This window comes from Mauremys reevesii, linkage group 26 (genome assembly GCF_016161935.1).
Source record: "Mauremys reevesii isolate NIE-2019 linkage group 26, ASM1616193v1, whole genome shotgun sequence".
In the NCBI taxonomy this organism is placed as follows: domain Eukaryota; kingdom Metazoa; phylum Chordata; order Testudines; family Geoemydidae; genus Mauremys; species Mauremys reevesii.
In genome coordinates this window covers 10,000,001-10,258,884 of record NC_052648.1, presented here as the reverse complement: position 1 = coordinate 10,258,884, position 258,884 = coordinate 10,000,001, and the positions used below count along the sequence as shown (strand labels likewise).

The window sequence follows — 258,884 nt, the reverse complement described above, 5'->3', positions numbered from 1 at the left end:
GACGCAGAAAAAGGCAGTGTATAAAAACATAGGCCTTCCCAAGCGTTGGCAGCCACCTATTCCCAGAGGTGCCACAGGTGGCACAGCTCCGTGTGCATGGGACATTTCTCGCCAGTGTGAAAAAGTCACTAGTCTTCCCTGTATGGTTCCCTGCCATTGCTTGGGGGGAAGGCGGGGGATGGACACATCACAGGAAGGACATTAAAACTTGTCGCACATGGAACTGTACAACACTTCACTTTCCCCCTAAAAGTCAATTCCTATGGAGCCTCTTCCCCCCCAAAAAGTCATATTGACCCCTTTTTTTTTTTGGGGGCTCCCCTCCTGCTGCTCAGGACAGCCAGACCCCAGGGATAGCGTTTTCTCAAGTGTGAGGTGATTCCCCCTGCCCACATATGGGGTACCCCAGAGGGAATCCCCAGCCTCCTGTGGATGGGATTTTCCAGCTCTGGCTTTGCAAGGCCAGGTCTGCTCCACTGGCTCCAGCAGCTGGGGTGGGGAGGGGGGCAAAATCAGGTAACTTGTGATCAATTTGCAAGAGTTGGCAACGCTGCAGTTGGAACAGTGGGCGTAGCTGTGTGTTATCAACTCTGGCGTTTTTAGTGCCAGTCTCACGATACTTGGTGGTTTTCTTAAAGCCTCAGCCCCTGGATCATGTAAAGACAGGAGAATCTCAGCTTTAGTTTCAAAAATACGTTTCTAGTCCTCAGGGTTGCAGAGGACAGCTTGAAAACATGACCTGAGCGCGACCCTCAAGGTTAAAACCCAGCAGGCAAAAGGAGAGAGCCCAGCGCTTGTCCTTTTTATTAAAAAATCAACCACCAAAAAACCTGGTGATTTTTAAGCCACGCTCCTGATTTGTAGGGCCTGGCTCGTGATTTCTGAACGCTTGCAGTTGGAAGTTCTGAAAGGTGTCTCATCCCCCCTTCCCCGCCCCCGTCGCCCTCCCACGGCTGTGTCAGCATTCGGTCTGATGTGTAACTTGGAAACTGCAACATCTTTCCTTGCTCATTCCTGGCAGCTTCCTTGCTCTGAACCCAACAGGCTTGGGAAGGGGTTTTTCTAGCTTCTATTTTCCCTTATGCATTTTCCTCCCATTGCCCCTGGCTATCCCTGCCATGCACCACACTGAACAATTCCTCTCCTGCCTTGATATCTCTACCTTTCTACACTGCTGTCATGTGCCCCCGGCAGTCATCGCTAAGCCAACCAAGACGTATTCAGCTCTTAATCTTTCTCCATGAATCAGTGCCTCCAGCCTCCAGGCCAGTGTTATTGCGCATCTCTGAACTGCCTCCAATTTGTCAATATCTTTCCGGGGAGAAGAGGCCTTGTACAGAACACAGTGTTCCAAAGCGGGTTGCTAATGGGCTGTCCATCGACTTCAGCGGATTTACGCCCGCTTTACCCCGCTGGAGGCGAGAAGAGATTCAGACTCTGTGTCGCCGCGAGTGCCTCTGTCTATCTCTCCTCCTCCCATTGCTGCCACTCACTGACAGCAGGAAGAATTTGGAAACGGAGGTCAATGGAGAACAACAATGAGCACTAGGAACAGGGGAGGCAGAGCGGCCCTGGGGAAATCTCCCCTAGTATAGAGATGGAGAAGGCCTGGGGTATGCAGCAGAGACCTCGACACCGTGGGTGCTCTGGGGCTCAAGCATCCACGGAAACCAGCTTGGTGGCACTGCCGGTCAGCGGTTCGGTGGCTGGGAGAGGCGCTTGGGGGAGGGTGGAGAGCAGTGAGAGGTGGGTGGGCGGAGGCAGGGCGGGAAGGGGCCTTGGGAGAAGGGCGGAGCGGGGGCAGGAAGGGGCTGGGTGAGGGTGTGGCCTCAGGGGAGGGGGTGGAGCGGGGACGGGAAGAGGCGAAGTGAAGGCGGGGCCTTGGGAAGGGGCGGGGTGGGGCGGGGCCTTAGGACAGCATAGGGGTGGAACACCCCAGGGCTGCCCAGAGGATTCAGGGGGCCTGGGGTCTTTGGCGGCGGGGGGGGGCCCGCTTCGGCGGTAATTCGGCGGCGGGGGGGTCCTTCCGCTCTGGGATCCACCGCTGAAGTGCCCCGAAGACCCGCGGCAGGGGCCCCCCACTGCCAAATTACCGCCGAAGACCCGGCGCTTTGGCGGCGGGGGGGCCCCGCTTCGGCAGTAATTCGGCAGCGGGGGGGTCCTTCCGCCCCGGAGCAGAAGGACCCCCCGCTGCCGAAGACCCGGAGCGGAAGAAGCTCCGGGGGGCCCGGCCCCGCGAGAGTTTTCCGGGGCCCCCGGAGTGAGTGAAGGACCCCACTCCAGGGGCCCTGAAAAACTCTCGGGGGGGCCCCTGCGGGGTCTGGGGCCTGGGGCAAATTGCCCCACTTGCCCCCCCTCTGGGCGGCCCTGGAACACCCCCAGGGAAAAATAAAACTCAGCGCCTGTGGTATGCAGCCTTCGATAGAGAGGCAGGCTGAGGTGGGGCTGGGTGTGAGCGGGAGCTTGCTGTGGTGCAATCCATGCTCTGGCAGCCCGGGGTGTCAGAGTAGCTCAGAATCTGCCAGGCACAGTCCCTCTGTCCCCCCGCTTCCTGGGCTGGCCCTTGCGTGCTGCACCTGGTGAGAGGTGTGAACCAGGATGTGGCCACAGGAGGTGTGGTGCTGTGGGGCCTGGGTGCAAGGATGTGACAGCTGTAAACGCCAAGGAGGGAGAGGAATTTCCGAGGGGGCTCCAGGACAGCGGCACTGGGCTGAGAGGCAGGCACTGAATTTGGGTGGAACATCGGAAGATATTTGCACCTATCGGTGAGCTCTACGGGGCCGTGAAACAGTCTCCAAAGGGAAGTGGTGGCAGCCCCAAGGTTTAAAACTAGGCTGGGCAAAGCCTCAGCGAACGCGCTGTCGGGAGCAATCCTATGTCGGCAGAGGCAAGGACAGAGAAGTGATGTGAGGGATCTCGCCCATCCTGCTTCCAGGGGCTGCAGATGTCCCGGGGGTGGGGGTGTTAGTGCCCCCTTTGTGAGCTGGGGAAGGTGGCACTACTGGTTCTGTGGCTCCTGACTCAGTGGCCTCTGGGCCAGAGCCTGGCTGCGAAATGGAGGTTGAGCCTGTTGCTGTGGAATCCATGGCCTGGGTGAAAGTCCCAGTCTTATTAATCTCTCCTCATATGGAATCTGTTCCATACTCCTAATAATTTTTGTTGCTATTTTCTGAATCTTTTCCAATTCCAATATATCTTTTTGAGACGGGGCAAGCACATCTGCAGACAGTATTCAAGATGTGGGCGCACCATGGATTTATATAGAGGCAATATATTTTCTGTCTTATTATCTATCCCTTTCTTAATCATTCCCAGCATTTTGTGAGCTTTTCTGACTGCCGCTGCACATGGAGTGGACGTTTTCAGAGAACTACCCACAATGACTCCAAGATCTCTTTCTTGAGTGGTAACAGCTAATTTAGACCCCCATCATTTTATAAATACAGTTGGGATTATGTTTTCCAATGTGCATCACTTTGCATTTATCAACATTGAATTTCATTTGCCATTTTGTTCCCCAGTCACCCAGTTTTGTGAGATCTCTTTGTAACTCTTCACAGTCTGCTTTGGATTTAACTATCTTCAGTAGTTTTGTATCATCTGCAAATTTTGCCACCTCACTGTTTGCCCCTTTTTTCAGATAATTTATGAATATGTTGAATAGGACTGGTCCCAGTACAGACCCCTGGGGGACACCACTATTTACCTCTCTTCACTCTGAAAACTAACCATTTATTCCTATCCTTTGTTTCCTATCTTTTAAGCAGTTACTGATCTATGAGACGACCTTCCCTCTTATCCCATGACAGCTTACTTTGCTTAAGAGCCTTTGGTGAGGGACCTTGTCAAAGGCTTTTTGGAAATCTAAGCACACTGTAGCCCCTGGATCACCCTTGTCCACATGCTTGTTGACCCCCTCAAAGAATTCTAGTAGATTGGTGAGGCATGATTTCCCTTTACAAAAACCATGTTGCCGCTTTCCCAAGAAATCATGTTCAAATTTGTGTCTGATAATTCTGTTCTTTACTATATTTTCAACCAGTTTGCCCAGTACTGAAGTTAGGCTTACCGGCCTGTAATTGCTGGGATCACCTCTGGAGCCTTTTTAAAAAATAGGCAGCACATTAGCTATCCTCCAGTCATCTCGTACAGAAGCTGATTTAAATGATAGGTTACATACCACAGTTAGCAGTTCTGCAATTTAACATTTGAGTTCCTTCAGAACTCTTGGGTGAATAACATCTCGTCCTGGTGACATGGGCGGCAGGTGCTAGCCCCTGGCCTGGCCTGCCCCTCCTGCCAAAGCCCAAAGCCCCTTCCCTGCCCCCATGGCTGCCAGCCCCACCTCAGTCCCAGGCAGCCCGCCCTCACCCCCAGCGCACTGGGTGGGTGGCGCAGCCTCCCTCCTCCAGCCCCGGAGTGCCAGGTGGGTAGGCAGCGTGCACACCCCAGCCTCGGAGCGCAGGACGGCCCCCATTAGCCCCAGCCTGGGCCCCCGGCCACTGTGGAAGAGCCTCCCACAGCACAGCACTGGGAAGCAGGAAGGGCCCTAGGGCCGGAGCGTGGGGGGGGGAGGGGCCACACAAGGCTGTTTGGGGAGGTTCAGCCTTTCCCTGCCTTCGATACCCACCCCCCATGTCTGGTACCTTATTACTGTTTAGTTTATCAGTTTGTTCCAAAACCTCCTCTAATGACCCCTCAATCTGGGACAGTTCCTCAGATTTGTTACCTAAAAAGAATGGCTCAGGTCTGGGAATCTCCCTCACATCCGCAGCCATGAAGACTGACGCAAAGAATTCATTTAACTTCTCTGCAATGGCCTTGTCTTCCTTGAATGCTCCTTTAGCATCTCGATTGTCCAGTGCCCCCACTGGTTATTTAGCAGCTTCCTGCTTCCGATGTACTTAAAACATTCTTTGCTATTACTTTTGGAGTCTTTGGCCAGCTGTTCTTCAAATTCTTTTTTGGTCTTCCTAATTATATTTTTAAACGTCATTTGCCAGAGTTTATGCTCCTTTCTATTTGCCTCACTAGGATTTAACTTCCACTTTTTAAAGGGTGCCTTTTCGTCGCTCACTGCTTCTTTTACTTTGTTGTTTAGCCACTATTAGAGTGTCTTTAAAAAGTTTCCAGGCAGCTGGCAGGGATTTCACTGTTGGCACTGCACCTTTTAATGTCTGTTTAAACTAACGTCCTCATTTTTGTATAGTTCCCCTTTCTGAAATTAAATGCTACAGTGTTGGGCTGCTGTGGTGTTTCAGTCTCGGCAGCAGCTGTTGTTTGAGGAAGAGCCAGTTCCTTGAAAGCAACTGGCCTTTGCTTTTCTTCTGTGGGTTGGGGGCTTGGATTTTGAGAGGGAACTCTTTTTGTTGGACCCTGGGGGTACCTCAGTATTGAGGTGTTACCAGGTTTTTATTAAAACTTTTTTAATGCTTGGAGATTTTTAAAGAGGAGGCTGCGGGATCGGCAGCTGGAGTTCCCAGGGCTGCTTGTGAACCCCTCATTTATTGTCGATTTCCCCATGTTAAGTATCCTCACACCTCTTGTCAACTGTCTGAAATGGGCCATCTTGATTATCACTACAAAAGTTTTTTTTTTCTCCTGCTGATAATAGCTCCTCTTAATTAATTAGCCTCATAGGGTATGTCTATGCTACGAAATTAGGTCGATTTTATAGAAGTCGTTTTTTTAGAAATCGATTTTATAGTCGATTGTGTGTGTCCCCAGTAAGCGCATTAAGTTGGTGGAGTGCGTCCACAGTACCAAGAATAGTGTCGACTTTCAGAGCGTTGCACTGTGGGTAGCTAGCCCACAGTTCCCGCAGTCTGCACCACCCATTGGAATTCTGGGTTGAGCTCCCAATGCCTGATGGGGCAAAAACATTGTCGCAGGTGGTTCTGGGTACATGTCGTCAGGCCCTCCTCTCTCCCTCCTTCCCTTCCTCCCTCCCTCCATGAAAGCAACGGCAAAAAATTGTTTCTCGCCTTTTTTCCTGGGTTACCCGTGCAGGCAACATACCATGGCAAGCATGGAGCCCGCTCAGCTCACCGTCACCGTACGTCTCCTGGGAGCTGCTGACAGACGCAGTACTGCATTGCTACACAGCAGCAGCAGCTTCTTGCCTTTGCAAGCTAGCAAAGACGGTTAGCAGTACTGCACCATCTGCCGCCATCTCCTGACATTTATGGCGGGGTGGGAGGTTGAGGCAAATCGCCTGGCCACTGATTATGCATAGCCAGACACCAGGGCGGTTAGAAGAGCACAGGGCGTGCTGTGCATCAGAGAAGCTTTGAAAACCAGTTTCATGACTGGTCAGGCTACAGTGTGAAAGTTCTATTTGTTTCTCCTTGATGAAAACCCGCCCCCTTGGTTCACTCCATTTCCCTGTAAGCCAACCGCCCTCCCCTCCCCACTTTGATCTCCGCTTGCAGAGGCAATAAAGTCATTGTTGTTCAAAATTCATGGAGTCTTTATTAATTCGTCACACAAATGGGGGGATGACTGCCCCAGGAGGGGTGGGGGAGGAGGGAAGCACTGGGTGGGGTGGTGGAGGAGGGGATGAGGGAAGGACAAGGCCACACTGCACTTCAAAACTTATTGAATGCCAGCTTTCTGTTGCTTGGTCCTCTGGGGTGGAGTGGCTGGGTGGCCGGAGGCCGCCCCACCGCGTTCTTGAGTGTCTGGGTGAGGAGGCTATGGAACTTGGGGCGGAGGGCAGTTGGTTACACAGGGGCTGCAGCAGCAGTCTGTGCTCCTGCTGCCTTTCCTGCACCTCAACAATACGCCGGAGAATATCAGTTTGATCCTCCAGTAGCCTCAGCATTGCATCCTGCCTCCTCTCATCACGCCGACGCCACCGATCATCTTGATCCCGCCATCTCTCCTCTTGCTCCCGCCACCTGTCCTCACATTCATTTTGTGCTTTCCTGCACTCTGACAGTGTCTGCCTCCAGGCATTCTGCTGGGCTCTTTCAGTGTGGGAGGACTGCATGAGCTCAGAGAACATTTCATCGCGAGTGTGGGTTTTTTGCCTTCTAATCTTCGCTAGCCTCTGGGACGGAGATGATACGGGGAGCGTTGAAACATTTGCAGCTGTGGGAGGAAAAAATGGGAGAGTAGTATTTAAAGAGACACATTTTAGAGAACAATGGGTACACTCTTTCACGGTGAACCAAGCTGTTAACATTACATAGCACGTGTGCTTTCTTTACAAGATCGCATTTTGCCTCTTATATTGAGGGCCTGCCGGTTTGGTGTGAGAGATCACACACACAGGGCTGGCGGGCAACACAATTTGGCTTGCAGGCAGTCATGGTAAGCCACAGTCTTTTGGTGTCTTTAACCTTCATAACATGTGGGGATGGTTTCAAACAGCAGCACCCTCATTTCCCATACCAAGCACCCGTTGGGTTGGCCTTTTAAAATGGGTTGGCCATTTAAAAGGAGGGGCTGTGGTTTTGGGTTAACGTGCAGCACAAACCCAACTAACCCCCGCTCCCCCACATCCAATTCTCTGGGATGATCGTTTCCCCCCTCCCCCCACCACGTGGCTAACAGTGGGGATGATTTCTGTTCAGCCAAAGGCAAACAGCCCAGCAGGAACGGCCACCTCTGAATATCCCCTTAATAAAATTCCCCTATTTCAACCAGGTGACCCTGGGAGTACATCCAGGAGAGCTTCACTGAGATGTCCATGGAGAATTCCCGCTCCATCCCCATACATGTTAATAGACTTTTCCAGTAGCTGTACTGGCAGCCAATGCATCCCAAGTCTTCAGGGCAAATTAATCATTAAACATGCTTGCTTTTAAACCATGTATTATATTTACAAAGGTACACTCACCAGAGGTCCCTTCTCCGCCTTCAAGGTCCATGAGCCCACCTTGGCTGGGTTGGGAGGCTACTAGATCCAGGGTGAAAAACGGTTCCCGGCTGTCAGGGAAAACAGTTTCTCCGCTTGCTTGCTGTGCGCTGTCTTCAACCTCCTCCTTCTCCTCATCTTCCTCGTCCCCCAAATCCGCATCCCTGTTACGTGAGACTCCATTGACGGAGTCCATGCACAGGGGTAGGGTAGTTGTAGGGGCACCCCCTAGAATGGCATGCAGCTCATCACAGAAGCAGCATGTCTGGGGCTCTGACCCGGAGCAGCTGTTTACCTCTCTGGTTCTTTGGTAGGCTTGCCTGAGCTCCTTAAGTTTCACGTGGCACTACTGCGGGTCCCTGTTATAGCCTCTGTCCTTCATGTCCTTGGAGATTTTTTCAAATATTCTGGCATTTCGTCTTTTGGAACGGAGTTCTGATAGCACGGATTCGTCTCCCCATACAGCGATCAGATCCAGTACCTCCCGTTCGGTCCATGCTGGAGCTCTTTTGCCATTCTGAGACTCCATGGTCACCTGTGCTGATGAGCTCGCCACTCTGGCCAAACAGGAAATGAAATTCAAAAGTTCACAGGGCTTTTCCTGTCTACCTGGCCAGTGCATCTGAGTTGAGAGTGCTGTCCAGAGCGGACACAATGGAGCACTCTGGGATAGCTCCCGGAGGCCAATACCATCGAATTGCATCCACACTACCCCAAATTTGACCCAGCAGGGTCAATTTCAGCACTAATCCCCTCGCTGGGGGAGGAGTACAGAAATCGATTTTAAGAGCCCCCTAAGTCTAAAAAAATGGCTTTGTCGTGTGGACGGGTGCAGGGTTAAATCGATCTAAGGCTGCTAAATTCGACCTAAACTCGCAGTGTAGACCAGGGCTTAAAGTTGATATGGCTACGTCCACCTTTTCATGTTCTGTATGTATACATATCTCCTTTCTATATGTTCCAGTCTAGGCATCGGAAGAAGTGGTCTGTAGCCCATGAAAGCTTATGCTCAAATAAATTTGCTAGTCTCTAAGGTGCCACAAGGACTCCTGTTCTTTTTGCGGATACAGACTAACACGGCTGCGACTCCGAAACCTTGTTTATAACTCTGCCGTGAGGATTCCTCGTCTTGTTTCTAGGAGTCTTGTCTCTCCCCTTATTGCAGCAGGTGTCACAAAACCGCTTCATTTTCTTGGTGTGACTAGTTTTTATGTGGGTCTCAGTGGATCTCTTGGCTGCCAAGCTGGATTTTCATTCTGTTCACTGGGTTTCTCAGTTTTTATCAGAGGTGGAATCAGCCCTTCCTAGGGGCACTGTGGCCTGTCTGGCCGGGTGCCTTTTTGTGCGAGCCACTCCTGATTATACGCATGTTTCTATTTTCCAGCCTGTTGCTCCTGCTGTGGATTGTGATGGTGACAAACCTGCAGCTTGCTCGCCTTCAATGAGTCTTCTCCATTTACTTTTAATAGCTTGGGGCATAAGTCACGTAGGTGCTTGCGGTAAGGATTTGTCCTTTTCAAACGCTTGTTGATCATCCTGATGTGGCATGGAGAAGACAGCTTCGGTGGTGGACTCCAACCATCCAGCCAGGCAAACTGCATACAAGCCTCCAATTGCAGAGAGGGCAGGTGATGACCAACGGGAAATTCTTCATCGGGCTACTCCCACAAACGTGCTTAGGCATCGTTTGACTCTGCAGGTCTCCATGTCATGTCCTTTTTGTGACACGGAGGAGACTGTTTTTCATTTGTTTCGTCCTTGTTCCAGGTTGCAGCCATTGTTCGCTTTACTTCAGGGTATTTTTCAGTTATTCCCCTTCATGTTTCTCCTACTGTGTTTATTTTTACTGTTAAGGGCAGGCTCACAAGTAGATCTGGGGTATGCCCTGAAAATTGTATTTTGGGTCAAGCAAAGAAGGCCATTTGCAAAAGTAGACAGTGTAAATTATTTGATACTGGGGTTGCTGGTGGTCTTCAATTATTTTAGATATTTGGTGGGTTTTTTTAGATATGTAGTGGCTTTATGCCTTCATTTGGAGTTTAGATATTGTATTCTTATGTCAATTTATTCAGCGGCGATCAATGGGAAATGCACTTCTGTACTGTGTGGGATGGGCAACTGTTTTTGAACGGGTAATTTTTATTTTTATTTTTACTGTCTTTCTGTACTGACATTATTCAAAGTGTTTTAAAAGCCAAAGTCTCCCCAGCCCTGCCAAAAGAAAAACAAAACCCAAACTTTGACCAGTCTCAGTTTCATCCTGGTGCGGAACAGGAAAGTGTTTGAAATCCCGATAATTTCCACAGGGCGGGAAAACCACTTTGTGCCCAGCTCCCATTCAGGTAGCTGGTCACTGGGGTTGTCTGTGATGTGGGTTATTATCTGCGTAGTTCTCCTTTAACGGATCATTTTCCCTTTCTTCATTCTAGCTTTCAACTGCCCCTTTGATGACCATCCCCGCTGCTTAAGACCCAAAAGCAGAGCCTCGGCCACTGATGTTCACATACACAAGCACACCAGGCGGCCATTTGCTTGGGCAGTGGTGAGTGGCCAATGGAACATTGTGAGTTGCTCACCTTGATCCCTGACCCTTCAAACCCATCCCAGTTTCATTGCAGAGGCCCCAAATCACCTCACCCTTGCTTTCCCTCAGCAAGGTGAGCAAGGAGTGTGCGTGGAGCATCCATCCTGGCCTCCGTTAAGAAAAAAACAGGGCACCAGCACCCTAATCTCAAGGGACTCCTACCTCAGTAGGGAAAAGCACTGGGGTGGGGAGAAAGGGAAACAATGCTGACCCTGTGCTACTGAACTGGAACAAAGGGATGGCCATACCGGGTGAGACCCTCACCTCGCCTCCCCTGGCTCCGCATAGTCCGGTGGCCAGGAGCAGATGTTGCAGAGGAAGGTGTTTCAACCCAAGAGGAGAGTTATGGAAGAACCTAGTCAGAGGGGAAGTCAGTTAGTGGTTTGTTTATGCCCCACCCATGTCAGGGTTGGGTTTCGGGGTTAGTTTGCTTTATCTGATGTAACTGTGGTTTGTCTGCATCCTCCTTTAGAACTGGCTGCACAATGGGAAGGAACATTAAAGAAGGTCCTTTGAAACACTAAAGACCGTTAAAGGTAACCTGGCCAGGGGGAAAAATTGGCTTGATTGACAGTTGTCCTACAACCCCTCTGCACCACAAAGCGGTCACATGGATGCCCAGGGAGCTGTCGAGCCACTCAATGGAGGCCCCTGTTCAGGGGGTGTCCTGGGGTGGGTGGGGACAAATGGGGGGTGGGTCGCCAGGGCATGGTGGGCTGGATCTCAAGAGCACTGGAGAGGGAAGCACAAGTCGCTTCCCCCTGTTCCTGAGCCAGGGATGAATTCCCCTGTGAGTTTGCATGAAAAGGCCTGAGGGATTTTGCTGCCTGTTTTTACCCTGAGAAATATCACGGCTGTCAAAGTGTATTTTCCCTGGTTTGTAGGCTCCTTGGATGGCTCAGGTGTAGGCTAGGGGCTTTCTCTGCCCTTAACTGAAGTTCAAGAAGTTTGAACGAAGATAAAATCCTAGACAAAGCCCTCATGAAGCTCATGAGTGTTGCCCATATCCCAACCCAGGAGAATCAGGCTGCTGAATGGTTCACAGGGGATGATCCCCAGAGACGGCCTGCGCTGGTGATAGCGGGTTTTGAAACACAATTAGCTTACCACTGGGAACGGGATTGAGAACTGTCAACTCCTTTCACACGGGCCACTGAACTGACATGAGTCTGTCACAGCTTTTGGTCACTGCTGTCCTGGGTTGGACTCAGACCAATAACCTAGAGGTGAAAGGCTCCACACAATCCTTTACGACTTCTCTAAGCTCTACAGGCCTGGGATTCCAGGAACGGAAGCAGCAAACTCTTCTAGCTAACTGCGAAGGCTTCTTAATTTCTAAGGAAATTGGTTTTTCCTCCCAGCGGGAGATAAGATCTTTAAATGCACCAGCTGGAAAATTGCATTTTCTAATTGTCTTATTTTTTGGTCATTTTTTAAAAAAATACTATGCCCCTGGGAAGACTCTTGAATCCCTCCGCTGGTGGAGATCAGTGGGTTATTTATAGCATTGCTGCTCATTAGCATGGTTTTGCTGAGCGACCTTATTGCTTTGAGTGGGCAATGGATCGGCGGGTAGTGATCCATCTATTGGGGACTGATGTACCGCGTCTCGTCTAGACGTGATACATCGATCCTTGAATGCGCTCCCCGTCGACTCTGGAACTCCACCAGGGCGAGAGGCGGAAGCGGAGTTGACAGGGGAGCGGCGGCCGTCGATCCCGCGCCCCGAGGACGCGAAGTAAGTCAATTTAAGTCGATCTAAGATACATTGCTGTTCTCGTAGCTGAAGTTGCGTATCTTAGATCGATCCCCCCTCCCTCCCCCAGTGTAGACCAGGCCTAAGTCTTGCTGATTTCACAGCCGGTTTGCAATTCACTTTTGCAGGCCAGTCCCATCTGAGGGCTGCTCAGTTCCTCTTATGTGGAAGGGGAAGTAGTGATCTTGAGCTAGTGGAACTTTGTTGACCTGAATTCACTCTCCCTTTATTGACGCTGCTTCATTCCCCTCCTCTGCCAAGCAGCCCCCCCTCTGCCACTGCTGCCTTACCCAGTTTGCCAAAAACGGGAGGGTTCTAACTACAGGCACATTGGGATTGGAGATTATTCACGGCAGCTATCTGCTGAGTTTCTGGGACCTCCTACCCACAAGCCCCCTTCCCGGTGCCTTTTCAGGGGCCACTCTCACAAGGAGATTCTATGACCAGAGGTGAAGTCCCTTCTGACTGGAGACATAGAAAGGGGATCAACATCAAGGGAAGGGATTCTATTCTCCTTATTTCCTGAACCCCAAGAAGAATGGGGGACGGACGCCAACTCTTGATCTGAGACTGCTGAACAGAGTCATTTGAAAGCTAAAATTTCACATGATCTTGATCATTCCCTCGTTAAAGGAGGGCACATGGTTTGTGGCTCTCGATAGGAAAGATATGTTTTCACATAGACATCCACTCAGCCCACAGGAGTTTCCTCAGGTTCTGCTTTGATGAAGACCATTACCAATTTGGAGTCCTCCCCTTTGGTCTGGCCACAGCACCCAGGGTCTTTGCAAAGGTTTTTTCAGTAGTGGCAGCTTGGATGAGAAGAGAGGGATTTACAGTCTTCCCTTACCATCACGACGGGCTTCTGATGGGCAGTTCCTGCGAGGAAGTCCAGCAGGCAACCAGTGTCCTGTTCAACCTTCTGCCTTCGCTGCTTGTCTTCATCAATCATGAAAAATCCACACTGACCCCACGAGGGTCATAAATTTTACAGGGGCGACGTTGGATCTGATCACAGCAAGAGCGTATCCACCTTGCAAGTGGTTTGAGGCCATGAGGGCTCTCACACGTCAAAGACAAGACATCAATCAGAACTTGCCTCAATGCCACGTGCCCTCACGCGCACGCACGACGCCATTCACCAGGCTTCGTATTCACTGCCTACAAGCCTGTCCGCTCTCCGTGTACTCACCAGAGAAGGGAACATTAACAGCAAGGTTACAAGTCCGCCCACAGTTTGAGACTCTCTCGTCTGGCGGACAAAACCGTAGAAGGTTTGCAGGGGATCCCTTTCCTCACACTAACTCCTGAGGCAACTGTCGTTACTGACACCTCCATTTTGGATTGGGGTGCTCACATGGGAGATCATATAGCACCAGGTGTCTGGATCCTACAGGAGTCCAGAATGCACATCAATTTACTAGAACTCCAGGTGGTTCACTGAGCCTGCATCGCCTTCCCCGTGCTCATCCAATCCAGACATGTCCAAATAATGTTGGACAACATAAGAAGGGCATTTTATATAAACAAGCAGTGGGGAGTGAGATCTCTCCCTCTGTGCACAGAGGCAGCTGCCCTCTGGAACTGCTGCATCAGCCATGCATAACTCTATCAGTAGCATATTTACCAGGTCCGCAAAACTCCCTAGCAGAGAGCCTGAGTGGATGTTTTTTCCACAAATGGGAGATTCACAATTCAGTTCTTGACGATGTCTTCGCTCAACGGGGAATGCATGCTTTGGATCTTTACACCTCAAAACTTCCTTGGTACAGCTGCAGAGCAGCTCTGGGCAAGGGTTTGAAGTGAGATGCCCTACCAATGTCAGGGAAGGATCCTCTGGGGTAAACCTTCCCTCCCATCCCATTGATACCACAAGTTCTATGGAAGATCCGCCGACACAGAGCTTGAGTCATCCTGATTGTGCCCAACTGGCCAGGACAGCTCTGGAGTATGGATCTGCTGAAGCTCTCTGTTCACCCACCTATACTGGTGGGCCTTCTAACACAGCCCAAGGGCTGGTTTGAGCACCCAAATCCGGGACTGCTGCCACTCAGTGACAGGTAGTTGGAGATGCATCAGAAATAGAGCACGCATGTTCTGAAAGGGTGAAGTCACTCCTTAACCAAAGCAGAAAGGACTCTGTGAGAAGCTGTTGTGGAAGCGTATCTCTCTTGGGCTCACCAGCACAACTTGTCTCTGGAATCCACCAGGATCCCTGCTATCTTAGAGTATCTACTTGCCCTTCAGTCTTAGGATCTCCTGTTCAGTTTCTCCATCCTCCAGTGGATAATGGTACCACATTCACTCACCTATCACAACTACATTTCTGAAGGGGATTCTCAGGTCCTTTCCACCATTTGTGAAGTTTGCACCTCAGTGGGACCTCAGTTTTGTTCTGTCCTTGCTCACTAAATCCCCCATTTGAGTCTTTAGCCACATGGTCTTTAGCCCATCTGTCCTGGAAGGTTCAAATAGCCAGAAGAGTCAGTGAGCTGGGCGTGCTCATGGCAGACCCACCATGTACCGCCTTCTATAAAGACAAGGTCTTGTCCACTCTTGAACCTCTCCGCTGGTGGAGATCAGTGGGTTATTTATAACATTGCTGCTCATTAGCATGGTTTTGCTGAGTGATCTGATTGCTTTGAGTGGGCAATGGAAGCTCCACGCAGGAATTAAAGGCCCATTCAAAAGGGCAGTGAGTCTTGCTGATTTCACAGCCGGTTTGCAATTTGCTTTTGCGGGCCAGTCCCATCTGAGGGCTGCTCAGTTCCTCTTATGTGGAAGGGGAAGTGGTGGTCTTGAGGTAGTGGAACTTTGTTGACCTGAGTTCACTCTCTGATCCAGATCTATACACAGACTATGTGACTGTGACTGGCTTCGTGTTGAGGCACTCGGACACCGTACTGATTGGGGAGAGAAGAGAGAGCAAGCTTAGATCGCATGCCCTTTGCAGCAGCACCCATGTCTTCACTGCCTCTCTGGGAGTGCTCATGGCAGACCCACCATGTGCCACCGTCTATAAAGAAAAGGTCTTGTTCCGATGCCACCCTAGATTTGTTCCTAAAGTAGTTTCTGAGTTTCATATGAGTCAGGTAATCCACTTTCCAGTATTTTTTCCAAACCCACATGCCTCAGAGGAAGAGAGACAGCTGTATTCTCTAGACAGCCAAAGGCCTTTTATCTGCAAAGACCAAAGGGTGTTAGACACCTAAACGATTTGTTTCCACAGCAGAGTGATCAAGGGGCCGAGCTATATCAATGCAGCGACTTTCAAACTGGATCTCGGGTTGTATTACGCTTTGTTACTAACTAGCTCCCATTGCCTGTCCTGAGAGCTCATTCCACTAGAGGCAAGCGAATTCAGCTGCATCTCTGCGAGACGTACCCCCCTAGCAATATGTAGGGCAGCTACCTGGAGCTCTTTGCGTACCTCCAGGAGACGTTACGCTCTGGTCCAGTCATCAGCTGCGGCTACAGCTGTGGGGACAGCAGTATTGCAGTACGTTATCACTTCTGTGTCTTCAGCCCCACCCCCAGTCTGACTCCTGCCTGTTAATCTTCCACTTGGAGAATTCACATAGGGACTGTCACTCAAAGAAGAAATGGAGTTACTTATCTGTAACTGTTGGTTCTTCCAGGTGTGTGGTTCCCATGTGTATTCCCCTACCCGCCCGCTATCCCCTCTGCTGCAGACTGTTTGAACTGCGGTAAGAAACTGGAGAGGCGTCTGCCTGCACCTCCTTTTATGCCCTCGGCTCGGAGCACGAGGAGAACTACAGTGCAAGTGCGCGCCGACCGGTGCAGCATACAAAAAGTTCCGGACTCAGGTGCATAGTGTGCATATGTAGCCAACATATGGAATACAGACAGGGACCACACGTCTCAAAGAGCCTCCAGTTACAGGTAAGTAACCTCCATCTTTTATCCTTACATTTATACAGAGCTATAGCACCTTGAGCCCAAAGGATGCATCGATCTAGCATCATGATAATCACATCTATCTATCTATCCCCATCCACCCCCTCTATCTATCTACCTATCTACCTATCTATCTATCTATCTATCTATCTATCTATCTATCTATCTATCTATCTATCTATCTATCCCCATCCACCCCCTCTATCTATCTATCTATCTATCTATCTATCTATCTATCCCCATCCACCCCCTCTATCTATCTATCTATCTATCTATCTATCTATCTATCCCCATCCACCCCCTCTATCTATCTATCTATCTATCTATCTATCTATCTATCTATCCCCATCCACCCCCTCTATCTATCTATCTATCTATCCCCATCCACCCCCTCTATCTATCTATCTATCTATCTATCTATCTATCTATCTATCCCCATCCACCCCATCTATCTATCTATCTATCCCCATCCACCCCCTCTATCTATCTATCTATCTATCTATCTATCTATCTATCTATCTATCTATCTATCCTATGTTGATTTTGGGACAAATACTCAAAAGTAGGCAGGCCATTCGTCTGGTTTTAAGCCTGCTTTTTTCTGGTATCACACACGGATGATGCCCTTTTTAAGAGTGTGCCACCCGCCCCCCACACATTGCATGCCAGGTCCCACTGGCGGAGGCAGGGTCACGCCCATGCCGACCCTGGAAGTACCTGAATGTCCGGTATGCTCTACTCAAAAGTGGCAAAGCCTCTAGTGAAGTCTGTGCCTCATCCCAATACTGTTGCCCTGTGTGATGTTAACTTGCCGTGTGACTTCTGCCCCCATGTGACTTCACACCTGACCAGCTCCAGGACTGAATGTAGCTCGACGGTTTATGGGATGTGGGGGAATAGGATGGCTGGTACTGTAGTTTTTCCATCATCTGTGCTGCTTCTCCCCAGCAGAGGGCAGCATTGCCCTAATTCTACTCTACCTCTGTTTGCTGCCCAGGGATTCTAGGGTGACTAGTTCTTTAGGAAAAGCCCAAACATGGGGGGAGGCTGGGCTGGGCCCTGTCCCCTTCCCCTCTATTTCTTATTCCCCGTATGATGTCCTCTCCGCTGGGTGCAGGCCCCGTGTGTCCTAATTTCCTTCCCGCTCACCCCACAACTTTTCTTTCCATGAGGGAATCGGATGCCAGAGTCACATTGGTCCGGAAAACATGGAAAGATTTTAAGGCAGGGCTAGATTAACAATCCCAGAAACATTTCAGGGCCCCTTTTGGGCCATGATGGAACACCCAGGTTGCACTGAGGGGGCGGGGCGGGGGGGGGGGGGGGAGAGGACAGCGCCCCTTGCAGCTCAGCAGGGAGGGGTATGCGGGGAGTGGGAGAGCAATTGCAAGACCTAGCAAGGATGCTGATGGGGTGTTTGTAGGCAAAGGCAAGGTGTGGGTCAGGTGGGGCTAGGGTGACCAGATGTCCCTATTTTATAGGGACAGTCCTGATTTTTGGGTCTTTTTCTTATATAGGCTCTTATTACCCCCCACCCCGTCCTGATTTTTCACATTTGCTGTCTGGTCACCCTCGGTGGGGCTGAGAGGTGGGGTGGGATGATGGTCTTTCTGTGTCACCCTCCCAACTTCACCCCCCTCCAAATTCTCCTTCATGCTGGCTCTGATCTTGCCTCTGCTCCCAGTTTGACCTGTGGGCTGCGGAGGGGTGCAGCGAGCTATGTCATAGCGCTGAAGCCAACAGAAGCATCAAGTCCAGTTCACTATTATTTGTCACCGCATTGTTCCTCATTCACGCGGACCTGGGGCGGGGGCGGGTGACTGGTTCACGCCGCATTGTTCCTCATTCCCGAGGGCCCGGGGCGGGCGCCTGGTGCAAAGGTTCACGAAGCCTGACGTGCCCACAGATGTTATCACCTTGTGATTGGTCTGAGCGCGACGGCTGGAAGGGGAACCCTGCTGAATTGGTTCCCTGGCGCTCTGGTCTCTTCCCCTTCCCAGGCACGCAGCCCCCCCCCCTGCCCCCGCGGGGATCTTGGAGCACATCCAGGAAATTAGCCCCTTCCCAGGCGCACCCAGCTTGGGGATCAGCTGGTTTCATACAGGTTAAGCCCTAACCATTTAGGCTCCATATGGGCTGAGCTGGGGCTGGATAACAAGGACCCATTGAGCTTCAGGGAATCGGGCAGAGGAAGGGGACGTAATGAAGGGCTCAAGGCAAGGGCCAGTCTGTGACCGGCAGAACCTGCCTCTCCGGCCAAGGCCGCAGGGTGACAGCGTGAGACAGCGGGGGCGGAGGAGAAGCCTTGAAAAGACACTGTCAGCTGGCAGGGATCGGGCCCGACGTGCGAACCAGCGTAAATGGGATCAGACTCAGACCCTTGCGTTGGGTGTGGAGACGGGCAGGAGAGCAGCGAAGGGGGCTGATTTTAAACTGCTGTTTTCTTTGACAGCAGAAAAACCCTAAATCCTGCAAACGTTTCTCGATATGCTGGGCCAACTCCACCCATAAAATTACACCAGGGATCAGTTTGGCCCCGAGTGTGTCTTTTTTTAAGCACCTGGTAACCCAAGAGCACTTTAAATGCGTCTCCATGTGGCTCAGGGCTCTCCAGGCGACCTCCAAGCCGTTCCTTGGCAGGTTCAGTAATTGACTTTCCATCAGGTAATAATTGCTGCTTCCCCTGCACTGCCTGAGCTCCTTGTGCCAACGGCTGGCGGGAGGGCGGCTTTGAGAGAGGCATTCAAGTGAGACGCTCTTCGAGCAGGGGAAGTGTGGCCAGGGCTGTTAAACCAGAGGTGCTGGGGAGACTGAGCAGCCACCTGCATGTTAACCAGGCCGGGCGCCCCAGGTCTCAGGCACCCTGCCTCTTAACCAGGCCCAGATGCTCTTCTTTACCATCCAAAAATGTGGTTGGGTAACTGACTAGGTGTCCAGGTGAATGTGTAGCAGAGACAGGGCCATCTAGTGGTGAGAACATGGGCTGGGCAATTGGACTCGGTTTCTCTTCTGTGCCAATAATTCGCTGTGTGACTTTGGTCAAGTCACTTTGCCTTTCCGTGCCTCAGTTTCCCCATTTGTCAAGCAGTGATAATGACACTGACCGGCCTTTGTTTGGTGCTGTGAGAGCTCCACGGAGCAGGCCCTGTAGTGGTGACCCTCCGGAGCTTTGGTTGGGAACGTGAGCTGGGAGATTTGGATGGAACCATAAAAACTGGAGCTCTTTCCATGCTGCAGTTCCTGGCTCTGAGCAGAGACCCCATGTCTCTGTCTCTGAGAGGAGCAAACCTCCATCTCCATGATATGCAGCGGAGGGGAGAGGAACCCCTGGGCCTGGCAGTTCAGAGCCCCGGCACCTCTGGGCTTGCTGCAGCAGTTATGAATGTAAAAAAATTGCCCATGCCCTGCACCCCAAAGCTAGAGAGCTTTGAACCGGGGCTCTGAACTGCCAGGCCCAGAGGTGCCAGGGCTATGACCTGCCAGGCCCAGAGGTGCCGGGGCTCTGAACTGCCAGGCCCAGAGATGCCAGGGCTCTGAACTGCCAAGCCCAGAGGTGCCAAGATTCTGACCTGCCAGGCCCAGATGTGCCGGGGCTCTGAACTGCAAGGCCCAGAGGTGCCAGGGCTATGACCTGCCAAGCCCAGAGGTGCCAAGATTCTGACCTGCCAGGCCCAGATGTGCCGGGGCTCTGAACTGCCAGGCCCAGAGGTGCCAGGGCTATGACCTGCCAAGCCCAGAGGTGCCAAGATTCTGACCTGCCAGGCCCAGATGTGCCGGGGCTCTGAACGGCCAGGCCCAGAGGTGCTAGGGCTCAGCACAAATTAAGCACTGAGCAAAACCAGTTGGGGAGGTTTAGGTTGGATATTAGGAAAAACTTTTTCACTAGGAGGGTGGTGAAGCACTGGAATGGGTTCCCTACGGAGGTGGTGAAATCTCCTTCCTTAGAAATTTTTAAAGTCTGGCTTGACAAAGCCCTGGCTGGGATGATTTAGTTGGGGTTGGTCCTGCTTTGAGCAGGGGGTTGGACTAGATACCTCCTGAGGTCCCTTCCAACCCTGAGATTCTCTGATTCTAGGCCCCTTTACATTTCCAGCTGAATTTTGCATTGAGGTTTTGGGGTGGTTAGAACTTGAGATCCAGAGTGATACTCAAGGAGCTGGATGAGTCCCACAAAGTGAAATGGAAAGAAAAGTTCCTACAGGCAGAGGGAACCGAAATGGTCTCAGTGGGAAAGCTACGGCCACCACATGGGGTCAGAGCCACAGCAGGGTGCTGCCTACAGAGGTACTCATCAACAGCATCTGCCCTTGTCTCCTCTGGCAGCTCGGGACCGGAAGACTGGCACAATCAGACCATGGAGGGAGAGCAAATAGGCAGATGCTTTCTCTAACTGCCAGCCCTGCAGAGTCCCCCTGGGATGTGACAGCCATGCCGGGCTTTCTCTGGCTCATGCCTCACTATTGCTAACGAAGGTTTGGTTACCGATGTCACTAGATCTGGCAGGGGCAGAGCTGAGGCGTTAAAAAGGGCCATTTTGACACAATCACTTTTCAGAGGAGACCCACGCTCTCCTGTTACAACCTGGTGCTATCCAAGAACGAGAGAGCACTCAGGAGGGGACAGCGATCCAGGCTGTGTGCACCCAGGGGGCCGATGAGATCCCAAAGCTCCCGGCTCACTCACCCTGGATCTCTCTCTTGTTTAGGCAGAGGAATGGAGCTGGGAGCTCTGGACATCATGTGGGTGACCATCCAACTTGGCGACTGTGTCTGCAGTCACTTAGGGAAAGGTTTTACAGAGCAGCTCGCACCAATGGCTTGGTGGCTGCACCATCCTGCAGACAATGTGCCCTCTGCCACGTGGCCTTGGACCGGGGGCAGCAGGGTGGGGTGCTCCCATACAGCGCAGGGAGACAGAGTGCCCCAAGGCATGTGTCATGGCCCGGCTTCAGCAGGATGGCCTGCCGCAGTAGCAATGCAGCAACATGCAGTGCAGGGTGCAGTATCAAGGAGCTTTCACTTCACCACTAAGTGGGTTTGATGGGAAACAACCCCAGAACTCCTGGCCCACGAACCCCGCACAGACAAATAGATCCTGTCCTGTCACTTCAACATGGAACTTGTCAGACGGTTCCTAGCTCTGATCTGCCACCAGAAGAGGGAGATCTGCTCCCAAAGAGACGGGCTCAGGCTGCTGCTCAGTGCTTGGACCAGATGCGGCCTGATCAGGGACAGAAACAGAGTACAGCTGCCGGGCTGGAAAAATGGGTAACTGTGCACAGGAGTCGGCAGCAAGCTGGGCCTGGAGCGCCCGGGGTAGGGTGGGGTGTGTGAGAACCCTTTAGTAACCTCCTGATTTCCTTGCAAGTAGGAGAGGTAACTTGGTGCCACTTTAGCTGAATATTAGGGGTATATTTGTAAATACTCTGTTAATAAGAGATGAACAGTGGTAGCAACTTGTCAACATTCATCATGTCTTCCTATGCAATGTATTACCTTCCACAGGTTGTTTTAGCATCATCTATTAAGTATTTAAAAAACCTGACACGCATAATTACCTGGTAATTGATAGCAATTAATTAATCCACCAGGAATATTAGCAAACTATCTATAGGTGCCACTTTAATATAAAGTGGGCCAGTTAACTCCTTCTTAAACTCTGTGTCCCTGAATAATGATGTTCTCATGCTTCATTAGTTGTTTGTGTCCAGCTAGCAATGGATTTAAATCAAGAGATTGCCTGAGATTGGAATCTGTCTGGGGCAGGGACCATCTTCGTCTGTGCTTGCACAGCGCAGAGCGTAGTGGGCTCCTGGGTCATGCCTGGGGCTCCTAGATGCTACCGCAGGGCACATAATAATAATCAAGTGAGTTTGGGCTGTCTCGTGTTTGCAGACTGACACTGCAAACTGACACTGCAGCAGCTGAATAATTGGATACTAGGCCTGGCAGTTCAGACGGGATGCTCTGGATCATAGCAGGTGGCAGACAGAGAGCCTGGGAGCGCGATGGCCTCCGTGTATCCACAGCACAGGGGCAGCGGCAGAACAAGGGTCTCACCCCTACCGCCGTGCGTCCGTCCTGATGTACAGAGACAGCTGTCTCCAAGTCCCTCTGAATCCCGAGCCTGCCCCTGGGGTGCTGCTTGCAATGCAGATGCTGATCCGTGAGGTGCTCCCCGAGACCATCTCCTGGTTCTGGGGAGAGCCAATGCAGAGCAAGCCAGTTCCCCAGACCCAGCACAAACGCATGTGACCCAATGGGGAAATGCTCGGCCGTGTGCCAATAACCGAAGTTAGGGTGCTAGGCCCAGGTCCCATTGAAATCAGTGGGCGTTAGACACCTGAACACCTTTGGAGATCTGGGCCCTAATGGCTCTGTCGGGGGTTCAGAGCCTGCTGCCAGCCGGGGCGGTGTCAGTCTGGAGTCACTCCACTGGAGTCAGAGTATGTCTACACTGCACTCTAAGCCCAGCTCGGTGGGACCTGGGCTTGTGGACTTGGTGTTTCCACGCTCGCACTGCATTGTGAACCGGGACTTACAGCTGCTGGACCCGGGTCTCACAGCTGTGCTAACAGGTCCAGATGGTACTTCCCAGCCCTTCTGACTCAGGGCTGCAACTTGAGCTGCGTCCACACTGCGGAGTGACAGGGCTTGGACCCAAGTCAGAGCGGGACTTGGGCTCCGACCCACCCCTCTAGCAGGGTCTTGGGACGTGGGGCCTGAGTGCTCGCTGACCTGAGTCAGACTGATTTGTGTGTGGACGGAAAAGGGGCTCAGGCGCAAACCTGACTCAGTGCCTGAGCTTAGTGTGGCGTGTAGACATACCCATTCCCCTCACTCATGCCAGCTTTAGCCTGGAGGAAGTCCATGGAGTGCAGCGGAACGACTCCTGCTAGCCAGCGCGAGAGAGGCCCAGACTCAGATTCACGCTGGTGTGACCGAGTGCAGATTTCAGACCCTGCCTTGGGAGCCTCTTCTCCAGAAATGGGCTTAAACCCCAAACCCTCTGGATCTTTACAGCCGCAAGCTCTGGGGTGCTCAGGGGCTGGCCAGTTGCAGCTGCACCCCATTTACAGGCCGTTAGCCATCGATTCTGCCTTTCTCACGCGTCGCTCCGCAGAGGGGGAAGAATAAAACCGACACGGGAGCCGTTGCTTTTCTCAGGTATATTTCACATGCTTGTTACACAGAAAACGGTGCCTGTTCCGCGCGCACAAGGCCTTCCATAGGCCCCATCCGGAGCTTCTCAGCACTTAGGTTTTCATCCCCTCCCCTAAAAGCCCCAGACACTGAACATGGACTCCTGACACAACATGGCATGCATAGCGCTCTGGTGTGTGTGTGTGGGGAGAATAGGGGGGTCTGGTGAGCGTGCTAAGGGGCCGTGGGCTGGAGAAGGGTGTGGTGGTAGGGTAGACGGGGAGGAAAAGCTTGCAGGCGACTCCCAGCAGCTGGCAGCCCAAGGGCAGACATGTTGGCATTTTCAGCAGGGGCTGACTAGTGCTGACCAGAAGGGGCCAAGGAAAGAAAGCCGTGTTGGCATCAGGGGTCAGGTGGGCAACTGTGGGGTAGGAGCTGAATGTCACAGCGTGTGTGGGTGGGAGGTTCTCATTAGACCCTTGCAGAGAGGGACTCGAGCCGCAATATTTGGGCGCTGCCCCCAATCCAGTGTGGGTGCGGGGTCAGCCCCGCTGTTCTGCTTGTCACTGTGACATGGGCCTGGTGGTAGCTGGGTGCTGCTGCCTGTGGTTAGGCCGTTGGGGCTGCGGGTGTGACCAGGTGGCGTGGCCAGGGGAAATGGATCGAGGGGCTCCCACTCGCTGTGGCAGCCTGGGGCATATGTGACCCATGCAGCTGCATCGCACGTCCATCTCATTCATGTCTTCTGCCAGTCAGTCCCAGTCCCATCTGGGACAGAATTCCCTCCCTGCCCTACGCTTCTGGCTTCTCAATCCAGGCTGGGCCACGGAGCCTCTCAACCGGGCGCCCCGGCATCCCGGGTGCCTGCAGGCAGCGGCTGAGTAGGGGGTGATGTGGCTACGTGGAGGGTGGGGGCTTCTGGTTGTAACTGGGGATGATCCCCCTTACCAGTTCCATGCCACTGTGGTGGCAGCTGAAGAAAGACACCCTCCCCCTCCACAAGCTCTGGGGGTCGCCTCTTTGCTAACCGGCTGCAGGCCATATGGACTCAGCAGAGACGTGGTGTCAGGGCAAGCCCCACAGAGGGACAATGACAAAGTGCCACGTACCGAGGTGGAATATTTAATTTCTAACGGGGTAAGTCATTCGGGACAGTCTGAAGGTGGATCCCGCTCGCCTCTGATGCTGATGTCCCAGTCTCCGAGGACTGCAGGCCCTGGAGAGGGACATGGACCCACAGAGCAGCTGCTGGATCGCGGCGCAGTCCCCCATATGCCCATCTCTTTCCAGGTCCTAGTGATGGCTGCCTTCCCAGCCGCTGGTGGGCAGTCTTCAGGGCTGGTTCCCCTTCCTGCCCTTCCTCCCCCCGGGGCAGCACTGGGAGAGGCAGGGTGGAACGGGACACAGGGTGAGCAGCGGGGAACACGCAGGCTCCCCAGGCAGGGGACAGAAGCCACATTACTTGGGTGGTTTGGAGAGGAGACCCGTTAGCCCACAGGGTGCAGGAGACAGACGAGGTCTTGTCCATCTCTGATCTCAGTGTCTCCGATGAACCAGTCAGGCGGTTTGATTCTTTGGCTTGACCTCACTGTCTGTTGTGACCCTTTCGGGTTCCATAAGATCCGCTGCGTGGGCTCTGTTAACGGGCAGATTCATCCCGGCTGTAACTTCACTGAGGCCAGTGGATTTCATCCAGGAAGGAATCTGGCCCTGTGTCTCTATGGCCTTTTAGGATTAAATTGTCAAACCTCTTGTGCCTAGAACACGTTCGCAAAATAACATCCGGGCAGGGTCCCTGTGCCCCTGGGCACGCAGTGCCGGGGTCTGCTGCCCACCCCGACCCACTCCGGGTGCACCACCCCCAGGCCAGCACGTCTGAGTCAGTCAGGAGAGCCACCTTCCCATTCCCAGGCCTTGCAGCTGGGGTAGCCGCTGCCGGGCAAGTGTGTGCCGCACGGACTAGCCCTGCTGCCGCTGCCTGAGGGGATGCAGCGCCCAGAGTGAAGAGAGGGGGAGAAAACGCTTAAGGGCTTAAGAGAAAGGGCAGAAGAAAAAACCTGGGAAAATAAAGGAGGGGGGGGGCAAAAAGCCGCCCACCTGCCCCAGGGTAGAGGGTGTCAGGCCTCCCAGTCCCCTTCCTGGGGGCACCTCAGCATCCGAGACCTGTTTTAATCCACCAGGGGAGCCAAGAAACCAACATCTCGCGTGTGAACGTTCGCAGAGCAAGTCCGTGATGGTGGGTGGGGGGAAGATAGAGTCTCCTGAGGTCCTTGGTACAGAGCAGCAGGGATAGGAGCAGGCACTCGCACGGGGCTGGTACTGTATGCCACGCACGTGTGTTAATTTGCATGTATATTTATGCCTACAATTTCCATGTATATTTATGCCTACAATTTATCATGGGCTTTGTTAACACCTCCTCCAGGAGCCATTCATGGGGCTGAACGTAGCGATAACACCACTCCGCACTTCAGCTCCTGGACGGAGGCGCTGTCTCGAGGCGAGGCACAGACAAGCCACAATCTTTGGTTTTCTCCAACAGCCGTTACAACATTCACTCCAAAACATGCAAGCAGTTCTGCGTCTCCCAGATACCCCGGAGAGGTTGTCACGATCCCTGGGTCACAGATGCAGAACTGACACACATATACAGAGGGGAAATGCATTCGCCAAGGTCACCCACCAACACCCCAGGGCACCTGATCCCCCCCCCATCCCATTCACAGTGACTCCTGCTGCCCTTAGGAATGGTTTGCACGGGCCCATGCTTGTGAAAATAATTGTGCAAGGTCTGCACGCGGCAACACACATATAATGGGCCAGATGAGTTGTAGTGCTGCATCTGCAGCAGCAGAGGGAGCTGAGATTCCCCAGTGCAATGCACAGCCTCTGGCTCGGGGGTTGTAGCAGCCTCAGTGGGGAGCACCCAGGGGTGCAAATTTGCTCTAAGAGATTTGACTTCTTTATGCTTCCATTTTTTTTTTTAAAAAGGAAAGGGCGAGGGGAATGACATGATTTAAAACAGATGAAGAGCTGGGCTCCAGTCCTCCATCCCCTCTTCCTTCAGTGAGCATGGAGAGAGCAACCACTGGCTGCGCTGCGTGGTGGATCCTCTCTGGATGGAAATCAAAGACAAAATCTGCAAAGTGAAACTGACGAATATTGCACAGATGACTCATGCCAGCATGGGATTCTGGGCCCAGTCCTGCTGCCTCTGATGCCTCTGGTGCTGTTGACTTCAAAGCAGCAGGATCAGGCTCATCATCTCTATATCCCCCCCTCCCCTTCCTTGTTCCTCATTAGTAAGGGCACCTTCTTTGCATGTATTCCAGACCTTTGCCGGCTGCTCCGCCTCATGTGAGGTGAGGATTCGCTGTCTGTGGCAATCACCAGCAGTTGCTGGGGTGGGGGGAAATGATATCACAGGCCTAGGAGGCCTGGGACTTCCAATGGGGGAATAAAGCCATCACAGCAGATAAATACGTCTCCTGATGCTGCATGTTGTGGCTACTTAAGATTAGCACTGAATGAAACTTTTCAGCTAAAACCTTTTTTTGTGGTGGGAGAAAAGAAAAATGCAGCTTTGGCCACACCAAAGCACACAGTTAGATTGTGCTGAGGAAAAAAAATTCAGTGAAAGTCAAAAGGTTTAACCTTTTCAGTTCAAAATGACGTTTTGTTTGAAAACTGCCTTAAAATGGATTAAAAAGGGAAGGAAAAAAAAAAACCACCCTCACGTAGTCAAAATAAAATGTTTTGTTTTGACCAAAAACATGTCTTTTTGTCTTGGTGATTTGGTAACATTTTTGAAAATTTTGTTTTTGGTTTGATTTGAAATTAATTCCCCACCCTCACCCCCCAAAATTCAGAACTGCCAGTGAACCCTCCCCCATCCATTATTTGCACAACTCTACTTAAGACTTCAGGCCGCAGAGGTGATAGACCCCCAGCTGCTTCTGCTGCGGAAGCACAGACTCCTACCACTCAAGCTAAATGCAAATCTCCATTAGCAGTATAGGGCCTATGACACTCAGTGGTGCAGTTCTGATTCCATCCAGCAGCGGACAGTGCTGTGCATGCACATACTAACTAGTATGTTAGTTATAATGCCCTTATTTTGGGCTTTTCCTCCATGGCGCTCAAAGAGCTTTGCACACCCTAAATCATTGAGGTTTACACAGCACCCTACGCGCTGCTCTGTAAGGGACCGGCATGTCGCAGGTGCCACATTAGCATTAATAAACAGGGATTAATTACATACGAATAAAATTAAGCACAAGAGCGGGGACATGGCTTGCCCTGGGGTCAGACAGCGGAGCTGGTGCGCCCACGCTGTTCTAACCGCTAGGCAACACCGCCTTCCAAATGACTAATAGAGCCAGCCAGCAGAATGATTTTGCCGGGTACATTATGGGATGAGTAATGTGGCCAGTGACTGGTATCCAGCCAGCTCTGCGTCACAATAAATAGCCAGGGGCAGGGAGGGGACTAAAAAGCCACGAGCCAGAAGCGGCACCTTCCCGACGAAACGGGCTTGCTGAGCCAGCTGCACTGTAAAGAAACCGCCGTCCCTTTAGACGCGGCCTTCAGCAGGGAAGCGGTGCAGCCCCGGGACTGTCCCGGCACCCCTTAGCATTGCCCTGTGGGGCTGTTAAACACTCACAGATCCTGGGCAAACCCCGAATCCAGTTCACGCCCACCTGGGCTAGTCACACGCCTCCCCGCCCCCTCCCGGGGGTCCTTTAAAAGAAAAAAAAATCTCCCGCCATATGGATGCGCTTTGTCCGACATGTTCAATGGTTTCACTTCAACGCAAACAGCCGCGGCTTAGATTGTGAACAGAAAAACGTCGTGGCACAAATGGAGCCTCAACCAGAATGATTATCCCCATCTGGGCCAGGCGTGCACACACGGCCAGGACCTTCGGTGTTAATTGAGGAGGCTAACGCTGCAGTGGAGTTTGCTGTGCTTAACGGGGTTTCTCTGTGGGTTTGGGGGGGGGAAGGGAGTGTGCCTTTGTTATGCTATTGTTTAAATAGCTGTTTATTTTCCAACCTTGTTACAGCCCTACAGGCGCGTGAACATCTGGCATTGTTTTTCCACTGCCTCACTGGTCTCTGAAGGCCCGGCAGCGCTTGCAAGCCAAAGGACCAGATGGCTGGTGGGTTAAATGGAGCTCACTGGGATAAAAGACAGGCTGGATTTTGGGGTGACCCTTTCTTGCCATGGCCCAGGCTCTGATTGCATAGCTCGGGCGCTCTCTCTCGTGGCCTGGGTCGGACGCTCTGTTTCAGTGCGTCTGGCTCATTCGCGCTCTCTCTGCACAGGCCAGGACGACTCTTTTTCCACTAGGGGGCAGCCTCTTTTGATATGGGGGGGTGCCCTCTCAGAGAGTCAGGGGTCTCCAAACTGCCTGTGCCTTTGTGCCTGCCCATCAGGGCAAGCACAAGCGCACACCTAATTTGCACACACAGTTGCCATGGCAATAGATGCAACCTGGGTAACTGCACAATCGGCTGGGCAGTTAGATGCATGGCCAGACAAAACATTCCCCCCTTCATCCAGGATGGGTGACAGGGCCTCTACCTCCAACAGGATCAGGGGACAGGGACCTCCATCCCCACAGGGAGGCCAGAGCAGCTCCTCATCATCCTTCCCCACTGTGTGCCCCGCTCCACCCCACTGTCCTCTGGGAGCAGCTCCACTGAGAACAGGAATGGGGGACTCCTCCTTCTCCCCATGCAGGCGCCAACCCCGTGGGTGCTCTGGAACGGGTGCACCTATGGAAAAAAATAATGGGTGCTCAGCACCCACCAGTCACAGCTGTTGGAGGGCGCCGCTGCCCAACAGCTGTTCTGCCATGGGGCTGCCACCAAACAGCTGTTTGGTAGCTTGGGGAGGGGCTTGGGGGTGGGTGGAGAGCGGCAGGCTGGCGGGGGCCTGGAAGAGGCGGAGTGAGGGCGGGGCCTCAGGAGAGGGGGCGGAGCAGGGGTGGGGTAAGGGCGGGGCCTCGAGGGAAGAGGTGGAGTAGGGGTGGGGCCTGGGGGAGGAGCAGGGATGGAACAGACTGGAGAGGCCAGCAGCAGCCAGAGACGCAGTCGATGTGGTGTCATTTTTTACCCGTGGAGATTTCCTCCGCGCCTCTCGAGATGTAGGGCCGGGCTCTCCCCCCGTAAGAGCTCCCAGCCTCCTGCCAACATGGCAGAATTTGCTGCCAGGCCCAGCCTACAAGCAGGTAGCCACTGCGAATGCACAAGAGAGCCTGATGTAGCCCAGGAGAGCATCAGCTGAGTCAGACACATACAAGTGGGGCAGCTAACGAGGCTCTGAGCCTTCAGAGGCCTGGCCGTAACTCACTGGGGCTGCGCGTCCCGTTTCTCCTGCCGCCACAACCAGCAGCCTGTTCTCTGGCTTTGAACGCCCGTGTGCTTTGGTGAAATACCGCTCAGCGCCAATGGGATGGCATTCATGCCTGCACAGACCCGTACGCCCGGAAGGGACTGTCGGGTTGGGTTATTATTGCTTGTGCAGGAGGATCCCCCACCCGGGCGCTGGGGTTTGCAAGCTTCAGAGGCTTCCCCTTCTTCCGAATGCTGAGAGGAACTCGTCCAAGGCACAGCACCTCCCCGTGTTGGATCGAGCCACCCAGGCCGGTTGGAGCGTGTGCCGGGGCAGCCGGGAGCTGCCCTCACTCTGCTCTGCGGGAGTCCTTTGTCGCACAGGAAGACTTCTGTTGGAAATTCATTAAAAAAAAACAAACCAACAAATTAAAAATGAACCACAAACAACAACCGAGAAAGGGTTCCAGATCGTCTCTTAAAAAAGGGAGCCGGTTCTCCGGGCCCAGACGCTGCTTGTTCATGGTCTAAAAAATGCATAGTTGATACAAAAGAATGTTAGCTCCACTGTGAGGCCCTGACCCACAAGGGCTGTGCATGCCTCCTTGACCCGCTCTTGCCCTCTGGGACCTGGGCGTGGGGGGGGTCTCACAGCTCAAAGAAGGGGGTGTGTGCTCAGAAACGAGAATAAGCCGCCGGGAGGCACCTGGGGCCGTTTCCAGCGATGATTCTCCTCAGTTCAGTTGTGTGGCAAGACCAATGAGGAAAACCGCTCGCTCCTCCCAGTCGCTTCCAAGCCCTTGCGGTCGAATCGAGCCAATGTCCCAGCCAGGTTCCGCCGTGAGTTTTACTGCCTTGACCCTCAGGGGAGCGCAGCCACCTGACGAGACGAAGTGCTCACTTGGAAAACAAAGGAAGGGTGATCCGACCCCCTGCCCGGCCCTTGGAGGGCCCCATTTGGCGGCAGGCAGTGGACTAGGAACCACCCTCCTCCTGGAGCCGCTCAGATCATCTTCATGTTGAATTTCCTGGCGCTGCCCTGCCCGGCGGTGGTGGTGGGGCCATCCACTTTGCGGAAGGAGTATTCCACGGTGAAGTTGTTTTTGTGCTGTCCCCGCCCCCGGCTCCACACAAAGAGGAGCAGGAAGCAGAAGAGCACGACCCCAAGGAAGGTGATGCAGCCCATGGCCGTGGAGACCAGGATGGTCTTGAGGTCCAGTGTAAACTTTAAGAAGACTTGCGTGTTGTTGTGGAAGGTGTCGTTGAACTCGCTGAGGTACAAGGTCCGGTTTGCATAAAGGGAGCCGTCCACGGGATGCCCCTTGACCGTCAAGGTGGCAAAATAGGTGTCATTGCCTCCGGCATTGCTGGCGATGCAAATGTAGGTGCCACTGTCTTGGACCTGGGCAAAGCGGATTTCCAACGTGCCCCCGGGCAGGACGGTGGCTCTCCCAGTGCTCTTGGTGGTGATCATCCTGTGCTGAGGGGAGACCCAAATGATGGCAGGAACGGGCTCTCCGTCTGCACGGCAGAAGAAGGAGACAGACTGCCCTTCACGGGCTGTTATGTGCTGCAACTTTCGGTCCCTGATTTTGGGCTTTTGGCAGGTGAAGTACTCAAAGAGTATGGAGTCTGGGAAGTCACGCAGGGCGTTGCCCTGGATCTCAGGGGGTGAAGAGCACATGGGCTGCTGCCCGTCGAAGTTCAGCGTCTTGCGGCGCTGTAGGATCCAGAGGAGGCGGCAGTCGCAGGCCAGCGGGTTCCTGTCCACACGCAGCGTCTCCAGCGTGTTCACTGAATGGAAGGTGCTCTCCTCCAGGGTGGAGAGGAAATTGTTGGAGAGATTGAGGAGGCGGATTTGCCTCAGGCCAGAGAACGCTTGAGGCTCCACGGAGACCAAGAAGGCACCCACCATGTGGAGCTCTCGCAGCCTGATGAGGTCCTTGAAGGAGCCCTTGGGCACAGTGCTGATAGGGTTATAGGACAAGTTCAGGTACATGAGGTACACCAAGTTCCTCAAGGCAGCCGTGGGCACTGCCGTGATGTTGGTGTAGGTGATGGAGAGCGACGTGAGGTTCAGGCCCTGGAAGCTGGTGGGCGAGATGTCCTCCAGCAGCGGCCAGTTGTCGATCTCCAGCTGCAGGAGATTGTAGAGCTTCTTGAAGTTCCCATCTTCCACCGTGGAGATGCTGAGGTGTCGGAGCCGCAGGACCTCCAGGTTTTGGAGGTAGGAAAGGGATTCGGCCGAGATGGCTGTCAGGTTGCATTTCTCTATGGTCAGCTGCTCCAGGCCTAGGAGGCCAGAGAAAGCCCGTTGGGAGATGTACACCAAGTCGTTGTCTCCCACCTCCAGGTTCTTCAGGTTCCTCAGGTCCTGGAACATGTAGTCCAGCAGGATGACTATTTTGTTCTCGCTGATGTCCAGGAGGGTCAGATTGGTCAGCTTGGTGAAGACTCCAGAAGGGATCAGCTTGAGCTGGTTGCCTCGGAGCCGCAAGATCTGAAGGTGAAACAGGTTGCTGAAGGCTCCAGGCTCCACACTGACGATGATGTTCTCGCTTAAATCGAGTTCCTCCAGCAAAGGGTAAGGGGACAGGTCCCCTGGGTTCAGGCAGCGGATCCGGTTCTTGCTGAGCTCCAGGATCTTGGTCTCAGTGGGGATCCCCTCGGGGATGGAGGTGAGGCGTTTGCGATGACACACCACGGACTTGATCTGAGGAGCGCACTCGCAGCGTGCCGGGCAGGCCTCCATGGGGGCTGTGCTCAGAAGAATCCAATGGAGGCCCAGGATTGGAAGCCAACATGTCATTGTGTAGAGCATGATCTTATGGTCACTCTACCATTCTCCCATGCACCTGGAAGAGAAAGACAGAAGCCGTGTTAACCGACTGAACCCATTAGATGCTAACAAGGTCCCCCGAAGCTCCAGGCCTGGCTGACTGACAGCTTTGCACACTGTTATTCTTTAACAACACTTCACTCTGCGTTAGCACCTTTTGCTCAAGGGCTTCTAATGCTCCCCTCACCTCCCTTCAATAATGATACTTAACACTTGATGAATTCAAAGCTGTATGCACACATGAATTAAATAAGCCTTACCTGCTGTGAAATGTCAATACTATTTTGAAGATGGGGAAACTGAGGCACGGGGCAGCAAAGCAACTTGCAAAAGGTCACCCGGCAGAGGCAGGATTAGCACTCAGGACCATCTGTCCCCACCAAGTCTGCACTGATTCCTAATTCAGACCATGCAGCAGCTGGCAAGGCTGGCCGTTGAGTTGGTACACATCAGGATAACGGTTGACTTAATGGAGTCATTCAGGTAACTGAGTCTGGCCCTTAAAGGGGTGTGTCCCAAGTCATGGTTCTCAGGGGCCCAGCAACCCTCAAGCTCTTGTTCTCAAGATCCCCTTTGGAATAAGGCCTCGTCTACACACAGGTTGCACTGGTTTATAGATTCATAGATTCATAGACTCTAGGACTGGAAGGGACCTCGAGAGGTCATCGAGTCCAGGCCCCTGCCCTCATGGTTTAGGAAAAGCTTTGCTGTTAAACCAATTCAGTTAAACCTGTGTAACTTTGAGTGTGGACGTTCTTATATCAATTTTACCTGAAGTTCATTTCAGAAGGGGAAGTTAAACTGGTGCAAGCGGGTTTAAACCCATGTGACGGTTCCCACACACAAAGTTGCACCAGGGTACCCATGCTGAGTTAACACCACAACTTCTGTGCGTAGAGCAGGCTTCAGTGTTTTCAGATGCACACATTTGGGTCTCTGACCTGGTCCAAACTTAATGCTGTCAACATAGCCAGGGACGGCTCTAGCTTTTTTGCCGCCCCAAGCACGGCAGGCAGGCAGCCTTCGGCGGCTTGCCTGTGGGAGGTCCCTGGTCCCGTGGATTTGGTGGCTTGCATGCGGGAGGGCTGCCGGTCCTGCGGCTTCGGCGTACCCGCCGCCGAATTGCCGCCGAATCCGCGGTACCGGCCGACCTCCCACAGGCAAGCTGCCGAAGGCAGCCTGTCTGCCGCCCTCGCAGAGCCCGGCAGGGCGCCCCCCAAAGCTTGCCGCCCCAGGGACACGCTTGGAGCGCTGGTGCCTGGAGCCGCTGCTGAACATCGCTACGGTGCTCAGGGGTCAAAATTCACATCTCCGGAGCACTGTAGCTATGCTGGCCGAACCCCTGGTGTTCTAGCTACTGCTGCTCAGAGAAGTGGATTATCTAATGTTGGGGGTGGGGGGGGTGTGGGAAAACCTTCCATCACTGTAAGAACCATCTGCACTACAGTGCGACAGGAGCACTGCTACAGCTCCATATCTCTGCTGCTCAGCAGCCATAGTGTAGACGCGGCCTGTGATTATCCTAACACAGAGGGAGCGAACGTTGTGTGTGTGTGTAAGTTGTAAGTGGTGTGACTGGTGCATTGAATGGCTCTGCCCTCCTGCCCCACCTTGGTCCCACAGCACTCCCAGTGTGATGTAGGGCTGTGTGTGTGTGTGTTTTCCTGCAAGACACAGCATGCACAGGCTGTTTGCACGGCATAGATCAGAGCTTGTCAGAGTTTGGATTAGGAAGCCTGCAGATTGTACAATTCATTCTTTGTAGATTAGAGATTACTACCGACCTCTGACCCCTGAATTATAATGCACAGGCCTTAGCCTCCTCCATTCGTCCTCCAGCTGATGAACCTGTCCCCGTTTTGCAGGGATTAGAATTTTTCTATCAACTTAATTTTTCTCTGCACTCCCCTGCATCCTCCCCAACACTTTTTTTTCTTCCAGTCTTTCGCCCTCCCTCGCTTCCAGATCCTTTGCCCTTTCTCTGCCAGCGCCCATCTGTCTCTCTCACAATGCTTTACACACTGTAGTTAGACCTCACACCAGGCAGGTGTGATTAGCTCCATTTTACAGCCCGGGGAAGTGACCTGCAGAAAGCTGGAGTGATTCGCTGGGTCCCTGGCTGGGACAGGCCTGTAACTCAGCAGTCGGCCGTGTCATAAAGTTCATAGAATCATAGGGTTGGAAGGGACCTCAGGAGGTATCTAGTCCAACCCCCTGCTCAAAGCAGGACCAATCCCCAGATTTTTGCCCCAGATCCCTAAGTGGCTCCCTCAAGGATTGAACTCACAACCCTGGGTTTAGCAGGCCAATGCTCAAACCACTGAGCTATCCCTCCCCCCCACTTCACTGCCCACTAGGCCGTGCTTCCCCCCCATTCATATAATGAGTTTAGTGGTCACTGGCTATTCCCTCGTTGGCCAGGTCACCAGAGCTGGAGTTTGTGAACCTTCCGGACACAAGGCAAAGCTCCCCTGAGCGCTTGGCGGAGGTAATGGAGTGATGAGCCTAATTTTACATTGGTGCAGAATTAATGATCTGCTGTGATATTTTATATCATAGTGCTAGGTGCTGTACAGACACAGAGCGAACAGACAGCCCCTGTCCCAGGTGGCTGCTACTCATCACAGTAGTTTACAATTAATTTATTGGTAGGGTCACTGTACCTGACAGCTCGGAGCTGTGAACATCGAACTACACACCTTCAATGCACGTGAGGGCAGGCTGGGAGTCTGTGCTTGCCAGAGCCTCGAACGAGCCATCGCAGGGTTCACGTTACACCCTCCCTCCCCGGCCAGGGGGTCCTCCGAAAAGCTCCGTCGCTTGGCGCAGCGGGGAGCCCAACCTGAGTCTCCAGCCTCGTGCAGCCTGGCCCTTCTCCACCCTCCTCCTCCCCTGGGAGCCCTGACAGATCCAGTCCCTCCTTTCTCTGCTGACATCTGGCTTACAAGGCCGGCTTACTCCTCTTGTCTCTTTCAGTCAGTTCCTATTACCAGCCCCTCCTTCTCTAACTGGCTCTCGCCGCTCCAGCTGACAGTCCATTAACGAGCCGTCCCCGTTTCTGTGTGCCGGGGTTGTGGAGCCGTGGGCCGCTCCCTTCGATAAATACCTGGGATCTGCCACATAGCGCAGCCGGGCCAACTCCTGGCCACCGTGGTACCACTCACTGTGGTTATCTGATGGCGCCAGGGGCCAGGCCTAACTTTGCCAACTACAACGGGGTTGTATCTGGATCTGGCGCAGGTGCCAAGAGAACAGTCGGCGAACGCTTCAACCTCCCTGGTCACTCGATTACAGCCCTCAAAGGCGTAATACTGCAACCCAAACCTTCAAACCCAGACTCCCACGAGAGACTGCTGAATTGGAATGAATATGCAAATTGGACACCATCAAATTAGGGTTGAATAAAGACTGCGAGTGGATGGGCCATTACACAAAGTAAAACTGTTTCCCCACGTTTATTCTTCCCCCCTACGGTTCCTCACACCTTCTTGTCCAGGGCTGGAAATGGGCCATTTTGATTATCACGACAAACAGTTCTTTCCCCCTCTCCTGCTGGTAACAGCTCACCTTAACTGATCACGCTCATTAGAGTGTGGATGGTAACACCCATTGTTTCATGTTCTCTGTGTACATAATCTATCTATCTATCTAGCCCCATCCACCCCCTCTATCTATCTATCTATCTAGCCCCATCCACCCCCTCTATCTATCTATCTAGCCCCATCCACCCCCTCTATCTATCTATCTATCTAGCCCCATCCACCCCCTCTATCTATCTATCTAGCCCCATCCACCCCCTCTATCTATCTATCTATCTATCTATCTAGCCCCATCCACCCCCTCTATCTATCTATCTATCTATCCCCATCCACCCCCTCTATCTAGCCCCATCCACCCCCTCTATCTATCTATCTATCTATCTAGCTCCATCCACCCCCTCTATCTATCTATCTATCCCCATACACCCCCTCTATCTATCTATCTATCTATCTATCTATCTATCTTTTCCACTGTAGGCATCCGATGAAGTGGGTTTTAGCCCATGAAAGTTTATGCTCAAATAAATGTGCTAGTCTCTAAGGTGCCACAAGGACTCCTGTTCTTTTTGCGGATACAGACTAACACGGCTGCTACTCTGAAACAGGCGTTTGGGTCGAAAATGAGACTCCGCGTGGCAGGCGAGGCCAAGCAGAATGCTGAGAGTTCGATGACTCCGGTAGCTGTGGGGGTGTTCACGGGGACCCCCCTGCTCCCAGGAGACATGTGTGCTTACAGGTTGCGCTATGAGCGCCAACCTCAGCCCAGGTCCAGATCAAGGCTCCCAGAGCATCCCTGAGCTCTCCAGGATGGGGCAAAGCTGGAGTCAATCCATGGTCCTGGTGCAGCGGGAGGGCTTGGGTTGTGTGACCAGGGGCGGCTCTACCTTTTTGGCCGCCCCAAGCAGTCATGCGCGCGCGCCGCGCGCGGGGGAGCCGCGCAGCCGACCTCTCCCAGCGCTGCAGAGACTGCAGGTCCCGCGCTGGCTGGCGCTGCACTGCACCTCCCTCCGGCGTGGCGGCGGCCGGCGGGCGGGTTCTGAGCTGCCGCAGTCATGCGAGTCCAGGTCCAGCGGGAGGTCCGCCCGGCCGCCTCCGCAGTCAGTCCCAGTCATGCCTCCGCAGGTCCAGTCGCCCCGGGTGGATGACCCGCGCGGCAGCGCAGGCGCAGGGCCGCGCCCCCCCCCCTGCTGCGGCCGGCTGCAGGGCCGGGCCGCCGCTCGGCGGGAGAGGCGCTGCTGGGCGCCCGGGCCCCAGCCTGCCGCCCCCCTGCCCAGCTTGTTTGCCTGTGCTACCCTTGTTTTGCTGTGTGTGACTCAGCATTCGGGGGTCACTTGAACCTCAAAAGGCAGCTTTGGGCCAGGGACCCAAGTGAGCCCACAATGGATTGGGTCCTGACTGTCTAATCTGCCTCTCTCTCAGCACATCATAACAACATCCAGTATCCTAAGGGTTAATATCTTAGTGGGTGGTGGGAGGGGGTTTAAGACCCAGGAGTGCTGTGGATTCAAGACTGTGCAGAAGACATATTAAAAAATCTGGTACCTGGGACACCCCCCCCCCACTGCTACGGCGCATCATTGCAAAGCTCGTCAAACATGCATCGGTAGCCAACGGCTGCTATTTAGCTAATGAAGTGGCAGCGTCTGCCCGCAGCCCAGCAGCTGTGAAGAGCCCACTTGAATCAAGGAGGCTACGCTGCGTTTACGCCGGCGCAACTGAGAGCAGAATCCCACCCTAACGTGTCAGTCAATCTGACGATGGCAGCTATTTTCCCTCGGTGTGGAATGAGCTGGGGGGCGGGGTGTGTGTGTGTGTGTGTGTGTGTGGTGTCTCGGGCCAGGTCCCAGAGGACGTGTGTGAGTGTGTGGATAACATTCTCAAAAGCACCTATATGAGTTAGGAGCCCATTTTCAAAAGGGACTTAGGCCCAGAGTTTCAAGGTATTTAGGCACCTAAAGCTCCAGAGATGCATCTTATGCACCTGCCACTTTAAGGGCCTAAATCCCAGAATCAGGCCTCCCCACTGGGCTCCACAAAAGCCCTGCTCGGCTGCCCCCAAGATCCCTGGAGGCACCTAAACCCACTCGGTGCCTCCAGTTTTGCAGTAAACGTTCCCTTAGCACCTAGGTTTCTGCCTCTGAACGTGTGCCCGGCAGCCCCACGCCTGGAGACCAGACGCCAAAGCCCCAGAACAATACGCCGATGTCCCTGCAGTAAGTGTGCTCAGAGGAGGAAGAGCCCCCGGCTGCCTGGAGCCCACTGGTTACAGACCTCCCCTGGGAGACCGCGGACATCCCTCTCCCAAGGTTCTTTCTGAATCCAGCCCCAGTGGGATTTTCAAAAACACCCAAGCACCCACCTCCCATTGATTTCTGGCTCCTGGCTGCAGCTTTAGGCTCCTGATGACCTGTAAAAACCAGAACCACAAAGGTCTTTAGGCACCTAACTCCCATTGAAACCAACGAGAGTTAAGGACTGGTAGTTAGCAGCCTAGGGAAGTCCCGTTTGAAATGGGCCATAGGCACCTTTGACACTGTTACTCCATCTCACTAAAAGCACCTCCCCCGCTGGCACGAACCAACCCCCCTCGCCGGCCCAGCGGAGAGGACAAGGCGGGCCTGGGCCCCGGGGGACCCTTCCACGCTGGAGGTGGGCGCTCTGGGATAGGCGTGAAGCACACAGCCTCAGCTGCACCCAGTGCCGATCAACGGAGGCTATGACTCACCCAGGCCATCCATCCGGCGCCCTTCACCAGCATGGAAATGTGCTATTTTAGTGGCAGCTGCTGTGGGAATTTGAATGCAGGGGAATCTAGCAGGCTTCTGATGGGGGAGAAACGCCATCCCTCCACCTCTGGTTTATAAGCAGCTTTGTATTTAAAACCTCTGCTTCTCCTCATTACCTGTGAGCAGAATATTCAAGGCGGGGGAGAGGAATGCTGGGGAACGGGAGCACTGGCAGGTTGCCCGAGCGGAGGGGCTCGCGCCAATCGGAAAGCTGCCTGCGTTGCTAGCTGTGTAACAGGCAATTATCTATTGGCAGCGGCGGTGCAACGGGAGGGCGTAGGAGCCAGGGAGCTGGTGCGAGGAGCAGGCACCCACCAGAGCACGGTGCCTTCCAGCTCTTGGCCTGTGCTCCAGACTCCTTAGATCTCTGTATTTGCAGCGAGACGTCACGCTAGGTCATCGGGGCGCTCCTCTGGGGGATCCCAGCCTGGCTGGCCTTCCCGAGCTGCCGCGTGGCGTGGGCAGGCGAGGGAGCGGAGGGGACACTGACTACGGAAAGCCCCTGGCAGCTATCTTCAGCCATGCAGCTGTCACCCAACGTTACTAACTGCAGGAGCCCGTGGGGGTAGAGCCCGCTGTGAGCAGAGCGACCCGCTCCTCCTTGGGCCAGAAGCCCATTCGATCTGGGGAAATTGGGCCCAGGCCAGAGACCGCTCGGGACCCCGACTCACTGGGCCGTGAGCCAGCAATGGCTGCCCCTTCCGCTCGATGGGTGCTGCCCACTCACACGCTGCAGGTCATGCCACTCATGGCCGTGGGCCTGTACGCCCACGTGTGCGTGTGTATTGGTGCTCATGTTCCTATGTGCTGATCTGCACGTGCATGCACGTGTGTGTGCACATGCGTGTGTATGTGCGTGCACATGCGTGGGCATGTACATTCATGTGCACACACACATGCCGTCTGGGGAATGGGCTCAGCTAGAAGCCTCTGGCCAGAGACCACCCCATTCAACTTCACGCATTTAAAAAATGCTTCTTGCTACCACAGCCCTCAGCTTATCTATGGCCAGCAGAGTTAAGGACAATAAGGACAATCTCCATCAGTGGGGATTTTTTAAGAGCAGGTTGGACAAACACCGGCCAGGGCTGGTGTAGGTAATACTGAGTCCTGCCAGGAGTGCAGGGGGCTGGACCAAGTGACCTCTCGAGGTCCCTTCCCGTCCTATGATTGTGTGGTTCCATGCTGGGTGACAGGCCAGGTGGGGTCCCAGCTCCCTGGGAACAGCCCAGCACCCGCCTGGACGCTGGAGCTAAGGGGAGGTGGGGGTGACGGGCAAGGCAGGCTCAGGTGGTGCGCGCGTTAATCCAGTTCACGAACATTTTCTAGATTTTGACTTTTTCTCCTGATCTGGGGCAGGAGAATCTCCCAGGATGGGAAAACCATTTCCTGCCCAGCCCTGCCCATTACCAGAGTATCTGCGAAGGGACCAGTCTTGTCAAGAGACCTGGCGTCAGGCCCTTAGGGGAAGAAATATCACAGCTCTGACTGACTGTCTCTCTGGGGACCGCCCCAGTGCATCCAGAGCGAGGCCTGACACAGCCCGTGAGTGCCGAGGTTTGGAAGTGATCATTAGATCCTGACAGCCAAGTTCCTCTAATAGCTTCGGCAGCCTCTGGCTATTGGTGTTGAAGGATACACGCCCCCTCCCCCGGAGGGCATTCCTCCATCCCTAACCACAAATGATTTCAGATCCAGGACTGGCCACTTCCACCTGTATGTCAGTACCTGGAGTTGATGGTGGTGAAGTCCCACCTGTGATGGGAGTTAGACCACAAGGTGACTATAACCTCGGCACGCCTTCCAGATCTGCCCCCGCTCTCACCCCAGCCTCAAACCAGGGCAGGCAGGGGTCTGCTTGCCCAAGAGCCCAGCGACAGGTCCAATGGAGCCACCTTCAATCAACCACAGATACTCATGGCTCCACCCACCCTTTGTCTCAGGGCTTAGTGGAAGCATCAGCGTCCTTCACCATCTCCAGCTGGCCAAGGGATCCTGCCCCTTCCTCGCAGACGAGGGCCCTGCCAGTCAATGGTCTGTTTGCTACCTTGGGGCTGGCCTCGCTGGATGGTCTACGCAGGGCTGGGCTTGAAGGCAGTCGGAAGAATCAGCTTGCACCGAAGGTGGCCACGCCCCCATGCAGGGGTGCAGGTTCTCGCACCTCTGCACTGCTTGTGGGTGCTCCAGAGACTGGTGCTGGGGACGCAGCAGGGGGCGCTCTCCCTTCTGCGTCAGAACGTATCCCATGACCCAAAGGTTTGGCCTGGGGCGAAGGCTCCTGGGGAGGGGTATCGGTCTGAGTTTGGGGCAGAGGCTGAGGGACAGCTTGGCTGGAGGTGACATTTCGGAACAAAGGTTCGGGGGGCTCAGTTCTGAGTTTATCCAAACTGGTTCAGCTTTCTCTGCTTCTGAAATCTACAGAAATCCTCCCCTGGCTCTGTCCTAGCCCCCCTTCTCATGGCATTTCTCTCCTCATCCCAGGCCTGTGTCTTTAGGGGGGCTAGTTTTCTCCCTGCCCCCTCTGTGCCTGTCTCTCCTTTCTCATGCCCCCGGATGTGCCCAGCTCCCCCCCATCGCACACACACCCCTTTCCGTTGTGACGAGAATTTTAACAAGAAGAGAAAATGGCAGCTGAACAAATCAATTGGTATAAGAATCCGAGGATGGTAACAAGAGCCGAAAATGCCACCCAAGGACTTCGATTCACTGACCTTATGGAGATGGTAACTAGGCTGGAAAATGGCAGACACCCCTGTTCTTTCTTGTTACCCTCTGGAGACGCTGATGGGGCCTGAGGACATGAATTCAGGTCAGGGAGTTAACACCAGACTGGCAGCCCATGACTGTGCCGATACCATCGCAGGGCTGGGGGTACTGGGGTGGGCGTTCCTGCGTGAGGTTACTAAGGACAGTGATCAGCCATCGGGGTCTTGTGGAGAAAAGCGATGGACGGCCCAGATATGTGGGGGCCACCAAGATGCCTTGGATCCAAATGTGTGTGTGTGTGGGGGGGCAGAGTGGCTGGGCCAAACCCGAGTGGCGCTGTGACCCCATGTGCCAGGTCTCAATGCCACTCACAGCCACCCCCCTGTCACGACCCCCCCAGTCTGAGCCATCAGAATGCTCACAACCCCCCTGAAAGTCCAACATGCCCCCACAGGGGGTGTGTGCCCCCCCCCGCCCTGGTTGAGAATCTCTGTTTAGAGGGTCAGAGCCCAGAACTGTGTGTTTGGCTAAGGCCCTGTGACGGGTTAATCCCCCTGCAGCTAGTTCAGTCCTGGCCAGCCCCACAGCTCCGCCAAAGCCCCTCGCTCCTGCTACGCAATCGCCTGCCCCCCCCCCGGGAGAGATGGTCCAAACCACCACGTCCCCCGAATTCATGGGGCCGGGGTTGGTTTGGGACCATCTGCTTCCTGGCAAGACTGGCTGAGTGCCCCAGCGTGTAGAGGTGGGGTCAAGCTGTCAAAATGGGGCTTTGAGACCCCCTGAAGTTTGCTGTTTCCTGGATTCCCAGCCCAGAGGGCCAGGGAGATTGAGGGGTTTGAATATACAACTTCAGACAGTTAAGTGGGGTTATTGCCGCTTCCCTGCTCAATAGCTTCATACAGAATCGCTCTTCGACAGCTGTCAGGTACAGCGGTGAATGGGTGACTCAGTGTTAGCGCGGGGCTCTGGGACTCTGCTCTCCTGGGTTCTAGTCCCAGGTCCGGCATGGACTGGGGCCAGTCTCATTCTCCTCTCTGCGCCTCAGCTGACCTGTTTGTAAAATGGGTATAATGCTGCTGGGAGGAATGTAACCACTGCTCTCTGCTGGAAGGAATCAGAACAGCTCCCTGTGTGTCAGAGTATTCGTCACGCAACCAGACAGCCTAGCTCAGCTCTAGGGGCAGGGCCCTGCGCTTCTGTAGCCGGAGTGTCTGAGTTGTATCCCCTCTGTCACCAGGACGTCTGGAGTGTCCATGGCACGCAGCCTAGAGAAAAGCAGGGTGGCCTGTGTGGCCGCAGATTGACCCAGTGTTAGCCTCCCTCTCCGGGGGATGGACAGGGTTAATTAGCGTGGCACTGGCGTGTGGACCCCTGCGGGGAATGCATGTGAGAGGCTGTGCGAAGCACGCTGCTCAAGTTCCCCTGGGGGGGTCTCTCCCCTCCTGCTTGCTAAGGCTGCTCAGCGTCCCATGTGGATTACTGACTCTGTGACAAGAGCCACAGATGTGCCCCGATGGGCGATGAACCCCCAGGAACCTGGCAGCCAGGTCAGCTGTGCTAGGATGCGTCCCTGGCCCCGTCCCCAGTTCGCCATCACGGAGCGCTAAGCAGCACTCCAGCCTCTGATGCCGCGTGCTGGAGCCCAGCTGGGCTGCGGAGAGAGGCCTCCATTAATTATACACAGGAACCATTCATGCAGCCAGGGGAAGCGAATCAGTCAAAGGCAGCTGATTTCAGCAGTGGAAGGACAAGCTCTCAGCAGACTCGACTCTGCTCCCCACAACAGGCCTGTTTATCTGCTACCTCTCCACCCGGCCTCAGTCTCCCCCCACAACCGCCCCCCTCCTGGCTGCCGTATTTATTGGCTTCACACTCTCACTAATGCCTCCCTTCCTCTGCATGTCTTATCTCGATCAGTCAACAGCGTCTCTGCCTTTATCGGCCATCTATCTACAATATGTATCTAAGCAGCTCTCGCCCCTCTGTGGCATCTTCCTGTTCTCTCTACATCAGATGTGTCTCTCAGCAGAATCTATCTACTGTACTGCTGTAGCTACACCATCTTTTAACAGATCCCTGGGGACCCAGGACGTCACTAGGCACTTTATGGTAACAGCAGGGATAGAATTTCAGCTTCTGCTCCACAAGCACTGGCTTCTGCCACTTGATCCACATGAGAATCTCTATAAGCACTATAGGGCTCATGACACACAGCTGTGTCTTTCTGATTCCATCCAATAGGGGGCAGCAGAGCGTATAAACATTAACCAGTTCACTGCAGTATAATCTCTGTGTAGCAGCTCTCCTGCTCAGGGTAGCAGCGAACTGGTGACAGTACACCAGTTGGCTAGAACTGCTGAATGGGATATGCAGTGTTTCTTGTTCCCACCCAGCCTGGGTCAGTAATAAAACAATGGGTACCATGGGATTAGAGCTGAATTTTTTAGGCTGCAAAGGGTTTTTGTTGTTGAAAAAAATGGCCTTTTTTTCTTTAAAAAGAAAGTCCTGAAAAACTGCTGACTTTCTAAATTTGGGTTTTCCCGCCCTGGACAATTTTATCAACATTTTTAGCTACACCATTCTCAGAAGTGTTAGTGACATTTTTCGCTTGCCAAAAAACCCCATGTTTTTGGTAAACAAGACATTTCAACAACTGTTTTTTTTTTAGTATCAGTTCTGACCTTTATGATAAAAAATGTCACGAAAAACACGCCTGTGGTTTTGAATCCTGCAAAAACCTCTTCAGTTTTTGCAATTTAAAAAAAAAAAATATAGCAACCAACAACAACTTCATATGTTGCTCCTTTCGTGAGATGAGTTTCCTGGTTCTCAGGCCAGGCCCCAGTGCCATGTATCTGTAAAGTAAAACCCGCCAGCATGGATTGTGTTTATCGTGGCCCTACACTCAGCAGGGGGACCCAGGGCTGACTGAGCCAGGCAATCAAGGCATCGTGTGTGCGTGTTTGCCTTAAGTGGGACTGTTCTTAATGTTTCCTCTGAATACTGTGTGGGTGCCTCAGTTTCTGACTGACCCTCTGTCTCCTGGCAGCTAACGGCCCGGACCCTTCCCCCCCTGCAAGGGGATGCTAAAGGTGTGGGAGAACAAAGAGATCAGGTGAGTACCTGGCCCGGGAAAGAGACAAAGGCCAGAAAGGAGGGGCTGGAGGGGGTTTCAGTTTGGGGCTGGCTGGGGACGAGGAGTGAAGTGCAGACGTGGGTGTCTGGCTCACTGGCCCCCAGAATGGACCCAGCTGAGGGGTCCTGTTCTCTGTACCTACAAGCTCTGTTTTAGCCCATGTTCCTGTCATCTAATAAACCTCAGCTGGCTGAGAGTCACGTCTGACTGCAAAGTGGGGGTGCAGGACCCTGTGGCTTCCCCAGGCCAGGACTCCGCCTGGGTGGACTCGCTGTGGGAAGCGCACGGAGGGGCAGAGGATGCTGAATGCTCCAAGGAGAGACCCAGGAGGCGAAGCCGTGTGAGCTTCTTGCCCCTGCAGACAGTCTGCTCCAAGGGAGAGGAGGCTCCCCAAAGTCCTGACTGGCTTTGTGGGGAGCAGTTCCAGAGCATCGCCCGGGGACTCTGTGACAGTAGGATAAAGCGAAACCTTCTGCCTCAAGGGCTGCCCGACTCAGACCTTTCACCAGTGCGACCCACACACACACAAGCTATGTCTACATTACTGTAGGTAATGACTGTGGTGATGCATGTTGGCACTACCCTGCTGGGGTCGGTGGTGCGCGTCCTCACCAGGCGTGCTTCCACCAATCCAAGGGCAGTCGGGAGCGGAGAGCCTGGCTTCTCAGCTCCATTGGCTGCTCCCTGCCAGGAGCCTGGCTGCCCCACTGGCTCCTGGTGGGCTGCTCATCCCCCCGCAACTGCTTCCCGTTCCCTGCCCAGGGCCTCTCCCCTGCCCGCTCTCCGCCGGGAGCTGAGCAGCCTTGTCAGTTTCACGGCTCCAGCTGGGAGCGGGTCCGAAGCTGCCGGGGCTTCTCTCCACAGCTGGGAGCAGGGTCCGTTCTCCCACAGCTCCCAGCCAGGAGCTGGGGACAGCTGGGCTGTAGCAGCCCGGCTTGAGTCCTGAAATTGATGTGACAGCCAACAGCTGTGTCTACGCAGACGCTGTGTTGCCCTAACCTCATGGACGTGAGCCTTACGCCTCTCCTGGAAGTGGAGTTATGAGGTCGGTGCAGTGGGGCGCTTACATCGGTGGGAGGACGGCTGGAGTGTAGACACGGACATAACTAGGTGGACATAAGCGGCGTAGTGGAGACCAGCCCAAAGGTATGAAGCAATAGTTGTCTGCTGTCGAAGGCTCCTTCCAACCTCTCCACTCTTGAGACCCGAACTTTGGGTCTGGTGGGAATTTCAGACCTGGGTTCAGGCTGGTATTTTATCGCTGCCCATGGGGCCGACCTTCCTGGATGCTTCCTGACTCCCACTCAGCAGCCAGTGCGGACTTAGAAAAATCCAGGGCAACAGCGAACTCGGCCATTGGCGTTCAGCCCCAGTAACGTTCTGTAGCACAGAGCAGGCCGCTGGTGCTCCCCAGGAGTCCCTGTCTCTGTATTTATCTGGCCCGGAAAGCCGGTTCCCAACCTTTTTCTTTCTGAGCTTCCTGCCCCCACCATGCTATAAAAACTCCACGGCCCACCTGTGCCACAACGACTGGGTTTCTGCGTATAAAACCCAGGGCTGGCGTTAGGGGGTAGCAAGCAGGGCAGTTGCCTGGGGTCTTGCATGGAGGCTCCTGTGAAGCTAAGTTGCTCAGGCTTCGGCTTCAGCCCCGAGTGGCAGGGCTCAGGGACCCGGGCGTCAGCCCCATGCGGTGGGGCTTCGGCTTTTTGCCCTGGGCCCCAGCGAGTCTAATGTTGGTGGACCCCCTGAAACCTGCTCACGGCCCCCCAGGGGGCCCCGGACCCCTGGTTGAGAACCACTGCCATAAAGATCACTCACCTTTGCTGAATTTTTAAGCAACAGGATTTACTACGTGCTCTGGGAGGTGACAGGCTGATGGCTGTCTGGGGGACCCTCTCTGCCATCCCACGTCAGCTCACCTTGCCGTTCCCCTGGGAAGGGACGGGAAATGCAACCCGTCTTGCAGGCAGCAGGCAGGGTAGGCCGAACAGGCAGGATCCCACTAGCTGGCCATCCCCTCCATCCTCCCGCTAGCCACAGGTAGACACAGAGCCATGCACGGACCACATACACAGGGGCACCCACATGCCACCGCACAGAGGGGCTCACACTCATATGAACACATACACACACACACACACACACACATACAGAGTGCCCTCTCCCCAAACACGTACACCTCCCTTTCCATAGACTCACACAGAGGCATGGGTGTGTATACACACACACACACACACAATACACACCTGCTCACTCACCCCCCTTGCCAAACACACTCACACAAACCCGAGACACAACACGCACAGGCACAGTACTAACTCACCCCCCCACCCTGCACAAGCCCCCACATGCCCCCCCATATACACTCCTCACCTCAGCATTCGCCCCTCCCATGTCTGAGCTGCATTCAGCGCTAATAATATTTTCAAGTCCATCACCCCCAGGCTGGCGACGCTGCGGCTGCTTTGTTCTCGGTCAGATGTGCTTTCCCCCACCTCTTACGGTGCTGCGGCTGCCTCGAAAAAAGCCTCTGACCAGGTGGGATTTAAAGATGCTTTGTGCTCGGTTAAAAGGGTAACGAAGGGAGAAAAAAGAGCCGTTTGCCACTCACGTTTGCGCCCCAGATCGCTTCCTTACCGGGCAGCGTGAGATCTGTGTCTGAGCGGCTCAGCGCTGTCGGGGAGCTGTGGGAGCAGCAGGCTGGCCAGCCAGCACATTCCCGGACAGAGCCTCGGTGTCTCCATGGGCACTTCCCAGAGACGGCTTCCCTAGGAAGTGAGGTCCGCTGCGACCTAGCCAGAGTCCACGCCTGAAACACAAGCTTTGGTCTATGGGAGGCTGCAGGGAGCTGGAGCACATGGTCCCATCACAAGCACAGAGCAGCACTATTGCGTGTATTAGGGAGCTGTCGTCGTGGACGAGGACCCTCCTGTGGCAGGTGCTGTACGCACTCAGCCCAAAAAGACAGCCCCTGCCCCAAACAGCTCACAAGACGAGACAAGCGACAGCAGACGGGGCCAGTTATTCAGTAGCTGCTGCACTTCCTTCCGAGTCTGATCCGCTGCCCCACCGTGGCGCTAGAGGGCGCTATGCTGCCGGGGGCGGGGGGTGACCCAACCCCTGGCATTTTGCAGTGTGGACTCAGCTCGAGCCGCAGCCCTGAGTCAGAAGGTCGGCATAGCGCAGTACGGCCGCGTTAGCACCGACGTTAGACCCAGGTCCAGCGATCGCAAACCCTGCAGTGTGGACGCTCACGCGTGGGCTTGGAAACACCGAGGGCAAAAGCCTGGCTCCCGCAGAGTGCAGGGTCGATCTCCCCGGACTGACGGGCAGGGGCTGGGCTCGTGTGGCTTGAGGTTCCACCCTTGTCACAGCTGCGAAGGTCGTGACCGATCACAGCGGGTGGCACGGGGACCGTGGTTTTATTACACGCTCTAGGATGAAGCCAGGTGAAATTCCACTCCGGCAGGGAAACTCTCTGGAAACGTAGAAGTTAAAATGTTACAATTTGAAAAGTCAGGAAAAGAGCAGAGGCCGGACGGGGCTTCTCTCCCCTTGGCTTCACTGCGTTTTGATTGGCCGCCTCAGTGGACACAGCCAAGCTCCCCGTGAAGCGGCCCTGGCATTTGTGCCTGTCCTGCTTTCTGCCTGTCCTGCGGCCTGGCCCCGACGCCTGGGTTGTGTGCAGCTCGGACAGCCCCCTCTGCTCTCTGCGCCTCATTCTGCTCTCCGGGACGCTGGTTTAGTGCCGCTGGGACTCCATGGTCTCCAGGGAGCTGCTTCTGCCAGGGTGAGATGAGAATCAGGTCCCTTGGCATCATGTTGATGGCTAATCACACCAGACGGGCCATATCTCTGGGAGGCTCACCAGGCCTTGTGAGGGGAGGTGTACATGTGGAAGGAGACATGCAGGTCCTGAGCATGGAGGAGCGTTCCTGCTCCCTGAGCCATCTGCTGTGAGCACCACCGAGGGGGCCAGTTGTTACGCTGGCTCCTGTACAGCGGAAAGGCAGCCCCCAGGATACGGTCTGAGGACTTTGCAACTCATCTCACATCACGCGCCCGCCATGGTATTCCAGCTCTTTCCGATCGGGGCTGGATTCAACCCAGCAGCCTTGCATGCAATGCGACGGGGTCTGGAGCTCCTTAGCGAGCCTTCGAGCCACCCAGTCCCTGAAATATGCCCCCGGGCTGGATCCAGAATGGAAAGTGTAACACCGATTTCCTTTGTTTAGGATGGAACATTCCACAGCTCTTGTTACCAAGGGGCTAAGCGGGGCGGGAGTCAGCCACCCTGGGACCAGCCTGGCGCTTAATCCCTATTAGTGGGGAATGCAGCTCCCTTCATTACAAAACAAAAATAGCTGGAAATTCCATTCTCCCTTTCCAACGCCTCCCGCCCTGCTCCTTCCCTCTCCTGATTTCTTCTTGAGGGAGGCTGAGGAGGGATGAAGAGCGCAGGACGCACTGACCTCCAATACTCAGGACAGGGAGAGTTGGGCCCCAGCAGCAAAGCTGGGATCTGGCACCAGATTTTCTCACTGTTCAGATCAGGGTTTGACTTCAGCCCCTTCTCTAATACAGGCCGTGTGCTCATCCAGGCAGGAGCAAACCCCGAGCCCCGGCCATAGGTTCAAAGGTCTCAGCACCAGAGACAGGTGGGAAACACTTTTCCCGTCCCGCAATTATTTTTTGAGGTCTCAAAAATGTTCCTGTTCTGCAGCGGGACAAAACCCGGGACCGTTTGACGTTTTGCTGTGACTCACTAGAATGAGAGCCAGCCTGCAGCCCAGGGGTTTGGCGATGCACATGGGATGGGTTAAAGGCCCTACTCTGAGTCAGGCACATCCCAAGGGAGGGCCGGAGCCAGTGGGTCGTTGTAGGGTCTCTCGCTGCGGTAGCTTTGTGGGGCAGGGTCTGTCTTTTTGTTGTTTGTGTTGCACCAAGCGCGAACGGGGCCTGCTCCATGACTGGGGACCTAGCGACTATGGTCATTCAGCGAAGAAGAAGCATCTGTCTGGTTTGGACAAGAAATTCCATCCCGATCCTTCGAACCCAGCACGTTCCTACAACAGGTTTCCGTTTTGACGAACTGGCGTTTGTCGCTGAAAAGCCATTTGGGGGTTGAAATATTCCCGACAGGCTCTCCTCAGCAGCCTGCTGGGCGCTACCCTAGCAATGACACCCTACCAAGCACCCAAGGGTGTCAGTGGCTGCCCTGAAAGGACGGGCACTGCTTGTTGTTGCCCCATGGCCAACAAGGCTGGTCCATAGGGGCTGCAGGGCATGGCATTATGTCCTCCGGGGAACTTCTGCAGTGCAGGGTACCCCTATGCCCAGGGGTCAGCACCGTGGGAGCCCTGGGGGAAGGGGTACTCTGGAACGGGGCATAAAACCGGCTAGCTGGCAGGATGTCCTGAGCACCCTGGCAGAGTTCCTGGCTAAGCTACCCCAAGAAGGGGATGATCCTGGGCAAACCTGGACAGGTGGCAACCCCACCCGAAACTGAACCATCCCCCAAACCTTAAGTGCATCCCAGGCCTTGGCCCAAACGGAACCGTCCCACCCCCCAACCATTCAGCGGATGCCCAAACCAACCACACCCATCTCCCGCATTCATTGTCTCCAGGCACCTCCCCAGTCCCAGTGCCCAGCAGAAATCCCCTGAGTGCTGCAGACCCCAGCAGGATCCAGACTCTTGGGTGCAACCAACCCCCCCTTTGGAAATCCACCCAGCTCTAGTTCCAAGGTGCTGGTGTTTCAGGGCCAGTCCGAGGCAGCGTGAGATCCTGCTCCTGGAACGTGACCATGGTGAAACTCCATCGCAGCCACTGACCATCCCCGTGGGATCAGTCCGGTCTCCAGCCCCGGTGCTCTCGGCTGCACGCCATCCTGCCCCGGGGGGGAGAGAGCCCCAGGAAGCGAGCGCAGCATTGTGAGGCCTGGGGGAACGAAAGGATGGGGCAGGGTGGCATTGACGCCTCCTGACTCCGGAGCCCTGCCCAGCCACCCGGGATCGGCTCGTTATGCCAACCCCCGGCCAGCGCTCTCTGTGCTCCTCACCTGATCTCCCGGCAGCTCCCAGGTGACACTGGCATCACATTCTCTCCTTCTGCCCATCAGCGCCTAGGTCGCTGTGCCCACGACCCCCCAGGGCTGGGAGGTGGGGGTGAGGGGGGATGATCACCATCTGCCTTTTGCACACAACAGCATTTCCAAGTGGGAGCTTTCCTCCCTCTTAGACCTGCCTGATCGCTCACTATCCCGGGCTTTAGCGGTGCCAAAGGCAGACGGCTCATTGGCTGCAAGCCTATTAGCCTCAGCGTGGCCCCCCCAACCCCCCATGTTCCTTTGCTTTCCAAAGGGAATGACACCATACATCTGGCTGTACCACTTAAGCTTCCCACGTTCCCCGAAAATCCTCGCCAGGGATGCAGCGTGTCGCCAGCCGAGGAGCGGAGCCTCGCCCCCCCCACCAAACGCTGCTCTTCATTATGTATGCCGGTCCCATCCCATCTGCATGGATTGCGGTTCTGCCCTATTTTGTTCCAGCTAATACCAGGCAGGCAGCAGCAGCTGCTGTCAGGGCACTGCGCTCCCTCCACCAGATTAAATTGGCAGCCAGGAGGGGAAAATGTCTCTAGGGGGGATTAGCAAAGGCTCCACCTGTTAGCGGGAGAGGAGAGGGACCCAGGGCGGTGGCCATTTCTGCTTCTCAAGCCTGGTGTCTGTTGCGATTCTCTGCTCCCCCCACCCCCCCGACTCTATAGTGACCATAGGCCCACGTCCGGGAGCCTCCTGTCTCCGGATTGCGGGTGGTCAAACCAAGCCCTGGCCCTGAACACTGACCCCCAACCTGCACCCCAAACGCAATCTGACCCTCGGCCCCACTTCAGCAGCAAACCCCCAGAACTTTCCTCCCACGTGCAAACTGGGGGGTCCCGATCCTGCGCTCCAAACCGCCCCCCTTTTCTGGGGTTGGAAGCAGCTCAGATACCAGAAGAACCTTTCCCCTTCCCTCTCATTTCGCCCGGCTTTCCCCACACACCTGGCAGGGGGAGGGTCTCGGCACCCAGGCTCCAGCCCACGTCGGCACCGCTACGTTCACCTCCGCAGCGTGAGCCGGAGTCAGTTGACCCAGGCGCTGAGACTTGCTGCGTAGACATCCCTGGTACGTCTCCCCCGGCTGAAGCACAGAGAGCCCAGGCTGCTCAAATCGACAGGCTCCCGAGGGCCGGGATGCTGTGGAGGAGCAGCCTGACTTCTGGCTGCTTTCCCCGAACGGAGTCTCCCCTTCACCAGCCGGGTCTGGCTCTCAATCGGGCGTCAGATCCTATTTTCACAGCAGGGTCCCTAGCTCAACAACGGGCCGATTCAAAGCCCCCAACCTCTGGGACCAGCTCTCAGCTCCAGCTCTCGCGCCAGGCTCCCGGCGAGCGTGTGCGCGCGGATGGAGGGAAGCCAGCTGTCTGCAGGGCCAGTGCAAGGATATTTTGCGCCCTAGGTGAAACTTCCACCTTGCGCCCCCCCTTCCCCTCCCCCCAGAGCATTGCTTATTATAAACTTTCAACAATGAATACTGCATAATGTGGCATTGGTCACGTACACTTCCTTCCTTCATTCTTTCATATCAAAATCTACCACATTTTATTCTACCTTTAGACTATCCAATTATTGTTATTAATAAAATTTATACAATTAGAATGGCGGATACTCTGTCATACAACAACAACTCACAGTATCAATATGACAAATTTCAACAACCTACACACGCATATTCGCACATGATAAACATATACACTCAGATACTTAACATACACACACAACTGACATTAGTGAAATGATGCAGCAGCAATTGCCAGAGTCCTAGATCTGAAACAACGCAACAAAAATAGTCGACAACCTCCGAAAACTGGCAAACTTGGCATTATAAACAGCCTGTCAGAACGGGTAACGGCGGCGCGCGATGAGAAAAATGACGTCCTCGCCACTTTGTACCGTAGGGAAGCAGCACGCTTGTGCCTGCCACGCAGAGCTGCCGTAGGCTATGGTAAGAAGAACGACAAGTTAAAATGCAAGTTCGACGACGTTTCTCTTTTCTTTGTTCATTCGTTTTCCAGCAATAGTGTAAAAAAAAAATTGGGGGCACTGCTTTTTGGGGCCCCCAAATCTCAGTGCCGCTGCCTAGTTCGCCTAGTGGTTACACCGGCCCTGAGGTCTGGGGGAGTCTCTCCTCCCAAAGGCCCAGCAGCCTGGCCGCCGCCCCGAACGCAGAGGGACGTGCTGCTGTCGGGACACTGGCTACAGGCAGGGAGCCTGTCTCCCCACTGCCAGGCATTGGAGGCTCCCTGTGCGGGGGGGTCCATGGGGGCAGGGCGAGGGGCAATCCGGCCGGAAGTGATGGCGCTGGATATGCCTCCTGGCTCATACAAGACTTGCCAGTTGCACTAGCTAGAGTCGAAGGCCAAGGCCCACCAGCCCCTCCCACGTAAAGTGATGCCCCAGCAGGGTCAGCAAGACAGTCTCCCCCCTCCCCCCCCGGGAATTCTGCACCACCCCAGTTAATATGTTCATCTGCCTCTGGAAGCATCAGGTTTGGGCCCCTGCTGGGGGCGGGGGGCGGGGGGGGGCAAGGCTGGCCCAGCGTGGCAAACCCTCTGTGCCTGTGATGTCACGTGAAGGGGCGCGTGCCGGGCAGGTAACATGCTGCCTGTCACGCAGCATCTCGTTGCAGCCCAGACTCTGCGCTGCCCGGTCCACGGAGGAGGGTCTGACTCCGCGCTGCTCGTGAGACGAGCCCTTTGCAGGAGCCAGCAGCAGCTGTTGGCCATACGGCCGGGACAGCGCCGGGGAGATGCTCCTTGCCAGCACAGCCCTGAGCCAGCGCTGCCCGGGCCACCAGGGAGGGACGCTCAGGGGCAATCTGGCCAGCCAGAGCAAGGGCACGTCAGCTGGTGCTCCGGGGGCTTGGGGGCGGGCGGGGGGGCTGCTCTGCTGAGCAGCTACAGGGAGGATTTTCACTGGCTCCATAACCTGGCACCTTCTTCATGCCTCCGTGCCCAGGAGTCTTGTCCCCTCCTGGTCCATTTCCCACATCCCAGCTCCACCCCCCACCGCTCCATGTTCCCACGTCCCAGCCTCCCCCACTCCATGGCACCATGTCCCAGGCCCCCGCTCCATGTCCCCACGCCCCAGACCCCCCCCGCTCCATGTCCCCACGTCCCAGCCCCCCTGCTCCATGTCCCAGCCCCCCCGCTCCATGTCCCCACGTCCCAGCCCCCCGCTCCATGTCCCCACGTCCCAGCCCCCGCTCCATATCCCCACGTCCCAGCCCCCGCTCCATATCCCCACGTCCCAGCCACCCTGCTCCATGTCCCCACGTCCCAGCCCCGATCCATGTCCCAGCCCCTGATCCATGTCCCAGCCCCTGATCCATATCCCCACGTCCCCGCCCCCCCGCTCCATATCCCCACTCCCAGCCCCCCTGCTCCATTTCCCCACGTCCCTGCCCCCCGATCCAGGTCCCAGCCCCCCTGATCCATATCCCCACGTCCCAGCCCCCCTGCTCCATATCCCCATGTCCCAGACCCCCCACTCCATATCCCCATGTCCCAGCCCCCCCGCTCCCACTTCATGTCCCCATGTCCCAGCCCCCTGCCACCAGCCCCTTGTCGTCCATTTCTGCTCCTGAGCTTGCAGGGTCTTTAGTCCTGCTCCTCCCCAGCTCTCAGTCCTTGCTCCTGAAGCACCTGCCTCTGATCCTCTCCTCAGGGGAGCAAGGCCCCCCCCCATCCCAGCACACCGCACTCCCCCCGCCCTGGCTATTTCCACAGCACTTGGCAAACATGAGACTAATTACACTAATTAAACAAAACAGAGACTCTTGCTTCCCCCCCTCCCCCGGCTGCTTGAGGCTTCTCCTGGCAACGAGTGACAGTGCAGAGTCGGGGGGGGGGGAGGGGGAGAGCTTCCAAAGCCAACCCTGCGCCCCTGAGGTGGGGGGTGTCAGGGTGAGTGCATGCTCGGGCCGAGCTGTACGTCCCCCGGCGTGATGGTCAATGGCTTTGGATATGGCAGATGGACTGAAGGGCCCAATCTGTTCCTCTCTGCCTGCCCCCCGTGCACCCAGTTAAATGAGGCCCCCCCCGACCCCGGAGCACGGAGGTGCCTTTGCTGCTTTATGCCGTTAGTGCTCTCCGAGTACTTGGCAGTGGCGGCGTGACGCTGTCCGACGGCACAGAGCTGTGAGGCGCAGCCCCCCTCCCCGCGACAGCCCCAGCCCACGGCCACGCTGCTTCCCTCCCACTGCAACAGGCCAAAGCTGCACGGCGGGGTGGCGGCAACCTGGACGTGGAGCCACATTCTGCAAACTGGGCCCACGTCTATGAAATGCCCCAGGCAGATGCGCTGCCAAATGCTACAGGAAGGGAGAATGTGGGGGAGAAGGGGAGGGTGGGTGGGGGGAATCAGACACAATGAGATCAGAACAGTATCTGAGAGAGAGAGAGAGAGAGAGAGAGGTGTCTGTGGATAGATAGAGGGGCTGTATGGGGATGGATAGACAGACAGACAGAGGGGGTGTGTGGGGATAGATGATAGGTAGATAGATAGATAGATAGATGGGGTGTATGGGGATGGATAGATAGATAGATAGATAGATAGATAGATAGATAGATAGATAGATAGGGTGTATGGGGATGGATAGATAGATAGATAGATAGATAGATAGATGTATGGGGATAGATAGATAGATAGATAGATAGATAGATAGATAGATGGGGTGTCTGGGGATAGATAGATAGATAGATAGATAGATAGATAGATAGATAGATAGATGGGGTGTCTGGGGATAGATAGATAGATAGATAGATAGATAGATAGATAGGTGTATGGGGATAGATAGATAGATAGATAGATAGATAGATAGATGGATGGGGTGTCTGGGGATAGATAGATAGATAGATAGGTGTATGGGGATAGAGGGGGTGTATGGGGTGGATAGATAGACAGATAGAGGAGTGTATGGGGATAGATAGATAGATAGGGTGTATGGGGATAGATAGATAGATAGATAGATAGATAGATAGATAGATGGGGTATGGGATGGATAGATAGACAGATAGAGGAGTGTATGGGGATAGATAGATAGACAGACACCAATGATTTTCAAAACCGGTTAGTGCCCAGCAGCTCCCATTGAGAACAACGGGCTCTTTTGAAAATCTGGCCACAAGTGACTGCGTGCGAGGATCAGCGTGTTTGCAGCCAGCTGCTGCCTTCAGCTGAGGGCACACGGCTCCAGTGAGCCCCACGAGAGCTGCACTTGAGCATCTGTCATCGGGGTTTGGCCTCGGGCGCCGGAACGAATGACTGAGCCGCATGTGGATGAAAACAAATGTGTGTGGCTGGCTCTGTCCTTGGGAACATGGCACCTGGGCAGGATGCGCCAGCTTTTATCGGCCCTACCAATAAGCCATTCCCCAAGCTCTCGGGACCCCGAGAAAAGCCTCTGCCCGCCCACAGCGCTGGCTAAGTGTTTATTTCCAGCTTGAGGCGATATACAGAGCGGTGCCTCAGTGGCACAAGATCTAATGTCTCCTCACGGCGGCCAGTGCCTTCTGCCCCCCGTGCTGCCCCCGCCACGCCGCTAGTGTTCGCGAGCTAGCGGGAATGGACCCGTTCCGTTCTAGTGCACACGCAGCCCTAGTGACAGAAGGGATGCTGGCCGGCACACTGCCTCTCTATCCCCCTAACCGAACTTCAGAGGGACTGCCACTTCCACAGGCACCTGACAGCAGGAGCGGGAACGCTGGTTTAATAGCTCAGCTCAGGACAGTCATTCTAACGGGGGTGCCCCCCCAGTCCCGAGTACAGCACTGTGGCAACAGCCACTGGTGATGCACTCCAGCCCCTGGAGCAACAATCCTTTGCTCTTCTCTAGCACTTCTCCCGGGAGCTGCATTTTATAAACAGGGAAACTGAGGCACAGACAGATGATGTCACTTCTCCGATGGCCAGGCAGCAAGTCAGTGGCAGAGCCTGGGTCTCCTTCTTCTCACTCCTGTGCTTTAACCACAGGACCAGGCTGCTGGTGCAGGATTTGAACCCACCATTTTCCCACTGTTACCACTTGAGCCCAGGTGAAGGCCTCACAGCCTGATCCCAAGCACTCAGACACCTCCTGGGGCAGGCAACCCCACTGCCCATGTCACGCCTCTGAGGCTGGGCAGCTCAGTGGCATGACTGTCTGTCCTTTCGTCCCGCTTTGCCGGGATAATAGAGGTGATGCTTTTAATGGGGCAGTGATACAGCCATCTTTGTGAAGAATACAATCTCGGTGGATAATTTCCAGGCCTGATCCTATTAGACCAGCCAACTGATTCTCCAGCAATAAACCCCTTGCTCAGAGTAATTTGGGAGCTGCAGGAGATTAGCTTCTAAAGACATTTTATGTATCTTATTTCTGTCACAGTTCCCCTTTATAATGAATTGAACTGCGGAGGAACTGATGATGTGTTTTCGCACGGCTGCAGCCTGCAGGAGATAGATTAGCAGCCAAGCAGTGCATCAAACTGAGTTTCCTTCTGAGTGGACGACTGGGAGGGACCCTTTGGATTTGGCCTTTGGCAGGGACACGTGTGAAGCGGCTGTTTCCTAGTGTTTTTCAGCAGCCAGCAGGGGGTGCTGTGCTAGGAACTTAATTTGCCTCTGTGCCCCATGCTGCTTTTCTCCCCTTCAACCAGGCAGTCCCAACACAACCCACCAGAAACCCCACTCCCAGTTCTGGACCAAAATCTTTGGCTGGGAAAAAGGTAAGTGGTTCAGGCCAAGGTTTGGGGAGGGAACCAGTAGCAGGACTGGTGGCCAAGGGGAGGCAGACGTGGAGCGGGAGCAAACCAGCTTCCCTCTGCTGGGGTGCCAGGGTTAAGGACTTTGATGCAGGCAGATGGGTGGCGTCAGAAGGGGTCATTTTTAAGGCAAAGTGATGGGGGAGTAGGGCCGGCTTTAGGCCTATTCCACCAATTCCCCCGAATCGGGCCCCATGCCTAAGAGGGCCCCGCGCCCAGTGAGAATCCCTTCCCTGGCTAGAGGCGCCTTTTTAATTTTTACTCACCTGGCGGCGCTTCGGGTCTTCAGCGGCACTTCGGCAGCGGGTCCTTCGCTTGCTCCGAGTCTTCGGCGGCACTTTGGCGGCGGGTCCTTCGCTTGCTCTGGGTCTTCAGTGGCACTTAGGCGGCGGGTCCTTCAGTGCCGCTGAAGACCTGGAGCGAGTGAAGGACCCGCCGCCGAAGTGCCGCCGAAGACTCGGAGCACCGCCCGGTGAGTTTTTTTACATGTGTTTTTTTTGTTTGTTTTTGTGTTTTTTTTTTTAGTCATCCCTGCCGGGGCCCCGTCGAAACTGTTCGAATTGGGCCCCGCACTTCCTAAAGCCGGCCCTGTGGGGGAGGGTATGTGGGGTGAGTTAAGGGGCTACAAGGCTTATGAGGCCATGCAGCTCTTGACAAATGTGACCGAAAGCAGCTACCCTGCCCCGTGCTGCGGGCATTCGGTTCTGCTCTCCTCGCCTTGCTCACGTTACGTAGCCACTAGAGCGATGGGTGCTCAATAAACGCATTTGAGAAGAGGGGTTCCCGTGTAGATAGGCGGATGGATGGACGCGTGGTGATGGATGGATGGGCACATATGTAGGCAGGGAAATAGATGGATACCTGCAGTGAGGATGGCTGGGTATACATGATGACAGACAGACCAGGCAGTCTGGAAGACAGAATCATAGAACCACAGAGTTAGAAGGGACCGCAGGGTCATCTAGTCTAACCCACTGCCAAGATGCAGGATTTGTTGTGTCTAAACCATCCAGGACAGATGGCTCCAGCCTCTTTTTGAAAACCTCCAGAGAAGGAGCATCCACAACCTCTCTCAGCATGATAGACACATCAATAGATTGAGCTGTCGATAGAGATCAATCATAGATAGGAGCATATGGGGATGGATAGATGGATAGGTAGGAGTGCATGGGGATGGATAGATAGATACGAGTGTATGGGGACTGATGACTAGATGGGGTATAGCGGGATAGATGGATAGATGGGGTGTGTGGGGATGGAGGGATAGATGGGGTATAGCGGGATAGATGGATAGATGGGGTGTGTGGGGATGGAGGGATAGATAGGAGTGTATGGGGATGGATGACTAGATGGGGTATAGGGGGATAGATGGATAGACATGAGTGTATGGGGATGGATGGATGGGGTATATGGGGATAGATGGGATGTATGGAGATGTATGGATAGACAGATGGGGTGTATGGGGATGGATGGAGAGATGGGGTGTTCGGGGATGGATGGATAGATGGGGTGTTCGGGGATGGATGGATGGATGGATAGATGGGGTATATGGGGATGGATGGATGATAGATGGGGTGTACGGGGATGGATGGATGGATGGATGGATGGATGGATGGGGTGTACGGGGATGGATGGATGGATGGATGGATGGATATGGGATGTACGGGGATGGATGGATGGATGGATATGGGGTGTACGGGGATGGATGGATGGACAGATGGGGTGTTCGGGGATGGTTGGATGGATGGATAGATGGGGTGTTCGGGGATGAATGGATGGATATATGGGGTGTATGGGGATGGATGGATGGATGGATAGATGGGGTGTTCGGGGATGGATGGATGGGGTGTACGGGGATGGATGGATGGATGGATAGGTAGATGGATGGATAGATGGGGTGTATAGGAATGGATGGATGGATAGATAGATGGGGTGTTCAGGGATGGATGGATGGATGGATATGGGGTGTACGGGGATGGATGGATGGATGGATAGATGGGGTGTTTGGGGACGGATGGATGGATAGATGGGGTGTTCGGGGATGGATGGACAGATAAGAATTCTGCAACTAGATGCGTTAAGAGTTGACAAAAGCTCATGCCCTGAATTGTGGCAGCAGCACCATTAAAAAACAAATGTTGTTTTTCTCTTGGTTTGTGCTTCCCATTGTGACAGCTGCCATCAAACTGCAGCACTATCTTCCCGGCCAGAAGCCTCTGCTGGGCCCTCTAGAGCCCTGGCAGCGGGGCCCTACTGGGACCCCGGGGCCTGCTTGGTGCAGAACGGCTTGGTTCTTGCCCTTGGGTTTATTTGCCAACCGAAGGGCTGCGCGAGGCTGTGGCAGGGGCGGAGAACCCATCTAGGCATCACAACTAAAACCAGAGGGGACGCTGCTGCTTCCACAGAGAGTCTGGACTTTCCCATGCAAGGGACGTGCAGTGGGGAGGGGGCTGATGGGAGTTGTAGTCCCCTGCTTAGCAGAGCCACCACAATGCACATGAATGCGAGCACACACACATGCACACGCACACACACACACACGAAATGCACACACCATGGGCAGACAGAGTGCAGACATAAACCTGCACTCAGATACAGAGCCCATCCTGCAATCCTTAGACACACAATCTTGTTGATTTCGATGGGATTGCACACACGCATAAGGTCTGCAGGATCTGGAGCCATATACACTTTGCACAGGCTGGTCCCAATCCTCCTCTCCATGTGATGTCCGCTAAATCCCCCGATTTCCAAGCAGTTACTTCTCATTTACACCACGATGAGACAGACGAGAACCCAGCCCACAGAATACAGCAGAAATGAGGGGCAGCAGGAGGGAACTGGACCACGTTACGCCTCTTCCTCTGCGTGGGGTGTTTCAGAGCCTGCTGTGGAGAGTCATTTGCCATTTCATTGTATCCATTATAAAGGGGAGCGAGTTACAGACCCTGCCTTCTGCGCTAGCTGTTGATTTCTCTGTTGCATGCATAATGGACGAGCGTTCGGTAACTGTACTCCAGTTTTGGTTACCGCTTTGACCAGGTGATCCTCGTAACAAAGCAGTGAATGGGCTCGGATTATTTTACCTGGTTCAGTGCAGGGCTCAGAGCAAGGGCTGCAGGTGCACACAGCACCTGGGCAATCTTGAAGCCCCTGATAACAGAGCAAAGGCCACAGCAGCACCTCACGCCGTTCGCTGGAGGAGGAGAAACTAAACCAACATCCTGGCTCGAGCTGGTCACAGGAGCTCCCGCAGGGACGGGGCATGAACCTGGGAGTCCTGGCCAAATTCCAACTTGGGTAATTACATTCTGTGATCTAAATTCCTCCCGGCGGTTTGAAGTGGATACAGGATTCTTCTCCGCTTCCTCACCTGACCCAATGCCTAGCGCAGCTCCGTGCCGCTGCGGCTCGGCTCAGCTGTGTCCGTGAGCACAGGGCTGGGAGATGACTGATCAGGAGTCTAGTCCCAGTTCTGCCACTGCCTTGTGTGCTCTTGGATAGATCAGACTAGGCCTCCCTTTCCCCCTTCTGTACAATGATTCTCAGCCCTTGACCTCTATGGATGATAAACACACCGTGAAGCACTTTGGGATGAGAGGCGCTAGGCAAATCTACAATGGCAGGGGTGGGGATGCAAGCAGGGCTATGCCTGCTGGGGGCACGTTCCAGATCAGGGTGATGCGCACAGCTGCAGAGGCAAGCAGCTGGGATGGTGACTTTGCTGCTTGAATGCAGGGAGCCAGTCCAGTGCCTCTTTCAGTGTCAGAGAGGTACTGGATGGACAATCAGCTGCCGGTCTCCATGTTTTACTGGTGGAGGGACTGTGTGTGTGTGTGGGAAATGGAAGGGGCGTTGTGCTTCCTGTACATTTCCGGATCTGATCTCTTCCATATGTAAACCAAACCGATTTACCTCCACGACATGCCCCCCCAGTAGATCCTGAGGTCTCTTCTGAGCCTAGCAGATGAGCCCCCACTCCCATAGTCTCCTTTAACAACGTTTGTGGATTTGATTTTACTCAGTGGCATTTCCTCTGCGCTCAGTTTGCATATCCAGACAGGGATGTCCAGAAACAGCAAAGCAGCTGGGTCTCCCCGGTGGATATCCCCAGCTGTATCGATCCCAGGCCATTACCTCCCAGGAAGGTCATGCCTAGGGCTTTGGAATGGAGTTCAGATCAGGCACCTCTAGATCTGAGGATAAGAGCAGCGTGGTTTATTATTAGCTCATTACTCTGATATTATGGCCTTCCCCACGGCTTGCCTGGTCTCTGGGGAGAGATGCTAATTAAGAACCTACTTGAAGCCCTAGATTTTTCTTTTTTTGCATTTAATTAATTTTTAAAATAACATCTCTGCTGTGCTAAAGGATGAGACGTGGAGCCAGGACACTCCCAGACACACGGTTCCTAGCACAGGGCTAGCTTCTTGGCCATGCCGCATGTTGACGGCTGGATTTTCAAAAGAGCTCTTCTACCCATCAGGCATATAAGCGACGGGAATTAAATCTGGCCACTTCATTAACGTGCTTCATTGGGAATTGAGGTCTTGTGAAGATCTGCCCCTCAGCGTATTTCCCCTTCCTCCTTTTCCTGATGAAATGCAATCCTTACTGTATTGCCACGTGCAACAGGACTGAGCTGACGTTGCAGAAGAAAACCTAACTGTGGGAGTTTCCTGACCCTTGAGCGTCCAGTTCCTTAACTTAAGAGAGATTTAACATTATTTTTGGGGTTTAATTTCCTCCTTTTCCTAAGCACAAGAAAAGGGGCTGTTCAATCATTTTCAAGACTCCCTTCAATATTGCTAAGTGCATTAAATCAGCTCTGCATTGCTAACTCACTTAAGCAGTGAACCCGTAACTGGCTTGCAGTAAACTGAGGCAACTTTAACTGATATGTCCTGAAGTCACGAGGCCTTAATGTGCATCCCATGCGTAAAGGGCATCCTTAACTCTGACATCCTTAATGGTATATGCAAGGATTCTGCTTATCCATAACATAAGAACAAAGGATATTCACTAAGACTGGAAGGCAACATATTTAAAACTGATAAGAAGACTTTTTTATATACTATGCAGGACTAACCTGTGCAACTCATTGCTACAGGATATCACGGAGGCAAGGAGCGTGGATCCAACACACATAATAATGCTTTGTCCTTCTACAGCATTTTCATTCCAGTGTCTCTGTAGTGTGAGGAGATAAGCACAGTGGAGCCATGCCATAAGCAGCAACTAATGAAGGGCTGGGAACAATATCACCCTTCCACAGCCTCCAAGCACTTTGCAAACGTTGATTGAATTAAACCTCTACAATCTAGTTCCATAGTCTCGAGCCCTTTGTACAAATAGGTACCCAGAAGCACAGAAACCTCAAGTGACTTGTCTCAGGTCACACCCGTGTGGCACTGGTGTAAGTGAACATACAGCGTGAAGGGCGATGGACAATCAAGCCGTTGATGTCAAGTCCTCGTAGCCTCCAGTCTGACTAGCTTCCCAACCTAGCTCTCCTTCATCCTGTCCAAGAAATGGCTGAAGCACACAGGAGCTGGCTTTGATCAGAGTCTGTAGCCCCTTTCCTAGCTAACAGGCTTCAGAGTAGCAGCTGTGTTAGTCTGTATCCGCAAAAAGAACAAGGAGTCCTTGTGGCACCTTAGAGACCAACAAATTTATTTGAGCATAAGCTTTTGTGGGCTAAAACCCACTTCATCGGATGCCTGCAGTGGAATATACAGTAGGAAGATATATATCACAGAGGACATGAAAAAATGGGTGTTGCCATACTAACTATAATGAGAGTGATCAGTTAAGATGGGCTATTAGCAGCAGGAGAAAAAAAAACTTTTGTAGTGATAATCAAGACGGCCCATTTCCAACAGTTGACAAGAAGGTGTGAGTAACAGTAGCGGGGAAATTAGCATGGGGAAATAGTTTTTAGTTTGTGTAATGACCCATCCACTCCCAGTCTTTATTCAAGCCTAATTTAATGATGTCCAGTTTGCAAATTAATTCCAATTCTGCAGTTTCGTGTTCGAGTCTGTTTTTGAAGTTTTTTTGTTGGAGTATTGCGACTTTGAGATCTGTAACTGAGTGACCAGGGAGGTTGAAGTGTTCTCCGACTGGTTTTTGAATGTTATAATTCTTGACATCTGATTTGTGTCCATTTATTCTTTTGTGTAGAGACTGTCCGGTTCGGCCAATGTACATTGCAGAGGGGCACTGCTGGCACATGATGGCATATATCACATTGGTAGATGTGCAGGTGAACGAGCCTCTGATAGTGTGGCTGATGTGATTAGGTCCTATGATGGTGTCCCCTAAATAGATATGTGGACAGAGTTGGCAACGGGCTTTGTTGCAAGGATAGGTTCCTGGTTAGTGTTTTTGTTGTGTGGTTGCTGGTGAGTATTTGCTTCAGGTTGGGGGGCTGTCTGTAAGCAAGGACTGGCCTGTCTCCCAAGATCTGTGAGAGTGAGGGATCGTCCTTCAGGATAGGTTGTAGATCCTTGATGATGTGCTGGAGAGGTTTTAGTTGGGGGCTGAAGGTCGCAATACTCCAACAAAAAAACTTCAAAAACAGACTCCAACGAGAAACTGTAGAACTGGAATTAATTTGCAAACTGGACACCATTACATTAGGCTTGAATAAAGACTGGGAGTGGATGGGTCATTACACAAAGTAAAACCTATTTCCCCATGCTAGTTTCCCCCTACTGTTACTCACACCTTCTTGTCTACTGTTGGAAATGGGCCATCCTGATTATCACTACAAGTTTTTTTTTTCTCCTGCTGATAATAGCCCACCTTAACTGATTACTCTCGTTATAGTTAGTATGGCAACATCCATTTTTTCATGTTCTTTGTGTATATATATATATATTCCTACTGTATTTTCCACTGCATGCATCCGATGAAGTGGGTTTTAGCCCACGAAAGTTTATGCTCAAATAAATTTGTTAGTCTCTAAGGTGCCACAAGGACTCCTGTTCTTTTTCCTAGCTAAGGTCCTCTGAGATGCAGAGTCAAGATGGACTTCTCCACAATGCCTGCGTAGCAGGAGGGTGCTTATTAAAGGGACGACAGAGTCACAGCAGCCAGCAAGAAGGCAGAAGCCGAGCCGAGTTGCAGTTAGCCTGTGCAATGGATGCTGACAAGCAGCATCTAAGCACGTAAACCAGAGTTAACTAGTCTGGCCAGAAAGCAAGTTATTTGGCTGCCTTTTGGGAGGCGGCCGAGTGGAAAAGCAGCATGACGGCTGTTCGTTAGTCTGCTAACAGGCCGTCTGCCCCATGTGGTGCCAAGGGACCGCAGCTATGGCAGGAGAAGGAAGGTGAGCTCTGCGTAGCTCAGGTGCTTGGGAGTGTCTGGCACAACCCTCCACTTTGGAAATGGACCTGTGACTGTCACCGCTGTATTGCTGGGAGTGCCCAGTCTGTGCCTTTCTACCTCGTTGGCACTGCATCGGCTCTCAGTGCCTCTTGCAGCGGTGGCTGGAGACATTACGATGCTCTGTGATGACATACAAGATGATCCAGCCACTGTTAAAACAAGACAGAGCCACAGTAATGAGGCTTCATGGTGGTGCAAAGGAAGGAGGCTCCTGCTGTTACAGCACCTGACTGAAAATCGGACTTCGGTGTTCTACTCCAGCTCTGTCACTCATCCACTGTGTGGATGTGGGTGAGCCACTTTCCCCTTTCGCTGCCTCAGTTTCCCCATCTGTAAAATGGGGATCACAACATCTACCTACTGTGGACTGCCAAAGGTTTGCCTCGTGAAAGTATTATTGTCTGCCTCGCCATCACATCTGCGTCTACGCGTCACAGCTTTTAGTCTGCTAAAAGTCGCGCAGCGTAGCCGCTGTTTGTCGGCTCTCCTGACGACAAAAAACTTCCACCCCCCAACGAGCGGGGTTTACGCTGTCAGCAGGAGAGTGCTCCTGCCAATAACATGCTGTTCACACCGGCACTTGTCGCGGCAAAACTTTTGTCTTTCGGGGTGGGAGTGGGGAATTGCCGGTGTAGACATAGCCTCTCTGTCTATTGAAAGAACAAAGACAGCAAGAAAGAACAAAAGTAAGGTCTCCCTGAGAGAGCACAGGGCATGTGTCTCCTCTGTGCCAGTCTGCATGAACGCAAAATAGCTCCCTGTCTCGGCAGATAGCAGAGGGTTTAGAGATTTAAAGGAGCAGGAAACAAAAACAATGGACTGACAGTTGCATAATTAAACCCATCCCCCACACCCTTCCCCGCCCCTGCCCTCTAGAACCCATTGCCAATAGGCTACCGCTGCACTGCTTCAGAGTCAGCAACGGGTTTGGGGGCACATGTGAGGGCAGGAGAAATGCCAAATCCAGTCACTGCCTAGGGACAACTCTGACCTTTGCCCTGAACAGCTGGCAGCCTGCCAATCACTGGGAAGCGCTGCTGTGATGTCACCACCCCAGAGTCTGGTTGCAGGGTTGGGGTGAGCGGGCAGAGTCTGGTCCCCAGGTTTGATCCCTCGCTGGTGGAGAGTCCCGCAGAGGTAGCACATGTGATGCGCTGCGGGTAGGGTGGGTATCCTATGCTGTTTGCGTGGCAGCGTGCCAGGCAGAGGCCTCGTGCACTACTGGAAAGCATCCCTGCGTTACATCACAGCATGGGGAGGGTATCGGGGGCCTCTTCTCGGGCTGCGACGGGGGTGATCCTGTCTCAGTCTCTGGCAGCACTTCTGGACAACCCAGGAGACGTATGAAAAGCACCGACGAGGGCCAGGGCGGGCTCCGTGGGAAGGGATTTAAGGATGGAGCAATGGGCAGCTCTGCAGGATCACACGTCCTGACAACTGGGGCTGGGATACAGGCCTGGGAGCCAGGAGTCCGGGATCCTGTGCCCAGCTCAGCACATGGATCTCCAGATGACACTTCCCCTCTGGGCACCTTAGAGTGAAATGGGGACGAATGGGACTTTTAGTCCCTTTGTGACGTGCTGTGAGATCTCCAGCCACGCAAGCACGAAGCATCCCCTGTCATCAGGCCAGGACTGCGTGGGAAAGGGATCGTCGTATTGGCCTAACTACCCTGGAACGGGCTGTCCAGGAGAGCCCCAGCCGAACTCGGAATGGGCCCTCGTGTAGGATACCTGGCAGGAACCAGACCCAGTGCTGCCCAAAATCGACTCGCCACCTCTGATTCCTTCTGCGGGTGATGATGAATACCAAGCCCCCTCCTCTTGCCCCCTGGTTTCAGACATTGCATCTCATGTCAGTTGAATTCCCACTGGAGCGGGCGAGGGCGTCTCTGCCATACTGAAGACTGACCTGCCTGTAGGAGGGCCGTGTGAAATACAGGAGCTGTTCAGAAGTTTGCCGTCCCACCCACAGCAGGGGAAGAGACCATTCCCCCCCCACCTTTACTTTTCACAAATTGCTGATCTGTTCTCCTCCTCCCCTTGCTCCCCAAACCAGGCATCCATCTCCACTGAGCGGCCCGACAGCGCGAGCGGAATCAATAGCTTGTTTGTAGCTATTGTGGGTGGTGGGTGGATGACACAGCGGCTGCAGACCAGTCCCTTCCACGAGTGCTTAGCCCAGGCCAGGGTGTGGGGAAAGCCTGTGTGATAACACTAGGCCGCACCACCTGGCTGGAGGCTAGAGTACACGAGAGTCACGGGGTCTGTCTCCATCAACAAAAAATCCCCTTTATATTAATTCCGGCTGAGTCTCGTCTAGTCTGCTGCGAGCCTCCCGCGGAACAGGTCTTCGCTGAAAGTAAAGCGGGCCCCCAAGGGAAACTCTGCATCTAGGTGCCCCAAACTCTGAGGGGCCAGACATGCCTCCTTGGTCCTCACGACCTGCTCCCCGAGAGGGGTTTGAGCTCAGCCCAGGGAGGCGGGTTCTCTGCCGCCATCTGCCAACTGCTGTCAGTGGCTCTCTTCCCCTCCCGGAAAACTCCCCATGGAGCTAGATGTCAGAGCATTAATGCAGCGAGTAACAACAGGCAGATAGAGGAGGGATAGCTCAGTGGTTTGAGCATTGGCCTGCTAAACCCAGGGTTGTGAGTTCAATTCTTGAGGGGGCCACTTAGGGATCTGGGGCAAAAATTGGTCCTGCTAGTGAAGGCAGGGGGCTGGACTCAATGACCTCAAGGTCCCTTCCAGTTCTAGGAGATTGGTATATCTCCAATTATTAACATTAATTAATTAATAGAGCAGCCATTCCACGCAGAGCCCCGTCCCCCGCGGGCGGCGGGGTGGCTGGTGGGGTCGCTCACTCTCATGGCCATCTGAAGCAGGCCCGACTGAGGGACAGCGGTGCCCCCCCATGACCCTGCCCCTTGCCGTGTCTGGGACCTCCCAGCTGGGACTTGGGCCTGCCACGGGGGCAGCAGCGCCGGCTGATCTGACACCTGTGACGCCTGGCGCTTGCCGACGGCTCCCTCCAGAGCTGAACCAGATTCGGATCTCACCCGAGACCAGCTCAGAGCAATCGCATCAGCCTTCACTGGAGGAGGCAGCGAGTGGTGAGGGCGAGAAACTGGCTGTCAGGACTCCTGGGTTCTTTCCCTTGCCCTGCTACAAACTCACTGTGATCAGCCTCCTTGCACCTCAGCTTAGCCCTCTGAGAGAAGGGGCTGGTGACACTGACTAACCACCCAGTGAGGGCTCTGTAGGGGGACCAGACAGCAAGTGTGAAAAACCGGGACAGGGAGTGGGGGGTAATAGGAGCCTATATAAAAAAAAGACCCAAAATCAGGACTATCCCTATAAAATAGGGACATCTGGTCACCCTAGGGCTTTGCCAGCTGGATCACACCTGTGGCCCATCTGTCCTCTGACACTGGCCGGTACCAGATGCTTCAGTGGAACACGCACGTAACTTCATAACTGACAAGTTAGGCAACAGCCTGGATTTCGCGAAGGGCTGGAGGATTTCAGGCAGAGCAATAACATTTGCAGATAAAGCTCTGGTGCTCCAGGACAGACCTGGGTCACTTGCAGGGACTGGGGCAAAGCGCTGAGAAAGGCACCCTAGGGAGCAATCCTGTATTGCTCCCAGGGAGACGGACTGGGTGATCCAACAGGGCTTTTCTGTCTCTCATTTCTACGTGTCTGTATTTGTGCTCTGTCACCGGCACTGCTCAGTTGGCCACGTACAATAGGAGGAAGATTTTCCACTTCCCCTGACAGCATCACTGGACACAGCCAGTGGCAGGACGCCGACTAGATGGATCAATTGACTCATCGACTTTGGCAATTCCTGTGGCTATTTCTGCTCCACTTCTAAATGGCACCTGGGTGCTACCTACTTCCCCGTCTGCCTCTCCCCCGGGCCAGGCTGGGACACTCAGCCGATGGCAAAGGAGAACGGAATTGCACAGAGCCACCGGCAGCTGGGCCAAACACATCCCTGGTGTAAGTGAAGTCAGTGGAGTTACAGAAGGGGGAATTTGGCCTGGTCTCCTTGCACTAGAAGTTGATATTTCCCTGCACATACGCTGCTCTTGCACGGATTCTTCTGTTGCATACACCACATCCTGCGCCGTAGCCCAAGAAGCAGCCACCCGGACACCTGCATCTCTCCTCCTTGCTCTAACAGTCAAATAAAAAATCGCCATCCCACATTATACTCCCCAATCATCCCGCACGCTGTCTATTTGGCCAGGTTTCCAAGATGGATGGAGCAGGGCGAATGAAATGCATCACTCCCTGTCTAAGTAACGAGGCGGAGAGCACTTCCTCGGCGGGGGCCCATTTATAAGTCGACGACAGCGTTTACGGGCGAGCTGGGTAATAATCCGTCACCAGAGGCTCTTTTGTGTTCCTCTGTCCCGGGTAATGATGAGACCAGGTCCTGATGAACAAGAACGGGAATATGTCTGCATTCAACAAGCTGGCTGAGTCCCCTGGGACTCTGTTTCCAGAGCGTGGCACAGGGTTTTTAGCCAAGGATGGGCAAACTGGGCAGGATATTGGAAGAACTGAATCCTCAAATTTCACCTCAAACCGTAACCTAACTCGCACGCTGTTATGCCAAGCTGTAGCCCCCCACCAAGAACTGTCTCCCCAAACTGCAACCAAGCCCCCAGTCAGAACCGTCGACCTTTAACGCAATTTGGTATCACAAATCCGTGTTGCTGTTGAGATCCCGGCCATCCTGCTAACCCCTGTACTAAGAGTGCGAGCCTGGATTTCAACTCCTCTCTCTGCTTCTCCCCCACACCCACCTGCCCAGGGCGAGCACAGCGAGAGGTCTTTAGGGCAGTGGCCCTCAACCTTGTCAGACTACTGTACCCCTTTCGGGAGTCTGATTTGTCTTGCGTCCCCTCACCTGTCACCTCACTTAAAAACTACTTGCCTACAAAATCAGACAGAAAAATACACAAGTGTCACAGCCCGCTACTACTGAAAAATTGTTTACTTTCTCATTTTTACCATATTATACATCAATTGGAATATAAATATTGTACTTACATTTCAGTGCATAGTCTAGACAGCAGTATAAACAAGTCATTGGATGAAATTTTAGTTTGCAGAGACTTCGCTAGTGCTTTTTATGTAGCCTGTTGTAAAACGAGGCAACTATCTAGATGAGCTGATGGACCCCCGGAAGACCTGTGCCTACCTCCAGGGGTGCGTGTACCCCAGGTTGAGAACCACTGCTTTTTAGGGCATCGGCCAAGGTTCTTTTTTTAAAGTTCTTCTTAAGGAACAGGCTTCTTGCTTGCTGTCCTCCCAGCCAGCTGCCCTAAGGAGCTGGAAATTGTATCTGGGTCTCTCGCACGGTCCACTAATCAGAGAGATGCCACTGAGCTGGCCCTAGAACCAGGTGCAGTGTACACAACTCTGTGTCTCTATTACACACACGCACTGAAGCGCACATGGGCTTGCTTTGAAGCGCGCTTTCTCTCTCTCTCTCTCTCTGGATTCATCGCCTCCTATGCCGCAGAATAACCCTCCCGGTTTGTCCCCAGGCAGGAGGCGAGTAGAGGCCTCCAGGTATCAGTTTCTATCTGTCGTGTTTAACAAATTGGTTTAGGCACAATCTGCATGTAAATATCACCTCCCTGGGGACAGGCTGTGCTCCTTAGATCAGACCGTGCTCAAACTGCATGTCACGGGGCAATATGAATACCTGGGGCTATGCCTTTTTTGTCTCCTGGCTGCCGGGTTGTGTAGGAGAGGCATGGCTCTTTAGAGGTCACTGCACAGGATGGGGAATCCGGACTCCTGGGTTCTATTCCTGACTGGTTCACAGTGTCACCTGGGGCAAGTCTCTTAAACTCTCTGCCCCATCCAGCTCTTGGGTAAATACATCGCTGCATCTTCCACCGATTTTAAATGCTACAGATATATGTAAAGGATGATGGAGAGTCATGTAGTCTTAGGGTCGAAGCTAATTTCCCACTATAAAGCCCAACTATGAGTCTCAACCACCCCAAACCAAACCCAGGCAGCCTGGAATTTCACACGGTCGCGCTCTAGAATTTGGTTGGAAGGTTTGGGGCAAATCACACAAGACGTTCGGGAGCTAAGCCAACGGGGTCTCTGTGCAGGGGGACTGGTGCTGTTCAGAACGTTGACCAGGCTTTCAATTTTGAAAGATGTTACTATTTATTTATTTTTTGGCTCGTTGTCGTTCCTGATTGACTTTGTTTTGCTGGAGCAGTTGGGAGGGATTATTTCACTCTTCCTGGCAGCTTCCACCTACATGGCTCCACGTACAGCCAAAATTTGAGGGCATTGTGGCAATCTACAGTGTGTTCCTGCGGGTTTTATGACTGGCCTCAGGGACTCAGCCTTAACTCTGGGCAGGGACACCGATTCCTGCCTGGGAATGTAGGATAAGATATAGGACAAACAACAGCACAACCCCTGGCACCTTTATGGTTTTCAAAATACGCCATTTGTGGGCTCCCTCCTTGCTGTACCTTCAGGCTGTGTCTACACTGCAATCATGGGGCCAGCTACAGCTTGTGTAGACACATCTGAGCTAGCTTTAATCCAGCTAGCTTGGGGACCGCAGCAGTGAAGCTGTGCTGGTCTGCACTTCAGCTTAGGCTAACCATGCAATGAATTACCCAGGGTTCCAGGTGGGCTTGTACCACTGGTGCTTCAGCCCGTGCTGCCATAGCTTCACTGCTTCTGTACCTGAACTAGCAAGATCCCAGCTAGTTTCAGGTATGTCTATGCAAGCTGTCATCGCAGCCTGTGACTGCAGCGTCAACGAACCTTTAGTCTCAATCAGTGACCTCCACTTAACGCGCTAGCGAAAGGATTGATGAATTCACGTAACGATTAAAAAACGGCAACAAAAATAAGTATATTACTTTAGTGTCCACCACAGCAAGACTGATACTCACAACATGGACACCCAATGCCTTCCCCCCAATAAACAATAAAATCAGGAAGCAAACAAACAAATCAATGAACCAGCTAAAAAAGAAAAAAGATACCCAGATGCCAGCAGTTTTCACCCTGTAACGAGAGACAAGCTACTCTACGAAGTCCCACACGGAACTTTGTTGTTGCTGTTACATGGAAGGAGCACAGCTATTAGGGTGATGGGGGTCAGCATAAAGCCCAAAGAGAGGCCGACAGATAGATAACCAGGGGGAGATTTCTAAACCATTTGTCAGAGCAAGTTTCCACGCCTGAATCTGGGTGTAGGGGCTTGAACTACAGGCTGTTTTTTCAGCTGACACCCTGAGTGGTCTTGTTTGTCGTTTACGAGTCGCTGCATGACTGATCACGCATACTGCATACTGCGAACCGATATGCCTTGAATCGTAAAATCAAGGCCGAAGGTGGCCTGCGATATTTGATGTCTCTGGGGTTGCCCCCATGGAGATGAAGTTGGGACTCTGGATGCTTTATTCATGCAAGCCCAGCGCATGCTGCTAGGATGCCGAAGCAGAGGGAACAGAGCCAAGCATTGGGGACACAACCAGAAGCAGAGAGCAGCTGGGCTGCAGGGACAGCACACATAGCCGCACGCACAAACAGCAATGGAAGCAAAGGTAGATGCATGCACAGAAGGGCATGCACAGGGACAGGTCTGTACGCAAATGCGTTGGGGATTTTCCTGTCCCTACTTTACCCAGTATCGGAGGAGATTTTCCTGTTAATATCCCCTTCCGGGAATGGATCATTTAGCAGCTGTAATGGTCATTGTTCAAATGGCACCATTAAACTGTGTCCTTTCCTGCCAAACATGGAGAAAGCCAGGATTTGGAGCTTATTTTATTTTCAGACTCCTAAAAGACTGATGTTTCCATCCATCCATCCCTCTTTCCTCTGCTTGTGCCCCCTGGTTGGGCTCCAGTATCCGATGCTCATTCCTTTTCATAGTTCCCGTTAAGTGCAGCATGTATGGAATATACAAGGGTCTCCTTAATCAGGCCTGATTGTTACCGTAAATCTTGGGCAGCTGAAGCTTGCATCAGTCATGTGAGAGATCTGTATATTTTGCTGGGCTGGGTCGCTGTCATGACCATCACCCCAGAACAGACTGGGAGCAATGCTGGAGTTTGGTGCTCGCGGATGCCCATAGATCAGCGATCTGAGGACCAGAGCTGATGGAGAACGGCTGCAGTCAGGGTGTAGGGGTGATGGAACATCCATCACAAAGCGGCAGGGAGCCTCACTCCCATAGACCGTGTCTGTCAGAGGGGAATCACGGCCTTCTTCTGATATCCGGCCCTGTTTTCTCAAAGGAAGAAAGAAAATTAAATTCTAGTGGCAGCAAAGGCAACCAGCCAGAGTGCCTGTGATGCTGCTGAACATGCCAAATCTCCAGCTCCCTTTTGCAGCTGGAGGTGGGACGGGAGCCTGTCCCAGGCCCCATCGGGGGAAAAGTTCTGTCCCTTTTGCAAATGGGCTCTGCTCTGTTAAAAGTACGGGGAGCTGAGCCCCTCCGAGGAGCCTGCAATCAGCTAAGACATTTTTAAAGGGGTCAATCCCCCATCTACACCAGTGTTGGAAACGTGTTAGTTAGAAGGTGTTGGCTTACATGGCCTCTTTCCCTGGTCTAGACGTGGCCTTGGTGAGAGAGCTTTGTTCCAGAATTTGAGAGCCTCTCCTCACCACACACTTCTTCAGCTCCAGTATTCAGAGCCCCGGGGTGGGATTCACAAAAGTAAGTAGGCGCCTAACTCCCATGGGCACCTAAATACCTTTCTGAATCCCACCCCTAAATGTTTATATTTCCACTAGAGGTCGAGACAAAGCAATTCCTATGAACAACCAACCACCCAGAAGGCCTAACCCTGACGCCTCATGCCCGATGCCAGCTGGAGAAGATCCTATAAGGGCTGCGGGTCAAGTCAAAGCTAAAACACAACCTAGGCCCAGTCACCTTGGGTAACGCCAAAAACACGTCACTTGTGCCGCAACCAGCTGAGTGCTGGGTGGAAAACGCCTCCAGTCAACAGACAAAGGTGAATTGTCTAGAAATATTATAACTCTTTCCCTCTGGGCCTTTAATGAGACACTTGGAATGAAAAGGGGTTTTAACCAGGCCTTAGAATTGATGGGCCCAGACCTTCGGGGGTCATTGGTGTGGTAGAAATGACCTGTGCTATCTTGGGGAGGCAGCATTGTCCAATGATTAGAGCAAGCGGGTCAGAAGACCTGGTTTCTGTTCTTGACTCTGTCACTTACGTGGTGGGTGATCTTGGACGTTGTACTTCACCTCTCTGTGTCTTAGTTTTCCCCGTATAAAATGGAGGATAATGACACGCTTATAAAAGTGCTTTGAGATCCTCTGCTGAAAGGTGCTATATATCTGTGCAAGGTACTTTTAACCAAGTTATCCTCATCTGCCTTCTCATTGGGTATGATCCTGAGACAAGGTTACAAACACTGGGCATGTTTAATCCTGAGAAGAGAAGACCAAGGGGACCCAATAACAGTCTTCAAATCTGTTAAGGGCTGTTATAGAGAGGACGGTGATCAATTGTTCCCCATGTCCACTGAGGGTAGGACAAGAAGTAACGGGCTTAATCTGCAGCAAGGGAGATATAGGGTAGATATTAGGAAGAACTTTCTAACTCTCAGGGTAGTTAAGCTCTGGACCAGGCTACCAAGGGAGGTTGTGGAATCCCCGTCATAGGAGGTTTTGAAGAACAGATTGGACAAACACCTCTCAGGGATGGTCTAAATTTACTTGGTCCTGGCTCAGGATGGGGGGGAATGGAGTAGATGACCTCACAGTCCCTTTCAGCCTGACATTTCTACGATTCTATGATGCACTGGAAGAGAACGGCCAGAAGTACCTAAAACCTGCCCAGAAGTAGACAGCAGGACTAGGTCTGCCATATGGACTGGTCAGACAACTGCCTTGGGGAAGCAGATGTTTGATGACTGATGGGGTAGAGCTTTTCTAGTCTGGCTGTGCCAGCAAACCCTCCCACTTAGAGCTGCAAGAGGCAGACTGAAAAATCACTGTGGAATCTCTGGGAAGGGGGTGGGAAGGGCGAGGGGGCAGGACAATAGACTTTGGGGTAATCGCCCACCTCCGCAAATTAAAGAAACAGGGAAAAGGGAAATGCCTGAATATGCTGGGAACAGGCCTCCTTCACTGTGGAAAGGCAGTTTTAATAAGCTGGCCTGTGGGTTGTTTCTCAAATCCCGAAGTCAGTCAGGCCCAGATCCTCAAAGCTATTTAGGATTTCGGTTGGTATTGGGAACCTTTGTGGATCATAGGTGTTACCTCTCCCATCCCTCTCTAGCCTTTCACTGCATCAGCACACTGCAAACCAAACATCACTCCATCCTGCTGTGCCTGGCATCACACCGCTGCCCATACACCAGCCCATCCTGGGGTTACACAGATCCAGGCTCGCATCTGTCACTGGTTCCAAACTCATTCAGAGCTGAGGAGCTAAGGGGGAGGCTCGGTCCATTAAAGAAATAGGGGCCAGTTTGCAGAGTTTGGCTCTGACATTTAGGGGTGTTTGGAGCTGGGGTCTTGATGCGCTGACTAAACCCAAACTAGCTTAGGAAGGTGTTTGCCAAGAGCGGGTTGATTCTATCAAATCAGGCGCACCTCAGAACAACTTGACGCTTCACCCCTGTGAATGATGCCCCCTCCTATTCTCTTACCGGGGAACAAGGGAGGTGAACAGAGGATGGCCATTACCATTGCTGGGTAACAATGTGGAGTGAATTTCTCTCTGGATACAGTCGTTTCTCTCACTGATTCCCAAACAGTCCTCCATGCAGTTACAATCCTCTTTATTCCCACCCAGCCCCCTTTCAAGTCTCTTGCCTTTTTCCTAGTCTGTGTGCCACGAGGAAGGTTACCGACTGGTTGAATCCATATGCCCAGCCCACTGGTTTACCAGAGGCCAGAGGTTCTGTTGTCTCTTGACCAACTCACAGGAATTTCACACAGCTGGAGGGAATATTATTGACAGGTTTGAGAGACGGATGGAGAATCCTAAACCGCTCGGGTGAGCTGGGGTAGAACAGATGGTCTGTCAGGAGGCTTTATCACACTGAGATATTAATATGAAATGTGAATGAATTCCAGGTCAGGAGAGTGAGTCAATTTCTGTAAAGTGAATGGGATTAGCAAAGCCAGGGAGGAAGGCACGCAAGAGCTTCCACGGCATTAGAGAGGCGCCTATGCAGGGCTCCCCAGACCGATGGGGATATCTCAGCAGCCAGTGGGCCCAGCCTCTCTGTGCAAAGCATTAGGGGCACTACTACTTTGATGGCACGCAGCACACAAGCTGTCAGTGCTCAATAATGCAACGTGTCTCACTGCAGCTGCCGGGGGGCTGGGAGACAATGGGTGAAATGCACAGGGAAGGTTCGCGGGGCGGGGACGGATGCCACAAGCCTCACTGGCCAAAGACGTCCCGGCGACAGTAATGCAGCTAGCAAAAGACGCCAAACAGTGCACATCGCATGGGGGAAGGGCACGCCCCAACACCAACAAAGCATTTTAAATGGAGGGGTCCTAGCTAGCAGGGCTGCCCAGAGGATTCAGGGCCTGGGGCAAAGCAATTTCAGGGGCCCCTTCCATACAAAAAAGTTGCAATACTATAGAATACTACATTCTCGTGGGGGCTCCTGTGGGGCCCGGGGCAAATTGCCCCACTTGCCCCCCCCGGGTGGCCCTGCTAGCTAGATTGGGCAGGCAGGAGGTAGCTCCACAGGGTCAGTGCAGACAATACACTGGTATTTGATATTTATCTAGGACCTTTCCTCTAAAGGTCCCCAAGCTACACAGATCAGGAGTGTCCTGCTCGTGTCTGGTGGCTACCAGTGGGCCTTTAGGGCAACCGTGTTTAGAGAAAACGTATCCCTGGAAACACGAGTCCTGGGCTGTGCTCTGCCATTTTTAAACAAAGGGCTGGAATCAGCAGCACTGGTGTGATAGGTGGGGGGACTGGACCCTCTCCCCCCCAATTGGCTCCCACCACAACAGGCTCTTGTGGGAATGGGAGTGCTGGGTGTACCCCTGCTCCTTCCCTGCTGCCGGCTGCATTGCAGGTGAGGCAGGAGGAGGGAGTAGCTCTCGCTGCTCCGTTGTTTCCTGGCTGAACAGCGGGAGCCAGTGACCCTCAGCACCCCCCATTCACCCCCTCCACGCGATTGTAATCATCTTTGTACAACACGGGCCTTGGGAGCGGTCACCTGAAAACCAAGAACGCGCTGATCATTATGATGCTGTACATGTGTGGTGGGGATGAAGAGTTAGGGAGAGATGCTGGGGTCAGGACAGAGATGTGTTTAAACCAGGCATGTCAGGGGGAGCTGGTAAACAAGGCCGCCCTAGACCAAGGAATGTGTTTGCCTCTCCAAGCAGCCCAACCATCGGGCAGAGACAATGGAGATCCATTCACCTATCAGATGAACTAAGCTGTCAAGCCAACAGGTGGGGGAGGAGACAGCCTGGCATCTCTGCCCCCCGCAGGAGAGAGAAGCTTGGTCTGGTTTTACGGTTCAAGGAATCCATTGCAAAGGTTTACTGGCCCAGAAAGATAGGGGGAGGGGCGGGAGGGGGCTGATCCTGAATCTCAAACGATAAGCAGTTGAATCAACTGCTTGTATACAATATTACTGTACACAGTGAGGTCTTTGCTGAAAGCTTAATGACACACTGGGATTAATATCATTGTGAGAGGTCTGTATTACCTACCACCACATGAGGAAATATGGATCCTTAATGATATTCTGCTTTAAAGTCTGTGACCAAACAGGTTCCCTGCCTGCCAGGAGAGAAGGCGGCTATTTACGCATTACCTATGTAAATCAAGCAGGGTGGAATCAAAACAACGGAAGCCCCGTTTAATGGGAAGCCCACAGGGAGGGAAAAACAGCATGAGGTCAACCTGCCTCTTGAAACAATGTCATTGAGCTTTGGGAGATATAAGCAAAGACAGAAACCCTCTTAGGCATCCATCACTAGACAGACACAAGGAGACAGAGCTCTTGCATGCTGAGAAAGTGGGGTGTTTCAAGCAAGGGGGGCAGGGGGAAGTCTCTGGAAGTGAATATAGGTGAGAAACCTGCTTAGACAAAGTTCTTTTCCCTAGGAAGACAAGAGAAGCCAGCATCTTCGACTTCTGTGGAAGGTCCTGACTGAGGGAAAGTAGCCAAGGCTGGGAGGAAGGGAGATTGGTGATAGAAACCAGGGCTGGCCTTAGACCAAATGGCATCGCAGGCAAGGAGCATCCTTGGCGGTCCCACCTCCATTTGTTAAATTTTTGAATACCTTATTTTTAATTGCATTTGTAAACCATTTCATGACTTTGATGCACGATTTGCATGCAAGATTTATCCCGGTCATATAAGATGATACATTTGTACACTAGGATCTGTAAATCTGTATTTCTTCATGGCATATATAAGCAAATAAAAAAACACTGTTTCCTCTAAACTTATAGAAACTTTTGTTGCTAACAACAAAAACAGCACCCCGAGCCCAGTGCCCCCCAAACCTGGCAGCCCAGGCAGTTGCCTGGGTCACATGCCCCTAAATCTGACCCCGAGAGAAGCCATCTTGAACACAAGCTGTACCTTGCCAGATTTTGAGACTTTTAGATGTGGGTTTTTACTCTGATTTGCTTGTAGCCCTTTCTAACTTTATTCCTCTGACTTGGCAACACTTAACCTGTGTCACGTAGTTAATACATTTGCTTTATTTTTACTGTGAACCAAGCCAGTGCTGTGTTTGCAGCGAAGGATGTATTCACCCCTGTTAAGTTACTCTGCTGTGATGTGCTTTTGTCTCTTTACGAGAACAAACCAACGTTACTATTTCTCCAAAGTGTCCAGGAGAGCTCTGAACATCACAGAGCACGCGGTTGTGGGGAAAGTCAGGGCTGGAAGGGTGTGGGGGTCACCTTGCCGGTGATAACCGAGGCTGGTAGAGACCCGGGAGTGTGACAGGTGTCGCTGGCAGGCTGCCTGGGCCAGAGTTGCTGGACGGGGGCTGCAGTTATACAGACACTCTGGGTGTGACCTGCACGCTTGTTGCTGTCCCCCCAGGGACCACACGCTAACGGGGGTTAGCGACACTACAGCCACTCCTCCTTGCACCCAGTATAACCCTGCACCAGACGGAGGCACAGGAGCTGGGTGTGTTAGCTGGCAGCACTGATGGTGGCCCCTTGAAATGCTACATTTGCCCCGAGTTGCAAGTGAATTCTAAGGCCCGGCAGGTAGAAGAGAATCAAGCATATGTGGAAAGATTGTTAATCATCTTCTGGTTCAAGAGGCACCGCGCAGCTCTGCAGCTGGGCGAAGGATGAGGCAGGCAGCCCCCCGGTAAAGCTGGGCATTAGCGCACACGAGCTGTCACCTGAAATGAAGCCATCATCATTAGTGAGGCTTTATCCTTCCTATTCACAGGCCGGGCAGAAAATAAACCAGGCCCCTGCCTTCTTAGTGTATCTTGTTAATTATGAAAAGCAGCAGCTGGAAAAACAAGAGGAATTAAAAATAGGCTGCAGCAAGAATGGATCCTCTGAACAGCGAAGGGAGGCACGTGGCAGGCTCCATGCCACCCGGAGCCGCTGAGGGTAACAGAGCGGGCAGAAGTCCCAGCCTGGGAAAAGGAGCAGGCCAGGAGGCCCTCATTATGGCCAGCAGTTTTCTGTTGCACTGCAGCCTAGAGAGCTGGGAAGCTTGACTTCAAAAGGGATCCAGTTAAGATAAATAGCTAAATTCAAACAAGGAGACAGGCAAGCCGCTCCTGCACGTTCCGAACACCACTGTAGGGCTTTACAGCTTGTTCCTGTCTGCCTCGGCCCTTGTGAGGCTGTTTCCAGAGGTGCAGGGTGGGCGTCGGATGCTTCCAGCCACACGAGGGAGTAGCTTCAGCCCGGTGGCCAGGCTCCACGCCTGTGTCTTCACTAGAGAAAAAGGCAGGTCCTTACCTCCCGTGAACGGACGCCAGGTAAAGGCCGACCGAGGCTAAGGCAGGTTGTAGTTTTGACGTGTGTGAGCAGGTCGAGGTGAAACTCTAAGCTCCCCTCTAGCCCTTACCTTAATCTGGCTACAAACTGCCTTGTCTTCACCAGGACTTTACCCCATGGCGGTTACCACGTGTTCACTGGCGTGAGATAAGAACAGATCTTTTTTCCTATGACGGCCAAGGCCTAAGCGACAATATTAACATCAAGAGCTAGCCGCTGTGTGTACGACACGCATCCAGCGATGGGCCGCCTAGAACGTGCCGCGCTCTGCCAGCATCCTGTCCCAGCATGCACTGGGTGCTGTATATAATCCAGACGGATTCTGTGGAGACGGAGCAGGGAAGCCAGGAGTTGTGCTATGCCCCGGCTTTTAAACAGGCTCTGGGAGGAACCCCTGTAGCGTGCCAGATCCCCAAAGGGTCTCACTATATGTCCTGGATAGGCCATGCCGCTTCTCCACCTCCTTGACTGAGGCCAGGGCCCCCAGCCCTCCTGTTTCACCCCGTGAGCTTTGCCCAGTAACCCCGACTGAGAGAGACTCCTGGACAGAGGCTTGTGCGCTTTTCAGGGACAGATGCACCCTAGCAAGCCTTTGTAGTGATGGCAAACTGCCTTTTCAAACCAGCATAGGATTTATTGGTCTGCACGGGAAGTCCTTAGGTTTGCCCAGAGAAATAAAGGTTAAAGCATCGGCCATTCCAGTCAAGCCAGAGCAAACCACCAGCTGAGCTGCAGTGGCTCTGACTCGGTTTCTCTCTGACTCCTGAGGCAGTTTCAGTCCAGGTGAGAGCCCACCTTCCAGAAGCCAACCTTTTATTCTCTGCCAGTCCCCTCGCAGTCCTTTGTTCTCAAACTGGTCTCTGCTCAGCTTCTTCCTCTTGCTTGTTTCCTAAATCTGAATGTTTCGGTCATTGGGGCTTTCCATAATCTCTTTGGGATTCTGCACTGGTATGGGTTATTTTATATATGAGCTATCTGAGCTATCCCTCCCCCAGGATGGTGCCTAGGAGCCTTAAAGAGGACCCACACAACCAGGTACAAGTATCTATCCCCACCCTCTTTGCAGCAGATTCCAGCCAGTTCCTTAATGACCCTATTCACTGTGCCCCACCCAGCAAGGCGACACCCACACTTCATCTCATGCACTGCCCCCCAAAACAGACTTAACTCTTTTTCCTCCACTGGGTAGCAATGCCAAGTGCAGAGGGAAACTGAGGCACTGTTGCCAACTCTCATGGTTTTGTCAGGAGTCTCATGGTAGTTATTGCTCTCCTTTAAGCCCCAGCTCCTGGATTCAAGTGGAGATGTGATGATTTCAGCCTTCATCCTTAAAGAAAAAAGTAAACTTCCAGCCTTCGCGGCTGTGGAGAAAGCTTCCAAATGTGACCCCAGTGCAGCCTAAAGGTTCAAAAAGCAGAAGACAAATACAAAAAGCACCAGATCTATTCTTTTTACCGAATCTCATGATTCTGGGGGAGCCTGACGTGTGATTTTTGAACATTTGAGGTTGGCAATACTGCTGAAGCACTCCTAGGAGCCCTAAAAATATTACAGAAAATTCCCACTTTGTCACACCAACTCACTGGCCAATGCATCGGATACAGCTCCCACCAGAGGCAGGATTTCAGTCCTTTTCTTTGGCGACGGGGTTATTTCTCAAAACCAAAACAGTCTAAATAGGAATCGAACAGAAAACCGGCTCCTGTGGCCTGGAAAGGGTTTCCCTTGGAACCCCACCCCCATCCAGTGACCTCAGAAGGCAGGGATAGCACGGGCAGCCGCTGTGCTAACTCTGTTTTATCTGCCAGAGGCATCTTTGCCTTTAACAAAGTTCTCTGTTGGTTTTGCCTTTGAATTTTGGGGCTGGTCGGCGCACATCTGGGCTGGGGTTCCTTTCTCTCCTGCCCAGCCGTTGGGCACTTTCTGCATGCTCTCAGTGCCCTTGGGACGTAATGGCTGTGCAAGAACCAGCAAAAGAAATCAAACCCATCCTCCAGGAGACAACTAGCTAGTCAGAGGTCAGGCTAAGCCCAGCTGCCTTAAAGGGCCAACCGCCCTCTGACAGAGCTGCATTTTGAGGACTAGCCACTCTGGAGTAATGCTGGGGAACCGAGAGCAGTCTGCCTTCCCACCCTGAGAACGGCAAGGCTCTTCCTAGGACATGACATTTCCTGTTGGTCACTGGGTATAAAGGCCTCAAGTTCCCACAGGTATCTCAGGAGTGGGACCTTGTCCTGGCCCTGGGAATGAAGCCCCGAGGTGACGCCACAGGCCCGGCCCCACTCGCTATGTCCTGACTGGGTAACGCGAGCTGCCAGGTCCCACTTCTGGGCCCGAGCACAGAGCGCTGTCACGAGTTCAAGGAGCTGCTGGCACGGGTCGGTGGCTCTGCATGGATGAGGGGGGAAAGGGAGGGTTTAACATGCATCTTTTATACTTATTGAAGTTCTCTGTACACAGATTAAACCCACCTTGAAACGGGAACTGAGCACCCTTTGATGAACGGATGCAAAGGTTCTGTTGCTGTTTGTACGAGCGTCTCAGCTCTTTCATTGCCGCACGGTGAGACTCCCCTACGGATCACAACACGGAACCTTACACCTTTGCAAGCTCCAGCTTCCTTTGAAAGCCGGCACAAAAGGCTCCGCTATCCTGCCTGCATGACAACAGCTTCTGCTGTGGACGGGCCTGGCCAGCACCCAGGCTGGGCTTTGAAGAGATGATGCCTGGCAGAAGGGCGGAGATCACCCGTGAACCCTTAATGTAGCTGTAAGGGAGAAGGTGGCGGTAGGTGGCAGGGGAGGCCTCTTGGAGCTGCACGGCCATCGATACTCTGTCCCTGTCCCTCGCTTGCTGACACATCCCCCAAACCCAGTCCTCTCCCCTTCCCAAAATGGAGCAGAACCTGCTTGGCTGCTCGGAGGACCTCTGCCTATAGCAACTGGCCCGAAAGAAACCCTAGCACTGGGCCTGAGTGTGGATGAATGTCCACCCTCTGGGGCCGTTCTGATCAGATCCAGCCTCTTCTCTCCATTACGGACTGACTTGGGACTCAGAGTCCTACCACACCTGGACTGTGGCTGGCCCAAAATGGGGATCTGAGCTGGTGCCCAATCGTAATACCTGGCTCCTGGCCAACTCCTTTTTCCCATGGAGGATACCCAGGGGTTTCAAGTTACTCAGCAACCAGTGAGTGCCTCTCAGCCCAGCCACCATCTGCTCCCATTTCCAGCTGCCTTTTCAGCAACACCCCCCACCCACCAATGGGACCTGATTCCTCATTGGGGTCTCTGAGTGCTACAGCAACATAGGTAATGCCATAGGGGACATTATGGGGCTTCACTCAGCCATCTTGCGCTAACTGCACAAACCCCTACCACCTGCGCTAAAGGACTGGGCCCTCTAGACTAGGAGCCGTAGGCGTGTCCCTCTGCAGTCCCAGAGTGGGACCTGTAACGTGCTCTAAGCCAGTGGTTCTCAACTTTTTCTCATTCGAACGGAGCCGTGGCCCCCTTTGGGAATCTATTGTCTACATATATAGTTGAATTTTGTTTAGTTAGTTTTCAGTCTGAGTTTAAGTCTTTCCGGGACCCCTGAGACAGTCCACAAGACCCCTGGGGTCCCACAGGCTGAGAACCACGGCTCTAAACCGCAGGACTGACTGGTATAACCATGGGTCAGACAAGGTGATTGTTCTGAGCAGCACAATATTCAGCTCCACTTGGCCATGGCCTGGGCTCTCCACAGGAAGATCTCAAAGCTCTTTACATGATGGAAGATTCTGAACCCTCCCTGCAGTCAGTGGGAACATCTACACTGCAATCGCCGGGTGACTGCGGCGTGGTGTAGGCATATCTGAGCTGGCTTTGATCTAGCCAGGGCGAGAACCAATAGCAGTGAAGCTGTGGCAGGACGGACTTCAGTGCAGGCTGTTTACAAGCCGCCTGGGACCCTGGCTGCTTATTTCAGGCCACTGAGCCCACACTGAAGCCCGTCCTGCTGCAGCTTCACTGCTATTGATACTCACACTAGCTAGATCAAAGTCTACACCAGGGGTGGGCAAACTAGGGCCTGTGGGCCGCGTCCGGCCCGTTGGACCTTTTAATAGGGCCCTTGAGTTTCTGCCGGGGAGTGGGGTCGGGGGCCCACGCAGGTCCCAGAAGCAGCGGCATGTCTCCCCTCTGGCTCCTACACGTAGAGGCAACCAGGGGGCTCCACATGCTGGCCCCGCCCCAAGCGCTGGCTCTGCAGCTCTCATTGGCCAGAAACCATGGCCAATAGGAGCTGCAAGGGCGGTGCCTGTAGATGGGGCAGCACGCAGAACCACCTGGCCGCACCTCTGTGTAGGAGCTGGAGAGAGGACATGCTGCTGCTTCCAGGAGCTGCCTGAGGTAAGCGCCGCCCAGAGCCTGCAACCCTGACCCCCTCCTGCGCCCCAACCCCCTGCCCCAGCTCTGATCCCCCTCCTGCCCGCTGAACCCCTTGGTCCCAGCCCGGAGCACCCTCCTACACCCCAAACCCCTCAGCCTCAGCCCCACCCCAGAGCCCGCACCCCCAGCCAGAGCCCTCACCCCAACCCCTAAGTCCCGCGTGGAGCCCCCCTTTTTACACCCCAAACCCCAGACCAGAGCTCCCTCCCCTACCCTGAACCCCTCATTTCTGGCCCCACCTTGGAACCCGCATCCTCAGCCCAGAGCCCCCTCCCATACTCCAAACCCCTCTGCTCCCCCCCCAGTCCCCTCCTGCACCCCAAACCCCACCCCAGAGCCCGCACCCCCCAGCCGGAGCCCTCACCCCAACCCCCAATTTCGTGAGCATTCATGGCCCGCCATACAATTTCCATACCCAGATGTGGCCCTCGGGCCAAAAACGTTTGCCCACGCCTGGACTCTCCAGCATGCCGCCATCACACCTTGACAGCCGTGTCTACACCGGAGCGGGCAGGGGTCATTCCCAGCTCCGAGCCAGCGTGCTGAAAACAGCAGTGTAGCTACAGTGTTATTTTTAGTGCCCCAGCTGTATCAGAGTTAGCGTGGATAAGCCGCCTGAGCCGGAGCTTACACCTCCAGCTCCAGTGTAGACGCACTCTTTCTCTAAGATAGGTTCTAAGGGGCGTTTAACAAACTGCTAACACGTGTTCGCGAACGGTTGCTAAAGGCACCTCCGTTTCCCAAGTAGACAAAGCCGGTGACAGAGAGCTACAAACAGAACCCAGGGTGCCGGAGGCCCCATCCTTTTCTCTGACTTCTAGGCAGCTCTCCGGCTTCACTGTGCCAGGCTCTGAGTAGGGCACATTTCTCAGCCTGATTAGAGCAGCGGAGACACTATCATCACTGCTGCAGAGCCGGAGAAGAGATTAAATCGGAGCGGAGAAACGAGGAGGGTCGAGGAAGGCCAGTGATTGCCTTGCGTGCTACACACTGACAAGACTACCCTGATCAGGCACTTAGAAATCCAAGCGTAGGGATAATCTAACAGAAGCAGGGAGATGAAGGGAGCCTGGGGGGTGTGTGTGGAAACCCTCACCCCGAAAGTCTAATGGAGAATTATTCCTAATCCCATCAGAGTCTCTGGCTAGAAAACAATTCTACTGTCTCTGCCACTCTCTGCACATCTTGGTCATTCAGTTTCCAGACTCCACTTCTGCCTGTAACATCGGAATGGGCTCAAGCCGGTGGGATGCCAAAGGGAAGCGCGAATGCAGAGGCAGAGCGGGAAAAACAGCTGCCACTGCCTGGGGTGTAACCCCCGGAAGGACCCATTGTCCCAGCGGCTCTCTGGGGGCAGGGCCTGGCCGTTTGTCTGGCTCAGGACTGGGTTCCTAGGTGATACAGCAATACTACTCCTCACTAATGCTGACACAGATGTGTGGCCCCCGTCAGTTACTCAGCACGTATCTACTGACACCCAGCTCCATTGGGTCCTATTCAGTGCATGCCCACTCTCTACCACCACACTAGGGATGGACCTGTCTGCACCTCTTGGTCAAAGCCTGAAGCCATCGAGGGATATTAGACCCGTAAGTCAAGGATATGCCCCCAGCTCGCAGAATCCCAGCTGATCCAGAGGGAAGAGTTCTACTGCAATAGCTCACCCGGGCCACCTCCCTGCCAATCCTGGCTTGGTCCCTACTGGGCATATTCTAGATTATCCAGATTCTAGATTATCGAGTCTTGAAGGGTCCCAAGCACCAGGGTTCCCACGGGAGACAGTGCCTGTCTCTGAGATGGACAGTGTTTGGATGTGGAAGTTTTTGCTGATAGACCATCTAACCTTTCCTTTAGCTTAACCCTCTGTCATGGGGTGCACCACTCACCGCTGGATGGCGCCTCCCCCTGGACCTCCTAGGGATTAGCTCTGCTGGTGCTACGCCCCTTCCCGCGCTCTGCACGCTGTCACTCTGTCTCTCTCTCTGGTGTGCAGCCCTGCTCCTGCTCCAGGAACCGCAGGCTCCTCTTCGTGACTCAGCTGTCCAGCTAGGTCACAACCGTGGTTTCCCCTTTTGGGAAGGGTCTCTGGGTTTTAGAGTCTAGCCATTTCCCCAGGGGTGGGGGTGAGGACGGGGATCCTTCCTAGTCTGGGTCCTGGCCCAGGGACCTGTAGCTAGCAGCCTCCTGCTGCCTCTCCTTAGCTTCGCACCAGTGTTGCTTCCATTCCCTGGGCCACTTCCCAGCAGCAACAGCACCTTCTTTGCTCTCTTCTCAGGACCTCAAGCCTGCAAATCCCAGCAGCAACTGACTGCCTCTGCCCCTGCGGCTCTTTATATATGGGCCAGCTGGGTCCTGATTGGCTGCTCCTCACAGCCTCTCTCGGATTGGCTGCTCCCTGCGCAGCCTCCCTAGGCTGCTTTTAACCCCTTCCTTGCCAGTGTGGGGTGGACACCCCGTCACGTCCTAAAGGTGCTTATGTAGGTACATACGTGGCCCTCATCAGCAGCCCATCCTAGCTAGACCCTTTGTACTATCCAGATCTCTTTCTCCTTAGAGTTTATGTCCTCTTAATATTTGCGAGATATTCTCACTTCCTCCCCACTTTTCAGTCTGTGCCTAGCCCGGCTGGAAACAGGGGGACTCTCTTATTCTTGCTGCACTATTCATTTCTTCTAGTCCCCTGACGGTTTGCACTGCCTCTTCCTTAAAATGACCTCCCGTTCGTCTCTCTGATGACCTGGTTCCCAGCACTGAACGCTGCGTCCCATCTACTCCGCAATTACTTTGTAGGTATTTTCCCCCCACGGCTTCTTCTGTGAGCCCTTCCGCCCCCCGCTGGATTCAAAGAGCTTGTGAGCACTAGTTCTAAGCTCCCCTTTTATTCTTCGCCTCCTCATGGAGTCCCGCCCTGTTGAAGAGAAGTCGAGCCCCCGTGGCTACAGCTGGAGCCTCACAGTTTTTGACTGGAAAGGTTTGGGTTTTTAATATAGTTTAGGAACCTCTTTCCTGATGCTATTGCTAGGGAAGAGTTAAAAATTCAGTTCGCGGCTGAGACAGAAACCCACGTAACTAATAAACAGAAATACCAGAGGCCCAAGGACAGTGGCAGCTATAAACACTTGATAGACTCATATGGTCAGATGTCCACCTAGTGACTCAGCCTCTCGGTAAGAAAGAACAGTAACCCCCCACCCCCAGGTCTCCGGCTATCTGTGACCACTCACTCCCACCCCACCCCTTCGCCTTAAGGTTGTCATAGATCACTGATGCCATCAAAATAGTTTTATGCCTAAGTTCTGCTCCTGTCATTATCATGGTCACTGTTCTCTCTCTCTGGAACAATGTTTGTCTCTGTAAGTACAAGAGAAATGCAAATGAAGTGATAAGAACAAGGTAGATAATTGGTCACTGCAGCACCAAACTTTTGAAGCTGTTTTGTCCGTCTTCCCGGTGCTGGGAACAAATCTCTTCAGCACTGTCTGTGCCTGTCTGATTCCTGGGGACAAGAATCTCCTTGCTTCACATGAGAGCTGCTCCCCAGCAGCTGTTGGGGTCGTTAGATCCCTCCATGGCTGGAACTCTGGAGGAATTTTTGCTGGGTGCTGCAGGTTCCTCAGCGTCATTCCTCTTTGTATCCTCCTAAAGCAGAGAGCTGCATCACCTCACCCTGTGTATTATTATTGTAGCATCCAGGAGACTCAGTCAGGGACAAGCTCCTGTCGTGCTAGGTGCTGTACAAACACAGAACAAAGAGAGCTCCTGACCCAAAGAGCTTATCTTTAAACCCCCCACCCCCGGCCCTGTACATTCTTTGATGTACTTTCCTTTCTCTCTCCCCTTAGGTAGCTTATAGTGACTGTACTGACATTCTACGTACCACTAACATCCCAATGAGTTTCACTAATAGCCACGAGAGCAGAGCTGCCAGCATTCGATAGCGCTTCTGTTTCTTCATGCTTGTTCCTTTTTCCTTTGTGTACAGCACATCTACCAACAGCCACAAACACAAAAGCCATACATTGAAAATGCACATATATTTGCATAAATGCATGCACAAACCAGCAGAAGAGAATAATGCCTGAGAATAATGTCTGGGGTGAAAGTCTGGGGAAATCTGAATCTGAAGAATCTAAATGAGGAGGTAAATCAGGGAAATAGACAGGAACTTATAAGCATTTTAGTCCCAGGGCGCTTTCTTCACACACACAAATCATTCTCTGGTTTAATATGAAATCCTCCTGCACCAAGCCTAGCATCGGAAGCTGTTGATTGATTGGGTGTTGCAGCAGAAAAGGCCAAAAAGCAGAAGTCTGTGGGGAAAAGCAGCAGAGTTGGCAGCACTGGCCAGGGACTTAAGTCCACTAATAACAAACTCCATTTTCCATCTCATGTTATGCACACAGATTACTGGAGTTAGACAAAAGGTTTTCTTTTCCCTGGGCTAAAAACAGCCTAGGGCTTAGTACTGGGAAAGTCGCAGAGAAGATTATCTGTGTCACCTCATCTTCAGTTTTCTTCCAGGACCCTATCAAATCTTCCTCCGCTTGGGTTGTTGGTCCACAGACTATCATTAAACAGCGCTGGGGAATTCCATCTAGAATCGTTTGTATCCCTTCTGTTACATCCTTTGTCCTGTTACTTGGGAGGCAGCGAACCAGCCTCTTTGCTTCATCCGGGCCCCAGTTCCTCCCTGTGGATTCCATCCAGGTTACTCACGTCCTCTTTCTTACAGGTATTTTGCTCATTTCCAGGCACAGGATTGGGAGTCAGGACTCCTGGGTTCTCCTCCTGACTCTGTCACAGATTCCCTCTGTGATCCTGGGCAAGTCCCACTGTCAATTTCCTCAGCTCTCAGAATGTTGTGTGGCCAGATCCAATACATGTTTGTGGAGGCCTGTGAGATTCTTAGATGGAAATCGCTACAGAAACACACGGCATAACTGCGGAGGACAGCACTCGGGTCGCAAGGTAAGATGACTCTGTACCAGTTTTGATTCAACTTTTCCTACAGCTTTTAAAACCTCCCTTGATGCTTCGTTCGTCCATCTTCCGCCTCGTGTCTGGCTGCAGTCTCTGGCTGCGTGATTCCTTTGAAGCAAGGCTCCTGTGGAGTTGAAGGCACCCACTCTTTCCAATTTGGCTTCTTTTCTCTTTCCACAGACTTCATCTGCCACCCCAGCTTAGAATCATAGAATCTCAGGGTTGGAAGGGACCTCAGGAGGTACCTAGTCCAACCCCCTTGCTCAAAGCAGGACCAATCCCCAACTAAATCATCCCAGCCAGGGCTTTGCCAAGCCTGATCTTAAAAACCTCTTCTCCACCTTCCCGCCACCCCCCACACCCAGTGCACATGTCAACTCTCACCTAGCGAAGACGCCAAATAATTTCTTCTCCTCCCTTACATCAGCCATAAAAACGCTCTGAGAAGTAACTCTCTCTGAGAAGCTGAAGGAGGGCAGCGTACAAAAATGTCTGGTAATGGAATCCTTTGTTGTGACCAGCACGCTCCTAGTCATCATTCATAAACAGGAGTGCTGTCCATGCTGCATAGAAGATGCCCTGATTTGCTTCTTATTTCAGAACACCCTCTCCAGTGCTCTTAAAAACCCCGCTTTGCCATGGCCAGTTCACTGTGAGGTTGAGCCCTGGTCTACACTACAAGCCTAGGTAGCATCTTCACTAAGTCCTACAGAGGCTCAGCTGCAGTTTTCGGATGGTGTTATAAATATAAAGGGAAGGGTAACAACCCTTATGTCTGCAGTAATATAAAATCCCTCCTGACCAGAGGTACAGAATCCCCTTACCTGTAAGGAGTTAATCAGTTCAATTAACCTAGTTGGCACCTGACCAGAAGGACCAATGAGGAAAGAAGATACTTTCACATCTGGGGGGCGGGGGAAGGTTTCGTTTGTGCTCTCTTTGTTGGTTCCCTCTCAGGACAAAGAGAGAGACCAAGCAGGTAAACCAGCTCCTAACGAGATCCTGAAATGATACATCTAAAATTACAGAAATTGTAAGTAATAGCAAGGAAATGCGTTAGGTTATCTTTTGTTTTAGCTTGTGAATTTTCCCTATGCTAAGAGGTAATTTTATTCCTGTTTTGTAACTGGGAAGCAGAGTCAGAGGGGAATTCTCTGTGTTTTAAATCTTTTTATTTACCCCATAAAGTTATCTTCCATCCTAATTTTTGCAGGTGTGATTCTTTTACTTTTTTTTTTTTTAAATAAAATTCTTCTTTTAAGAACCTGATTAATTTTCAGTCTCTTAAAAACCAGGGATTTGGTCTGTGCTCACTTTGTTAACCTATTGGTTGGTATATTATTCTCAAGCCTCCCCAGGAAGTGGGGATCCGACGAAGTGGGTATTCACCCACGAAAGCTCATGCTGCAAAACGTCTGTTAGTCTATAAGGTGCCACAGGATTCTTTGCTGCTTTTACAGAACCAGACTAACACGGCTACCTCTCTGATACTCCCCAGGAAAGGGGGTGAAGAGGCTTGGGGGGATATTTTTGGGGAGACAGGGCTCCAAGTGGCCCCTCCCTGAAGATTTGTTTAAATCACTTGGTGGTAGCAGCAATACCGTCCAAGGACAAGGAAAGGAATTGTGCCTTGGGGAAGTTTTAAAACTTAAGATGGTGGAATATAAGCTTAGGGGGTCTTTCATGTGGGTCCTCACATCTGTACCCCAGAGTGGGGAGCGAACCCTAACAGATGGTCTCTATTTTCTCTCTTCCTATAATTAATATGAAACTTTCCCCCATTCAACACTTGCCTGCCTTTCTTTTGCACTCTCTGCTGCAGTCTTATCCCACTGTTAGCAGAGAAGGCTTCTAAAGAGCTCAAACTGGCCTCTCTAATAGGTTTTCTTAAATACCTTCAGCTGGTCTTTACACAGAGTTCTCTTGCTCAGAACAATTACCTTAGTTCACACATAAGCAGCCAATCCAGTTTAAAAAGATGAAGGTAATATCCCAAATGGGGGTTTCTACCTCAAAAGAGCATCACACAAACTGCTGATTAAAAGCCCACTCCTTCTGCCCTAATTTCTCCATCACGAATCTCGCAGCACACCGTCAGCGTGTTGGGAACTCTGAATAATTCTGTTCTTGATAATCAACTGGTATGCAACACGCAGTACGTACCTGCCCCAACTAACAGGATCATGACCTGATTCAAATGGCTTAAGTCAAAGCAGATTTTACTGGTGAGTTATATTAAGAGAGAGGACAGCCTGAAATTCAAGCTGACGGTATGAAAATATGCTCTCATGTCAGGTCACAGCAGAAATGGCCCCTAAGCATTCCTGCGGCTTACTTACAGGAATTGTTTAAGAAATATGAAAACCTTACATAGTAGCAGCTGAGTTGCCAAAATAACTTGCAATGCCCCATGGTTCTCTCCTCATTTCAAGACTCTTCCAAAGTCTAGGGGGTCAATTCTGTACTGCAGTATGGTCCCTTTAAGCAGCTCCAGAGGCGTTAAGGGGCAGTAAATGCAGTGAACGGCCACTGGTGGATGGCCCTCATGGTGGGGCTCTCTCAGATAGCTTAAAGCCAAAGCTGGCTCCATGTCACCATTTCACAGTCCCCATCACGTGGGGAGGGAAAGGTTATGACCTGAGTGCGCTGTATTCTCCAATGAGAGCTGTTGCAGCTGACTGTAAATTAGAGCAGCCTTGAGGCTGGTCTACCTTACAATAGGAGCTGGGTAGACTCCCGGATAGTTCCAGAATATGGTCAAGTGCCAAAGATGGAGTAAAGTCATCTTTGCTCCCTCTCACGTCTGTTCCCTCACCAAGAGCTGCTGGGCTGGGACAGAGAACTGAGGTCTGTGTCTCTCAAGGAAGTACCAGGTTTCACACGTTCCCCCACAATAAACATGTGTGTCAGGAGAGACTCCCTGGAAGGAGAGATCGTTCCTCTGACGTGGCAAGGGGAGGTTCACCCAAACACCACATGATCATGGTACGGTGTCACTCTCCAGTCAGTACACAATGCAGTTAATTGGTTCCTGTCACATAACCCCGTGCTCAGGTCAGCACTGACTTCCAGGTATGCAGACTAATAGCCCTCTTTCTGCTGGCTTACACAGGCGCCGACTTTCATTTTTCTGGGTGGGTGCTCCACCCCCACCCCACCCTGAGGCCCTGCCCCTTCCCCTGAGGCCCGGCCCCCACGCTGCTCCTTCCCCCAAGGCTCCACTCTCGCTCCACCTCCTCCCGCCCCCTCTACCTGCTGCTGAACAGCTGATCGGTGGGTGGATGCTGAGCACCACTGCGCTGATTTATGCTCAGTTTTAGCCTCTCCTTTTATGAGGTTTACTTTGCATGGACATTGCTCTGCATTTAATGAAAGGATTCCCCCAACCTAAAATACTGGTTTGGGTTTTCTTTAGTCTCTATAGCACTTTGGGCAACATCTGGACCTCAATGAAATCAGTAGCAAAACTCCCACCGATTTCAATGGAGCCAGGACCTCACACTTTCCGTCCAGTACAGCTGAGAACTTGGATGTCTGCATGTTGCAGAGTTGCCAGCTCTCCTGATCTGATCATGAGTCTTGCATTCACTGGTATTTTTTCGTAAAGCCCCAGCTCCTGGAGTCACGATTGTGTGAGAATCTCGGCTTTCATCTAAAAAAGGAAAAAATTCCGGCCCTCAGGATTGCAGAGAAAAGCTTGAAAACATGACTCCCTAAAAGTGCAAAACCCAGAAGGCAAACGAAGAGCCCATCCTTTCTTTTTGGGGGGGGAAAATCCCATGATTTTAACCCCAACTCGTGATTTTGGGGGCCTGACGCGTGGCATTCTGAGCACTTGGTGCTGGCAACTCTGCATATCCAGCCACAGATTGTAACCAATCTGCTTTTCTTCTCGATAGACACCAACTATGTCTGAATCTCTGCCTGCAAAAGATGCTCCCCAGGGAGAAGACATTTAGATACGACCACAGTTTACAACATTGCAAAAAGGTCACTGCGTGTAATAAAGACTGAAGCACGGGGCCCATTCATTGGTACCCAGCACTTCCGGGGCTTAGCTAGTATCCTGCAAGAATGTTTATACTGACCAGGTGTATAATTCCTCTAAAGCCGGTGTTCTGGGGACGGACTGACTCAGGGGTATGGGTAAGGGAATAGACCACAGATCACTGGTTTCAATCTGGTCCAGGATTGTACTTCCCAAATACAATGACTATATTGTACCCTTGCCTGTGCAAAAGGAGACGTGGTGTCTCAGTCCAGTTCCTAGGGTATGCCAGGGACATTGGACTAGTATGCCAGGTAGGGTGACCAGATGTCCCGATTTTTGGGTCTTTTTCTTATATAGGCTCCTATTACCCCCCACCTGTCCCGATTTTTCACATTTGCTGTCTGGTCACCCTAATGCCAGGGCTCTCATCCTAGACAGGTTGACAGCAGAAACCATAAGAGCAAAGTTCCCAGACATCAGCTCCTACTGCCTGAAGATGTAAACATGACCCTTGAGTCAAAGCTAGATTCTTATCCGGGGCAATCTGTTGTCCCGCCCCATCCCTGGCTTCTAGAGAGAGCTTCTGCCTCCCTTCCACCTGCTCTCTAATGTACTTACCTAGTCTCTTCACCTCCCTCACCTGCCTTCATGGGTACCAGTTCTCTTCTCCAAGCACTTAGGCTTGCACTCCTTGCCTTGGAACCCATAGATCTTGCAAAGGAAGGTGTCAGCTCCTCCCGAGCATCGACACAAGCCTGCTTTTGCTGGTTACCCTTGTCCCAGCAGCCCGCCACCCACTGCAGGTCAGATTACGAGATCCAGTAACTCTTGTCGAGATCCAGACAACTCCAAACGCCAATGCCACAGGAGAGGCGCGTTGGCGGGGCAGCCTGGCTGGTGGCTCCCTGCCCACTGGAAGCGACACAGTATTCTCCGAGCGTGCTGGAGATGGATGGCAGGGCTTGAACAGCCCTTCACCCCAAGGGGACCAAAGCGTAGCCTGTGGGACAAACGCTACCCACCGGGTTCCACAAATGCAACTCCGGGAGAGACTACAGATCCCAGCATGCAATGCTCCACCTTGGTGGGCGAGGAAGGGGACTGGAATCGGAATGGGGCGTTGCATGGGGAGTGCCGTAGATTCCGCACGCCCCACACCCACGCTGAAGATACACAACTACAGCTCATGGGCGTTAGGCGCCACCGGGACCATTGTCTGGGCAGCGCCCAATTGCTTGGTTCAAGCCTGTCCCAGGGTGTTTCACCCAAATAGGCTCAGGCTGCAAATACGAGGCTAAATGTGACACAGCAAAAAGGTCTGTAGCACCTACACTCTGGCCCCAGGGGTCCCTGCACCTCACATCACGTAACCTGGGGAGTATTCCACGGCCCGGTGCACAAGACATGAAATACAGGAAAAGGATGATTAATAATCAGAGCCAAGAAGCATACGCTGTAATTACCCACCTTTCAGAAGGCTGATTAATGACACGGCTCTGCAGCACGCACAGCAGCTCAACCTCCTACCTGAAACACACTCATCTCTCCCTCTCCCGAGACCGACAGGTCACGGTTCTGCTATTGCTCAAGAGACCGGTTTGGCCTAAGCTGTTCTTCCCCAGATCTGGCGTAGGAAGTGCGGCGCTTCCAGCGGCCAGGGAAGATCCCTGCCATGTTTCTGATCAGGGCTTTGTAGCAAACTCAGAAGAAGCGGCTTCCCACAGAGTCAATCCTGGATACAGAGGATTTGCCATAGCAAATTAGACCATTCATCCATCCAGGCCAGTGTTTCACTTGCTGCGGTATTAGATAGCACTACTCGTCCATTACTCCTTATGTCTACCCATAGGCGTGTTGGATTATGGACTGGGCCCGGTGCATGCTGGGCCAGGACCCTTCGGGAGATTGACAGGTATGGGTATTTCCTGCCATATCCTTAGGAGACCTTACTGAGTTAAGTTTAAGCATCTTTGGGGTCCGTTGTATTAAATGGATGGGGAGGGGGAGAGATGTGACAGATGTGAGGCCTGCGGGGTTCAAAGGACTGTATTGAACAATGGGCCGGACAAGAACGGACTCTTGCAACAAAAAGTGTGAAGTGGTTTTCCTGGGGAATATCTAGAGCAGAGGCTCTCAACCTCTCCAGACTGCTGCACCCCTTTCACGAGTCTGATTGATCTTGCGTACCCCAAGTTTCACCTCACTTAAAAACGACTTGCTTACAAAAAATCAGACATAAAAATACAAAAGCATCACAGCAACTATTACTGAGAACTGGCTGACTCTCTCATGTTTACCGTACAGTTATAAAATACATCAACTGGAATATAAATATTGTACTTACATTCCAGTGTATAGAGCAGTAGAAACAAGTCACATTGTCTGGATGAAATTTTAGTTTGCACTGACTTTGCTAGTGCTTTTTATGTTGCCTTTTGTAAAACTAGGCAAATCTCTAGAAGAGTTGATGTACCTCCTGGAAGAGCTCTGCCTACCCCCAGGGGTTCGCGTGCCCCTGACTGAGAACCACAGGTCTAGGGGGGAGGAGAAGTACTCCAGCCCCTCAGCTGTCACCTCTCTTGGGTACAGACCCACATCTCTCTCTCTCCTGACCGGGGTTTTTCAGGTTGCACAATTCCCTGCCTATGCTGTGAGATCCGCAGCAAGCCAGAGCACTTAAAAGGCTTCGCTTTCCCTCCAGAGGTTACGAACTCTGCATTTGCTCATAGTTACAAGGTACCATCCAGCTCTTCCTAAGCAAGCACAGTTATCCTTAAGGTGAAAGCAACCCAGAGAACACATTAAAAACAATCAAAGGAACCTACACGCATGCTAAGCAGCTTACCAGAGGTCACCCCAACTCCAGCTCTGGCAGATGTCATCCCTGTAAAACCCACAGCTGGGTTTTCCCCTGAAGTTACAAGTTCATAACAACCAGGAATAGTTCAGTCTTTCCTTTCTACAACGTGGACCTTTGATTTCGGCCTCGTGGAACAGCTGACCAGCAGACAAGCTTCAAAAGGCTGGGTTTATGCATCGCCGAAGGGGAGGGGGAGGGATTTGGATTCTCCTGGCCCTAGATACTCCCCAGCAAAACCACTTAATGTTTTTTGTTCCTAAAGGCCATTCTCATCTGGCCCTTGCTCAATGGGTCTCACATCTCCCCTCTCCAGAGGTTACATACAATCCCGGCCCACAATAATACACAAGCCATTCATTTAATACAGTGGACCCCAAAGAAACTTCAGCTTCATTCAGTGAGGTCTCCCAAGGGTAGGGCAGGAAATTGTCATATCTGTTGCACTGCCCGTGCGGCATCTTTAACACTAGTCTGAATAGTTTGTTACTAGCCCCAGTCATGGCTCAGGACCCTACTGCACTAGGCGCTGCATAAACACAGAACAGAAAGACAGACCCTGCCCCCATTGACCGTCTATATAGTTTCATAGTCACATTATCAGCTTTTCTTGATGGTGGGATCCTGGCTTTCAAACTCTTCTTGAAGAGCTACTGATTTCTGTTCTCATTTTTCTGTCTTCATTTTTCTTCCCAATCAGTTTGCCCTGCATTATATACTACTGCCAGATGCACCGCGGTCTGGGGATACAACACGGCCAGCAGCTCTCGGTGTTAACCGAGAGAGACGTTCCTATAACTTAACTTATAAAGCCCCCTTTCCACCCTCTGGGCCCACCACACACACACACACTTACACTTCTTAGTAGAGGTGTATATGTTTGAAGGAAACTGTCTAGCTAAACGGCATCACTCAGACCTAACTCCAGTTCTGGATCTGATGAGGTGCAATCATTGGAAAAGGGAATTCTCTACTGGACAGAGCATTTCATTGAAGATGCCAGGGTGCCCCGGCCTCTGAGCATACCCCATATTGGGTGGGGAAAGCGGGGGGAGGAGGGGGGAGGTTTTTGGACTTTGCATGGAGCTGGACATCGTCCGAGAACGTGGCTGGGAGAGAGGAGTGAACAGCTTTGGAAGCAAGTTGCCAGACTCCTGCCTAGAGGGCAGAGAGTGGTGGTGGCCTCTGGGCTGGAATCTCCTGGAGAACAATGATCCTGGATGGAGGGAGAGTGGAACATCAGAGGTCCAGAGACTATTTTGGTTCTCTGTGCATTTCATCTCCAGTTAGGATCAAACAAATGCCTTGAGCCCTGGATTAAGAGCTGTCCACAGCGGTTGCATTTCAAGTTTTCTTGCTCTCCCACGATCCTGGGAGCAGCCAGTGAAGAAAGCGAAATGCCATTATAGGGGGAAATAATGCTCGATGTTGCCCCGCAAACCTTCATCCCCAACAGCCAGCACCCAGTCTGAGCCACCACTACTTGGTCATCTCAGTCCCCGAGGCGGGGCGAGCCGAGGACATCTTCCCAGAGCATCTCTGAGCAGCACAGAGGGTGGATCCCAGCTCCATGACGATCCGGACAGGCACGGGGAACAAAGCGCCGCGGTGTGCAGAAAAGCAGGCAGCCTCGGGGTGTTTGACTCATTTGCAGGCGACTCCAGAGAGGCGAGCACAGAGATCCCAGGCTTTGCAGACGGACCCAGGACTGGCAGGCTGAATCCTGCCTCAGCGTGCAGGGCTGGACTAGGTCACCTCTTGAGGCTCTTCCAGCCTACGGGACTATGATTCTATGAAGAACACAGTCTCAGATCTGTCAAACGAGACATAAAGCCAAGTCTGACCTTCTAAGACTGACACTTCTCACAACCTGCGGTGGTGGGCGGTTGGCTTAGACCAGCGGTTCGCAAACTGGCGAAATGGGGTCGCCAGTGCTGGCGTTAGACTTGCTGAGGCCTAGGACCCAAGCCCAAACCCACTGCCAGGTACCAAAGCCTGAGGGCTTCAGCCTGGGTGGTGGGACTCAAGTTACAGGACCCCCCCACCTGAGGCTGACGCCCTTGCACTTTGCCCCCGCTGCCTGGGGCACCGGGGCTCAGCTCAGGCTTCGGTCCCCCCTCCTGGGGGCGTGGAGTAATTTTTGTGGTCAGAAGGGGACCGCGGTGCAATGAAGTTTGGGAAACCCCGAGTCTGACCCATTGTCTGGGTCAACGTAACACTACAAGGGGGGGCTTTGCGACCCCCAGCCTCACTTTCCCCTTTTCTCAGGGCTCCTTTCACCTCCACACAGTCTCTCTCGTGGCTAATGCCAACCCTGCCCGGGGCTGGTTTAATAAGAGAAAGTTTAAAAAAAAAAAAAAGTCCTCAGGGTCCCCAAATAAAGTCCATCCCCATTCCCCACAACACAAAAGATCCTATGCGGCTCTGGGATCTTCTGCCCCATCCAGAGCTCTTCAGCCCTCGGTAGCCAAGCTCAGCCCTCTGGCTCCTTGGCCCAAACCCTCCTCCCAGTCTCCAGCAGCTTCACCACAACCTCTGCCGCGGCTTCCTCTTTTTATGCCTCCCCTTAAGCCCAGTTGGGCAGCAGCTAATCAGACACAGGTGCTCTCCCACCCCCCCACTTCCCGCCTTAAAGGGGCCAGTCCCCCTGTGACAGCAACATTTCGATTTGAATAATACACCGTACTCCCTCCGCTCCTGCTGAGCCTTCAGCTGGCGACAGCGTATTGTCTACTTCCTGTTGCTGTGCGCGGTTAACCAACAGCTGCGTTTCACCCCAGAGGGGTCTGCATTTCACTAGCGATTCCAAAATACTGGACTCAGTGTGAACCATCAGGTAGCCAAGTGCTTTGGGACCCAACCGGCTGAAATAATATTTGACACTTAAATACTGGTCGGTAGAGGAGGAGCTGTTAAAGCTATTGCAACCCTGGAGCTCCTCTGAGAGCCCTCTTATCCTCCGGCCTTGAAGCTCCATCTCAACCTAGAGGGTCTGTAGCCTCTGCAAGTCTGGGGAGCCAGACACCAGCCCCAGTGCTCAGCTCCTCTTGCCCTGTGTTTGGGGCAGGAACAGACTGGACGGGAAGGGGAAAGCGTCTTCTAGCCCCCTGTGCTTTCTCTGTATCCTAATGCAGCCAGAGGCCTTTCCCCGTCCCCTGTCCACGTCACAGCAGCCTTAGGGCAGCCCTAGTTTTTCTCTGCTTCCCATGACCCCCAAGAGAAGTACAGACAAGCTGTAGTACAGCGTGCAGGGACCGTCCTCTTCCTCACACCTTGACACCACCCGAGAGGCGCAAAGGGGCTTTAGTGTGGATGAGAGTTGAGCCCACTGGATTTAAGGGTGACTTCAATTCTCGGCTCTTGCATGGCAGTGCAGGGTGTAGCCCCAGGCAACGGCCTGGCTCAGTAAGGAGGTCCGGACAAACGAGCCGGGCTCTCTTTGACAGGCGATAATGGTTTGGTTCCATCCAAATCTCCTACACGCGGAACGCAAATCAGTCCCTGCGTTTTACTCTGCTCCATAGCGCGAGGGCAGGAGGTCACGCCGTGAAATTTAGGACTGGTAAATTTACAACATATGAAAGGAAACACTTCTTCACACAGCCTGTGGTACGCACAGCCCAGAAGGGCCAGAGAGTGCAATGCTGGGGCTGCGTTTCCCAAAGACTAGGGACTTTTAAGAGCAATATTATTGACAGCGAAACACGTTAGTATCAGTAACCAGACTTCAAGCTTCAGGGCATCAACTGGTCAGGAAGGAATTTTCTCTCCCACGTGCAGCCTTGCACAATTTGCTAGGGGCCTCATGGGTCATTTCAAAGCATTAATCATTGCGGGAGGCAGGACACTAGATTTAAATAAGCCACTGGGTTGATCTGGTTTGATGAGTCCTCTGTTCCTTTAAGACAGACACTGCATGCACCTTTCCTGTTATCAGTAAATCACAGTCACATAGCAGTGCTGGCCCAGAAGCAGCCACGGGATCCCTTGTGACTGAAATGCCTGAAGGACAGCATGGGCCTATTCAATTTTAAAACATCTAAATACAAAAAAAATATAACCCAGCCATCACCACTCCAACCCGCACCCCCAGAAGCAATGACAGGCAAGCCAGCAAAGAATTCCCTCCTGACCCTTAAGGGTGGTCAGCTCCTTCCCAGCATATATCTGACACAAGGCCTGCTAAATTACTGAATTCCACAGAAGCTTAAAGCTCTTCAGATTACTCGGCTCCTGCTGCTCAGCTGGAATCCTATTCGCTGCTCTTTACCAATCGCATTTCACTGACCTGCTCTGAAATATATTCCCTCTTCGCCTAAACCTGAGGTCCCGACTTCTGGGCTGTCCAGCGACTGCTCATTGGCTCTAAAATGGCTAAGCATCAGTTCCTCCTCTCCTCTCAGCCCTTGACTGAGATAAAAATCACTGGCAAGATGTTTGAGTAATGAAAGTGGCATAAACCTTGAGGACCACTGTGTGATTCAAGCACCACGTAGGACAGAAGAAAAAGAGGAAGAGAATCCTGGGTTTTGGATTGGCAGGGCCGGCTCCAGCGTTTTTGCCGCCCCAAACGGCATGGAAAAAAAAAAAAAAAGCCGCGATTGGCACTTCTACCACCACCGCTTTGTTCTTTGGCGGCAATTTGGTGGCCGGTTCTTCCCTCTGAGAGGGACTGAGGGACCTGCCGCCGAATTGCCGCCGAAGAGCCAGACGTGCCACCTCTTTCCGTTGGCCGCCCCAAGCACCTGCTTCCTGCGCTGGTGCCTGGAGCCGGCCCTGTGGATTGGACAGTTAGAGGAAAAGATGCAAAATTCCAATCAGGATCCAGGATTGGTGGGTTTCAGAGCAGAGGGGCCGTATTTCTTTGAGACCATCCCTCACATGGTCAGATGTTAAGGGTCTTTCGGCCCCCTACCCAGTCACACCTGGATTGCTGTAGAGTGGGGGTGCTGAGAGCCATTGAACCAAACTGTAAACCTTGTATCTTATGGAAACCACTTCAAGACGGGGCAGTGTTCTCTCTAACTTTCCCCACCCATGTGTGACACATCACCTCCATATTGGTGTACATACAAACTTCATGTGGCGGGGTGGGGCCGAGGGGTTCAGAGCATGGGAAGGGGCTCAGGGATGGGGCAGAAGGTTGGTGTGTGTGTGTGTGTGGGGGGGTAAGAGCTCCAGCTGAGGGTGCGGGCTCTGTGGTGGGGCAGCAGTATGATCACCTTTGGCACATGGGGAAACTGAGGCACGGTGTTTAATGGACTTTCCTGAGGTTGTAGAAGGAGCGAGGGGCAGGACCATGATTAGAAACCAGTTCTCTGTTTAAACTAGTAGACCAAACCCTCAGCCTCAACCTCTGTCCAGCCACAGACCAGGACAGGCTCCATCCAACCAATCCTGAGCTCTCCACGGCTTTGTAATCTACAAGAAGCCTAGGAGACCATTAACATCACATGACACAAGCGCTGGGGCGTTGCTGAGCTCGGCAATCCAATGAGTCCGTGAGGAGAGCCAACAGAACCACACGAGCAGTCACACTCCCATCACGGGGAGGGTCGGGAACCAGCCACTCACTCACCGTTCTGCAACTCTGAGTCTGTACCAACATCTGGGTCCGTTGGGGCTGGGAAGCTTTACATGGCAAACGTTTCTGCGCAGCAGGTCGGCGATCCTCTGGAGAAAGCAAGAGAAACAACAAAAAATAATCATGCACTTCAGCCTCCCAAGGGAGAGGTTCTCAACAGGCTTCTTGGATTACAATCAGGCACTGAAGTCACTGCATATGCCAATGGAAAGGCAGTTTCCCCTTGAAGTGCAATACGGTTCTGGATCTGACCCAGGCCCTCTCAGATCTGCCATTTACAGGTATACGAATAACAAGCCTGTTTCCACAGTATTTTTTCCCCTGAAGGATCCATTGGAAACGGAAGGGTCGCTGGACCCTGCACGGAAAGGTTAACATCACTGGGTAGAATGCACCAGCTGCTTAGTAGCACACCGCTACGCTGTCCAAGAATTCAGAGTGGGAAGCTGTAGCAGGGTGGTCACCCTGCTCCTGCCCGGAGGGGTTAAAACAGCCCTGGGAGGGGGCTGCTCTGGGAAGAGAAAAACCTAGGCTGATTGGGGAAGCAGCCTCAGCTGGGGCCATGCCCCAATCAGGCCACAGCTGGCCCCATAAAAGGCTGTGGGCCAGGAGCTCGGTCAGAGTCTCTCTCTGGCAGCAGGGAGAGATGGGCCTGGCTGCTTGGGAGCAGTGGAGCAGGGCTGGGGGAAAGGCCAGAGGAGCTGGGGAGCTCCGGGCTGGAAACCCCGCAGGCTGCAGGCCTTGCTAAAGGCTGGAAAAGGTACTGGGGTTGCAGAGGGGCAGCCCAAGGGTAGGCAGAGGCAGCAGGTCCAAACCCCTGACGAGTGGCAATTATACTGCAGTCTGCCCTAGTGAGCGGAGCTAGGTGATGACTGGCAGTGGCCACTGACTGAGGCGAGGTGGTGATAGAGGGTGGGGAGTCCCCAGGGAGGGGAGACTCAGATCTGTGGAGGGGGTACTGCTAGGGGGCAGCACCCTGGCCTGAAAGGGGCACCGGGGTCCAGGAGAGATTCGGGCCCAGCGGCAAGCAGGACATCGGCCTGCAGAGGGCGCTCCGGAGCTGGAAACGCTAATTCCCTGGACGACCAGCAGGAGGCGCCGCACCGGTGAGTCCCGCCCCCTACAGAAGCGAAGACGACATCCACCGAGGCTGTGAGGCAGAAGCGTAGGGAGGCAGGATGCACTTGCCCACATTGGGGTTCTGGCCTGGGTGCTGGGGCTAGAACCGCTGCTCCAGCCATGAATGTTGAATGACATCTAGCCAGGACCTCATATTTTATATCACATCTGAAGGATGGCACTGCTTACCAGCAGGGCTGACCCTAGGCCAAATGGTGCCCTGTGGGAGGAGCACCTTCAGTGCCCGCCCCCCCATGTGTTAAACTTGAATACCTGCCCTTGCAGTAGTAGGAATTTAGGTTTGTATTTTGCATAACTTAGAATAAAAAAATAAAGACTAATAAAATAATGATGATGTATGATCTAACCATATCCTGCCAGCCACCCTTTTTGAATAGCAGAAAGGAATGGCCTAATACGCCATTGGTAGAAATGCATCAGCCAGAATTTCTTTGTGTCTGGACTAATTTCAAGGCAGTAACAGACTTTCGCGGGTCACCAATTTGTTGTAGGTTTAGCACTGTAAAATAAGTCAAAGAATGCCATGATTGTTTTCTTTTGCACTGCAACTTGATGTTCCCGTCCAAAATGTCCTGCGTAAATTAATTCTGTTTTGTGTGTGAATAAAAAGTGCGTGTGTTAAAAGAGAAATGTAAAGGCCATCACTGAACCAGATGGTCTGGGGAGGAACCGGAGACAGACACAAGGGCACCCGGAGGCTGCAACACACCCCTATTGAAATATCAAAGAAAAGCAGATTGACGACTCTAAAAAATAAGACAGGCACCTATCACCGAGGACAAAATAGCTGTAATCAAAACCAGCATGAAAGAACTCCCTAAAACACTTAATAAAAAGAAGAAAACAAGAAACAATTTAAAATAAAAAAAACAAAACAACCAAGCACTTGTCAAACAACAAATTGATTACAGCAGGACGGTGCAAAACTCATTGGTCCCAATGAGGGAAAAATCACTATATAAACAGGGTGCCTGGCCATGAAACTTTGGGTTCATCCTGCCAAGACTTCCCCAGAGCATTGTGTCGCGACTGACGGAACCCGGCTCCCCCCTACCCGTGATCAGCCTAGTTGGCCACTAGATTTATCTGGACTCTGGACTAGTAACTAGAACATCGACTGGTGGGAGAGTGTGTGTGTGAGTGATTGAATGCATGTGCTAATTGTTGTATCTTCAATAAACGAGGCGTATTGCCTTTTCCCCTAAAAAAGATCCCGTGTGCTTCTTTTAAGCATAACACCTTGGTGCCCTGAGCGCAGCATCTGCCCCAAGTCCGAGACTCCAGGCAGTCACATGGGTCAACTGCCCTGCGTATCAGCACCAAGCTAGTTCAACACAGGCTCGGAAGGAAAAGCACTTCCTACCCAATCAAGCCTCCCATTTCCTGAAGCTCATTTCCTGCAACTTCCATCCAGGTTCTGATCCAGCCTAAATTTGCTGAGATTGCAAGATCAGCCTAAGCAGCAAAGAATCCTGTGGCACCTTATAGACTAACAGGTTTTTTTGCATGAGCTGCTGTGAATGAACAATACTTCTTCGGATGCAAGCAGTGGAAAAGATCAGCCTAGTTCACTTGGATTGCAGTGGCCCCGTCTGGCCGCAGAAGTGATGAATCTATGTTCCATACTGCCCACTCCAGAGCTGCAGGCTAGGAAGTCCCTTCATGCAACATGCATTGGTACGGCTTTACTAGAGTATTTATTAATTCACTGGATTCATTTCAAACTCACTTTGTGCCTTTTAAAAAAAAAAGGTCTTATTCATTGTAAATATCTCCCTTCTTTGGATGGGGAGCCAGCTAGTGTCAACTTATGCATTATAAATGGTCCCAAACCTAGGCTGAGCTTTCACAGAGCTGTTTTATTCAGGCCGTGAATGAAAAAACGTGACCTCGCTTTGGGGTGTATGGCCAGGGAACCACACACCCCTCCCATCTCCAAGCCCTCTCTCCCACTGATCCCTCCTCTCAGATCTGCAGCACGTTGCCATGAGGAGCATCAAAGGAGGACAGAAATGTACAAGGTGGATAAAAAGATAACACCCTGATAACAGAAGCTGTAACAGCAGTTTAATAAATCCGAGCCTCCTCTTTGGCAGATCTAGATCCAACAGGGGATTCGTAGCTGAATGAGAGAGGAGCTGAAACCGAGATCTGAAGATACAGTCTATAACCAGCTGTATGTGTTTTCTTTTTCTACAAGTGAATTTAGTACTGGGGAAAGGTGCCAGACTGGCAGCCCTGCCGAGAGAAGGCCTGGTTCATCCTGAGGACACTGACAGGTCACGGTGGTGGTGATCCTGGGGGGTTTTCACTTTCCTTTGCAGCACAGAATGAAGGTCGCTTGCTGGGATCATCTGGACACATCTCACTTCACCAATTCCCAGCCACTGGTGCACCGTGCTCCCTCCTATTCTTTGCCTGTGGCACACAGTAGGGCTGTATACCACAGGCAAAGGGGTCCTGAGGGCAGTAATCCTTTGGTCTAATTATGGTTCTTGGGTTGGTGGGCGGGTAGCTGAGCTGGGAGTGGTGGCCCGGGATACACAGGAGGTCAGATGAGATGATCTGCTGGTGCCTTCAGGCCTTAAACTCTATGGCAACGTGGGCATATGCCTCGACACGGAGCTGGAGAGCCCACAGGTAAGGGAAGATCACTTTCCATGGCCCATTCAATCTTTGTGCCGCCAAACTCTGCCAGCTGCAATGCGGGTTCGCAACAACCCAGAGAGCCGCTGGGTTTCCTAGTCACACTCCTGACTGCGGCTGAGAAGGTGTGTGCCAGGCCACTACAGACCTTGCCTTCCTCTGCCCAGCAGAACGTAAGAGCGGCCACAGACTGGGTCAGACAAAAGATCCATCCAGCCCAGTGTCCCGTCTGCCGACAGTGACCAATGTCCAGGCCTTCAGAGGGAATGAACAGAACAGGGAATCATCAAGTGATCCATCCCCGTCACCCATTCCCAGCTTCTGGCAAACAGAGGCTAAGGACACCATCCCTGCCCAGCCTGGCTAATAGCCACTGGTGGCCTGTACTTTGGCTGAAGGATTGGGCCCATTTTATTATAATATGAATGAGGGCCACGGAGCTAACAAGTCCTGATTTCTGCAATTACCTGGGACTCCTGCCTGGCTAGGGAGACCCGCTAGGCAATCAGATCCCACCTTCAGCACAGGGTATTCTAAAGCAGCCTATTCCCACAACCTGCCTGCGTTTCACATCTCCGCTACCCACCTGAAAACTGTCTCTCTCACGCCTCACTCAACTGCTTTCTCCTGGAACAATGAGCTGGAGGTGGCAAGCTTTACCCACCCCATAATCAGCGCTGCGGCAGGCTGCATTATACTCCCAGAATCGTGACTTCTGCCTTCTCCCCCCTGTGGGCTGCATTTCCCAGCGCACCCCGGGACAACTTGCTCCCCGGTTTCCCATTGGCTGGCTTTTTCAAAACGACAGCCTCTGGTGACTGGGGAGAAGGGAGGAAAATATCAGGGAAGGGGAGGCAGGGAGGGAGGAGGGGAAAATTAATCAAAGAGCTTTTTGTCAAAGGCAAAGGGACGTGAGCTGAAGTGTGTCAGCTTCCACCCAAGCTGGTAAATGCCAGGCCCATCCCTATTCTTGCCTGGTCTTGTCAGCGCTACCAAGATCTGCAAAAACGGAGTTAACGTTCATTATCTGCTAAGCACCAATGCGCTCAGCACTGTATGAGATACCAATAAAGACAAGCCCTGCCCTTGTTCTGACACCATGGCTCCAAGGGCCCCTCGGGGAAGTGCTCTGCTCCTGCGGTGATGGGAGCTGTATAAAAACACTGTCAGATAGACAGAGCACGTCCATGCTCTCTACCATGCCCATGGGCACTGGCTCGACCGCCACAATATTGCCCTCGACTTGGTTTTAATTCAGTATGATGGCGATGCACGAGAGATCAAATTCTCCGCTGGAGTTTGCTTCGCTGACGTCAATGGGACGGATGCACGTGCTTAAAGTTAAGTGCTTTGCTGAACCGGGACCCCCCCTCTCCTCTACCACACAAGCTGCTGTGCAAAGTTTCTGTGTGGCAAACTCACCCAGAGAATAGCTGGGGAAAAAAGAAGCGTCATTTAAAATCCCCCACGCTGGGCAGCATTGGCAGGTCAATCTTTCTGGTGCGGCTGACTTGCCAAGCTCATCTTTTCTAAGAGGGGGGGAGCAGCTCTGGGAATTGGGCACTGGACCCCCACCACCATGGGCCTCTATCACTCTTGGTGCCCCACATTATCTATGGCAGGGATTAGGAGGCCTAGATTAGAATCTTCATCCATGCTCAAGACGGGGTTATTTTAAAAACCCATGGAAATTCTCAGACAAAAAACTTTTGTTAACCTCAAATTCTAGATGTTAAGTGACATTAATGATAACATTCTTGGCTTGTATTTTTAAGGATGCCTAAATATTAAAATAATAGAATCATAGAAGATTAGAGTTGGAAGAGACCTCATGAGGTCATCTAGTCCAACCCCCTGCTCAAAGCAGGGCCAACCCCCACTAAATCATCCCAGCCAGGGCTTTGTCAAGGCGGGCCTTAAAAACCTCTAAGGTGGAATCTTCATCCACCTCCCTAGGTAAAATGTGTGGAGATTATTAGTTAAAGTCACTCAGAAAAGTTCCCAGTCCCTTAAAGTTCATACATTCTCTTAAAAAAAAAAAAGGTCCATTAGACATTCCCCAACAAACCTTAACTTTGATCCTGCTGTCTTCATGCTCTGTTTTTGTGCAATACAGTAGATGAATGATTTGTCTAACAGCTATGGTAGGATGCCGAATGACAGGATTTTTATAAGGAGAATGAATACATCAGAAATAGTTCGCAATTTGAGGAACTGTAAATTTTACAGCATAGGTGTGAGACTGTACGTTTCAGTTACATACCATTGATAGATAGAAAACAATGTGGCTTCTGTATTGTCTAACTAATGGGATAATTGAGATGTACACCTCACAGCCTATTGTTTAGGTATTTCACGGCACAGCAGTTATAGTTATATATCGTGGTGTTCTATCTGCTGAGCGTGTTCTGAGGCTTTTCAACCTAAAAAGTAAGTAAAACTGGAAATGAGAAGTACAAGTTTTTGACAGCTCAGGTCAGAGTTAAGGCTGTTTTGGGAAGGTCTAATGCAAACGTTAATGTGCCGCATTAGCAAACTAAACACCTGCGTATTTTACCCTTCTCTCCCCAAAATCACGTCTGAACAAAACCCATGGAATGCTCAATACATAGTCAATTCCTGCTGCTTGCTACCCCTCTTCCTGCATTTGTGTGTTTTCTACCTAGATTGCAAATTCTCTGAGGCAGTGACCTCGCCTTCAGACCCTTCTGCACAGAGCCTAACACACAGTTAGCAGTAGGATAATGCCACAATTACATTTTTACAAGAACATCTGAATTTAAGTGCATTAGACTCTTCATATCCATTACTTTGACTGATCATTTCCATACATTTGAATGATTAGGGTCTCAACTGTAATGTTCTTGGTAGGTATTTTAGGTAACTTATGTCTCCTAGCAACCTTAAACTTCAAGTTGACTAAGTTTGTTGTCTGGAAACCTATTATGAATTTCAGCTGCCTTTGAAATGGGACCCAGAAGCACTTTAATTCATGGATTGAAAGGGTCACCTGTGGTTTCACATATTGATCCTTCAGCTCTGTTGCTGAACTGTCATTTATTAGCTAGCTTCCAGTCTTAGAATCATAGAATCTCAGGGTTGGAAGGGACCTCAGGAGGTATCTAGTCCAACCCCCTGCTCAAAGCAGGACCAATCCCCAACTAAATCATCCCAGCCAGGGCTTTGTCAAGCCTGACCTTAGAAACCTCTAAGGAAGGAGATTCCACCACCTCCCTAGGGAACCCATTCCAGTGCTTCACCACCCTCCCAGTGAAATAGTGGCTGGCTGGGAATATTATAGTGCAGGCAGGGAATTGTGCAGCCTGGACAAATCCTGGTCAGGAGGGGGAGAGCCGTGGTTCTCTGCCCCAGAGAGGTGACAGCTAAGGAGCCTGGAGTGGGTGCCCTTGGTGAACCACGAGTGGGGAACACAGGTGCAGTTGCCCTGAACTCTTACACTTGAATCTCCCCCTGATCCCTGCACTCCAGCTTCGGCGCAGGACTCCCGAAGCCAGGTCCTGTTTGTGGGTCACTGACAGAGGCAGCTGGCTGAGAGAGAGGGGCAGGCCTTAGTCCACACCACTCCTGTCAGCATCCCCTTGGCTAGCTTAGGTGGCTTCCCAGCCGGCTGGCTTTGTAGATCGCATTCTGAGGCGCCTCTCTCCCCCCCGTTCATTGTAGCGGGAGCCTAGCTCAGGCTTTGTCCCGTTCCTGGGATTTCCGGGGCACCGTAACGCTCAGCATTGCCCGAGTCCCTTTACGGATCCCACCCCAAGTGACCCGCGCATGGCCACACACAACGTCTGGGGTGGAGCAAGGAATTGAACCTGGCTTGACTGAGTTCAAGGCTCATGCCCCAGCCTCTGCACTGTGCTCCTTCCTACCAAGAGCCATCGCCAGCCAGTCACAAACAACCATCCCTCCCCACAGCCACAGCCGGGAGGGACTATATCCTCTCTCCTTTCCCTGGTGGAGGAAGAACACATATACAAAATGCTGTGCTACGGCCGTGTCGTCCGTAGGGCTCCGTCCTGCTCCCAGTGCAGCCAGTGGCAAACTCCCGTCACTTCAAGGGGAGCAGGGCCAGACCCATGGTGACGCCACAGCCAGTAATGTCCTGCATCCACAACAGCTGCCCCCACAGAAGAACGCAGCTGGCGCTGACATTAGACGAAATATATAGACGTGAACAGGCCTGATATGGTCCACCCAGTGGAGGGCAGTAACAGCTATCTACATAATTTTGTTACAGCCCGAACCTCTTCAGTGAAGAGCTAAGAAAGCTCCCAGTCCAGCTCTCTGGTCCTCCAGGAATACCTCCAGTGGAAACACGGGAAGATGAAGTTTGATGGTCCGGATATGTCGAAGGTGAAAAGCAAGTAGAGATTGTTGTGGGGTGTTGAAAACAAAATTCAGGGCTTCTTTATACATCATAAAGTAGAAGAAAAGAAAAGAAAAAAAAAGGCAGGAACCTCTTTTATTTCCATTTGCAAGTACTTTAAATCAGTGGCTCTCAACCTTTGCAGACAACTGTACCCCACTCAGGAGTCTGGTTTGTCTTGTGCAGGGGCGGCTCTGGGGATTTTGCCACCCCAAGCACGGCAGGCAGGCTGCCTCCGGCGGTTTGCCTGCAGAGGGTCCGCTGGTCCTCCGAAGCCGTGGGACCGGCGGACCCTCCGCTGGCACGCCTGTGGGAGGTCCACCGAAGCCGCGGGACCAGCGGACCCTCTGCAGGCAAGCTGCTGGAGGCAGCCTGCCTGCCGTCCTCGCGGCGCCGGCAGAGCGCCCCCCGTGGCTTGCCACCCCAAGCACGCGCTTGGCGTGCTAGGGCCTGGAGCCGCCCCTGGTCTTGTGTATCCCAAGTTTCACCTCACTTTAAAATGACTTGCTTACAAAATCAGACCTAAAAATACACAAGTGTCACAGCACACTAGTACTGAAAAATGGCTCACTTTCTCATTTTTACCATATAATTATAAAATACAATTGATTTGAATATAAATACTGCACTTACATGTCAGTGTGTCGAGCAGTATAAACAACTCCTTGTCTGTATGAAGTTTTAATTTGTACGGACTTCGCTAGTGCTTTTTATGTAGCCGGTTGTAAAACTAGGCAAATCTCTAGATGAGAGGCTGTACCCCCTGGAAGATCTCCAAGTACCCTGAGGGATACACACGTACCACTGGTGAAGAACCACTGCTTTAAAGGGCAGTGTGGGAGGCTGGAAAGTTGCATGATTTTTAGGAGGGACAGAGCATGCAAACAAAATGGTCTCTGCACAAACCCCCCAAAGTGGAAGAAAGAGGGAGATCAAGAACAGCTGGGAGAAAAAGTTGATATTTCAGCTGAATTAATTCAATACGGGAAGTGGTGGCAGTCCTATTGCTTGGGACTTTTAAAACAAGACTGGCGCGGCCTCGGAGAATCTCCTGATTGGGGATGAAGTGGAAGAAACGGGCGAAACCGAGCGTTGCCAACTTTACCCCAAGTCTGGTGTTATTTAGTGTTTTCCTTGAAGTCCCAGCTCTTGGAGTCCTGTGATTGCGTGCGAATCTCTGCTTTAATTTAAAAAAAAAATTCTAATCCTCATGGCTGTGAAGAAATATCTTGAAAGTATGAGCCTCATTTATCCTAACAACTCAAAAGCCAGATGGTAAAAAATCATCACCAACAACCCTGCCAAAATAAACCAAACCAAACCAAACCAAAAAAAAAAAGGAACTAAATTGGTTAGTTAAAACAAACAAACAAAAAAAAACTCCCACAAGATTTTTAGAACCAAATCACACGATTGTTTGAATGCATGGAGGTTGATGGTACCACCTAATTCTTTTCCATCTCTGAATTCTAGCAGTGTATAGCAGGCTGTGTATGTGTGTATTTGGTGCTACAGGCACAAACGAGAACGGCAAAGCGATAGCTCTGCAGCTAAAATATATTGCAACAAATTTGTGGGGCCCCTCCCAGGAATCTCAGGATTCTTACTGTACTATACATTTACAGCAGCCGTAGAGAAGAGGTGTGTGAACTTTCAAAGCAAGTTGTACAGCTTGAGTCAGAGGAAAAACAATTGAGAGAGGTCAGCAGCACAGGGCCTTTGACCCACAGTTGAGCTGTTCCGGTGGCATCCCGCAGAGGGCAGTGTTGGCACACCTCCCCTAGCCAGTACGCTATCGTATATAAAGTAAGTCACACACATTTGAAACAAGACTTGTTTAAAGTAATTACTGGCTTGGGCGGGCTTCTGATTGACCTTTGTCGTAACAGGTAATTTTTGCTGCTGCTGTTATTAGCACACAGGGGGATCTGTTACGGGCTGTTAATTTGTAATTGCTGTTTTCTATCTGATGTCAGACGTGGAAAAGCTTTGGCGCTAGGCCCCACACAGGACATTTCTGCACAAACAAACAGGACACAGACAGGTCAACAAAAGTAGCAAGTAAAATGGAGCTGCCCTGGCTTTCCTGAGGAAAGCAGCATCCATTTACTAGTTGTGATACGACACCAGTGTCCCCAGCACTGGATGAGACACAAAGAGACCATCTTTACCCTAAGAGACGAGCACAGAGAAGGTGGGAAATCCAAAGGGAGCTACGTAATTAAACCAAACGAAAAACAACTCCTCACTTCTTGTGGGCATTGTGAAAAATGCAGAATGAGGAGAGAGAGGCCATAATGCATTAGATCAGAGGTTCTCAAACTGTGGTCCCTGGACCACCAGTGGTCCACAAGCTCCATTCAGGTGGCCCGCAGACAGTTCCCTCTAAGATGCGCGCCTGTGTGGCTGCACACGAGAGAATAAAGGGCCACCCACCTAATTAGTGGAGCCGTGCAGGTGTGGCTCCACTAATTAGGTGCGTGGACCCTGGAGAAGACGCACATGTAAGGTGAGGTGGTGGCCTTGGGGGGAATAGGGGATAGATGGGAGGGGACAGTGGGATGAGAAGAGGAGGTAGGGGGAAATTTGAGATCTGAAAGGCTGCGGCGGCCAGAGAGAGGCGACTTTCCCCAGCTCCAGGGCTGCGGCTGCTGGGGAGAGACCCTGCCTCCTTCCCAGCGGGCTGCTGCGGTGGGGGAGAGAGGGAGAGACCCCCCTCCTTCACAGCCCCAGCTCAGGGGCTGCCGCGGCAGGGGAAAGAGGGCACATCTATTGCATTAGAAAGGTAAAACTACTGATACGAAAATATGAGTTGTGTGCTTTTATTTGTAGAACAAAAAAATTTAATTACTACAATAGTTAGCTAATGGTACAAACTTCATTTGGAAAGATCATTAAGTGGTCTGCCGAGACCCTCCGCAATTTTCAAGTGGTCTGTGGGAAAAAAATTGAGAACCAGTGCATTAGAGGAAGACATAAAAGAAGGTTCAGAGTTTGGAGCAGAAGAGGATTCCATGGCATCAAGTCTGGTGTCAGTGGGTGTGAGCAGAGCGGGTTTGGAATATACTCAGAGATGGAGACCAGAGTAGGGTTGTATAAAACCTCTCTCTCATTTTTAAGGCTTAAATCTGATGCAGTAGGTGACTTTTAGCATCCTCTATGGACCCTTAACCCATGGACCAAGGAGCAAAAAATCTGTTGAACCATCAGAAATATGCACTGGCCTCTTCCATTAACACACCAGTGCCTAGATGTTCCTTCCCCCAGTAGACCATCATGGTTCTCAGAGGAAGCAGGATGGAGCATTGCTGGCAGTGAACAGGATCAGATGCAGCACAAGGGTTTCCTAGAATCCTACATGACAGCAAAGGCTAAACCATCATTCTTCTCCTCTGCCATTGCTGCAGCTAAATCCTGGCCTGCAGAAGTGCAGTAGATGCTATTGCTCTGTCAAGCTGCGCCACCTGAACGCCAATGCTGCTTGATGTAAAGACCCTGGTAGTGTGTCTGAGAGAACCACCACCACATTCAGGATGCTCCTCCAGACAACAAACCAACCACCCAATGAAATCAAGCTAGAAACCAAGACACTTCACAAGTGCCACATGGCTGGTGGAGGATGCTCAGTAACACCTAATACCTCTGCTGGCAGATATTGCTAATCCCATCTTTAGAGAGGGAAATCTGCCCTAAAGCCTGCCACATTTCTACCAATTCTCGAGGCACTACCTTATAGTGTGGCCAATTCTCCCAGCAGACCTTGCAATCAATCGCTGGGTGTCAAGTCCCCCATTTTTGAGACAGCTACAGGAATTAAGAGACCAGCAGAGAAATGCTTTCACCACCGCGCTCCCTCCCCATACAGCAGAACAAAGATCTAGCTCCAATCAGCAGCTCAGGTTCCCTCAAAGGGAAGGAATTAATTTTTTTCCCTTGGAAGTAACTTAGCAGCGATACGCCTCCCTGCCTTGCATAACATGTGCCCTGTCAATGATCTTCTCTGATTAACACGAGAGCCCGGCTAACACTAAGGGTCTAGAACCGAGAGTGCTGAGCCTTGCTGGGAGCGAGGAGCAGACCAAAGGCTACAGTCAAGATGTCAACTGTGTGCATGAGAGGGAGGATTAATGAAGGCAGAATTTTTTTTCTGGTTTGTCACAGTTTGTTAATACTCCTGCTTGGGGAAAAAAAAAAAAGGTCATACTTTAGACTTTGTTTATGTCACTTAATCTTCAGTTCGCTAATGCACCATCCTGCTCTCCCTTCCCGGATCAGTATTTGCTTACGGTGATCTTTCCCTTCCAACTCCTACCTGCTGCTAATCTTTGTTCAAAAGTTGATGGCTCCAGGACATGCCTTGGCCAACGTGAGTCAACAGGTAGTTGGCTGGTGGAGCGTTATGGTGTCAACCTTGACGGGTTCCATCAGTAAAGGATCCCACTGAGAAACCAGGGAGATCCAGCTGTGGACGTAGGATGGTCTGTTTCTCCAGAGTACAGCATCACAGCGCTAGAGGAAATTCTCCTCTAGTGCAAACACTGCGGTGGATCCTCTCCAATCCCGAGTTCCTACAATAGCAATCGTTACCACAGGACCAGAGGGTCTGACCCATTGAGAGGCGAGCAGGTATCCTGGCTGCGTTGAGTCAGGATTGTGGAGTAAATGAGATAGACAGTCCCTCCCATGGGTACTCTTGGTCTCCCATGGTGAGATCTGTTGTGCAAAGATGACCAGAAACCAGATGGTGCCCAGAAGTGAGAGTGAAGCTGAGGAACTTGTTATTCAGACTGAGGTGAGATTTAAATGGAGAACTAAGAAGCGGCTCTGCCTGTGCATCATTGGAGATCCAGGGCATGTCCACACTGCAATTAGATACCCGTGGCTGGCCCGTGTCATCTGACTTGGGCTCATGGGGCTTGGGTCTGAAGGCAACAGAACTGCAGTGTACATGTTCGGGCTCAGACTCCAGCCCAAGCTCCGGGACCCTGCGATGGGGGAGGGTCTCCGAACCCGGACGTCTACATAGCAGTTTTACAGCCCCCAGCCCAAGCCCCATGAGCCGGAGTCATCAGACCTGGCCCAGCCGCGGACGTTTAATTGCAGTGCAGACATTCCCTCCGTGTCCAAACTGCCCTAAACGGTGGGGAACAAATCCATTATCTTACCCCTTTGGTGAAAGGGGACTCAAGAACCAGGGATTAACCTACCACGCATCTTCCCTTCCGCCTCTCCACCTAGCAGAGAGACAATCTCACTCGGATGTGCCAGCCAAGGTGACCAAAAATCCCAGAGGATCCACTGAATGGCCACCTCGCCTCAAACCATGCAACTCAGCCCTTGTTTATCACTCTGGATCTGATCTGAGGTCCAGGTTCAAGGGAGTGCCAGCCAGAACGGACTCAGACGCTGTTTTACTGTGAGGCCTCGGGTTCCTCCATCTGTGAGCTGAGGAGAGCAATAATTCACCTGCTTCACGGTGTTATCACTACGTCACGACGGAGTCGCTGTGAGGACGCACTGCCACTCAGGCTGGGATTGTTCTGTTCAGCACATCTCCTCAGAATTTTACTTCATAAAAGTCTTGGCTATTTACCGACGCTGCAGGGCTGTTGTGAGGGTAAATTTAACGTCCATTAGACATTCTGAAGGTGTAACACTCAGTTAGACACTGGGTGCTGGTATTGTGATGGGAAAAGGACGGGAGAAATACAATCTTTGAATGATTTTCCTTGTTGAAATAAAGGATGAAGCGGTGGTTAAGGTGTGATGGAAACACAAGGACTAGAGAATCTGCTACCTTAGTCATCTGACAAATGGTCCCAGTGCCCTCCGAGAGGTGGAAAAGGATACGAATATTTAGCATTTATAATCATGATTTTCTTCCACAGATCTCACAGCACTTTACAGGGATGGGTATGTGCCATTATTCCCCATTTTCTGTGCCTCCATTTCCACCTGTGCAAAAGTGATGCGGCTTTCCCAAGGTCACACAGAGTCGCAGGCAGAGCTAAGAACCGAACTCAAGTCTCCTGACGCAAAACCGCAGCGTCGGCCAGCAGCCCATCATAAATCAGCTTTATACAGGGGAAGGTATTTCCCATGGGCAGCGGGCGTGTGTTGGCGTGGCTCTCTGCTGTGTACCAGGCACATTAACACAAAACAGCACGCTCCTGGAAATCTAAAAGCACCGAACAGAAATAAGACACCGTTACCTACACCTCGCGGACCTCTTCTGGCAGTTTTCAAAGACCCCAAGGCACTTTTTCCAAGAGAAAAGGTGTCAAATAGCAACAGGACTGACCCAAAACCCCACGTCCAAACACCCAAGAACTTCACAACAGTTCAACTCTCAATTTTGTGACCGGGACCTCACCTGGCCTAAGTCTATCTTGAGGAAGTACATGTTCCCTTGGAGGAGATGCAGAATTCTTCACATCACAACCCGACATGGTTGTCTAGTGTTGCTCTGCGCGGTTAGCCCCAGTGCTTCGTTTGTGCCAGGGATGAGCCCCGGCACCCCTGGGCTTGCCGTGTCAGTTATGCAAAAACATTTGCTTGAGCTCTGGCACCTCTTTCATAGCAAGTTAAACACGGGTTAAGCCACTGCCATGCTCTGACCCAAAGGTGGCTGGTGTATTTTCAGTGGCGGGAACGCACGTGGGAAGCACTTGGAATGAAGGGATCATAAAAACACAAGAGATTTTCCTCCTTGCTGTCCCCTGAAGCAGAGGCGGATTAAGGTTTCCTGGAGCCCTGGCCCAGAGCAAGTGAGGGCCCCTCCACCCCTTCCGCCTGCAGTCCCGCCTCCAGCCCTGCCCATGGCCCCACCCCTTTCTGCCCCTTCCCCCGGGCCCACCCTGTTCCACCCAGAGTCCCCCCATTCCAGCCCCCACTGCAGCCCCACAACTCCTTTCCGCTTCCTCCCACCGCGGCCCCAAGACCGGAGAAGTTCTGTCCCTGTGCCACGGCCCTGGGGCGCAAGGGGGCCTGGGTGCTGGGGCTTGTCCCGCCATCTCCCGTGCTTCTTCGGGGGACCAGGGTCAGGGTGCTGGGGCGTCTCCCACCCCACCCAGTGCTTCTGCCAGAGAGCGGGGTCGGGTGTGGGGGCTTCCCCTGCCTCCCCATGGCTTCTGCTGGGGATGGGGGAGGGCCTAGTGGGATGGGGGGGGACTTCCCCCATCTGATGGCTGCTGCCATGGAGAGGGGACAGGAGCCTCTGCCACGGTGGGGCTTTCCCCTTCCCGCGGCTTCTGCCGGGGAGTGGGGTCGGGGCGTGGGGTCTTCTCCCGTCCTGCCCACCCAGCAGCCGGGGCTCCAGGCTTCCACTGGTGGCAGTTTTATTCCGGGGGCCCCAGTTGGCTGGAGCCCCTGGGCACGGGCCCTGTCGGCCCAGTGGCCAATGCGCCACTGCCCTGAAGTGGCCAATAAGAAAACATCAAGGCAAGAATTTCTTAGGTTTCATTTCTCTGCAAAGGGTCAACCTGCGGGCTACTTAAATCTTATGTGACTGCTATTCTGGGAGCCCAGATCTTTGCTCCTCCTTGTCTGCATTTGACACCCTGGGCTGTGACCTCCCCGTATTCATCTTCTGCTGCATTGAATCAATTCAGATCTTATTTGAGTCAACAGCTTGGGTTTACTCTGCTTCTTCCTGCAGGAACCTTTTCTTCCGATTCAGTTTATGTTACAATTCTACTGGGCTGCCCCGGGGCTCTATTTTACATCGGCACTTGGTCTAATTATAGGTTTCCATTGAGGACGAGTATTTGGCCTGGCAGTTTGCAGTCTATTAATCACGGCACTAAAATTATTTTAGGCTATGAATTTGCTTCTTTGTCTGGCCAGTTTTTATGCTGCCAAGTCGATTTTTCTTTGCTCAGATGCAGCATTTAATCTCTAGGCTGAAAATAATATGGTAACAAATCCATGGCCACCGTCAGAGTGCCACGGTTGTCACTATGCAGCATGCTATGGCTGCTCACAGCTTCGTGGTGACAGTGGGAATAGAACCCATGTTCTCATGATCCCAAAGCACAAGCCTCTGCCACTTAACTGAAGGAGAGACTGCCTTAACTACGGTACCGCTGAGCAGTTCTGAATCCATCCAGCAGAGGTGTGTGTACGTACACACACACACACACACACACACACACACTCTCTCTCTCTCTCTTTCTCTCTCTCTCTAAAAGTTGTGATGGGAAACACCAATAGCAAAGCAACCCACCAGGAAGTGGCAACGTGTCCACTGACACCCAAGTGGAGATGTTTTGAGGAGACCCGGTGGCCAATTGGTGAATGACACAGTCTTGGCGACAGTCCATTTTCAAGGTTAAAGTCTGAAGGCACGCCCTGATTCACTTCTTCCTCTCTTATAACTTTTGTATTGAGTGCAACATACAGGGCTTGCAAAAATGAAAGCACATTGACAGCCCAGGAACTGAAGATCTCCGTTCCCTAGAAGAGAGGCACCAGAAACACAAGCTTCTGGCTGTCCTGTGGAGATTTACAAACCAACCTCCCTCATTGACAGTGCAGTGGGATTTTCTTTTGTTTCAAATTGGCTACCTGGCTATTAGGAACTGCACTGAGGCCCTCACCTTACTGCACGGTGGCCACCAAAAGCCATCAGTGGGGAACAATTTTGGGGCATCCTGCACTGGATTTGAACCACTAGCCTAGAGCTGTCCCCAACGTAAATCCCCAGAGACACCGATAAAGTACATCCAATGGACAATCTCTGGGTACAAGCACATTTAACACAAGAGATGGCTTTTAAAACACAAGAGGCTTCCTCTTATCTACCAACGTTTCCCCTTGGGAGTACAGCCGGGGGGCATTTTTCAGAAGGACCTCTTCCTCCCTCCCACAACATACAGAAAAAAAAATGCAGCATCAAATTCACCAGATTGTTTTGGTCGAAACCATTCCCCGCCCCCAAAATCTAACCTTTAGTTATTTTTTTTAAACGAAACATTTCAGTCCCAAATGACCTTTCATTGAAAATTTGAGTTCAGTCGTATTTGCAAAGAGGTGAAACACTCCAAACCAAAATGAAATGTTTCGTTTGACAGAACCGTGTAAAAAAAACAAAAAACCAAAAACAACTTTTTCAGCTCAGCCAACAAACTGAAAAATCTGTTATTTTAACAGCTCTACCCAAGCGGCAAGAGCCGGACCAGGCATGAGACAAGAACTGTGCCCCAGTGATAGACCTCTGGGCTCCAGTGCACCCATGGGGGAAATGAACTGGAGTTCTCTGATAACTGCACTGTCCCTAGTGCAGGACAAAGGGCCTCCAGGGAGAACATTCTGCCCCCAGAGTCTTAAATCTAGGGACTATGAGAATGACCATCTCTGCTGACCTCAACTGTGGCAGTGATACACGGTCTGAGAGTGCTCAGGCCATAAAGGGGTTTATAGACCAATGTCACCAGGACAGCGCAGTTATCAGAAACTAGTGTAAAGTAAGCCCTGTGTCTCAGAGCACCCAGGGGTAGCTTCTGAGTAGCTTTCTACAGAGCCCCAGGCAGTAATTACTGTAGGATTCATAAAGGCTTGAGCTACTGTACAGAGCCCGACTGGAAAGGGAGGTTGCAATCTACTTACTAGACCTGTGCTGAGCTGGCAGGGAATCCTGGGAGACACTTGCTAAAATTCTTCTTCCAAGCTGGAAAGAACATTGGGGTGATTCCCTGTGTCCGATGGAGTCTTTGCTTTTCTGGATCCTGCTGATCCACCCCTAACTTATCCCAAGGCCTTTGGATAATTCTTCGGAAGAGCCCTTTTTTCTAACCTGTGATGCAAGCTGGTCCGTTTCAAAGGCCAGGTATCTCCAAAACAATCCCCACAGGCAGCTACCCCCCTCCAACATCTCCAAGCCCCACTTCAAATAGTGACACGTGGAATCCTGTGCTCTCAATCGGCTCCTCAAAAGAGCGGCCAGGAACAAAGCAGAGACGTTCCTAGCACACGAACCTTGGTCTGGGCTTCTTAGCAAATCCCAGCCTGGCCCTGGGTTCAGACACGTTCAAACCAGCACAGTACAAAGAGAAGAGCAAAGTCTAATTAAAAAGGGGCTCTGACCATCGGCTCATTCATACTGAACATGAATGTGGATCTCCCACACGGACTGGAGTTAGCAGTGGACTCTGTTGGCCCTACCTGGGGCTAGGACTTGCTGCCTTTCAGCAGAGATGTAAAACCCCCGATCTGTGATTGTTAGAGCTCCTACGGGACTTCACCCCCAGATGGCGGTCACTGACGTTAGTGTCCTCGCCAAATTCCCAGTACTAGCAATTACATCACTCCCCCAAAATCATCAACCCATCCCAACCATTTTAACTGGATACCAGATTCTTCTCTATTTCCTGTCCTCCGTGCACCAAAATCCCACCAAAGCAGGATGTTTGGGGGGTTACAGAACCATTAGAAATGTTGCCAGACTCCTGAGCCCAGCTTTCATTAGCTGTTAAACAGGTGTGGCCTTTCACCTGAGTGGTAGATGCGTTTTGGTGGCAGGGAGGCATTCTCTGGGGACATACACATAGGAGCGCCTAGAGCATTTTAACATCCGTCAGCAGGAGAGGTACGTCTACATGGGAGACAGTATCCTGACAATAAAAATTACTCCACGACCCAAGGAAGGGGGGATCGAAGCCTGAGCCCGCCCAAGCCCCGCCGCCCCGGGCAGGGGAAGTGGGGGACTGGCAAAGCTGAAGCACAAGGGCTTCAGCCCTAGGCGGCGGCGGGGGTGGGGGGGTCTGTAACCTGAGTCCCAACATGCAGGGCGGAAACCCTCAGGTTTCAGCCTCAGGTGGTGCAGCTCGGGCTTTGGCCCTGGGCCCCAGCACGTGTAAGCCGGCCCTGGCGATCCCATTTAAACAGGGTCCCGATCCACTTTGGGGTCCCGACTCCCAGTTTGAGAACCGCTGTGCTAGACCCCTTTCTATCCATCGCCTCTAGGAATGAAAGCTGGCAGAAAATGCATTTGTAATAATAATGATAAAAAGACCCTAAACTTTCAAGCAATATCTCTAGAGAACAGTGGTCTATTCAAAATAATCCATCATAGAACTGCATATAAAAATTGACATTTAACTGACTTGTTACACTCCAACCCACTAGCTACATTAGGCAAAACACTCCATCACAGCTGAACGCCGCCTTTCAGTGACTGCAGCGAAGGCCAGAAGACAGAGGATAACAAGACAGACACGTCTCAGAGCAGAACATGGAGGTGGCTTGGAAATGATCTGCTGCCTCTGAACTTGCTGGCAAATTGGCGGTGGCTTTTAAGTTCAAGTGGGCCAGAGGGAAAAGCAAACAGCTCTGGGCCAGCATGAAAAGGAGGTTTTCATTATTGCTCTCTCTCGATTCATCTCTCTTTCACGTCTTGGCTCTCTGGCTGGTGCCACCCCATGGGGGCTCTTTCGCTCATCTTTGCTGATCCCTCATGTCCCCCTCCTCTTGAATTTGTCATGCTCGCCACAGTGCAGCGTTTGCTGGATGAAACGCCAGCAAATTGCATGGAGGAGCACAGAGGCAGGGGACACTGCCGGGCTCACTGAAGACCATTCCCATTTAGAGAGAAGACAAAATCCAGGAAGAAACCTACGCTAATGAACACAAATACAGAAGAGAAGGATCACCCAGCAGTGTTAATGAAGCCGCCGCATGCTCCGACCCGCTCTCAAAGATATACTCCCTCCGTGTGCCCAATTCTGTATCCGGATGTGCCGCCTTAGTATCAGAGTTCCCTACGTTTTTTGCATTTTTATTTCCACGCGTCTCATTAGTAAGCAGAGCAGATCAGCTGTCCGACAGCACCCAAAAGGGGCGATGAGGAATACCACATGGAATGGGAATTTAAGAAGGCCAGATTGTCATTTCAAAGGACAGACGGATCCTCTGAACGGGAACGGATCTGTACACCAAAATGGCAACTTTGCCACGACCACGTCTGTGTAAATCGGATGGGAAAAGCAACGAAAGGAGACTTAAAATGGCCCTGACACGTAGCAGCATCATACAGGTACTATCTCTGTTCTTGCTTCCTGCACCCAGAGCAATGAAACTCTTAATGATGATCCAAGTGGGCATTCAGCCAAATGCTGGGATCGTTACCCTTACGTTTGCAAAAAGCACCATGGGATCATTAACGGCCACGAGTGGAAGGCCCTGGCGTTACGCCTCCTCTGAAAGAAAAACACACACAGCAGCACAACAGTGGCCCAGGGCCACCCATGGAATTTCCCAGCTCCTGGGGAGTCCTGGAGAGGAGGAAGAATCTGGATCCCTTTGCAGACGGCATTGCTGCTGCGCTAGGAGCTGTATAATGGGTTCTGGGTCCATGGCTAGGACTCGGAGGCACTGCAGTGGTACCAGTAATAGCCAGAGTACTATTTTTCTCTCTCTGAAGAAGGGCCGGGGGTCAGGGGTGAAAGCGTGGGCTTCGTTGTGACAAAGTGTCCCTGCCATGTCAACGCTGGATGGTCTAGCGGATTCTTTAACCTTGACTCTTCCACTGACTTCCCTTGTGCAAGTCACAGTCCGTGCCTCAGTTTCCCCTCTGTACAACGGGGACAACAACAATCGTTACCTATTCCAAGGGATTGGGAGGATTCGTTTGTTTGAGCATCACAGTGTATAAGGGCTTCATCCTGCACGGTGCTGAGCGCTCAGGCCCCAAGCTGGCAAAGCATTTCAGCACCTGGGTAGCTTTACCCATGTACGTCGCATGACTGAATCAATGGGGCTCCTCATCCACTTAATGGGAATCGTGGGGTTAAGTGCTTTGCAGGATCAAGACAGGTTTGTTCTGCCACTTCCTGGATTGGCGCCTACAAGTCTAAGGCTAAATATTATTTCTAGTAGGGCTGTCAATTAATCGCAGTTAACTCACGCGATTAACTCACAAAAATGAATCGTGAGTAAAAAAGTGAATCGCACTTTGAATAGAATAGCAATTGAAATGTATTAAATATTTCGGATGTTTTTCTACATTTTCAATATTGGTTTCAATTACAACACAGAATACGAAGTGCACTGTGCTCACTTTATATTATTATTTTTATTATATATTATATACACACACACACACACACACACAGTAAAAATGCTAAACAAAAGAAATAGTATTTTTCAGTTCACCTCATGCAAGTACTGAAGTACAATCCCTTTATCATGAAAGTGTAATTTACAAATGCAGATTTTTTTTTGGTTACATAACTGCACTCAAAAACAAAACAGCGTAAAACTTTAGAGCCTACAAATCCACTCAGTCCTACTTCTTATTCTGCCAATTGCTAAGACAAACAAGTTTGTTTACATTTGCAGGAGATAATGCTGCTCACTTCTTATATTTACAATGTCACCTGAAAGCAGTTTTTTTGGTACACAATTCTACATTTGTAAGTTACACTTTCATGGTAAAGAGATTGCTCTGCAGTACTTGTATGAGGTGAATTGAAATATATATATATATTTACAGTGCAAATATTTGTAATAAAAAATAAACATGAGCACTGTACACTTTCTATTCTGTGTTGTAACTGAAATTAATATATTTGAAAATGTAGTAAACATCCAAAAATATTTAAAATAAATGGTATTCTATTGTTTAACAGCGCGATTAATTGCGATTAATTCTTTTAATCACGCGATTACTTTTTTTAATCGCTCGACAGCCCTAATTTCTAGTTTTCTTTTCCTGCAAGCAAAAACCTGAGGCTTCAGGTTAAAATTCTCTCTCATTAACTCACTGTCGCTTATTAAAAACTAAGACTTTGGAGAGCTTGATACAGAAATCTGTCTTAGCTCTTACTAACACGGGTTTGCCCCCACGGGCTATGGATGACGGCCACGGGCTATGGATGACGGCTGACTCACCGGGCAGTTCCAAGGTTAAAAGTGTGATTTGCTACGGCTTGAGCTAAAACGCCCCGGCACGGTAGTCTGGGGCTACGTTACAGACTCTCATCCTCTGTGAATCGGCACAGAATGGGACCTGTAACACACACCCAGCCAGTTATGTGTGCACACCGGTTGTTAAGGTCGGCACGTCTTAGTTCTTAATATTTGTTTAGCCCCGAGAGCATGCTCAGCACTGAGGTGTTATTGTAGGGTTGCTCCTGGAGGCTAGGGACCCTCCCGATGGTTTTGTCGTTGAAGAGCTCCTCAGAAGGGCCGTATCTGCCAGTTTGCTCTCGGCAGGTTATTACTGAGGGTTGGGATGCACACGGGGGTTTGTTATTGTAGGGTTGCTCACAAAGGCCGGACACGTGGCATTAATGATAAAGGAGCACTGAAGTATTTGGTCCTTTCAAACCTTGCCCAGGAAGTCAGTGGCAGACCCAGGAGCAAAACCCAGGCGTCCTGCGCTAACCACTCGGCCACAGTCTCTGCCGTCGCCCTATACCTGAAATCTACAATAGCTAAACATCCCTTGCAGGCCCCAATCCACGGGAAAGATGCCCGTCATTTGTTCCGCGGGGGGAGGGAAAAGTCAGCGCACTGATGGCTCCTGGGATTGGGAACTGAATAAGGCCCCTCTCCGAGGCCTTCGGCTTGTACCCATTTCAGGATATTCCTGTCTGCGTTCAGGGGCCTTTGGAAATGAGCTGGGAACTTTAGTTCAGTTCCCCGTCCCCTGGGGCCAGGATTCTTCTGGGCAGCCTCAGCAGGGGCGGGAGGCCAGAGACTGTGTGTGGTCCATGGAGATCTGCTTCCCCACTGGCCCCTAGAAATGGCCCCTGTGAGTCAGGATTGCAGTTCCCTGTTCTGGGAATAGAAAGAGGATGTCACTCTCCAGGGCCGGTTGCCAATCTGGCCCCTTTCGCCCGCCACGAGTAAAGACGTGTATTGCAGCGATAGCCACGGCCGATTTAGGATGTCACAGCTGCCACTCAGCTCTGCTTGGAACTGAATGGCCAGGCAGCAGCAGAACTGCTGTAACACACAGGGGCCTGGCCACTCGAGCCCAAGGAGGATCTTTGCTGGTGCTGACAGCGCAGGGCCTAGGATACACAGCAGAGCAGTTCTGATTCCACCCAGCGGAGGGCAAGGGTGGCACATACCCAGCATTCCATTCATGACTCGATCCTATTGTCTTAAATTAACAAGAGTAACCCAGAGCCCCACACCTGCTGAGGGCGCAGTAACAGCTGCCTGTGAGGAGAACCTGGAAACCTCTCTCCCAGAGAAGGGCTGAGGTCTGAGCAAGCAGCGGGGACGTCTGCACCGCCGGCCCGGGGCAGCGCCGCGGCGGGGACGTCTGCACCGCCGGCCCGGGGCAGCGCCGCGGCGGGGACGTCTGCACCGCCGGCCCGGGGCCTGATTGCAACTCCCGCAGACTTACCCCAAGCTAGCTTTAATCGAGCTAATGCAGGCACTGGAACAGTGAAGCCGTGGGCAGCACAGGAGTTAGTGCGGAGTAGCCACCTGAAGAATTATCCAGAGCTCCAGGTGGGCTTGTCCAGCCCCTTCTGCAGTGGCTTCACTGCTCTGGTACTGATCTAGCTAGACGGGGATGGCTAAACTGGCTGCAATCGTAGTGTAGACATACCCTGTATCTGTCGTGGTGGAGACTGCACATTCCAACCAGAGTAGCTGTGCGGCTTCGGGCAGCTAAAGATCAAGGCAGGGACAGGGCGGGGGGCTCATTCACTCATTGGCTGCCGTGCAGCCAGAGTGACAGGCGCTGGACTTTCAACTGGGGAGCTCTGCTCGGCCTGCGCTGGGCACGAATAGGGTGACCAGATGTCCCGATTTTATAGGGACTGTCCCGATTTTTGGGTCTTTTTCTTATATAGGCTCCTATTACCCCCAATCCCCGGTCCCGATTTTTCACACTTGCTGTCTGGTCACCCTACACATGAGAGAGGTTTGCTGCAGATTGCGACGGTTGTGAAAAATTCAGAGGGAAAGAGAAAAAAAAACCCAAAACCAATAAAAGAGAATTTGGCCCAGGGAGAGCGAGGGACGCTGTGAAGCCCAGCCTGCTCCCGGAATGCCTACAGGCTGACGGCTCTTTTGGAAGCAGCGAGAGGCTCTTGGAGCTGATTGGCAAAGCTGCTGTGAAGACACCTTTGAGCGGCAGTGCTGGGGAGGGGCCTAATAAGGGAGACGAACCTGGCTGAACGCCGGACATGGCCACAAATATGGAAATCCCATCGGCCCAGGTGGGAGCTTGCAGAGGCATGGAGCTGGCTTGCCGCACTAGAAGTGGAACGGAAGAAGGATTTATTATTTTTTAAATGCCGTGAGTGGCATGGGAAGTAACAGCTTGATGAAGACAGAGCTTTCTTATCTCATCGAGCTGCCAAGCCCAGAGGGGAAACCCGGCACTTCCCCTCTTGTGTTAGGGGTTTGTTGAGCAACGACAGTGTGGCTGGCGTTGTTCAAACAGGAGGGCAATGCAACAGCCTGCGGTCTCCTTGGGGTAGCTAAGTACAGCTAAGATTTCTGCATTCAACCTTCCATCTGCCTGTAACACAGTCCTCTCTCCCGCACGCGTCTATTGATAGGAGTTCTATTAAAACCAAATCCTTACGTGTGTGTGTGTAATATCTGTGTGTGTGCGCGTGTGTGTGTGAGAGAGAGAGCGATCACACACACACACACACGCAGTGTAAAGTCTCTCCCCATCTATACTGTCTGGGCCAGGTTCTGCTCTCAGCTACGCCAGTGCAAATCTGCACCAAGGAGACGAAGGTCCATGGATTTGCCCCACGTTCACCCTGCTGTAAACGAGAGCAGAATTGGACCCCGTCTATCTAGCAGGTAGATCTTCCCAGCAGCGACTGAGCGCGTGCTGTGGACAGCATGGCCTAGCATATACAGCAGTGTGTGTGGAGGGAAAACGTCCGGGTTCGATTCCTGGCTCTGCTACCATCTAGCTGTGTGATGGTGCAAGTTGCTTATCTCTGTTCCCCCGCCTTGAAATGGGGAGGCATAACACCACCTGCCTCAGAGAGAGGCTTAGTGAGTATTTGTAAAGCTCTTTGGGCTCCTCTGATGAGAGATGCTATTTCTTAGCTCCTACATATTAGCCAAAGGCTATTTAACCCACTTCCCAGTGTAATTCCTGCAGATCCCTGAGCATCGTTCTTCCGCTCTGCCTAGGATATCCCTTAAGGAATCAAACATGAGAAGCAGTGCGCTCTGGGACTGATGCACTCCTTAGGCCTGGTGCAGAAAACCAAGCTGGATACCCTCCCCTCGGGGCAGGACTTCCAGCAACGCCACTTTTAGGACACTGACATGATTAAGGAGAGAAACATACGAGGCTGTCGTAGCCCACCCAGAAGTGCTTCCAGAAGTGCAGCTCCACTAGATCCCTACGGAAAAGGATAAATGGACACAAGTCAGATATTAGGAATGGCAATATATAAAAACCTGTAGGAGAACACTTCAGCCTTCCCGGCCACACAATAGCAGATTTATAGCTGAGAGCAAAACCTGGCCCAGACAGTATAGATAGGAAGAGACTTTACTGTGTGTGTGTGTGTGTGTGTGTGTGTGTGTAATCTCTCTCTCACACACACACACACGGACACACACAGAGATATTACACACACGCAAAAAAACTTCAGGACCACAGTTCAAAGAGAAACTGCTGCGCTTCCGTTCATTTGCAAATTTGACACCATCAGCTCAGGATTAAACAAAGACTGTGAATGGCTTGCCAACTACAAAAGCAGTTTCTCCTCCCTTGGTGTTCACACCTCAGCTGCTAGAAGAGGGCCTCATCCTCCCTGATTGAACTAACCTCGTTATCTCCAGACTGATTCTGGCCTGCATATTTATACCTGCCTCTGGAAATTTCCATTACATGGTCTGACGAAGTGGGTATTCATCCACGAAAGCTCATGCTCCAATACATCTGTTAGTCTATAAGGTGCCACAGGACTCTGTTGCTTTTTACAGATCCAGGCTAACACGGAGACCCCTCTGATACTAGATCCCCTGAGCCTCTCCTGGGGGGCTGATCACATTTTCCTCAGGGACTTAGAGAACGCAGACAAATCCATGTGCTGCAGAAACAGACAATCACTAACTAGATCCTGTGCACAATGAGACAGGACGAGAACCTGGGCCTTTCCATTCCAGAGACACATGCCTCCACCACCACCTTTGCCAAAGGAGATCTCTCCGTGGGCAGCAGTAACAGGGCTCTGATGCTGTCTGTCAGACAGCCACTAGGAGACAATAGCACATCCTGGCAGACACGCAGGGCTTTGCAGCAACTGCACCCACGGGCAGCTGACATTGCTTATGTCGAACATGTAGCCTCCTGTTCTGGGTGCACTCGCAGTCCTGGGAGTCAATCCTTGCAGAAGCATTTCCTTTGTCTATAAAGGTGAACTGTACCGAAGCGCCTGAAAAACAGCCTCCCACAAAACTCAACCGGTAAAGCCCAGAAGTCAAATCAGTGCTCCTAACACAGCCAGCCAGAGCCGGTGCTGTCACCTTTTCAAGATTTATTACTTTCCTTTGTCTTTCTTCATATCTCCACTTTAAACATTTCTCTCCCTTGCCTATTTGGTTTGCTGTCCCTCTGCCGCTTGCTCCACTACCCTTTCTTCACCACACAATGTCTCTGCACCTTGGGCGTCTGTAATTAATTCACAGTAATACGTTGCACTTCAATAGCTCTTTTCATGCAAGCATCTCAAAGTGCTTTACAAACATTCATTCATTAGGACTCCCGGCCCTCCTAGGACAGAGGTAGAGACGTATTATCCTCTCCCTATTAAAAGAGGAGCATCGGTCATTAATCAAGGGGCTGGTTGGTACAAGAGCAGTGTAAACGTGCGGGACTCACCCCTGTGGCGCCTCCTGCTGGTCATCTCAGGGAGTTAGTTCTTTTCCAGCCTGGGCCCCCTCTGCAGGCGTGTCCCTCCCGGACCCCAGTGCCCCTTTCCCCTGGGGATCTGCCCCTGGCAGTACCCCCACAGTCTCCGTGGGTCTCCCCTCTCTGGGAAACCCCCACCCTCTAATCCCCACCTCGACTCAGTCTGGGCTCCTGCCAGTCCCTGGGGCAGACTGCAGTGGAAAAGCCACTCATCATAGGCAAAGGGGGTTCGGACCTTTGGCTTCCTCTGCCTCCCCGTACCTCTATGGGCCTGGGACCAGGCCCTGCAGCCTGGGGAGTCGCCAGCCTGGAGCTCCCCTGCTCCTCTGGCCTTTCCCCAGCCCTGCTTCACTCCCAGTGCCCTTCCTGCAGGCAGCCAGGCCCTGCTCTCTCCCGGCCTGGAGAGAGACTTCTCCCGGGCCTCTGGCTCACGGCCTTTTTATCCAGGCCAGCTGGGGCCTGACTAGGGCGTGGTCCAGCTGCGGTCGCTTCCCCAAGCAGCCCAGTTTAGCAGCTCCCAGCCACCACCTTCTCCCAGGGCTGACTTTAACCCTTTTTCTGCAGGAGTGGGGGAGCCGCCCCACTACAAGCAGTGAATGGAGAAGCACAAAAAAGGCAGTTAGAGTGGCTAGCCAATTGGACAAGAATATGTATGACACCACAGAGCAAGAACTATTACATCCATTGTACAGGCAGGGAAACCGAGGCACATAGTGAAGTGACTTGCCCCAGGTCACACAGTGAATCAGTGGCAGAGCTGGAACCAAGGATATTTCCCTGCTCAGTCACAATGCTCCTCTTTTTTAACTCTGTAGAGAGATTTGGGATACAGGCTGACAGCAGACGCTACAGAAAATTCAAGTCACCAGGACATAGGGTGACCAGACGTCCTGATATTTGGGTGGCTGTCCTGCGTCCTGACCGATCTTAGCTCGGGATGCAATTTGTCCCGATATTTCACTCTGCCGGCAGCACTGTGGGTTTTTTTCTCCACCAGCGGACACCCCCCGCCCCCCACGTGTCCTGATATTTTCTTTGTCTCATCTGGTCACCCTACCAGGACAGCATCAGGTCCTTGATAGGTACATATGGAAAAATCACTGCAAATATTAAAGAATCCAGTTCAAGACGTCAGCGCTGATATTCAAAGATCTCCATAGGACTGGCCCTCGGTAGGCGAGAGGTCACTTTCCTCTCACGCTACAGCCTCCCACGGCAGCTGTGATCCAGCAGAACGACACCATCAACGACTCGCAAATTTTACGAGACAGAACTTGCTTAGCGACTGGACCAAGATGGTCACGGGGGACCACGAGAGAGCACAAACATCGCCCGGCTCAATCCAAAGGCTACACCACACACACTATCAACGACGCCAACCGCGAAGAGTTGTCGAGAGACAGCTACAAGTTTCAGACAATTTGAAATAGCAAGGAGGGTGCTCAGTGACGGTGGGCACGATATAAAAACCCAAACAGATCGGAAGTCAGTGGCAGCACAGCTCATCACTGCACCGATATTCCAGACTGCTCGCAGTGGTCTGTTCATTTTGCCCAGTGTTCCCCCGCATCAAAAAAAAGAGACTTCCTGAAATAGACAAGTGTCTCAGCAATGAGACAGGCTCAGAGAACACGCCACAAACTCCCAGAGACAGATTGGGGAGTGCTGGATTGAGCAGGAGTTATTCACAGGCCAAGGAAAAATAGATTAGCAGAGGCCACATTGATTGCACAGAAGGACAAGGGCATCTGGATGTATTTGCGCTTGGTATTTAAGGACTGGAAATTGATCTTATTGAAATCAGCTTCCAAATTAAATGTTTAATTCAGGCCTGTATCATGGCTTAGAGGGGGGACTGCAGTGATTAGTTATAGGGCCTCAGAGCAATAGATACATCGCTAATAAAGCCAGACATTTCCAAGCAAACTTTAAAAATGCCTATTCCAGTTTCAATATCTCCAGAAGCTTAACATAAGAATGGCCAGCCTGGGTCAGACCAACGGTCCATCTAGCCCAGTATCCTGTGTTCCGACAGCGGACAATGCCAAATATTTCAGAAGGAATGAACAGAACAGGGCACTCTTGAGTGATCTCCTGTCATCCAGTCCTAGCTTCTGGCCATCAGAGGTTTAGGGACACCCAGAGCATGAGGTTGCACCCCTAAACATCATGGCCAATAGCCATTGATGGACCCATCCTCCATGAACTTATCCAATTCTTTTTTTGAACCCAGTTATACGTTTGGCCTTCACTCTGGCAAGGAGTTCCACAGGTTGACTGCATTAAGTATATTGGTGTGAAGCCTGCTGCCTATTAATATCACAGGATGACCCCTGGTTCTTGTGTTATGTGAAGGGGTAAATAACACTTCCTTAGCCATTTTCTCCACATCATTCGTGATTCCATAGACCTCTCTCATATTCCCCCTTAGTGGTCTCTTTTCTAAACTGAACAGTCCCGGTCTTTTTAATCTCTCCTCCTTCAAAGGCTGTTCTATCCCCCTACTCTTTTGCTGCCCTTCTCTGTACCTTTTCCAATTCTAATATTTCCTTTTTGAGATGGGGCAACCAGAACTGCACACAGTATTCAAGGCACCATGGATTTATAGAATCGCATTATGGTATTTTCTGGCTTATTAGCTATCCCTTTCCTAATGGCTTCTAACGTTCTGTTCGCTTTTCTGACTGCTGCTGCACACTGAGCAGATATTTTCAAAGAACCATCTACGATGACTCCACGGTCTCTTTCTTGAGTGGTAATAGGATAACGGAGAACACGGCTAGTGCTTTACCCAGAGAAAAGTGGTAGGGGGTCTGGTTGGACTCTGGCTGGGAAGTAGAGACCTGCCACGACTGGGTCCCAAGTACCTCCTGAGAGATGCTGGGCACTCCCGATGCTGAGGGCCCGGCGCATCTTGCGGGAAGCTCAGCCCACCCACTGGAAAGCATGGGAACGGCCCACAGACTTTCCAACCCATAGCACAGAAAATTCTTGTCGTAATTTTGAGGCTGAGTAAATTCTGCTCTCAGCGACACTGAAGCCAGATGAGTTGCACCAGCGTTAATGGGAGAAGAATTCTGGCTCATTGAACTTAATTTACTCACTGCTGCAATCCCAAGTGTTCAAAAATCATGAATCATCCCCTAAAAAAATCATGGGATTGGCTTAAAATCTTGTGGTTTTTTTTTAAAGAAATAATAAATTTGGGGCCCTTTTTATTTGTCTTCTGGTTTTTGAGCCTGCTGGGCACGCTCCCGGCACAGGTTTCAGGCTTTTCTTTGCAACCGCCATGGCTGCAGTTTAACTTTTTCGTTTTGAAAGGAAAGCGGTGATTCTCCTGCAATCTTATGGGGCCTTAAAACAGACATCAAACATCCTGAGATTCGCAATAAGAACACAATTGTTGGCCACACGTGAAAAATTCCCTTCATTCCTCTATATTGGAACCCCAGAGCCAACCCCTCACTCTTTGCTGCAGCTTGGATCTATAATTCATCTCTCTGTGCCGTCTCTTTTCCAGCGGCTGTTTCTCTCTCCCACCCCACTCTGCTGAGGTCTTAATGAGCACCATAGAAATGTCTATGAATACCTAAATTAGATTAAATTAAACCAAATCAATCAACAGGCTGTCAAACTGGCAGCTTCCTATCGGATTTTTAATTATCCTTATACAATCGTATTGAAGGACACGGTTCATATTTCTTGTATTGAATTAACTCTTTTGCATATCTACATGTAGTCATCAGACTCGCTTTTGTATCACACGGCTGTCTGCATTAAGCCCGCAATAGCTTGGCCTTTTCGAGTTAATAAAAATAAAGTCATACTTAGCACGATCTCTTTGTTATGTTTGTACAGCACCTAGCACAGTGGGGAGGCAGCTGCTAGGCACCCCCACAATTCAAATAATCAATCATCATTACCCTCATTTTATGCAGGGGTAACTGAAGCACAGAGAGGTTAAGTAACTGGCCCAAGGTGATAAAGGAAAGGTAGTGTCAGACACGGGAATAGAACCCAAGAGTTCTACCTCTTTGCCCACTGGGCCAGAATGCATGAAATGCGCAATCACAAAATGGTCACAGTAAGTCACAACTAAAAAAGCAGCGGGGTCAAAGTACCATGAGGCTGGCTGGCTTCATTTTTAAGGCCAATAGAAGCCGACATTTCAGCTTCAAAGATGAGCTAGTGTCGCATGGAAAAACCGGTTCTGTCTAGGGGCAGTTCCGTTTTCTGGGTGGTTGTTTGGTATCTTTTTCCTCCCTTTGACTTTTATTAATAGAACCATTGAAAGGAAAATGGGATTTCCCTTTCTTAAGAGGTTATTCTCTTCTACTGCTTCTTTCTCCCAACTGAGATCAGACAAGGGAGGACCAGAAAGGGCTCCACTGATTCATTCACAAGGGAATTCCCAACCTGGACGAGATTAACGGGCTGGCCCATCCAGCAGCCCGTCTCTAACAAGGCAGAATTCCAGATAATCCAGAGGAGGGTTAAAACTCTCGTACAACAATGACCAATCCACAAAATTGTGAAGTGGATCCAAACGTTTCCAAAGCTTCAGGCTAACCAGATCTACCCACAATGCACCTAATCTTGCAATTCTGTACTACGCTTTGGAGGAGACTGCTGTCAGTTTATGCCAGGGGTAGGCAACCTGTGGCACGTGAGCTGATTTTCAGTGGCACTCAACCTGCCTGGGTCCTGGCCACCGTCTGGGAGGGATCTGCATTTTAATGTAATTTTAAATGAAGCTTCTTCAACATTTTGAAAACCTTATTTACTTTACACACAACAATAGTTTAGTTCTATATTATAGACTTATAGAAAGAGAGCTTCTAAAACCGTTAACACGTATGACTGGCACGCGAAACCTTAAATCAGAATGTGAATAAATGAAGACTCGGCCCAGCACTTCTGAAAGGTTGCCGACCCCTGGTTTATGCCCATCACTCAGAGCACCCATGAGGGTGGAGCTCTGATGGGAGCGTACACAAGCTACTGGGGAGGCTCAGCACTGGTCTTGAGGTGAGGGCAGTTGGACTGCGGGGTTCCCACCGCTCAAGAAAGAGGTGCCCGACAGGGCGCGGGCACCCCAGGAGTGTGCCCGAGAAGCCAGGACTAGAGACAGTGCCTGGAAGCTGCTCAGAGCCAGCTGGCTTAGAAGGGAGGATCCCAAGGCTGGGTCCAATACACCTACCTGGTGACTGTCCACTAGGGGAGACTGAGCCAGAACTGGAGCGGGGGGGGAAACAGAGAGATTCGGTGACACATTCCCCAGGTCACACAGGGAGTCTGCCGAGGAGCCAGGAGCTGAGCCCATGTTCTCCAAGCCCCAGTCCAGTGCCTGAGCCACAAGACCATCCCCCTCCTCCCACCACAGCAAACACCACGCCACTGCTACAAACATGGTTACTCCCTGCCGCTCGGGTGTCAGACCGGCACGCTGGGGAAACAGGGACTTGGGCATCCATTGACCCCACCCCTCACTCCGTCCCTCAGTCCTGCTTTCCTAAGGCTTTTTAACACGCCTTCGGCGCGTCTCCTCAGAGCCCTTCTCAGTGAGCATCGCCACTGGATCCCAAAGGCAGAGGGGTCCTGCTCCGCACAAGGAAGGAATTCCCTGGAATTCCACATGGAGCAATTTCCTGTCCTCCCTCTTCTGCCCAAAGCTTCCCCTCCCCGCAACGTGCCTCAGGCCCAAAGAATGACCTCGGAAGCACGGGCCAAGTGCTTAGCGCAGAGGCTTGAAATGAAGCCACGTAAGGGTTCGGCCAACAGCCGTGGACTCCTCCAGCGGAGGCATGACGAGATGGACCGTGTGAGTTCCCCCTTTTCTGTGCTGCCCCATGACTAGAGACGGTGGCAGCCGGGCAAGGACCATGCTGTGGGTCATGGCTTGTAACAAGATCTGCTCATCTCCTGAGTGCCTGGCAGGACGACTCAGGAAACTGCCTGGCGGCAGATGGAGATGACAGGAGGCACATTCTCCCTGCTGGCCACACAACCCACTCCCTTTCCCCAGAGCCAGCCTGCTTGGAGTCCCATGTGGACTCAGCCAGGCCTGAAGGAAGGCAGGGGGAGGTCGCATGGGGTCAGAACCCTCCACTCGCTCTGCCCCACATGGAAAAAGCAACTCAGCTCCCGACTTCTTCCCTGCTGGAGACCCAGATGAGAGTGGACTCCTGCTCCTCTCCACACCGTCAGCATGGGTGTTCTTCAAACCTCCAGCCCTTTCTGCCCCGCCTCCAGCGTTTCAGGGAAAATCTTTCCACAACAGGAGGGAAGAGGCTGGTTCAAACTTGATTTGGTCCGGCAGGGCTAGGGACGGGCACCTCCCAGAGCCAGCGGGTTTACAAACCTTCCGGCTGCTTTTTTCCCCCCTCGGGGGACGCCGCCAAACTTTTCATCCAGCTGCTCCCCACAACAGAGTCCTCGTATTAAAAAACAACCACTCCCAGACAAAAACCCAAGCACCAAAAACTCACCCAAGGCAGCCGACAAATGTGTGCGCTCTCTGATAGCCCTAGAATGCACCTGAACTAGGCTGGCAGAGATGGGCTTCATAGGCCGGCAGTGTACGTGTGGCCATGTCTCCCTCTAGCGGCTGGCTCCAGCCAGCTAGGTCAAAGCAAAGGAGCTATTTATTTAGCTCCAGGGGTAGGGGAGTTTTGGTGCAGCAGGTCTCATTGTGGCGTAGGTGACCACAGGGCTGCACATGGTTACCCTGTTGTCTGCAGTCATTTATCCAGTCGTGTCTCTCTTTCTCTCCTCCCTTTTGTTCAGCATCTGTCTGTCTCTCACACTATATTGGATTTTCAGTCTCTGCTTTTTTTCCTCTTCCTCTAGGGCAGGGGTGGGCAACCTTTCAGAAGTGCTGGGCCGAGTCTTCATTTATTCACTCTGATTTAAGGTTTCGCGCGCCAGTCATACATGTTAACATTTGTAGAAAGTCTTTCTTTAAGTCTATAATATAGAACTAAACTATTGTTGTATGTAAAGTAAATAAGGTTTTTAAAATGTTTAAGAAGCTTCATTTAAAATTAAATTAAAATCAAGAGTCTCCTGGACTGGTGGCCACTGAAAATCAGCTCGTGTGCCGAAGCCATAGGTTGCCTACCCCTGCTTTAGGGACACCGCTTCTCACAGCCTCCCCCACTTGAAACACAATCCCACAACACTGATGTTGAAACTGAATCTAGGATATTTGAGTGGAAGCGTTCGCCTACCTTTAAAATAAAGGGGCTTTTTTTTTTCTTTTAAGAAAAGGAGGAGGAAGGGAGCAGACAGACTCTGGGGGGCAGGGAATTGGAAAGGGTTCAAAAAAGAGATACAATAATGATTTGTGGGCTGGAAAACATGCCTTATAGTGAAACACTTAAGCAGCTCAGTCAGTGTAGTTTACCCAAGGTCAAGAGGGGATGCGAGGATGGTCTACAAGGACTCACACGGGGAAGAGATTTCTGGTAGCAGACTGCTCTGTAATCTAGCAGGAAAAGGCGTAATGAGAGTCAAGGGTTGGAAGATGAAGCTAGACTACTTCAGGCTAGAAAGAAGGTGCAGATTTTGTTAGCAGCAGGGGGAATTAACGGCTGGAACCACTCTTCTAGGAACATGGTGGATTCTCCATCCCTGGAAGCCTTTAAAGCTAGCCTGGGTGTCTCTGTCCCCCCCACAAACAAACAAAAAACCTGCTACAGTTCAAAGAGAAGCTTTGGGATTGTTGCAGAAGTTTGTCTGGCCTGTCCTGTGCAGGAGGTCAGACGCGATGACCCTAACGGTCCCTTCTGGCCTTAACATCGGAGCCCAGCTCTCAGCTCACTTTCCATGCAAACTAGACTGGCCAAAGCCCTGGGGCCACACTCCAGAGCACACTCCTGTCCTGCCCCCACGGGAGGGGGCACGATGAACCCTGCTTAGGGCAGAGGAGGGGGCCTGGCGAGCTGTGCAGGCCGGAGAGGGCTCATTTCTGACCACAGCCAGGAGGATGTGATGAGGCCCCTGCCCGTCGTGCTGAAGGGGGTCCCCTGACAGCAGCGTCTGGGCGGGGAGGTGGGGGGCAGCGGGGAAGTGATGCCTCACACAGAGGCTGGAGGCGCAGAGCAGGGGCAGAGGACAGGGGCGGTGGTGGGGAAAGAGCAGAGGAGAAACAGAAGAATGGGAGAGAGCAGGAGGGGAGGATGGAGAGGATGGGGAGGGGGAGGACGGACACCAGACCTGCTGCAATACCCAGCCATGCCCAGGTGGACAGACCCCAAGGCACCGGCTGCTCCCTGCTCTCCCCCCCCCCCCCACTGCCAGGGGGCCAGCCGGTTGTTTGAACCCCATTTCCCCCCGGCTGGTGCAGGCAGCGCCGGGCACCTGGGGCTGGGGGGCTCCTCTCCAAGGCCCTGGGCAGCTGGCCCGGCTCGCCCAGAGCCCCCCAGACACCCACCGCCGGCGCTTGCCCGCAGGCCCGCATGCAGCGGGCAAGGCGAGCCCCGGGCACGCTGCTGGGCAGAGCTCGCCAGCCGCCAAGACCCGCGGGTCCCCTCCCGCCCCCAGACCCGGCCAGGACCCCGCACTCACCGCGGCGGCTCGCCCGGGCAGGGGCCGGAGGCTGGGCTCGCAGGGAGGAGAGACGCCCGGATCCCCGGACTGCAGCCCCCGCCTCTCCCCGGCTGCTCTGGGCTCCAGCCCCGGCCGTGGCGCGGCGGGAGGGTCCCGCGGCTCCCCCCGCTGCCGAGCCCGGCGAGCCCCGCCAGCCAGAACTTCTCCGCAGGTGTCAGGGATCCTCGCAAAAGTCCCCAGCCGCTGCTGGGCGAGCGCAGAAAGGGGGCGGGCTGGCAGAGAGCCCCCCCCCCCCCGGCGGCGGGGGGCTGGATCATCCCCGCCCGCTGTGGCTGCGGGTTTGTGGGTCAATTCTCCAGCCGCCGCGGCGGGGCTGCTTGTGTGAGACATCAGGACACCCCGGCAAAGAGGCGCTTTCCTCGGCTGCCGTGTGAAGCAAAGCCAGGCTCGTAGAAATCCCGGGCAACAGGGGGAATTAGCAGGAGCAGATCTGGCCTCTTGCTCCCCCCCCCCCCAGGGGCATCTTTGCTGGGGCTGGTGCAGACTCATTGCCTAAGCTCCTTCTTTGTTATCTCCCTGTCAACACGCAGCACTGACATCATCTCTTTCACCCAGTGACCTCCAAGCACTTTACCAACCTGCCTCAGGGTCCTTACGCAGGAGGAAAGGGAGCCATGCAGAGGTTAAGGGAGTTGCCCAAGATTATGTGGTGCCTCAGTGGCAGAGCCAGGCAACCGAGCTCACCCCTGCTGCCTGCCAAGCCAATGGCAGGTCTATTCAGCCACACTTCTTCCTGCTCCGGCACCACTTAATAAGCATCTGCAGTGGGGTGATGTCCCTCCCCTCTCACTGGACAATTGTGGATTCATTCCTCAATGTCTGTCAGTCACAAACACCAGAGATTAAAAAGACCAGCCCTGCTCCCTGCCACCGCAGAATTGCGCCCACTTGTGCATTGATTGGTGTTTGGGCCAGGCGAGTTTTCAACGTGCCAAGCCAGAGGGCCTCCGCCGCTTCCCTGGGGAGATCTGGCGGGGGACACAAAGCGTGACGTTAAATTGTTCTGCAGCACCAATCCAAAGCATCGCAGCTTACCAGACCCCCTAGCAGTTAGCTTGCGTTGTCTCGCTCTCAAAGGGCAGGATCCGTGAAGCAGGCCTCAGCTGTCCGATTCCAGGTGGTGAGCTGCTGCCTGGGGATTGCTAAACTGACAGGTGTCCCAGTGCAGCTTGGATGGAGGTGCCGGTCTCTGAGAGAGGGGCAGGGCTTCACCCATGCCTGTCGTCCACCTCTCCCCTTGCCTGATTTAGGCAGGGGGCTGCAGTGCCGGCTTCTGTGGATGGCATTCTTAGGCACTTACCTTTCCCCATGCAGTGCACAGGGGCCTGAGTGGGCTTTGGGGGTCACGGTGTGTTCCGGTGATTTTCTAGGTGCTGTGGCACTCACCTAAGTCCCTTCGTGGCTCCAACCCAGCATACTTTACAAAAAGGGAGTAGCCTCATTATCTCCTTTTCTAGGTGGAGCAACTGGCCAGGCAGTGACCTGCCGCAGTGATGAGGACTGGGAGGCAGGTCTGATTCCCAGGCTCGGGCCCAGTAGACCCTGCTTGCTCTTAGAATCATAGAATCTCAGGTGTGGAAGGGAGCTCAGGAGATGTCTAGTCCAACCCCCTGCTCAAAGCAGGACCAATCCCCAACTAAATCATCCCAGCCAGGGCTTTGTCAAGCCAGGCCTTGGGTGCTTTGCACCATTACTGCAGAATTCTGCCATGGGAAATGCCAGGTGTTATCACTATTTGTTGGGTGCCACTGTTTCTACGCGCCCGTCCTGTCACCCAGCTCCGCGCCTGGGCTGATGGAGAATCACGTCTTGCTCTTTGGACACTCAGACGCTGTTCATTGGCCTTGGGACGTGGCTTTATAATTTCACGGGAAAAACAGAACAGGCCCAAGTCACGTCTTTCTGTTTTCCTTTCCCCCCAGATCTCGTCCTCCTCTTGATTTGCAGGTAAAACAGTGGTGGTTTAGATACACGGGTGGGGGTTTAAAATATGTACTTCAGACAATACCGTGATGAAAATAGTTGAGCCTGTGAAAACGGAAGATACCTCCTTTCCCCGAGACACGTTTCAAAGGGCTGTGTATTCGGTGAGAGCGGGACTAACCCAAGGCTGCGGTACAGAATCACATTTCATTTCAATTCCCCGGGATGAAAAGGTGACGGTGGCTAATTTGAACCTAGTTATTAAGACCCTGTTTCAAACCTCCAAGTCAATTAATCTCTGTTCGCCTCCCCAGCCTACGGGCCTGAGGTTGTTGTTAGTAATCTGGAGCCAGGGAAATTGCTTTCACCATAAAACTCGCACTTTCTTTGCTGGAAGCAAAACCCTGATGTGATTTTGCCTGCTGGGAGAGGTTTCTATGCCTGCTGGATGTGTGATGGATGTGCCTCCCAGAAGAAAGCAGCTTAGCACAGCTGGGACTGGGACAGGCAGATTACTGACAGTAGGAGGGGCCCAGCTGGAGTCCAGCTACAGTGGTGGATCCCATTCACTGGGACATGTGTTAGCATATTTTGTATGAGGGGAAACTGAGGCACCAAGACGTGTGATCAGCCCAAGATCACAAAGGAGGCAAGTTGCAGAGTTGGGAATCGACTCTGCAACTCCTGAGGCTGAGCCATATGCTATGCCTGTTAGACACACTGATTTTCCTTGGGGAAGAGATCCTCACCTGTATACAGTATGGGATGAAGGGACCCCTGCACCATCCATCACTCTCTGCCATGGGGCCATCTTATCTCTCATTGATATTCAGTGGCAAGCAGTCAAAATGAACTGAATGCTGCAAGTCTTTGGTGCAACCCTCAATGTTCTCTACCACAGCGTGTGCACAGTATCCTTTTCAGATGCAGCCGGCTAGCACTCCACTTGCAGCTCAGATGGGTTTCGCCGTAACCCGTAATAAAATAACGGAACAAATATTACGAGACCACAAATCAGCGAACGGCGACGGAGTCACCGTTCAGGAATAAACAGCTCAGAGGTATAAAGTCAAGATCCTGCTCGCCCAAGCTGATTGCTTGTTCAGAGGGAATTGGAAAATGAGTGGGGGAGGCAATGTTTGCTAGTTGGATTTTAGTAAAGCCCATGACACAGGGTCTCATTGTGACGCAGTAGGGGCTATCTGCAGGGGGGATGGGAGAGCAGGGGATGACTTTAGGTGAGAGACAATACCTGAGCCTGTAACCTGAGCCAGGAAGGGGGGTGGGGGTGCCTGGGAAGCTGGACAAAGGGAGAGAGCCTGCTGGAGAGGTTTTTGGTTTCAGTTTTGGGCTGGCTGGGAAGAGGCAGGGACCCCCAAGATCCTTGCCCCACAGAGGGACCTGGCTGAGGGGTCCTGGTTGTACCTACAAGCCCTGCTTGGGACTGTGTTCCTGTTGTCTAATAAACCTTTGTTATCCTGGCTGGCTGAGAGTCACAGTGAATAGCAGGAAGTGGGGGTTGCAGGGCCCTGACTCCCCCACACTCCGTGACAATCATGAAATTGCACCCTTCAATTAACTCACATTGGCTTGGATAGATGGACTGGCTAAGGAACCTTAAACAGAGGCTAAACAGCCTTGTGTTGCATAGGAAGGAGATGTCTTGTAGGGAACTGCAAGGATTTGGGTTGGGGAGAAATATCCCTTCGTTACTGATCTGGAAGATGGGGGAAGATAAACAGCATATTAAAGGAACCACACTAATGATGCTAAATGAGGAGAAATTGCAAACACCGGTGTTTGCAATGAAAGAATTAATATAAAAGGACTTTTCAGAGAGGGATTAAAAATAAGTGAAACTGAGATTCACTAGGGGAAAATGCAAAAGGTGGAGCATTGACATGCAGTGGGGTGGAGCAGAAAAAGGACGAGGGGACAGCAAGGGCTTGGAGACAGGAGATTCAGATGTAACGGGGCAGCAGAAAAGCCAATGCAGTTTGGGGCTGCACACCGAGGCACCATGCAAAGAGGCAGGGGAGGTGACAGATCCAATGCCGGTGAGATAGAACCTAACGTGTCGTGTTCACTCCTGCAAGCCTCATGGCCAGCAAAATACCAACAGCTTGGCAGGAGTGTACAGAAGAAAAACAAAAGTGACCAGGGGGCTGGAGTGTGCGGGTTTTGGAAAATCTCATGCCTTTTAAGCCAGTCTCATGCTTTTGGGGGTGGCTGGCTCATGATTTTGAAGGGCTTGCGGTTGTTGGCACGGCACCGACTGGCCCTGCATCCCAGCCGGGAAGCACAAACTAGCTGGTCCAGTTTTGGAGATCCTCCACCCCAAGGCAAAGCTCTGGTCCCTCTCTGTTCCTCTTAGCATTTACCACGGGCTATTCTGTTCTCCCCAGCATCTGGCAGCTGCTGACAGCCTCCCAATCCAATCTCCACCCTCCGGAGATTCTCTCTGCAGTCCCGATGAGGCTTTCCTTTGAAGATGGAGTGTCCCATCTTTGGGACTTCCAAGCTGGTGTCCCTCTACCCTTCCTCCCTCCCGCCCCCGACTTGCTCCCGCACTCCCTTTCTCCTGGCTCAGTACTGGAAGGAATAGTAGAGCGCCCCCTACTGCTGTTGTGTAGATACAGCAAGTTGCAGGTATTTTGTTGACTGCGTAGCATCCTTGTGAATAAAGTTAGGAGCAGAACAGCCAGCGCTTGGCAGGTCATAGCCTGGGCACCCTCTGCCACAGCTGTTATGAAAGCACAAACATTGCTCGAACCCTGGCACCTCTTTCATTACCGATTAAGCCCTGGGAACAGCAGACGGGGCTGCAGGACGTGCTCTGGAGGAGCTGCGGGGAGAATTGTGCACAGCATGCACCCGTGTGACAGCGCCTGGCTTTTCCCTGCAGCACCAACCTACTTGTTATATGAACACCAGATTCAGCTGATTCAGTAAACAAAAGAAAAAACAACAAACCTCGAGGTGGCCTGGGAGAAACTGCCAGGAACAAGCAGGGGAAGATGCTGCAGCAGGAGCTTCCCACCGACACATGAGGCCTGATTCCAGGTTGCTTTCAGCCCAGTTGCGGACGGGGCCCTGGGAGGAGGAGGAGGAGGAGTTCTGTCTGCCAGAGCCTGTCCCTGCTTCTAAGAGCAGCATTTTGGGCTGAGGTCCAGGAGTGGATGAGGCAGCAGGAAAATGCTCCCAGATTGTATGGGGTCAACTAAGAACCTGGAGAGATACGTAAGGAAATGATATTGTAACTGTCTAGCCGTGCAGCCTCCACTGCCCTCTGCAGACTGGAATCCGAACTGTTCAGCTGTGGCATAGCCCATAGACTGCATACAGCTAACAGCAATTCTCCTTTAGTAGGGCAATAAGTTATACCTCTCTGGCACTCCCTTGGGGAGAGGGTGGGCACCCGGCCGGGCACCCGCCCATCTCTATACCTCTCTGGCACTCCCTTGGGGAGAGGGTGGGCACCCGGCCGGGCACCCGCCCATCTCTATACCTCTCTGGCACTCCCTTGGGGAGAGGGTGGGCACCCGGCCGGGCACCCACCCATCTCTATACCTCTCTGGCACTCCCTTGGGGAGAGGGTGGGCACCCGGCCGGGCACCCGCCCATCTCTATACCTCTCTGGCACTCCCTTGGGGAGAGGGTGGGCACCCGGCCATCTCAGAGGTCGCTCCCTACACTGCAGCATTGTCGTGGGGCTGTCCTGGAAAGACAGGAAACAAAGGGTAGGACTAAATGGTCATTTTGCAGAATGGAGAGAGGTAAATAGTGGTGTCCCCCAGGGGTCTGTACTGGGCCCAGTCCTATTTAACATATTCCTAAATGATCTGGAAAAAGGGGTAAACAGTGAGGTGGCAAAATTTGCAGATGATCCCAAACTAGTCAAGACAGTTAAGTCCCAGGCAGCCTGTGAAGAGCTACAAAGGGAACTGGGTGACCGGGCAACAAAATGGCAGATGAAATTCAATGTTGATAAATGCAAAGTGATGCACATTGGAAAGCATAATCCCAACTATATATATAAAAGGATGGGGTCTAAATTAGCTGTTACCACTCAAGAAAGATCTTGGAGTCATTGTGGAGAGTTCTCTGAAATCATCCGCTCCATGTGCAGCAGTCGTCAAAAAAGCAAACAGCATGTTGGGACTCATTAGGAAAGGGATAGATAATAAGACAGAAAATATCATGTTGCCTCTATATAAATCCATGGTATGCCCACATCTTGAATACTGTGTGCGGATGTGGTCGCCCCGTCTCAAAAAAGATATATTGGAATTGGAAAAGGTTCAGAAACAGACAACAAAAATGATTGGGGTATGGAATGGCTTCCGTATGAGGAGAGATTAATAAGACTGGGACTTTTCAGCTTGGAAAAGAGACGACTAAGGGGGGATATGATTGAGGTCTATAAAATCATGACTGGGGTGGAGAAAGTACATAAGGAAGTGTTATTTACTCCTTCTCATAACACAAGAACTAGGGGTCAGCAAATGAAATTAATAGGCAGCAGGTTTAAAACAAACAAAAGGAAGTATTTCTTCACACAAAGCAAAGTCAATCTGTGGAACTCCTTGCCAGAGGATGTTGTGAAGGCCAAGACCATAACAGGGTTAAAAAAAGAACTAGATACGTTCCTGGAGGATAGGTCTGTCAATGGCTATTAGCCAGGATGGACAGGGATGGTGTCCCTAGCCTCTGTTTGCCAGAAGCTGGGAATGGGCGACAGGGGATGGATCACTCGGTGATTCCCTGTTCTGTTCATTCCCTTTGGGGACCTGGCATTGGCCACTGCTGGAAGACAGGACACTGGGCTAGATGGACCTTTGGTCTGACCCAGTCTGGCCGTTCTTATGGAGTCCAGAGCACAGTCCTCCAGCTGTGCCGCTCAGGACATCTGTTCCCTTGTGGGGGCATAGTCCAAATGAAAGTCAGGGTGCTTCTGCAGCCCACAAAAGGCAGATGGTCCAGGGCCTTCAGAAATCAAAGCAGAGGAGGGAATAAAAGAAAAAAAGAAAAGAGCAAGAAAGGAACACTTCTCCTTTCTGAGAGGGCCTGGGCAGCTGAGCCAGGGACCAGCTCCTTTAGTCTCCAGGCTGATTAATGAGCCCAGATGGGCTACAGCAGAACCACCCGATTGGCCGGCGTGCACTGAAAGTGTGCACGTACGCCCCCCGCTAGCGCCAGCAGGCCACTGGCTGCTCAGGGTTTACACCTGCGGCTGCGATTCCTTCTGTCCCGCCCCGCCCCCCTCTCCTGCTCCCTGGCTCCTCAGCGCCTCCCAGCTCCTGGCTCCGGCTCTCCAGCCTCCTCAGGGCCTGTCTCAGGCTCTCAAGGCTGCGCTGCCCCACCCCCTGACTGCCCCAGCCCCTGTCCTGAGACACACACACGACATTTGCTCTTCACACACCCCACCTTCTTCACCAAATAAAAAAAAAAACCCTCCGCCCCTCTCAGCTCTCGGTGATGATCTGAACAGGCGCTATGGAGGGTGCTGGCGTGCTCCTGCATTCGCTCCCAGGCCAGAATGCTTGGTGGGTTTTTCTGGTTTCCTCCCACTTACTGACGTCTCCCATGCCGCTCCTGATGCTGAGAACGCTCTCCCACTCTCCTCATTCAAATTCCGCCCGAGAGCACACTTCGCCTGGGGAACCCACCCACAACCAAAGGGACTGACGTGAATTTGGAAGAATTCGGGTGGCTGGAGCAGGGGACTGAGAGACACGAGGCTGGGTTCTAGTCGCTCCTGCTCCATGACCTTGGGCTAATCAGTACGACTTTGACCTAGGCACTGTGTGATCCTGGGGCAAGCTTTTCCTTCCCTGGGTCTCCACTTGTGCCTCTGTAGAATGGTGACCATAACACGGACCCTGCTTTATAAAAGCGCTTTGAGATTGTGGATGAAAAATGCTTTATAACGAGTGCTGAGGGCTATTCTGAAAGGTGATTAGCCAAATAAATCTGTGTACGTGACCTGCTCTCTGCAGAAAAGAATCGATGCTGCCCCCCACAAGCAGTTATCTTCTCCCCATCTAAACTGCTGCCCCTGTCTCAGTTCTCCGCCCCTTCCTCCACACTGATCTGCTGCACTTTTTATGTGCGAGTTATTTAAATGTAGATTCTAAAGCCCATGGGGAAGAGATTTCTTCCTTTTATTTGCCTGGAAAGCGCCATGCCTGTCGCTATTGCTCTGCAAACACTAACCGCCTGCACTGTCAACAATCCCATTTGCTTTTAATAAAAAAAATTAGCAATTCAATAAAAGTTCTCTGGCCGAGTGCCTGTATTTCTGACGGAGATGGGTCATACCCGCCAATTAGGCATAAAGTATTAAAAACAGCCATGAAGGAAAAAACCAACTGCACCACCAAGCAATTGCGGAACGTCTGAAATCGGGGGCCTGTTTTGCAGTATCACACAGGGTGTTTGGTTTGCCTTAGCAAAAGGCGTTCAGCAAGCCTCATTCCAAGGGTGTGGTACCCGAGGGCCACGTTTTCAGATCTGGGCGCAATTTAGTCCATATTTAGGCACCCAAAGGCAGCCTGTAGTACCTGAATATTGCATTAGCTGCTTAAATACAATTTTAGGTGCCTAATTTTTAGGACACTAAGTCTGTAAAACTTGGGACCAAGACAATTTAGAAAGAGTTTAAGTTCCGGGTGCCTAAAGGCAGACGCTGAAGGTGAAATCCTGGCCCCAGTGTATTTTGCCATTGACTTCAATCGGAGCAGGAGTTCACGCTGATGCCTGTAGCTCGGCACCGAAGCGCAGCAAGTGGCCTGACATGCCAGCGGTGTTTGCTGTCTCCGCTGCCTATTGGCTTCAGTGGGAGCTGAGAGTGCTCAGAACCTCTGAAAATCACGCCACGCATTTGAGTGTGTACACACGGATATGGCTGTTACACTTCAAGCCTCCAGCTTTGCTCCTCTTGGCCTTTGTCCTCATAGAGTATCAGGGTTGGAAGAGACCTCATGAGTCATCTAGTCCAACCCCCTGCTCAAAGCAGGACCAATCCCAACTAAAGCATCTCACCTGGTGGCCTGTGTGAAAAGCACATGCTGGGTCTCTCTCAGACATCACAAGAAAAACCATTACCACGGCCCCCCTTGCTGGCAGTCCCAGCAGGTTGGGAAGGACTCAGTGGGCCCTGGAGACTGAATTCCTCTCTCATGCCTAGCGCTGGCCCCTCCAGCTCAAAAGTTAAGACACGCAGTGGCTATGGGGTGGGGGGAAGCTCGCCCTCCCCCTGCTCATACTGTACCTGCTCTGTAGAGAAAGAAAGGACCAAGTTCTCCAGGGCTGCCAGGCTGGCTCTTTTCATCCGCACAGAATAGGGTGACCAGACAGCAAATCTGAAAAATCGGGACAGGGTTGGGGGATAATAAGAGCCTATATAAGAAAAAGACCCCAAAATTGGGACTGTCTCTATAAAATCAGGACATCTGGTCACCCTAGTACAGAACTCCCAAACAAACTCCACCCCCTCCTCTACACACCTGAGCAAACTCTTCAGTCCCCTGTACGGAGCAATCCTGCCTGGCTTCACCCATCAGCTCATAAGTGAGAAAACTGGCCTGGAGCCCCCTCAATGGCAGCAAGACACCTGGAGCATCCAGGATTTCTCTATATCCGTATTTCCCATCGATGCTGAATTGTCCAGAGAGGTCACTCCTGAGCAATGTGAAACGCCCACCCCAGGGCTGGGATGGAGCCTCCAGCTCAGCCTCCCAGGTTCCCCTGCCATACTGTTGGGCTGGCTGGCGGCAGTTTTCTCATCTGAATTAGCTGCCTCTCGGGCCCTGTGCTTCAAAGGGCCAGCAAGCCTGCTGGGAACTGGACGGAGTCACAGCCTAGGATGGCACCAGGAGTTCCTGAGATGGCACCAGGCTTCCTGACACCTTCACGCCTGGGCCGCCTAGGCCTGGAATCAATAGAACCCCAAGAAGATGAGCCACATTTGTGTGTCCAATGCAGCTGAAATGGACCTGGCCCTTTCTGTCCATCAACAACAAATCCCCTGCATGCAGCTGATTTCTTTATTCACCACCACCACCATGGTGTCGTCAGGGCTCAAGGGAACGGGGTTTGCTGGGGAACTGTGGCTGCGAAGCCAGCAGCGGGGACCCCACAAGTAGCCATGCCCACTGTTGCAGTTGCTGTGTGGGTCTCACTGAGTCACTGACAGAAGCAGCAATACCGCCTCCGTAGCATGTTCTTACAAGCTAATCAGGGCCGGGCCTAGGCTATCCGGGGGAGGCAAAGCCCCTATGCTGCAAGAAGTGGGGTTATTCTTTACCTCTAAGTCAGCACTAAACCAAACACCCTCAGGCCACACTGCTGAACATAGGAAGAACTGTCAAGTGGCCAGTGCACTAATCAAGATGTTAGGAGACCGGCCTCAGTCCCCTGCTCCGGCACAAGCTTCCTGTGCGCCCTTGGGAAAGTCCCATAGCCCCTCAGTGCTCCATCTGCAAAATGGGGATAAGCACGTGAGGCAATCCGACGTGATGGCCCATACTAGGGATAGGCAGCTCCTATGTTTTTCAGGTACCTAAAATGAACCTCTTCCTTGCTTGTGATCATTAACGATCACCTTGTATTTTTCAAAAGAGCCAGGCGGGCAGAGCCAGTGTCCTGATGAAACTGCAGGTCAGATAATTCCATCTGCCTACCTAACCTCCACCCGGGCTTTTAGCTGGGCGTGGTCTCCTTCGCTGTCTATTATCTACACCAGTGTGCGGTGCCGCTGTTAAAGTGGTGTTGTGCTCTGCCCCAGGCACAGCTGCATGTCAGGGGTGGGTAATGTGATTTCTCCAGCTATCTAATATTTTCTTGTAAAGTGCTTTGGAATTAAAGTAAATACATCTATATACTGTACAGCCATGGGAATTAATCCTATGGAGACTCAGTAAAAACAAACAAGATGTAACTTCATTACATCCAATTCAAGATTGCGGAGTGCTTTGAGATCCGCTGAGGAAAAGCACAATACATGAGCTAGGTATAATTATCTCAAGCATGTGGAGGGTCTTTGTTACCCTATCAGACTCGAATCATTTTAAGCTAGATCAGAGTTGAGGGTCTTGCAAACCTTCCTAGTCAGATAGTTTCCCTTTAATTTTAACAAATCCTCCCGGTGCTCACCGGGTCTAGTGATGCCAACTTTGCTTTGGTAGCTTTGAGTCTCAAATGCCAAATGGGAACCAAGCCACAGGTGCAGAGGCAAAGGAGTGATCGGAAACCCACACGTGCGGCATACAGGCCTGTAACAAGTGCCCCCCGCCCGGCTCAAGTGAAAGGAGATCGACGCCCCACAAATTAGCCCTGTGCGTTTGCACAGCTCGCCTGCTGTTCCCTTCCACCTTGGCAAGCCACTGAGCTGGTGGATTGGATTTCAGTTCCTTTGTTTTAGGGACAAAGCCGCTGTCCTCAGCCAGCAAGGGGTTTTGGAAAAAGAAAAAGCATCAGAGAAGCCAGCAGGGTTTCCAGTGAAGCCCTGATGTTGTCCTGTGCTCTCTGTTTCATGCAGAACCAGGAGTCTTTCAGCTTGAAATAGAAGATCTGGCGAAGTGCTGATCCCGGGCCGTTTGCAATGTTCTGAAAGAACAAAAGAGTTGGGGTGGGTCGGTCATTCATCAAGGCACAGCACGCTAGTCAGGGTTTGTTAAGTTCAGAGAAGAGGGATGGTCTAGTGGTTAAGTGAGTACCTTGAGAGACCCTAGTACAATTCCCTGCTGTCCCACTGAGTGGATCTCTGCCTCAGTTTACCCTCTGTACAGTGGGGGTGAATAGCCCTTCCCTACCTCACAGGGGTGTTGTAAGGAAAAAAACACTGAAGGTTGCGAGGTGCTAAGTACTGCAGTAATGGGGGCCAGGTAAGTATCTGTCCACAAACAGAGCAAGGCAGGTTCCCTGCCCCCCAAGAGTTTACAGACCAAGCGGGCAAGATACTCACAAAACTCATGGGATGTGCTTAGCCCCAGAGTTGGGTGAATACTGCAAAGCAGTGGCTAGGAATAGCAGCCTGAACATTCAACCCAGTGCATGTTGCTTGCGCTCCATTTGCGTTCGCTTTCCAGGGAAGTGGATTCCAACATCGTGCGCTCAACTACCAGCAGGGAACCCCTTTTTAATTTGCACATGCCACGTGACACGTCTGCCCGATCCCAGCTAAGCAACCCAGCTTGAATGTTGATTTGTGATCAATCCAAAGGGGGGGGGGGAGAGGAATCTCCAAAGAAACCCTTGCTGCATAAATCTGTATAACGAATAAGCAGAAGGAAATTGCAGTCTGCTGGTAGATATTCCATGAGCATGAAGAGGCTAAATCTGTCAAATAACATATTGGCAGCAAATTATTCATTCAGGTCTGAGTGCAGCCAGCCCCAGCTGCAAGGGGTTCTGAGGGTCTCTGCTAGAGATATGCCTCGTACCGAGACCCAGCAGCTCCAAAGTTAAGGATCTAGATCTCTATACTGTGAGTTCATGTCAGGAATGGCCGGGATTAGCAAGAGCCAGACACGGTGTGGGCAGATGCTGTGAAAGCTTCCCCCTCACCCTCGCGGCTCTGCCAAGGAACTTCTGTCCTACATTTGTGTAGCAACAGTCTTCTCGAAGGAACCCAGAGTGCTTGCCCCAGACGGAAGTCACCGCTGAAATTCAGCTGCCTCTGGGGTGGAATGCAGTAACCGGCAGCCCACGGCAACACGGAGGACTGGCAGTGAAGTGTTCTACCACACCCCGAAGGCAGGGCCAGGGGCACTTCAGTGGGCAGGAAGTGATTATCCAGACTTGAACTTGGCCAGGGCACCAGGAGAAACCCGCAGTCTTGGGCCTGCATTTTCAAAAGCAGCTAATGATTTTGGGGGGCCCACTTGAGACACCTTAAAGGAGCCTGGTTTTCAGAGGGCAGGTGCTCAGGACTTTCTGAAAAATCAGGCCCCTTTATTAGAGGGCAAGTTGCTCCAAAATTGAAGCACTCAGACTCACTAGGCACTTTTCAGAGTTTGGGCCTCAGCTCCTCAGTGACTAGACTTGGTCTGGTCTGAGGTGACGCAGTCTCTCATGCAGGACAGCGTGGCAGCACCCCGTAGCATCATGCTGCATCCTGGGTTTAGTAATAACCCAACTGCTGACCTCGCACATCTCATCCAGAGAAGCTCAGAATCATTAGACTCATTTTACAGATGGGGAAAACTGAGGCCCAGAGCAGGAATGTGACCTACCCAACATCACACACTTCACTAGTTAGAAACAGAAACCCAGGTGGGCTGACTCCCAGTCTTAGTCTAGTCACTCCCTTGAGCACCAAGTATAGAAAGACCAGTGACCCAGGTTTTCAAGTGGCCATCTGCCTTCCACATACTAACCGTAGCCAAGCCTTGCAAGAGAGGATTATAACAGGCCTGAGAGGGCATTACCTGCTCTTGCAGGGGATGCCCTGTTCTAAGCACAGCCAGCCAGCCATGCAGAAGTGCGGCCTCACCAATCGGAGATGACAGATCATGCCAGGTTTGCTAACAGAGCAAATTCCACTCTTGCCTACACAGCTATTTTCTTCATGTCCCTCATCTGGGGTCATGGGCTGTAACAACAATTCGCTATCTCGCTGCGCACATTAAATAAGCCGCTCAAAGCTATGTCTGGGAGTGTGTGGGGGGGGAGAAGCCTTATTATCCCCTTTGAGACAGAAGGGGAAACTGAGGCACCAAGAATTGAAGTGACTTGCCCAAGGCCAGGAGTAGAAGCAGAAATAGGACCCAGGACCCTCACTCACAGTCAGGTGCTATAACCAGCAGGCCTTGCTCCCCCAGGTGCATCTTGGCAGGTCCCACCTCTCCCACCCCCTCTCCATGTTGATAAAAGAAATACAGCTGAAGAAAAGCCTGTGCTCCTTCCACTGAGGAATCCTGCAGCCCTGCATGTCAGGCCAGGACCCGGAGGGGACGGGGAGGCCGAAGGGTGAGAGCAAGCAATGCAGGCGGGTTCCCTGCAGCTGTGGAGCCCACGCAGACCTGGAGCACTGTGCAGGGCAGAGGTAATGCAACCTGACAGGGATCTTCCAGACCTGCTGCTCTGGAAAGACGAAACCGCTATTAAAAGACAAGCTTGGAAGGCTGCGGGAAGCTAGAGGCTGCATGGGGAGGCTTCGTGACGGCAGCCGCGCTGTGCCCTCTGCGTGAACTTCTGCTACTGTACCGGGAAAGAGCAGAGGGGGGCATTGGGGGGTGGGAGAAGGTACATGGGAGGGGCACCTGCTCAGCACCAGAGGCTGAGCAAGTGATATCCACCGAGAAGGCAGCAAGGGAACCAATCGCCTTGGGACCCGGCACCTGGCACATTCCCTAATCATGGCACCGGCTGGGCATGTGATGGGCAGCCTAGTGGGTGCAGGGGGTATTGCACCTTTCAAAGCCTGGTTCATTAGGAGCTTTGGGAGTAGGGTGACCAGATGTCCTGATTTTATAGGGACAGTCCCAATTTTTGGGTCTTTTTCTTATATAGGCTCCTATTACCCCCCCACCCCCTGTCCCGATTTTTCACATTTGCTGTCTGGTCACCCTATTTGGGAGACACGGGGAGAGGGGGGAAAATCAATGGCCAGGGCGGGCCCTTCAATAGTTTGTTTCAGGGCTGGATTTTGAAGAGTGTGCGGATTGCCGAGCTACCTGTGAGCATTTCAGTTACTGGAGGGGCGGGGAAAGCACTCTGTGAGGAATGGCTGAGCCGAGCTGATGCTGTCTCTGTCCAGTTGGGGCTCTGGGCAGAAAATGCACTCAGCAGCCTGCAGGAAATCTGTCCACTCAGCCCCCTCTCTGGATCTGGGGAGCTGGGACCCCTCAGTTTCTTTTCAGCGAGAGGGCGATTCACAATCTCTCATTTCTGCCTCTCTCGCATGTAACAGCTGTCAGCGGTCGCATTTACACAGCAGAGGCGGAAAGACTCATGAAGGCCCCGCTCGTCCCCAGCCAGCACAGGATCCTACATTTTTCCCGGGCTCAGCTGCACCAGGGTCCTGTGAACTGCGCGGCCCCATCCCCATCTCTCCCTGTGCGAATCCTGCCATGGCATCGAACCCCTCCAGGCAGCTCTGAGCTCATTTTCGAATAGCATCATCGGAGCAGCTTTTCCAGGGCCATTAGAATTCCAGGCACTGAGATGACAAAGCCGGCAAACATGCCCTTTGCACCTGGCAGGCGGGAGCCATCCCAGGTGCCTTCCCTTGCCTGTGCCCCAGGGACCCAGCTGCTGTCACTGCGCTTAATCGAATTAAACAGCGCTCCCGCCTCTGTGAGATTTGGGGACTGCTCTGTGGTGGCTGGAGCAGCTGGGACATTTGACCTTGATAAGGCCTGAGGGTTAAAGGAAAAAGCCGCAGCAGGTTGATGTGCGAGGGAGAGCGGGCTGAGCCCTCCGGGCTGCGTGCAGTGCTGGGGAGAGGGGAAGGAGGACGGCAGGCAGGGCTGTTGTGGAAAGATGGCGTGTGGTGTAAATGGAGACGGAAGCTGGTTAGAGCGTTACATGGCCCCTCTGTGTTCGTGCCATGGGGGGGTAGGCGTTGGTGGGAGCCACTCAGGCTTTTAGCTCGTCAGGTTCCTGGGTCAGTCCCTGCGGTGCTGGCTGTTATGGCAGCTGTCGTGTGTGTGTGTGTGTGTGTGTGCGCGCACGCACGGAGGGGTGGGTATTTTACAGGCAGGCCCAGGCCTGGGCCCCAGGGCTTGTGGGCTTCGTTCCCAGCTCCAGACGAGTCACGTCCCTTCTCAGGGCTTCAGTTGCCCCCACTGTCGGAGGTGGACGTTGAATGCCAGCCTCACTCGGCCCTGCCCTGATTCAGCCTCAGAGTGAGCGGTGACCCTAGGCCCCGGGCTGCCCTGGGGCCGGTCACGCAGCCCCTGCAGAGGGCTGGCTCCTTCCTCATGGACAGGTTCAGGGGGAGACTTCACACCTCACTGACGCGGCGTGTGCTGCCCCCAGATTGCCTTTCCCAGCGCCTGAGCGCTGCTCCCCCCCATTCAGCCCCTCTGCTCCGCTGCCAGCAGGGCTGCACTCTGAACCCACTCCAGGGGGAGAGGGAGGCAGCGACAGAGCTGTGAATACGAACAGGTTAGAGAGAGAGACTAGCCAGACAGACACCGAACAGGGAGACAGACGGGAAGATGCTGCAACTAGCAAGATGGCCCCTGATAGCAGGACCCTTGGGTCACAAGCTAGGGACGGGCTACGAAAGGGCAGGACTAGCTACTTGACAGGATGCAGCCTGGCTGGTGGGCTCCCGGTGGCACAGAGCCCACGGTCACTGCCAGACTCTGGGGTTCTGTCTGCTCTGGTGGCACCAACGCCATGGACAGGAAGCTGAAGGGAGAGATAATGCAGGCAGAGAACGGTCAGTAACGCTCCGACCTCTTACAGCACCGCCAGGTCTCCAAGCTGAGACCCAGCTTCTCTGCTGCTTGGCTTCTCCAGCCAAGGGGAAGGGGTGGAAGTTTGTATCTGAGGAGCTTTCTAGACATCTTCTGGTGGTGGGGGTGGGAAGAGAGGTAAGCAAAACCCCAACTTTTCACGAGAAGGGTTAGCTCTGATCAGTTTCTTGAGCTGAAAATGTATTAATGTTTTGACATTTTCAAAATCTTGTATTTAATATTTTTGAAATGAAAAATTCCAGTTTGAAATGATGCTCTGTGTAGACATGTAAGCTAATTAGAGAACAAAAAATCTATTTAGGTGAAAGGACCATTTTTTATTTATTTTAAAAAAATCTTTAGGGTTTTGGCTTGTGAAAACTTTGAAAAGTGTTTGAAATCTCAAAAATCTTTGCAGGACAGGAAAGCTGTATTCGAGAGACAAGGGACCTGGAGTGAAAATGCAGGAGTCATGCAGTTAATGCAGCCTGACCCAACTCAGTTCGGTCCCCATCTAGTGGTGGTTGGGAACAGACAGAGGTACATAAACCTGCCACAGCCTTGCTAACAGGGTGGTTTTTACGATTCAGAGATGCTAGGTCCCATCCCCAGGACCATGGAGTTTCACTTTACCAAGCAGAGGACATCAACAGAAGAGTTAAATTGCCAGAGTAGGGGAGATATCTCCCATCCCCCTCAAATCACTCCAGGGTTGTGTCCATGCCTTGGTAGGCTTCACTGACCCCAAACCAGCCCCCAGCTTACAGGTCTGCACTACATCTGGCAAGAAGCGATGGGCAACTCAGGCCAGCTGAGCACCCAGATGTTCAGAAGTTTCTTCCTGCTCCTTTGGTTTGATTGATCAAACTGGAACTCTCTGGCGAACAGGCCCTCCCATGATATTCCTGGTGGTTCCTGCTTCCGCTTGGATCAGAAACCCGGGGAGCATGGAGGCTTCCTTCTACTTTTGGCTGCAGTCAGCCAGCCCAGAGGCAGGAGGGGACGGAACGGGGATGAGTGCCCAGGTTCTCAAAGATGCTGAGGTGAGGGACACAGAAGCAAAGGCATCCCAGTTACCAGCCCCAGAGCCCTCTACTCTCCGAGACTTTCCCGGCATTTGCCATTCCACCCGTGCTTTGCAAGCTGCAGCAGCCCTGCTCCGGTGGACATGTGGCAGGCCGTATAATGCCAATATCGTCCTCACTCTTCATCACATCTTCTAGGGACGGGCTACGAAATGGCAGGACTAGCTACTTGACAGGATGCAGCCTGGCTGGTGGGCTCCACTTCCAGTCCAATCCCCTACCTACTCTTCCAGCAGGCTCCCCCTGTTGATAATGGTTAAGGTACTCCAGCCTCCTGCCCCAACCCTTCCAGAGCTTAGTGTGGGATATGCAAATGCAGCTCTGTAATTGCTATGACTAGGCTCACTTCTCACTGCCCTTTTCAGTTCCTTAAGCTCCTTCATCGTGGATAGTTCTCTGAAAACATCCGCGCCGCGTGCAGCGGCCTGTCAACAAAGCTCAGCGAGTGGTAGGACAGATAAGACAGAAAATATCATAATGCGTCTATATAAATCCATGGTACGCCCACACCTTGAATACTGCCTGCAGCTCTGGTCGCTCCATCTCAAATAAAGATATATTAGAATTGGAAAAGGTACGGAGAAGGGCAGCACAAATGATAAAGGGTATGGAAGAACTTCCTCACAAGGAGAGATTAAAAAGACTGGGACTGTTCCGCTTGGAAAATAGACAACTAAGGGGGGGATATGAGAGAGGTCTATAAAATCATGACCGGGCTGGAGAACGTGAATAGTGAAGTGTTATTTACTCTTCAATGAAATCAATAGGCAGCCGGTTTAAAACAAACCTAAGGAGGTGCTACTTCGCACACCGCACCGCTAGCCTGTGGAACGTGTTGCTAGGGAATGTTGTGTAGGAGGGTAGGTCCATCAGTGGTTTTTAACCAAGATGGTCTGGGATGTAACCCTGGGCCCAACTGCCAGAAACTGGGACGGGACACTCAACAATGGCCCTGTTCTGTTAACTCCCTCAGAAGCACCTGGCACAAGCCACTGTCAGAGGACAGGACACTGGGCTAGATGGACCTTTGGTCTGACCTAATGTGGCCGTTCTTATGCTCTTGAGCAGCAGGTGGCATTTTGGGAGGGAGCCGTAACGTCGCCTCTTTACGGGGAGGTGCGTGCACACACTGGGCCCTGGCTTTGGTATCCGGCTACTCTTTATGGATGGGAAAAGTTCAACAGCGAGGAGCCCCTTAACCCACAGCACGGACCGCCATGGCGCCAGCTGCGAGGAGCAGAGGATGCCGGGACACGGAGGTGGCAGAGGAGAGCCTGCCAGCGAGGGGCTGCATGTGAGATCCGGGTATTAAAAGAGTTATGCATCCTCCAGCCCTGGATGAAGAATCCTCTCCCTTCAGGGGGAGGAGAAAGGAAGGGAGGAGAGCGTTTGGGTCAAGCCCCAGCACACCGGGGCAGCATCGGGGGCAAGGAAGGTGCCCCTGCTCTCCCTGATGCTGGGATGCGAGGGGGGCACCGCTGAGCTGCCAGCATTAAGCAGCTGAGCTCTGTAGCCTGATGCTTTGCTCCGGCTGGGAGACCTGCCCCGTCCCCAGTCCGGCAGGGGTGTGTGTATCATTAGACTGCAGGTCAGGGATGGAGCCACTCCGAGGTGGGAGGCTGGCCCTGCAGGCGCTGGGATAATGCTGACTAGCGCCCCCCTGCAGGGCATGGGAGCGGGTTTCTTTGGATGTTCATCGGGCAGGGGTGAGGAGCAGCTTCCCCTCCCCGCTCACCCCCCCGCCCCGATGGCAGACCGAACCCCGGTCCATCCAGTCCTGTTTTCGCCCCCATTTCCATCGGGGATGTTCACCTGAATCCATCGGCGGGGCAGCGGCACTGAATGTCCCTCACATCCCGCCTGGGGGTCAGTGAGAGGGGAGCTCAGACTGCGTGGCCCACTTCAGCCTTGGCCTTTCTGCCGCCACTGCCAGCCAGGGGCCAAACCTATTGCGGATACCTGACCCAGGAGCTGGCATGGAGCCTGTCACAGGTCCCAGCCAATCCCTACACCACTGCCAGGGGAATCCAGGCCTCTGGATCCCAGGCGCTTTAAGCTTCCCTGGGTCTCAGCAGGCAGCAGCACTTCTTTCCCTGTTGGCCTCTTAGGTGTATTCCCTGGGCAACAACGCTCAATCTGCCACTTCTTTGTGGAAATGGAGCCTCTCAGCTCCCAGAACCAGTGCTGACCCCCACAAGAGACCCTAGTCGCTTAAACACCCCCCCTCCCAGAATCCCACCCAAGGGGTGAGCCTGCTTGGGGGCAGTTGAACTCTCTCAGGAGGCAGGCGGGAAGCATAAAACACGACAGCCCCCAGACACCCTACCCAGAGCAGGACATCACAACTCGTTTACTTCATCACAGCAAAAGCACGAGAGATCATTAGAAACGCAACAAAGAGCCGACCAGCCATGGCCCTCACTAGCTCACCGTTCCGTGGGACCATCTGTGTTCAGGCAGGTAGGCAGGATCCTCGGCTTCATCAGGCTTCTTACATGCTGGGTTGCTTCTCTCCTCCTCAGCTGTACAAGAAAACCTGAGATCTGAACAAGCTCCTGCCCTGTTATAGCTTTCAGCCTCCCTCTGGCAGGTGATTCCCTCGTCAGCCTCTCCAGGTGACCCTCTGTCAGGTGATCCCCTCATCAGCCTCTCCAGGTGACCCTCTGTCAGGTGATCCCCTCCTCAGCCTCTCCAGGTGACCCTCTGTCAGGTGATTTCACTGCCAGGCCACCTCTCCCCTGCTAAGCCTGTGGCCCTGGTTGGGAGTCGGTCTGTTGTCTAGAGCGATTACATTCCAATGGTCGAGCACTCAAGTTAAATGACCCTCTGTTGTTAGGCCCTTGTTTCTCTCCTGCTTGCTATTTCTTCCACCATGGAGTTGAACGACAGAGAAAGCAACCAGCCCCGCACTGAACATGGAGTCTGCAGGCTGCCGCAGATGCGCACCGAGAGCCCCCAGTATCAAACACAATTCGTATGGAATTCCCCAATTCACCCCCCACCCCAGCTAATTTCACACAGAGGCCACCAAGGAGCCGTCAGATGGGGCTGGCCTGGGCTGGGTTTGAATCTGCAGCCTTGAAGGAGCCCTGTCTTGCTCCCTGCCCTCTCCAGTCCTCGTGGGCTCTGTTCCCCAGCACCAGCCGAGCGGCTCTCGCTTTCCAGCTGCGTGCGCCCTTGGCTCAGGCTGACTGCGCTGGGTCCCCTGATGGTGCAGTGGGGGGCCCTTGCTGCCCTACTGGAGCAGATGGCCTGATGGCTGCGGAAGGTGCTGGGGAGACGGGAGTGACAGGCAGTGCCCCGGGGGCTCCTTTCAGCAGAGCTGAGAACAGGGTGGGTGAGGAGCTTCTGCTTCAGATCACAAACCTGCCAAGCAGAGGCAAGGTGTTTCCTGGGGCTGGAGGGGGCAGGGGGATGCCCAAGCCCAGGAGAACGGAGAGCGCTGGCTGAGAGCTGGTGGCACAGCCTGGCACCTAGGCAGGGACCGGCCGAGCTGGCACGGGAAGAGGGGGAGCAGACCCCAGATGTGCTGCAGCTCTGTGTGTCGGGGATCAAACCCCAAACTGGCCACAGGTGCCTGTTGCTGCACAGAGAGGGAGGAGAGGAGGGCCCTGCCCCCAAAGTGGAGTGAGGGCAGAGAGGGGGCTGGCAGGATGAGCAGGTGGTGGCGGAGGGGAGGGGAGCAGGGTAGAGGGACGGGGAGGGATGCTTGGGAGGGCAGAGAGGATCAGGGGCAGGAGGGGGTGATGAAGAGCAGGAGAGAGGGAAGTGGCAGGAAGCAGTCGGGGAGGAAGGGGGAGGGAAGGAGAATGGTGGGGGCCGTGGTTGGGATGAGCTGACCAAACTCTCAATGCAGGAGACAGAGCCAGCGAAGCAGAAAATCTGTCCCCCCCAGCACCCTGAGCCGGTGCATCCCTGCTGGGTGCCGGGCCCTCTGCTCGGCAATGGGGGCGAGGCCACTTCTCAAGAGCGCTGAGCCCCAAAGGCGGCCAGCCCTGAGATCCCCAGCCCTGTCAGCACCCGCGGGGAGGGGCCAGCTCTCGAAGGGTGTGTGTGTGGGGGGGAGGGGGACAGGACTGACACGGCCCAGAAGTGTGGGGCTCCCAGCTGGGATGATCCGGACGGTAAAAGCAGAACCAGTGTTCGCAGAGCCAGTGTCCGTGTGAGAGGCTGGCGGTGTGGGGCATTGGAGGAGGATTCTGGGAGGTGAGACCCAGGCGCGGGGCTGCGGGGGCGTCGTTAGTAATCGATTTAGCCGGATCGCTACGCCATGGAAAGACCTTGTTTCAAAACAATATTGTTTAATTCCATCGTGTAGGCGGATTTATTGCTTGTGAAAGTGAGAAGCCTAATAACGCTGGCCTGGCGCCAGGCTCCGCGTGGGCTGGTACCGTTCAAGCTCTCTCCCCGTGCCGCGAACATACCTCCGTCCTGATCGCAGCTCTGTTCGGCCCCCTCAAGCCCAACCTGCAGGAGGGGTTGCCCCACTCTGCGCGTGGCTGGAGGGAATCTGTCCCCGCTCGGTGCTGCTGAGAGCCAATGCAGTGACACATGGACCACAGGGCACCGCCCCGCTCCCTCTGTGCTAAGCCCGTGGGGGCGAGAGGGGGCTCTGGGGGCAGCGACCTGGCAAGGGGACAAAGGGGAGCTGTCAGTTCAAAGAAAGGGGGTTGTCTAGGACGGATCGGGGCAGGGGGAGCAGGGGTTGTGCTCCCAGACTAGGGTGACCATAATTCCCGAAGGGAAAACAGGTCTCTGCCTGGGGCTAGCCCGAGCCCTCCCCCAGCTCTCCCTCCAACATGCTAGATTACACGTCCAGAATTAATACAGGCTCAGCTGTTGAATTCTCCTCCTATCCCATCACTGGCAGTGCACAACAGCCCGTGGAAATTAGTGCTGGATGGCTGCTACAGACACTTCACTCATGCTGAACGCAGCCGCTCCGGCTGCCAGGCAGGGGACCAGGCGAGGGATGCTAAGGATCAGATGAAGCCAGACAAAAATCCGGCCTTGACAACCTGCAACCTGGGAGTCAGGGAATCTGAGCTCTCTCCCCAGCTCTGCCACTGACGCGCTGTGTGACCATGGGCAAGTCGCTTCCTCTCTCCCTGCCTCGGTTTCCTTAGCTGTAAAGCAAGGTCGATCATACTGAGCAACCTCCTGCGGTGATGGTGGGGGGTGAAATTAGTCTCGGTATGTGTGCAGCTGTCTCGGGACAGCAGGCGCCAGAGAAAAGGCTGGGATTATCAGGCCCAATTCACTCGGCATCTTTCTCTTGAAGAAACAGCAATCGTACGATTCATTTCTGGGCATATACCAGCGTTACCTTAAAAATCACAGTTTCTGTCAAAACGGAAACCCAAGGTCTTAGCAACCGGCCCTGGCTGTTGGGAACTGCAGAATCCGTCAGGCTGTCCAAAGCAGCATACGAGAACCCCTCCCAGTTCACGTACTGCCCTGCGCTCCTATTTCCTGGGGTAGATTGCATCAGAACCCCGCTCGGATTAAACGTCTCCCTTTGACTGAGATGGAGTCAAACAACGTCGAACACACGGGGCCGAATCCTGCCCTCCGTTACGCCTCGGCGATGACGGTGGCCTGGGTGCACTGGCATGAGGTGTCCGTGGGTGGCACGATGCAGTGCAGAGGGACAGTATTCCCAGCAATACGGCCCTGCTCCGTCTCCCAACCAAGTCCATGGCAAATTCACTAGGAAGAGCTGGTGCCTTAATCTGCCCCTACTCTGTGGGCTGGGCACCTTGTCCTGCTTTGCGCAGCGGGGCCCAGCCTTGTGTGCATCTCTCACTGAGGAGGGCCAACTTTTTAATTGCACAAAACCGAACACCCCTGCCCCGAGGCCCTGCCCCGTCTCTTCTCCGAGGGCCCCACCCCCCACTCATTCCTTCCCCCTCCCCGTCGCTTGCTGTCCCCCACCCTCACTCTTTCACCAGGCTGGGGCAGGGGCACGGGGTGCGGGAGGGGAGGGGGGCTCTGGCAGGGGGTGCAGGCTCTGAGGTAAGCCAGGACTGAGGGTTCACGGTGCTGGAGGGAGCTCCGGTCTGGGGCAGGCGCTTGGGGTGCAAGAGTGGGTGAAGGCTCCAGCAGGGGGTGTGGGCTCTGGGGTGGGGCCAGGGATGAGGGTTTGGGGTGCAGGAGGGGGCTTTGGGCTGGGACCAAGGGATTTGGAGTGTGGGAGGGGGCTCCGGGCTGAGGCTGGGGATTGGGGTGGGGAGGGGTGTGGGCTCTGGTGTGGGGCCAGTAATGGGGGGTTTGGGGGGCCGGTGGGGGCCCCTGGTGGGGCCGTGGGGGTTAAAGTGCGGGAGGGGGTTCTGAGCTGTGGTGGGGTTGGGGCATGGGAGGGGGTCAGGGTGTGGGCTCTGGGAGGGAGTCTGAGTGCGGGAGAGGGCTCAGGACTGGGTGTGGGAGAGAATTTGGGGTGCAGGCTCCAGGAGGGAGTTTCAGTGCAGGAGGGGGCTCTGGGCTGGGACAGGGGGTTGGGGCATGGGAGGGAGTTTGGGGTGCAGTAAGGGGCTCAGGACTGGCAGTTGGGGTGTGATCTCTGAGAGGGGACTCAGCACTGGGGCAGGGGTTTGGGGCATGAAAAGGGGATGCAGGCTCCAGGCGGCTCCTGGAAGCAGCGACATGTCCCTTGGCTCCTAAGTGCAGGGGCGACCATGGGGCTCTGTGCGCTGCCTGTGCCTGCAGGTGCCACGCAGAGCCCCCTGGCCATCCCTCCGCCTAGGAGCCGAGGATCATGTTGCCACTTCTGGGGAGCCACACTGAGCCGGGTAGGGGGCCTGCCAGCCCCACGCCAACCGTACATTTAACGGCCGGGTCAGCGGTGCTGACTGGAGCTGCCAGGGTCCCTTTCTGACCAGGCGTTCCAGTCGCAAACCGGACACCTGGCAACCCTACGCTCGCTTCCACTATCAGATACTTAAAGATACCATGGAAACTGGGCCAGTCAAAAACACAGGCCCAGGGGACGAGCCTTCCCTGCTGTAATCAGAGCCTCACCATCAGTGCTCTACCCTGCAGCTCAACACGCCAGCGCAGCTCCCCCCGCAGCCCCCGCCCCCTCCTCCCGACAGCTAAATGCTACTCTTTAGTCTCTCCGTGTTTGTGTCCCATATGCCTAGCAGGCAGTGCAAGGCTGCTTGCGGACGGCCTATGCCAAGTGACAGCCGCCCTGCTTACCCCGCTGAGCCAGCCTCATTGGGGGAGAGATAATTAGAGCCCCAGGCAAATGGAACCAATTGTGGACTTTTTGCATTTTCCTGAACCGATTTATCTGCTAGTGTCTCCTAAGTAGGTTAGTAAAGGATGGCAGCCTCCTTCGCCGGGCAGCCTGGCACCAGGCACACACGCCCCTTTCAGGGAGCACAAAGGAGAAAGAGAACAATTTGGGGGCCCCTGGACATTTGTGCAGAGAGGTCTACTAGCAAATGCTACAGTACTGGGGTGAGGGTGTCTGCAAATCCATGGAGAAGACAGATGCCCGCTAGCTAGCTAAGGCAGGGATAGATAGCTCGAGAGGTGATAGACAAATATGGGCCTCGCCCAGCCAAGGAGAAGAATGCAATGGGAGGAAAGGCAGCTGGCAGGACCCCAGGGGATATTATCTGACCACGTGCCAATCCTGTGAGGGTTCTAAAGGAAAGCAGGTGCGTCAACTCCCTGCTCAGCCGATTGTGAGCGAGAGGTTGCCCGGACAAGGTCATGAGCGAGTGGAGTGGGGTGATGAATGATAGCCCAATCAAAGCACCCAGAAGGAACCCCACCAGCAGCTCCCTGGTGGTCAGAGAGGGCTGGGCGGTGCGATGGTTTGGACTTCCCCGGGTTTTGTTCTAACCAGCGCACCCCAGATCTCGGGAACTTGCTCGAGTCTTGTGAGCCTTGGGGAGCAAATCGCATTTGATGAGACATGGTTTTGATGCTGCCAGATCCAATGGTCCATCCCACCAGCCTAAAGGAGACGTATCCTTTCCCATCCCCAGTTCCCTGAGCCGTCCCGCCCCTCCGACTCCTAGCACGGCGGTTACTGTGTCTGGGGCCTTTTCCCAGCATGGCCAGATGGCCCATGTAGAGCCCTGTGAGCCATCACTTTGCATGGTGACGCTCTCTGAGAGGCTGAAGGAGTTAATCCCAGGCCAACCACCTCCTTTGCCAAAACCAGCTCATCAGCAAACTCCTGCTAGAGAAGGGGAGGAGGCAGATGTCCCTCACGACCAGCGGTTGTTAAAGCAAACACACCAGGGAGCATTAGCTCATTGTTCTCCCCGCCAGACCCAAACGACTTAAGCTTTACTAAACGTTGGGAGTAACGGCGATCCATCACGTTGCTGCCATCATTAATCCTTTGTAATGGTTTCTATAATTAAAAGCCCCATTGTGTCTTGTCTTTCTAACATGATTTATGTGAGAGGGAGCACTCATGCGTGGATGATGGATGGCTGTTGGTAGGACATCTGCCTCATGGCTGCAGAGCATTGCGGGAAACGCATGGAGACCACCTTGATTCCTACCACCCTACTCCCTGGCAACTTCCGTACGACGGACTCAAACAATGGCAAAGGGAGTAGGATCCTCTGGCTTGAACCACAGGTGAACCTCAAAGGATTCAGAGAGCCTGGGCATGGGCAACCGACGGCAGAGCGGCTTGGGAACGAGCAGCAACAATGCGAGAAGGGGCTGCTCTCACTTCTCTGAACGTCAGACAAAGTTGGGTTTGAGTTCGAGGAGAAGATGCAGCCCCTTAGGAAAAGGGCCCTGGGAAGCATCCCCGGGTGGCGCCCAGCATGATAGCCTGTAGAAGAAACTACATTTTGCTGCCCTCTGGCCTACAGAAGGCAGCTCCCGAATGCCCTCTCCTCCTACTCACCGGCCACCTAGAGCTCATATGGGGCAGGGGTAGGACAGAATTTGCAATCCGAGTCAGATCCCCGGGGTCGGAAAGGGTTTTTGAAAGCCCAGGCTGTGACTGTCCTGGGCATGGAGAAGGTTGTCTTTTCTTTCACTAGTAGCACCCACAAAGTCCCTCCCAGAGCAACTGTTTTGGGTGGTGAGAGATCCAGGCACCATTTGCCAACGAGGAGGGTGCTGGGCCGAAGGCTGGTGCAGCATGTAGTTATTTCCTTCAGGGAGGGGGCAGGATACCGGCTACTCTCAATCGAGGCCAGGCTCTGGCTTAAGAAACCATCTCTCGACACTATCAATCCCGTCTGGGGGCTCGGTAACCGAGAAGGTGGCAGTGTCATGCTGGCCCCACCGGTGATCCTGGGTTTTTTTCAGTCCCGGTCAGCTGGGTTTCAGGCCCAGCAGGGTATTGGGATCGCGTTAGTCTCCTCTCTCTCCCTACGGACAGAGATCAGTTGTCCATGTTGATCCTTTAAGATCCTCTCAGTAGCCTTTGCCCAGGTGGCATAGTTGAGTCAGCTGCAGCTCCTGGCTAGGGTGGAGGGTGTTGGACTTAGGCGATAGCTCCATGTACAGTGCAAGGTGTCTGATAGCTCCACTGGGGCATCTTGTTCTCAACCCACCAGCCTGGCTCAGCCCCCATGAAAGTCTATGGGAGGTCGGCCGTCGATCTCAGTGGGAGCAAAACGAGCTCAGCAGTGGTAGCCAAACTCCTCATGCTACCAACACAGGGTGCTCTGGCCCTAATCAAGACACCGCCAGCACCTGAAGCAGACCGAGCGGTCACCTGAAGATGTGTGTATGGACCCAAACTGGAGCTTCCCAGAGCTTGGGGAGTTCAAATACAACGGTCCCTGGGTCTCAGAGCTTTGCAAACACCCAACCCAGCCAATGGGATGTGGGAAGACCAAGCCCATTCCCATCTCTGTGGCTTCACAGATAATAAACAGAACTCTTAAGAGGCCCAAGGAGCCTGATCCTGAAACTCCTCTGCATGCAGAAACTCCTCTGGAAGCAAAGAGAGTTGGAGACAGAGACCTTCTTCAGTCTACTCTGCCCAGCAGCAGGCATGGGACCCTAGCACACGGCAGCAGGCCCTGCCTGCCATGGCGCAGGGCGAGTTGGAGCTGGCACTGCTCAGATGCCAGGCTCTTAAGGGTCCTTTGCACCAGGAAGCTCACCCCCATCGCACTAGACAGTTGACTATGATGGGGGGCGTGTCTGGCCTGATGCCGAGCCTTCGGGAGCCTGGCAGGCTTGGAGAGAAACATTAAGACCAGGTTATCAAGTGTCTGATCCATTTGTTCTCCATCGCTCTCCCCTGCATGAGTCAGCTCCTTTAATGGGGGAGACACGGCGAGTGCCCTGGATTGTAAGGAATTTCCCTTATCTCCCCTGTCTCACCCTGGACTGAACTCAGGGGTCCCAGTCAGAGCAACCCAGCCAGTCACCACAGACTCATCCGCCGCGTCTTGCGCCGGCAGAGCACCTCTGGCTGCGGCCGTGGCAGAGCTCACGTGAGAGCAGCGGGGGTCTGGTTGGACGGCACCAGGGAGGTGTTCATAGTAAATCAGCAGGGAGTGCTGAGGATGGAGTTTATACTCCAGCCTGGTGGTAGGGGTTTTTGCAATGCTGGACAAGTCATCTCTCAGAGGCGCTGACTGTCTGTGATTGTTAACGGTCCCCTGGCACTTTTCTCAAGAGTACAAGTACAAGTCTGCTGGTGCTTTTTTTCTGAAAGAACCCTAGAGCTCTGGATAGATTCCAGTTTGGGAAAGTAAGTCCATCGTTACTTACTAAAACTTCCATTCTAATTCACTTCCTGTTCTAGAATCTTGCCCAGTGTTGTTCAGAGCTGTTAAAAAGCAGCTGCGTTCCGCCCCAGAGGTGGCTGCATTTCCTCAATAGGGAAAGCGGCTTTGGTTCATATAATTTGTGATGTCTGTTGCTGAGTCACCTCAGAGAGGAAGCACCAGTCACCCCTAGGCGGGATCGTGCCATTCTGTGCTTAAGCAACGCAGGGGAGTAAAGAGTCATTAAAGGGGGATGAGGCGTGTGTGTGGCTGGGTCATCGTGTAGCTGTTACCTACTCAGCGGAGCCTTCTGTGGGGAGATGTTGATACCTAGGATTGGGCAGGTTAAGTTATTTCATAATTGTCCGTTATGGGCTTTCTTGGACTTTCTCATGGTGCATCTGGTGGTGGCCATTGTCAGAGACCCACTAGTCCAGGGGTGGCCAACCTGAGCCCGAGAAGGAGCCAGAATTTACCAATGGACATTGCCAAAGAGCCGCAGTAATACGTCAGCAGCCCCGCATCAGCTCCCCCCGCTGCCGCTCCCAGCACCTCCCACCCACCTGCAGCCCTGCCGATCAGCACCTCCCCCTCCCTCCCCGCACCTCCCGATCAGCTGTTTCATGGCATGCAGGAGGCTCTGGGGGGTGGGGGGAGCATGTCGCTTCTCCCACCATCCCCTCACACTGCACCCGTCCCTGCACCACTGCCCTGAAGCCTTTAAGCCATCACCATGGGCCCTTCCAGAGGAAGTCCGACTAGACCCGTGCAAAGAATTCATTTTTTTTTCAGTTCACCGGCAAGTCCAAAAAATTGAAAAAATAATTTGTTGCGGGTTGCTCCGAAAACAATTGTTTTTTTTAACTCAGTGAATCAGAAAGTTAAAAAAATTAGTTGCAGGTTGAACAAAATGTTGCTTTTCAATTCTGATCATTTTATTAAGACAGTGCCGATCTTTTGCAAATAAAATTAGAGGAAAGTTTGAAACCAAACGTCATTTTCAACTGAAAAAAAAAAATCAGAACCTTTTGATTTTTTTCAGAATATATTTTCACTGAAACAATTGGTGACATGGACCTGAATCCGTGAAATATGTTGGGGAGGCCAAATCTGCGGGCTTTTCGCCAAAAATAAATGGAACATGAACAATTTCTCCCAGTTCTAGTCCCGAGTGCCTGAGCAGGTCTCAGCTAAATCGTCTGTCTCAGCTGCCTCCTGCAAGGAAACAGAACTGGAGTTTTTGAATGTTGCGTCCAGAGGAGTGCACGTCATTCTGGACAATAGAGGAGCAGAGCACGAATTCCATCGGGGGAGGACTGGTGGCGTGCAACCCTGCTTGTGCTTTTAGATCGATTGGCAGGCACCGTGCCCAGCCCCCTCCCACGGGAGGGTCGAGGCAGCCCTGGATGCTACAGAAAGGGTCTGCTGGAGACGCCTGCCAACCCTGTGTCAGAGCCGATTTGCTTAGTGGGGGAGATGAGCTCAGGTGGAGGAGAGCAGGTTGAGAGGACAGCAAAAGTGACTCAGGGAAGGGAAGAGCAGAGAAGGTGCCAGGCGGGTGAGGAGCCTAGAGGACACGGGGTCCATCCCTGTGATCTTATTGTGGCAAAATAATGATGTGTCAGGGCAGCTCACTGGGCCTGCCAGGGCCTGAGCCTGGCTCCTGGATGGAGGTTAGCGTTTGCTTTGGTTTGATTCTGGGCCAGCTCGGTAAATGGGCTCTTTTGTAACGGTTAGTGAGAACCGTGGTTACGCTCCTGAACCTCAGTCCCCAGCACCCTCCTACCTACCTCCTTGATTCCTCCTCTGGTGCCCTAGCCGCTGGGCCACGGTGTATGTTCCATTGCACGCGGCACTCGCACGTCTGGGGCTGGTTAGTCACGGTCTAGCCGAACACCTCACACGGCTGCTCTTCGCCAATCCGCTCCCCCGGGTATTTGCAGGGAACGCGCCCTGGTCACAGGCGTGGCGGCTCTGTGGCCCCGCCCTGTCGGCGGCACGTGGCACTAAAACACCACCCCTTCCAGGGGAACAAAGGGCCAAACAAAACCAAGATTCTTCCACCCTACTTGGGTTCCTCTCCAGCCCAAGCACCGGGCTCAGCTCCCAGCCCCTTCTGGGCAACCCAACTCCCAGGCTGCTCCCCTGGAGCTCCCTGCTTCAGTTCAGAGCTTTACACAGCAGCCCAGCTGCTCTCTGGTGCTCCTCTGCCTCACTCAGTTTCTGCCCTTTTATGAGGCCCAGGTGTTTATCACCTGACCCAATTAGTCCTGCCCCTCTGGCTGGGAGGAAACTAATTAATATCACAGGGAGGGGCCCCATTTTCCCTTAAAGGGGCCAGTCACCTGGGGACAGGTCCTATCTTACCTTCAAAGAGCCTGGCTGAAAGTCCCTGGCCCGTGGCCCACTGGCCCTGACTTCCAGCCTGCATGGGGCAGGAAATTGATGCTTCCCTGGGTTATTGACTAGTGTCCAGATCAGTGGGAAGCAGGAGACAGATGAAGCCAGTTTCAGTGTGTGACGTAACGGGACACTTCATGAACGCAGAGCCAAAGAGCCGTGTGCCCTGCTTCTCCAAGGTGCTCATTCCTGGGGCCATGGGACCGCGTGAGTGGAAGGGGACAGTGGCCCTTCACCTGTCAGTTAAAGGCCTTTTCCCGCCTGTAGGACAATTATCCGGTATACCATAGAGTGCGCTGGAGTTCGAGGTACCTGCCCAGTTTTCGTACCAATCCTCTCATTTTTTTTATCATTTTCTTGCTGTTTCTGGAATTTGCAAATAAAATCTGTTTGCGCTGAAGGTGCCTGAATCGGGCCGTGGCGCCGGTGAGCTGGGGAAGATGCTCAGGGAAGGCACAATGTGATGTGAGTAACAGACCAAGTGGGTTGGGCTCCCGCCTCCCAAACGGTGCTGCCAGGAGCACTGCTACCGGGCAGGGAGGGCACGGGGAAAACCCCTGCACTAAGGCCTGGTTAGCGATGATCGGCCTCTGGAGAACGGAGCGGGTTGCTTAACCTCAGCCCTCCCTGTTGCCTGCCGTGTTTCTAAGCTAATATCTCACTGTGTCTTCAACAAAATGTGAGTCTGGGAGAGCGCTAATTGATCCTGAAAACGACTCCCTGTCACTGCACGAGTCACACACATAACGTATGTGCACATCAGTGCCCGGAGTAACGTGCTCGCTTCCCTGCCTTTGTTTCTCGAAGGATACGTCAGGGTTCAGTTGGACACACACAGTTACTGAGTGTTATGGATGGAGGGCTCATTTCCTTCACCAGGGCTGCTTCTAGCAGTTAAAGCAAGGGCCAGGCCTCCTGGATCCTGTTCCCATGTCCATCACTTTGCTCCCTGCGTCACCTCTCTGGGCCTCAGTTCCCCCATCTGTGAAATGGATAGAATAGTCCGTATCTGGGTCTTAGGAGGGTTGGGGAGGGGGAATCAGTGAATGTTTGTCAAGCGCAAATTCTTTGTATGAAAGTGCGAAGTATTATCTTTACACAGAGCCTAAGCCTTGCCTCTGTCGTGAGTCACACGCCAATCAGATGGTCAAAATAACCCACGTCTGCTCTGCCCCTCTTACAGTGCTATTACAGCCTCGCCCAGTCAGGGACCAGGACCCCATGGTGCTAGGTGCTGTACAAACGCTAAGCAAAAAGATGGCCCCTGTCGCAAGGAGTTTATAGTCTATAGGCTGTGGCTCTTAAGAGTCATTCCTTAAGGGCTTGGAGAAAGGAGATTATTGGGGAACTGGATCCTGCTGGCATGGATATTGCTGTGGCTGGGGAGGAGCACAGCTGTTTATGTTGCACTAAGGTGAAAAAGAAATGAACCCCAAACTATATCCTGGGGTTCCCAGGACAGTGAGTTGGGGGCCGTCCATCCAGTCCCACAAAACCCTGTACAGTACAGCACAAATGGCTACCGCCCCTCAGGTGAGCCCCACTCGAGACGAACAGCAGGGAGTAGACCAGGATGGCAGGCATGTGTGGGGAGCTGGGAGTGCTCATATAGGCAGCTTCATCTCAGTGTGGGGAGCTCTCACCCGCGCTGAGCACAGTGATGGCTCAGCCGGATCATCGAACCAGGCAGGGAAGTAGCAGCCAGTGCCTGACAAGCCTGTTTCCCCGAGCGCCCTGGATGCTCTCACACCTCCCGCAGCCGTGGCACGGGGACTGCTCTCCGCTGGCAGGCACCATGCCCGGTGCTCACTCCTGCGCAGCCCTGTCCATGCCCATCAGTGAGACCGAGCCCAGCAGGTCAGATACCGATGGCCGAGCTTAACCCGTGACGCTGGGCGAGGTGGTGATGCTGCAGGGAGATGACACCCCGGCTGTGTGGAGTGGGAGGGGTCGGTGCCCCGTGAGCGGGTTTGGTGGGCTTGGGTCTGGGCCTCTCCTTGCAGAGATCGGGGCTCAGATCCTGCTGGGCACAAGTGATAATGGGTTGGTGAGGTCATCCTGGAGCCCACCTGTGCCCATCAGAAACCCAACTGCTCTCTGCTCGGCAGGGTTGGTCGTAAGTGGGAGGACGCAAATCAGGACTGAGGGGGCATCAACGGGGTTGGCTGAGAAGGCCGTGGGTTAGAGTTGACCTTACCCAGGCAGGCCTGGCTGGCTGGCATTATCAGGAGGGTCCATACTGCACAAGACCAAGCAGCAGGGGTGGTCCAGGGCCCGGCAGCGCATGCAGCACACAGGGACCAGCGTGAAAGAGGTTTGCAAGGGGGCAGCTGGTGGCTCAGGCGAGTCTGGGCTTCCGGACGATGGGGCTCATTGGCCCGATGGGGGCCCGGTTACCGGCGATTCTCCTCCCCACGGAGCCCAGTTGGCACATCCATTTCACTGCCCTAGTTAGGCTCTGGACCAAGGCCGTGGAGGCAGCAGCGTCCTCCTGCCCTGAGGGGCCGGGGCCGTTAATGAAGGGCGTTCTCTGGGGGCACCGGCAGCGAGCGCTGTCCCCTGGCCCCGTTTCCCTGCGTTTCTAGGACATGAGCCATGGGACTGCGCCGTGTGTTGCTGGCGCTGCACGTGCGCCCAATGACAGGCCCAAGGTAACCCGCCAGCCACTCTTAATTGGATTTGCTGACACTAATTGCTATCATTTTTGCCTCAATTAAGCCATTTGTTTCCCATTTAGCTCCCTCTCCAAGGCAGTAACGAGGAGCCATTAGTGGGCTTGTGGGCCCCTGACAGCACAGTCTCCTCACAGCGTCCTGCTGGGGGAACCTGACCGCCCCACAAAAGAACGCAGCCCCCCCATCTCTTCCCCTTCCCAGATTCCCCTCATTCCTCTGCATCCTCCCCCACCCCACTGACCTCCCCAGTGTTCACCTCTCTTTCAGGGGGGTGCACCTCATCTCCCACAAGGGGAGGAGAGCCCTCTGTCTGCACTGCCCCCCGAGACAAATAGCCCTGGGGGGCTGGTGGGGAGGGGGGGCATCTCTCAAGCAGAGGGCTATGGAGGTGACGGGAAGGCAGCACCTCCTGAGCAGAGGGCCTGGCAGACTCCCCCTCCTCGCTCCACCGCTTGACGAGGGGCCTTGACAAGGTCAGATGGCCCCCAGAGGTGCCCTTGGAGCGGCTCTGCCCCAGGATGGGCCCACCAGGAATCCCACACTCCACCAGCCCATAGCAATGGGCTCTGTGCCCCCCACTCCGCCCCAGAGCAGTGGGCTCAGCAGAAGCCCCAGCAGAGGTAGGCTGGGCTGGCTGTGGGGCTGCAGCCTGGGTGGTTTCCAGCTCTAGAACAGGGGAGCGTGTCTGGCCTGATGCCGAGCCTTCGGGAGCCCGGCAGGCTTGGAGAGAAACATTAAGTTTTCAAGCTTCAAATGTTGTTGGAGGAGATGGTTCCCCCCCCTCAAATTCCACAAGGTACCAGGAGTCTGAACCCCTAGACTCAGGCATGGAAAACCAGGTTGTAAACACAGAGAGAAGAGCTTTCCGGGGCGTGGGGGTGCGCAGGGACCAGTACCCTGAGAGGCAGGGAAACGAAATGGGTTTGAGATCTGGGCAGAGGTTCAGGCCGGCATTTATGTGGCTGGACGGCTCCCATAACAAAGTGTGCTGAGCAGCGCAGAAGCGACTCAGCTATTCTCTGTGGTGGTTAGAAGGGCCCAGAGACCTCAGATGCGTATGTGTGACCTGCCCCAGAGACCGGGGTTTGCGTCCCAGAGCAGGCAGCGGAGGGGAAGCACTCCAGTCTGGAGGGAGATGGAGTGAGGGACTCCCGGGTTTTGCCCGTTCTGCTCTGCATAAGCCAGGCCACCCCACCTCTGCAATGCCTGGCTGTCAGTGCCTGGGTATAGCCAGCTGCCTCCCGTCCATTCCTGCAGTAACGCTGACCCCTGCTGGCTCCCAGGAGGACAGCAAAGCCACAGAGCAAACACCCTTGGTCTGCCCCCCTGCATGTCCATGTGCAGCTGCGGGGGGCTGGAAGGAGCCGAAAGGGCCTAGGGGAGGCCGGGACAGTGGAGACCGAGTGCGTCTCTGGCAGTGTCTGTGTGGTGTTTGTCTGCTTGCTGGGCTGCATGGGTCCGTGACAGCAGGCCAGGGTGCAGGGGTCGGTCCGGCTCTTCAGGGAGGCCGGGGGAAGCCTTTGCGATACCATGGGAGAGCCAGGCCCCACGTGTGACCCCGGCAGCTCCAAGGTGCTCCCTTCCCATTGGTCCCTGGGCTTGTCGACACAGCTGCCCTTCAGGGCTTCCCCTGGCCTGGACCTGCTGAAATCATAGAATATCAGGCTTGGAAGGGACCTCAGGAGGTCCCTAGGGGCTGTATTTCCATCTGGAGAGAGCCTGCTGGCGGGAGGATTCTGCCCTGGCTTCTAGCCTCCACCCCTGGGGTTCCTGGAAGTGGGAGGAAGCCTTGTGTAAGCTGAGCCTAAAGCTTGCGTGATCTCCCCTCGCCCCCTCTGGTGCCACATCCAGCTCCTGTCTCACTGCTGGGTTCATCTGGCCTCGCTGAGCCCGCTGCAGTCCATCCCTGCACCACGGCGCTACGGCACGGCCAGCCAGGGTTGGAAGGGACCTCAGGAGGTATCTAGTCCAACCCCTGCTCAAAGCAGGACCAATCCCCAACTAAATCATCCCAGCCAGGGCTTTGTCAAGCCTGACCTTAGAAACCTCTAAGGATGGAGATTCCACCACCTCCCTAGGGAACCCATTCCAGTGCTTCACCACCCTACTAGTGAAAAAGTTTTTCCTAATGTCCAACCTAAACCTCCCCCTCTGCAACTTGAGACCATTACTCCTTGTTCTGTCATCTGCCACCACTGAGAACAGCCGAGCTCCATCCTCCCTGGACCCCGCCCCCCCCCTTTCAAGTAGTTGAAGGCTGCTATCAAATCCCCCCCTCACTCTTCTCTTCTGCAGACTAAATAACCCCAGTTACCAGGACAGTCCCCAAAACAGGACACCTTGACCCCAGCCTGCAGCACCTCTACCAGGCCTGTCTGACTCGTTACCTCCACAGCGGGTCACCCCGAGGCCTGGGGGAGCTTCAAGGGAAGAGCTCTGGGAGACTCAGGTTCAAGCCCATGTTCTGCCATGGATTCCCTGTGACACCCAGGGCAAGTCGCTTGGTCTTGGTGCCTCAGTTCCTATCTGTACCCTGGGGATAACAGCACTGCCCTGGCACACCGGGAGGAATACACCCGAACGTGTGAGGGGCTCTGAGACTTCAGTGAGGGGGGCCTGTAAGGCCTTGCCTACCCTACGGGGGGCTAAGGCACCCTAGACTCTGGCTACAAGGTTGTCCAGTGCTGTAGGAACATCATCTCCCTGAGCGACGGCCCATCGCCCTAGCTGCGTCTGCCCCGGGGGTTAGGTTGGCATAGTGCAGTGAATTTCCCTCTCCCAAGGGCCGGAGCTGCGGCAGCCTGAATTTGACATGGCGTCCAGGACTACAGCAGCTGGAAGTAGCAGTGCCTCTGCCACTTGATTTAATAGAAGGGTTGGGTATTAAACAAATGCCAGGTAATTATGAAATCCCTGTGAGCCGGGCTACTCAACCCTCCCACCAACAGCCTTTTAAGGATGAGCTTGTATCACTGATGTCTGGGCTTTATCTTATTACACGGTTCAGTGTGCATGGAGGGTAGCTAATTCACAGCCTGGCTGGCCACCTGGCCGCAGGGAGCAATGTGAGGCTGCCTCCTGCCTCGGCAGAGCCAGCTGGCAGCCGCAGCAGCGGTGCACACGAGCGTGCCCAGGAGCCTGGTGCCTGTGGGAGGGAGGAATTGGGGGGCTTGGGACTGGCAACAGGATAAAAAGCCTTTTGCTGCTGTCCCCAGCTCTAAATCTAGGGCAGGGCTGTAGTGAGGGGAAGCCGAGGAGAAGCCAGGGTGATGCAAGGCAGGGGCTGCCAGACTATGTCCCAGACCTACTGCTCCCAGGAGAGAGGAAGGACTGATTGGGCCTGACCGACCCTCTCGCTTCACCTCCAGCATAACATCCCTCAGCTCATACAGGGTATGGCTCCACTACAGGCAGAAGGTGTGAAGGAGCCATACCTGCGATTGAGCCCATGTGCGAGAATTAGTGTGTAGCCACAGGGCCCTGGGGGGCCAGCTGCTCTGACTATGTAGCTGTCAGACTGAGGCACCGACCTGGGGTGGCTGGCTCCGCATGCCATTCTCGCTTCTGTGGCTTCGCTCTTGTAGTGCAAGCTGGACTGTACGTTTCCACGTGTAGCGCACCCCCAGAGAGGGCGCTTCTCTAAGGGGGGGGGAGGGTTATACAGGAAGGTCAGCACCTTGCAGGTGGGAAACTGAGGCTCAAAGCACAAGTGACTTGCCCAAGGTCATGCAATGAGGCAGTAGCAGAGCTGAACTCAGAGTGCCTGACTACTATCCCAGTGCCCTGGCACTGCACCATGGTGCCCGTTCTTCCCTCTCTCTCCAGGCCACGCCCGAGCACATTGGTGGGGGCCCTTGACTGAGATCACTGACTCTTTCCACTTAGAGTCCATTTATGCTGGAACCACAGGTGTAGTTTCCAGCTCAGGAGACATACCTGTGCTAGTCTGATTGGGTAAGTGCACTAAAAATAGAAACGTAGCTGCACCGTGAGCGGAGGAAGGCGCCAGCTGCCCCTGCACGCACCCAGGCTCTCAGATAGGTGTGTACATGCTGCAGCTAACCCCTCCCCCAGCTCACATTGCTGTGGCTCCTCTTCTGTTTTTAGAGCACTAGCTCAAGCAGAGTCTAGACCTCCCGACCTGCCCATCAGAGGGGAGCAATTTTCATTTCCTACCTGCTTTGGCTGGGTTCAAGGATGAAATTGCTTCCCATCCAATTATCGCTCCCCCGCGCCCTTTCCTGCCTCTGCACAACGATCTCAGAGTTGGTCTGATCTCCATTCACCAGGGCTTGCTAAAACTCAGGGAGCCTTTGGCCCACTTCCCACTAGCAGACGTGCTCACAGAGTGAATTTGCAGGTGATCCTTAAGATCTCAAATGCAGTGGGGCTCCTCTCCCCTCCCATCCCCCCTAGTTAAATTTTAAAGCATGAATAATGATCGTGCAGCCTGGAGCATGAATGATGGACAACATTTCATCTTTACTAACATTAGATTTTGAGCTAAAGCCCAGGAGCAAGAATAAAAATCACGCACAGAGTTCAAAAAGCTCTTGCATCGCCATGTAGCGCTAATGCATATTTTATTAAGCCCTGTGTTAGAAAAACTGGTTACAGAGAACAGGAGAGCCATCAAATGCAAAACAAAGAGCAACTGAATTAATGCAGAGCACAATATAATATCCACGAGCTGCATCATCAGATCCTTCAACCACAAAAAAAAATTATTCAGAGGTAATCAAATCATTGCTATTGTGCACATGGATAATGCTGTCTAAGAGGCATATTTACATTTAAAGAGACACTGCCCAGGGGAGGAATGTTTAACAAATTTATAACTACATAGATCTGATGGCTGTTGACTGTTATAAATTCTGTGCACCCACAACATGCAGAATCCTAAATGGGGATAGGTCTCAATGGCATCTAAGCCAAACACACAACCCTTACATCCCCCCCCTAAAAGGAGAAAGCGGTTTTAGGTGCAACGGGGCTTGTGTGTGTGACAGGCTGCATCCCCTAGGTGGCAGTATAGCTCTTTGACACGTTAACACTTGTGACTTTTCATCCTGCAAATATTTTTTACCCAGTTTAACGACATATGCTCCTGCTCTCTTCAAGAGCAGACCCATATTTTGCAACCAGCCCCTGCTCTTTATAACAGGACAGGCCTGAATACCTGCATCTAAACACCTCCGGCCTCTGGAGTCCTGGAACGCAGCTCCAGGCATTGCCCTTTGATCCAAGCTCTCGTCTCGACTGCCTAGGGACATGTCGCAAGAGAGTATCCCAGCTGGCCTGCCTTTAATTTCGTATTTAAAAGAGTCCAGAAACTTCTGATAGGGGATGGATGGAAGTCACAACAGCAGCTAAACCCTAGGGCCCTGTGACTCACCCAGGGGAAAAAAAATATATATATCAGAGGGGTAGCCGTGTTAGTCTGGATCTGACATGCATCCGACGAAGTGGGTATTCACCCACGAAAGCTCATGCTCCAAAACGTCTGTTAGTCTATAAGGTGCCACAGGATTCTTTGCTGCTTTTACAGGAAAAAAAGAGAGTTACTCCCCCTTGCATGCAGCTACTGCTGTGCACTGCGTATCAGGCCTGCACTTTGGTTCTGATTCCAGGCTGCCTCTCTAAAGCATTCAAGAAGATCTTTCCTAATTGAGTTGCCGAGCGCAAGCCATCTAGCCTCCCTTCTGCATGGCTGAAGTTAATGCCAGAGAGACTTACCACCACTGCTGCCCAGGAGATTCACCACTCAAGGCTGGACCAGGAAAGCATGCTGTCCAAGTAGGTGTCCCAGCATCAGAAAACGGGGCAGGTATTCACTAATCACCCTCCAGCAATTAGTACTTTCTAAAAAAAATTTTTTTTAAGTAAAAAAATCAAGGAAAGTTATTCTCAGAACAGGTTTCTAGCTGGCTAGATTACTGTGGCTGTAACCTCAATCCTTTCCAGGATCAGTTTAGCCTCACAGTAAGAGCTGCCATGAGCATACTGTTCCCTGACATGATCTTTGCCAGATGAAGTAGCCTTTTTAAGTAGAAAGATGAGTAGCACCATATTCTGGCTTCCCCAGACCACATCCTAGTGGATTAGAGACAGAGCAGAGAGCTTGGGCCTCTTACAGTCTAATCACAGCTCCCGCACCAACCTCACCTCTGTGCCTGGTACCCATCTGTAAAATGGGGATAGCAATGTTCTTCTGGTTAGCCCATGTTCCCAGAACTCTGAGTGCAAGCCCCAGGGACATGTCAAGAGCGATTCTAAGCCAGCTTCTGCAACGTTTAGCTCTGGGTTTGCGTAAAAGAGGGGCTTGATTTTGAACACTTTGCTTACCAGGAATTGTTACAGGCTAGTCAGCTGAGGGTGTGGGATGTACTTTCCCTTTAACCGGGGTGCGGAGAGGGCCCAGGAGGGAGCCTCTCCACCCTTTGGTCAAGGGAGGGGCTCCTGGAGGTGGCACCCACTGGAAAAGCAATTCAGGCTGAAGTTAGACATCTCACAATTTTGGTAAATTAACATGGTCTATTCCTCTTAGACACCTGCATTTCCAGCCCAGCTGCTCTTACTCCAAGCCTGACAGAAACCCCACCATGGTGTTTGTACAGCACAGGTAGGTGTGCAGAGATCACTGGCTTCTCCAGGGCAATGGCTTCTGTAAGGAATAAGCTTAGTACTGGGCAGGAGAACAAAGGTCTCCAGATATCTTAAAACCCAATAGCCCAAGTCAGTTTTAAGATTTAGGCCTGGTCCACATGTCACCAACAGAGCCATGCTGGTAAAGAGAATCGCCCCCAAACTGAAATAGCTACTCCAAGGAAAGAGTCCTAGTGCGGAGAGGTATTGGCAGAAAACGGGGCTTATAGCAGAATAGCTTCTGGCTGTTTGGGGACCCAGCGGAGGTTTTATACCAGTATCACTGCAGCCACACAAGAGGGTTTTGCCAGTGTAACTAAACCAGTCACACCTGCCTACTGTTGGCAAGAGTTAAGTTGAGCACGTGTGACAGACTCCGAGCCCGCACTACTGCTGATCACAGGCCAGAGAATTTCACTAAGACAGTCCCATATCAAGCCCACTTTGTTCAGTTGAACCAGAGCGTCTTTTCTGCTCTGGGAGTACTTCTAGACTCTGGAGGTCACCTCTTAGCCTGCTCTTTGATAAACGCAATCGATTAGGCACATTAAGTCTCCCACTGTAAGGCTGGTTTCCTAGACAGTTAATTTCAGGACCCTCCCCATGTTTGCAGCTCCACTGTAGGGTTTTCACATCAGGACTGGACATGGTGCCCCAGCCCTGGCCTTGCCACTGCTGCTGGGACAGCTCTGGAGGCAGAGGGCCCCCAATTCATCGTTGTTCTGCAGCACCTTTGAAGTAGCCGTGCTGGTGCAGAGCAGCCCCAGAGAAGGTACAAGACCCTTTCCATCCGCCAAACTGCCCCTTGTGCTGGACATAGGGATGAACTGGGGTAGTCAGAGGACAGCGTTGCCATTCTCCTGCCAAACAGTGGACTGGGAGCCATCCTGGAGGAGGAGGGGCTGGTGCAGTAGTTTAATGTGCTACCTTCTAGATATCTGCAGAGAGCCCAGCTTTGTACCCCAAGACCCAACCACAGCAGTGACATCCCCCAAAGTTACTTTGTTTCCCAGTTACTGAGCTAGCCAAGCTCTGGGGCAGAGAAGAGCCAAACTGCTTTTGAAGTCACATGGAAAAAAAAAAAAAGGTTTATTATCACAGGTTCCAAAATATGAACATTGCATTTTATAAGACAGTTTAATCCACATTCACAGGGCAAAGCTGGCTAGGGGAGAACCAGGCATTTCAAAGCCACAGCAGCCACTATGGAAAAATAGAAACTTGGTCCAGGAGTCCAGGGGCCCCATTTATCCTAGAATGGAAAGGGAAAGAACAGTTATTCCAGTTCATGCACTGGCCAAGATCAGCAACAGAGACAGTGCTGCCCAGTGCGGTAAGACCTTCACATCGTCATGGCCTGATTTTCAGAGGATGCCAAGCACCAGCAAACCCCACCTACTTCACTGGGTGTGCTCAGCACCTCTGGAAGCTTGAGGCCAATACTTCATCCAGCACCAACACTGTAGGTTGCAACTTTGGTGGTAGCTGGGTCTGCCGCGAGGGAGCAGTTGGGGAAGTTCAGTGACCTCACAGGAGGTCCTGATTCTCACGAATACCCTAGAGAGAAGAGCTCCAATCAGGTGAGCCAAAGTTTTAGAGGGAACAAGAGGTGGTAGTGAGCCTGGGGTTGGTGTTTTGTAATCCTTTAAGCCAGGCATCTCCAAACTTTGGTGCATGGATCATTCTTCGAGCGCTGCTTGGAAGCCTGCCTTCCTATTTGTGACTAGGCTGCCTCTTTCCACTGGTGAAGGAACAGCAGCTTTAGCATCTACAGCCTTTGCCTACAGGCAGAGCATCCAACATATTTAGCAGTGTTAATACAGTTTAGCAGGTGGAAATGGAGGGCCTACGACCATGTGACCAGCCAGCCGGCCCACCCACCCACCAGTGCTCTGCAGGACACTGGTGGTCAATGGATCATTCAGGAACTAGGACTTTAAACAGGTTGGATACAGTCATATCTAATTTACCAGTCACTAGTGCTTTCAAGAGGTGATCAAAAAAGCAAACAGGATGTTAGGCATAATTAAAAAGGGGATAGAGAATAAGACGGAGAATATATTGCCCTTATATAAATCCATGGTACGCCCACATCTCGAATACTGTGTACAGATGTGGTCGCCTCATCTCAAAAACGATATACTGGCATTAGAAAAGGTTCAGAGAAGGGCAACTAAAATGATTAGGGGTTTGGAATGGGTCCCATATGAGGCGAGATTAAAGAGGCTAAGACTCTTCAGCTCGGAAAAGAGGAGACTAAGGGGGGATATGCTAGAGGTCTATAAAATCATGAGTGATGTGGAGAAAGTAGATAAGGAAAAGTTATTTACTTATTCCCATAATACAAGAACTAGGGGTCACCAAATGAAATTAATAGGCAGCAGGTTTAAAACAAATAAAAGTTCTTCACACAGCGCAGTCAACTTGTGGAACTCCTTGCCTGAGGAGGTTGTGAAGGCTAGGACTATAACAGCGTTTAAAAGGGAACGGGATAAATTCATGGAGGTTAAGCCCATTAATGGCTATTAGCCAGGATGGAGATGGATGGCAGGAGAGAGATCACTTGATCATTGCCTGTTAGGTTCACTCCCTCTGGGGCACCTGGCATTGGCCACTGTCGGTAGACAGGATACTGGACTAGATGGGCCTTTGGTCTGACCCAGTCCGGCCGTTCTTATGTTCAAGAGACATTAATACGAAGCGCCGGAATCAGTCCAGTGTGTGGGAACAAGCTGCGTTAGTGGGCACTCGGGAAGTGCACAGCCACTCAGAGGCCTCCTCAAGAGCGAGGTGAGGTGCATAGGTTTGGGGCCTGTCATCCGAGCATCTCCCACACTTGCCTCCACTGGGATGGAAGGCTCATGTCTCTCAGGATTATCCCCAGGGGGAAAGTCATGGAAGCAGAAAGGGCTGATGGGAATTGGCCACAGTCCGAGTGACTATGGCAGTACTGGGGCTTGGAGCTAGGAGTCCTGACTCCGGTCCCTGCATGACCACGGAGCACAGTTCTGCATGGCTTTCCTCTCTCACCTGATGCCCAACCATCTCCTCCGGCCACTAGAGACTGGGGCCGGATTCCCCACTGCCCTGCACTCACCTGAGTGGATCAGATGAGGGAGGCTCTTGCCTCAAGCTAGTGGGGTGGTTCTGCTCAGGGAAGGGCATTGCCAACAGCTGTTCAGCAGCTGGGAGTTTAGGGCCTGGAAAAGGAGGTATCTGAGGCCCCCCCCTCTCCAATCACCCTCCTGCCTTCACAGGGCAGCAGGGGAAGGGAGAACATCCTATCAGGCTCACAGTACTGGAAAACATGCTCTCAAGATGCAGTTTCAGTAGCCCCCTCGCCCCTGTGCACAGACCCATCCCCCCTTGCCCCAGGAGAAAGCACCTGTGTGCAGGGGAGAGACACCCTCACCAATCACTTCATCCCAGTCACCGCCGCCCGCTGCAGCCTGCTGCTCCTGCATGTCCCCGCCGCCGCTGCCCGCTGCAGCCTGCTGCTCCTGCATGTCCCCGCCGCCGCCGCCCGCTGCAGCCTGCTGCTCCAGGGTATTGCTGCTTGCTGCAGCCAGCATGTGCTCGGCAGACTCCTGCAGAGTCAAGGGCACACAGTCGGGCAGTTCAGAGCGGAGCCGGCACCAAGAACTGGGCAGTTACATCAACGCTGGGGTTTGCACCTGGGGCTCAGGAGAGTCAGACTAAACCCACCCTAAAGCTTTGTGGTTAGAGAGGAGATTATGCCTCCCCCACCCCTGTTGTAACAGATACACCAGCAGCCAGAACAGCTCCAGAGAATTGGCTCATTTCAGCAACTACTGGCCCCATAAATCCACATCTTGCTCCGTTTACTTTGGTGAACTGGGAATCAGGCTTAGGAGGATCCATGCTTTGGTCCAGTGCCATCATTACGCTCTCCAGAGCTCGGCGTAAGACAAGATAATTCATCAAAGCTGCAGCCCAGTTGCCTGTTAATCACACGGACGCTTGCAGTCCCTACACAAGGGGCCTCGCTTGCCCTTGTGTGTGATCCTACGGCCGTTGAGAGGGGCTCACTTACCTGCAGACTCGGCGATTCCTTCAGCACCAGGACCCCATCTTTCTCTTCCAACTCCAGGTCGGTCTCTGTGTCATTCTGGGACCTGTATTCCTCGGAGTCCGTCTCTGATCGCGTTGGCTGCAAGAGGGAAGGAGGCCCGTGCTGGTGAGGACACGGGGTTTGTGCCAAACTACATCCAGGAAGATGAGCAGCAGCAAGCCCTGGAGCAGAGGACAATGCTCCAGCAGGAGCCCGTTGCTCTCCCCACAGACGCAGCAAAGGGGGCAGGCTCCCTTTGAAGGGGGATGAGGACTGGGGAAGGGTGCAAAGGCAAAGGGTGGTTAGGCACTCAAGTCCCTTTGGCTTTTGGTGGGCGCTGACTAATTGCCCTTTGTGCTTCCCGAGTCTGTCCTTCCCCAGCCCCCTTGGTGAACCAGAGCTTGGCAACACTGGGAATGTTTTGGGGGAGGGGGGAATCTGCCACTTCAATGATCTGTTCAGCTACAACTCAGCACAGATTCATCTGCTGGGCAAGAGGCTTTATGAATAGCCTCCTGTCTGCCAGGCACTTCCCGGACACTCAAGGCGGAGAGTTCCTGTTCGGAGAAACTCATCGTCCAATAGGTCTAATTGGGAGCAAGCACCGTAGCATATGCTCACATGGGCCAATGCCACCTGTACACTAGTCACCGTGGCCTGTAGCCAAATGCAACAGCCACGTTGTGCAGATCACACCGGCGAAGGGAAGTTAGAGCTCCTCCATGCAATGCAGAGCAGGCACTAGTCTCACCACTTCTCGTTAGGACACAAATAGGATGCGTGTTACGAGATGCATCTGCCAGGGGAGGAGCAGACAACTTCTGTAGACCAAAGGTCCTTTAAATACAACAAAGTTTCCTGGGAAACTATCAGTGGTTATTCTAAAACTTAAAAGCAAAACACACCCCAAAGAGACGTTCAAAACCATTGCATAAGATTCATGTTGCAGTTTTCTGGGTAACTCTTTAAAAAGCTTTCAAAAACCCCTTATTCTGAAGTATAGTGAGATAGTTTTTTTCATTTTTGACCCATTTTAGCATGAAAAGTAGGACACCAAAGCTCATTTGCTTGGAAGGCTGAGAACTACCCATACTCTCTATAAAACTGGTAACGTGCACATGGTTGACGTGGGTTTGACTGCAGTCCGTATGCGGCACTTGTCATGCAGGTCCTGCTGACCCATTTCCCCGCTCTGGAAGGAAAGCTGGCAATTAGTGAGCCATCATCTCTTGTTCTGGAGCAGGCAGCTGGGTCTGAAGTGCCAATCAGTAAAAAAAGTGTCAAATGGCTTTTGTAAAATCCAGGCGTTTCAGTTTAAAAAACCCTCAGTAAAAACTGAAAACAAAGGGCCTCATATCTACTGAATCCAGCCCATGCGCTGTCCATGGCTCAGCGAGGGATGCAGCTGTCAGACCTGCCAGGCCCCAGTCTGGTGGTTCATTCCTTAACCACCTCCTGCTGTCTGGAGGCCTCGCATGCTTTGCGGCAGTCCACCTGCCCCCAGGAGCGAGAGAGCAGAGGAGATCTCAGTGCTCGGAAAGGGATGTGGCATCCCGGGCGCAAACAGCCGTGTTAATGCGCTGGAGCTACGCCACGGTTCTGCGTAACCCAGCACGCAGGGACTTGCTCTGCCAAACAGCCAGTGCGTCATACCTCATAGGTAGAGTCTTCGGCCTCGTCCTCCTCCGGCAGCTCTTGCTGCAAGATCTCCACCCAGGACTGCTGCTCCTCCAGAGCAACATCATCTTGTTTCCTTTTGCTCCCTTTGCCTGAAGGCTTGACTGGACTTTTCTGGATCTCTGCAAGAAAGCCACAAACAGCACATGGAGGCAAGGGTCACCACTGCCCAAGTCTGCCCTCCCAAAGGACAGGCACACAGACCCCAGATGCTCCAGAGCAGGGATGGCCTAGCAGGTTTGCCATGTGACTGACAGGCCAGCCGTATTCAGATACCTTCACCCCGGTGACGGCTGGACCTCACGGTGCTGGGTCCCGGCTACGAGGTGAGAGACAGCTCAGGCCTGTCTTGGCTCAGTGTTGGACTGGCAGCTAGTCTCCCTCCTGCCCTGGCCCCTGCTTTTTGGGAAGCCTTGGTTGGTTCCCTTTCCCCTTAATCAGAGGCGTAACCCAACTCCTTTGCTGGCTTTGGGAGACCAGTCAGAGCCAGGAGCAGTCAGTCTCCACGAGGATGGAGCCGTGCAGGAAAGCTCTTCCCAGTAGGGGAAAGGGCTGCGAGAGACGTGCTCCTGGGGAATCTGGAACAGAGACTTGCCAAACCAGGCTTCATCTCATCCAGCATCCTATCGGGCAGCAGCCTGTACCAGCTGCTCCACGGGGAAGTGCAAGACACCCACTTCTGGGCAGTTCTAGAACCACCTGCTTGAGCATCAGAGCATCCTCCTCCTACGAGAGACAGCCAGAGATTGGATTCCCTCCTGAAGCACAACGGTTTAGAGCTGACATGATGGCTAATGAAATTCATTAGACTCTAGAGCTATTGCCACAAGATCATTGAGGCCAAGGCGTTCCACAGGCTAGTTACGCCTAATGTTAAAAAGGGTAGTTTTCGTCACCAGTTTTAAAGCGTTGCCTCCTAATTGCATCAAAGGGTCCCTTGTTTTTGGTTATGAGGCAGGTAAATAGAAGCACAAGACTGACCTCGCTAGCATGCCTTTTTGCATCTATAGCCGGTCTTCTCCCTAAACCACACAGCCCACATCTTTTCCCTCATACAGAAGCCTTTCCAGGCCTCTGATCATTGGTTACTCATCTCCGAAGCCCCTCTAGTTCTGCTCCGAGACAGGAGGACCGAGGACGAAGCATGCCAGGAGTACAGGCATGGATTTAGAAAAGGTTTTCAGGGTCTCTCTAGCTCAGGGGTTCTCAACTTGGGGGTCAGGGCCCCTCAAGGGGTCACAAGCTGTCAGCCTCCACCCCAAACCCCGCTTTGCCGCCAGCATTTGCAATGGTATTAAATATATAAAGAATTGTTTTAAATTTCCAAGGGAGAGGTCGCACTCAGAGGTTGCTAAGTGAAAGGGGTCACCAGTACAGATGTCCGAGAACCACTGCCCTAGCTTAGTCCCTGTGCAGAATACATTAAGTTGACTTTTTTTCACCCCTGCCTCTGCATATTCAGCAGAGACCTGCAGCAAGCTGCCCACTGACACATCCGGCTCTTCCCCAAGTCATTACAGTTACTTAGGACCCTCTCAGATATGGGAAAAGAATAATCTGAACAATGCATCAGCTGCCATCTGTCAGTGCCAGCTCCCCCCGGCCCCTGCCACTGTGCTATTCGTGCCCCTGGCTGGGTTAGGTTCCCTCCGTCTTCTCCAGACCAATGCAGATTTTATCCCCCTCACTCCTTACCCTCTTCTCAAGGTCATTAGTGTATTAAAAGCTGAGCTCAAGGAAAGGGTGCTGGTGTTTCTGGAGCTAGAGGTCCAGGTTTCAAGCCTTAACTCCATGTACTTTTCACATACAGTGACGGGAGTCTTGCTCCCATAATTTAGGCACCTTAGGGTTGAGTCCCATCAGATGGCAGTGGCGTTTCCCTGCAACAGGAACAGCAAAGCTAGACTAACGTCTTCTGGGTGACACTAGCTGCGTGACTCTCGGGCCCGATGCTCCAGCCTTGCCTAAGACATCCAGCTCTGCTCCCCTGCCGCGAGACCCTCCTGCAAGAGGAAGGGTGACCCCCAGAGTCTCCTAGCTAGTGAGCGGTGAGCTGTCGCTTTAGCCAACCAGCAACAGGGCTATGGACGTAGGTCCTGGTACCAGCCAGGGGAGCCTGTGAGGGTTTTAAGCAAACAGCTCCCTCTCCTCTGAGCTCGCAGTTCGCTTGGCCGGACCGTTCCTCCAGCACACACAGCCCAGAGGAAGCAGGGGTTATTGGGGAGCAGGTGGACTGGGGCCAGGACACTGATTTAAGGAACTAGCCTCTCACATCTGCAGATGTCGGTTCAAATCCCACCTTGGAGCAGGAGGGCCAGGTGTCTGGCCTCAGCCTAGCCCCATTTGCACTGTCACCACTATTAAGCCAGCACAGTTGTGTCACGTAGTCTAGCCAGGACCAGACGAGGAGGACGGGGTGCTGCAGGGCACCGGGAAGGGAAGCTGGCAGAACCGTGCTAAGATGATCGGCAGCTCCCAGCCACGGGGGCTGGACCAGCTCAGCTGGAGTTGTACAGTTTATCACCAAGGATTCCTTCAGCTATTACAGCAGAGATCATTGCTGAGAGCCCCTGGCCTGCAGGACTCGTCTAGGAGCTGACCCTGTGGGACCCGCTACAAGCTTGCCAAAACACCTCCCCTCCCACTCCAGGAAGGTCAGGGCCAAAGTTTTAACGGGCTGCCTAGAGACTCTGTGTGGGTATTCAGCGTAAGACCCCAGCTCTCGGGAAGTCCAGCCCCTTTCAGGTCTCACACCGGGTACCTACAGTAGAGCGTTTTCCCTGGAGCGGGGGCCGTTCCGCCTGACGGTGCGTGTCCCAAGAGCAGCAACTCAGCATGCATGCGCCCAGGCAGGACGCATGCACCAGCCCTGCTGCACGGCCACCTCCCCCTTGGCAGATCCAGGCCGCTCACCCATCCACTGCTTCGTTCTGCGTCTGAGCGGTCTTACCCTCAGGGATCCCGCTCTGACCCATGCAGTCTGCCGGCAGGTAGCCGAGGGCACGCTGGAACCTGGCGGGGATGATGGCGAACAGGAGGTGCGCCAGTCTGCCGAGACGCTTCTTGGCGTGCCGCACAGGCCTGTCCAGGGAAGGGGCGCGATCGTCCAGGCTGCCAATGTTCTCCACAGGGACAGACGGGCCGCCCCAGGCCGAGAGCTTGTGGAGGAGCCGGGCCTGAGAACACGAGTTAGACGGTCAGACAGCGTTCAAATAGCTCGAGTTGTAAAATCCCCCCTCCCCCTCACTGCAGGCTGGGCCTAGCGGGTGCAGGTTCGATTCCTACCACCTCGCCCGTTGCTGATCCTGGGGCTTTCACCAGCCAGGCTCACCACCGTCCACGTGCCAAGGAGCATCGCACAGGGGTGAACGACGCTCAGCAAGCCACGGGCAGAGCTGCAATCACACACAGGAGATGCATTTCCCACCCCCGCTAAGGGATTATTGCAAGAAGGCACCGAGGAGCTGGTATTAGGAAGCACTTGGTGCAGTCTCCCGGAGCAGCCCAGGTCATTGCTCTGGCAGCACGGCTCGCTGCGTTTCATCCTTTGCAGGGCACCCTGCTGTGATGAAGGGCTAGTTTCTAGCAGCTGGGGAGAAAGGCCAGTGGCTCAGACTCTTCTCATTTGGCATGTTCGTTACTTCCCCTCCCACCCCTCTCTCCAGAGTCCCCTGGGCCCAGGGCTTCATTTGTAACAAGAGAGGAGCTGGGGCTCAAGCAATTTTTTACTTCCATACCTAGCGCAGCAAGCCCAGAGGTGCCAGGGCCAGGAACTGCCAAGCCCTGGCACACATAGCCCAGACAGGGCTTAATTTATAGCCCCAGCCCTCCTCCCAGAAGCCTGACGATAGAAAGGGGTCAATACTCCCGCCTCTCAGTTCAGTCGGACACTAAATAGCGGCAGAGGGTCCCCAAATGGCTGCAGGAAGAGAAGCAGGGTGGGGAGGTCTGAGGCATAGTTCCTTCCTCTCCCCGGCCACGCCACCGAACCTCTTCCCCACTCGATCAGATGGGTGTAGGGTGGGGTTTGTAATAACATCGTCCAGGGAGCACACCCTGGGGACGGAGCATGGGCAGGTCAGAGAGGCCGTGTTACTCAGAGGTGGTAACTGCCTTTCCCCGGCCCCTGCCAAAGAGTCACCGGTGCACACGCTACTGTTGGAAGCGATAGCAGCCGAGCCTTGGCCAGCGAGTGCCCAGGTGCACGTGGCAGGGGGCTGGCTGCATTACACAGGCACGTTTGTTAACATACCAGATGCTCTGTCTCACAGCCAGCACATGCTATCCTGAGCAGGACCATGGCTGGGGCCTGAACTCGGCAGCTGTGCCAGGGTAAGTGCTCAGTGGGGGGGGTCTGAATGGAAAACCGCCGGGGGAAAAGGTGGGTGGGTGCTCCCAGCCCTGATCCACCCCAGGGAGCAAGCCGTGCCAGGCCACCGACCCAGCAGATGCCACGGTAACAGGTAGTGGCCATATAGCAGGAGGACAGAGCACCATCCACAGCCCAGCCGGGCATGACGGTCGTTAAAGCAAACCCTTAAAGTCTCAGCAGGGTAGGGACTGGAGCCCAAAGTAAGGGGGTGTGGGGAGAAAACAGGAGCGCACCTGTCTATGGACTGCAGCACCAGGGGGTGGGGTGAAGAAGTGAAAAGAAGCAGGAGCACCGAGGTACATGGTGGGGGAGAAGCTACAGGGCCTAAAACCAGGCAAGCCCCCAGCTCAGGTGCTCCAGCGCTGCCGGCAGAGGGCGGGGAGTTACTTACCAGAGAACTGAAGAGCCCCAGCGGAGCAATGTGGTGGAAGAACCTGGCCAGGGAGGATTCAGAGTCTGTCTGGGCAGCTGGCAACTCCTGAACACAGAGGGAGAGGGGTAGTTAGACGAGCCAGACCCCCCCAGCCCTTGCCCATTGCCTCCCAGGGAACCCAGCCTATCACCTGGGGGAGCTCTCCTTCCTCTGGGCTGGCCTGTGGGGCCATGAGCTCAGTTTGCTGCTGCATGACAAGTGACGGGCTAGAGTGGACAGAAACCTGGTTTAACCCCACCCTCCCTGCACGGTAGCTACATATTGGTTCTGACCCAGCTGCTCTGTGTTGTGCTGATGAGCTGCCAGCCTCAATCAATCAGCCCAGCTCCCCGCAGGCTTTGCCTCACAGAATCTCAGGGTTGGAAGGGACCTCAGGAGGTCTCTAGTCCAACCTCCAACTAAATCATCCCAGCCAGGGCTTTGTCAAGCCAGGCCTTAAAAACCTCTAAGGAAGGAGATTCCACCACCTCCCTAGGGAACCCATTCCAGTGCTTCACCACCCTCCTAGTGAAATAGTGTTTCCTGATCTCCAACCTAAACCTCCCCCACTGCAACTTGAGACCATTGCTCCTTGCAGGGCAGAGCTTCTCCAGCTGAGGGGCCTTCTCCTAGCGGGCGCTGGTTAGGAATGGGGGGATGGAGAGCAGGGCTGCCTGGGGATGTGCTTTGGGCTGGATTCACCGGTGCTCTGCTCTTCACATGGGCATTTCCCCCAGGTGACGCCAGCTTTGTGAGCTGCTGGCATTTCACACCAGCGTCCCACGGGGGTGAATAACCACGCAGGAGGCTGGAGAATTGGGGCCAGCTTTTAAAGGTATTTAGGTGCCTAAAGATGCAGATAGGCACCTAGTGGGATTGACAGGCTGGATTTTTAGGCACCTAAATACTTTGCAAATCGGGCCTTTGGAGGGTGCTGTTGCAGTGACTGTGGAATATGAATTCGTGGGGGCCCTTTCCAGGTAGGGCCCAGAGTCCATTCTATGCCCAGCTGAGTCCGGGCAATTCTACCCCGAGAGTTTTTCTCCGTGTGATTACTGTGAATACCAAGGGCAGTACCAATCCCCCTGCCCGCGAAGGGCGCTAGAATGGGGAGATCCTGCAAATCACTTGGTTTTCTGAATCCGCAGTCAAACAGCAAGAGAAGCTGGAGCCCCAGCGAGAGCCCCCCCCACCCTCCGCTAAAATGAGCGACTTCTCCCCTACATTTGAGCCAATAAAGATGAAGGGGCGGGAAGACCGTCTGGTCCTTTGAAACCTCTGCCTGATTCAGTTAGCAGCTGGCAGCCTTCCCCGTGACAGACATTCACGTAGTCTCAGAAAACGCCTCCCAAATGCTGCCTTGTTGCTGTGTATCCCCCCTCCCCCAGGTTGGTGGCATGGGAAAGGTTTTAAACTCAGAGCTCTCGCCACCCACTGTCTCACGCTGATCTCTGACTGCTGGGGAGTTCACGCTGCCAACGCCCCACCCTCCCAATTCACACCCACGTTCCACTCCTGGGGTCACACCGAGAACCCCCCATCTCCCACCAACATCCCACTCCGGGGAGGGTGGGGTGTCACACTGAGAATTCCTCCCCCCATGGCATTCTGACCTCCTGTGCCGGTATGGCTGACTCGGTGCCAGCCGCGGGCTGCCATGGAGCCTGAGGAGCGGGTACCACGCCTAGAAAAGGCATCACAAAACGTTTCCCATGATTAAGGACGTGTGCAGCTGCGTGCGCCGAGCTCCCAGCTAGGGGTAAGCGGGGAGCTCCCAGCTTGGCCCAGATCAACCAGTGTGTCTGTCTTGTTGGCTTTAACCCCGCACCCATCACTGGACCGTGTCTGGCCTTCTCCCGAGCCCCTGACGATAGCAGCCCAGCGGAACTGTTCTTCAGATCCTAGCCCCTTGAGCCCTAGATCTGCACCCCTCTCCATCCCGTCCCCCCTGCAGGGTCTTGTCCGGGGTCAAACAACAGAGCCTGAAATTGAATCCCAAGTCCTCGGTGGTGCCTTAGCCACAGGACCAGCTGCCCCGGCTTTGCCTTTGTCCCTCATTTTCGGGTTATAAAAGGCCAGCAAGGATCATTAGCCCCAAAAGGCCGCTGGCCAAAGGGCACAGATGGGACGTGAGTGCTGCAAGAGGATCTGGGGGCTAGGGGCGCACTAGGGGCCCTTGCTGGGTGAGGGTGCCAAGACCGCGTGTCGGACTCTGGCACATCAGTTAAAATACGCTTTGAGCTAGTGATGTTTCTCCAGCTCCTATATCTGAGCCTCACGTTATCCTCCCACTGAGCTAACCTCCCCGACGCTTCCTTGCTGAGCCCCACAAGAGCTGCAGGCCACACAGAGCAGGTGAGGGGCAGGACCCCAGCCCCACAGTGTGCTATTAGGTTAATATGGGGGTGCCGTTACACCCCCTTCTTTCTCCAGCTGGACACTGCAGCTCGAGAGGGGTAACCCTGGAAAGATTAAGTGAAGCCACCTAGAATTCTGGGGCTTAGCAGAGCTTATCTGAAGCGCAGTGTGCAAACCCATGGAGCCAGCGGTGTTTGACACGTCCCACGCCGGTGTCCTAGCCGAACAGTTCAGAGGGATCTGAGCCCATCTGGAAACTCCCCAGGGACAGCTTTTCCCCATGGGATCAGTCCCACTGCTCTGCTGCCGGCTCCGATCAAGGTGCACACAAGGGAATGGGCATGTTTTTGCCTCTGGGAATTGAATTTCAGTTCAGACGGAAGGTATGCTTACACCGCAGCCAGAGCCGTGACTGCAGCACGCATGGACATGCTACGCACCTGGACCTAGCTAGCCCTTCGCTGCTAGATCAATGCTAGCTCGGGTACGTGCCGGGGGCTGCAGAATCACCTCTGATCTCAGTGCAGATTTACCCCTCGCTTCAGTTTGGGGCACAAATTCAGGCCAGTTCCTATTTCCTCTGCACTGGGGTGGGGTCTCACTGAAATCAACAGTGAAACTCCCAGTGACTCTAGCGGTGCGGGCTTGGGAACTCAGCCCTCTGGAAAGCGCCGGCTGCACTAGAAAGGTCACCCGCAAGGAAAGGGAGCAAATGGGATGGAATCAAAGCGAGGAACAATACAGCAGACAGGTCTTTATTAGGGCCGATTCAGCTGGACGGGGCTGGGAGCAGGGGCCAGTGTCCCCTGGTTACCCTGTTCAGCGTAGCACAGCAGTCGAGACTGTTTGCTTCTCTGCGTTCTTCACCCTGGTTCAAGTGCAGGCAGAGATGTACCGCAGCCTTTCTGCAGCTGTTCCCAGAGCAGGCTTCATTAGCAAACCCTCTCCCTCGGGGATCTGCGTCTCCGCCTCCGCGCAGGGAGAGAAGGATAAAAGACCCGCACCCTTTGAGAATGATTTCAAGGCCTGTCTATAGGCTCCCACACCTATGGGGCCATGCCACTGTAACTGCCTGGGTGCCATCGACCCGCCACCCCCTTCCCACCCAGTCATTCATGAAAGAATATTTTGTGGCTTTGTCGGATTCGGCGATGGTTGAGACAGCTCCTCATCTCTGGCGTCTGAGAACCCCCCCTCCCCGCAGAGAGGCCTCAGCCCCTCCGGCGCTGCACAAAGGGAGAGAAATACAAGGAGTGGCTGAAAAGAAGCGATTAAAATCAAATCAGGAACTAATAACAGCAAAGATGCCAGCTGGGGTTTCTGGGCCAAACATTCGCAGAGCAGTGGCTTTGTAACTAAAGGTGCCAGAGATCCTACCTGGCCTCAGCGTTAACGTGGAAGCCTGAAGGGGTGAAAGAAAGAAAGAAAGAAAGATCCAACCCTTAGACGAGCATTTACTTCTTGCTGCCCCCATACACTGCCCCCTTGCTCCCCAAACCTCGTGCCTACGGGACTCAGCCCTGGAAAAGCCAATGCTCTATTGATTAATTCTTTCCCCCTCTTTGTATCTAGCAGCCAATTGCTTGCCGAGTGCCACGCAGCCCCCGGGGACAGCACCTGCTCCAGTGCTTGCTTCTTGGACAAAGAGTTCCCCTTCGCTCTTACCCAAGTGGTGGCAGGAACCCATCTATGTGAGTGGCCCCTGGACAGGCTCCACCTGAGAAGGCGAGCGGGAGCCGAGGTTAAGGGGCTGTCTGTCCTCTCCTCTCCTCCCTGCTCTGCTTTGTATGGGTCAGCTGATGAATAATCTCTTGTTCGGAGAGAGCAGGTGCAGCCCTGGCTGTCTGGTAATAGTCATCACGGAGCGTCACTGAAGGGGGAGCAATCAGGGCTCGGTGGAGAGTATAAATGAGAGGAGGCTGCTCCACAGAGCTGGGGAACTGAGCACCAGGCTCCTGGGCACGCAGGAGAGGAGCCAGTTTCCCTTCCGGCTGGAGATGTCTGCCTGGGAGCCCGCGAGGCTCTGCTGGAGCTCCCGCCACGGCAAATGCGCCCGAGACGTCTTCGCTTCCGTGGTGACGCCCGACCGCATCCCGCAGTTCATCATCCCCTCGCTGGCCATCCAGGAGGAGCACAGGCTCTTCCGCAAGGGGAAGGAGCGGCCGTGGAGGCCAGGCGCGGGGCAGCCCGAGCGGAGGGCCAGGAGGACCAGCTCGGACCCCGCCATGAAGGACGGGCGGGCCTTGCGGGGCCCCGTGCCGTGCTGCTCCAGTGCGGAGCTGGCCGCCCGGGTGGAGGATATTCCAGACCCCGTCGCCCGGGCGGCCCTGTCCCTGCCCCACTTGCCCAAGATCACCACCCCTTATGGTTTCGTCACCCTGGGGGAGAGCCCCCAAGTGACCAACGAGGAGGCCTTGTTTTTCCACTTGGACTTAGCACCCTCCAGGTGTCCTGGTGCCACCCGGGAGCAGCCGGGGAACTGCCGAGACCCCGGGGCACCCATCGCCCACACGGCCGGTCGCTCCCGGAGGGGCGGCTACTTGACAGACTGCAGGCTGCACGGTTCCCAGCAGCCCACTTGCAAGGGTAGAAAAGGGAGCCAGGGCCGTGATCAACCAGCCAGGCCCCCCTTGCCCAGAAGAAGTTCCAGCCCAATAAGAGGCAGCCGGCTCACAGACGTGCTGTGGGGCACAGAGGCAGAGGACACAGAGGGCAAGCAGACGTCTCTGCCCTTAGAAACGGTCTGTCAGAGGAGCTACTCCAGCCCAGGGCTCCCTGCCAAGACCAAGAGGAACTTTTTCCAAAGGATCCTGAAGAAGCACGTTGCACACCTCAGACATCTCAAATTTAGACATTTCCCTCTGCATTGATCTCGTGTAGCAGCCCCTGGGGAACCAGGGCCTGCCAGGGGGTGTATTCCCCAATGCCATGAAATTCTACCCTGTGGCTGGGCATCTGGACATATACACAAGAGATCTGGACATTTTATTCTACCCTCAAATGTGAAAATGGTGCAAGGAGCTGGCTGAAGTGTGTGCACTGCTGCCTTCTGCTGGGGGTGGGGGGAATCAGAACTGCTCTGCTGCGTGTCATAGGCCCTACACTGCCAGCAGTTCACTGAGATTCTCTTCAGCGTGAGGGGTGAGTCCCGTGTAGGGAGATACCTTTTCTCCCTGCTGTTGTTGTGGCGTGCAGCCCAGTGACAGCGCTGCAGCCCCAGGGGGCGGTAGATTTGATCGCAATGCCGTGTGTCTATATAATGGTGGAGACTTTTACTCTGTGCACAAGTGACTTTTCTCCTTTAGCGTCTGTCCTGGCGCTTGTGTATCAATAAAGTATTTTTGCACCAACTCAAATCTCCTGCCATGTGATGTCTGTGCCTTGCAGTGTACAGCGGGTCCCTTTGCAATCAGTGCAACGGTCTCTGTAGAAGAAAAGAGAGTCGTGTTCTTGCCACCCGTTGGCCGAATGCAAAAAGCACTGGCAGGATACGCGTTAAGCACCCGATGCTGGCTGGCACATTTTCCATTTCTTTAGAACGTAGGGTGAGAGGGGGAATATTTTCCAACCTCAGCACGGTGGGGAAAGTGCAAGGGATGCTAGGAGAGGGCTAAATTTCAGAGGGTAAGGCCAGAAGGGGCCAGCAGATCACGTTGTCTGACCTCCTGTATATCCCAGCCCACCAATCCCACGCTAAACCCAACAACTGGAACGAGACTGAAGTCTTCCAGGCCACAGGAGACTAGACTATTCTGTGGGCCGAACGGCTAGTGAATAAGACCCTGGCCAGTAAAGTTCCCCTCCGGAACCACAATGGCTTCCCTGCGCCTCACATTCTAAGCACAGTTTGAGTATCACCCAATTCGCGGCAGATTTTATTATTTAGTTACACTGTGGTGACGCCTCACGGCCCCAGCCGAAATCAGGGCCACACTTGCGGTCCCTGCCCTGAAGATCTAAAGAAAACGTGGTGGAGAAGGATGGTTGTTACCATCTTCCTTTTGCAGCTGGGCAACCCAGAGAGATTGTGCCCTGGATCCGACAAAGCCCAGAGGCACAAAGCGCCCCCACCCCGGCCACCCCGTGTCCCTGAAAGGCAATGAGATCTAGGTGCCTGGGGGAAGGGGGGAGTTACCCCACACTTGCCGGGAAAGGGTTAATGCAGATTGAGAAGGGGGATAATTCCCCCCACAAGCCGCTGCTGAGGGGAATCAGTAAATGCCCCTGAGGAGGAACAAGCTGGGTTGGGAGTATAAAGACAGGACATTGGCAGCAAAAGGGAGGCTGTAGGGAAGGGAACCGGGAGGAGGGGTTGTGGGGCTGGCAAACCCAGGGCAGGGGGGAGCCAGAAGAGAAGGAAGGGCTCAGGGAGAAGGCTGCAAGGTTCAGGAGCGTGCAGACCTTGGCTGCTGACTAGAGGGTCCCTGAGCTGGACTCTGGAGTAGAGGATGGGCCCAGGTTCTCCTACCAGCCACCGGGGAAGTGAGTGGAAGGACTGCCTGAGCCTGTTCATTAGAGACGACTTGGACTCCCTGGAAGGAGGAACCATGCTTAGTAACTCGGCCCTCTGGCCAGGCCATGAAGAAGGAGCAGCTGGAGTTGCAGAGGGTGAAAGAGCAGCCCCAGGACGGCATGCAGTGACAGCACTAGGAGGAGCTAATCCCCAGAGCGGCCAGGAGGAGGCGCCCCTAGCGGTGAGCGCGCCCCGTGACAGCGCCTCGTTCCCATATGTGGCTTTGAGGTCAGTGGGACTCCTCGGGTGCCGGGAAGCTTGTGCAGAGCTGGGAGCTGATCCTCGCTCTCCGTGTCCCTTAACCACCAAGCCAAGTGTCTCACGTCTCCATGTACCACGGGAGGGCGGGCTGGTGGGGGATGACTATGCTGCTCTACTTGCTCCAGATATTAGTGTCTCAAAAAATCAGGCTTGTTAGCCCTCTCTGTGTGCGCTTGTAGCAGCGATCCTGCACTTAAACCAACAGAGGCAAAACGACAAAGCAGCTTTGTTCTCACTAACAGCTCTCTGGGCTTTGATGAGCTTTTAAAGTAACCAAGTCAGAAGAATCCATCCAAGCCCTGAGCTGGAGGCTGGTCTGTTTGTTCTGATATTAGTAGGGGGGTGGGGCTTGGATCTCACTGTAGCTTGTCAGTTTCCTTTTGTCAGGTCTATGGTGCTGGATCTGGCTCTTTGCTCACTGCTGAGTGGGAGTTACTGGTCGCCCCGACTCTATGCCGACCCACCAGCCAGGCATGTGTTGCACCCCCAGAAAGGGCATCTTGCACCCCCAGGGGGTGTGTGCACCCCAGGTTAAGAACCACTGCTTTAAAGGCTGTCAAGTTGGGCATCCGAAATCACTAGTGACGCCGGAAAATCCTCTCATTGGCTCCCAGTGTGTCCATGGTAGGTGGGTGGACGGGTCAGGGTGAGCTGTGAGGGAGGTGCAAGGCCCTGCTCGGGGCCGGCTCCAGGCACCAGCGAAGGAAGCAGGTGCCTCAGGCGGCCAGTAGATAGGGGTGGCAGTCCGTCCGTCAAGCGCTCCGCTGTAGTCTTCGGCGGCAATTCGGCAGCGAGTCCTTCACTCCGTCTCTTCCTCTTCGGCAGCAATTCAGCAGCGAGTCCTTCACTCCGTCTCTTCCTCTTCGGCGGCACTTCGGCGGGAGCTCAATCGGGTTTTTCTTCCCCCCCGCAACTTGGGGCGGCAAAAAAGCTGGCGCCGGCCCTGGCCCTGCTGGGCGGACAGGTGGACGCGTGCCTGAGCTGGGAATGACTGGAGCTCAGAAAGGTGAGGTACCTCCTATCCTCTCAGCAGTGATCCCTGACATCAGACCCACGGGAAGCCGGGCTGGTCGAGTGACCAGATGTCCCAATTTTGTAGGGACAGTCCTGATTTTTGGGTCTTTTCCTTATATAGGCTCCTATTACCCCCAAACCTCCTGTCCCGATTTTTCACACTTGCTGTGTGGTCACCCTAAGGGCTGGTGGCAGCCCCAGGGTGAGGAGCCGGCAGGGCAATAGAAGAGATTTCTTTACATTTTTACATCACTGCCTCACCCTCAGGCCGCTTCTTCACCTAACATCCTGCTGCTGTCAGATCAATACAGAGCCTCTCTCTTTGCTCCAGCGCCTGCTGGGTGAGATAAGCCCCACAAGTCCTCTTCTATCACACAGCGCCTCTCCCAGCGACTTGCTGGTGGAAAAGGCTGATTGTGCCTATGTGACGAGCAGGAACTGGCATGTACCGTAAACAGCTATTGTTCAGCTGGCAGCGAGGGGGCGGCTGGCATCTCATTATGCGCTCCCACTGCTTCCCTGACACTAGTCTCCTCTCCTGATAGGAGATACTGCCCCTCTCTGGTCTGGAGAGATAAACCCCTCCCCTCTCATTTTCCCTTCTGTCCATATAGCTCAGGATCTTCCATCCCACACCAGCCCCCTCTCCCTCGGGGCTCTGGGCAGTCATTCAGGAGCTTATTCTGCATGGGAGGGACTGAAACGTCATTACAATAAATACAAATAGCAGCCATGCAGATGTGTTTGTTCATTCAGACTGGGAAGAAGGCGCACGTGTTTGACAGGGAGGGTAGCTAACTATTGGCACATCTTACCCAGGGTCCTGGTGGATTCTCCATCACTGGCCATTTTAAAAGCAAGATGGGAGGTTACTCTAAAAGAGATGCTCTAGTCCAAACAGGGATTAGTGCAGGGAAGTCCTATGGCCTGGGTTATGCAGGAGATGATCATAGTCTTCCCTGTTCTGACTTTATAATGTAAGAATTTACGAATATTACTGTCCTGCACAAACTACACAGTCTGATAGCAGTAACAACTGATGTGCTTTCAGCCAAACAAGGGTGCAGAAGGAAAACAGGGGCCTATGTGTCCTGTGTTTACCATGCAAGACCCCATAGAAGGCCTGTTACATGCTGAGTCTATATGTCTTTGGTTACGGGAGACCTGTCTGGAATGGGCATATAGACCACTACAACAGAACGGACTGAGTGTGATGGTCTGTATCCCTATGTCCACCCCCTTTTCAAGACTATGATAAAATTTGTACAAACTATGTCTTGTAAGGTATCATCTGAAAACTCATAATTTGCTGATCATTATTGTCCTGGTAAAATATGTGTAGCAACATTGTATATAAAGTTATAAGGTTCTACTGCATGATGTTACAAAGACATGTTCCAAATCTGGGGAAACAGCCACAAACCAGTTCCACAGAGACAAAAGGCAAACTGATACCTCAGCCAGGTGTCAACAAAATCAAATGGACTATCACATGGATACGTGGAAAAAGGGTGGGAGTGAGAAATTTACATTATGGCAAAGAAACAGCTGGAAGTTCCCATCCCCACAGACTTTCTGTCTTCCAAACCCCAGCTGGAGATGATTCTCAAAGAGGAAAAGGTGTAAGAATGGGGAACAGACACCCCGAAATATTCATGCCTTTCTCTCTACCCATGACAGCCATGACACCAGAGAAATAAAGAAACAGCTCAGGACTGAGGGAGGGATCCTGTCTGAAAGGATTTCAGCCAGTCAGACTGTAACCAATTTTGACTTTTATGCCTCAGAACTTGTAATCACTTAAAATCTACCTTTCTGTGGTTAATAAACTTGTTTTATTGTTTTATCTAAAGTAGTGTGTCTTGCTTGAAGTGTTTGGGAAACTCCACTTGAGCTAAGAGGATCAGGGCATATCATTTTCTATTAATAAAATGATGGGCTTTATATGAGCTTGTGTTGTCCAGAAGAGGCTGGGCAGTACAAGATGCACATTTCTTGTACTGGGAATGGGAATTTGCTGGTGTGGCTCTGCAGTGTAATTCGAGACCGGCTGGCCATAGCACTCAGACAGCATAGTAGAGAGTAATTGACATGCTGGAGACTGTGTGAGCAGATCAGGAATGGTTGTTCTCACAGTGAAGCAGTGTAAAAGGCACCCCACATTGGAGAACACAGCTGTTCAACAGTTCAGATTGTACCCTGGGTAATGTCACACTGGGCCAAAGCATGGAAAACTAGTGTTTACTTTAATCTTTCAGCCACAACTCAGGTTGGGAATGAAAGGGGTGCTGGGCTACTCCATCTCTGCCTGCATTGTCAGGATGTAATCACACTCACAGAAATTTCTACCCAAATGATCAGCTGAGGAAAGCTTTTAGTTCCTGTGTTGCCACCGTCATCACTAGGTTTCAGAGTAAACACCCTCCTGAGATGAGCTAGCGAGTTTACTCCCCTCAGAAGCATTGTTTCAGTCTGTCTGCAGCTAGTAAGACATCTCTGCACTGGGTCACATTTGGAAGATTTTCTTGAGGGCTAGACGCTTAATTGGTTTTAGATGGAGGTTTAAATTCTGCAGAAAAGGGTGGGTCTGTGTGAGGAGGGCTTGTATGGGGTGCTCCCAAGTGGTGTCCCAGTCTCCCCTAGCCTCATGAGACTCCGACTGAGCAAAAGCAGCATCCCCAGTGGCCTGTAAGATACCACCTTGGGCCATGGGAGTGAATCTGAGTCCACCCCTCTCTAAGCAAAGATCTCAGTGACGTATTCCTCTTTGTGTCCCATGGGGACACTGGCCCAACAGCAGCTGCTGAAATGACCCATCAAATGCAACATCTGCCGTACCTGCAGAGCCACGCTGTGCCCGCCGCCGCACGAACTCAGGCAGTCCTGCAAAACCAGAAACCAGGCGGAAGCCATCCCGCACCAGCTTTCGGCGAGCTGTCGGTGCACCCCACAGATGCGCAGCAGCATCACTGGCTTTCTTATGCCTCTCTGCTCTCCAGGGCAGTTGGGGAAGAGAAGCACCCACATTCTTGTGAAGAACAGCAGCTCTTGGCAAAATTAAGGCCTGCCTGGAAGCAGGCGGTTCAAAGAAATCCTCTAATCCAGTGGAATCTCCAGCCCAGGGCTGCCCAGAGGATTCAGGGGGCCTGGGGCATCTATTTCGGGGGCCCCTTCCATTAAAAAAAAGTTGCAATACTATACAATACTATATTCTCATGGGGGCATGGGGCAAATTACCCCACTTTCCCCCACCCCCCGGACAGCCCTGCTCCAGCCTGACATGGCAGAGTCAAGCGTGGCTGGAGTATTTTAAGATTAGGGGGGTTTCTACAGATGCTTGCAGGATCAGAGAATAAACGTCACCCCTTTAAACTCACAGGAGGGTGGCTGCCCTCCACGGAGGCAAATTGCACCCTCAGAGGAGTAATGTGCCTCTGTGGGAAATCTGAAAAAGAACCAGGAGTCCTTGTGGCACCTTAGAGACTAACACATTTATTTGGGTGCCTGAGCGAGGGCTGCCGGATTCAGCCTCGTATTATTAGAACATTTGTTTTCTGACATCCCGTTCTAGCACATTAGGTCCTGGCCTCTCCGCAGTGCGAGAACCAGGTCTCCTAGTTGACCTAACAAGCCGCTAACTTCATTATTTTTGACCTTCTTGGGATGTGTTTTGTTTTGGCCCTCGGCGATACACGGCGTCTCTCTGCCCCTCACGTCTCGTTACAAGATGTTTCTCTGCGAGCGCTCGGCTCCCACGGCCTCTGTGTTATTCAGAGCGCTCTTGACTCAGCTAATGGGCTGCTCAAGTGCTGAAGGGCCTCACAGCTGCTGCTTAGGAGAGTCTCGCTGCCGGAGATGGGGCTTTAGGAGGGGGCGACTAGGATTCGGCATGGTGTCCGCATGACACAAATTATCCTGAAGTGGAGAGTCATTTTGGCCTGAGGGCAACAAATTGCGTCATCTAGTTCATGGGTTCTCAAGTGGGGAGGGCGGGGGAGGGAGTTTGTGACCCCCATGGGGGTCATGAAAAGCGTCTAGGGGGTCACAATCACGCTCCCTTTCTTTAGAGTGAGCTGGTTGGTTCCAACATTTATGGTGGGAGGGGGGTAGTCCTGAGACTTTTTTCTGTTGCCACATGAGCTCATGCTGCCCCTTCCCTGCTGAGCGCAAAGAAATGCTGTATAAAGGAAAACAAGCCTCATTCTCTCTTACAGATGGGGAAACTGAGGCACAGATTGGGGCAGTGACTTGCCCAGATCACCCAAGGAGTCAGTGTCACCACTGGGAATCGAACCCGGGTCTCCTGACATCCATCCCCAGTAATTCCCTTTAAAAAAAATATTTTACAGTATTCTACAATGCTGCACTGTGCTAATGCTCGCTCAAACAACAGTGCTTTCAGCCATTGCTGCTACAGCCAAGCCGGCAGGCCCTGGGCCAGCAGCAGCAGTTTGGGTATGTGGGAGAAGGCTCAAGGCTGGGGCGGGGGTGTGGGTTGGCGCCTACCTCGGGGGGGGAGGGCTCCCCGGCTCCCACCAGCAGAACCCTGCAGCTCCTAGGCGGAGGGGCCAGGGGGGTCCACGCACTACCTGTGCCCACAGGCACCGCCCCCACAGCTCCCATTGGCTGCTGTTCCCGGCCAATGGGAACTGTGGAGACGGCGCTTGTGGAGGGAGCAGTGCGCGGAGTCCCCCTGGCTGCCCCTTCCCCTGGAGCTGCAGGGACCTGCCAGCTGGAGCTGGGTAGGGAACCTGCTAGCCCCGCCAACCCTCTCCACCCCCCACCAGCACCAGCGGGGGTCCCGGGCCGTGCACCGCCACCCGCCTCCACCCCAGCACCTGTGGGCGTCCTGGGCCACTGCTAGGGTGACCAGATGTCCCGATTTTATAGGGACAGTCCCGATTTTTGGGTCTTTTTCTTATATAGGCTCCTATTACCCCCTATCCCTAACCCTAACCCCCGTCCTGATTTTTCACACTTGCTGTCTGGTCACCCTAGCCATCGCCCCAGCACCCACGTCACCCCCGAACCGCCTCACCCAGCGCACTCGCGGCCCCCGGCCCAAGTTTTAGTTAGGGGTATATAGTAAAAATCATGGACAGGTCACGGGCCGTGAATTTTTGTTTATTGCCTGTGACCCGTCCTTGACTTTTACTAAAATACCCGGGACTAAAACGTCGCCTTGTTTATGCCCATTGGAGTCAGAGGCTCCGGTTCACAGCGGCGCCCCCTAGAGGACTGTTCACGCGTACACACTCTCTGGGCTTCTGGTTAATTCCAAGGGAACCGCAAACACCAAAGCGGGTGGATTTTGCCCAGCACGAGCGTAGAGGAGGACTTTTAGCCAGATGCCCTCCTCTCCCGCTTTAGCACCTCACTCGATCTTAGATTGGGCCACGCCGTTCTTTAGGAGAAAGCCTCACGCTTTATTGCTTGTCAGCCAGTTCCTCTTTTTGAACCCTGCTAGGATTTCTCGGGAGACGCGGTTTATGCAAAGCAGCTGGAAGGGTTGCACGGACATCCCGCAGTTCTGAAACAGCCAGTGGCCAGGGGAACATGATGCTATTAACGTGCCTCTTTGCACTGTTGTTGGAGCCAGGGTTGATGAAAGGGCGAAGCAGCTTCTGTTCCATGTGACACAAAAACACGGCGGAGACATGCTGAGCTGAGCTCCGAGGGAAGCAGGAACTGAATGGGAACTCTGGCTCTGATTGCCATGCAGCACTGCTCTCCGGTACTCCAGAAGAGAGGGCAGGAGTTCGTGCTACGAGCCAGACCAGGGTATGAACAGACCCTGACGTAGGGACCGTTCTCTAGCTGAACTGCAGGGAATGGGGTCAGAACCTACCCAAATACTATGGTGACCATATAAAAACTGGACAGCTAGATCAGTGTGATGTGGGAATATGGGTTGGAGGAGATCTGTAGAGGGTCTGAATTATTCAACAATGCTCCTGCTTCTCCATCTGCCTGTGTGACACATTGTCCCGAGAATCCTGGGCTAACCTCCCCAAATCCTAGGTGATGTCACTTGTCAAGGGGGGTATGCCAGGGTCGGGGAAGGAAGTCCTGGGTGCCCAGACCCATGCTGCTGCCCAAATACCAGCCCTCCTCTCTAGGCGGAAGAGTTAAACCACTGGAACAAGCACTTAGCAACACGACAGTCCTGTTATCTAACTCACTGGGGTTCTGGAGTACAGCAAGGTCCTGGCTGCTCTGGACCTGCCAATACACCGAGACCTCAACACTCTGGCACTCTCCCGACTCAAATCCAGGAGGCCTTTCTGGATACACGCATCAACGCTACACGTCAACGGAAAGGACATCAGCACTTGCTAACAAAAGAAGTCCTGGGATTCTGCCTTCCTCATATGCAGTGGACTGCACTCAACCATCTCTGGACAAGGCATGGAAGGTGTGAATACCTCTTCCATAAATGGAAAATCAAAGAATCAACCAATTGTGACTGCGGTGAGACATACCATGGACAACTGCCCCCACACTAGCACAAGGGGGCTTCGTCGACCTGCCCCAGAAGCATTAGAATGGCTTTCGAATCTCAAGATAGTCCATCAGGTGTCAATGGGACTGTCGCGGTGCTCGACTCACCCCTGCAGCGCCTCCTGCTGGTCGTCCAGGGAATTAGCATTTCCAGCCTCCGGAGCGCCCTCTGCAGGCCGGTGTCCCGCTTGCCGCTGGGCCTGTGTCCCTCCCGGACCCCCGGTGCTCCTTTACCCTGGGGCTGCCCCCTGGCAATACCCCTACCAGTCTCTATGGGTCCCTCCTCTCTGGAAAACCCCCCAACCCTCTATTCCACCTTGCCTCAGTCTGGGCTCCTGCCAATCATCACCAAGCCCCCGCTCCCTGGGGCAGACTGCAGTGTACAAGCCACTCATCACAGGCAAAGGGGGTTCGGACCTCTGCCTTCCTCTGCCTCCCCGTACCTCTATGGGCCTGGGAGTCGCCAGCCTGGAGCTCCCCTGCTCCTCTGGCCTTTCCCCAGCCCTGCTTCACTCCCAGTGCCCTTCCTGCAGGCAGCCAGGCCCTGCTCTCTCCCGGCCTGGAGAGAGACTTCTCCTGTACATTGGACAGTCTTTACGTAAAAGAATAAATGGACACAAATCAGACGTCAAGAATTATAACATTCAAAAACCAGTCAGAGAACACTTCAACCTCCCTGGCCACTCGATTACAGACCTAAAAGTCACAATATTACAACAAAAAAACTTCAAAACCAGACTCCAACGAGAGACTGCTGAATTGGAATTAATTTGCAAATTGGACACCATCAACTTAGGCTTGAATCAAGACTGGGAGTAGATGGACCATTACACAAAGTAAAACTATTTCCCCATGTTTATTTCCCACCCTCTACAGTTCCTCACATCTCCTTGTCAATTGCTGGAAATTGGCCATTTTCATTACCACGACAAACAGTTCTTTTTCTCTCCTGCTGGTAATAGCTCACCTTAACTGATCACTCTCCTTAGAGTGTGTATGGGAACACCCATTGTCTCATGTTCTCTGTGTGTATATATATCTTCCTACTGTATTTTCTACTTCATGCATCTGATAAAGTGGGTTTAGCCCACAAAAGCTTATGCTCAAATAAATTTGTTAGTCTCTAAGGTGCCACAAGTACTCCTGTTCTTTCTCCTGGGCCTCTGGCTCACGGCCTTTTTATCCAGGCCAGCTGGGGCCTGATTGGGGCTCGGCCCAGCTGTAGTGGCTTCCCCAAGCAGCCCAGTTTAGCAGCTCCCAGCCACCACCTTCTCCCAGGGCTGATTTTAACCCTTTTTCCGCTGGAGTGGGGGAGCTGCCCCACTACAGGGACCTTCACTGTGGGGCAGGACTTAAGACCTTCTGTTGGAGGCTAGCACCTCGCACTAGTTAATGTCTCTCTCTTGTCTGGTGATTTACAGAATCACCGAGTCTGACAATACAAATGCTCAAATATTACCCTACAATATGGGATACGGCTCACAAGCATTCAATAAATTCTAAACACTAAACCTCACATTCTCATCATTCTAACACCTAACACTGACACACAGGTGAGCTTGACTGGTTCCAGCTCTGTATCTGTCAGTGTCCAGCTGAGACACGGGGACTCTGGCATGAGCTGGCACCTGTTCTGCCCACATCACATGGGTAAGCTGCCTCTATGGATGCTCTGCACAGAGTGATGCGGTGGAGCCATAGTGGGCCGAGAATTCAGATCACAGGGGTAGGATTTTCAAAGGTGCTCCGTGTCCAGGGCCGCCCAGGGGGGGCAAGTGGGGCAATTTACCGCAGGCCCCGGGCTACGCAGTGCCCCCGCGAGCCCTGGCCCGGCAGTGGTCCAGGTCTTTGGCAGCATTTCAGTGCCAGGGGGCCCTGCCGAAGAAGCAGAGCGACTGAAGAGGCCCCAGCCGCCGAAATGCTGCCGAAGACCCAGACCGCCACCGGGTGAGTACAAGCGCCGCAGCTCCCCCGCTTTGCCTCAGGCCCCCTGAATCCTCTGGGCGGCCCTGTCCGTGTCGGCCGAACTCTGCTTCTGCTGGAGTCAGGGTGAGTTTTGCCACTGAGTTTTCAGCAAGAGTGGAGTTTGGCCAGTGCTGAGCGCTTTTGAAAATCCTGTCCTGAATGTTTGCTAGAGCTGGGATTGTAGGGAAGTGTTCCGACTATATTTGGCTTGAGTTCCTTGGCCTTTAAATAAGGAACAGTGTTTGCCTGGCCATCCACTCAATTCATGCCTGAATGTACATATGTAAGTCTATGTATGTACGAATGTTTCTGCTAGGGATGGCTAAACCGATCAATAAAACACAAATAACATCTCGCCAAAGCTTTGTCCATTTCAGGTGTTTTTGCAGGTGTGAAAATAGTCAGTTTAGCTTATACCCCCTCCTCTCCTCTCCCCAACCCCATTACATTTTACTCCCAGGCATCTCCACACTTCCAGGTTCTCACTGGGAATGGCACCAGAGACACCAGCTGAAACCCTGAGAAAGAGGCTGCTCTTGTGTGCGAAACACGTGGTTCTGGGCAATATTTCAAACCAGCGCTGTAGGGGTTAAAGTGTTCTGGAATGTGGGCACATGAGCTTGAGTTGAGTCCACGTGAGCCACTGGTTTTCATCGGCTCCACGTGCCCAATGTCAGAAGGGCCTGGTCATTTAGCTGGCACCTGCCTGCCCACGTGGGCGAGTCCTGTGTTAGCTGCTGTTCTGTGCTGAAGAGCGGCCAGGAACTTCAGCGTGAGTCATGCTGTTGTTGACACTGCTGTTGTTATCACGTAGAGACCCCACCGCATTAGGTGCTGCACACACCCACCCACACAACCAGAGACAGCTGGAGCAGAGTTGGGAATGGAGGCCTGATGGTTTCGGGGGGAGGGATAGCTCAGTGGTTTGAGCATTGGCCTGCTAAACCCAGGGTTGAGTTCAATCCTTGAGGGGGCCACTTAGGGATCTGGGGCAAAATCAGTACTTGGTCCTGCTAGTGAAGGCAGGGGGCTGGACTCAATGACCTTTCAGGGTCCCTTCCAGTTCTAGGAGCAGGGCCGCCTCCAGCGCGCCAAGCGCGCGCTTGGGGCGGTGTGCCACGGGAGGGCGGCAGGCGGCTCCAGTGGACCTCCCACAGGCATGCCTGCGGAGGGTCCGCTGGTTCTGCAGCTTTGGTAGAGCATCTGCAGGAGGGCCACCGGAGCCGCGGGACCAGCAACTGCCAGAGCGCCCCCCGCGGCGTTCCACCCTGCTTGGGGCGGTGCAATTCCTGGAGCCGCCCCTGTCTAGGAGATAGGATATCTTCATTAATTTAAGTCACCATCCAGTGCCTTACACGTAAGACTATCCTTCTTCTCAGATACCATGGGGTTCATCAGGCCCTGCAAACAGGAATTCCTGGAAAGAGGGGAGAGAGAGAAAGAAGGAGCATGTGTTTTCATGAGTTTGTAGCCCCGTTTCAAGGCTGAAGCAGTTCAGATACAGCCAATTGGCCCCAGGGGCCTGATTTACCTATCAGTTTAAAATTTCCAGGGAGCATATATACACCTCCCAGGCTGCTCATGCTCCTGAAATTTCAGTTGGTGATTAGAATTCCACCCAAGTTCCGAGCCCTTTCTGGTACATCCGCCTCTAGTCCGCAGCCTCCAAAGGGTTAACCATGCTGGTCCATTTTCAGTTCCTCTCTCAGTGTGTTCTGGCCGTTCAGCTTCCTTCCCTGATGGAGATTTCACGTTTCTCATGCGTCCATGTTGCTGCTGCCGCCGGCTACTAAATAGACAATCGTGCCGCACACGTGATGGTCGCAAAGTTCTTCATCAGAATTCGAATGGAAAACAATGAATAAACCCAAGCCGGCCCCCGCTCTCTCCGCTCATGTCCTAGCTCCGTTGCTCTCTTGGGCAGCTGCACCTGAAAGCGTAGGCTGGAGGCTTAGTTATACATAATAAACGGTGGCTTTCCCAGAGAAAGGCCTGAGTCATGCCGGTTTTAAAGAACAGCTAGATGAGCATCTGCGTCGGCCTCCAACTAATGGCTAAACAAAATAAAAAATCCAGGCTCATTATGTTTCTTTAATTGGCCTCTGGGCTCAGCTGATTGCGAGGCTGAATTTAATTTAGCCAGGAGACCCGATGAAGCAGGGAACGAGGAGGAAGAGAGAAAACTTGCCCGGCCGTATTTCATCCTTTAACAAAACAATTCCCCAGGAAACCTCCCGGGATGGGAGGGACGGCTCATTGGATGGGCTGACTAGGAGAGAAACAAGACCAAAAGTAACCATTCTGGGGGGAGGTTGGTGTGGTTCCTTCACCCAAGCCACCAAATTCATTCTGCAGTACAAACATGGAGCCAAATGCTGGCATGAGACAGGGAGGGGAAGGGCCAAGTGGAGCCTTCTTGCCTGTGCAGCGGAGGCTGGTTTATGGGGTGTTGGGTGCAATCAGCTCTGGGGAACAGCTCATTGCCGTGCAGGTGCTCCCACACTACAGGGATGGCCCATACAAGTCCATAGAGGGACAGTAATAACACCTAGCTCGTTTCAGCCCCAGATCTCCAAGTGTCTGACAAAGGAGGCATGTCTCCTTAGTCACAATTTTACAGATGGGGAAAACTGAGTCACAGGGAGGGGAAGTGGCTTGCCCAAGATCACTCAGCAGGCCAGTGGCACAGCCAGGAACCGGATGCATGTCTCCTGAGTCCCAGTGCAGTGCCCTGTCCATTAGACCACACTGCCTGGATAGTGATTGTAAAATGGGTGGGTGTGCACCCAATCCTCCCCTGCCAACGACTTCATAGGCACAGGCCCTGCACTGGCCAGGCCTCCTGGCTAGCGCTCAAGGAGCATTCGTCTCTATTCTGCTGTTCTTCCAGATTTCTGTGACAATGGGGTTGGGGGGTGAAGCGGCTCCTCCTCTCACCCCACCCCCGCTTCCCTCCCAGATCCATGCAATTCAGCGCTGGATTTTTGTCCTTCGTTGGCAAATACTCGTCCCAAATCCTGCCAAGGGACCAGCAGGCGCCAGGGCAAGTTCTCACAGCTGGTGTAACGCCTTGGAAAGAGGGGGAGAGCAGTGGCATGGATGAGAGAGAGAGAGACCCAGTGGAGAGGCTGACTGAGTGGGCGACAGCGACTCGGCTTCTCCACCCCCTTTATGGGTAGATGTACCCTGCAGTCAGAAATAGGGTGACCAGACGTCCCAATTTTTATAGGGACAGTCCCGATTTTGGGGTCTTTTTCTTACATAGGCACCTATCACCCCCTGCCCCCCGTCTTGATTTTTCACATTTGCTGTCTGGTCACCCTAGTCGGAGACATGCCGGCAGCTCCTGCAGGCATCCCTGCACTCGCCTGGCTAACAAATTGCCGTGAAGACGTGGTGGCCTTCACGCCAGCCCAGGGTCTCCAGCAACTAGCCTCCGCTTCCCAGGTATTTTTAGCAGTGCTAGCTAAAAGCTAGCCTGGGCAGGGCTTCCTGGGTGCAACCCACCGCTCCAATTGCAAGGCAGACGTACCCCAGGAGGGGTCTTTCTGACTAGGGCTGAAGCACAGTGTGTGTGGGCAGCTTGACCAGCGACTGCCTGGCCTGGGGACCCAGAGGAGGAGCTCCAGGGCTGCTACGTGTCGCCTCTCACCAGCCCTCAGTGTTACGTGCATTCAGAAATCTGTATTCAGTGAAAACCAAAGCAACCCCACCCCCCGGGCAGTGACAGAGCACGGGCGGCCACCCCACCCAGACATGACGGCAGCTCCTGTATGCGTCCCTGTGCTCCCCAGGTGAATTAACAGAGCTGGCCTCCTGCAGAGAGGCTGCGGGGGGTGTGTGTCTGCTAATCAGCTCTGCCAGGAAAGGGATAAAAAATTGTGCCAGGACTAAGGCGGCTGCCAAGCGTGGGTGACATAACTCTACCCTTGTAACGCCGGGGAGAGCTATGAAACGTGTGTGCGGCTGCTCACAGAACGGGAGACTCAGCTGCCTCTGGTTTTTAATTCATGGTCAGTTAGCCCAGCTGCTCTCTGCTCTTTCTGCAGCCTGGTCCGTATCCTCAAGGCGTGCTGAGGCGGTTCCATATTCCAGAAGTTTGGAGACTGAGTATGGGAAAAATGGAACCGTTTCTGGGCAGGTGAAGGATCTGCCAGCCTGTGGAATAATCTCCTAAGGGCAGGGCAGGGGATGATATAACCTCTGGCACCTGAGTAATTTAACATAATATTATATCTGAGGATCCCCAAGAGATATACCAATAATAACGAATCCCCTCCCCGCCCCGGGAGGTAGGCCAGTGGCATTATCTTCATTTTACAGGCAGGGAAACTGAGGCACAAAGAGAAAAGAGTGACATGAAAAGTTTTGTTTTCTGGTTTGACATGACTTTTTGTTTTGAAATTAAAGTTAATTTATAGCAAAGGTTAAAAAATGTTAAGGGGTTGAGTTAAAAATGAAACAAAATGATCAAAATGAAATCAAGTATCGGGGGGTCGCCGTGTTAGTCTGTATCCACAAAAACAACAAGGAGGCCAGTGGCACCTTAAAGACTGACAGATTTATTTGGGCATAAGCTGTCTTTAAGGTGCCACCGGACTCCTTGATGTTTTTCAAAATAAAATGTTATGGTTGGCCCAGTCTGATTGTTTTCTCTCCGGATTATGAGTTCAGGATCAAGATTTTGATATTTTTTGGTCCCAATTCAGGACAGGGAAAAATGTCAAAAATTGTTGCAGGACAGGAAAATCATTTTCCATCCAGCTCCAGATCCTTCCCTTCACACCCTGTATCACTCCCAGGCGGCTCTGGGGGGAGCTGCATTCTATGCTGTGTGGGGACAACTCAAAGCTGCCCTGTGCTTAATCTCAGGAACACACTGAGGTCCACAAAGCTGAGTTAGGCACCTTGGCTCTCTGTGTACAATGAACAGGGAGAGACGGGCGTCTAAGAACACGATTCACAAAAGTCAGCCCGCTAGGCATGGAGCCTGAGCTAGCCAATGGCAGATGCCAATGACAGGGGTTTGTGCTAATGTGACCCACACACCTCCTGGGAGGGAGTTCCTGTCCTATTTAGTGGCACTGAGACCACTTAGAAAGAGAGATTAATGAGTCTGCTCTACAGCATTAGCTAGCAGCCATATGGCTTTTAGTTTATGCAGTAGAGGCTCATGTATGTAGCTCTAGAGGTCCCAGGTTCGATCCCGATGACCGGGGTCTGTCAGTGTGACACTAAGTCCCGCTCTCTCTCAGAAATAGGTGCCTGGAAACCCATGTTGAGCCCACCAGGCATACAGCCCCACAGTCCCTGGTGGGAAATGGCCTTACCCCAGCCTTGTTATCCATACAGGAGGGATTGCAGCCTTCCTGGAGGCCAAGAAACAGCACAGGATAGGAGCTTGGTCTGGAGTGGGAGGCTGCTGGTGACCCTGATGTTCCATTGCAAATAGAATAAAGTCCAGACCAGTGATATATATTATATATACACACATACACACACACACACACACGGTGCTTTAAAAGAGCTAATTTCACAAAGCTGTGAACAATTATGAGCTAAACCAGCTGGGTGGAAGAATTTAATCAGAAAAATGGGGTGATAATTGGGAATGGTTTAAGAACACTTCAAAATGCCCAAAAGCCACAATCGAGGAAGGCAGACATATTGGTTAGAAAAAAAAAGACCTGGTTTGGAGGAAGAGTGAAGTCAGCTGTAAAGAAGAACAGGAGTACTTGTGGCACCTTAAAGACTAACAAATTTATTTTAGCATGAGCTTTCGTGAGCTAAAGCTCACTTCTTCGGATGCATAGAATGGAACACACAGACAGGAGATATTTATACATACAGAGAACATGAAAAGGTGGAAGTATGCATACCAACAGGCAGAGTCTAATCAATTGAGATGAGCTATTGTTAGCAGGAGGAAAAAAACTTTTTGAAGTGATAATTAAGATGGCCCATAGAAGGTGTGAGGAGAACTTAACATAGGGAAATAGATTCAATTGATGTAATGACCAGTCTTTGTTTAGGCCACAATTAATAGTATCTAGTTTGCATATTAATTCAAGTTCAGCAGTTTCTCTTTGGAGTCTGTTTTTGAAGTTTTTTTGTTGCAAAATTGTCACCTTCAAGTCTGTCACTGAGTGGTTAGAGAGGCTGAAGTGTTCTCCCACTGGTTTTTGAATGTTATGTTTCCTGATGTCAGATTTGTGTCCATTTATTCTTTTGCGTAGAGACTGTCCGGTTTGGCCAATGTACATGGCAGAGGGGCATTGCTGGCACATGATGGCATATATTACGTTGGTAGAACTTATAACAAATAGATGAAAGGAGAAGCTGATCATAATGAATATCAATCGGAAGGTAGAAATTGTAAAAAATTGATAAGGGAAGCAAAGGGATATAAGGAGAAATCTATGGCCAGCAGAGTTAAGAACAATAAGGAGGTTTTTTTTTAAAATATCATAGGAACAAAAAGGCTCCTGACAATGACGTTGGTCTGTCACCAGATGGAAATGGTAGAATTATCAATAATAATGCAGAAAAGGTAAGAGTGTTCAAAAATACTTTCTGTTCTGTATTTGGGGAAACCAGATGAAATAGTTTAAAAAGAGCTGGCAGTAGGGTGACCAGACAGCAAGTGTGAAAAATCAGGATGGGGGGTAATAGGAGCCCATATTAAAAAAGCCCCAAATATCAGGACTGTCCCTATAAAATCGGGACCTCTGGACACCCTCGCTGGCAGGGAGTTCGCTGGATTGTTAATATTGATTTTCAATAAGTCTTGGAATACTGGGGAAGTTCTAGAAGACTGGAAGACAGCTAATGTTGTGCCAATATTTAAATAGGATAAATGGGATGACCTGGATAATTATAGTTTGACATCAATCCCAAGCAAGATAATGGAGCGGCTGGTAAGGGACCGATTAATAAAGAATTAAAGGAGGGTAATATAATTAATGCCAATCAACAAGAGTTTATGGAAAATAGATCCTGTCAAACTAACTTGATTTTTTTTTGATGCGATTACTAAAGGCACTAGTGTTGACAGAGGGGAAGAATAGCTCAGTGGTTTGAGCATTGACCTGCTTAAACCCAGGGTTGTAAGTTCAATCCTTGAGGGGGCCATTTGGGGATTGGTCCTGCTTTGAGCAGGGGGTTGGACTAGATGATCTCTTGAGGTCCCTTCCAACTCTAATGATCTATGTAGTATACATAGGCTTCTGGAAGGCACTTGAGTTGGTACCACATGACATTCTGATTAAAAAAATTAGAATAAAACAACAGTAACTTGGCATACAATAAACAGATTAAAAGCTGGCTAACTGATATGTCTCAAAACAATCAGCAGCATGTAGGCATATTTCCAGTGGGATTGGTTCTTGGCCATACACTACTTAACATTTTTATCAATGACCTGGATGAAAACATAAAACATCCCAGATAGCATTTGCAGATGACACAAAAATTGGGGAAGTGGTAAATAACGAACAGTACTGGTCACTAGTACAGTCTAGATGGCTTGGTAGGCTGGGCGCAAGCAAAGAGTATGAGTTTTAATATGGCTAAATGTAAACGTATACATCTAGGAACAAAGAATGTCGGCCGTACGTGCGTGATGGGGGACTATCCTGGGAAGCAATGACTCAGAAACAGATCTGGGGGCTGTGGTGGCTAATCAGCTGGATGTGAGCTTCCAGTGCGATGCTGTGGAACAAAAGGGCTGTATAAATGGGAATCTCGAGTAGGCATGGAAAGGTTATTTACCTCTGGATTTGGCACTGGTGCAACTGCTGCAGGAATCCTGTGTCCAGTTCTGCTATCCACAGTTCAAGAAGGATGTTGATACATTGGAGAGGGTTCTGAAAAGAGCCATGAGAATGACTGAGGGATTAGAAAACCTGCCTTGTAGTGACAGAGTCCAGGAACTCAATCTACTTAGCTTAACAAAGACAGCTAAGGGGGGGTATGACTTGATTAGAGTCTATAAGTACCAACATGGGGAAGAAATATTTGCTAATGGGCACTTCACTCTAGTAGAGAAAGGTCTAACACGATCCGATGGTGAGGGGAATTAACCCTTGGAACAGTTTACCCAGGGTGATGGTGGATTTTCCGTCACTGGCAATTTTAAACTCAAGACTGGATATTTTTCTAAACAATCTGCCGTAGGAGTTATTTGGGGGACGTTCCCTGGCCTGTGCTATCCAGGAAGTCAAACTAGATGATCACAATGGTCCCTTCTGGCTTTGGACTCTGTAAGTCTATCAACCTGGGTCTCCCACATCCCAGGTGAGTGCTCTACTCAGTGGGCTAAAAGTTATAACATGGGCACCACCAGCACCTTTCACGATCATTTTGAGAGGGCTATGTGTAACCCCCACACCTTCTGGGGGTGGGGTTCTGTCCCATCTAGGGGCACTGAGACCACTTAGAGAGAGAGATTGAGTCTGCTCTACAGCCTGAGCGAACAGCCAGGTGGCTTTTAGCCCATGCAGTAGAGGCTCAAGCTTTAAGCTCCATAGGCCACAGGTTCGATCCCGCCCGCCGATGACCGGGGTCTGTTGGGTGTTACATACGCACATGATTTAGGCAGCCGAATGTCTATCTTCCCCCAGTGTGTGAATCGCTTAGGTGGGAGATAGGTGTCTTGCTGCCTGTCAGGGTCTAAAACTTAGGTGCCTATGGAAACTTTTCCAAAGCTGGGCACCAAGTGACGATGCCAGCCACGCAAGAGTTTGCTGGTTCACAGCAGTGCTGTGCACACAGACTTTAAATCCTGGCATTTAGGTGCCTATGTTGCTTTGTGGATCCTCCCCTAAGTGACTTCCCTACGTCCACATAGGGAATGCTGAGCTGTTTTCTCTCTCTCTCCCTCCGCCCCCGGCCCCACCCCAATGCAGCCCAGGGCTGAGGTTGGCACTGCAGCATTTCACAATCTCAGTGAAACATATTCACATGACATTGGTCAAGAGTCATGGATGGTTCCAAGCCAATGTGAAAAATGTGACACCCTAGCTCCATGTCAAAAACAATACGAGGAAAGGTTAAAAAACTGGGCATGTTTAGTCTTGAGAAAAAACGACTGGGAGGGGACTTGCAATCTATTAGGGGCTGTTAAAAAGAGGACGGCGACCAATTGTTCTCTGTGTCCACTGAAGGTAGGACATAAAGTAATGGGCTTAATCTGCAGAAAGAGATTTAGGTTAGATATTAGGAATGCATGATTTATGTATGAATTGCCTGCTTCTAAGGGAGGGTAGCCCTGAGATGGATACAACAAGCAGATCTTAATTTACAGTAACAAGAGAACAATGCTCACATTCTGTTCCTGACCAGCTCTGGTGAGAACTGCCCCAGCTGGGATTGTTACCGGCTAGAACAATGGGAAACTTCAGTAGCCCGTTATCCTCCGTAGGGATCTTGCCCGGCTTTCCATCCAGAGAAGAAGGGACATTGAAACCAGGAAGTTAATTAAGAGATAAAGTTCACTGGAGAAATGAGTCCATTATATAATACTTGGGTGAGAGCCTTGGCAATGATGAGCCATCCATTTTCTCTTTGCCTCATCAGCTCTCCATCCCTGCTCAAATCTCATCTGGACATCCATCATTTCTCCTTTCCCTGGGTATTTTTAAGTCTCCCTCTCACAGACATTTGAGTTTTGTAATTTTGGGAAGCCATTTGTATGGTAACCTCTATAGAGTCATTGTGCCATTGTACTGTATCCTCAAAGCAGGAGACTTAGATCTTCTGATAAAGTTCTATTCCAGGAACTGTATTTCAGTTAGACCAACTGGCTGATGGGGATTTATAATCACTGTGTACTTCAGAGAAGCCTGTGATGAGGTGATAACAACTGGGTATCGACTGCCTGACTATTGTTCTGATTTGAAAGACATGGATAAGAAAGCAAGATCCGGAACGTGCAGAATGTAAAGAGGAGGATTTTTCCTGCTCCCGTTAAAGTGAAAATAGCTGAGGTGTGAACGACCATGGGGAGAATGCTGCCAAAGAGCACTCGCAAAGATCCGTCCAAATAAAAACATATGCATTTGCTTTGACAGGATCCGGGAGTCCTTTTACTTACTTTGTGCAAACAATTTGTGCAAAAGGGTTTATGTTCCTTTGAATTCGGGAGCAGAAACAGGATCACGTGACTTATGTGACCAGCGCTGGAACAGGAAAGGCAATACCCGTGAAGGCCCATTGGCTGGGATGTGCTGCTCATTCAGGCCTGTAGTAGGGGGGCTGCCCCACTCCTGAAGAACCGGGATTAAAGTAGCCAAGCTAGGCTGATTGGGGAGGCAGCCACAGCTGTAGCCAGCTCAATCAGGGCCCAGCTGGCCCTTATAAGAGGGCTGGAGGCCAGGAGCTGAGGGAGTCTCTCTCCAGCTCTGGAGGGAGAAGGGCCTGGCTGCCTGAGAGGAAGGTACCTGAACTGGAGCAGTGCTGGGGAATAGGACAAAGGAGCTGGGGCACTCCAGCCTGGCAACTCCCCAGGCTGCAGGCCTTGTGGAAGGCCTAAGGAGGTACTGGGGCTGCAGAGGTGCAGCCTGGAGATAGGCAGAAGTGGCTGGTCCAACCCCCTTGCCAGTGATGAGTGGTTTACAGACTGCAGTCTGCTCCAGGGAGCGGAGGCTAGATGACGACTGGCAGTAGCCACTGAGGCAAGGTGGGTTTAGAGGGTTGGGGGTTCCCCTGGGAGGGGAGACCCAGAGTGTGGGGGTACTGCTGGGGCAGAACCCTGAGGAAAAGGGCGCCAGGGTCTGGGAGGGACACGGAGCCAGTGGCAGGCGAGACACTGGCCTGCAGAGGGCGCTCCATAGGCTGGAGAGCCAATTCCCAAGACGACCAGCAGGAGGTGCCGCACCGGTGAGTCGTCACTTCGCTACAAGGCCCCAATCCTGCCAAGAGTAACGCAAATGTTTAACGTGTTTGTACGGGGTGTTGTGCTGACAGTAATGGTGTTGCCAGACCAGATCTCTCATTAAGCTCATCCCCTCCCCATCTTAAAAGCTGGTTCAGGTGTAAATCTTTCCCAGTAACCACAAATAAAGGCTTGTCTACATTTGAAACGCTACAATGGCACAGCTGCAGGGTTTCACGCATAGGCCCTTCCTAAACCAACAGGAGGGGTTCCCCCGTCGGCGTAGGCAATCCACTTCCCTGAGAGGCGGTAGCTGGGTTGGCAGAAGAATTCTTCCATCAACCTAGTGCTGTCTAAGCTGGGGGTTAGGTCGGCTTACTATCCGGCTCAGGGGTGTGGCTTTTTCAGATCCCTGAGTGACATAACTTTGTAGTGTGGACTTTACACTAACCAGCGAGGTGCGCAGCCCTCACCCAGGAGCCTGTAGCAAATGTGTGTGTGTGTTTTCAGCCATCCTAAGTGACCCTACAACAACAAATCCGTGTGCGCAGCCCTTCCGAGCCACCAGAGAACTGTACACCACTGATAGGCCCCACGCCCCTCCAGGAATTAATTAAACATTTTCAAACCACGATAAAGCTTTAAGGTTAATTCTTGCTTAATCCAAACTGGTTCTCCTGTCCTTAGTCATTAATGCTTCTGCGGGCACGTCTACACTGATAAAAGACCTGTGGCACAGCCTGGGTCAGCTGACTTGGGACTCCCGGGGCTGGGAGGTATAAGATTGCACAGTAGATGTTCAGGCTCACGCTGGAGCCACGAGAGATGGGTCTCAGAGCCCAGGCTCCAGCCTGAACCCGAATGTCTACACTACAATTTTACGGCCCCACAGCCTGAATCCTGTGATCTGGTGTCTGAGACTCAGTGCTGTGGGTTTTTAATCGCAGTGTGGACGTACCCTGAACGTATAGGATGTGCAAACAGTGCATGTGCTTAGTCACATGGTTTGCTGGATCGGGGCCAGAACACACAACATCTTGTAGGGTCCGGCCCTCAAATACCACAGGTGAAATGCAGGAGAGGCCAATGATTAGAGAGAAGATGCAGCAGGTATTCAACTGATCCTAAATGTGATTTCAGTGAAAATGCCAAGAACAACAACTCAGCCAGTTGAGCAGCAAGTTGGTGATGTAAATGAAAGAAAACGTGGATGTCAGCCAGTGCCGGGTCACCTCCTCACTTGGGAGTCCCACATTCCCATTCACGCCCTCGGCACATGCCCCGGATCTACTGATACGTTCTTTCCTCACAGCGAGTGGTTCGCCATGTGGATGCAAAAGGCTGGACGGTCACAAAGGAGCTCCTAGGACACAATTCCCTCTCCAAGCTGAGTGTACACGAATGGTGCAACAGGCTCATACTGGTAACTGGTGGCCATCCCATATCAGTGTTCGGTAGACAGAACCAGGAAGGGAGAGTTCTCACCACACCAGCCAAGGAGGAACTGGGGGGGGGATCACTTCTTACCTAAGCCCCTCCGTGTCCCACAGGGGTAGGGGAGCTATGCACCCCCTTACCGTCACCCCTACTTCATAGAATCACAGAATCTCAGGGTTGGAAGAGACCTCAGGAGGTCATCTAGTCCCACCCCCTGCTCAAAGCAGGACCAATCCCCAACTAAATCACCCAGCCAGGGCTTTGTCAAGCCTGACCTTAAAAACCTCTAACGAAGGAGATTCCACCACCTCCCTAGGGAACCCATTCCAGTGCTTCACCACCCTCCTAGTGAAATAGTGTTTCCTAATATCCAACCTAGACCGCCCCCACTGCAACTTGAGACCATTGCTCCTTGTTCTGTCATCTGCCACCACTGAGAACAGTCTAGATCTATCCTCTTTGGAACCCCCACTTCAAGTAGTTGAAAGCAGCTATCAAATCCCCCCCTCATTCTTCTCTTCTGCAGACTAAACAATCCCAGTTCCCTCAGCCTCTCCTCATAAGTCATGTGCTCCAGCCCACTAATCATTTTTGTTGCTCTCCGCTGGACTCTTTCCAATTTTTCCACATCCTTCTTGTGGAGCCCAAAACTGGACTCAGTACTGCAGATGAGGCCTCACCAATGCTCGAAGGGCAAATGCCGTCCATGATGGTGGTAGTAAGGAGTTCTCATCTTTTCTCCTATTCCCCCTTGCCCTGTTGAGCACAAGATGATGGACAGAAGCAGAGGAAGGATAGTGCAGCAGGTAGTGCACTCACCTGGGCTGTGGGTGACCCAGGTTCATTCCTACCCAATCCCAAAGATTCTGGGCTATTTTGTGCAAGTCAGGCTCTCTGGGCCTCCGTTCCGAGGCAATTTCTGGCAGGCGTACAGGAGCCTCTGAACCTGACAGCAATGTAAGAAACTGCTGGAGGCAGCTGAGTTCATACCGTTCTTTGAGGATTACACTGTCAGACAAGCTCTTCTACTCCTGTTCAGCAGGAATTCCATAATGTGCCTTGTAGCTTCACACTAGTAAGTGATACACCTAGAAGGTGCTTTAGCCAGTTATGCCTTGGGCTTCTGGTTTTTGACCTTTTATTTTTTTAAATGTTTGCATTCAAGGAGGTTTTTTTAAATTATTATTCTAGAACCACGGCGCTAGGTAGCTACATCTGGAATACAGATGTAGAGACTGTAGCTAAGTGAGTAGTCCATTGCTTTTAATAGGCCTATGCATGTGCTTAATCACATACTTTGCTGGATTGGGGCCAGAATCAGGGCCACTCAGAGGTGGGGGCAAGTGGGGCAATTTGCCCCAGGCCTCAGGCCCTGCAGGGGCCCCCCGAAGACCTGGCCCTGCCCCAGGCCCCCTGAATCCTCTGGGCGGCCCTGGCCAGAATGCACAGGACGTTGTAGGATCTAACCCTTAAATGCCACAGGTAGCTAGGTACAATGCAGAAGAGTCCAATGATTAGAAAGAACATGCATCAATTGATCCTAAATCTGATTTTAGCCAAAACGCCAAGAACATCTTATATGCTGCCAGCTGAACAGCAAATTGATAATGTAAATGAAAGAAAACCTGGTTGTTTGTCAGTAAGGGGAGATCTGTGCAAATTCAATCAATAAATAATAATCAACTTTGCTCGTACCTAGTGCTTTTCATCAGTAGGTCTCAGAGTGCTTTACAGCTGAGGTCAGTAGGGTTCATTAGCCCCACTTTACAGATTGTAGTTCGTTTCAACGGAATCCAGGGATGATTTCTGATTTGGGGCGGCCCCACGTACCGTCTCTGGTTTTGAGTTGATGCTGGAATTAATTTTTTATTTTGGAGGTGGTGGGGAAGGTAGGGGCGGGGCAAAGGGAAAACTCGTCCGAAAATAAATCCAGAGCTAACACTCCTCCAAGCCCAGTCGAGAACAGTCCCTCCCCTCCCAGGGGCGAGGTGAAACTCACAGCTCTGAGCGGTCTGGGACGCAGAGTAGATTTGCTCATTGTTCAGTTGTACTTTGGATACAGTGGTTTCAGTGATGCTGCACTGACTCCCTTCAAAGGGAAGCTCTCCAGTCACACAGCCAACTGGCACCTTTGGAAGGGAGCATTTGGCCACATGCTTTTAAAAAATCACTTAGGTGGCCTGTTGCCTTCAAAGGCTGTGGCTCCCTGCCCTGCTAGCAGGTCTTCAAAGGGACTGAGAGCAACTGCTTCTGTTTGAGGCAGCAGCAGTGCCTGGCTAAAAACCCCAGCCCAGGCTAAAGGCAGATGTTCCCAGCGTCCACCAAACTGCCCTGCACCTGCTTCTTAATCCTCACCCGGGTGTCAGGAGACACCGAAATCCAGGCCTAGCTCTGCTTTAGCTGCTCTTTTCCTTTCTGTCTTTTGCTGCCCTCTGCTGGCTCTTGTGTGGCTCAGATTTCGGTGGGCCTGAATTTTCAAAAGATGCACGTGCTGTCCAAGCCCTTGTAGGTTTTCGATACAGGCAGGAGTGAATGGGGAAGGGGCTGCCTCCTTCGTAAGTTTATCACCTCTTTTCCTTCCCTTTCCAGGCAAGAAAAGGTTGCTCAGGTCGTATTTATGTTTCCCTTCATGTTTTGGTTTCTCTGAAACCTTCTCTCTCTATTCAGGACTTGTTTCCTTTCTCCTACAGCCTTTCCCTTGCTACAGATTGTCACCTTTTTGTCCTGTTTTTACCTTTTCTCTCCTCCGTGTCTAAATAGCTTCCTGTCCCCACTCTCCTCCCGTTCCATTCCTGTCTCCCTTGGAAGAAGGGCTGAACAGCGTACGCTGCTGGCCCTCCAGAGGCAACTAACGAGCATTATGGAGAGTGAGTGGGACTCTCTTACAGCTGGCAGCGGTAGCCAGTCTTACACACCAGCCACTAGGGGGCAATATTACATTCAAGTTCCAGCTGTCACTTTCCAAGTGCGGGGTGTGCTGAGCACCCATGCCCTGCTCCCGTGAAGCGCTTACGTACATACTTGACTTCAGGCACAAGCACTGCTGTCCTAAAGATGCAAGTCCCAAATGTGGGTGTGCCGACAGCCCTGTCCACTCGCTGAACTCCGGCACTCCATCCCACTGTGAGGATTTAGAAAAATCTCACGCTTTTCCGGGGGGTTGGGCTGTTCCCAGTTTCAGGGCAAAGCCAACTTCTAATGGACCACGTTGAGGAAGAAATGTCCCCCATGGGCAGGTTCTTCTATCATTGTCCATTACGGGGTTACTTGTACTTTCCTCTGCAGCATCTGATACTGGTGACTGTCAGAGGCAGGACGCTGGACTAGAAAAGTCCCTGGCTTCATCTGACTCAGAAGCTCCCTTTACATTTCTAAGTGGGTCTTTGATTTGTCAATCCCTGAACCTTAGAGAAACCAGACAGAGCTTTCAATCCATTCATCACAACACCCAAAGCTCTCATAGCCGGGCAAAGAAACAAACACACGTGGTAACAACTAGTGACCAAGTTCATTTGGTCTCTGTACATTTGATGAACATCCACTCCCTCCCCCACTCCCCCCCAAAAGAGCCAGTCAGATGTGCTGGGCTCCCGCCAGCAATTGTTTGTGGTTATCAAAGACAAAGAACTTTTAATAAAAACTGCACTTTATTTGATCTTATCAGATGAAGCCATTTTCTTCCTCCTTTCAAGTAGAGTCACTAATCTTTGTTTTTGGGAGCAGGGAAAGCTCTCAGGGCTGGTGGGAAAGGACAGCTCCCACACTCAGCAGAGTAGTTCCCACCAAAGTCAGTTGCAACGGGAATATATTTTATATACACACGGGAGCTTGGGGACTGGGTGAAAAATTTTGAAACTGTCCTCGATCGCAACATGACAAGGTAGTCTCGCCTCCTCCATTCGGATACTCCCAGTGGTACGCTCTTCATGGCAGATTAGTTTTCACGCTGTTTTTTCACGCTGCAGCTCTGATCTGATAATTATACTCTTATGGCAAAGGTTTAAAATGTCCTCGCATCCCTTCAGTCTACATATATATTGCAACAGCAGGAGATCTCTTCCCAATAGAAGGTGTTACCGTATGATAGTACGCCATGGTTAGGGAAGGGTCTAGGATCTCAGAGAACTCTACTGTCAGGAGAAGCTTGATGAGAGAGGGCTGTATATGCAGAGGAAGGAATAAAGCTTGAATGTGGCACTGTCTTAGCTCTCTGTCTTTGTAGGCTTGAACACTGAACATGGTCTAAGAAGTCAGCTCGCACTGAACACCGGCTGCGCTCCCTAAATTAGTCGCACTGAGACACCACTCAAGACCAGGGCCTCATTGTGCTGGATATAGGGTGACCAGACAGCAGGTGTGAAAAATCAGGACGGGGATGGGGGGTAATAGGAGCCTATATAAGAAAAAGAACCAAAAATCGGGACTGTCCCTATAAAATCGGGACATCTGGTCACCCTAGCTGGATACTGCACAACATCATGGCCTGCCTCTAGGAGCTCACAGTACTTCATGCTTGTCCCCAAGAGAATCAAAGCCCCAGTGACATATTCAAATCCTCCCTTTGGTCGGAGAGTTCAGATATCCAGTCAGGGGGGCGTTTGCCAGGTGGACAGTCAATTGTGCAGTGGCCTAACCATAGGGTATAGGAGATGGCCATCTTCTCTGAGGGCAGCCTGGCTTCACTTCCATTGGAAGCAATGGGAGACAGCAGTCCTCGTTACTAGGGGCAGACTCATTTCCATGTGCAAATGCTGTAGGGAAATGGTGGCCATTGTGACGGAAGGCAGCCTGTTGACCACTCGGGGCTGGGGTGAGGAGATTAGCATGGCTAGTCCCGGAGGGGTTGAGACCTGATGCGTCAAAACTGCTTGCATCCCATCTCCCCTTGAGAGCAGAGAACAGCACAGTCCATAGCAGTATTTAGCGATCAGACACCTTTTCTGAACTGATCCAGAGTCAGCTGGGTGCAGATCAGAGCTGTCACTGCTGTGGTCCTTGCTGCACCAGATGTATTAGAAATGAGCGACCTGGATCTCTTGAAGTGCAGGCAAGATCCTGGGCACTGTCTCCCCCGGGAGACTGTCAGGGCTCTGACTCATGCCGAAGACCCCCCATGCAGCAAGAACTCAGCGGTAGACCGTGGTCCCAGAGGCTGAGTGCTGGCACACCAAAATGGGTCTGGGGAGTCTCACGCTAGCGGAAGAGAGGCTGACCTTGGTTATGGCGCCCCAAAACATTGTGCCAGACTCTGATGGGGTGTTCACCCCACACTAGCCTAGGAGGAGTTAATGAGGCTGAGAAGGGGCCAATTAACCAGATGAGCCATAGCTGAGGGGAATTCGGTGGCCAAAGTAACCCCCAAATGATGATGGGGCCCAGCTGAGAAGGACCGGGCGGGGCTAGGATAAAGCCAGGCTGCTGGGAGCAGAAGGGAGCTGCAGTAAGGAAGCCTGCAGCCACCCTCTGGACATTAGAGGGAGAAGGAGGGAAACCTAGGGGAGAGCGTGGAGGAAAAGGCTCAGGGAGAGGGCAGCAAAGTTTAAGATGGTGCAGACCTTGGTTGCTGATTAGAGGGTCCCTGAGCTGGAACCTGCAGTAGAGGGTTGGTGTGGGTTCCCCTTACCAGTCACTGGCAAAGTGGCATCATCTGGGTAGTGAATGGAAAAAATACCAGAGACAGTGTGTACGGAGGGACTTTGATACTCCAGAAGAGGCTAATACACGGTGACCTGGCCTGAGGGCCAAGCCACAGAGATGGAGCTAGTCAAGTCCCAAAGAGGGACATCCTGAGTCCCGGCGGGTGCCAGGGCACACTAATGAGAGGCAGAAGGGGGTGTGGTGCCTGGAAAGAGCATGGGGATGAGCGGACCCCATGACACGGACCCAGAAAACAACGCAGACCCATAGCAGCATGGCAGGTGTCTCAGCTGTGTGCTGCCGTGTCCACTGCTGGGAGATAACGTCTGGCAATGCATTCAGGTCAGCACCACTCAGCTGACCCTCACACGTGGCCAGCACCATTCATACACAAGCCACAGTGCACTGCAAAGGGTGGAGCGTGGCGTGAGTCGGGCCCAGGTTGTCTGTCATTGGATGAATGGGGCATGAAACATTGCATCTTTGGAGGCCTCTGGGTGCTATCAGAAAATAAAATCACAATACAAAGCCACCATACTTCACACTTGTCTTCTGTTCCTCAACGACGGCAACGAACCTGCACGTCAGACCTATCAGGAAGCAGGTTACCCTGAGAGGCGGGGATGTTTGGCTCCAGATCTGGATCTCAAGGTTGTGACTTCAGACATTCTACACCAGTAGTTATTAGGAGACACCACTATGGCAACCCCTGTTCCTCAGGTTATGACTCTGCAAACAGCCTGAGGTTGTTTGCAACGGGTACAGCGAGTCTCGTGCAGGCGTGAAGGGAACAGACTGAACACGAAGGAACGTGAGCTTTCATAAGACTTAGGGCTAGTCTACACTTACCGCACGGGTCGACGTGGTGAGTTCGACTTCTCAGTTTCGAACTATGCTGATCTGATCGATCGAGTTCGAGTTCGAACTCCGCCGCCGACCTCGACCACCACGGCCTAGCTGGGCAGCAGTCAGAGTCTTGGAGCCGGAGTTCGGTTCCGCTTCGGGGACGGCACGCGTCTGGAACTACTACTTGGGTTGAACTAATTTCAGCTTCACTATTCCGCGCTATTCCGTTGGCGCTGATTAGTTTCTTAGTTAGACCACCTGCCCTCAGATTTGTTTGCTTATACCTGTTCAGGGCATTGATGGGACCTCTTGATCTTCCACTTTAAATGTTCACACTACATCTGAGCCATCAAATTCCTAATCACCACCGAGTTCCCAGGAGTTAGGTGCCTTGAGTAGCATGTAGCCACCATACCATTTTAGTGCAGTTTTATCCAAGGTCGACCATTCCACTTACCCAAGATAATAACCACACAAAGTTCATCCTTTACCCAGGCTTTTGCTGAGGGAGCCTAGCTGGAGGAGAGGCCTTTTGAAGTTGACTTCGGTCATTTTATTATGCTCTAAGCAGATCTACTTTTAAATTGTTGCTCGGAGTTTAATGATTTTGCGACAAAGTAAAATGGCCCTCCAGGGTTCAGAGTGAGAATCCCCGTAGACTAAAAGTCCCCTGCTAGGCAGTAGGTCCTAGAAATGAAACCTATTACCTTTGTGGCTACTGCAGGAATGTATCCAGGGCCAGCAGGGGTTAAAAAGTTGGGTGTGTTTGGCAGGTGGCTCTTGTTACCTGGCCAACTAACCCGGAAGCCTGATATGTAACTCCTGACCTGGCTGGAAGCTCGCAGAGACGAGTCAGAAAACCTAAAAGGAGGCAGTGGGGTCCAAACAGCTAGCGGGGGAGATTAATACAGCACCACCGGAAGTGAGGGGGGGCGTAATTTTGGACAGATATTAACACATACTCTTTCTGGTTTTACTGGGGGAAGGCCAGCCCCCGTTACAGACTGTGATGTTTTATAAACACTCAGAAGTCAGATTTAATGGGAGAACCCTTTGCTATCCCCCAAGCAGTTAGCTCCCTGTCTGAGGGCTTGTGTGCACCTACAGGGCGGCACTGGGGATGCTGCTCCATTGTATCACTGAGGACGCTACCGCCTGTTGGCGTAGGTACTCCACCTCCCAGAGTTCACAAAGGGCTTTACACAAGCATCAGCAGAAGCAGACCCGTCTGAATATTAATCAGCCTATTTGCATATCACCACCCACGCTAATACCAACCTTTATAACAACTGGTGAATTAGAGATGGACTTGAACCCAAAACATGTTTCAGAACCCCACTAAATGTTCGGGACAATCTGAATGCATATTGGGATCTAATTCTTGCAGCCTACCTCTGCTATGAAGTTAGTATAAATAATCAACATGGAAATAAAAATGTCCTGAACTCTAGCAACATTTATAGTTTTATTCAAGCTACAATGAGGGTGGTCAAGTGTCATGTTTCAGGGTATAAGATGATCACTTGCAGGAGTCAGGAAGGAATTCTTTCCCCCAACTGTAGCATAGCACAACTGACCAAGTAAATGATATGCAGTGTTGTTGTAGCTGTGTCAGTTCCAGGATGAGAGACATGGTGGGTGAGGTAATGTCTTTTATCGGTCCAAGGTCTGATGGCGAGAGAAACAAGCTTTCGAGCTTCACAGAGTTCTTCTTCAGGTCTGGGAAAGATACTCAGAGTGTCCCAGCTAAATACAAGGTGGAACAACTTCCACTAAACTAAATTGTTCGACCTTGTATTTAGCTGGGACACTCAGAGTACCTTTCCCACACCCGAGGAGGAGCTCTGTGAAGTTCAAAAGCTTGTCTCTGTCTCCAACAGAAGGTCGTCCAATAAAAGATATTGCCTTCTCCACCTTGTCTCTCAGGTAAATTATAGATGTTTCCACTTTCTTTGAAACATCAGGTACCGGCCACTGCTTGGAGACAGAGATGGACAAATACTCTGATTCTAGTTTCAGGCTGCAGGACCAACCAATGCTCTGCTTGTCTGGTGAGCAGTTGCAAGCTATGAGATTAGCAATACCTGAAGTTTGATCTGATAGAGCGATTCTTACGTTTGAACCAAGGTGCAATTGGGCTCGGTTTGCATTGTCTACCCAGGAGGGGCCCAGGGCGGGACTAAGAGGAATGCGGCAAGTCCGGATGGAGGTGCAGGGTGCTGGGTGGAGGAGATGGCTCTGTGCCTGGGCTCGAGTTAAAGTCTGTCAATCTCCCGCTTTCGAAAGCAACGGAAGGCCCAAAGTTCACGCAACAATAACAATTTGTGAAAGAGAAACAGTTTCCCAAGCCCTGGGCTTTAGGTTATGACAATGAATGTGAAACAAGATCCCTAACCACACCAAAGGTTTCAACATCTTAAATTCTGTACCTTGAAGTGAAATTATTTATCTAAGGTCCCTCCCAAAAACTTTCACCCTGGCCTTTTCTGACTAAGATGTTCTTGGGGCCAAAAGGAAGGAACATGCTCTGCATTTAAACATGAGTTCTCCAGGCTGTCCCTGCTCTTGTGTCTAAAACAGGGGCGGGCAAATTTTTTGGCCTGAGGGCCACATTGGGTTTCTGAAATTGTATGGAGGGCCCAGGCCCCACCCTTATCTGACCCCCCGCATGCTTCTCTCCCCCTGATGGCCCCCCCGGGATTCCTGCTCCATCCAACCGCCCCTGTTCTCTGTCCCCAACAGGCCCCCTAGGATCCCTGCCGCATCCACCCCTCCCTGTCCCCTGACCACCCCTGACTGCCCCCTGCCACCCCATCCAACCCCTCCTCTCATTCCTGGCTGACCCCCCGGGACCCCTGCCCCATCCAACCACCCCTTCTCCCTGACTACCCCAGGACCCTGTCCAACCCCCTCCTTCCTGACTGCCCCCCTGGGACTCCTGCCCCCATTCAACCCCCTGTTTCCTGCCCTCTGACAGCCCCAACCCCTATCCACACCCCTGCCCCCTGCCCCCCATCCCGAACTCCCCTGCCCTCTATCCAACCACCGCCCCCCCATTCCCTGACTCCTTACCACACTGCCTGGAGCACCGGTGGCTGGTTGGCCCAGAGCACCAGGACAGGCAGCTGTGCTGCCCGGCTGGAGCCAGCCATGCCACCGCGCTGCCCGCAGCACCGGGTCAGGCCATGGCTCTGTAGCTTGCAGCCCCGCCACCCAGAGGGGTGGGGAGCAGCAGGGGAGGGGCCAGGGGCCAGCCTCCTGGGCCAGGAGCTCAGAGGCTGGGCAGGAGGGTCCCGCGGGCTGGATGTGGCCCGTGGGCCATAGTTTGCCCACCTCTGGGCTAAAACAAGCTTTGGTCAAGATCATGGAAGACTTAAAAGGGAATTAAAGGGGGCTGGCTGATTCAGAGGCAGATCCGCAGCTGGTTCTGACTATTCACAGCAGCTGAGGAACTTGTCCCTCTGGGTATTAGAAGCTAGCCCAGATCTGGGGATGACAAGAAGTAGATCCCACCGAACGGCTGTTCAAAAGCTCATGTGAAATGAGTTGATAATCTCCTGTACAAATAGCCAAGCCAATAATCCGAGTGGGCACAGAACGCCTCTGGCCTGGGGCGAGAGCCAGCTTCTCCAGCCCCAGGCCATGGGGAAAGGAGAGTCAGCTCCTCCAGTCCCGGGGGCACAGAATGTGCCCTCCAAAAGTGGTCAAATTTTTATTCTTGCCCATGCCCCTACAATCAATCTAAATATTCCTTAATGAACTCAGGCTTGGAAGGATTCGATTTTTGTATGTAACGCGTCAGTTTCACTGCACACACACAAACCAACTACATTTACAAAGCGGCAAAGAAAGAAAAACGCTGCTTGAGAACTTAGAGTGTGATTTAAGGATATGTACTTTGTATATGTTGCATGTGATGTTGACAATTTGTGTTTTAACGGTGACGAAGCTTTAACTTTTTGAACCTCAACTTTACCGTCATTCGATTATTGTCTGACCACCGCTGTGGTGACCCAGCCTGTAATTTCCCACAACGGTGAAAATATATAGATAAAAATAGAAAAAAATGCTTAATTAAAAAAAATCATTCTGCCAAGTCTATTCATAGGATGATCAAATTACGTACGAAATCCCATATAAACGATACTGTCTATATCTGTACCTTCATCTGCCTGACTCAACAGAAATATAAAGTTTGTCAGCTGCAGAGAAAAGCTTTTCTAAATATACATAATTAAATTAGCCCATCAAAAAGATGACCTAATCATATCATCTTCAATTATTTAGACTCAGGCAAACTAGAATCCTTAATGTTATTTTAACCAGAAAACACTTTGGGCTGCCAAATTTTTCTCTGGTGTCAATCCTCTAAAGCAAATGGACTTACACTATAGATGAATTTGGCCGTTGTTATTCTTCAGTGGGTAATTTTGAATAAAGAAACCTCTTAGCCTGATAATAATCAGAACAAAGTAATTTAGCCCAGCTAAAGTACAGTGTAGTTTTGCAGGATAAGACTGGATTTTGTGATATTTTGGCAGACTGGAAGCAGAGAATCTCACAATATAACCTCATAAGAACAGGCTACCAGGCCCAGTTTGCGAGTGTCCTTTTTGTTTTTAATGCACTTTTCTGGACATCGAAGTCATACAATTTAAGGCCAGAAGGGACCACCAGATCATCTAATCCAGTGACTCTCAATCTTTCCAGACTACTGTACAAGGACTGGGAGTATGCGCTCTTTGGTCTGTTGAAGTGTTGGTTGTGGGACATTTATTTGAGACGTGAACAGTTTGGTGTAGAAATCTTTGCAGACTGCTTCCATCCCTGGTCTGTCAATCACTGCTTTTCCCATCCTTGTTCTTCAACGCTGTTATTGTCGATCTGTACAGTGTCAGTTCCCATTTGCATTTTTGAGGCGTCTGCGATCTTCAGCTGTCTTTAAGAGCCTTTCATTTTGGTTCTTCTCAAAGGCCTCCTTTAGAGTCTTCTTCTGATCAGCTTGCAGAGGAGGGAGTATTCAAGTTTGTCACCATCATTTTGCTTCATATTCTTCCGCTTCTACAGCAAGTTCCTCATTTCCTCTGAGATTTCTTCCCTTTGCTCTTTCTTTCTCAGCTAATTTCACGCATTGCCTCAATTTATCAGCGAAGTTTTTATAGTCCTTGTTGCAGTTATCTGTGAGACTCCAGTCTTCCTTGGAAATGTTTGCTTTCAGGATTGCCTCATCGAATATTTTCAGTTGCTGTCTCTGGTTTTCCATCTGTAGTGCTTTCTTCTCCACCTTTATGTTGAAGTTGAGCCTTGTTCTGAGCAAGTGATGGTCACTACCAGTGGCAAATGATGGCACTACTGAGAAGTCTTGTACGATACGCCACTTATTGAGCAGAATAATAATTGGAGATATACCTATCTCCTAGAACTGGAAGGGACCTTGAAAGGTCATCGAGTCCAGCCCCCTGCCTTGACTAGCAGGACCAAGTACTGATTTTTGCCCCAGATCCCTAAGTGGCCCCCTCAAGGATTGAACTCACAACCATGGGTTTAGCAGGCCTATGCTCAAACCACTGAGCTATCTCTTTCTTGTTCTTCACCTTGAGCATGATCCATGTCCGCCTTCTCCTGGCCTTTTTCTTAAACCGAGTGTTACCAATGAACATTTCTTTTGTCTCCACCAGAGTCGCCAGTCATTCTCCTCATGAATTCCATTCGCCTATCATATATGTGGATTTTCCAGTGAGGGTTTCCTCAAACTCCTGATAAATTTCTTCTACATCATCATCTCCACTTGTGCTTGTGGGAGCGTAGATCTTGATAATCTTGAGGGTGCTATTCTTGTTAAGTTGAAGGTACAGTACTCCAATGTGTGATGACTTGAACTTGCAGATGATTTTTGAAGACTGTTCCCTGATGACAATAAAACCAATTCCTCCAACTGTTCTTGTGCCTTCTCCTTTCCCCAACATGATGGTGCTTCTGTCTCTCCACTTCACTTCCATCTCCTTTCTTCATCATGTTTTGCAGAAACCAAGGACATCGCAGGCTGTCCTTGCCTTCTCCTCCATTAGATGGTTGATCGAGTCATCCCTCATCAGTGTCCTGCAGTTGTAGGTACAAACTTAGAGGGCAGTCCTTTTTCTGGCCCCTGAGATTCTTAGCAGCCTCTCATTGATCAAACTTTGCACCACCACCGTAGAATGGATCGAGGGATATGCAAGGAATTGGGGTCCATTTATTCATGTTGTTTTAGCCATTTCTTCAGCCCCCTGGCTGTGCTGTCAGTGGCATGTTTACCTCCTCAACTTAGCTAGCACCCAACCTCAAGAAGGAGGACAACTGTCCCCTTTTTGGGTTGGCAGTCTGACACCTTAATAGCGTGGTAGGACCTACTGGAGAATACACTCCGCTATCATCACTGTCAGACAAGCCAGAGTCACCAATGAGCCTCTTTGAGGTGTTGAGGTAGGATTTTGCAGGAGAACTAAACTAAAAATCTATCGTCCAATATGCCTGCTCTCACATGTTTACAAACTATTTACAAAACCAATAACAAACCAACTCTCACAGTGCCTGGACGAGCAGTAGCTGAGAGAGCAGGCAGGTTATAGAAGGAATTTCAGCACACTGGACCATATCTTCACTATAAACCAGCTATTGGAGTGCTCAAGAGAATAAAAATTCCCTTTATGCATTGCCTTCGTTGGCTATGAAAAAGCATTTGACAGTGTAGAGATCAATGCAATGCTGAAAGCTCTTGCAGAGCAGGGCAACAACACAAACTACATCAAACTACTAAAGGAAGCAAACTCTGACTGCACTATGGATATAACTCTGTTCAACACTCCCCTTTGCATCCCAGTCAAAAAAGGTGTGAAGGAAGGAGACACGGTTTCACTGTAACTCTTCACAGCCTGCCTCGAAATGGTAGTGAGGTAGATGACTGGAAGGCTGGAATCAATGGAGAGCAGTTAAACCACCTCAGATTCACGGACGATACAGTGTTGATTGCCAAAAACATTATCAAACTACAGAAAATGCTGCAAGAACTCGACATGAAAAGCAGCCAAGTCGGACTAAAAATGATCCGCTCTAAAATGAAATTTATGTGGTCTGATGCCTTGCCAAAAGTCCAAATAGACAAGGGAGAAAAAATAGAAGAAGCTGAACAATGTATCTATTTGGACCAAGAAATTAACATGTGCCACGATCAGGAAGGTGAACTCTTGTGAAGAAAGAAAGCTGGTTGGCGCACATTTAGTTCTATCAAGGATATCCTCCAAGGAAAAATCAACAATGCAACACAGACCAACCTCTTCAACTCAACAGTACTGCCGGCAATGTTGTACAGCAGTGACGGTCACAGAGAGGATGATGAAAAGAAGAATTCTGTCCACGACCGAGTCCCCAATGAAGTGATCAGGCAGCAGAGTGGAGTGTGGGATGTCATTGTTGAAAGCAATAAAATGCGATGGGCCGGGCGTATAGCTAGGCTCATGGGCAATCGATGGATTGCAGCTGTCGCCGAGTGGTACCCACCAGAACTGAAATGACCACTCGGCCAACCTCCAAATTGAGGGGAAGATTTCACTGCAAAAAGGCATGGCCACACATGGAGAAGGAAGGCCAGGATAAGAGAAGAATGGGCACAATCTATATGAGGGCTGAAAGAGCGATCGATCAAGGTGATCAAGGTGAAAACTGGTGCAGATTTAGGTTTAAAGGTGACACCTCCCACTCATGGCTGGCAGAGGCAGGGAAGGGGCACCAGGAAATATACACGATGCCTCATATAACTGTCTCCACTTCACTCCTTGCCCATTCATTTTCTGACACTTCTAGTCTATCATAAAATCATAGAAGATTAGGGTTGGAAGAGACCTCAGGAGGTATCTAGTCCAACCCCCTGCTCAAAGCTATGTTCTCCTAAGAGTTTAACAAAGGCTCACGGTCCGTTATGAAAAGGAAAAAAGTGGTTTAAAAAAAGAGCTGGATAGATCAATCCCTGAAGCTTAACAGTTACTTGCTGCAACCCCTCCCCTGCATTTTCAAAAACACATTTGTCTAAAGACAGACACCACAAGTCTACTGCAATTGTGGGTTTCCAAAAGTGGACACTGTAGTGGTTCCACTTACTGGACTTTCTGCAACCACTGCTCTGCCAATACATGTCAGTCTTAGGGTATGTCTATAGTACCCGCCAAACCGGCGGGTAGTGATCCATCCAGTGGGGGTCGATTTATCGCATCTAATCTAGACGTGATAAATCAACTGCCGAATGCTCTCCTGTCGATTCCGATACTCCACCAGAGTGAGAGGCGCATGCAGAGTCAACGGGGGAGCATCATCAGTTGACTCACCGCAGTGAAGACACCACGGTGAGTAGATCTAAGTACGTCAACTTCAGCTACGTTATTCACGTAGCTGAAGTTGTGTAACTTAGATTGATCCCCTGCCCCCCAGTGTAGACCAGGCTTTAGAATTATAGACCTGTAGGGTTACAAGGGACCGCAAGGGGCATCTAGTCCAACCCCTGCCAAGATGCAGGATTTGTTGTGTCTAAACCATCCAAGACAGGTGACTATCCAGTCTCCTTTTGAGAACCTCCAGTGAAAGAGCTTCTATGACCTCCCTCAGCAGTCTGTTCCATTGTCCTACTGTTCTTACAGTTAGGAAGTTTTTCCTGAGATTTAATCTAAATCTGCTCTGCTGTCGTTTAAGCCCAGGGCCTCTTGTCCTGCCCTCTGTGGCAAAAGAGAACAACTTTTCCCCATCTTTTTTACATCTCAGCCTTGAACAGCAACACCTTGTGGTAGCTCGTCTTGCCCTTGGTTCCTTGCCAAAGCGGCTAAATCCAGGCCTACAGCATCCCTGCTATTCCTGTCCTCGGTCCCCAGGCAGCTGTGCCGATTGGCCATATTCCTGACCCTTCGCCTGCCCTTCCATTCCAGCCCTAAGTCAAGCATGCAGGATGATTCTGTGATGCATACCTATAAGGACCATACTGTGGACACCAAATGCATTTTCACTTATGACCCAAGTCAGAATTGGAGCCTTGGTTTCCAGAGGTGAAGTGATTTCATGCTCACCTGCGTGTCACTGCCATCTGATCTTGTTGTAACATTTCAACCTGCCATGAACTCAGTTCTTCCTCCCTGAGAAAAAACAAGCGATGACTGCAAGAGAGATGAGTTTGGAACCTGAAGCCACCCCAAAGATACATAGAGGCTGGCACTGACTAAACAAAATCAACAAGCACACCCCTGGAGCAGCAGTAATCTCCTACTGCCTGGCAAGTTCAAACTTGATGCATTCACCTCAAATTCTTAAGCCTGAAGAGGAGTATCAGGAGAATGCAAACCATTCAGTTGCAGCGTTTGTTTCTTTATTTTAATTTAATGTATGCAATTCCAGAAGCCTTCCACTGCAGTAAAATAAATAAATCAGACGACCAGAGAATGAATCACACTTATCAGATTTGTCGGTATTGTAAGAGTCATGGAGAAAATGTCCCGCTCCTAGGATGATTTGAGTACCTGCCACAAAGATGAAAATCAGGCTGCCTCGGAGAGCATGTGTATTTTCTTTTTTCTTTTTTTTTTGCTAGGGAATGTTGGTAATGAAAATACAGAGTTAGATGAGCATGTTGGGGTCAAAGCAGTGTGACTGGCTAGGTAGCTATGGAGTGAGAGGAAGAGTTCTGTCATGGATGAGAAGCTTGTTAAATGTTTAAAAGCAAAGAGTAGGAATAAATGGTCAATTTTCAGCACAGCAAGGTTAACAGCTGTGTGTCCCAATGGTACGAACAAGAAGCAGGATTATTTAGTAATGATCTGGAAGAGAGGGCAAACAGTGACCAGCATAACATTTATGGAATTCAAAAGTATTTAGTAGGGGTAGCTGTGTTAGTCTGGATCTGTAAAAGCGGCAAAGAGTCCTGTGGCACCTTATAGACTAACAGACGTATTGGAGCATGAGCTTTCGTGGGTGAATCCCCACTTCGTCAGATGCATGTATTTGGGTTTGTCAAGACTAGAGAGGATTTTGAGGAATTTCCAAGGACCTAACAAAGCTATGTGTGGGGGAGGAAGTATGTTGATTTGAAAATGGTTTGAGCTGAGATGCTGTCATAGGAGAAATGACAAGCAAAATTGTATGATGGGGTATGTTGTGGGACAAAGGGCAAAGGGACCACCTGGTGCTGGGTGCATGGAGACCCAGAGGCTGGGATCCCCGGACAGAAGCACTATTCAGGCTGCTTGTTCAGAACTTGGGGTGTGTGTGTGTGAATTTGAAGGATTGTTAGTTGGCTCCCGCAGGCTCACAGAGGGTTATGAGGGGAAGAACTGCTGGGCTCTTATAAGATTAGGCTCGCCTTGTTGCACTAGGAAGTAGGAAGGTTACCGACCACTGTAGTGTTGGTTATGTTTACTTGGGTTAAATAAAAGTGCAGTGCTTTGTCAAACCCAGGAGTCAGAGATGTGGTCAGTCGGTGGGTTTTAAAGAGAGTGGCAGGGCCCTCAAAATAGAGTTAAGAAAAGCACCCACGACTGCCCAATAAAAGGCTGTTCTAGCACCCTAGAGACACCCCAGTGCTGAATAAGGTGTGAGCCAAGGAAGGGGCAGGTCATGAAACTATTTACCTGTGCAACGTGAGGGTAGTGAAGCCCCGAATGGGTTCCCTAGGGAGGTGGTGGAATCTCCATCCTTAGAGGTTTTTTAGGCCCAGCTTGACAAAACCTTGGCTGGGATGATTTAGTTGGGTTTGGTCCTGCTTTGAGCAGGGGGTTGGACTAGATGACCTCCTGAGGTCTCTTCCAAGCCTAATCTTCTATGATGGCAGATGAAAGTAAGTGTAGACAAGTGCCACCCATTAGAAGAAAAAGTTTGAACCACTCATAGACATTGATGGGTCCTACATCTGCTGGAAGACCCAAGCATCATTGTAGAGATCTCATTACAAACACATGCTCAGTGAGCAGTAAGACATTAGGTTGTATGTGAAAATGAGTAGTAATGCTGAAAATATTATCATGCCATTAATTATAGAAAGTGATGGCACATTTCCACCTAAAATATTATATTCGGTTCTGGTCACCTTATCTCAGAAAGTATAAATCAGATTTGGAAAATGAGAAGAGAGTCTTGGAATGATTTCCATCTGAGGAGAGATAGCTATGGATACTTCATTTTTAGAGACGAGATTAATAATGTGGGACATGCTAGAAGTAACAATAATGAATTGTTTAGAGAAGGTAAATCAAGTCCACCTATTTACCCTGTAACCATGGTAATACGAGCACAAAGGAAACTAAATATAATTAAAAGGCAATAAAATTTATGTATGTATGCACCGTAATTAAAGTTAAGAGGAAATAATTTTCTATATGAGACATACTTAACACAAGGAACTCATTGCCACAAGATATTGAGGCCAAAAGCTTAGTAGAATTTCAAAAAAAGGATTAGACATTTGTATAAAATTAAAATATCCACAGTTATCCTAGCTAGGATAAAAATATATTAAGTACAGAAACTCCCTGCTCTGGACCATAAGACAACCCACCACTGCCTGGATTACTAAGAAAGTTGTCTCAGGAAAGGCTGCATTTTTGCTGCCCAAACCACGACCCATAGCTAGAGCTTGGCCAAATTTTTCTGGCATAAAATGCAGGTTCGGCAACATGAAAACATTTTGTGAATTCGTGTCAGTTTCGCCAAATTATTTTGGATGAAAAACTCTGAAAAAGTCAAAACATTTAATTAAATATGTTAATTCACAAAATCAAAAGGTTTTGAGTCAGAATTATCAGCAAACTGGAAAATTGGTCATTTGCCCAGTTCACCACAGGTGCCCACCAGTCTAGTTCCATTGGTGACAGCAATAATGAAAGCTGCAGGGTACAAGACTCCGATGGGCTCTGATGTGCTTACAATTATTTTGCCTAAAAACACTCCCATCCTGTCTCCACTACAGCTTCTACCAGCGGTGGGACTGGTGGAGCTGCATGGGCACATTAAGCCATGAATTTTTGCATTGGGATGGCTCACTTGATGATTCCCTGTTCTGTTCATTCCCTCTGGGGCACCTGGCATTGGCCACTGTCGGAAGACAGGACATTGGGCTAGATGGACCTTTGGTCTGACCCAGTATGGAAGTTCTTATGTTCGCAATATAGCCAATTCCCACACACAGGGTATAAGGAAGATATTTTTTTAACTCCTGTACGAGATTTCAGGTGGATACAGTCCTTACCTCTTGCAGTGACTAAATCATAATTCTGCTGGACCCTCTTCCCAGCCCAGTGTTCTGTGTGAGCGGGAAACAGCCCGAAATTCTGACGAGTGATTTGTAGTCTCAGGGGAAGTCTACACTGCTGGGCGACATTGACACGCTATGCTGACAGGAGAGCACTCTCCCATTGGCATAATGACTCCACCTCCGCGAGAGCTATGTTGGTGGAAGAGCATCTCCCCCCGACGTTGCGCAGTGTGGACAGTGCTTAAGTCAATGTAACTTACATCGCTCGGAGGGGTGTCTTTCTCACCCCAAGCGACGTAAGTTACATCGACTTAAGCGGTAGTGTACACAGGCCTTAGACTAGATAAATCTAGGCTGCTTTTATCTGCCAGCCAGCTTAACTAACCATTTAACTATTAAGCAATGAGAAATCTCAAGACTAAATTCATGCATGAAGTTCATATCTGAATTTTATCATCCATATGGATCCCCCAACTTATCGCCACCCCTCAAAAAAACCACCCACCCACCCACACCCCACCACCACAATCCCCACTCACTCACAGATCAGAAACTGCATTACAGTCCCTCTGTTTTCATCTGACTGCTGGATGTGACTCTTTGTGGAACCGTCACCAACGCTACTTGCCCAGCATTAAGTTCCACAAACCCAGCACTGAGTTGGTTTCCGATTTTAATACCCTTTGCCGTTGACATGGTCAACAGGAGAAGACCCGTGATGGGTCTGCCTCTGACTGAATTGTTTTGGAAAATTTCAGCCAAGATTCTTCAGCCATTTCCAAGAATGAGGCTAGTGAAAAAGCACTTTGGTCTGCCCGTGTTAAAAACGTTGGGCAAACTCTTCTTTGAGCCGCTCTAGTGCCCCCCAGGCATTGGAGCAGGGACTTGACATTTGGCTGCGGGGTGGCCTTTGTGGCAGGGATGTGCCCTTTGCCACCTTGTGAAAATTTGGCCATGTTCTAAGCCTCTGGAAAAAAAAATCAGAGCTCATACGTGCTCAGCAGAGATTTGCTAGAGACGAGCTTTTAGCTACAAAAGAAGATTTCATCAGCAGTGAGCACACTCAAGCCAGCCACGTTTTCCTGCTATTGCAGCCCTGGCTTGAGGTGGTCTGTTCAGGTCTGGGGCCAGACAGCGGAACTGAAAGCAAGGAGACAATCTCTCCTGTGCTCACGCCGCCCTCGCTGCTGGGCTCAGCCATATGGAGGAGGATGCTGCCTAATCTGAATGCAGAGGGAGCGAGAGCCAGACCTGGGGTGTGGGGAACAGATTGGGACAAGAAATCCTTGGGGTGGGAAACGGAGACTTGGAATTGGGGTGTGGGAGACTGGGACTGGGAGCTGAAGGTGAGCAGGGGAGGAGGGCTTGGAGCTAGCAGGTCAGGGGCTAGTGGGGTAGCCTATGGAAAAATAGCAAGTGATCAGGCAATTCAACCCTGTATCATAATGTGTACACACAAGGGAACTGAATTACGGTTGCACAAGGCAACCATAATTCTGGCATTTCCTAGCTTTTGAGTGCTTGACTTTGCAACCTAATAATATTCTTTTAATCCAGAGGCGTTTTTGTATAATATGAACTCTACTGCTGTCCATAGTATCTGATATGCTGAACTAAGTAGTGTAGCAGAGACTTCACTGTACCCAAAAACCTAAGGCCAGACCACTTCCACTACAGCAGTTAATCAGATGAAAAAGAGGAGGATTTATGAATACACATTTCACAGTGAGAATATTCAATACCCTCGGTCAGAGCACTGCTGCAGAAACAAAGAAATGAGCCAGATGAGATGTCCCAATCCTTTGCAACGCGGGCTGTGCACATACACATGCTTAGTTGGCATGAATAGGACAAGAGGAACTTTAAGCTGGCTGTAAATAGGCAGTAAATCTTACTGTCACGGTTGGGTACTTATCTTTCTGGCACTGACCCCAGAATCAAAGGAACAGACACCTAGCAGACCCAGGCATCGTTAACAACAGGCATATGTTTATTAAGGCGAGGAATTCAGAGAGGGGGTGATGCTTTGCCTTGCCGATAGCTGTCCAGAAGCATCTGTCTGCATTCTCATAGAGCTAGAGGGGGCACTAGGGTGATCAGATGTCCCGATTTTATAGGGACAGTCCCGATTTTGGGGTCTTTTTCTTATATAGGCCCCTATTATCCCCCACCCCCATCCCGATTTTTCACATTTGCTGTCTGGTCACCCTAGGGGGCATGCAGCCTTTGACCAGCTTGGTGAGCAGGAGCCCTTGGCTAATATTCAGAGTGGGGTCTCTGGCATACCGCTGATCATATTCTAACCTGTTCTAAGGGCCACTGCCCTGTCAACATCTACTCTGTTGGTAACCGTGGGGCAAAGTCGGGCACTGCATGCTGCAAAGAGCGGAGCCTGGCACAGGCCAGGCATTGGTTGTGGTGCCAGGCATCAGTCCATGCAACATCATGTCTAACAGAGACCTGACTATAGTTATGTCTGGGGCAGGCCTGTACCTCGAAGCATTGCACCCCTAGAAGGTGACAGGGAGGGAGCCTCAGCACCACGAGAACGTGGGCCTAGCTGAATTCAGCAGAACTTCACCTTCAGGGAGCGCAAAACAATGTTTGTTATTCCATTACTCAGACCCCAAGACAAGGTCTCTTCCTACTTCCCAGCCAGGTACATGAGCATGATCACAGAGCAGGGCCACCACTGATTGTCACTAGCCATTGGAAGCAGGTCTGCCCAGATGAACGATCGCAGGACACATGGGGCCTGCAGGAGTCAGACCTGAAGGGAGAGGAGTGGGGATTCCACATGGGCAACGCTGCCCCTGTCACCAGAACGCTGGGCCCAGAGGACACCCTACCCAGGAGGAGAATCAGCATTCAGCACACCCTGGCTGGCGCATCGCTCCACAAACTGAACCCCTGCCTGTGGCATCAGCTGAAGGCAGGTCTCTGCCACAGAAGCTCCCTATCTTATTCCATACATGCCAACGTGGTCAATGGCTGGATAAATGGCTTCTCCAACATATAGACATTCCCTGCAGAACCAGCACAGGACTACTTCTGTGCCTGCTATCCCACAAGATGCATAGCCCCAAGCCACCACGCAGGGCAGATGGTTGTGTTCCCCTAAGTGCACGTCAGGACACATTTCTCCTTACTGTCCCAGGGTCCTAACTATCATGGATGAGTTGTCGGAAGAAGGTGATGCCTTTGGCTCAATTCATTATTGCCCTGCATCTTGCGTGGTCATTCCCGCCACTATGATGGGACTGTACCGTAGATTGTGTGTGTGTTTGTGAAGTGTGTGTGTTTGTGTCAGCTGACGGAGGCCAGTCTCTAGCACTGTCAATTCAGCCCCTTTCACCAACACTACAGTTAATTTCCAAGTGTAACAAGAGAAAAACTTGGAACATGGCTGCCGCCTCACTTATAAATTCCATCGCTAATTAGGGCGTGATCCGTTGGTCTTGAATCAGAGTTGCTGATTCTCAGTACTTCTGAGGTTCAAGCACTTGATAAATCACCATTAGATTAAATATTAACCACCAAATAAGTGAGTCAGAAACGTGCACCTCAGTGGCTAGACCCCAAGCAGGGAATAAAGAGTGTTGTAATCTGACTGCATGTTCATACAGGCCTGTGCTGGAGCTGCTTTAAAATGTTAGTGAATAGTTCAAGAGGGACTCACAGTTGAAGCTTCTGTTTCTACAGATTAATGGGTTTGTGGCTTGACAGTCAACAAAGTGGAGTTTCGTTCACCTCTCCCACTGACTCCCGTAAAAAAGCCACAATTGTCACTTCCTCAAAGCAGTGATACATCTTGTCTCCGTTAATGGAAGTTAATTCCATACGGCGGTGGCATTAAGTTTCATTAATGTATCCTGCGAATCAAAGCAAATACATCGTAAAGCAAAGTGCCTCTCATCTTTACAAAAAATCAAGTGTTGGGTACAATTTGTAATCAGTCTTACATCAGAGCATTTGATTCTATCTTATTTCACTAGGAGGGTGGTGAAGCACTGGAATGGGTTCCCTAGGGAGGTGGTGGAATCTCCTTCCTTAGAGGTTTTTAAGGTCAGGCTTGACAAAGCCCTGGCTGGGATGATTCAGTTGGGAACTGGTCCTGCTTTGAGCAGGGGGTTGGACTAGACACCTCCTGAGGTCCCTTCCAACCCTGAGATTCTATGATTCTGTGATAGAGCTGGGACATGAACTGATCTCACTAATCCTGCTGGCCAGAGAAGACAATTTACAAGGAGTTTAAATAGTTATTCACGTAGCTTATTCATTAATGCACGGTACTGGGTTTTTGGCTCACTGGCTGAACCAAAGTATATTTGTTACGTTTTTCAGCAAAAATATTTAGTTTGAGCGTAACTTAAAAAAACAAACCACAAACCTAAAATAGAAGTCACATTTGAACAAAGAGTTGTTTTGTTTTGAACCCTAGGGACAGGGAATGGGACTATGACAAATGCCAAGGTCTACAATTTGAGAACCAGTGCAGTAAAACATACAGAGACAATTGCTTTCATCATCCCCTCTAAGGCAGAAGAACTGAAAATGCCATGTCATAGCAAAGAGAAGACAGATGTTACACCTACAGATGTGAGGATGGCCCTTACAGTATGAACTGGTGAAAACTAGATTGCATTTGAAGGAGGATCAAGGAGAATATTCTCTAGTCTGTAGCCTACAGGGCTAGCCTGCTTGCTTGCCTATATATCTTTTCTTATAGGTTTCTTATTTTCTTATGGTTTTGATGGTTTGTTTTATGATAATAGGTTTATAAGTTTATAGTAAAGTAGTTTGGCTGTGTAGCGGGTCGACGACTCACTGCTGCGGCGCCCCCTGCTGGTTGTCCAGGGAATTAACGCTCCAACCTCCGGAGCGCCCTCTGCAGGCCGGTGTCTTGCCTGCCGCTGGCCTGCATGTCCCTTCCGGACCCCGGTGCCCCTCTACGTTAGGGTTCTGCCCCAGCAGTAACCCACAATCTGGGTGTCCCCACCCAGGGGAACCCCCAACCCTCTATCCCCACCTTAGCTCAGTGACTGCTGCCAGTCATCATCTAGCCCCCGCTCACTGGGGCAGACGGCAGTCTGTAAACCACTCATCATTGGCAAGGCCTATTTCTGGGCTGCCCCTATGCAGCTCCCCAGCTCCTTCTACCCTTCCCCAGCACTGCTTCATCTCAGCTTCCCTTCTCAGCTCCCAGGCAGCCAGGTCCTTCTCTCTCTGAAGCTAGAGAGAGAGCATCCATGCTAGCTTCTGGCCCACAGTCCTCTTATAAGGGCCAGCTGGGCCCCGATTAAGATGGCCACAGCTGTGGCTACTTTCCCCATCAGCCTCCCTTTTCCCAGCTGCAGCCCTCTCCAGGGTTGCTTTAACCCCTCCAGGGCCGGAACGGGGTGACCACCCCACTACAGGCTGTAACGCAAGGGACCTACAGGTGACATCCTGTATGTTGAGCAAAGGCAAAGTTAGCATATATATGTCTGGGACTTTTCACCTAGATAGACAGTGATGCGTTAAAGCATAAGGTTAAAGCATATGGCTGCAACCTTTAACATAGAGAGATAAAGGATGCGTTGAAGCAGGTTGGCATAGGGGACTTTCCTAAGTTCATACAGGTCCAGCACAAGGAAAGAACCGAAATAACTGGGAGGACAAAAATAACAAATGTGAGAATGATCGAATGTCATTATTATACATGTACATGTCATCCATATGTACAAACATACCAGCCTATGGAGGAAGTGTCCCCCAACATTTTGGTAGGCGAGGAAACTAAGTTTGGCATAGAAGGGAGGCTCCAGCACACATGTCCTATAAGAGGGGTGACCCACCATACCAGGCAAGTTGTTTTTCTGAGCTTCAAAAGGTTGTTTTCAAAGTTTTCGAAGCTCCAAGCTTCTTCGTTCTTTGTTTTGCGAGTCTATTCGTCTGTGAGTTCTTAATTTTAAGGTTTAAGTCAATAGCTCTTAGCTCTGTAGCTTCCTCTAAGCTCCGCGCCTCCCACACAAGAATTGAGGAACCTGGACCTGAGCTCTTTTGGCATACCAGAGGCGAGGCTGGTCCTTTGTCTCTGACCACCAGGTCATCAAGGAAGGGTGTGAGTATATTAATCAAAAGCTTTGCAGTGTGTAATGTCACATGCGCCTTTAGAATAAGAGAACTGCATTTGTAACTCTGATTATTTGACCCTTTGGTTACTATTTGATTGTAATTCCATTTATCTCCATAAAAGTCTATATTGGTCTCAGTGTGAGCGTCTTGTCATACCCCCGAGGATCCTTTGCAAACTCTGTGCAGCCTGATTCTGGGACAAGAGCCTTATTATCTTCTGAGCAGATTAATTGGTGCGCCTATAACCCATACTATCCAAACTAATAATATTAACCTCCTCAAATCAGGCAAAAAGTCAACCACAGAAGAAAGACGCCGCTCAAGCTTCCGCTGCACGTCTCATCTCCATGCAGTGCCAGAGCCTTGCACCACTAGGGCTAGAGGTGAATCTTGTCCCCAGGGTCCATCCAGTTCTTTGTCCTGATTCAATAAGAGTCTAAGCCACAAAATTCACCTCCAGACTCTCCAACATTTAGGGCTGTTCAGATCTGGGGTTTTGGTTAAGTCCATTTTACAGATAAGGGAGAGCTGCCAAATTCGGAGGGCCAGATTCCGAGCCCCTCTTAAAATTCAGAGTTCTTCCGATACAGGGTTTCGTTTGCCCCATTTCTAACGCTGATGAACAGCATTTACAATATTGTGAGGTCACTTACCTACTAGGGCAAACAACAAGATAGCAGTAATGCAGTTACTATTGGCCTGGGCCAGATCTGACCAGGAAGAGAAGGTCTTTAGACCCATCTACAAGCCCTCTGAGCCATTCAGTTTTCTCCATGGCTTCATTCTGAGTCCTACCCCTTTCTCTAGTGAAGGTTTGTGCTAGGTCCTTTCCCTTTTCCTCCACCCTCCTTTCCCCTCTTTGTCTTTTTATTCGGCATGCACCATTTGGCACCTTTCCGCCAGTGCATAGTTCCTAGGTCACAGGAAATCACACAAAAGGCTCCCATCACTCAGCGCATGGCTCTTTGCCAGTAGAAACACGGCGTTGTATGAACTGGCACTCTTGCTATTTTTAGCCAGCTTTGTTTGATTGCTGTGTAATGAACCTGGCTGATTTGGGGAGCTCCCGTGCTTCTACGCTGTATTTCTGACTGATTTACTCTAAGGTGGGAGAACGTTTTTCCAGGAGGGGAAGACGAAAGACAAGAGGGCGGCCGCTTGGAGCGTTTTACAGCCAGAAAGCAGTGATGAGCCATATGTGCTGAAGACTCGCTGCTGTGCTAGAGAACCAACAGCACCAGGGGCATGAAAGTGGTCCAGTCAAGTCCCCATTCAATCTCCCCAAACCCAGACTAGATGCAGGGGGGCGCAGGAAGGGGCAAGTGCCACGGGTATTGAGATCCATTCTGCCCTCTTGGACCATCACATAAACTTGGGGGAAGTAAAGGCAGCAGCAACTGGGGAGCTGGCCTTGGAAGATAGAGACTCCCCTTGCAGCAGCCACCGGAGAACTGGAAGCAGTGGGGGAGCTCCACTGGGGGTAGCTGAGGAGAGAGGTGGGCGGGAAAAGCAGCTCTAAGTCATCTCTCTACTCTTCCAATCCTGGATCAGCTAGGGGCCAAAATGGCACCTGGGGTATCTTGCAGGATCATAAGCTACCCCAAAGCTACGCATGCTGCTGTCTCTGGGGAGGTCATTCTTATTGTTTGTAGAGTATAGACTAGCGGCTATAACATGCCACATACAGTAAATGGTCAGTATTATTGTGTTTTGTACGGGAAGGGGCTAATTACACTCATCCGCATTCTGTAAAAACCCCACTGCTGGATCTTCTTCTGATTGGAGGCCCGAGGACTGACGTCACCTAAGTACGGTAGGAACAAAGCTCTCGCCGAACGACAGAGCTGCTGGGAGGCTCCAGGGAGGCTGTGGAATACTCCCCGAATTGCCATTTCCTGCCCTTTGTGGAAATCTCCTTACAGGGAGCAATTAGTACTGGGAGGGCGGGAAGCAAAGCGGCCTAGGCCTGAAATGAAATTTACATTGGTTATATTGTGCATGTAAACTGGCGGCTTATGATGAATTCCACACGGTTTGCAGGAGGCCTTTCATTCACCAGTAAAATACTCCTGGTTGTATATGTAATGCAAGAGCAGTCGTTCTGGCTCAGCTCAAACCAGGCAGATCAGACTAGATTCACTTCTGCTTGCACAGGAAGGTGTCAATTACACCTCCCTGCAACAGCCTGTTCTCTTGCCTCCTAGGCCAGGGGTTTTCAAACTTTTTTTCTGGTGACCCAGTTGAAGAAAATTGTTGATGCCCGCGAGCCAACGGAGCCGGGGATGAGGGGTTTGGGTTGTGGGTGGGGCTCAGGGCTGGGGCAGGGGTGTGGGGTGAGGGCTGCGGCTGGGAATGAGGGGTTCAGGGTATGTGTGGGGGATCTGGGCTGGGCAGGGGACAGGGGTGCAGGAGGGGGTCAGGGCTCTGGGCTGGGGGTGCAGACTCTGGGGTGAGGCTGGGGATGAGGGGTTTGGGGTGCAGGAAGGGGCTCCAGGTTCGGGGGGGGGGCTCAGGGCTGGGGCAGGGGATTGGGGCATGGGCTTACCTCAGGCGGCTCATGGCCAGCGGCACAGCGGGGGTGCTAAGGCAGGCTTCCTGACTGTCCTGGCACCATGCACTGTGCTGTACCCCGGAAGCAGCCAGCAGCAGGTCCGGCTTCTAGGTGGAGGCACGCAAGCAGCTCAGCGCGGCTCTCGCCCCCAGGCACCATGGCCCTCCTGCCTAGGAGTCAGACCTGCTGCTGGTTGCTTCCAGGGTGCAGCGCGGTGTCAGAATAGGTAAGAACTAGCCTGCCTTAGCTGGGCAGCATCGCTGACGGGACTTTTAACAGCCCGGTCGGTGGTGCTGATCAGAGCCGACGCCACCCAGTGCCTTCCATTCCACGACCCAGTACTGGATCGCGAGCCGCAGTTTGAAAACCACTGTCCTAGAGGAAACCCGTGCTACGGGAGAGCACATGGTGCCCCCTCTTTGCTTTTTGCTGGAGGGACTAGCGTCAGTGTTCATTAGGAGGTCTACAGAGCCTGGGGAGACTGCGGTAGAAACAGGCTTGAATTGGTACATTTCCCCCAACAGTCCCTGGCCAGTGCAGACCACTTCTTAAACTGTGCTATCCCCCGGAAGAACTCCCAGGAGAAGTAAGATTACGGTAGCTTTCTGCCTCTCCAGCAGACATTCGCACCTCATGGACCTGAACCTATCGCTAGTGGAAGCTTTTTCAGCCCAAATTCCCTTTTATTTTAGGTAGGCAACAGAGGAAAAAAGTGAGCTGTAATGAGTCAGCTAAAAACATTGTGCTCAACTGTTCTAGGTCTAGTAAGTCTTGGCTAGGCGTAAAGTGTCCCTTTCCCATCAGAATATTGACATACGGCTTGTGTATAAGCAAGCCGTGTAATATTGGTCACCATAGCATAAAGACATAGTGTCCTCAAACAGTACGGTCCAGCGAAGCGTATAATGCAGCATCAGTGAATGCCCTTTGTGATAAATCCAAACAGGATTAAAATACCAGTCACTGAAAGAAGCAACGCAATGCATCTGACCAACAGCCTTTTTGGCCACTGTCAGAAGACAGGATACTGGGCTAGATAGATCTTTGGTCTGACCCACTATAGCCATTCTTATGTTAACAGCTTGTTCCACGACAGTGGAATGGGGTGTTTGCTTCAAAAGAACAGGAAACCCAGCAAGCTAGAAGGAACAGCTTCAATAACACAACTGGCAGGGAAAAATGTAATATTGATGTTGACTTCTTCCAGCAGCGATGCACATAAGAACAAACTATTAATCAGAGTGCAAGATTCTCTGAACCTCCCGGCCAATGTGTTTTAAATCCTACAACCAAAAGTGAGAGAGTAGTTCAGTCTCCAAGACTGTTTTGTTCCTGGCTTCTCTGAAGGTGCCAAAACACGGTGCCACTTGTGATAGTGATTGAGCTTGCGTGAGATGTGCACATCTGCCCCCAGGGATTGAATTAAAACCACATGAACTACATTCCCATCGGGTACTGAAGGAATTAATATGTTTTCTATCTAGGCATTTATAAAGTGCTCATCATTGTGGTATCTGGGTATTAACAATGTATATGTTCCCAAAGGCTGCACAGCTCTTGTGAAATCAGACCATGTCACAATGGAAGTTTTTGGTTGCTGAACAGTTTGGAAAATGTGACCCTTATTTTGGTGCCTGCATGGGAGATGAGCCCTTTTTTGAAAATCTGACTCCAGTTGTGGGTGCTAAGTCCTTGAAAACCTGACCTTGAACTCTGTTGAAAATCTAGCACTGTAACCACCACGGATTATACTGATGCTCTTCAAATGATGACAGGCTGTGGAGGAAAACATCATAAATGTTCATATTAAGATTTTATGTTTTGCATATCAAAAACACTTACCAAGGATTCAAGAAACTACACTGCAGTGACTTTATTTGGAGTTCGGGTGTGCAAGGAACAGAAGATGAGATTCACTGGGGGGAGGGAGGGAGAAAGTTATGCTTATGAATGTAATTTCAAAGTAAAAAGCCCCATGAGTAGTTTCGCTCCCTGTCACTGCCCTGCTAAGAAAACTTTGGTTATATTTGACCCTTCAGAATAGAAGTGCGCTGGGCTGCAGCTGGTTGGCTGGCCACGCCCCCTTCCAATCAAGTAACAAAACAGCAGAATAAACAAACAAGGTGATGGGCCACGTGCTGAAGGTTGCCAATCCCTGTACTATATTTAAAAAAAAAACTCCTTAATTTCCTTAACTGTGCTGGCCATAGATTTCACCTGTCCTCCTGCTTCCTTTTTCTACATTTTCTTTTCTAACTTTTACAGATTTACATTTATTACTTTTACTTTCAACTTTCTTCTATTTCTAAGATTATTATTATTATTTATTATTATTATTATTATTATTATGAATAGCTGCCTTAGTTACAAGACAATGTAATGTAGGATTCAAGCCTGTATTTTTTTTTTATTTATTGTTTGCCTTGTTGTTTTTGGTTACACTCTTTGTCTTACTATATTATAACAAAATGTAAAAATAAAGTAGCAAGATACTGTATGTAGCTGTAGCCTTGCCAGATGGGTTTGTTAATACAAACAGAACAGACAAGAACAGTTAGAGTGTTGCTGGGAAATATATGTATAATATAATATGAGGGAGGGAGGGGACTGGGAGAACGGAGGGGTGGAAGGCTCTGACATGCTGGCTGCTGGGACAAACTAACAACAAACACACACAAACAACTCATTGCTTGCACACTGGGCTTCTGCGTGTGCAGCTGGAAACAGAGGTGAAGGAGAGGGGGTGACATGCCTCTACTTCCTCTAAATTCCTCCTCTTTTTAACCTCTTTAGGCCCTCAGGATTGTTTTTTTTGTGCTAATCTATTGTGGCATCTGTTGAAGTTCTGGGGCATCTTACTATTCTTATTCACATTTTTCCCATTAAATTTTCTTTTTTTTGATTCATTTTCCTCTGGTGCCCTCAAGCCTGTTGTTGGCTTCAAACCAATCTATGATCTATCATATCTATCTAATCTATCTATCTATCTATCTATCTCTCCTATCTATCTAATCCCAGGACCAGGGTGAGAGAGAATTGATCCCCATTGAGATGGCATTGAGCCAATGGATAGCATCAAGATAAGATAAATGATATATTAAATATAGAGATAGACAGATAAAATAAATATTAATATATATCTATATATCTATATATATCTATATCATATATCTATCTATTAATTTATAGTTCTGTTATATCTTTGTTCTTTATCTTTTAAAAACATTCTCAGTTTAAAAAAAACATGAAATTTTATTTACAGAATTTTTGAAAAATTTTTTTTTTGATTAGAAAATTTTTTTTTTTATTTTTTAAAAATTGCAGCATTTATTGGTCACTGCATATCCCCAACTCCATATATATCTCTCAAATTGAAGTCCTTCCTTATAGTTAGGTTTTTTACATTTTTGTTTACTAAACTTGTAAGTCCCAGACTGGTCATCCTGTTGGAAGTTCCTGCCAGAAGGTCTGTATAAACACCATCATCCATAGATATCACTTCATCTTCTGTCCAAGACTGTTATCCATAACACTGTCAACCATTCTGGCTCACTGTTGGCCAAGTTCCTCTAGGGGGAGGTCAGACCCTGCAGGGCCAGCAGGGCAGGCCCCTGGCCAGACCCCCAGGCAGGGCCCCAGAGGCGCAAGGGCCCCCCCACTGGCGGCCCAGCCAGCCCAGCCCCACCCCCCCCCCCGCCAGCAGCCCAGCCCCCCCCCGCCCCGGGCGCGGCCCCGCCTGCCCCCCCCTCCTGGCCCAGCCCTGCCCCAGCCCAGCCCTGCCCAGCCCCCCGCCTGCGCCTCAGCCCCAGCCCTGCCCCCCTCCCCAAGCCCCAAGCCCCCCCCCCCGCAAGCCCCCCCCCCCAAACCCCCCCCCCAAGCCCCCCCCCCCAACCCCCCCTCCCCCCCTCCTCCCCCCCCCCCCGCCCCCCCCCCTCCACCCCCCCCCCCCCCCCCCCCCCCCCCACCACACATCACCTCCATTGGTACACACAATATTCAAATTCTGCACATGGATATAAAAAAAAAATAGAGAGGAGAAAATAGCACGTCAGAAAATACCACCCCCAAAGACAACAGCGCATAGTGGGATCCGAATGAGCAGAGCAGCATGAGCTGGGAAACTCCTAAACTGACAGCAGCTGGAGGCACTACCACTGCCCAGCAGCTCAGCATCAGGTGACAGCAGTGTGAGCAAGCACAGCCCACCAGCACAGTGGCAGGGATGTCAGAGAACAGCAGAGAGGGTCATGGGCTAGTGGTTGGTGCATGAGAGGCAGCTCCAGTGGTTGGGCCAGCCTAGTAGGGTTGGAAGCTTGGAGCAGTGGGCAGGGCAGAGCCCAGGCTGGCAGAGCAGAGGGCAGAGAGGGGAGAGGAGAGATGGCTAAGGGAGAGAGCCGGAGTCATAGGCAAATGCTTTGAGCACCCACCAAACTGCTGTTGGGCTTAAGCGCTGGTCAGCTGACTCTTCCCTCCAGTCAGGCGGTGCAGCCAATCTGGCAGCCTGCTACATGCCAGCCATGCTTATTAGGTTGCCCGAAGACTGGCCAGGCTGCAGGCCCTGATTCCTGACACCAGAGGACACTGCCTTTCTAGAGAGCAGAATGCTGCAGGATGCCTTTCCTCTGGAGACAGCCGTGCAACCAGGGACAGGACCCTCGTGGAGCTCAGTGTGCTGAGGGATTCTGCCTCTGGGACTGCAGCAAGATGTGAAACGTTGCTGTTTCAGAGAGCAGCCCCCAAAGACAGCAGTGCCCTAGGCGATGCTGGCCCTGAAAACATCACCTAAGGGATATTAAAATGCTATGGTCTAAAAAAACCCATCACTGTCCCATCTCTGGTTTTATCAGAGCGACTTTAAATGGATTAGAAATGTATTAAGAGATGCCCTTATCAAAAAGGAAGAATTGCCCAGTGGGTAAAGCACTAACCTACTACTTGGAAGACCAGGCTTCATTTCCTTGCCCTGCCACAGACTTCATGTATGACCTTGGGCAAGTCACTTAACCTTACTCTGCCTCAATTTCCTATCTGTAAAATAGGAATAATTGCCCCGCTGTGTGGGTGTTGTGAAGATTAAATACACTAAAGACTGAGGTGCTCAGCCAGTACAGTGATGGAATCCATATAAGCATCTTAAATAGAAAAGTGTTCATTGATCAGTGTTCATTCTATAAAGCTTCTAACCCAGGAATCCCACATTGTATTTTCAATTCTAAAGCAGGCATCATGAAAGGGGGACTCTGCTCAGCTGCTGAAGATTGATGCCATCTGTCATGACCTGATAGAGTCAGGACTCAATAGCCATTTGTTACAAAAATGAAATGAAAAATAGCTTTTCTACAACATAATTCTAGAAATGCAGTTATACTGGATCCCTGCACGTCTCAGGGGCTGAAGATACTTGACCTTTACTTGAATGCCTCACAAAACACCCTAGGAGTACAGTATAACTTCATGCCTCTAGTGTCTATTGTTGCTTAATTGCAATGAGCTATAATGTCTCTCATTGTTAACTCTGGTTTGCTTTTATCATCCATTGGTCTTTCCACCCAGCCTGGCTCCCGTCACCATTCACTTGTTAACCATTTGATAGCTGAACAGTTGGGAGTAGTTGATTTCTAATCCAAGATCAGGGCTTGGATTTTAACCTTTCCAGAATTCAGAAGTATTTAGATCTGGGATTTGGTTTAATCCCATTATCAAGAGAGGGACGATTTGCAAAATTGGGAGCAAGTTTCAGGTTCTGACTCACCCTCCTGCAGGAAGTTTAGGGGAATTCATATTTTGGGTTTTAGAGCAAGCCAAATTTTCAAGGGTGTTGCCACTGCTAGCTAATGTCCTTTAAATGTGACACAAAAGAACATTGTACAAAGATTTACCTTCGCCTCAGATGCCAGTTGAAATGGAATGCACCCGCAACAGGGTAAATTTAATCCGTGGAACTGTGTCCCCGCAGAATTCTGGCCTATTTCCCCCACTCATTTCAAATAAATGCCCTTTGGACTCTTAAATACAGGATTCATTTCTGTTATTTGCAAACTGAGAGGAAGGGGGAAAAAGAGAGAGAGAGAGAGAGAGAGCAACCAAACTTGCATTTAGCTGAACAATGTAGAGTTCCTCCTTTTAGTAATGCAGCTATGCAATTATATTCATACCCACTGTGTTGTGTAAAATTCAACCTTTTGAAATGCCCTTTTTCAGAGAATAGGCACACATAGTTTACGAGTCTCTCCCTTTGACCGTCAGTGACTCAAACTGGCTTCAGCAAATTGATACCCTTAATAAAGTGTTTGTGTCTCTGCAAAGTTTACACACAGGTTTCCCGGCAAAGGAACAGAGAATATATTACATGGGAAACACCGGGAGTGAATCCGTGGCCTTTGAGGAAGGTACACAGCACACATTCTTCATGTCCCTGCCTTTGCTAATGTGTTCCTGATCAAAGGAAAAGCAAGGAAAACAGGCAGTGGAACTAGAGATTAAAATGATACGCCATCTTTCCTCTGCACTCAGAATGCTAGAACTGGTTGAGCAGTTTAGAAGAATATTTTTTAGACTAAAAAGGTTGAATTTGGTTCTCTAGCAGGGCCGTGTTATTAATGATTCACGAACAGTGTGAAAATGTTTGTAGATCCCGAGTTTCACACAGATGTATGGACTGGGTCTTCTTCTGTGTTGCATGCAGGGCTGAGCCCAATGTCACTGCCCAATGACAGGTGTTGAGAGCAACAGCTTCCCTTTGAAGATGTGCGGCCTCAAATTCTGTCCTATAATTCAAAGGGGCTGAAACTGGAGTGGCCAAACATAAAGGTCCCTTTGGAAAATACAGGGGACATTCTGATGCATGAAGTTCCAGATTAACTGAGTTATTGGACTCAGTCTTAATCCACCATTGTGCAAATATTAAGTGTACAGCTCTAATTGGCAATATAGAAGCAAACTGTTCCTGTTTTCTTACAAACGATTTAGGCAAAACCACCAGGCAACCAGTACAGTCCAAGGAGAAAGGAAACCATATACCGTACTTTAAGTATATATATTTATCTTCAAAAACAACAAGGAGTCCAGTGACACCTTAAAGACTAACAGATTTTTTTGGGCATAAGCTTTCGTGGGTAAAAAAACCCCTCACTCCTTCAGATGCATGGAGTGAAATTTACAGCTGCAGGTATTATCTAATGACACATGAAGAGAAGGGAGTTACCTCACACGTGGAGAACCAATTCGATCAGAGTGGATGTGATCCACTTCCAATAATAGATGAGGATATATCAATTCCAGGAGAGGCAAAGCTGCTTTTGTAATGAGCCAGCCACTCCATATACTTATCTTCAAACCAAAGAATTTCTACATCTGTAAATGGTTTTCTATTTCAATTGCTGTGACACAATATCTTTATTTTTCCTTTACAGAGATCAATTGCTAATAAAATAACTATTTACTCTCTCTCCTGGGTGCCCACCTATTTGTATTTTGTTAGCTCAGTTTTAGGTCATTTCTACTGTCTGCCTCTATTGTATAGAAAAACTAATTTCTATTTATAATTTTAATTAAGTGCCAATTCAAAGCAAGGCCCCATTGTGTTAACTTCTGTACAAACATATAATGTTGCCAGCTCTCAGGATCTGGTGGCGTGCGAGCCTCACAGTATTTAGAACTTTCCTTCAAGTCTTGCCTCCTGGAGTCATGTTACATGGTGAGAAACTCAGCTTTCATTCTGAAAACAGAAGTAAGTCTCTAGCCTTTTCGATTGTGGAGAAAAATTTGAAGTTGTGACCCCTTAAAGCTCAAAATCCAGGAGAACCCCCAAATGTATTTATTTTTTTAAATCTCATGATTTTTAAGCCAAAATCATGTTTTTGGGGGGACCTGACTCACGATTTTTGAACACCTAGAGTTGGCAATACTTCATAGAAAATACGGTCCCTTGAAGACCTTCTGAGGTACTGATCCTCCAGGTCGGGCTATTATTTCCTGAATGAGGTTTGGAACAGAGCAGGGGAAGTGGAGCTGGGAGGTTAAAGGTAGCAAGGGCCTGTTTTAGTAGCGGTTTGTGGGGGTGCAGAAGAGAGCAGGGGTAGGGGGCAGGAGGGTGGACTGCACTGCACAACAAGCTGCAGAGAAGGTTCTGGAAGAACGTGGTACTGACAGACTGGCACTTACAAGGACTTTGGGTGGTGGGAGAAGATTCTGGAAGGGTTGGGCAGCTAAGTGAGGGGAAACAAACTGGCACCGAGTCAGGGCTGTCACAGGGAACAGGGTGGCAGAGAAGTTTCTAGACTGTCAGGGCATTTCCGTGGACTTCAGTAGGGTTTGGATCAGGACCTTGGTGAAGGGAGGCAAGCCGTTCGCTAGGGATATTATAGAGCCCTGGGGGAGCTAATGGGTGAGGAGGAGAACGGCCTGGAAGGGCAGGGCTGTTAATAAGCAGGGTGGGGAACACATTAGCCTCTTCTCCCGCTACTGAGGGAGACAACAGTGTAACCCACACACCTCCTGGGGGTGGTGGTCCATCCCATCTAGTGGCACCCAGACCACTTAGAGAGAGATTAATGAGTCTGCTCTACAGCCTTAGCTAAGAACCAGGTGGCTTTTAGCTCATGCAGTAGAGGCTCATGCATTTTCCAGAGGTCCCAGGTTCGATCCTGCCTGTCCGCAGGACATCCTGCTCACTGAGTGGGTCTCATGTGTGTCCCCACTCAAATTTTCACCTCAGTTTTACATCACAGTTTGGGACTACTCTGGTCTCACCGGAAATGAGAATTTTTGTTTAGGATTTTTGTGCTAAATCAGTGATAAGTGCGACCACCTCACGGGGGGACACCGGATCAGGAGACCCTGCTCAGTTTCTAATCCCTGCTCTGCCAAGCCAGAGCAGAGAGACGGGCAATGTTGCCATTTCAGTATTGCCAAAATCAAATGTCCAAAAATCATGAGTCAGGCTCTCCAAAAATCATGAGCTTGGCTTTAAAATAATGATATTCTGTAAAAAATAATAAATTTGGGGTTCTTTTTATTTGCCTTCTGCTTTTTGAGACTTTTGGGGTGCCCTGGGGTCATATTTTGAAGCTTTCTTCATGGCCACGAGGGCTAGAAACTTACTTTTTCTTTAAGAATGAAGGCTGAAATCATCACATCTCCATGGGACTCCAGAAGCTGAGGCTTTAAGGAAAACAATAATTACCATGAGACTCACGACAAAATCACAAGAGTTGGCCACACTGCAGATTGTGCGTTCATTCAGATAAAAGCCCACTGTCACTCTCTAAAAGACACCACTAGAGCTACTTTGAAGCATTTACACGATGAACCCATAACACGGGGTGTGAACTGGGGGAAGGATCCGCAAAATTCAGCCCAATATTGTTGGTGTCTGGGGAACTTTGGTCCCTTACTTAATGCCACACAGGTGGGAATGGCACAAAGGAGCCCTGACTCCCTGTCTCTGCTCTACTGCCTGCCTGGATTATGGACAGAATCATATAATGAACCTCTGTGTTAGGCAGTTGCTTCCTCTGTAGGGCTTGGGATAGAGCAGGGAGGAATAGGGCTGGAAGGCTAAGCCAGCAACTTAAGGGCCTGTTTTAGTAGCAGTTTAGGGTTGTGGAGGCAGGAAAGTGGGGAAGGGGGTGTAGTGTGTGTGGCAACCTGGAAAGAAGATTCTGGAAGAGTGTGACAGTGGGTCGGTTACAGACTGGCAGTTAGTTGAGGATATCACACAGATGGACGGGATCGGGGAGGGCACTTTTTGGAAGGGCAGGGCAGTCAGTGAGGGGGAGACAGAGTAGCAGTTAGTCAGGGATGTCACAGGGAACTGGAGGGAAAAGAAAGTTTGGGAAGACTGGGGCAGTGAGGCACCGGGGCAAGCGGGAGAGAAAGTTCTAGAAGCAGTTAATGAGGGGAGCTAGGCTGGCAGTTAGTCAGAGATATCATAGGGGTCAGGAAGAGAAGGACAAGTCGTGAGGGAGAATCAGACTGCTTGGAATCAGAATCAGTGATTCTGTAGCAAACCGATATCTGAGTGGCATTAACTTTGTTTTATCTGATACGCTATTTACAAAGGCCACTGGCTTCTAGCACTTCCCTGTGTGTATCTATGCTCACAGTAAACACTCACCAGGACATTTTACTCAGAGACTGTAGGTGTCCTGTACATTTCCTCTATCACAGGGGTCAGCAACCTTTCAGAAGTGCTGTGCCGAGTCTTCATTTATTCACTCTAATTTAAGGTTTCGTGTGCCAGTCATACATTTTAACGGTTTTAAAAGGTCTCTTTCTATAAGTTTATAATATATAACTAAACTATTGTTGTATGTAAAGCAAATAAGGTTTTTAAAATGTTTAAGAAGCTTCATTTAAAATTAAATTAAAATGCAGCGCTCCCTGGACCGGTGGCCAGGACCCAGGCAGTGTGAGTGCCACTGAAAATCAGCTCGCGTGCCGCCTTCGGCACGCGTGCCATAGGTTGCCTACCCCTGCTCTATCAATTTCTATGCTTAATAAGCAGTCAGGGGTCTGATTTGTCCAGAGGGGAAGCCCAGCAGATTCTGAAGCTTCATGAGCTTTCAAAACAGTCTATATATGTACAGGCTTCTGGCAACATATTTTTCATACTGCACAGGTTTAGCACAGTACAGACACTTACATAATAGAAACTTTATTCCTATCCTTACTTCACTGCTTTGGAGTGACCTTAATTCCAGCAGGACAACACTTTTCAGTTCAAAATAACCTATAACTAAATGGATAGATAAAATATTCTGAAATTCGTGACAAAGTCACTTATTACTGATAGCTTATTTCAGTCCTCAGACATTTTCTAGGAACACGGCTGCTGTAACACAACTCACTCGAGTTATGATTATGTTATGCCTACAGCCGATTGCTATTTGGATTGGTGACATTTGCAAGGCTGATTATCTGTGATAATTCTGCACTTGAGAACTCTCTGACATTGCTGCGAGCTGCAATGATTCTGCGAGTATTATATAGACTCTCTCTTTCCCTTCTCTACTTATCCCTATACTGTTATTTTATTACCTAAATATGAAATTAGTTTTGCTTCAGACTTCTCTAAAGTTTCCTTATTATCTGTCTTGACCTAGTATTGCATTGTGCTCCATTATCTAGCTTAAGGGGTACAAATCTGCCATGCATATTTAGCCCTATTTGTCATTCTGAAATATTTTTCTCTGAAAGTCACTGTATCTACACAGAGATCTGAGTCACTGATCTGAGAAGTCTTGGCTTTGACTGTGACACACACCTTTGTTCCTCACCCTCCTCCCCAATTGCATTTTTGGCATATTTGACTGTGGCCAAATGATGGGAAATTTTTTTGTTTCCTATTCTCAGCCACATCTAGTGCATAAGAGCATAAGAAAGGCCATATGGGGTCAGACCAAAGGTCCATCTAACCTAGTCTCCTGTCTTCTGACAGTGGCCAATGCCAAGTGCCCCAGAGGGAATGAACAGAACAGGGAATCATCAAGTGATCCATCCCCTGTCGCCCATTCTCAGCTTCCGGCAAACAGAGGTTAGGGACACCATTCCTGCCCATCCTGGCTAATAGCCATTGATGGACCTATCCTCCATGAAATTATCTAGTTCTTTTTTGAACCCTGTTATAGTCTTGGCCTTCACAACATCCTCTGGCAAGGAGTTCCACAGGTTGAGTGTGTGTTGTGTGAAAAAATACCCCCCTTTTGTTTGTTTTAAATCTGCTGCCTATTAATTTCATTTGGTGACCCCTAGTTCTTGTGTTATGAGAATGATTAAATAACACTTCCTTATTTACTTCTTCCACACCAGTCATGATTTTATAGACCTCTATCATATCCCCCCTTAGTCGTCTCTTTTCCAAGCTGAAAAGTCCCAGTCTTATTAATCTCTCCTCACATGGCAGCTGTTCCATACCCCCTAATCATTCTTGTTGGCCTTTTCTGAACCTTTTCCAATTCCACTGTATTTTTTTGAGAGAGGCCGACCACATCTGCATGCAGTATTCAAGATGTGGGCGTACCATTGCTTTATATAGAGGCAATATGATATTTTCTGTCTTATCTATCCCTTGCTTAATGATTCCCAACATTTGGTTAGTTTTTCTAACTGCCACTGCACATTGAGTGGATGTTTTCAGAGAACTACCCACAATGACTTCAAGATCTCTTTCTTGAGTAGTAACAGGCAATTTAGACCCCATCATTTTATAAGTATAGTAGGGATTATGTTTTCTAACGTGCATCACTTTGCATTTATCAACATTGAATTTCATCTGCCATTTTGTTCCCCAGTCACCCAGTTTTGAGAGATCCTTTTCTAGCTCTTTGCAGTCTGTTTGGGACTTAACTATCTTGAGTAGTTTTGTATCATCTGCAAATTTTGCCACCTCACTGTTTACCCCTTTTTCCAGATCATTTATGAATATGTTGAATAGGACTGGTCCCAGTACAGACCCCTGGGGGACACCACTATTTACCTTTCTCCATTTTGCAAACTGACCATTTATTCCTATCCTTTGTTTCCTATCTTCTAACCACTTACTGATCCATGAGAGGACCTTCCTTCTTATTCCATGACAGCTTACTTTGCTAAAGAGCCTTTGGTGAGGGACCTTGTCAAAGGCTTTTTGGAAATCTAAGCACACTGTACCCCCTGGATCACCCTTGTCCACATGCTTGTTGACCCCCTCAAAGAATTCTAGTAGATTGGTGAGGCATGATTTCCCTTTACAAAAACCATAATAATAGATTACATACCACAGTTAGCAGTTCTGCAATTTAACATTTGAGTTTCTTCAAAACTCTTGGGTGAATAACATCTCGTCCTGGTGACATGGGCGGTGGGTTTTGACTGAAATGCTACTATGTGGACTATTTATGCATCCTCTGCTATGTCACTAAATGCTGAAATCTGCATTGCATTAGTATTGCTGGCTCTGCAAATGGCTATAGCACAGATTATCTTCAATCAGCTTCTCACAGCAGTCTGTGCATTACAGTATATTTTGTATTCAACATACAGGCCTAACTTTTATTAATTTCCCCCATCACATATTCATCAACTCGTTCATATTGTCCTTTATCAAAACCATCTCTTCCATGCACAACTTCATTCTCTGCAACACACTACTACAGTCACTTAATCTGCTGCTACAACGGTGAATTTATTTAAAGGAACAACACCTAGGAAAACTTTAATAAACTGATAATATATTTTGCTAACTCTGAATGTTTGAATGGTCGGCTGTGAGAGTTAGGATTTGGAGGCCATGCTGTATGTTGCATGAAAAGTAATTTCAGATATATATGCAGTAAGGCCTTAGGTTGATTTCTGACTTTGATTTTTGGGTGTGATCACCTTCTACACTATTAGGAGTGGAGGCATTGCTATATATCAGGAGAAAAGGAATTTCCTCCACATTTGCAATAATTACTTGAATTCCACATATGACCTCCATGGCATGATATTTTGGGCAGCGGTTAGATCCGCATTCCCCAAACATCACCCCCAATGGGGCTGAGACTATGGTAATATTGATGTAATTAGGTTACATCATAAGTAAGGCTAAGATTCTGTCATGGATATTTTTAGTAATAGTCAGGGACAGGTTAAGGGCAATAATGAAAAATTCATGGAAGCCCCCTGACCTGTCCCTGACTTTTGCTAAAAATATCCATGACAAAATGGGGTGCCTGGGCAGCTGCGGGCTAACTGGGATCTCCAGGGGCGCCCTCCACCCGTAGGAGCTCTGAGCTCCAGGGTTCCCCTCCACTGGCGGCTCCAAACTCCAGGGATCCCCCCTGCCACCCATAGGGGCCAGGAGCTCCAGGAGCCCAGCCTGCTGCCCGCAGTGGCCCAAAGCTCCAGGGGTTCCCCCTGCTGCCTGCGGAGGCAGAGAGACCTGGGGATCCCTCTGCCATCTGGGGTGGCTGGGAGCAGGGCCGACGAGGCGGGGGGGGGGAAGCTGGTACAAATTATCGGGGCCCATCAGTCTGGAAGGGAACCCGGAACCCGGCTTCCCCAGCTTCGTCGCCCCTGTTTAGCCGGTCCGCCTTTGCTGGGGGTCCAAAATTTTTTTTTCATTGGGGCCTGAACCCACTCTCGGCGGCCCTGGCTGGGAGCTCTGGGGGTCCCCCCTTCTGCCCACGGAGGCAGAGAGCTCTGAGGATCCCCCTGCCACTCACAGTGGCCAGGAGCTCTGGGGTCCTCCTGCCGCCCACAGTGGCCTGAAGCTCCAGGGGTTCCTCCGTGCCACCCGCGGTGGTGGGGAGCTGCAGGGATCCTCCTGCCGAGATTGCAGCCTTAATCATAAAGGTGTCTCCCCAAGGTTAATAAATTGTCAGAGCAAGCTCCTGATTCATGTTCACATGCAAACATTGTGGCAAAAATGAATAGGAAATATAACTATTCCTATTCATGAGTCTTATAATAAGTAACAACCGTTGGTCATTAGATGACTGTCCTCACCATAAATCCTACCAGTCCCACAGGTTTTGTGTTCTTTGTCTTGTGTTTCACATAAGTGATAATCCCACGTTGGCATTCAAGCAAGGCACAGGCGATTACTAAGGGCTATGAAGTGACTACCATACCAGGAGAGTCTAACCGAATCGACCTGGTTTGGTACAACAGGAGGAGTTATTGACAGTGATGTAGATATTCTTAAGAGAAAGAATGAAAACCCAAGATAAACCAGTTTATGACTTAAGCATCTTTTGTATATTTACGTGTAAAGAAACCCTGGCAGGCTGATTAGCAAAACCAGCAGGGAGAGTTATGCAAGAGAAGGAAAATTAGAAGAAAATCTGACATTTCAAAACAACCACATCA

The 258,884-nt window shown here is 51.8% G+C and overlaps 2 protein-coding genes and 1 long non-coding RNA gene across 5 annotated transcripts; all 3 read right to left on the bottom strand.

Annotated features, from left to right (window-relative positions):
- Positions 1-29,305: 29,305 nt before the first annotated feature.
- Positions 29,306-137,439, bottom strand: LINGO3 (leucine rich repeat and Ig domain containing 3). Of its 2 annotated transcripts, none has more exons than XM_039515261.1 (3): positions 137,298-137,439; positions 101,704-101,798; positions 29,306-32,454 (listed from the first exon to the last, which is right to left on the bottom strand). In XM_039515261.1, exon 3 carries the CDS (start codon positions 32,418-32,420, stop codon positions 30,603-30,605), a length of 1,818 nt encoding a protein of 605 aa, XP_039371195.1. In that variant the 5' UTR covers positions 32,421-32,454; positions 101,704-101,798; positions 137,298-137,439; the 3' UTR covers positions 29,306-30,602. The 2 variants fall into 2 exon arrangements, with proteins under 2 accessions (XP_039371195.1, XP_039371196.1); XM_039515262.1 differs by lacking the exons at positions 101,704-101,798; positions 137,298-137,439 and adding exons at positions 41,475-41,554; positions 46,979-47,047.
- Positions 137,440-142,281: 4,842 nt separating this feature from the next.
- LOC120391926 lies at positions 142,282-167,525 on the bottom strand. The gene is made up of 5 exons (XR_005591535.1): positions 167,258-167,525; positions 157,189-157,280; positions 148,419-148,871; positions 146,536-146,626; positions 142,282-142,490 (listed from the first exon to the last, which is right to left on the bottom strand). It is a non-coding gene; the product is annotated as an uncharacterized LOC120391926 (long non-coding RNA).
- Positions 167,526-178,252: 10,727 nt separating this feature from the next.
- LOC120391806 lies at positions 178,253-188,025 on the bottom strand. 2 transcript variants are annotated; one of them, XM_039515920.1, is made up of 7 exons: positions 187,872-188,025; positions 187,700-187,786; positions 185,887-186,112; positions 182,913-183,058; positions 181,242-181,358; positions 180,573-180,774; positions 178,253-178,439 (listed from the first exon to the last, which is right to left on the bottom strand). In XM_039515920.1, exons 1-7 carry the CDS (start codon positions 187,932-187,934, stop codon positions 178,435-178,437), a joined length of 846 nt encoding a protein of 281 aa, XP_039371854.1. In that variant the 5' UTR covers positions 187,935-188,025; the 3' UTR covers positions 178,253-178,434. The 2 variants fall into 2 exon arrangements, with proteins under 2 accessions (XP_039371854.1, XP_039371855.1); XM_039515921.1 differs by having other exon boundaries at positions 180,600-180,774.
- Between the last annotated feature and the right edge of the window lie 70,859 nt (positions 188,026-258,884).

Coding starts and splice junctions, on each gene's coding strand:
- LINGO3 (XM_039515261.1), bottom strand. CDS start 32,420: ATGCTCTACACAATGACATGTTGGCTTCCAATCCTGGGCCTCCATTGG.
- LOC120391806 (XM_039515920.1), bottom strand. CDS start 187,934: ATGCAGCAGCAAACTGAGCTCATGGCCCCACAGGCCAGCCCAGAGGAA. Junction 186,113..187,699: donor TGGGGCTCTTCAGTTCTCTG/GTAAGTAACTCC, acceptor TCGTGTTCTCAG/GCCCGGCTCCTCCACAAGCT. Junction 180,775..181,241: donor AGGAATCGCCGAGTCTGCAG/GTAAGTGAGCCC, acceptor TTGACTCTGCAG/GAGTCTGCCGAGCACATGCT.